Source organism: Phyllostomus discolor, chromosome 1 (assembly GCF_004126475.2).
Source record: "Phyllostomus discolor isolate MPI-MPIP mPhyDis1 chromosome 1, mPhyDis1.pri.v3, whole genome shotgun sequence".
Classification (NCBI taxonomy): domain Eukaryota; kingdom Metazoa; phylum Chordata; class Mammalia; order Chiroptera; family Phyllostomidae; genus Phyllostomus; species Phyllostomus discolor.
In genome coordinates this window covers 54,438,299-54,726,656 of record NC_040903.2, presented here as the reverse complement: position 1 = coordinate 54,726,656, position 288,358 = coordinate 54,438,299, and the positions used below count along the sequence as shown (strand labels likewise).

The 288,358-nt window shown below is 42.1% G+C and overlaps 1 protein-coding gene and 2 long non-coding RNA genes across 8 annotated transcripts; 2 read left to right on the top strand and 1 right to left on the bottom strand.

The window, feature by feature from the left end:
- The first annotated feature begins 22,581 nt into the window (after window positions 1-22,581).
- On the top strand, window positions 22,582-26,941 carry LOC118499964. Its single transcript, XR_004902483.1, has 2 exons — window positions 22,582-23,343; window positions 26,614-26,941. It is a non-coding gene; the product is annotated as an uncharacterized LOC118499964 (long non-coding RNA).
- Window positions 26,942-75,657: 48,716 nt separating this feature from the next.
- On the bottom strand, window positions 75,658-246,091 carry ZNF438 (zinc finger protein 438). Of its 6 annotated transcripts, XM_036022658.1 has the most exons (8): window positions 245,874-246,091; window positions 209,108-209,167; window positions 197,687-197,733; window positions 194,646-195,125; window positions 164,429-164,510; window positions 104,583-104,650; window positions 77,748-79,506; window positions 75,658-76,618 (listed from the first exon to the last, which is right to left on the bottom strand). In XM_036022658.1, exons 7-8 carry the CDS (start codon window positions 79,493-79,495, stop codon window positions 76,003-76,005), a joined length of 2,364 nt encoding a protein of 787 aa, XP_035878551.1. In that variant the 5' UTR covers window positions 79,496-79,506; window positions 104,583-104,650; window positions 164,429-164,510; window positions 194,646-195,125; window positions 197,687-197,733; window positions 209,108-209,167; window positions 245,874-246,091; the 3' UTR covers window positions 75,658-76,002. The 6 variants fall into 6 exon arrangements, with proteins under 6 accessions (XP_035878551.1, XP_035878560.1, XP_028363752.1 ...); XM_036022667.1 differs by lacking the exon at window positions 164,429-164,510; XM_028507951.2 differs by lacking the exon at window positions 197,687-197,733.
- LOC118499962 lies at window positions 224,421-226,152 on the top strand. Its single transcript, XR_004902481.1, has 2 exons — window positions 224,421-224,912; window positions 225,907-226,152. It is a non-coding gene; the product is annotated as an uncharacterized LOC118499962 (long non-coding RNA).
- Window positions 246,092-288,358: the final 42,267 nt, after the last annotated feature.

Here is a 288,358-nt window from a genome sequence, read left to right as displayed (position 1 = left end):
ATGCATTCATTGCATGCTCATGCCCCCTTTGTCAGACATTAACTGACTATAGAGACTTGGGTTTATTGCTGGGCTCTCTATTCTGTTCCCTTTATCTATGTGTCTGTTCTTCCGCCAGTACCAGACTGTTTTGAAATAAGCCAGTCAGTGGAAGACCAATACCATATGATCTCACCTATAAGAGGAATCTAATGAACAAAATAAACTAATGACAAAACAGAACCACAGGCATGGAACCAGGGAACAGACTGGAAGTGACCAGAGGGGAGAGGGGAGGGGGGTAGTAGTGGAAAGAGGAAGGGACTAGACAAAGAACGTGTATGAATGCCCCATGGACATGGACGAGAGTGTGCAATCAACTGTGGGAGTCGAGGGTAGGCTGGGAGGAGGAGGGCAAAGGGGGAAAATTGGGACAACTATAAAAGAATAACAGTAAAAATTATTAAATTAAAAAGAATGCATCTAAACTGTGTACACAAAACACATGGACAAACAAAATGTTGGTAGTTCAACTTAGGAAAGCAGGTGTTGTCAAGTTCAGTGAGACCAGCTGGACAGATGCTGTCTTTATTTCCCATTACCAGTCACTTTAGAGTGTTAAGGAGAATGCATGCCTGTTACCTCACTGAGTTTCCTTCACCAGCCTGGAGGCCGGCACTGAGAGCTCGGGGGCTACTGCTACCACCGCCAGCAGAGGGAGCATCAGGCTCGTCCAGAGACGGCACTGCCTCAGAGAAGAAAGGCCTGTTTGTGCCCAGAGTGCACTGGAGGATGAAGTTGATCAGAAAACTATTTGGCTCCGTCCCCACTCACTGAACTGACGGAGCCTTCTGTCCACGATGAAGTCACACACAATGGAAAGTGCCTGGCAATTAGCAGAGATTACAAAACCAGAGGAAGGAAGCTGCTGGCCGGGCGGGGGCCACGGGGACGAGGAGGCCCTGCTTTTCTGTAGGGCCAGCACCCATCTGAGAAGGTGCCCAGGCCTTCGGAGTTGGTGTTGGCCTTGGGAGCCCCCACCTGGGTCCTTTCTTTGAATCGGGTTGCCCACTGGGAATCCTGAGGCTGAAACTGTGTATTGAGAAAGGGAGAGGGAAGCCCCCAGGATGGTCTCCGGGTGGGCTGGCAGTCCAATCCTGACTTCACCAGCTAATTGACAGCCCTTTGCAGACGTCAGGACTTCGAGCTCTTTGGCACACAGAAGGGGACCGTAAGTCTTCCAAAGGCTGCGGCTCCATGAGACGTGACAGCTGAAGAAAATTAAATGTGACTGCAACACGGTGCCTGCATTATCCGGCCCGGCGGGCAGCCTGCAGCTTTACTGCCCGTGGGTCTAGAGAGGGTGTCCCGAGGGACAGCAGGACAAGAAAATGCTGAGATAGAAGCCCATTCAGGAGAGTGCCTGCCCACCGGCTTATAAAACTGTAAAGCAGCCTCTTACCACTTCAACGCAACTCAGAGGAGGCACTGCCTCTGCCCCTCAGGTAGCCATACAGGCTGATCGGAGCCCTGCTAACAGGGGTCCTGGCTTCTGCTGGAGAAACAGGGAATTCAGACACGGGTTTTTGTTCCTTCCTCCCAGCAGAGGCTGGGGCCTGCACACTGCTTCGTGGGTATGGGGAGCGTGGGCAGAGCCCTGACGGCTTGTGCCAATTACAGACCACACAGGAAAGCACCTCACCACCCACCCCTTCCCCGGTTCCTCCCCAAGCCCAGCCCACTGGCCAGGCCCCAAGGAACAGAGGCCCTGGCTGTGCGTACTCACTCCGAGCTCAGGTCCGCCCTGGTGCCACCATGGAGCGACCCGCTGCTGTGCCCAGCCCTCCCCCACCCCCTCGGGTGGCGCTGCAGTCAGCGCAGGCCGGCCCTTTTGCGGAAGTGATATTATGTAGATAATAATCATTTATTCACCAGTCATAAAAATGATCCGTAGCCCGAGAGGAATCGGAGCTGGGCTGAGGCGCAGCAGGCGGCAGGCCTAATCAGAAATTCAATATTCTCTGCCTTCCTTTCTATTAAGGATCAGAGCGCTCAGGGAGCGGCCCCGCAGGCCTTCCCTGCAGCCGCTGGGCCCTGTCGCACTGGCAGTGCGGGGGTGCTGTTTGTTCCCTTGGCTTTGGGGTGATGTTGGGGCCATAGACGGCCCTCCACCTTCCTGGGCGCCCCCTCCTCGTCTCTCCGGCCCCTGTGGAGATGGTCCCAGCCCTGCAGGTGGGAGCACAATCTCCAGCAGCAGCCAGGTGGGGCTGCCTCCATCCCATTTTCAAGCCTGCCTGGCTGCTGCTTTCCCACCTGCCTCTCCACCTCTTTATAAATCATCCTGGCCTTTTAAATAAATCCAGGCTGTCTTTCAGGGTGCTCATGAGCAAATGGAAGTCAGGTCTAAGGGAACGAGTAGCAGCTATCCTTGCATCATTTTCTCATTTTCTTTTTAAAAAACTACTGTACCATTTGCTCCCTGGGCTGCCCAGGGCTCACTTGTAAGGGAGGTAGAATATGGCAGTAGCCTCCTCTTTCTTCAGCCTTTCTTCCTCCTTGTCCTCACCCCAGGGGCTCCTATCCTCGAGGAAACTGGCCCTTAAACTGAGTGCACCCTTCCTGGGAGTATTTGCACCTGACAGGATAGGAGACCCCTAGACCCCACAAATGGAAGAATGTCGGAATGGAGGACAAGGAAGAGCTGTTTCCTGGGCCCTTCCATTCCAGCATTTGGAACACCCTGGGGGCCTGTGTCGTGGGCCCATCGCAGTGTGTGCTGCCCTCCTCCTTCCAATCTTTCCCTCAGCCTCTCCTGCCGGTGGTGCGGACTCTGCTTCCCTCCCCCCTTTTAGGGCCCAGCTTGAAGCCAGAAGCTGGGGATCCTCTGCATTCACCTCAGTCCCGGTCTCCAGACAGCTGGCTTTCCTCACGTGTGCGAGCACCCAAACGCTGAGACCAGATCACAATTTAGAAAAGGTCCCAAGCATTGCAAGAGCACAATGCACCTCCCCTCTACCAGGCCACATCCCAGGCACCTCGCCCTAGCACCCGCCCCCTGGCTTCCAGACCTTGGAGGGATGTATGCAGGGTGTTTGGGGCAGTCCCACCCAGCAGAAGTACTTCCTGCAAACAGAAGCCTCTAATCTCCTGGCTGAGGCAGGGGTCCACCTGGAGAGAGGTGGGGTGTCCAGGAAAGGAGTGGCCAGGGTACAGGAAGACAAAATGTGTGCCAGATATGTGCAGCTCACCATGAGTCCAGAACATTGGCAGCTCTTTGGAAAATACCATGCTATTTACCACTAGCCCCTTGACCATGGACATTTATGTGCCTGGTGGTGGTCTTTGCAGGGAAATCTCCTCCTGAGCATAAGCTGCTAATGTAGAATGAGCAAGAGAGAACTACAATTAACTGGCTCCCGGAGCTCATCCCTGGACCAGGATGTCTCAGGTAAGTGCCCCCATGCTTACAGTGGCCCACGAACTAGGGGTGCCACAGCTAATTAGCAGAGGTGGAAATACACCTCTCCTGTAGTTGGGTAGGGATTTGCCTTCCATCTCCTGTAGTTTAGTTTCCTTTTATAGTCTGGCTACCAGCAGGCTCCTGTGGGTGAGCTCTGTGTGGCTCTCAGAAGAGGGGACAAGAGGGACATCATGCCAATCCTAAAAGAGCGTAAGAAGTTTGCCTGCGGCTTCGAGGCCTCCTCAGAAACCCTGCTCTCAGCCCATGTGCCCACGGACTCTTGTTCCTCTTCCTGCTGGGGCCCGGTGGGAGGAGGGAACTTAGCTCTCTTGGGACCTGGTAGCACCCCTCCTGGGAGAGTGGGCATTCGCCCTCTCCAGTCTAGGACCCTCACATGTGTTTCATCAGTTCAGGGAGCAGTGAAAAGTGTCACTGTTATTTAGAGTTTTGTTTTCCAGAGGCTAGAGGAAAAGGTACAGTGCCGGGCAGGAACCTGGAGCTTCAGCATACCTGCGAGAACAATAAAGAAACGGGTCACTTGGGCTGTTTTCCTTTCTCTCTGAGCTCCTCAGTTCACGACAGGAAGCAGATGGAGAAGGAATCTGCTGCTACCCAGAGTGGCCTCTTTGCCCACACATGGTGCTCCTGTTTCCTTAAAAGTCAGAAAGGAAAAGTAAAAAAAAAAGTGCAAAAACGAGTGCTTTGGGTCAGGAAATCCCAACTCCTGGAAGCAATGGGTTAACGTGGGCCCACTGATCAATTCCAGCTGTTTCAGTGTGTGCTCCGCCGTGCGAACTCCCCGTTCCAGCTGGAGGCCGTGCCGTCAGGGTCAGAGTGGGCAAAACAATATCTCCTGCTGTTTAATTTTCATTCCTGCTTCCCAGGGCACCTACGCTGAAATGTCAACTCCTGCCTCAGCTTGGACAGGCTAGTGGTAACTTACTTTCTTTCTGAAGGAACCAGGAAACTATTTTGCAGGAAGAACGTGGGGCAGAAGTAGGGCAGACGATGGAGAACGGTTTTCACTCAGGCTGGGCCTGCCAGCCCCAAGCCTGCACTGAGTGATCCCAGCTGTGTGGCTTCTGGCAGTCTCCTGCCGCCTGCCCACTCTGGGGGATGGACTACCCGCCCCCCACCCTCGTCCTTTATGGTGGAATCTGGGAAACAGGCAGAGAACAGGTGGGTCACAGCCAGATGCAGACTGTGCAGCAAGAGGGCCCGGCCAAATCCGGAGAGCCTGTGCAGCTCCCCAATACTAGGCAGAGTCAGTGTATTTGGAAGAAAGCAACTGAGAAAACAAACATCAAGCCAGAAAAGGAGAAAACCATAAGTATTAGAAAGTACTGAGAAATGCTAGGCTTCAGGAGAAGCTTGTGCCATTAACTTCTGATTCTCCTAGGCTGAAACCAGCACTGACAGTGTTAAAATTCTTTTAGAAAGGAGTACATAAGAATTCCAGTCCAACAGAAACTTTGAAGCACTCTTTTTGGGCCTGTTTCCTCTTTGATTAAGAAACTGGAATGGGTGATCTCAAAGGTACCTCTTAGGTTGCTCTAAGACTCCAAATTTGGCTATGATCCCTTTGACTAGTGAGCAGCTGACCACCGAGAATTACTAATGCACCATAACTGCCCTTGGCCAGTCCTAGGCTCACCGGCGTCCCCAGAAGCGAAAGAGGTGGACACCATCTGTAATGTTAGTACCCACAAATGTGTTTGGAACCCATGGAATTGCGTTGGAACAACCTCAAAGCAATACCTTACAAATCGTCACTCAGCAAAGCACTTAGTGTCCACCCTTCATCTGTAAAAATTTCTGAGCAATGCCCTGCAACTAATCCCAATCACAAACCTGAATCACGGGGCTCTCAGTAGGTTACCCAGAAACCATAGTTTATCCTGAAGTCTAGGAGTTCCCACCCGAATGCACAGGCCCGGGCACCAGATGTGAGACACCGGGTGGCAGATCTTCTCTTTAGAATTAGGAACAGGACTGCATCTTTATGTTTATATTTTAAGATATGTGTATATTTTCATGTAAAAGGCATTTTATATGTGTCAGTTCTGAGGTTCTCAGATCTGGAAAGAACTAGAATACACTTAATCAGAAAATAATTTATTCCATCCAGCTGTATCTTATATTATGAGTCCCCTTAAATGCTTTCTAGATTAAGGTGGGTATACGTAAATAAAAAAGAGTAAATGATTCAACCGATATTTATTCTTCACTTTCAGAGTGCAGAAGACTGGCTTTATGAGGTTGGGGATTTAGGGTGGGGGGAGGGAAAGGTGGGTAGGGCACGCTCTCATAGGGAGACATGAGGTAGACCCCAAACAAGGCAAGACCCCGTGAGAAAAATAAACCCTGGGAGCAGCGACCGCAAGGAAAGCAGGACTCCACAAGAGTGCTGGGGTGGTCAAGACATTGAAATGAGAGGCGGGAGGGACCATTTGACGATCTTCTATCTGCCTAAGAGGCTGTGCCAGTGCCAAAAAGCCCTCATGGACCCCCTCCCCCAGGTCTTCCTGCTTCAGCACAAGCAGCTCACATGGAAGTTGCTTCTTCTGTCACCTGCATCCTCCACAAGGTCCAGCTGAGGGCAATGCGACTGAGTTAACAAAGACAAGCAGAGACAGAGATTTTGAAAAGACAGCCAGTGTTTGCACTATAGGGGGTCATGCAGAGCCCAATGTACAGAGGCTTTTGAGGAGACAATTGTCCTCACTCTATCTTCACATCACGAGGGCTTTTCATCCCTTCCGTGGCCCAGCAATCCCAAGGAGCCAGTGGAAGGGAGTCTGCATCTGGCCCTGTCGGTGTCAGGCCAGCATTGGGATCCAAGCCCCACAGGGCGGCCAGGAGGCCTCGGGAGCCACTGATAAAGGGGGTGGAACCAGAGCCCAGGGTACACAGGCCGTTAGCTGGAGAAGCAAGCTAAAGACAGCTTCTACCCCAACCGGATCAAGGTTACCCCTAGTTTTTAAGAGGCTCCCCACCTAACACGAGCCCCTGCCCAGGACTGAAGGGCACTTATTGGAATAGAGTCCTCACCATGACCACTTTAAATAGCTCAGCAGTGAACTTGCAGCTGGAAGCTGCCTCAAAGTACTTGGTCTTCAAAGCTTAAGATGGTGGTTTTGGGTTATAAAGACCAATATTAAGACATTTTGAACATGCTCTAGTGATTTTTTTTCTCCTTTGTAATTAGAGGTGAGGAGAATTTCATTCCCATTATGATGTAGCCATCCTTTCATGCCATCAGCAAGGTTTTCTTGTGACTCTTGCCAACACACACCCAATCCGGTTTGGTTATTTTGCTGACTGCCCAGGGATGGCCACTGCTCCCTCAGGGCATCCCAGGGCCGTGTGCACCCAGACCCCCAGGAAAGGCAGGCCTCTGGAGGGGTGGCTTCTGGCTACGGCCGGCACACTTCTCAGATTAAGCAGTCTTCAGCAAGGGGACTTTTCCAGAAGTTCCAAGTCTTACAAGAGGTTTTATTTTGTTTTTAAACAATTATCAGGGAAACGAGAAATAAATCAACCTGAGTGAAGGCAGAAGTTCTTACTCCCGGAAACACTCAAATCAAACAGCAAAACGGTCCGCACCATCTCCCAGGCATGGCGTGTCCAGCACCAGGGCTGTCACGGGGCCGGAGCGGGTATAATTGGCCTGGTGGACTTTTTCTTGAGCTCTGTGCAGTTTTCCCATGTCTGTTCTTCATTGCATAAACTTGCTCATGAATTAAGTTTTCACAATTAAATTATATAGATCCCAAAGGGCGACTTTCAAATTAGCTGGTCAGAGCATTACACCACTACTGGTTTTCCACGAGGCAACCTGAGGCGGCTCGGGCCGACCCCATGTCAGGGGTGTGGCTCAGGCCCGTAAGCAGTGGGGTACACTCAGCATCCTTGAGCTGGCAACTCAAGTCCCCTGATGGCTGTTAATGACCATTGCTGATAGTCCAGGGGTAACATGGCAAGGGAACTCATTAAACATTCTCCAAGGCCTTGTTGATAATCTATTATTGGAAAATTTCATGGTGTGTGTATTTAAAATGTAAAGGTTCCCTAATTTTCCAGCAATGATTTTGTCTTCCAAGTCATACTTAAAAAATCATTTCTCATGAGAGTACCCATCGAAACAAAAACAGTTCTACAAAATATATAATATGCCCTCGGGGAGACCCTAAAAGATTAGCCATGTGCTGACGGTATTCAGGTGCTAAACAGCGGGTTGGAGCTGGGGTCTGGCGGTGAGTTTTGGACGTATGTGACCACACGAGGCGAGGGGGCTGCCCCAGGTGAGCGAGGCATCTTCCTCCATTCCCAGGCCTGGGAGGGGCCCAGAGCCCAGGACCAGAGCCCAGGATGAAGCCAGTTCTCAGGTCAGGTTGGGGGATGGGAAACAGGTGGAGGGTGCTCCAGATGGCCCACCAGGCTCCTGAGGGGAGGATGCTCAGTCTCAGCAGCCCACCTGGATGCATGCTCCAAGCCTGGCCTCCAGAAAGAGGAAGGGACACAGAGAGAAGGGCTCCTCCCAGAATACATTTGCTGTTACAATGAAAGGGGCTGCTGCATCTGGACTCTGACAATCCCTGTGCCGTTCAGCGCTCCCAGTCAAAGCATGCGTGGCAACATGGAGTTCGCTGAGATCTGAGCCTCAATATTTACACTTGTGGAAACTTCACATTTGAACAGAGTATTTCCCAAGCCATGTTTTCCCTGTGGTGATGGAAGGGGAGACAGACGGAAGCTGCCAGGACGGAATGACAGGGAGAGCTAAGGATACTACGGGAGGTCCACAAAGCCCTCCAAGCTTTTAAATGGGTGGGATGACACTTCAAAATGGGAGCAGACATTCTAAGTTAAAAATGAATGCTAGATTTACTGGGAGCTGAACTTGAAAGACTGGGTTTTTAAGTTTCTATCTATAATCAGTCAAATACCCCTGAGTCGGGAGAGGCCCTGTGGCTCAGCCCTGCCCACCAGGAGCTGGGGAGGTGGCGGGAGCAACCCCAGGGCAGACCCTGATGGCCAGAGCAAAAGGCTTAGTGCAGTGGGACAGCCTTTCTTAGAGTCCTCATCCAAAAGAGCCCCAACTGAACCCAGATCTGGCTCCTCAGAGAGCGCCTAACTGGAAGCAGTGAGTGTGCCAAGTTCAGGGCCCCCGGGGGGAGGAGGAGCATCGTGGAGCGCTGTCTGCCTTGCGGTAACTGGCGCCCGTCACTTTCCTGTCCCTGGCCCTCACACTGGTTAGCAGGACATGAGTGACTTACTCATTAGACCACCTCAGAGGCAGGTGGGGTGAAGAAAGCAGCGGGTGAAGACAAATAAAAGTCTCCATTTCACTCTGTGAGGGCAGCACTTAGGTGAAATGAGGGGTTTTTTAGGCTTCTTTGAAATGAAACCAGCAGGACCGAACTGCAGCTTTTTTTTTTTTTTTTTTTTTTTTGGCAAAGGGAAGGCCTGTGGCTGCCTCGTGCTCCCACCCCTACAATTAGGGCAGAGGCCACGTTGCTTCCTGAAACAAGATCTACGGTTCAGCCCTTAGCTCCCGGCGGGACACAGCTGCTGCTGTGGCAGTGGTGTGGTGGGAGGGGCAGGGCAGCCCACCAAGGCGGTGGAGGGACAGCGTGCACAGAGGCCAGGGGCCTCAGGCGCTGACCCTGCTTTAACCTTAGGTAACCTGCACGGCTTTGCTTCTAGCAGCCTAGTGATCTGGAAACACGGTGCAGCCTTCCAGAAGGCCGGGAAGACCTTACACTCAAGGGTGAGCTCTCTGGCTCAGTCCAAGGGACCATGGGGTCTGCTCACCAGAGGTTCTGAGCAGCAGTCCGGGACCATTTTTTTCCCTCACAACTAATGTGGAGTGAAAATATGTTTTCCAAGGTATAGCTCATCTTTCCTAGCTCCCTTCATCACCTCGATGGTTGTTTCAGGGGCTGGCCAGTGCCAGCTCCCGCCGCACCCACGCACCGGCGCCAGCCCCCGCCTGCACCTTTAATGATGTCAGGAGGCTCCAAAATGCTGACATGTGCTCCTGAAGTTTGGTTTTAAGTGCTTTCTCAGAAATGTGAGTTGACTTACCCTACCTGGAACGTCATTTGGAAAATGCTTGACATTTCTATAGCAGCGCATTTTCACATTTAGGAAAAAATGATGAAGAGAAAATAAGGGCTGGGCTTCAGTGCCAATTCTTATACGCCCCCAACCTTCCCACCAGCAGGAGCAGCGAGGGGCTCCCCATCCCTCTCCGACGTGGCTGTATGGCCTCAGCTCTCAGCTGTCACATTCAGACTCTGGGAAGTTCAGCTCCGACTAACAGCTGGGTGTCTGACAGCTCCAGTTTCTATCCCCAAAGGAACCTTAGTCCTAGTCTCTTAAATTGGCACATGCCACTTTCCTTTCTTTATAATGACGAAACCACAGAATATTAGTCAGATTTTTTTTATTGTGTAACTCAAGGCTACTATAACTGTGTGCAATAAAATCCATTTGGTTCAGGTACTTAAAGGAAGAGCTTAAACAGGTCCAAAGTTTCTGGCAGCTGTAGAACAGAGAAAGGGAGTTTCTGGGAGCGGAGGAAGGGAAGCATTTGGGACGCGCTTCTGCATGGATACCCATCCTCCCACACCCCCATGAAATCCATGTGGGCCCTGACCTGAAAGTCTTCATTTAAACATGGTTTCTAAACTGTTTCTTGGGAGATGAGGATAAACATGAGTTCAGAAGGACTGTTGAGCAGATAAAACTGGATGTGGTCACAGAGCTATCGGCATCACATAAAAGGAGTGTGCAGAATGAGGGATGCTGCTCCCATAGGGGGTCCTGGGCCTCCCCCTCCTGCAGCCGTGTGGCCTCCCATGGAAAGAGTTCAGAGAAATGCCTGAAACTAGAAAACCCACTTTTTCTGAGTTGTTTCTCATAGCCTGTCACTGGAGGTGCATCTCATCATATACCCCTCAGCTCCCTGCTACCCCTCTGCAGTTCTGAGACTGCTGCCTCTGTCCTTTCTACCTGTGACCTCCACGAGGGTCACAGCAGAGACCATTAGATTATCTCCCCTTCCCCAATGAGGGGTGCCCTCCACAGCCTCAGCAGAAAGCTGAGAAGCGCATGCAGGAGTCTGGTCACTCTTTAGTTGTTCTCTTTCAAGCTAACTCTCTCTCTCTTTCTCTCTCCCCCGCCCCCCATACAATATTGTCAATTTATTATTCCTCAGAGTCCAGCTTGGGTTTTCTAGAATTGAAGTGCTGATAGATTATTTGTGCACCCCAAGGATTAACCTTCAATGTTTTCATTTGCATTTAAACTAGATTATAGAGTCGCCTCAAATGAAAAACCCTCAAATACAGTTAATATGTGATCCAAACCCAGAGCATTGTGGGGGAGTGTCAAAGAATTGTTGCTATATATTTAATCTACCACCCACTCTCTGGCACCAATTTCTTACATTCATTCCACACACAAAATTTCAGAACTCCAAAAGCCTCTTCCTGCTATAGCTTCAGGCTCAGGTTCAAGGTCCAGTATCTCGTTCTCTAAAGCAGGATCAGGTCCATCTGGGTGCTTCTTCAGGAGCAGCTCCTTATGCCTGGTTCCTTTTGTTCTGAAGACCTGTGAACTAGAGAGAGAATGCCATGGCCCCCACACATCCAACAAACAATGGTGATATTAGGAAAGAAAAACTCCATGGAATGCCCTCCATTCAAAAGGGGAGAGGAGAGGAAGCCTCATCAGCAATTGGTCCACAGCAGTTTGGAAGTCCTGCCAGGCACATGTCTCCGTCTCCAGGCCCTGAGTAGGCTCTTAGTCAGAAGCTGTTATGGAAAATACTCTTCAATTTTTTTAAAGCCCTACTGTCTGTGAAAGCCTGTAAGACATGCCTCGAATATTGTTAGAAGCCCCACTAAGTATATCCTTATTCTTTCTTGGGTCTTAAAAGAAGCCTTACAGCTACAGACTTTGGATTGTCACCCTGAGGCCACGCTGTACAAAGTTCCCTGATTTTGATCTTTGTCCTGAAGCCATTTCTCATCAAGTGATATTTTGCTGAGAGACAATGAAGTGAGGAACAGGTTCATTATCATACGCAGAAAGTCCCGGCCCCTTTATACTTTCTCTGAGCTCTGCTCTGCACCTTAACAGTCCCTTCCTTAGTCCATCTCTTTGTTCTCACCGTTTATCTCAGGCAGATGGAAGCAGTCAGTGGTACATTCCATCTTCTGCCCAGTGTCTCCTCAGCCAGACCCAGGAGCTCACTGGGTGCCCTTGCTGTCTCCCATGTGACCACAGGTGACAGTGCTGCCAGGCGTTCCATCCAGACATCAGTAACAATTTCCTCACTGTCTTCTGACCTCTCATCAACAGTCTCTTTGAGGTCCTCCCAGCTTTTCCTCCATGCCTTGTCCCAAAGCCAAGGCCATGTATTGTGATTTTGTTACTGTAGCAACCCACTTCCAGGTAGTAACTTGTGTTCTGATTTTCTATTATAGCATAAAAATTTACCCTAAAATTAGTGGTTTTAAATAACAATCATTTTTATTGTTCTTCACAATTTTATGGATATGAAACTGTAATATAGAGCCTACACTGGGTCAGTCCATGATACTCAGCTGGTGGGTGGCTGGTCCAAGGGCCCAGATGGCTCTGCTCACTTGGCGGGTACTGTGGAAAGCAGGGCTATGCAGAGACTATCCAACAGAGTCCCTACAGACGGCCTCTCCAGCGCGGCAGCAGCGGGATCAGGTGTATTGCGCTGCAGTCAAGGCTTCCAGGGAGAATATTCCTAGAGACTTTTCTTAAGACTTGGGATGGAAAGTCACATGACATCACTGCTTCCATCTTCTAGTGAATAAAGTTGTCTACTGAAGGGGAGAGGGCACAATGCCCATTTCTGAGTGAGAGAATTATCGAGGAGTTTATGGCCATTGTTGGTCTTTCATATGCCTTCTTCTTCATTTCTGCTTTCTTCCTTCTGCCTGGAGTGACATGTGAAGGCTGGAGTTGCAGCAGCCATCTTGGACCATGAGGAGTTGTTGGAAATCAAAGGCATGCAGTGTAGATCTGCAAGCTAAAAGAAATCTTGATCCCTGACACCATGGACAACCACCAAATCCCTGATCTGTCTACCCCTGAATTTTTAGAATGTCAGAGAAAATAATTATCCTTAAGTTATTGTTATCTGGGACTTTTCTGTTACTTGTAGCCAAACACCTAACAATAGTTTGGGGTACAGTGTACTCTTTGGTAGCTCAGAGTTACAGATTGAGGAAACTTTTCTGCACCCCAGTAATCCATCCTGTACCCCATAGCTGGAATTTCCTGAAGCACCACCTATGGAGTTTGTAGAAGCTCCCCTATAATACCTTACATTGTGAGAGTCCTGAACTCACACTCTGATCTCATCACTTCTTTCAAACCAAATGTTCAATCAGATTAAAGTCCAGCACACAGTTTGGCCTGGACCTACCTCTCCAGCCTGACTTGCCCACACTCCTCCACACCCCACCCTGTGGTGAGCCCACTGTCCCACGTGCCCTGGGCAGTTCTGCCTGTGGGTGTCTACACCTGTGGCCCTCCCTATGTTTTTAGGAGACAGCTCAAATCTTCTTTCACCAAAGAATCTCTAGAATCACAGACAAAAGGGTTTCCCCTTCTCTGGGACTTTTACAGAAATCACAGTTTGAACCCCTCACTTGACATCACATTCCACTGTCAACAGAAGGTTTTGTTTCTTTATTTCCCCCATGGCACACAACTCAGTTCTCCAACTAGATTTCAAGTCACCAAAGGGCAGGGGCCTGTGTCACTCTTCTCTGGGTCTCAAGTGGCTGGCTAGTCGTGGCCAGCTTTGCTCCCAGGAGACCACACACGTGGAGCAAGCAGTGTCATCTGCCAGCAAAAATGCGGAGTGGAGGAAGAACATGCAGTTCACGAAGACCCCTTTCTTGCCCCTGGCACACCAGCCGGGCACACATGGCCCACCATTTCTATCTCCCTCACTGGTCACTCAGTGGTGTAAGTCCACCTCAGAAATCTCACTGTTCTTCTGTAAACCCAGAGGACAGGGGCCCAGGCTGCCTGCTGGGCTGACTGCAGCCTCTGGGCAACCTCAGCTGCCACTTGACCCACAGACTGCCGCTGAGGCACAGAGTCCTGTCTACTCCGATTTGGTTCCACACCAGCGCTTTGCCCAGCAATCAGGAACAACACTCAGAGAGGACACGAGCACAGAAATGAGAATGTCTCAGCTTTGCCTGCAGCTGCTTGAGAGAAAACCCAAGGTTCCCCTACCCAGTGTCCTGCTAGATCCCACCTCCCACACCCACCCCCACCCCACCCCCACAGTCCAGCCTGCAGAGAACCAGCACGTACCCTGCAGGGACATCAGATGGCCTGCAAATGGGGAAGGCAGCCGAAAACGGCACAGATTCTGACTTCAACCTTTGGCTAATCTCAGCACTGCTTTTCATGAGACCGGAAAGCCTGACAATGAGTAGAACTGACACCCAGGGAGATTACATTTAATGAGTTGTTTGGCAAGGGCTATTTATGAAATTAATTATCAATCACTTCTAATTATTTTTAAATGGCGTTTATTAATCCCACAAGGCTTGGGGAAATGCGTGTGCTACTTTCAGGACCCACGAGGAGAGCTGTCTAGAGACCCGGCCAAGGCTGGGCCTGCAGCTCCTGGCCTGGGGTGAGGCCTGGGTCCAGGGGGTGGATCCAGTGCCCAGTTGTCTTCCAAGAGCAGCAAGCAGGAGCCAGGAGAGGAAGATCCTGGCCTAAGCCAATTCTTACCCAGCACCTAAGACCCAGTCTCGGCCCCAAGCCTCATTAATAATTCAGCTCCATTTCATACAATATACCTGAAAATCTAGCATGCCCAACGTATGCCTCACTTATGGCAGAGGTGTGTGCCTAGCGTGCCCATCTGCACAACCAACAGAAGAAGCTCAGGAAGGAAGGGCAGGTGCTCAAGTGTGGACTCGAGCCCCTGCCTTAGCACACTTGGCCAGAGCACAGGAGCAGGGCTCTGGCTGCTGCTCCTGCCTTCTGAGGACCCTGTCTGGCCCACAAACAGCCAGGCGCACACATGGGAATTTGGTGAAACTTGGGAGTGACAGGAGCCCAAGTCAGCACCTCCCCCTGTACTTACCTGAATGGTCCAGAGGAGGACCCACTGTGAGGCTCACCCACCAGCATCTGCCATCCTGGCTGAAGCGTGGGTTGCTCTCTCTACTCAAAATGCTCTTAACAAGACATGCTGCATGCCACATACCCACACCGGGGCATTTTCTGATAGGCCAGAGACAGCTTCCTTCTCGTATGTGCCAAGGGCAGAAGTGGCAGCTTCTTTCTAGTTTTTGTGGCCAGAGCACTCAGCACAGAGCCCAGTACGTGGTAGATGTTTAACAAATGTTGATCTAATGATGACAGATGTCCCCAGACCTGCATCCCATGATTCTTAGCATCAACCACCATGGTGCTGGGAGCCCAGCACCCCCACAGTCTGGGGCAGCCATCAGTGAGAAGACGGAAGGCTGTACTCACGCAGGTGTCCGTTCTTGCTCCCCTCCCACCAGCTGCTCTGTAGGCTCCAACACGCTGGGGCATTGCTCTGCTTCCGTTCCTTAAAGCTGGCTCACAGGGACAGAGCAACAGTGGCCAGGATCTAAAGGCTTTGTTCCAGACCAGCCACTTTGGAAAATAATTTTCCTTTGAAATATGGTGAGTGAAACTTAATGGAGAAGTTTGCAGAATCTCATTAGTCAGAAGAGTTCTGAAATTCTTTCTTTCCTGGAAGTTGCATCAGCATTTCAGCAAACGTTCAGCCACAGAGCCTCAGAAGGGGTGATCCCCACTGTAATGCTCAGAAGACAGGCAACAAGTTATTACATAGACTAGTACTTGAACAAACATCAAAATGAGCAGGATGCTGCTGTTTGTGGGGCCTTGACAGAGACAGGATTTATGAGTCCCTGGTGACCTAGGCTGGTGCAGTGCTGGGCCTCCTTATCCTTACAGAAAGTGAGGTCATCCATTCTGACCTCTTTAGGGCTGACCTGGAATGTCTACTGAGAGAAGGCTCGATGCAAGTGAAACATTGACTTTGAAATGGGGCTTCCACCCAGAGCGGGGCAAGGTGGGGTTAGACATCTGCCTAGGCCTAGAGAGGTCTTCTGCCTGGTACTAGAGACTGAAGGAGATGAGTCACAGTGCAATAGGTCAGGGAACGTGCATTGCTTCCCCGGTCTGGACCAGCAGAGGCCTGAGAAGGCCGCCCCTGACTCCGATCACCCCGGTGCAGGCAGTCCGTGGGAGGTGTCCACCCCGGACCTGCCCCCAGAACACATGACAATCTGACTCACACAACAACTCAACTGGCCCTGAAATGGACTGGAATGGATCCAAGCAAGGTTTTCTGGAATCTTAGCCCTTCTAGAGCCCGTGGAAGGCCCTGGACTCCTGTGTTCTAGGGACACGTGTTCCTGGAGTTTGTCTGGTCCTTATGGTCTTTCCCATATCACGGGGTTGACAACCTCTTCAATCAGGGCCTCAGGCCTGAGGTACTGCTTTGTGTGTTGATTTTTTAAATGCAAAAGATTAATTGAAGAATTGTCCTTAATTGAGTATATACTAATCACCCCGCAATGATTTACACTTAAAAGATGAGGCACCACCAAAGAAGGACTAAATATTGGCACCGAACACCAAATTTGCCCAGGGTCCTGTTCTGGCTGCTCCCACCTGGCCTTGTGCCACGAACAGCCATGCCATTGCTTTGGCACCAGTTTCTGCCTATGAAAAACGAGGGTTAGGCTAGCGTGTCTCCCCTCCAGGCCCAAGTCCAATGGCATTCCGACACACGGCACTGGCTTCATTGCCTCCCGCTGGTTGTCACGCAAACTGCTCCATCATCTCCCAGGAACCTCTGGTGAGCTGTGGGGTTCAATGTGGCAGTTTGTCACCTCCAAAGGGAAGTTCTGGCAGCAATGACAGCAAGATACTAGAGGGGTATCCTGGAAGGATGGCATGTAGTTGGGAGTTATTTCTTTTAAACTGGCTGCCAGGAGCTGAGCACAGACTGAGCGGCTTCACAAATCAGCACCTGCAAGAGTTAAATCTTCGGTGACACATGCAAGATAAATACCAAAGGGTGGACCCAGAGAACCACAAATTGGGGTGTTTGGGTTTAGCACAAACTCCAGGCACCCATTTCTAGGGAGCAAACTGGCCATTTGGCACAGAGATTCGAGCCTGGGGCCTAACAACACTCAACACCTACATCACGGCGAGCTCTGAAACAGGCCTTGCGTGCGGGAGGGAGGGTCCGCTCACAGCCCCGGGCCTCTTCCATGGCCCTGCAAAGGATCTGCGTGGCTCTTGTTATCACCGTTTCTAGCTCCACACTCATGTTTTACGTCTCGGAGATAGTGTTTATTGATACTAAACAATGCTCAGCTGCTATGTAGAACATCTGTGCCGCAGCTGCCACGGCCCTGACGGAGATTTTTGTAATAGTTGTAGGGTGATTTGTTAGCACAGCACATACAGTACTGAGAGGGCTACGTTCTGAGAGTTCAGGGCATTAGGGATGACTGGAAATGTGGGGGGTTTTAAGGTTATTGTTAGGTGTGGTTCTGGGGAGGTTGCTTGTTTCCGAAATGTAAGTATCAATTGGAAACATGTTTATAGACGTCAGCAAGAAGGATTCTGTATAGATACACCCTCCCAGTACCCCCCCCCCCCCCCCCGCCCAAACAGCCTGAGAATTACGCTGGGGAAGTGTCCAAGGCCACAGAGCAGGTCGCTGGGATGTTCTAGAACCAAGCCTGCTGGTGACAACTAATTGCCAGCAGTTAAGCCTGTACTAGGCACAAAAGCAGGCCTTTTATGCTAAAGAGATTTCTGTTTAATCTTGCTTACTGATTTCAGAGAGAGGGAGAGAAACACCCATTTTTTTGTTCCACTTATTCAGGCATTCATTGATTGATTCCTTTATGTGGCCTGACCAGGGATCAAACCCCCAACTTTGGCACATGGGGACAATGCTCTAACCAGCTGAGCTACATGGTCAGCATTATGCCAAAGGGCTTTTTAAAAACTACTCATCAAGAAGGGATGCTGAGAAGAGGTTCTGATCCACTGTCCTTCATTAGCATGTGAGCACATCACAGTATTGTTATGCTAAAAGCCCTAAGAGGTTTAGATAAGGAATAAATAAATGCCTTCCATGTGTGTGGTGCCCTTGGCTTTGGATCTCTTTCCGTGTTACATTCTCCTAGGCCCACACGCACTCAGCATTCTTTTCTTCTGAAAAGTCACTCATTTTCTGAAACGTGGGTAGCGCCTTGTCCAGAACACTCAGCTACCAAATTCTAGTGCTTTCAGCCCTTCCGGGTCTTGCGTTCACACCTGCATTGTGTCTGTATTGTACACCTACTGTGTGCAGCGAACACGGCTCTAGAAACACGGTGGTGAACACATCAGAGGGGGCCCCTGGCCGCAGAGAGCAACACTGCAAACGTACACAGATGAGCATAGCATCTACTTTCAGTCTTGCATAGCCCTTTTCACTGTCTACATTTGGTGTTTCCTCTGCTTCCTGAGTGATGAGTGGGGTGGGGCTGCTTTAGAGTGGAAGGTCCAGGGAAGCTGGCTGACATTGGAACTGAGGTCTGAATTGCAAGAAGAATCCAGCACAGGCAGATGAAGAAGTCAGTGTGTTCTAAGCAGTCCTAAAAGCCAGAACACTGGGCGAAGCTTGGCTTGCCTGAGGATCTGGGAAGTAGGGTGGCTGGGTGGCGGGTGGGGAGATGAGTTAGGCAAGGTAGGCAGGGTCTTGCAGAGTAGGGTGTACCACTCCAAGTGCAAGGGAACCCATTGGTGAGTGGGGTGGCCCACGGGGGCACTGCCCCATTTCCCTTCAGGAGAGAACCTGCTGGGAGGAGAGTAGTCAGCTGGCTGACTGCTTCTAGTTGCAGTGCCACCCAGGTCCACCCAGCATGGGACCTGAGGCCACACCCCCTGTCCCACGAGGGACAGGGACAGGGGTATGCAGAGCTCCCCGCTGTGCCCGCACAGGATATCCAAAGCTGCACTTACTAGCCCCGCCTCTGGTTTCTGGTCCGAAGGCTCTCCCTGACCTTTCCTGCTCCTTCACCCCTTTATCCTTCACTCATTTTTCCTTATGAGCCTTCAAACTCCATCTTGCCTTTGCCCCGCAGAGAGCCCGGCCTGATGAAGTGCGTGTTTGAGGGCAGGAACAGAGCTGTGGGGTGGAAGACTGCAGGAAGCCAGTCAGGAGCCCATCTGGGAACAGAGAAGTGTTGGCCATGCCCTGGATGAGGGGCCTTTCAGACACTGGGACGAGGTTCAGATCATCCTCTGGACCCAGGGGAAATGCTGCCTTTCCCGTGAAACCATCTTGGCTGTTGCAGCTGAGATGAACAGTTCGACCATTCGGTGGGCGTGTGGCACAGGCAGGGCGTGGTGCCGAGCCCTGGACAGTCATGCCCTGTCTTCATAACGATTCCACTGAGGAAATGGGCAGACGGGCTTAGGCAGGTTCCTGGTGCAGGAGAGCTGTCCCGCACCAGGCATTTGTCTTCCTGGTTGTTCTGTAGACAGCTGGGACTCCTACTCCACATTCTCCCATCAGAAACTTCTGAACCCTCTCTGAAGTCTCAGGGACCAGCCCTCGGGTGTTGTACCAGCAGGACAAGCACTTCCAGGACCTGTGTGCTCCTGTCTGGATGCTGGTAAGCACCCCCTTTTCAGTGAAGGGCCTGGCGTCCCTCCCCCAGGCCACGCTGAGTCGCCGTGCTGTCACCTGGGGACCAGGTGCACATCTGTTGCAGGCAGCACACAGGAGCTGGAGGAGGAAGCAAGTCCTGGCCATTAAGAGCTGAAATGGCAATGACTTGAAGCTCATCCCCTCCAATGGAGGGAGGAAAGAGACCTTCCTCTTTCTTGCCTTGCTTCCCAGGCACCAGGGAGCCAGGGCCTCCTTCTGCAAAAATAACTCTTTCTTCTCTTTTAGGGGCCTTACAGCACCCACTTGGAGTACCCAGTGGAGGCCTACTGGCCCGCAAAGCCACAGGGAAGCTCGTGGGCAGAAGCTGGAGCGCCATGCTCCCAGGAAGAAAGCTGGCTTGTTCTGGGAACACAAAGGACAGCTGCTGGGCAGGGATGGGCTGTGCATGCTAATGGCCCGGGTGGGGAGAGGACATGGGCTCTGCCCTGTGGAAGGCAGGGGAAGGCAGCTCAGGGCTCCCATCCTGAGCCAGCCCTGGATGGGATCTAGGCAAAGTGGCTGCTGTGCACCCCGTTCATCCAGAGAAGGGCCCTGCACAGGACGCCCACACCCCAAGTGGGCCCAGCCCTCCCCCACGCCACCCTGAGTCGCCCATGCTTGTCGCCTGAGGACCCAGGCGAGCATCTGTTGCAGGCAGCACACTGTCTAAACATCCGTGCAAACTTAGACCAACAGGTCCTGCTGAAATGTGCTAACCATCTGCTTTTCCTTAGCTGTTTTTGAGCAAATTATGTTTATTACGTTAATTTATTTTACTGTCAACAGCACAGAATGACACAGTTGCTGCTAAACAACATCATTATGTAATCTCAGTCTGGCATATTACCAGAAGGCTTTTTTTTTTATGTAAATGGAACAGGAGTAAGTACAATGCTGAGTCCAGGATGGCAGGATGGTAAGGCCCGAGGTCTAGGCCTGCCTACACCACTGCTCACCTGTTCAGGGACCTACTTCTCTAGGAGAGACAGTGCTGTCTGGGTGAGCCTCGGCCAGGATTGGGCATCTGATTCTTCCTCTCAAAATTTCTTCCCTCAGCAAATCCTCCCATTTTCCAGGGGGTCAAGCCACAGGGACCAGGCAGAGTCCTGAGCAGAGACAGAGTATGCCACTCTAGAGCCCTCGTGATTCACTGGGGACCACCACCCTAAAACCCAACAGGCAGGCAGGGGTTGGAATGCAGAGTGATTAAGTTTGTGACTGCCTGCCCCTCAAGACCAGTAAACCCCATTCTCCCAGAGAAGAGTGCTGGGTGGGAGCAAGAGAGGGTGAGAAGATGCCTCTCAGAACCTACCAAATCAGTTGGTTCATCGTGGAGTGGACTGCTTCTTGGGAGCTGAAGAGCCTCATAGAAGCACCATGCTGACTCAAATAGTTCCTCAATTAGGTAACGAGCAATGTGAGGTACATGCAGTTTCCTGGGAGGAAAACAGAGCCTCAGACAGAGACCAGAGCTGCCCCCTGCACAGAGGCACAGGGTTTCTTTCATTCAGCTCCCAGGCCCAAAGGAGGCTCAGTCTGCGCACACCAATCCAGGCCTGCCTGTGCAGCGGAGGCCAGGATTCCCTGCGTAATGGAAGGGAGCTTTGCCTGCTGACCCCTCAGAAGCTGAAATAATCCCCAGGTGGGATTTTTATAGCACAAACAGCCCGCCTCAACAAGAGATTTGGTAGCCAGGTGGCTTCTGGGTGTCTTTGCAAATATTTGGTTTCTGAGAACGGGTCACATTACACAGTTTAATATTGGGAGACTGAAAGGGCTGCAGCAATCAGCCTTTGTCCCCCACTTGTCCTGCAGCCGCCGGTAGGCAGCCCATAAAAACGCGGGACTCATGTTCACACAGATGGCTGTTGGTTTTATGGGCTGGGGGAAAGGAGGGAGAGAAGACGGTCATGGCCAGGCTGCTGGAGAGTCTTGATTAAATGGGTCTCAGCTGCCAGGGACACCTGGGGCCTGGCGCCCATTGGGGACTTGATGTTCTTTGAGGGCTCCCTGCCCACCCCCTGAAATGGGCACAGGACCATCCTACCCTGCCTCCAGAGCCACCACCTCACCACCTCCTCGTCTCAGCATAGGGGTGACCCCTGCCCTTGAAGTGCGGCCTCTGCAGGGCTGGCTCTGTCCCTCCTGAACCTCAGGGCGGGGCCCCCTGCCTCTTGTGTTTCTGCCCTCTCTAGGGGCCCAGTTACCCTGAAAAAAAGGCAATAAACTGGCTCACCCTTAAAAAGGTGCCTAAATTCTATCTCTTAAAGGACAGTTTCTGTTTAATTAGGGCTTAGTTTTACATCAAAGAAATTGGTACGTTGTTGTGGAATGCAAGAAAGGAGAGCCTGTAGTCCTCTGTGCTTTCAGCTCATTCAGGGACAAGAAGAAAGGAAGGAGGGACCAATTCAACCCTCGGTGGGCCCTCCTCTGCAGCCTTGAATTAATTCTGAACACCTTGGCTCTTAAGGGCAGTCTCCATGGGACCACAGGGACTGTTCATGCTCCTGGAAAAGGGAAATAAAGAAATGCTTGGGGAGGTATTCTGGCCACGAGGTGGCGCTATTGCCCAGGGTGGTCGGGTGCCCTACGAACTGGGGTGGAGAGTGAGAAGCAACCACACTGGGGGAGACAGGGTAACTAGGGAGTGCTGTCTTTGTGAGTGCTCCCAGTCAGGAGTTCCTAACCCAGCAGGGACCGGAGGGCTGAGCTTAAATAACCAATTGCAAATTCTTCCACATCCTTCTCCATCTCTGTTATAAAGCCTTGAGATTCTCTTAATGGCTGGGGTGATGGGTTGGGGGTGGGTAGAGAAAAGATGTATATTGTGGTCCTTTGGATGTACGTGTGTAGGAGGTGCTGGGGAAGACACTGCTCTGTGCAGGTTTAAGCAGAGTGGTCCTAGTGGGTTATTGGGCAGTAAGGGCCCTGTTTCTGGGAGGGTGTGAACCGACCTCCGCAGGAGGCCTGGGCTGCGCAGAGTCCAGGCTGGCTACTCAGCCTCTCCGCGGCCCGCCCCAGAGGCTCTTCGCTCACGCCTCCGGGCTCCCTCCTTAGCTCCGGGGAAAGCAAAAGCATCTCTTCATGCAGAGCTTTCTTCACATAAAGTGATTACCACGTGTCAGAAATAAACTGCTGCTTTCTGTGTATAATCACAGAGCACTTCGGAGAACAGTGACTTTGGATCAAAAAGGAAAACTATTTCAAAACAAAATACTGCAAGCTGTCTCTGTCTCTGGGCGGGGGAGTGGAGGGGGGAGGACCTAAAAAACAAACACAAAAAGTCAGTCGGTATCTCCTCAGCACTGCAGCTGACTTCCTGTGTAAACGAAAACCATGTGATATTCCATAAATGTTTCCAGCTCTGAAAGACAGGAAATGAAAACCATCACGGAAAAGGAAAGCTGCAGAATAAAAATTCCCAGTGCAGATAGCATTACAGCGACAGTGCACGAGGACGAAGGCTGGGCCGCCTGCGCAGACCTGCAGGTCATTAGTGGGACTGCGAACGCGGGCGAGGCGCCCCGCACGCTCGGTGCAGCTTCTGTGGGAGAAAATACGGCGGCAGCGGTCACACCCACGGCGCTAGCGGGACAACTCCGCTTTCAATTAGGGACGGAGCTGAGAAAGTAGTCTTTTCTTCCCGCACGCCTCCCGAGGTCAGGTTACGACCTCTCCACTGTGTTCAATCGCGGTGGCATCCATATGCATGAGAGCTAATTAAGTCTGAAAGGCCCGGCTGGCTGGGCCCACCCCGCCGCGCAGGGGTGAGTGGGGAGTGGGCGCTGAGCCTGGCAGCCGGTCTATGCAGCTGCTCCGTCGGCCGCCGGAGCGCGCACAAGTGCGCGGGGAGCGCGGTGTCTCAGCGGCCAGCACCAGCGGGGCGAGGGGAATTAGCCGCGTCATTTCTGGCCAGCCTAGCAACACGTGTGTGCTGATCCTGATGGCTCCTGCCTGGCCACAGCGTCCCAGGGCCGCGTGCAGGAAAGGGACGTGCATTCTAAAGGAGACTTAAGGTTTGGGGCTGTACTTGGTCTGGCAGCAGGGAGTTGAGACCAGGATTAGGGACCCAGCGCAGGCTGCCCGTGGGAGCTGGGTAAGTCAGCCCACCTCTCTGGGCTCTCTGCATTTGCCCTGCTGGACAGGAGGTTGCTGGACCGGAGAAAAAAGGTCATGTCTCATGTCCTTTCCACTTACAAATAAGTCCGAGGAGGTCTAGCCAACCTCCATAGTTTCCCAGGCTGAGTGCTTTTAGGTTTCCCAGTTCACAACAAGCCAGGAGGTGCCTAGTTTCCATGAGATGGCAGTCTGTGGGGTTAACATTTTTACTTCTTCCTGTATCAGTTAAGACCCTTCCATTTTAGATTTTAGAAACTAACTTGAATGAGCTTCAGCAAATTAGAGAAAATTTATTGCTTGTGGACCCACAGCCTGGGATGCAGCTGAGCCCAGAAAGTTCCTTTCGCCTTCACTCACCTTTTCTTTCTTCTGCTGCTTTACTTTTGTAAAATAAAGACTAGTAAAGGTAGACTGAAGACTTAGTCTAGCTGGCACACCACATGGCCCCACCCACCGTTCATCATTTGACAGCTGCTCTAGTCAACAGATGGGCTTGCAGCAGGCCAGCTGAAAACTGCCACATTTCAGGAACAACATATGGGATTGGCCCAGCTAGGATCATGTGCTCAGTCTTGATCCAATCCACTGTGAGCAGAGCCAGTCACATGATACAGACAGGGCTGCCACAGGCCCAGCCCTGCAGATGGGGGCTTCAGGGGCGAAAGGACCAGAGATGCCAAAGGTTCTCTGCTACACTGACTCAGAGCCTGATTTCAGCTGGGTGCGAGGTAGTTTTCTCAGCATGGCTCTCTGGGCTCCTGACTCAGAGCTGGCTTCCCCTTATGGTAAAGAGGAAGGGCAGAATTCCCTCTGTGGAGCTCAGAGGCACCCAGAAGAGCATACCTGACTTTCCTCAGCTCCTAGCTGGAAGTCGGGAGTGAAGCCATAGGCCCTGCAGTGACTGGAGAGGAGGAGAGGCTGACTTTCCCTTGGAGAGACTTCTGTGGCCTGGTGCTGAGGAAGGAGGGTGACTGCTGGGGTGGGGCGTCGGCTGCACCCCTTCTGTCCTGCATTAGAGCAACGGTCCGAGTCAGGAAGAGAGGAAGACCAAGTATGAGATGGTTTGACTCTGTAAGAAAGCCACAGCATGAGTCTACAGGACAGGATGATGACACTGTGGGCATCATCATTCAGAGGGTTGCCGGGAGGGAGCTGGAGCCCACTCAGCGGGGCAGGGAATACACTGCAAGTCAAGCCCAATGCCTCCTGTTCTGAGGAACCAGAGCCTACCTGCAGATGTGACTACCTCATCAGACCTCCTGAGGGCAGAGCAAGTAGGGAAGTGAAACACTTAGAGCTCTTAGTCATCACAAATAAAACATCCTGTGGCTAGTTCAGCAGAAAATGGATTTATTAAGTGTATTAGTCAGGATGGGCTAGCCCTATATCAACCCCCAAAGTGACTTAAAACAATAAGAGGCCTATTTCCCATTCACAGCACAGTTCAGTTGGCTATTCAAGAACCCAAACTCCTTGCTGCTAGTGTCTCTACCATCCTCTAGGGTTCTTGTCTTCCATTGGATCCTGCTGGGGGAGGAAACTGCCCCAGCGGATTTAGGGAAGATGATCCGCAGTCTATCACCATTGGACAGAACTAGGTTGGGATCAAACCCAACTGAAAGAGAAGCTGGGAAAGGCAATCCAGCTCTGTGTGTGCCCAAGGACCAAGAGAACATGGGTCCAGTGAGCATGTAGCCATTCTCTTGGGTGGTTAGATGGTGTTAGAGCACTGCATCACAGAAGGAGCGAGTGAGAGTTGCGGTGACCTTCCAGGATCACTCCCTAAACCCAGCCACAGACTCCGTGAGCAGGCTGTGGTGGCCTCTCCATGCAGAAGCACTGAAGGCCTGAACCCTGAGTGACCTCACATGCCGCCTCTGCTAGAACTAACACAGCTTCAGCCCCAGGGCTGGGCTCGGCTTCGTCCGGGCTGCCGCCGCCACAGCCACCAAAGGCCCGTCTCTGCCATCACCCAAAACACTCCAGAAAGTTTGGAGGCATCAGGCTTTTCTCCCTTTCCCCCTACCCCCTCCCTGCCCCGCTTCCCCTTCAGTTTACACTTCCAAATTCAGGTCTTGAATAGGAGTCTTTAAAGGGTCAAGACTTCATCCTCTCTGCAAGCAAGACTGGGAACTTGAGTTGGAATTTCATTCTGGGAAGGCAGGACCCATGCTGTGGGTTTTTCCTGCAGTGAAGAAACAGACAGTCCTGAGACACATTTCCACCACTGAGGGTGAGAAGGGATGGAGACCTTTGGGCAATTGCAGTTCTGGCTCGGTTTGGATAAAATGGTGTCGAGGACAAATTATAAATTGTTTTCAAGCAGTTCTAAAAGTAAAAAAAAAAAAAAAAAAAAAAAAGGTCAATGGGCAGCAACCTAGGTTCCTGGAGTTAGGAGGACTATTCGAGGTGATCTGTCTAGTTTCTACACAGGAATCCCCCTCGACCTGTCCTGTGATCAGTCAGCACCACTGAAAGGTTCAGTGATGGGTGACTCAGTACTGCCTTGTAAGGCAGACTTTTGGGTCACTTTTTGTTCTTAGAATGTTCTTTTCAGTGAAGCAGAAATCTGACTTTTTTTTAGAACTGCCGCCGCCGGCTCCAGTGCTGCCCTGGAAAGCCACATGACACAAGTCTGTCCTTCATGTAGATGACAGTTTTTATGTTCTACTATCCAGTCCTTTTTGTACTCTTCTCTGGGCTGAACAGCCTTATTTCTTCCCCCGTCCTCACTTGGTGGTCTGCCTAAGAGAGACCTGTGAGTAGAAGGTCAGAATAACAGCTTCCCAACAGCCATGCTGTGAATCTCACTACTCCTTAAAACTGCCTCACAGAGAGGCATAACCACTCCAATTTGCCCAGTGGGAAACTGGTGTGCTGAGAATCCAGGCTATAGAAGAAATCCCAAAAACTAGGGTCCAGATCAAGATTTGAAACCACTGCCCCGAGTTCTACAGACACCACCTCCACTAGGTCCCATCCTCCCTAGATCCGTCTGAGGGCCCCCATCTGTATGCTGGGTCCCTGGGCCTGCACAGGTCCCCAAGTCCCGGGAGATCTGGCCTAGGTTTCCCACTGCGGGGCTGTCACATGGACACCTTTCAACAGTTAGTGCGGACAGTACACGGAGCTGCCCTGGGGACACAGGACTAAGTCCTCCGGGAAGAGCTTCTACAGCATTACCTCGAATGTGTACGGTGACTCACAAAATGAAAAAGGCCATTTCACTTTTAATTTTTTCTTTTAGGAAAATGAAAAAATATATATGTTATCTTTCCGAAACCACCAGCTGTCGTCTCCACTGCACTTGGCCTGACGGGTCCCCACAAGAAAGGAAGCACCCGTCTATTAGGGGAACCGTCATCGACCCCTGCGCAGAGCTGCTCTGGAAATGACTGCTGTGATAGACAGCGTCTCGGGCACGTTCAGACGTGGGTGTTTCACAGACACCTCAACCACCCAGCGCACGCACTCAAATTATGCTTCATTTCAAAAGTCCTAGATCTTTGCTGCACTATCTTCATCCATTCTTTTCACGGTTACAAAGAAAAATAGGTGTGTATTGTCAAATATCTGAAAATTCTGGCAAATGTAAAGAAAAAATGAAAATGGCCACTGCTAACAATTTAGTGCCTATTGTCTGGGTCGTTACACATTTATTTATGGATAATGATGTTAATGTCACCTTGTATAGACAGTGTGTGGACATTGAGTACTGTGTTCACGAGCATTGTGCTGTTCAGGTTTGTTGCAAAGATGGCTTTAGGACTGAACCACATCCCTTCCTCCACGTGCTGTCTTCAGTCCGGAATCGCCACGTGTGCCAGGCCCTGGTGAAGGTTCTGTCCACAAGTGAATCCGAAAGGCAACGTCTGGCTCCCTGGGGCCTGTTGTCACCTGGTGGATGGAAGGGACAGATGCGGGGATCGGTCATTACAAAAGTGATGGGTGCAATGGAAAGGGACAGGCCATCACGCTGTCAGCGGGGGGGCAGGGGTGGGGCAGCCTCCCTGAGGAAGTCCTGCCACAGCAGAGCCCCCCCTCCCCACCCCCCCACCCGCCGCCGGCCGTGTGCTGCAGGAAGTGGTCAGACTCCGGAGGCGGAGGCGCGCAGAACAGGACTTGGCTTTAACTGCGTGTGAGGGAAGAACGAAGGATGTCTTCAAGGTTTCTTGCTTGAGCAGCCAGGCGGGTAGCCCCACAACCAACCTTCTGGTCTAGAAACTACACTGTTTCCATTTTTTCTTTCTTTCACTATTAATAATGCTGCAATGAACATGCTTACACATAATTCTGTGACCGCCTCTCTCTATGTGTCCTCAGGACAGAGGGGTTCCTGAGTGGTACGGGATGGCAGTGTTTAAGGGTTTGATAAGGGTCTTATCAAGTCACCTTCCCACCCACGACCAGAATGCGAGGACTCGTCCTATAGCCCCCTGCAGTAACGGGAATGACAGTGATCGTGGAATGTGTGTTGGTTCTCCCAAGTGACCATTACTGTTCTAAGAACGTCACATATTTTCACCTACTAAATTCTCACCTCCAGCACTCTACAGTAGGTGCTGCGGTCCTCACATCACGGAGGAGCTGGAGGGGACCCAGAAGTGATCTCTTGCCTGCTGCCACCTCACTCGCAAGCAGGAGCGCTGACGCTTAACCCAGCCAGTGTGACTGCGCGGAGTCTTCTTTTCAACACGCGAGGTAGTGTTTTGTTTAATGTGGCCAGTTTCATACTTTCAAAAGTTTGTACTCCCTTGAACACTGGTAAATCTGAATATTTTAATGTTTTTCCTTTTCTATCATGTTTTTGGACATACATATCTGCATGTATGTGGTGAAGTATGTGGAGTACTTAGTATGGTGTGTCACTCGGGGTGTGTGTTTAGTTGTGTGTGTGCCTGTGGTGGTACATGAGCATGTATGTGTGGAGTAGAGTGTGTGTACTGTGTGCGTGTTTGTGTACCTGAGTGCGTTGTCTGTTTACACTCACAAGGTCAGATGGATCTGGAGTCACGTAGATCAGAGGAAACTTGAGCAAATTATGTTTCCGAGGGGATGTCAGATGTCCCTTTCCTCTTTGGAAGGGTCGGGGCCGCTGAGAGAAGACGGCCTGGGACACTGCTCACAGCGAGGCTGCCATGGTCTGGGTGTGTGGGGCCGTGGGCCCGTGCTCCACAGTGGCGTCTCTGAGAATCTGTGTGGGCCACAGCTGGTGTCTCTCTGACTGTGAGACACTCCTGTTGCACCATGAGACTTGAAGAGCAGCCAGAGACCTGGCCTGGGGGACGCCAAGCTTTGCCCAGCCCTCCCTGTGCGGTCAAGAAGGAAGGATGTGCGCGCTGGCAGGTAAGGGACCCATGGGAAGTCCCTCGTCGAGGGACAGGAGGAGGCTTTGTTCCACTTCTCTCTCCCTTTCTTAGCTCCACTGAGCTGCTTCCCCTGTGGGCCTTGCAGGGGCCCCTCGTCTTTCTGTACCTTCCTTCCTCTTTCCACACACAGATTTTGGGGAGCACTTGCAGTAAGGGGCTTCCCACATATTGAAGACCCTGCATCCTGCTTGAACACAAGCAGACACGGTGGAGGATGGAAATGGTATTGATAGGTAAAGCACTCAGACCCACAGCACACAGGGGACCATGAGCACCAGCACAGCATGCTGGTCCGCCCCTCTGAAGCAGTGGCCTTCAGGTAGCATCCTGGCCGGACCCCGGGGGGCCCTAGGACCTGGTGGGCACTGTCCTGCCTGAGCTGGAAGCAGGGGGAGGGAAGCCCCAGCCTGAGCAGGAAGTATAGTTGTAAATGGAGTGAATCTTTTTATTTTACCAGAACCAGATGTATAAAAGTACCAAGAAAAGAAAGGAAGCCAAAGGTTAAAAAAACAGACTACTGCCATCAGGAACAATGAAGTTTTATGGCCATGCTTGTCGATGGCGTGGTTTACGAGTGAAAACTCAGTGCCAGACTCACTGTGCAGGACGGGGCACAACCGAGGCCCCGCCTGCCTGGGGCGAGGGCCGAAGTGAGGCCGGTGTCCCGTGCATGAGCCCAGCAGTGCCTCAGCGCAGAAGCTTGCCCATGCCTTGAATTCACCAACATCATCCCTGTCACCTCGATGACCAAAGTCCCAGGGTTGTCCGTAAGTGATCAATCAGATAGTGACTTCAACATTGCATTTTTTGGCAGCCACATCTGCTGGGTGACAGTCCTATGAATACCAGATGGAGCCGGGTTGAGAAATGGGTTCACAAGTATGAGTGTATATACAATTCAGACACAATCAGAACATCACCTGCTCCCCTGCTCCAAACCCTTGAGTGCTTCCCACCTTTCTCCTTCCTTCCCCTCCATCCCCCACTCCCTCTCTCTATCCCTCCCTCCCCTGGAAGCAGGAGGCCTCCCAGGGCCCCACCCGCCCTCTGGCTGACTGCCCCACCCCACCCTGACCACCCTGCCCTTCTCCACCAGGCGGGCCCACCCCCACCAGAGGCCTTTCCTCCTGCCCAGACACTCTGTCTGTAGGTATCCATGTCTCCCCTAGCCCAAGCGGGGAGCAGAGTCTGTGCTTCTGAAGAAGATGGCTTGTATACCAAAGGAATTCAGGATCTGGCAGGTACTGGGGGGACAGGGATGAGAGGAGCTCTTGGCAATACGGGATTGAGGAATTAGTGGCTTAAAATGGAGAGAATGTATTGACTTAGGGATATCACTCATGACTCGGGCTCTTTCCTAGCAAAGATAGCCAGAGTGCATCAGTCCTCCTAGTGCCAAGGAGGCATCCTGAATGTAGGGCGTAATGGTAGACGTCGGTACTTGAGGTGAAGATGCTGGAGTCGCCCTTGCAAACTGTCGCACAACAGACAGGAAGGCTCAGGATGTAGAGCAAGTAACTGTGAGAGTAGATTGTGCAGTGCAAGGGAGGGGCACTCCTGGCAGTAAGGCACTCAAATCCAAAGACACTAGAATATTCTTTTTTTTTTTTAATTCATTCACTTTTAGAGAGGGGAGGGAGGGAGGGAGGGAGGGAGAGAGAGAGACAGAGAGAGAGAGAGAGAGAGGGAGAGAAACATCAATGTGCAGTTGCTGGGGGTTATGGCCTGCAACCCAAGCATGTACCCTGGCTGGGAATCCAACCTGCGACACTTTGGTTCGAAGCCCGCGCTCAATCCACTGAGCTACTCCAGCCAGGGTGACACTAGAATATTCTTGCTTTTATAGAGTGCCTTCATGTCTTCAGATCCTGAGGACAGGGTTTCTAGCAAGACCTACCCAGGCCTGGGAAATGCAAGAGAGCTTCCGGACTCATTTATGAAACAGGATACATCAAACCTGAACCCTTCGAGTTACCACTGGCTTTTCCAAAGTGATATGTGTGATGCTGTGTGCGCACCCTTGTGTGATCTGAGTGAAAGCAAAGGGAAGCTCATGGCACTCTGGCTGATGGAACCAAAATGCTAGACGGTGGGGAGTGCTGAGATAAACACAGCGTTGACCGGAGCCCAAACTCACCCACTCAGAGAGACGGGGAATGTGGAGACTGATGGGCGAGCTGCCCAGAGAGAGGCGGTGCCCATAGCCTTGCCCACCCCTCACAGTCCTTGGGCTCCTTACATCTTACAGAGTTAGTTGTGGACGGGCTTTTGTTTTGGAGCCAAACAGGACCATTATGCATCTGTTTCTTGTTTAAGAACTTGCAACAGATGTTTTCCTTCTTGCCCACCTTGCCCGTCACTCCCTTGGATGCCCAGCCCAGCTGACATGGGTGAACGTCTCTGGTCACGGGCCTGACCAGGTCCTGTGAGCATTAGCTTCCAGTCACTGTGGTCCCTCTTGGGCAGAGCGAGGGGCACAATTCACACCTACTGCTGCAGGGCATGGCAGGGCCTATGGGGGTCCTGGGGCAGCAGCACAGGCCTGAGGTACGAGCTGGAGGGAGGCACAGAGGCCACTGCAGGCACCACCCCCTTCCTCGGTCTCAGCCGGCTGTGTGCTGCAGACAGCAGTCAGCCAGTGGGCATCTCTCTGAGCACACACATCCAGAACCTCCCCTCCACTTCCCTCTTCCATCACCCCAAACTGCCAAGGCAAACGCAAGGCCCCATCTACAACCTGAGCTGGGCTGGAGGTGAGTGCTGTTAACTTAATGTATCGCTGGAGACGGAGGCCGAATGTGCTGACTGTGTTCATTCTAATAACTCGGAGGGAAAAATCCATATTGCAAATTACCTTACTTACTTTGGCTTTACATGAACTATTTATTCCGCGGGAACCGCAGCGTGTTCATCATTTTCATTCTCCTTGAGGCAGCGCGAAATGGCACACAGATGATTTAAGGAATTTCTCCTCCTCCCTGTAAAAGGAGGGCTAGGAGAGAATGTGTAGACACTGAAATCCTGTAAAAATAATGGATTCAGGTGGTGGCTTTGGTCCTTATGTCTGAATACTGTGACGTTTGGTCACAGTACGTGGCGATGCCCCTCCCTGAGACAGAGGAGGAGACAGTCATCCGTGACCTGCTCTCCATGAGGTCTCTGTATCATCCTGAGGGCATTGCGGCCTCTGCTGGGAGCTGGGGCGATGGAGACGTGAGAACAGGAAAGGTCACTGCCCACAGGGACGAGCATCAGTGATGCAAGAGGGTGTCAACGGAGTGTCTTAGACATTCAGGTGCAGGGCACTTGCCTGTCTGTCAGAAGTAAAGAGAGAGGAGACGCCCAGCCTGCCCTCCTCCTTGGTGCCTGCTTGGCCCCCATCCTGGGCTTCCCCAGGATCAAATGAGGCACATGACATCCCGTGTTTCAGTTTACCTTCAAAACCCAGGGAGGTTTAACAACCGGCTGGGGGTCAGACCCAAAGCCATGTCCTTGGACCCCAGATCTGCTCCCTGTCCACTGCACTCTGGGTGAAGGGTGCGGGGATTATTTTAAGATGAAGACACCACATAAAGGAAGGAGGGAGACAAGAGGACTACTGGTAACTGAGGACTCTGAGACTGCTGTGGGGGGGCCTTCCTAAGGACGAGACCCTGACCCCATAAAAAGGCCAGCTCCCAAGGTGGCCGCACATTGGTCTCGAGCACTGGCTACACCTTACAGGTGACTACTGCTCCGCCCTTCAGCAGGGGGCAGGGCAGACAGGCAGGAGGGGTCACTTGGCCCTGGGGGGTTGGAGGAAGGCTCCGGGAAAGTCAGGAGTCCATAAAAACATAGTTTTCTGAACCCAGGGATATTCTGGAGTGTTCATCAGAGCCCAGGATGGAAGAGCCCTTGTTTAAAATTCGTAATTCACAGCCATGTCATGTCCATCGTATATGAAAAAGAGGATTTTCTTTAGAGCCTAAACATTAAAAGGTCTTCGTGAAAATTTCAACTGAGCCTGAAAACAGTATTTTTCTGAGGGTTATAGACTGTTTCATTAATACTGAGACAACTACTCTCAATCCCTGGCATTTTGACCCATTTCATCAGACAACGAGGAAAAACCATATTGCCTATACTTTTGATAGTGTTGTTATATTACATCAGGTGGCAACGATTTCAACTTAAATGATTTAAATGATTCTCTTTTTCTTGAATGGGGAAAGAAAATAGGGCAACTTGCAACCTGGTTTTCCCATACAGACATTTCAGCTTGCCTGTCTCGAGGACAAAGGTCTGTGCCGTTGCAGAGAGACTGTCCTCCTGCAGCACCTCCCAAAGGCTCCAGCCACTGAGCAGAGTGGCGGGGAGGCAAGAGGAGAAGGACTAGTCTGTCATGGGGCGGAGCCGCCAGCAGAGCCTGTGGAGGACTGTGGTGTAAGGAGGTGCTTACTAAGCCTCCCAGGAGGGGGCCAAGCACGTGGGGCTCACAGAACGGAACATCACATTTGGTGAAACAGTAAAAACGGTCTCGAAAGGAGATAGTATTTGAAATGTTCATAACAGTGTTATTCATAAGAGTCCCAAAGTAAAAACAAGCCAAATGTCCAACAACTGCTGATGAACAAAATGTGGCCTGTCCAAACGTGAACTGCATTCAGCGATAGACAGGACTGAAGTTCTGACGTGTGTTACAGTGCAGATGCATCTTGAAATATTATGCTAAGTGAGAGAAGCCAGACACACAAGACCACATATTATGTGATGCATTTCTGTGAATGCCTAGAGTAAGCAAATCTTCAGAGACAGGAGGTAGGTTGGCAGTTGCCTTGTACTGGGGGAAATGGTTGCCCAGCTCTGTAAATACACTAAAGGCCATTGTATTATATCCTTTAGTCATGTGGATTGTATGGTGTATGATTTCTATCTCGATAAAGCTTTTTTATTTAAGGAGATAAAATTTGAGATGGGCCTTGGAGGTTAGACTGCAGACCCGCAGAGGACTGACTGGCTCCTTCCACGGGAACCCATCTTCAGGTCTGAGTCGAGAAACTATAAGGTCAGAGCTGCTGCGTTCTTCCCCCTAAGGCACCGCTGAGAAGTGCTGCGGTTCGGAGACACTGTGACTGCCGTGGAGCTTTGGGCGTCAGGGAGAGTTTTCTCCCGCTTCACTGAGGTGTAACTGACAAACAAAATCGCAGTATGTTTAAAGTGTGCTAACATTATGGTCCTTATGATCTTATAGACGTATGTATTTTGAAAGTATGCCTGCCTTCAGGTCCTTAAGTAACAGCCATCATATTTACCTTTATTTTTTGGTAGGAGCACTTAAGTTCTCCTTTCTTAGCAAATTTTGATTATACAGTGCTGTGATATCAACTGTAGTTGCCACGTTGTGACTATACCCCCAGACCTGATCTGTCTTATAACGGAAAGTGCGCGTCCTCTCCCCAGCCTCTCCCCGCTCTCCCCACCCCCACCAGTCTGAGCCGTTGATGACCACCACCCTACTCTCTGTTTGTAACTTCTTAAGTTATATAAATTTCCCTGTGTCGTACACCTGAAACTTGTATAATATTTTATGTCAACCATAATTTTTAAAAAATTTTAATTACAAAAAATAAAGTAATTACTGATAAGTATAGACTTGCTATTGCTACTTTGTTCACCGGTTTTGGCTGTTTTGGAACTTCCCTGTTCCTTTCTTCCCTTCCTCTCTCTTCCTGTGGGATCGTATGCTTTGATTCCTTGCTTTTCATGTTTTCCTGATCTACCCCAGATTTCTACTTGGTTGTTACCATGAGGTGTACATAAAACATCGTATATTTATAGCAGTCTATTTGAAGCTAATGACAAGTCAACTTCAAATGCATAAAAAACTCTACGTTTTTACACTCCCCCTTCATTATGTTTTTGATGTCACAATTTACATACTTTATATTGTATACTCATTAACAAATTGTTGTATTTCTGTTATGTTTAATTATTTTGTTTTTTAACATTTATACTAGTTAAAGGTGATATACCCACCACAATTACAATATTAGTATATTCTGAATTTAACTATATATTTTATACTTTCACATATTTTTATGTTGCTAATTAGTGTCCTTTTGTTTTTTATTGAAGAGCTCCCTTTAACATTTCCTGTGAGGCTGGTCTAGTGGTAATAAATTCCTCCAACTTTTGTTTGTCTTGTAAACTCATCTCCTCAGTCCTGAAGGACAGCTTTGCTGGGTAAAGCATTCTTGGTTGACAGGTTTTTCTTCCTTCAACACTTTAAATATATCATTCCACTCCCTTTTGGCCTGCAAGTTATCTGCTAAAAAGTCCACAGATACTCTTAGGGCTGGGGGGCGGGGGGCGGGGGCAGGGGGATCATTCTGTCTTATGTAACAAGTTGCTTTTTCTCTTGGTGTTTTGAAGATTCTTTCTTTGTTTTTAACTTTTGACAATTTAATTGTAATGTGTCTCAGTGTGGGTCTCTTTGTATTCCTTTTATTTGAAACTCTCTGGATCTGGATATCTGTTTTTTAGGAAAATTTTCATCCATGATTTCTTTGAATAAGCTCTCTACCCCCTCCTTCCCCTTTTAGAACCCCTATAATGTGTAGCTTGGTCTGTTTCATGATGTCCCATAAGTCCCTTAAGATATCTTTACTCTCATTCATTTTTTTTGTTCCTATAATTGTATGAATTTCACTGCCTTGTCTTTGAGTTCACTGACCTTCTCTTCTGCTTGATCTAGTTGAACCCCTCTGTTGAATTTTCAGTTCAGTTATGATATTACTCAACTGTGTGATTTTTGGTACTTTTTAGTATTTTCCATTTCTTTGTCAAAATTCTCACTTTGCCTACACATTGCTCTCCTGACCTCTGTTAGCATCTTTATAACTCTGATTTTTTAAAAATTTTCTGTTGGTTCAATTACTTATCTCTCTGATGAAGGTGCCAGCACCATCCTCTCTAAACACAGGTCAGAGCAAGGTATTCTCTGCCTGGTCCCCATTGCTGTACGAAGCCCTGCAGTCTGCCCAACCCTCTCAGCATTGGGAGGCATGGAATCCCTCTCTTTTTAATGGATGCCAGACATCTTCATGCCATGTGCTGTTTATATGCTGACCCTACAGCCTAGAATGTCTTCTTCTCTGGTTAAAAAAAATCAAATCCAAGACCTAAATGAAGTTGAACCTCCGTGAAGGTGTCCCCAGTCCTTCTGGTTGGACTTGATCACATTTTCTTTCCTCTTTGATTCCAAGCATGTATCTGGCACACCATTATAGAATTTATTTCATTTTGCTTTTTGTATTTGTTTATATTCCTTTGACTGTAATATATGCTTTTTAATGGCAGAAGCCATTTCTTTACATTCTTTGGATATTGACTGGGTGCTACTTTGCACAAGTCATAGAACCTGATATTATGAGAGATACACATTTAATAACATATAGACTTTTACTTTAAAAGGTTTGAAGTGCAGTTTTCAACATTTGCTAGAAAGAGATCTAATCTCTTAAACAGAACAAGAGCTCTTACGAATCTGTAAGAAAAGAGCAAACATCACTATAGGAAACAAAAATATTTTCAGATGCTCTTGGTGGGACTATTCATTGTCACCACTTTTCTTGAGGGCAGCTTGATAATATTTATTAAAAATATGTGTAGCCCTGGAGAGGCGACTCAGTGGTTGCAGAGTCATCCCATGCTCGAAAGGTCTCGGGTCCAGTTCCTGGTCAGGGCGCATGCCCGGGCTGCAGGTGGCAGGTTTGGTTCCCAGCGGGGATGCACCGTGGGAGGCAACGGCCTGATGTTTGTCTCTCACATCACTGTTTCTCTCTCTCCCCCCTTCCTCTTGCTCTAAAATCAATAAACATGTCCTCAGGTGAGTGTTAAAAATAATGATAAAAATATGTGTAAACTTTGGTGCAGCAATTCCACACGAAGGATGGCTGCTAAGGAAGCCATGAGGGCATGCACGCACGATGAGGAAACGCCCTTGCACTCACCATCATTGTGTTAAATCACCGTCATTGCGTTAAATCACCATCATTGCGTTAAACCGCCGTCATTGCCTTAAATCACTGTTACTGCGTTAAATCGCCGTCATTGCGTTAAACCGCCATCATTGTGTTAAAGGCAGGGTGACTTATGATGCTGAAAATGGAAGTAACACATCTATAGAACACAATGTTTTGAAAAATGAAATCATGTTTTTAAAAGTGTGTGATGGCACAGAATAATATCTGTGATAAAATATCAAAAACAAAAAATAGACATAAAACCCATTTTGATAACAAAACGTACTACTAAGAAGTCATATTTAAGGTTATTTTTATCTTATTCCTTAAAATGTTCAGTAATGATTACATATTTATTTTAAAATAATTTTTTTTGGAAGAAACACAGGGTCCAGCGCAAATAGTGCCCCTTTTTTATTACAAAATCTTTTGTTACAAAATTATAAGCATGTAATTCTGTAACATAACAATATCAGACTCAAGCACACCATATGACATTTTAGGTGAAATGTTCAAATTAAAACTATAAATTATTACACCCATATTATCCCCCTACCAACCACACTCAAACAGACATCACTGTTGCTGGACCCTGTCCATTACGTCTAAATGGAGAGCTAAGGCAAATGCAGAGAGAGCCAGGCATGCGAATTCAGCTGGTATACCCCAGCATGTCCCAGCGAAGCCATAGTGGCAATGGTCATTGATCACTTGGGGCCCTGATACCATGGTCATTAAATATACTTAATATCACTATACAAGTAACTATGATCAAAGGCAGAAAATAAGTTTCTTAAAGCCTGGACATAGAGTTTTAAAATATGACATTCAGTAAAGAAAATCACTCAAAAACTGTTAAGAAAGTAAATGAAATAGACCATCATACTCTGTACCCATTTAGAATCACTGAGCTCAAGAACTGGAAAGAACCTTAAAGATCAGCCATATCACAAGAGGGAAAAAAGACAGTTCAGAAGTATTCACCCTCTCACCTGAAATCCAAAAGATGGGGTGGTGTAATGGGTTGAAGCCATAACCCACAGTTCCACAGAACTTGACCTTATTTGGAAATAGGGTCATGGTAGGTGTAACAGGTCAAGTGGAGATGACCCCCCTTAGCGTGAGCCCTAATCCAGCGTGTCTGGTATCTGGCTTAGAGAGGAAATTTGGACACAGGCATGCACACAGGGAGAAGAGCATGTGAACATGAAGGCATAGGTTGGAGTGGTACTTTTACAAGCCAAGGATTACAGTCAAAGATTGGACAAAGATGACCAGCAAACCACCAAGAGTTAGGGGAGAGGCCTGAGGCAGACTTTCCCTCACGGCCCTCAGAGGGAGCCAACCTGCCAACACCTTGATCTCGGACTTCCAGTGTCCAGGGCAGTGAGACAGCACATTTCTGTTGTTTAAGCTGCTCGGTTCGTGGTGCTTTGTTTGGCAGCCCTGGCAACCGACTCCAGGTAAGCAGCAGAGTTGGAGCTCCGATGTGCTGGCACCCGGCTCAGGGCTGAGGCCTCTGAACATGGAGCACGTGTCTTGTACAAGTTTCCCAACTCAGTGAACTCTGGGGCCCTCTCTCTGAATGGGCGTTTTCGTAATCTTCATGCTCAGAACAGAACTGACTTTGAATTCCAAGCCAAGTTGAGATCGGAACTTGAACAGGAATTAAAGGGTCTGGAGGAGCTGATACCTCCAGGCTGCACACGTGGGTGAAAGTGGGCCCAAAGACCCCTCCCCTGCACGTGAGGCCTGGCAGGGTGGCAGAGCCCAGGCTACAAGATACAGACTTCAATTCGTGTTGTCCTCAAGTGTATGGTTTTCTGATTAAGACTAAATGGCAGGTTTGTGGCCAGCACCTTTAACCCAGGCATTTGGCTGTTCTGCTTGCATTCCTCCTCCAAGCCCAGATGTCTGAGGTTGGAACGCTGAGTTCAGGACTTTTAATTCAATCCAGACTATGTATGAAGTCCTCTTACCATTTGGTCAAAGACAGGAGCTATGAGGGATGGCGTCTGGCTTGACAGAGCTCACCCTGTGCGTGTGAAGCTGGACCTGCTGGCGCGAGGAGAGGCAGCAACAATGCACGGGGCACAGGGGCGCACCAGGGAACAGAGACAGGCAGTCCAGCAGTGTGACGGGTCCTCGCTGTCAACAGAATACCATGGCCTCCTGCCGCTGTCAGCCTTACAACGCTGGTCCCTGCTCAGCACCACCTGGAACTCATAAGCAGCCAGAGGACCAGAAGGTCATTGGAATGTGAACTCTTTAGGATGAAACAAAAAGTCAAGGCAGAAGATAAGTTCTTAGGACTCATTCCTGTAACTTGAAGTTAGAGAAGCGGATGAGGAATCAGTGAGGACCTGGAGCTCTGCGGTGTTCAGTCCCTGTGCTGACCTGGCTAGCCCTGTGTCCCCCTGAACAGGAACTGGAGCTGCTGGTCCGGCTCTCTGTCCCGACCTGAGTCGCCTGGAGAACCAGCCTGCCGGCCTGGCCAACTCAGAGCAATTGTGTTATGATCCAAAGAACATTTGAAAATGGGAGTTTTTCTACAAAGCAGCTTTAAGTGCAAACAACAGCCTCTTCTGGATATCACTGCCTCAAGCTGTATGAGGAAAAAAAACAAATCAAAACAGCAGATTATAAAGTCCGTGATACATTTTGTACATAGTTTGTGGTTTCATAGTTACTTTAATCTTTTTCTCCCTAAACTCCTCCAAAGATTTGAACATCAGCGAGCCAACACACAGTTGCATTTCTGAGCAACAAAGTTGTAAAACTAGACGCTGGACCACGTCCACGACAGTTCTGTAACATCTCCAAGAGCAAAGGGCGACATGAGCTATTGAAAAAGATCCAAGGAACCATTACTGTGTTTTGTGTCAAAGAGCTGCTTTATTAAAGTCTTTTTTTTTATTGTTGTTCAATTACAGTTCTCCCAATTTTCCCCCATTTCCTCCACAGGCCTCACCCATACTGCCCCCCACCCCACCCCGCCCCAGGGCTCCCACAGTCAGTCCCTACCCTGTTGTCCTTAAGGGTCCATAGGTCCTTTACTCATGTTCCTAAACTAGACCCTTCCCTCCTTTCCCCCATTACCCCTCCCCTCTCCCCTCTGGTCACTGTGAGTTTGTTCCTTATTTCTATGTCTCTGGTTCCATTTTGCTCCCTTATTTGTTTTGTTGATTAGGTTCCACTTATAGGTGAGATCACATGGCATTTGTCTTTCGCCTCCTGGCTTATTTCATTTAGCATAATGCTCTCCAGGTCCATCCATGCTGTCACAAAAGGTAGGAGGTCCTTCCTTTTTGCTGCTGCATAGAATTCCATTGTATATACATACCATCAGAGAGATGCAAATTAAAACCACAATGAGATACCACTTCACACTGGTCAGAAAGGCCATCATAAACAAATCAACAAACATGGAATACTACTATTCCATGTGTATGTGGAATATTAGATTCCACATATGAGTGAAGTCCTGTGGTATTTGTCTTCTCTGGCTGGCTTATTTCACCTAGCATAATGTGCTCCAGGTCCATCCATATTGCCGCAAAAGGTAAAACTCTTTTTTTTTTAATGGCTGAGTAGTATTCATTGTGTAAATATCCCATAGTTGTTTTATCCACTCATCTACTGATGGACACTTGGGCTGCTTCCATGTCTTGGCAATTGTAAATAACACTGCAATGATCACAGGGGTGCTTATGTTCTTTCAAAGTAGTGTTTCGGGTTCCTTCATATATTCCCAGAAGTAAGATTACTGGATCAAAAGGCAGATCTATTTTTTTAAATTTTTGATATATTTCCATACTGTTTTCCACGATGGCTACACCAGTCTGCATTCTCACCAACAGTGCAAAAGGGTTCCCCTTTCTCCACATCCTCACCAGCACTTGTTGTTTGTTGATTTATTGATGATGGCCATTCTAACAGGTGTGCCGTGATATCTTATGGTGGTTTTAATTTGTATTTCCCTGATGATTAGTGATGTTGAGCATCTTTTCATAGGTTTATTGGCCCTCCATATGTTCTCTTTGGAGAAGTATCTATTCAGGTCCTTTGCCCATTTTTTAAATTGAGTTGTCTGTTTTTTGGGTGTTGTGTTTTGTGAGTGGTTTATAAATTTTGGATATTAACCCCTTATCACATGTATTGGCAAATATGTTCTCCCATTTGGTGGGTTGTCTGTTTATTTTGTTGATGATCTTCTTTGCTGTACAAAAACTTTTTAGTTTGATGTAGTCCCATTTATCTATTTTTTTTTTGTTCATTTCCATTGCCTGGAAAAGTATATCTGATAGGAGAATATTGCTACAAGCCATGTCTGAAATTTTGCTGCCTATGTTTTTTTTTCTGATTTTTATAGTTTCAGATCTAACATATAAGTCTTTGATCTGTTTTGAACTTATTCTTCTGTGTAGTGTAAGAAGGTGGTCTAGTTTCATTTTTCTGCATGTATCTGTCCAATTTTCCCAACATCATTTGTTAAATAAGCTACCTTTAGCCCACTGTATGTGCTTGCTTCCTCTGTTGAATATTAATTGACTATAAAGTGTGCATTTGTTTTGGGCCCTCCATTCTGTTCCATTGATCTATGTGTCTGTTTTTATGATAGTACCATGCTGTTTTGATCACTATGGCTTTAGAGTACAGTTTGATATTAGGTAGCATGATTCCTCCAACTTTATTCTTCTTTCTCAGGGATCACTATTGTTATGTGGAGCCTTTTGTGGTTCCATATAAATTTTTGAAGTGTTTGTCCTGGTTCTGTGAAACACATCACTGGAATCTTGATAGGAGTTGTGTTGAATTTACAGATTGCTTTAGGTAGTACGGCATTTTAATGCTGTTAATTTTTCCCACCCATGAACACAATTGTGCTTCCATTTATTTGTATCTTCTTCAATTTCTTTTTTCAGTGTCTTATAATTTTCCAAGTATAGGTCTTTTACATCCCAGATTAGGTTTATTCCTATGTATCTTATTCTTTTTTAAGCAATTGTGAATGAGATTGTTTTCTTAACTTCCCTTTTTGTTAGTTCATTATTTGCATATAAAAATGCACATGATTTCTAGATACTAATTTTGTATCCTGCTACTTTGCTGAATTAATTTATGAGTTCTAGTGGTTTCTTGGAGGTATCCAAATTGGCAAGGAAGAAGTAAAACTGTCATTATTTGCAGATGACATGATACTGTACACAGAAAACCCCAGAGACTTGTGTCTTCAGGCCTCGCCTTTGTCCTCTCTCCTTTCCGAGTAAAGGAGTGGAGCTCTGAGCCCTGGGCAGGTACAGCCTAGCAAAAGAACCTGTTGGAGAAGGAAGAACTGAGTTAATCTAATTACTCAGCATCATAATCTAATCAAAGAATGTTAACATTTCAATAGCTGTGAAACTACAAGGCAGCCTGGGGTTAGTTTGTAAGTAGCACAGAGAGAGGGCCTGGCCTTGGGAGTGAAATGGCCTGGGGTTGAGTCCTGGCTGGTCAGCTGGCTATCCTCTTCCTCCTGACAGGCAGTGAGGGGCCCTGCGAGGCCACCATGAGGGTGTGGGGGTGATCCCTGTGCAGGGATGTGGAAGTATTTTTTTATTTCCCTATCTCCCACCCTGAAAGAACCAGGCTTGGGCTTTCCTGCCCATGGACAAAAATACTGCAGAGCCACACCTGAAGGGATCCCAGTGAAGCAGCCCCTGACCTGAGCCCAGCCTGCCCAGGTACGGGTGTTGGCAAAGTGACCCCACTCACCCCAGGGAGGTTCTCAAAGGCAGAGAGTAAGTAACCTTGTCAGACCTGAAGCACCTCTGAGTGGTGGGTGGGACAGAGGGGCGGGGACCCTGGCGGGGGTGGGGGGGGGTTGCAGGCAGAGGTGCAATTCCCAACTCAAACAGCAGAGAAACACTGGTCAGAGGGACATCTGGCCCCAAGAACGACGGACTGTTGTAAGGGGGCAGGCATAACTCTCCCGTATCCACCCTCTCCCTACCAGGCCAGGTCCAAATCCTCACCCTGGAGTCAATGAGCTGTCTTCAGAAGGGGTCCCAGGTTAAAATGCTCATTTGGAAGGGTACAGGTGTGGATGCCACGAGACTCATGAGGACCTTCGAATGGATGAGTCCACCAGCAAAGAGCAGGCCCCGGGCCAGGGTGTGTAGAAGGGGCCGTGTCTTTGTCTGCTCAGGGGTATGATACCCCCATACAGTCTCAGCCCTAACAGCTGGGTGCAGGGCCAGCCCTGAGAGCCTGGCTGCCCTCATCAGGAGCAGGCCCTCAAGGGATAGCAGCTCCAGTGCCCCAGACCAACCCTGTGTCCAGGGCAGGGAAATGAGCATCACACACAGGCTGTCGCTCTTGATTCTGTGGAGGGTGAGTTGGGCTCTCAAAGACAGCCCGCCAACATGATCATGCCAGCCTCAGCTGTCCTTTGGGTGCCAAATGTCCTGTGGCCGGGAAATCACGAGATCAGGCCCTAATCACTGACAGGCCTGAGGGCCAGCTGGCACCATACCGACTGGCTGTGGGATCTGGAGACCCGCCAACACTCCCCCCTCCTGCAACACTTGTCCACCTGGAGCACAGTCCTAGAGGTGATGTCCAAGCACACCGAGGTCAGGGAGGCTGTCTCGTGGTCCTGGTGATTAGAGGGGCCCCCATCAGCACTGAGCCCTTTGCTGCATCAGCATGAAAATGATGGAAACCCAGGGAGGATTCCAAATGGGACGTGAAGAGGAGGAGCCATCGGGAAGGCAGGGCAGTAGCACCAGAGGCAGGGAAAGGGGCTTCCAGAGAGGAGGGGAGTTGAATGCTGTAACACCTTGCAGCATTCGGTGGTTCAGTATGATGGAGATGATGGTGACGCCACCAAACTGCAGGACCAGGGGCTCCTGGTGGCCTGAGGACTACGCCACACCGCAGTGATCCTGGAGGAAGGGAGAGGCCAGGACAATGAGAGAAAGTGTCCCAGCATCAGGTGTGGAAAGAGACTTGCTACCTGCAAGTAACCCCGAGTCCTGGCGAGAAACACCTCCCTCCCGCATCCTCTCCCATCCCACCTGGTGCTGTCCGAAAGGGCCTCTGTGGCCCCAGCAGCCCCTCTGAGCTGGCTCGTCTTCCTGCTGACCCGCAGAGGGCAGGCCCCAGGCTTGGAGGTTTCCGAAGTCCACATCTGAATTTTGATGACATTATCTAGTTTATATCACATTTTTTACAGTTCTCTTCTATGTCTGACAAATGATGTTACCTTTCCTATTTAGTGAAGTAGTAAGCAATTTCCTTATAAACTAATATGTTGAAGTAAAAATGTGAGTCCCTTTAAGGAAGAAAGCTTGAGTGAATAGCAGGCTACAGTGGTAGGTGGCTATGGCAAAGATTACAAGGGTGCATTGCAGAGGTGGCACCAGTGAGGATCCATGAGGGACCTAGGGCCGCAGAAGGTTGGTGGGGGCGGGGCCTGGGCCCAGGCCTGAAGGGCTGGTGCGTGCCTTCCCGAGAGTGGCCAAGGCAGCGCCTGTTTCTCCGGCCCCACAGCTTGTTGTGATAATGGAACAAGAGGGTGGCCTTTATGAAAGTGCTGGGCGGATCCACCAGCCTGTTTCAGCTCCTCAATCTGTGTCATTGAAAATCTGAATATTTACTTCTTACTGCGCCATGGGGTCCTGTCTTTGATAACCATGTTGCCCACAGGAAGTGAAGTAATGCAAACATCAACACTGGGGCCACTCGTCTGGTCCCCTGATGCCAGAGGCACCTGTGGGGTGGACACTGGCCTGAGGCCTCTTCCTGCTGCCGCGAGTTCTCTGTCAAGACTCAAGCTGTCTAGAAAGAACAAGAGAATTGCAGATAATTGCTGTTATGTCATGCCCATAAGCACCACCGACCTGGCCTGTGCCTCTCCCTGGTGTGGAGAGGGAAGGGAGGGACATCACCATTCAGTCACAGGAAGGCCACCCACAGGGGTGCCACACAGACACAGAGGCAATGGGGGAGAGGTCGGTGCGCTTTTTCCTTCCTGGCCCCATAGAGAGCAGAAAGCTCACCTGTGGGGAATGGAAACTGGAGTGTGCTGTTACCAAGTCGGCTGTGTTCAAATTAAGGATGAAAATCGAATGCTTTTGGGGGCTGGTATTGAGAAATTCATGATGTTCTGAGGACAAGGGCTGCCATTCATTTGTCCCCTCTGGAGAATCTGTGCGCCCTCTGTGGACTCCCAGCACCTCCACAGAGAGGAAACCGAGATAAGACAGCAGGTGGCCTGTGGGAGTTGCCGCTGATGAAACTGTTTAGGAGGCAGGAGTGAGCTTACGATGTGACCAAACTCAAGCTGGAGTTTAATGGAACCCACATTATGCCTGCTTTTCTTCCTTTCTTATTAGCCTTCTCTCTCTGGTGTCTGCTTTTGCTCCTTACTCCTTCCTTTCAGCTTCTACTTGAGAGCACTTTCTCTCAGCACCGTTGGGGAAATGAATACGGGGCGAACACAGGGCTGTTCTGAGGCGTTCCCCAAGTCTGGTCGCACGGAGTCCTGCAGGGTCCCGGACCCACTCACCCTGCAGGACTGGAGCTCCAGGAGGGCTGGCCAGGCCTGCACCCAGCCTGCCTGTGTCCAGACACCAAACTGAACAGTTTATGTGTGTACAGTTTATTGTGTCTTGATTATAGAATTGTACTTTATTAAGCATGTGTAAAGGAGAGGGAGGAAAAACAGAGGGGGAGAGGGAGGGAAGGAGAAGGAAGAAGGAGAGAGAGAGGAAGAAGTCCCTGCTCCCTGCTGAGCAGACTCAGGGGCTGGACTCCGACTGCCAACCCCTCTTCCCTCCCCGATCCCAACTGGATTTGACCTGATAATACTCATTCGGTGGACATCAGGCCTGCACTTCAGAGTTCAACCGGATTTCATTCCAGTTCATCCATTCACTTATTTATGGGCAAATTTCTCTCTCTTTCTCTTACTCCCTCTATCCCTCTCCCTTCCATCTTCCTTCCTCCCTCCCTCTCTGTCTCCTCCCCACCCCGGCAGCACCCCTCACACACAGAGCCCTCAGTAAATCTAGCCACACCCCCTTTTTGCATGAACACAGGGTACAGCTCCGGCTCTGTCCTTCAGTGCTCACTGGCTCTGGAAGGAAAGTGGCCAGTAAGATTTCCAGAATTTCCAGACTTTCCGGGAATTCGGAGTCTGTGAATGCAGATGAAGAATCAGCAATATACTGTGGACGATTACAGAAAAACCTGTCTTCTCTCCTACTTACTGAGCTCTCCAGAGCTGGGTGCTGCGGTGCCTACAGTGTGCCCCGTGCCTCCACCTCTCCATCACACGCGGGCACCCTTGTTTGACAAATGAGGCAGGAGAGGCTTGAAGAGGTTGGTGATTTCACTAGGTCACATGGCCAGTGAGGGTGCAGCAAGCTGGAGGCACCCTCATGTTAACCCACAGGAAGGTTTTGCCTAGAGAAAAGGAGAGTAGCTGGGAGGCAGCTTCCCGAGGTTCTTACACAGACAATGCGGATAAGGTTCTCTTCAAGCTAAATCCCTTTGGAAGAGACAGATTTCAGTGCGCACTTTGGGAATGACTGAAGTCAATGTGGCAACACGCTGCTCCACCCTAGAACCCGTGTTAGGAAGCTTAATATTATCACTAGAGATGTAGATGCTCAGAGGAGCTGGTCACCTGCCAAGCCCTGGACGAGATGTCCTGTCAGAATCTCCCAGCATTCAGGTCCCATCCGGAGTCTAAGCAAGCCAGGAAAGTGGTTCAGGAACAGTCAGCTTCTTGTTGCCACGATGCGGGGGCGGGGGGTGGGGGGCAGCACAGGCAGAGAAAGCAGAGCCCCTGGCTACTCTTGGGGGATGGGCACCAGGGGATGGGCAGGGGGCCAACATAGTGCATGCAGCTGTGCAGAGTGGACTATGACGCTATGGGCATGTCCCACTGCGTGGTCACTGGGAAAACGCAGCATAAACACATGCTTCTCAGGGTGAAGAATGCAGTCAAGCACAGCTGAACTCCGTGACTTACCAGCCGTGTGACCCTGGGCAAGTGAGTTCACCTTGCTTTCCTTTTCTGTAAGATGGGAGAACAATCCTGCCTTCCTTTCAGGGTTGCTATGTAAACATGGAAAGAGACAATGGCCACACAGCCACTAGCACAGCGCCCGCTCCCAGCCAGTGCAGGGCAGGCAGCGGCAGCCTTTGAAGAAGATTATCATTTGCTGTGCCCCGCTTAATGGACTAGGAAACCCCCTCTTCTTTTATCTTCATCACAACATCAGTAAATGCACCATTTTACAGATGGAAACATAGGTTAAATAATTTTCCTCAGAGCTCATTTCAAGACCAGGGCTCATCCCTGCACCTCACCACTCTTTTTCCCTTTGTTTCCGTTAAATCCAACCACCACCTTCAGTCCCCTGCCCTTCCAGGCCTTCAGCGTCTCCCTGCTCACTTCCTGCTCACCTGTAGTGGCGAGACTTGCCGTGCTGCCCCCGTCCCGGGCCTTTTGTCTTTGCACCCATCCCAGCTCTCATTAACTCAGTTAAAATGCATTCTGCTGCCCTGAGGTATAAGTAAGTGTATTGCTGTGGCTGGTGACTGTCTATGGAAGGATGCGTGTAGAGTAAAAACAGTCTTATAAGTGGCTTAAAGGCTTACAGCAGAGCAGGAGACCAGCTTTCGTCATCAGAGGTGGCTTCGCAGGGAAAATCATGGCAAGTGCCGCGTCCCCCTTCAACACTGCACAGGCATCAAAATCAAGGAAGGGAACCTTTCAATGATGAAGTTCACAGAGAAGGAAGAGGGGCAGCTTGGTGTTCTGCCAGCAGGAGTCCTAGAGGCTGAACTAGATAGGAGGAGGCTTTCAGCTTGCTTCAGTTACAACATCAGGATCCAACACTCCCAGATAAAAGCGAATGTCAAACGCACTCACCATTCCAGCAGGCCTTTAGCTGGCCTCCTGCAGAGGAAGAACAGTGGTCAGCAGAGCTTCTGAGCCGTCAATGACCTTGACCTTCTTCCTGCCTGCCCCATGTCATCTTGACTCTGCTCTGCCTGCACCTTCAAGGCCTGACAGAGGCGGTCAGAAGCAGCTGAATTAAATCATGCTAAACAAGCGCTTTGCTGATGTCTTAGAATTTCTAGGGTGACCTAATTCCCTCTATCTGTTTTTCACAACTTTTCTTTTTACATTTTTTCCCCTCTTGTTTATAAGAGCAAGTTGCTGGATTGAGATCAAGCAGTTCACAGTGCCAAGAAACCAGAGAGGCTGCAGAGACTCCAAGCGCAATGCAGAAAGGCTTCCTGGCGCCAGCACCACCCTGCTGAGGTCAGCCCAAGGTGGCCCCTGCATGCGCCCTGGCCCAGCCTGTGCCCCGGGCCCAGGAGGGCTCACGGCTCAGGGAGCATTGCAGCTGCTGCCCGGGGAGCCCATCAGCAGCCTGGCTTGGCTGTAGTGGGGGCCTCACTTTTATCCCAGGTGAGAAGGGCTGGGGTACATGTGACTCTCCTGGTGCTCCACAGAATCGAGAGAACGTGTCCGTGGGCGAAGCACTGGCCAGAATAACATTTCCTGCCTGTTCTCCACTCTTCCCAGAACTTTCCTCTTCAGGCTCTGCCTCCTGCACGGCCCTACCCGGGAAGGGCAGAAGGCCCTGTGTGTTCTCACTCTCCGGAGGCCTAACCAGGGACTGGGAGCCCTTCATTTGCCCCTGATGTGAGGGAGCTCTGGGCACTTGCAGCCTCGTGTCTGTTCTCACCACTGCGCCTCCAGGATTCCTGCGAGCTCCACAGGGCAGATGACCGGCCTGACCCTGGACAGGGAGGGAGGCTGATGCAAATCCTTGAGGGCACTATCAGCCCAAGATCAGTGAGCTAGTAAGTGGAAAAGCCCCAGCAGAAACAGATTTTTCTGACTCTCAGCCTAAAATGAAGTTACAAGTAAATGAAAACATTTCAACTGTATGTGTTCTTCTGACCATACCTCCCATGACAGGACTATTTAAAAGAACCCTATGGTGAGTTCTCTGTGGCCCTGTTTAATCTGTCTGACAGAACGGGGTTTCCTCTGTGCCTTCCTTAAAGAGTCCTTCCCCATCTCCACCACGGGGCGGGGGGTGGGTGGGGAGGGGAGGGTACAGAATTTAATGTGCAGAGAGAAGCGTTGAGTGAATGATGGCTAGCCCGGCTCACCCCACTTAGAGCGGTCGCTGGGGTGGGAGCCTAAAATTCTCAGACTGTTTTCCAGGAAGCCTCATCCACGTATTTAGAATGATGCGACAGAGGCAAAAATATTCAGCAGTAAATCCTCTTGATCCGCCGCTTGAATTTTAATGAGCACACAAACCAGATTCAGTCGGTGTGTTTGGGGGGGCGGGGCGCCAAGCTGGCGTTCCTAACCAGCGAGCGCCCAGGTGATGCGGAAGCGTCTAGCCTGAGAGCAGCGCCTGAGCCGCCCAGCGCAGACCCCAGGTTTCCAGACTAGATTCCTGGGGTTTCCTGTAGGTACCGCAGGAGCCTGCCTGGGGCGGGAGGGAGGGATTTGGAGTAAGATTTCCCTTGAAAAAAAAAGGGGGTTTTCATGCTTTGTAAAAGAAAAAAAAAAGCATGAAAACCACAGGTCTAAATAAAAGATCCCATGCATTTGGTGATACTTGCTAGAATGTGTGGCAAGAAATGTCTGTCCCAAAGATCATTTGTTAAATATACTTTGCTGACTCAAGGGAATCAGCAGCCATATTTGGACAGTTGGCCTCACAATGACCTCCTGCTACCTCATGGAAAATGTTGAAGGGACTCCACTTAGAAAAAAATTATATTTACATAGTTTCTGTGGTCTCTCTCTCTCTCTCATAGATGCATACAGGAAAAAAGAATACTTGCTTCTGGAATTCACCAGCACGAGCTGTTTACTTCTCTTTGAGGACAGAAATTTTATTTTATTTTTTTTTCCTGTGGTTAAGTTTCCTCTGGGAAAGAGGGGGAAGGAAGGCTTCTAACATGCAATTATCAGAAATTGTTGCCATCTCTGAAAAATCAGTCTGTCTCAAATGCTTTCTACCACCTAAAATTGTGTCCTACAAGGAAAAACTTCTTAGATCAAAAGACCTGGGAATGTGCTGGGCGAAACCAATCTCTCTGCTCTAGAATCTTTTAGAGTCATTTATAAGCATTTATAAACGTTCCAGAAGGCAGTACGAGTCTGCAGCGCTGCCCAAATGTCCCTGATCACAGAGCCCATTTTTCTAGAGCATCTCAAGGAACACCAGAATTCCATGGAACCTGATTGCTGGCACCAGCTGATAGAGCCCCAGCTCGAGAGTGAAACACCCAAAGCTGAGAGGACGTCTGTCCTGGGGTCTGGCTCTCAAAGCGATCAGACACCCCGGCCTTCCAGCCCAGGAATGACCGTTCCAGGAAGTTCCTACCTGGACGCTGGGCAGCCCTGCGGAGGGTGGCAGAGGCTGAGGCTGAGGCCAAGTGCTGCTCCTGTGAGTCTGGACTGGGTTTCCTCCCCCTTTGACTCCCTGGGTGGCCCACAGAGAGCCATCTAGAAATGTGGGTCCAACTGGGTGTGGAGGATCGTAGAAAGATGGTACGACAGCAGCAAGGGGGAGGTGCCCAAGCTGGAGGGTGTCCAGAGTGCTCATGGGACATGGGAGAGCAGGAGAGAGACCTCTGGTGTATAAGAATTGGGATCCTGGAGAAAGCAAGGGAGCAAAGGGTGTTCTGGGAAGGCCACCTGGTGGGTGCAGGGGTCAGGGAGTCAGGATGCCACTCCAAGTCCACTCAGGGCCTTGCTTTGCATGGAGTCCCCTGCAGCTTCTCAGTGTAGCTGGGAGATTCTGAGAGATCCCCCGGGTCTAGCAGTGAAAACGTCCAGCACGGCATGTCCCCAAGCATTAGGATGGGACATTCAAGACGAGCAAGGGGACCTTGGTGGTGCAGAGACAAATATTTTTATTTTAATCGCTATGTTTTTGTTTTAACACTTATTTGAAAAGAAAAGTGAACCAGAACCTCACACCTATGCTTTTCCAGGTGTTCTTGCTTCAATGGAGGCTGAAGTAGGTGGCCCCAGGGCTGTGGCCTGTCCTCAGCTCCTGAATTCTACAGGAATGGGAGCAGAAATGACAAAACTGTGAGCAGGCCAATGATGACTGCAGTTAGAGACACCCAGGAAAACTCAGAATTTTCTCTAGGAAAGACTGTCTCTGACCGCATCGGGGAGCTGGCCACTGGCCAGACGATGTGGGGTCACAGGCTCAGCACCTACTTGGGCCCCCGGCCCCCTCCGGCCAGCGGCAGCCAGATGCACAGCTGGTTTTCTGAGCAGCAGCCACGTACGCATGCACCCTGCACACAGGCTTTGCTCTGCTCACTGAGTCTCTGGAACCAGCTTCCTAGTCAAGAACTGCTCTGTCCGGATTGTCCCCAAAGTGACAGATTCTGAGGACATGGAAGAAAGTCTGGTCGTGAAAAGAAAATACCAGAATGTGGGCAGTTTCCTGCCTGCCCAGCTGCCTTACGATTTAGCTTCTGTTCCTTTAAATTCCAAACTTGGATTTAATTCACTGGACGAGATTATGTTAACTCATCCAGCAGCCAATACACCTGGTGAAGCTGTATTTAACAGGCAGGAGAGCTCCTCAGGTAACACAAAATAGGTCTCTGTTTGGTCCCTTAATGCTGTAATTTAATGTGACAGGACTCTTCATATGCAAATGGCCAGGCTTAAATAATGTAAAACATTCTATTTTCTGACTGTGGCTCCAACCTGGTTTAGGCAGGAGGGCTCTGCCCATTTATCACTGCCAGGAATAATAGTCACTGGAATTTAGTGTCACTATGTGTCAGCACTATTCTGAGACACTGACACATGAATGCATCTAACCCTGTGAGCCAGGATGTCTGTTATTCCCATCTCACAGATGAGGAGAGTAAGGCACCAAGAGGCCGAGTAACACCCAAGGTCAGGGGGTCAGCAAGTTGTGAAGCTGGGCTTTCAAACCCTGAGCCACCCCAGGGGGCCCCAGGGGAAAGGTTTAGGACCCATATCCTGTCTGGTCACATGTTTGACAGCAAAACAAAAAGCAAACACCAGATCCGTGGATTTTCACCATCCATACTTTTCAGTGTGGTTTTAGGTGACGAAAACATTTCCTCTAACATGGGAATCTAAAAATCTAGAGAAATCTCCAGGTGACTGGTTTCTAGAAACAGGACTCAAGGAAACACCCCCAGGAGCACAACCATGACGCCCAGCTGCCCAGTGGGAGAGGGTCCTGAGGAAGGAAGGGCAGATGGGGAGGGGAGAAACCCTTCTCCAACCCTTGTCCTGGGGTTTGAGGCCAGAGAGAGAGGAGGTTCAGCCCTTCCACAGGAGCGTCCAGGGACTGGGGGGAAGGAAATGCCGCACAGCTACTCACTGGCCCTGGGCCGCACTGGGCCCTGGTGTCTGGGTGGCAGCATGGCCAGTCTGTTCGGATCAGTGAGCAGCCGGGGCCCCGCCCACCCCGGCCCCAAGCCGGCAGCACTGGGTCACCGGCCATCGCTGCTGCTCACGGCCCAGAGCAAGCCCCATAAAGAAGGCAGAGTGGGCTAGGGGCTGCTTCTTCAGGCTACAGGAGCTGGAAAAGGCTGAGCAGACCAGCACATGTGGCCTTGAACAAGAGACTTCCAGGGGTGTCCAACCTGTGGCCTGTGGGCCGCATGCGGCTCAGGATGGCCACGAATGAGGCCCAACACAAAACTGTAAATTTACTTAAAATATTATGAGACTTTTTGTGATTATGTGTCTCAATGTATTAAATCTGTGGCCCAAGACAACTCTTGTTCTTCCAGTGTGGCCCAGAGATGCCAAAAGTTTGGACACGCCTGTGAGACCTTGGAGGGTAAAGTGGGCCTAATCTCCTCTGTCCTCCGGGCTCAGGCCGGCCTCTTCCAGCCACGCCCACTCCTGTGGGAGGGCTTCTCTAAATGCAGTCCCTAGCGTGGGTGAGCCCAACATTTTGTCTACCGCCAGAGCCTCACTGCTAAACTTGGCCCATGTACATATAACTGCCCACCTGTCATCCTCACCTGGACATTTAATGGGCATCTCCAACTTCACTCCAATCACCCCCATACCCGCCAGGCTCCCTACCTCTGAGCAACCCCACCCACCCGGGTGCTCAGTCCAACGACCTTCACATTATCCCTGACTTCTTTTTTTCACACCTCACAACAAGGTTGTCTACACAAAATGTGCTAGTGTCCAGCCTGAGACCCTGGCCTGTGGCCCGCACTGCTGCTGTGGCCCCGTCTTCTTTTCTGCTCTGAAGGGCTCCCCTGAGGCCACACGGGGGCCTCACCCTGTGAGTCCTGCCGCCCACGGCCCTTCCCTGTTGAGAACAGCAGGCTGTGACCTGGCCCTGCTCCTCCAGCCTCCCGTCCTCAGGACCCCTCACCCCCTCCAGCCACTCCAGCCCCCTGTTGGTCATAAGGCTCCGCCCTCAGGGGCCCTGCCGTTCTCAGGAACGCACTTTCCCATCAGCCCGCTGGCCGAGCAGCTTGCTTCCTCACCTCCACATTCACGTTCTGCCCACCGCCTTCTCAGCAAGGCCTCCTTGGGCCACTCTGTCTATAAGGACCACCCCCGCCGACCCCATGCCTCTTCTCCCCACTTCCCTGATTTCTTTTCTCTAAAACTGTTTCCCCTTCCCATACACCACGTGGTGTCCATGTTTCTGTTCATTGTCTGCATCCTTTACGATCCGGGGGTCAGGAGGAGGCGTTCTGGCCACTGCTGTATCGGGCACTGAACCACCACCACCTAGTCAGTGCTGGTGCCGGTTCGTTGCCTGGAAACCCTGCCTGTCCCCCATGGTGTCCTGAAGAAAAGTGCTCTTCACAGGGACGATTACCGTTCAGATTTACAGTTCTTAAACTGAAGACCTTCAGACCCCTGGCTGCCAGCATTGCCCGTGTCCCCAGGTAGCTCACAGCTATGGTTGCCCACAGCTTTCCATACCTCAGCTGCAAAGGGCAAGTGGCGGCCGATATCCTAGGGAACTCTGAGCTGGGACAGGGGGACCTCCGTCTCTACTCAGTAGGGCCTTACAGAAGCAGACAACCAGGAACCGCCCCAAGAAGCTGTCAGGTAAGTGGGTCAGGCACAGGCAGGTAGGTGTCAGGCTGAACACTAAGCTCAGATGGGCAGGTGAGAAACACCCTGCCTTACGCAGCCCAGGGCCGGTGGACATTCCGGGGCCGCGTGTGTGTCCCCACCGGGCTGGGAGCTCCTGGACCACAGCACCGCCGCGTCCTCTCCGCCCAGTGCCCAGCTGAGAGACCTGGTGCGCAGCAGCCATTCTCACAAGCAGACATGCTTTTGGGCTGGGCATCCACCACATGGCCACTGGGGACACTTTTTTGTTTAAACATTTCCAACAAGCTAAGCCTCTGTGGGGCCGGCGGGCAGAGGTTGTGGCCCCCCCACCCAAATTTTGATTTGTGGTTGGTTTCTTGAAATCCCCCAGTCCCCTCTGAGAGAAGGCAGCTGCGCCTGCAACAAGAATGTGTCACAGGGGCCTCCCTTCCCCACCCACCCTGGGTCACCCGCGGGACACACCCTGGAAACCAGAGAAACAGTGCAGCCGGCTGTCCCAAAGAGGGGAGTCAATGGCTGCAAGCGGTTCATAAAGCGAGAGGACTTGGGAGCTGAGACCGAGCAGCTTCATCTCATACACACCCCTCTTGCTTGTCTAAGGGAACGGGATGGAAACGACAAGGTCAGCCAGGTGGTCCAGCTCTTACCCCCAACGGGACCCTGGCAGCACCACTGTCCCTCCCATGGAAACGGCTTCCCCCTCTCAGCTCTCTCACAGCTCTCCCTTGTTTCGATGATTTGCAGCTTTGAGGGATAGGAGTCAAATTCTGAGACGTGAAGCACCCTGGGACACATTTGCACCAGGGTGCTGGACGCCTTTGCAGGGGACGAAGACTGTGACCCCATGGTGTTGTGTAAACCGAGACAGCCCCCTCCCCCAGCCCCTCCTGGCCTGTCAGCCTTTCCCCTCAAGCTCCCCAGGCTGCTTCTCCCAAAGGGAGCCCGACATGCCAAGAAAGCGGTCCCCAGCTTGGAATCCCAGAGCCCCCCACTGTGGTGATGAACGGCTGTTTTGTGTGACAGCTACTTAGCCTGTGGATCGCTGGAAAACGCAGCCACACCGTGAGGAGGGAAGTTGGAAAGAATGTTGGTCTTCACTGGGATTTAATATGACAGGTTTCTGGCTCTGAACTTGGAGATTAACTCTTCATTCTTAAGGGGGGAAAAAACCCCTTTAGCTCTCTGAAATCACAGTTCAGTGGGAAAATGTGTAGCTTTGAAAGCATTGCAGGCAGTTGGATGTGCGTGTTCCCTCTTTCCGGGGCTGCATGTTTTCTGTGTCTGATGATATGTTTGCTGCATGTCCTCTCTGCCAGGAACACATACGGTCAATTGCCAGCTCAAACCATGTAATCTCTTAACCATCAGCCTGCCACATCTGTCAGCCAGTTGCTGCATGGCTGGGCTCTTAACGTGGCTTCTAATTTTACTCTTTGCATTTGACATGAAAAGTTTTGATGAGTGTAGGTAATTTATACTTTCTAGCTTCAGAGAATCCTGAAAGAGAAACCTATGCTTTTATCACCCACATCTCTGACGTACACGGTTTTATTTTCAAATCCCATTTCCTCCCCCATTCCCCCACACAAATGCATTATAAAATAGACCAATGGGGCGTTGCCGACCTTCCCCAACACGCACTGACTATTTGCCCAGGTTTGGGTGAAGAGCCTCCCTCAACTCTGCGTCCCTATGGTGCATCAGATGTGCGCATCGTTCAGGATGAGACTCATCTCGTGGGTCCCCATTCATTCGTCTATAAAAACAAATTGAAAATTGGCATAAGAGGGACGACCCTTGAGTCATCTTGAAAGAATTCAGCTTTAAAACTTGCTTTTGCTCTCATGCCTGTTTTTACTGAAATGAGCTGGATTTAGCAATGGTTTGTTCCTGCCAACTTAGTTCACTTTTCCCATTCCCCCTGCTTGGGCCTGCCCTACATCCCCAGTGTGGAAAGTGGCTGCATTTGATCAAATGCAGTTGGGGGTTGACCTTTTTATTCAGAGGCTTGCTTCCATTAATATATTCTGGGGTATTTTTTCAGAAACAAACTCCAATAAGCTAACCAGAAATGTTCAATAACATGTGCCTTTGAGAAAGCATCGCGTTCACAGTTACTCGCCATAGCTGCATTTATCATTAACCAAGTCCTGGGAAATTTCAAAAGGACACCCCTTCTAAGCACTTGCCTCCCTTCAGGGTCGTCTAGGTTGAAAGCTTGATGAAGCATTTAAAGTAAAGCCCAGAAGGGACTTTGCCAGTGTGGCTAGAGGCTCTGAGGATGCTCTGCAGACACTGTCCCTTTCTGCTGAGCGCATTGCATGTGGCCTTGGCCAGGGGATGGGACAGTGATGCCCACAATAGGTGGCCAGAGTTAGGCAAACTCCTTTGAATGTTACTCTTTTATTGGTGTTGATTCCGTCAAGTTCACACAAGTTCAGAAGCAGGACCTCAGCACAGCATCTTGTATGAAGAGCTGCATCTCAAATACACAACATTGTGTCAAATGCAAGAGTCTGATGAACTTGACCCAAGTTACGTTCAGGCCCCTCTGTTCCTCAGTAGATACGTATTAACTGTTTTATCTGGACGCTCTCTGGGTCACAGGACAGAGTTGTAAAGCGGAACCAGGCACAACTTTCTTGGCACTTACAGTCCAGCCTGGGAAGAAAATGGCAATTTGACTACGGCAGCGAAATTTTTCTACCAAAGAGGAGAAGAAAAATCTCTGGATTCTTTTGGCAGTCTGGGGATTTTCTACTTTTCTGGAGTTCTCAGGTACATTTGCCTATCAAACGTATTTTAAAAGCTAGGGGCCAGTGAAGGAATGGTCACTCCCGCAGAGGTCTGGAGGGTGATAGGGAGGCATCTAGGCGGAACCCAGGCCAAGGCTTCCATTCGAGGGGAAGACTCCGAGGCTTTCAGTAACATGGTGCCCTAGAGGGGCCACCACCGCTGACTTCCAGTGCGGAATCCTCTGAAGAAGACAGAGACGGGGACAGGGGAGAGAACAAAGGGACTTGGAGAGAAGATGAGGAAAGAGGGAGGAAGAGTATGGGGGGGTGGGGGCGTGGAGGAGGGAAACAGGCGGCTTGGAAGGAGCTGGGGCCCTGGAGTGGAATGCTCCAGGTTCAGCGCCTGCCCCCCTCACCCAGAGGGGCAGAGCCTTGCTTCTCCGAGCTGAGTTTCAGGGTGACTCTGGTTATTTCCGTCTTTCCCTTCCTCATCTCCTCCCTTTGTCCCTGCCATAGAACAGGGTAGGTTTCTGCAGGAAGTCTCCGGGTCCAAAGGAGTATAATTAATGCAGGGGTTGCTACTGTAAATCAAAATTAATTTTAGACAGTAATAAACAACGAGCCTTTATTTGAGCAAAAGGAGCTGCAGCCCATGCAGTGCACATTCAGGTGGAGACTTACACTATTTCGCTGAGACCAAGGGGAGGCCGCCGTTTATAGCGGAAGTTCCTCGCCCAGGTTCTCAGGCAGGTATGCTTTCCGAAAAAAGAGGAATCCAAATCGTGCGGTTTTGACTGGACAGAGCAGGCCTCAGCCCTTCAGTAGAGGAAAGAGGAACCAGCGCTTCCCCGCAGTGGTGGACTCAGGGGGCATAGACCAGTGGGGCACGGCGTGGGGAGAGATCTCAGTCGGAGGTTCTTCCTGGTGTACAGAGTCCATCAGGAGCTCTTGTCAGGAAAGGACCACCAACTTCTTCTTATTTGTAAAATCTGGGCCCTCAGTGGACTCTGGGGATTCCATCTCAGCAGAAAAGTTCCTTCCCAGGATTCATAGCAAGTGAATCTTTCTTCTAGGGTTCACGTTATGGAGCACGTTTCAGTGGAGTGCAAACGAGATACCTAGGAGCTGGTGTGACACTGGGCAGCACGTCAGTTCCCCGGTGCCCCCTCTGCTGAAATGTGTAAGGCTGCATCCCTGGAGCATTCGCATTCTCAGTTGAGCCCATAACTGTGCCCCAGTCATCAGGCTCCAGCCCCTCCTCTGAGCCCTGGTCCCCTCGGAGGGGAGCAGCAGAGCTGGACTGAGGATGCTCACCGTGTGGCCTGGGCTCTCACTGCTCCGCAGAATCGATTGACCCTTGAGATTACAGCAGAGAACTTGCAGGAATGTTTGCAAACCACCTCCTGAACCGCCCCCGCCAACAAAGTGCAAGTCTGAGATATTGTGATTTACAAGATATTTGGTCTTGCCCTGGCTGGTGTAGTTCAGTGGATTGAGCACAGGCTGTGAACCAAAGTGTCGCGGGTTTGATTCCCAGTCAGGGTACATGCCTAGGTTGCAGGCCATGACCCCCAGCAACCACACATTGATCTCTCTCTCTCTCTCTCTCTCTCTCTCTCTCCCTCCCTCCCTTCCCTCTCTAAAAATAAATAAATAAAATCTTAAAAAAAAGATATTTGGTCTTTATCCACAGTTCCAGACTAATAGTGTCCCAAACCCTTGGACTTTCCTAAGCATTGAGAATGAAAAGACGAAAAGGTGCCTTTTGTTCTGTTAATGATGTGACTTCTGGAAAGCACCTAAGGCGGTGGGGGCACACCTGTTGTCCATGGAGCCAGCCTGGGTGATGAAAGGGTTGGGACTTTCAGCCCTGCTCCCGGAACTCTGGGGAGGGGAGAGGGTGTGGAGTTCACAACAATCCCCAATAGCCAGTGACTCAGTCAACCAGGACCGTGTGATGAAGCCTCCATAAAAGCCAGGAGGATGGCTTGTTGGCCTTTTCTGGGGGGGAGCTTCCATAGTGGGGGGCCAGGACACGTCCACATGCCACCGTGCCGGCACTGAAACTCCTCCAGGACAGAAGCCCCTCCTTTCCAGACCTGGCTCTATGCGTATCTTCATCCAGCTGTTAATCCATATTCTTTAACATCCTTTGCAATAAATCTGTAATCTAGTAAGTAACATGTTTCTCTGAGTTCTGTGAGCCATTCTAACAATTTAATAGAATCCAAGGAGGAGGTTGGGGGAACCTCTGATTTATAGCCACTTGGTCAGAAGTACAGATGACAGCCTGGGCTTGCCATTGGCATTCTGAGTCAGAGCGGGGGCACTGGAACCTCCCATCTGTAGCTGGGGGGTCAGACACAGAGGTCAGAGTCTGGGGTGGCATCTAGCTTCTGAAGTGTGTGTGGTGGGGGTGGGGTGAGGGGGCAGGGGGCAGTCTTGAGGACTGAGCCCTTTACCTGTGGGGTCTGGTGCTATCTCCACGCAGACAGTGTCAGAACTGACCTGAATTGTAGGACACCCAGCTGATGTCTGAGACTTTCCTGTTGTCCGGGGGGAGCTCCCAGGTTGGAACAGGGTCTGGAAAGCTCCATTCAAAGCCCCTAACTGGAGTCCTTCTGCATGCAGGTGGGTAGATGGATGACCCCTGGGACAGAGGCGACGGCCACTCGAACACAGCCTATCTGCTGTGCTGGGTTGCCTCGGGTGCGGTAGCAGTGGTTGAAAGGGAGCAGTGAGAGCCTCAGGAAGAAAGGGAAGAGTGACAGAGGGCTCTCCCACATGCTCAGATCCTGCGGATCCAGGACCCCCTCCCCAGGCCCCTGCCCACCCAGGGACCGAGACTGGGGAGCGGCCTGCAGGCTGGCGAGTGTGCAGCGTCAGGACAACACTGCTCTCGCTGAGGAGGCTTCGAGTCCCGAGCATGCGTGCGCTGCGAGGGCAGATGCTGCAGAGTAACGGCCGGCTTCTAACGGGAGGTGAACGAGGTGGCCATCCCTCAGGAGCAGGAAAAACCTCCTGCCTGGTGGCAATGGCCACTCTGGACACTGCCCACGTGAGCGTGTCCCTCCGTGTTTATGAAAAAGCACTCAAACACCAGTACCAAACGGCTAAACAAACCCAGATTGTTGCTGGGGATTTTGATGGGGAAAGGATTAACTCACTTCCAAGAGCCTTGGCTTCCGCCCAACACTATTTACTTAGCTGAGAACTGCCTTTCAACACCAGCCTGGTGAGAAAGACCAGGAGGTCTGCGCCTGGGGGAGGTGTGGCTGGAGGAGAGAGGATGAGAGGGCACCCGCTCTGCTGGCTTTCTTCTCACTCGGTCAGGCCTCAGGCCTCTCGCTGAGACACAGAGATGGAGACGGGGCAGAGGCGCTGGAGGGTCTTCCTTTGGCGCCAAGAGAGAACAGCACAAACGGGCTTATCAGCAGCTCACGTGTCCGCTGAGCAGTGGTGGCTTTCACCCACTTACTTTCTCCAGCTAGTTAATAGTGATTGTCATGATTTAAATATTTTCCCTCTAGTAGCATCCACAGCGATTTCAGAGCAAATATGTTAAGAGGCGTTCCAATCCAGACCCCTGAGTCTCTGCTTAAGGTGCTTCTTTTCACACAGAACTGGATGGTTTAACTGCAAATGTTTGGTGACCCGCCTGTTCTGGCTGGTTGTGCTTATGGTGTGTGTGCTCTGTGAGCCTGGGCGGGGGGTCTGTCACGGGACCGGCGTGGAGACCGTGGGTCAGTAATCCCAGCCCGTGTCGCCTGCCCACAGAGAACGTGGCTGGTGTGCTCCAGGGACCGGCATAGCCATCACACATTCCATTCGGTTCGTTCGTTCAGCAAGCTGTTAGGTGTCGGAGTTCATAGTGGGCGTGCACACTCAGATTTTAAGATGAGATGGTAAAATGTGAAGTTATGACTTTCAGAAAAGCTATAGGAGCCACCATAAAAAGCTAAAAAGCTGAGAATTGTTACTAGTGTTCACTGAGTACTCACCGTGGCTGGAGTGGTGTTAAGAGCTGGACACCCCTCGTCTGCAGCTGCGATCGCTAACCCTCCCCAGGATGAGGCTTCTCCACGCCCTCCCTATGCTCCACCGTCCCAACCTTCTGATAGTGCAGCATTACCCCATCCCACCGCTGAGGGAAGGGGGGCAGAGGACGGGGGCTCACTCCAGGTTGGCACTGAGAGAAAGTGGCGGAGCCAGGATCCAAACCCAGATCTCTCTGGCTCCTGTGCCGTTCCCTCTGCCTTGCAGGGGCACCTGGGCCCAGAGCACAGGCCTCTACCTAGAGAGACTGGGGAAGGCTTCAGAGAGAGGAAGACCTTTGAAGGGCAACATGAGCTGAGACTTCCTGTCTCTGGACTCCTTTCCCTCTGTGGTCCATGCAGACCTGTGGCGCTTGCCGTTGGAGGCTGGAGCCGGGGGAGGGGGCCTCTGCTTCCTGCTGGCACCAGAGCACCTGCCAACAGGCTGGACTTGGACACTGAGGGATGTTGCTAGACAGATGAGGGATCATACAGGTTTCCTAAAATCACCCCTTCAGCTCAGAAAGAAAAGAAGGCAAGGCCATGAAACCTTGGGGAGGCCTGATTGGGGAGGTGGAGATGGGAATTCCTGGCTGCTAAAAATGCCTCACTGGGCACAGGTGAATTCAGCGACTCTCACAGTGGTCAACAAATGGAGCGGCAGAAGAAGGTGGTCTCTGTAGCTATGACAAACGGCCCTGGAGGGATGAGGAGCTGCCCATAACGCATTCCCCGCCCCTCACTCAGGTTCTGGCCACAGAGCTGCCATCGTCCTGGCCGCTAACAGCTCGGGTTTGGGTGGGAACTGTGCCAGATGCTTTTAATGAGTTCTTGACTTGGTTTTCCAGGCGCTGGCCATGGACGGACACTCAGATAACTGGCTTCCCGGGCTCTTCAACAGAAAATGGCATTTTCTGCCAAGAAGCCATGAGCAACTAAGTGAAACTAGGACGTCCAGTTGGACCACACAGTGACTTCTAGCAAACGCAGCAGCTTCTAGCAAAGACAGTGTGGGTGGCTCTCATGTTAGACAAGAGCCACCCAGTATGGGGAGCAGAGGAGGAGACGGTGGTGGGGGTGGCGAGGGGTGGTGGGGATGGGCATGCAGAACTGCCCAGAGAAGGAGGCACTGGTGGTCACTGTCCTGGGTTTTGGCTGAGTGTCAGGTGTCAACCAAAACTTAAAAAAGAAAAATCAAGCCCTGGCGGGTGTAGCTCAGTGGATTGAGCGCGGGCTGCGAACCAAAGTGTTGCAGGTTTGATTCCCAACCAGGGCACATGCCTGGGTTGTAGGCCACAGCCTCCAGCAACCGCACATTGATGTTTCTCTCTCTCTCTTTCTCCCTCCCTTCCCTCTCTAAAAATAAATAAATAAAATCTTTAAAAAAATTTAAAAAATCAAGCAAAAGCCACCAGCACACAGAGCCACTCAACATGACTCACCTTTAGCACACAACGAAGAACACTCTGGAACGTGTCTTTTGGGGCCCATTTAAACACTCCAGTGATAGTTATCTGTGATGCCAATAAAACATCTGGCCTGATGTTTGCTATTGCAAGACCTCAAGGAAGAGAGAAAGTCCATACTGGAAAAGCATTTAAGATCTCTGCTTACAATTTCATAAGGCAGACCCCGCTAGAAGGGTCTTCTTTGCTAATATTTCTGAATTGGCCTGGTGGCGGGTGTATTTCTACCAGCTTTCACCTTCAGTATTAATACTGGTACCATTTCTATCTGAAATGTCTGTTATAATTGTGTAATTACACACCTCATTTATCCAATTGTTAAGCCAGGAGACTGATTAAATATTAACAACTGCTTGGTTCTCCTGGTATCATTAGTTGGAACACAACCCTGTAATCTCAGGTAACACGCGACGGTAATTATCCTTCACATGCACACTTAGCTGCAAACCCTGAGCAGTCAATCCAGATAAGGTTGCCTTTAAATCCTGCTTTATCTCTGCAGTCTCCAGCACGGAACACTTGAGCCCCGCTCGGGGTTTTAAGCCTGTGCCGGCCCAAGTTGGGAGATGGCTGCCAGAGGGAGGCAGCCAGGCTCACACAGCCCAGTTCCCACCTATCCAGGTATCCAGCCCTCTCCCGTCAAAATCCGACTGGCTTCAGAAGTTGTAACGGGATTTTTACCGAAGCACCAAGGTGGAGAATCTGGTTTAGGGCCAGCATCCCTCACTGAGAAAACACGGCCAGGTGCTGCAGAGGGAGCTGTGGCCATGCCCCATGCCTGGGCCATCGAGCAGTGGGAGGGCGTCCCAGGCCCAGAGGACTCTGGCTTGGCCCCGGGGCCCTGCCTGCACCAGCTCCTCAGGGTCCTTCCATGCTGGCTCCTTTCAAACTGGCCTTTTCCTGCCAGTCGTGCAACGCTTTTCCAACCCAGAGCCCCTGAGCTGTGCCCGGTGGTGCCTGAGGGGGATGGGTTTGGGGCTGGCTGGGGCTGCCACGACAAGAGCTCAGGTCTTGGGGGGCCTGTCTCTCCAGGCTGGGTGAGGCCTGAGTTGCTTCTCTGTCTGGAGATGTTGCCATCTTGGAGCACAGAATCAGCAAGACCACGCCCTTCCCACGGGCCCAGGGCAGCCCTACGAGCACTCGGGTGGCCTTCCCTGACTACCTGTACTGGTCCCCAAACACACCCTCCTGGTTGGTGGCTACTGGTTGAATTCCTCCTGCCCCAGGATATCAGCTGGCTTTGCAGTCTCTGTTCCGATACAGGAGGAGCAGGAGACCACATTACAGGGCTGGGGTCTCCCTGGAGCACTCCTACACCACAGCGCAGACCGTGCGGGGTGGGGGTGGTGCCCAGTGGCTGGGGCAGGCTGTCTTCACTCAGCACAGGGGGCCTGCAGTGGCCCCTCTGCCTCTGGGGTGGTGCTGGTGCGAATTTAGAGGGCCACCTTGAGAAGGATAGGACATGGCCGTGACATCCTCCTATAAATATGGAGGGTGTGCTGCTGCGCCCGGCTCAGCTGATAATGAGACAGCATTAATGAGAAAGAATTAGGCAATTATTGCTCCAACCACATTTTAAAAACACCACTCTTAGCTGGACTTTGGAGAAATGTCTACATGGATTTGGGCTCAACCTGATTTATTAATGCACGGCCATCTACTGGTGTGAGGAGCCAGAGAAAAGAGAAGGCGCAGGTGATGCGGAGCAGATACCACTACACCTGGTGGGGCCTGGAGGCCAGGCAACCGGCAACTGGTGACAATGGTCTTGCCTCCTCATCTCATCTCTGAAGCTGTAAACCTCCAGCCCAGGTGCTTTATAAATCAGGGGTGGTTAAAGAGGGGGGCCTCTACTTTGCATGTCAAAGACTTCCTGCTTTAGCTCAGGGAGGAAATGAAAAAAAAACAAACCAACAATCTCCTTTGTAAAAAAACAAATAAAACAAAAACCAAAACCGAAAAAAAAACAAAAAACCAAACCCACAACACCTTCTGGGCAGCTGGTTCAGGGTTTGCATTTACCGCTGGGCAAGGCGGGGCGGTCCGGACCCTCCAGAGCAGCAGCCCAGCAGCAGTCCCGGGAGAGGATGCGCTTTCTTTGACGACTCATTTGCTGGATCTTAATTATCCTGGAGATACGTGTCGTTGTCGTTGTTGTTTGTTTATTTAATACCGAAGTCAAGGAAAAAGTCAGACAGAGCAAAATTACACAACTTTCCACTCTCTAGAGGAGAGCGTCAGCACATTAAAATTGTCTCTGTAAAATGCCCGGGGAACCACTACAACTCACTTTAAAAATCAGGGGACTTGGTCCCACTGGCCCCTACTTGCTAATTTCTTATTCAACAGCTGATCTACAGATTTGCTCCTGCATTCAGTCGGCCCAAAGGCAAAGTCAGTTGGTCAGAGGACTTGCTGCCCTTCTGGCGTTTCATACAGAGGTTCTGGGCCACAGCTACTCAGCTCTCTGCTTCTCTGTGACCATCTGAGGCTCCTGGGCTCCTGGGTTCCTGGGTGCTTGGGCAGGGCTGCCCGACACTGCTACACACTGCAGCCGCGGCCTTTGTGGGTTTTTTAATTTTGTTTCCCTGTTTTGCCCTGTTCCTAGGGAATATGTTTTCACAGCTGGCAGTAGGCATGCAGCACCCAGAGGCCCTGAGCCCCCAAGACCTGCCAAGCCTGCATGAGCCAGGCCTGAAAAATGGGGCTCATCTCAGGGCTGCTGTGGGGAGAACGCGAGAGTTTAATTGGTTCTGACTTCAGGATTCAGATTGTAGTTTTCCCTGGAGGTGCGTGTTGCAGGCAACAATATTACCAAAGCCAGGTCCTTGTAAACAGGCTGCAATTAATCAAGTTCCACGATCATTTGTAATGGGAAAACGTAAGCGAGCATTCAAACATTTAATTACAATATTTTGTAATTGTTAAATCACCAGTGACATTACAAAATGCTCTTGGTGACCAGATACACCATGTATTTCTGTGTGGGAAAGCAGAAACACTCAGCAAGAATGATGTAATTGTAGGCACCTTTTCCTCCCCTTAATCTTCTACAAAAGGAACCAATTCAAATAAATAATTTAACTTGATTGTTTTTAATTACATTGTAAACACATGCAAAGAAAATCTAGTATAAAGGTAAACACAAGTCACTTGGTAATAAAAATGCAGGCTCCAATTCTTCTTGGATGACAGATGAAATGAGTTTAATATATTCTTGCTCTGTGGAAAACATGGAACGTTTAAAACTGCAAACAACTGAATTCAATTAGCATACCTGGTTCAAAACGGCTTGGTGAATCGGAGGGCAAGGACTTCCTATCAGCCACCCACTGTGGCACCAGGTAAGCATCCGAGTTCACGGCTGATAGGAATTGTTGGAGAAACCATTTAAAATCGGTGCCTGTGTTTTTCCATCCAGCCACGTCTGGCAAGCAGATCCACAGAGAGAGTCAGCTGCTAATGTTTTCAATCCCTCACCTTACATAAGCCCTTAATTCATCAGAAAGATATAAAAGTGGAGAAAATACATTCAGTGTTGAAAGATGGACTACTAACTGCACTGCTTTCAAATGCAGGTGAGTCCCAACAGTAAAGTTCAATTCCAAATTTCCCTGCACTAATCAATCACGGTCAGCAATCGTCCGGGGGCCTGTGCCACCACCTCACAGGAGGTCGACCCAGCCAGAGCCCATCCTGGGCTCATTTTTTCAGCGGGTGACGTTTTCTACTTAAGAGGAGAGAACGCCCATTTATTTCAGAGAAGAATGGGCCTTTGCCTTGGTGTTCAAGACATGTTATTTTCAGTTGCTTAGCAAGGCCATTACTTTTACATCCGAAACACATAAATAGCTTGGTTCACACATTTAATTGCTTTGACTGGTCTGGAGCGGGACCCTGTGGGTCACCTGTGCTGCACATAGGGCCTGCCTTTGTGTAACTAGCTGGCTACCCAGGTCCCTGAAAGAAGCAGCTCAAGGCTCCGGAGACTGAGGTGCACAACTTTCTCAGGAAACCAGAGACATCAGTGGGGCTCCTCGCCCTCCAGAGTCGCCAATCCCAACACACATTCAGTGGACTCCCATCCAGCCTGCGTTTCACTTAGGAGAACTGGGCTGCCGGTGCTCCAGGGCAAGCTGGGGGAAAGGACACAGTTTCAGTGGTGGGGCCGTGCCAGAGGGGAGGGATGGCTCTGCAGCTCCCCACCTGTGGGTGTGAGGCCCCCACTTTCGTCCTGGGATCGTGCAGGTTGAATGGATCCCTTTATAAATTTCGTTCTGCACCCCCCCCCCCTCCCATAATTACGAGTACTGTAAACCTGGCTCCTGCACCTGTCCTGTGGGTGAGACTGCAGTGACATCACTGTACTCTGAGCATCCCTCCACAGGACTGTGTTCTCAAAGCCCGGGGCCCGGGGCTGCGAGGGCTGGGGTCAGTTTGACAACTTCCAGGTTTGCCTTCTTCATGGGGAACAGAACTCAACCCCTCAGAGGACGGGGCTCCGCTTTGCACTTATTTGTGTGGCGCACAACATGACGAGAAACAGAACCATGCTTCCACAGCGTGGGGAGCAGCTCCTGTTTGGCATCTCAGGGCATCCGGGCTGCATATCAGGGTGTGTGGTTGTGGGGAGGTGGGGAGTGTGGAATGAGGGCGTGCCTGGAGGGAAAAGTGACACCTCTGGTGGTGACAGCCCAGGAAGGAGCTCCAGGTGTGGACAGCTCACCCAGGTAGGGAAGGGCAGGCACAAGGGCAGGTGTGTGGGCTGTGGGGAGGCCGAGTCCTGCATGGCCTCCCACAGAGCTGGACTCATGCTTGGGCAGGATGAGGATAAACAAGGAATAAAAGATCACTGTAAAAAATCGAGGGCTACCTCTCAGTTTGGAGCCCAACAAAAAGCTGTCACTGTTTGAGGAGGTGGGCTTAGACTTGTGTGGTTCAAGCAGAAGAGCAGCTGAGGCCTCCGAGGGAATGGCTCCACCCTCAGGACCAAGCGAGGGTCGTCAAAGGAACCACTGTGCATTCAGAGAGGTGGGGAGGCAAGCAGAGCTGAGGGGCGTGGCGGGGTGGCCAGCCGCTGTCACCGTAGAGAAGGCAGGAGCAGCTGGGCCGGGCGTGGGGAAGAAGGCCCGTCCTAAGTGGGACTGCAGGGCCGGAGAGAAGTTATTTCAGCCGTGTTCCCTGGATGGGGCATGTAAACCCACAGTTACACAGCAAATGCAGGCGGGGGGCCCGTGGAGTTTGAGGTGGGATTTTTGGCATGCTTTAGATTCAAGACTTTTCGGGGGTTGTTAATCCTTTCTGAGTCCTGTTTTAATGGTCTTGTAGAAGAATTGTCCATTTAAGACATTTTCTCAAGGAAAATATTGTGATGACTTAAAAGCTTGCTGTATTGGCACCGATGTTGGGGGCACTTAGCAGGAAATCAGCAGGTCCTGGCGAAGGACTGGATGCAGCTGACTGCAGTGCTGCCTGGTGTGAAAGGTTTCATTCAAACCTCATGGTGTGGCAGGGCTGGCTCCCTTGACCCAAGGCCGATGCAGCCTGAGCAGATGACAGCTCCGAGCACAACGCAGAGAACGGGAGCAGTCAGCCTGCTTTCCTGCCACAGGGCTGATCGCTCAGACTTCAGGAGGAGAGCTAGTGCTTTCTGCCGCCTCTGTCCGCTCTGCCATCAGCTGCCATTCAGAGGTTTCTTCCCTAAGTTAAAAGACTTAAGGCTGGAGTGTGCCTAAGGTCTTCCTGAACCTACCTGAATCTACTTGTTACTCCAGAAGGCTTTTTGCTCTTTCTGTAGGATTGCTGGTGAGGACCCGGCAGCCCCAGACACTCTCTCCTCCCAGGAGAGGGCAAGGTTTGGGTCTGAGTAGCACGGTTTTCTCCGGATGATCTCAGTTCTTTAGCAAACTGCCCAGTTTTGGCGCCCAGAGCTTTCCCTCCAGGGCTGGCGAACAAGAAGGCCAGTCAGTGCCCATGACAGCCATGGGTTTGGGGATGTGCAAGCTTCCCAGCTGCCTTGGCCTGAACTCCCCAGCGAATCCCACAGGACCCAGAAATGCACGAGTCCCTTGTGAAACTGGCATGAGCTTGCCCTCTTCAAAAACAAAGGCTCTCAGCATTTTAACAATTGTTGTAATGCTTGTCTTCCATATGAGATGATAAGCATGTTGGAAGTGGTATTTCAGTGCACTCATGAAAATCAAAGCAAAATGAAAACATTCCATGGTTGGCTAACAGGGCCAGTTCCCTTCTCTGCTGGTGCCTTTCGTTATCCATGACAGGGCCGAATGCCGCTCTCCCACTCATGTGCAAGTGGAGACACACAGCCGAGCAGCCCATCTGACTGACAGCCGGGAGGTCTTCCCCAGCCAGTGCCGCCCTGGGCTGGGCCAGGCCAGGCTGGCCCTGCAGGCCGGGGACCCCACAGTGGGCGGCGTGCTGGGTGTGTGGCTCTCCACGGAGTGCGAGCACTCACGAGCGAGCAGTGTGTTGGTTTGGGAATCTCCTTGGAGGACCCCTGAATAGTTCCATAAACACTTCTTTTTGGCAACTTGGGACAGACTTAAGCTGCTATAAAAAGGGAACCAGACCTATTTTTTTTTTAAGCCAACACACTAAAATTGAAAAAGAGGGATCTCTGAGAAATCCACATAGGAGAATGTGAAGTAACGAGGTGTTGCCTTTGAGTGGTTTAGGCCAAGTGACAGCTAAGTGAAAGGCAGGCTTTCCTCCTCCCAGTGGCCTGGGTGTCTGTTATGGAAGGGGCAGTTGGCAATCGTTTGCCTCAATTAGAGACTTGGTCTAATTGTAGAATCACTCCCTGGAGAGGGGATGGGAGGGCAAAGATCACTCTGAAGTCCAAGAGGTCTTTCTTTGACCATGTCCTTCATTGTGACCCAGTTGCGCTGCAGGCCTGGTGAGCAGCAGAGAATTCGACAGGAAAGGGAGGCTGTGAGGAGGAGGACAAAGGGGTCCTACCCACCCACTTGGAACGCTGGCCAGACCGGGCTCCCAGCTAGGAGAGGAGAAGGGGCTTGGGAGGAGGCTAGAGGAAGACCACTGGTGCCAGTAGGGCCAGAATTTGCACCTTCTTCAGGGGCCTCCATTTCTGCCACATCATTTTATGAGAATTAGGATGAAAAATGAGAGACAAGTCAAATCCAACCCAAATCCAAAAGAATGAACAAACTCTAGTCAAGTGAAACTTTGAAAAGGGGTTTTAAAACCCAGTGGCTTACTGGGGTGAGCCCTCAGCTGGGCAGCAATGTCTCTTGGTTCCGAAGTAATGGCTTTGACTTCTTCTAGAAGGGCACTCAAAAGCCACGCAGGGCCAGGCCATTACCAGACAGGCACTGAAAGGCCTGCCCTCAGGCCAAAGGGCATCTGAAATTCCCACTATTAGTCCTCCCTTTGGCTTCCAGCCACCCTTCAAAAGGCCTATAAAATGCAAAAATATGTGGGGGAGGGGTGAGAGTCCCCATCAAGCCCAGGACAGCAGGAACCTGAGGGGCTGAAAGCCCAGGAGAGACATGCTGAGCTCGGGAGGTGTCAGAAAGTCTAAGGTCTGCAGCATTTCAGATTGTGTTTGCTCCTTTAGTGAGTCAAGAAGCCAATTTAGTGTGGGGTAGCGAGGACAAAAACAAAGGCATTAGAACACAACCTATCTATCATAAGGCATGTGAATTATTATGTACACTGTATTATCCTTTGTATGAACTCAGCCTTTTGTCCTGATGGCAGGTCTGTCTGTGTCTGTTAGGTGTGCATGTGTGTCCTGTGTTGAAGAGACGTCTCTGTCACCTTGGCCATTGTCTGCATGGGACTGTCAGGCAGCAGGGCTCAGCTGAGGACGTGCGTGGCCACCAGAGCTGAGGGGGTGAGACCAATTTTGCCTTCTTCACTGTGTTGCTGAGGCCTTCCTGAACAGTAACAGCACAGTGACAGCTTCATCCAGGAAAGCCATTTTTTCAATTGAAAAAAAAATGCACTAAAAAATTCCCATAATAAAAAAGTGTTATTCCTTCCCATCTTCCAGAAGCAACCTTCCAGAAATCGTCCATGAATATACAAGCACACCTTTGTCCCTCTCGCCCGCCCTTTCTACAAAGCAATTGAGAGCATGCTGAACATTAGTCTGCAGCTTGCTTCCTTCACATCACACAATCTCAGCACATCAAGGGCTACTTCAGCTTTTACATGCAACTTGGTATTCCAGTGCATGGTGTGCTGTGATTTTTAAAAACCGTTCTGAGGGACACTGAAGTTCACCTGGTCTCTCGCTTCTGTAAACAAGGCTGCAGGGGACATCCTCATGCGCTGGTCTGTGCACGGGTGCAGTCATGTCTACGAACACATTCCTAGAAGCAGCGTTCCTGGGTCAAAATGTCTGCATTTTAGGTGTTTGACAGACACTGTCAAATATTGTTTGTTCCAATAAGGTTGTACCAAAATATCAATGGTATTTTGTTGCCTGTTCAGGGCCCTTCTTTGAGGAGAGCAGGGCTGGACTAAGATGGCATCAGTCCTGTCAGCCAAGAGGCCATGTTTAGAGGACATGCCGTAGAGCAGTGGCTCAGAGGGATGACGCGGCCCCTGGAGCACACGCAGCACGGCGCGGTGGACAACACATGCTTATCTGGAGGGTGACACCACCCTCAGCGCGTCACAGGAGAGCGACATAATCAAGGTGTGCATATCAAGGTGGCACAAAACCTGTTGATCCAAGGCTGATGAGCTGAGAGACGCTCTGCTGCTCCTGCCCACCCCGCTCCGGGCGACTGTGGACCTGTCAGAGACTCCACCTTGCAAGACACTGACCAGCTGCCTCCAGGTCCCCGACCTGATCTGGACTCTTACTCCCCCGTTCTCTTGTGGGATGTTATTGCTGACTGTTTCTGAGAGATTATTGTCATTATTGGGTTATTCTTATTATTATTGGGTTATTATAGGTTTGGATTGAACCTGCATCAATAAAATCTGAGTGAACGACACAGTCACCTGTGCTGACTCACTGTCATTCCTTGGGGCTGACGTTGCCTGTAGGGTAGGCGGCCCTATAAGCCGCAGCTCTGGTCCCTGACAAAGGCTGGAGGCTGCCTTACAGATAAGGAAGACTATAGTGTGGATACTTGGAAGTTCGATCGCTCTCGACACCCCTGCTGTAACAGAGCCCACTGGGCCTGCTACCACCAAAAAGCTCCTCGTGCCCCACCCTGACACAGTACTTCCACCCTCCTGCTCCTCCCTCCCCGGGGCCTGTTACCTCAAGAAGCAGTAAATACTACAGAAAAGACTTTGTCTTCTTGGATATTTTCACTTTCCTTGGGTGTAAACACAGTCAGAAAGGCTTGTTTCAATGAAAGCCCTATGTACAATTTAACTGTGCTTTAATTTGGATTAGACTAGGGAAAGACCATTTTTAGTGTCCTAAGAACACACTCTGAAATATTACTTCCAGATCCAGCCAGAGCTTTGGGATGGTTATGCAGCTCATATGTTCGAGCAACCTGGATCTCTTCCATGGCCAAGTTTTTGTAGTAAGATCTGCATTACAACTCAGGCAGTAATCAGGTCAAGTTCAAAGCTCTGTTTTTCCAAGTGCCTATAGAACTGCTGGTGGTCTCCTTACAACTCCTAGGTGGAGATTATACTCACATTTAATGTCAGAAGGTAAAATCTTTTCTTTTTTAAATAGTGCTTGATTTGATTTTGAATAGTGCTGTTTGATTCATCAAAAATAATCTATTACAATGCTAATAGTTTGCAGTTTTGTTGTTGAAACACACCAAAAGAGGCAATGTTGTCACCCCGTCATAGGTGCACTCTTCACTTCTCCACTAACCAGGAGTTGGAAGCAACTCTGAAAATGAGAGCAACATTCATTAAACAAGCAAACCCACCAACCTGTTTAGCTTCACATCGAAATCAGAAACAAGTAATCTTAGCTTCTCTTTCAGCTGTCACATTTGGTTTCCTTCAACAGATAACGATTTTTTCCTAGGGTTAGGCAACACATTGAAACATTTTCACACTTCAGAGTATGGAAAATGTGATGTACTGCTAAGCTAATGTCTGCATACCAAACACAAATTTAAAATGTGCTTGCAAAACCATGCTTATAGTTAGTTTTCATATGGGGATACACCATGACTGTGACGAAATATGATAAACACTAAACATTTCACCTCCAAAAGGAACATTCCTGAAGAGGTGGATATCGTTAAAATGGATATTGGATTGCACCACAAGCCTAGATAAGCTGCCGATTGTCAGGAAAGTCAGTTACACAGTTGAAGCGAACAATCTGTTCTGCTAAATCATCTGTACCAGGGCATTTTCTATCAGACTCGGCAAAAAGGGGAGACTATAAACTACATGCCTAACAAAACATGTCAGCAGTCTGAATGGAGCAAACGAGTCCAGATCTGAGAATTCTAATAAATAAATGAAGTCGAGCATTTATTGCCAACGACCGTGTCACTGGGGCCACAGAACGCTGGAGCCGTGCAGCTGGGGGGCGGGCGTGTGGAGCCGGGGCGGCACTGGACGGCGCCCAGGCTTTATTATTTATGGCGTGCTGATGAAGAGACAACTTTCCATATGAGGAACAGCTTAACAGAGGAACAGTCAAGCTGAACCAGGAAGAGAGCCAGAGAAAGAGCGAGAAACAAAAGGGGACATGAATAAAAATGACAGCTAATAAAACAATACAAATCTAAAATGCTGTAACTTTCAGAAATAATTTAGGGCCAAAGGAAAAGAAAAAAGAAATCTCATTTTGCTGGCCTTGCGACAATTTTCCAAGAAGCACAAGACATTAAGCAAAATGAGTGTGCAGAATTTAAGACCTATTTGTCTCTATGCCTTTCTAGCTCTGTTTGATTGTTCCTAAAGCTCGATTTGTTCATACACAGGGAAGTGGCAATTTTGTTTGTATTTAGCTAATATATCTATTTTTTAAGAAATATATATGGAGCACTATTCCATGTCAGGTGCTGGACGCTCTGGGGCTACGTGCTCAGCCAAGACACAGCTCCTGTCCTCAAGAGACTTATGACCTACTGTGGGCAGCAGGAAAGACCATGGTCAAGCTCAGGACACTGGGACAGGCACTGTGATGAGCTAGGCCAGGGCCTCTGAACCGCACGGAGGAGCAGCCTCGGGGGTTGGGGGGGTGACTCCAGGCCCACAGTGGAGCCTGGGATGGACACAAATCAGTGAGCTGTGCTTTCTATATGATTAGACACTTACCAAACTGCCACACAATCCAAATCTGTTCAAGAATTAAAATATACTTTTTATACAAAGATGAAGTATCTGTGGTTCTAGTAGTTTCATCCTTACATTCTGGACTTGAGGCTCACCGCTTGCTGTGTCAAATGACTTTTTTATGGTGTAACAGACCTCCTCTTTCGAGTCTGACCTAAGGCACAGCATTAGCCACTAGTTACTGCGTGGCCCACCTGTGGCAGTCACTGCGTTTGTGCTGAACCATGCTTCACAACCACGCCTGGAGGTGGGGCTGTCACAGGCATCCTACAGACCAGGGACTGGAGCCGCAGGAAGGTGACTCTCTCCAGGGCCCGTGGAGTAGGCGTCATAGCGCTCCGCCCCTCGCGGCCCTTGGGCCCAGCAGGCAGGTTAGGACCTCGCGAACAACCCGTCTGCACCCAAGGAGGGCATATCCATGAAGACCCACTGGCTTCACTGTTCCCAAAAGTCTCTTTAGCGGAATCACTCCCTCTTTTCTTCTCATCTTTTCCCACCATTCTCACGGAAACAGTGCTACTATACCAATAAGGGCAGACATTTCTTACGTTAGTTGACTTTGTAACACAGGGAAGTGTTTCTAGAGCGGAGAGCTGTAACAAACCTTTTAGAGGATGAGGTGTGGCGTGGGGGGCACACTCCCCTCCCTCCCCTGCAGATGGATGCTCCGGTGAGCCAGGGAGCCAGCCACATGTCCTGACTTCTGCTCTCTGCTGCGTTCCTAGCTCTCCACTTCTTTCCAAAGGCGGTCTATGCCCTCTCGGCCTTGCCCGTGCTGTAAGAATAGGCGTGGGACATTGGCTACAGGTGGGGGTCTCCGTGACTTTGCGGACTTCAGATTTTCCTCTTGCCCTCACACCTTCACCTCCGTACACACCCCAGACCCACTCTCCTGCTGTTAACCAACTGCTATTTCGGAAATACTGCTTAGTATCTGAAGACTGAGCAGTTTAATGCATTATTTTATAGTTTCAATTCAAACAGTATTCTAGGTAGAGCCCAGTTTTTAGTGTTTTTAAGACCAATCTTCCTAAAACAAACTAGGTAATGCACTGAATGGTAAAGCTGTTTCATGAATAACCCAGTTCTAAAAAGATCTAAGAGTGGAGGTCTAATATCTCTCAGAACCTGGGTAGCATGGAATCAGTCGATAAACCACAGCAAAATTTTTCAGATATTTCCATTCCTACCCTCTTATTTCCAAATCTGTAATAATTTGCAAAAAGCCAATGACTGAATTTTCCCTTTTCGTAGCATTTGAAACAAAGCACATCTATGAGCATTTGCTTTTAAAATCAGACATTAAAAATATGACTTAAGACCCATTAGCTTATCAATTAGAATGTAGTCCTTCCTCTGTTTCAGTATCTTCCTTTAGCACAGAAAAATGTTATGCCGATGTCCTGGCCACACTGCAGGCAAGGGGGCTGGCCCTGAGCACTGCGCTTTCATCTAAAGGCTGAAATTTCAGTAGGATGAGCACTCAAGTTCCATTTCAAGAAAATATTTTTGCAGCCAGGATGGCCAGAAACTTCAAACAGCAACTTTTCTGATTTGAGGTAATTTCCCAGGAATTTAAGAGGCAATCATTTACTCTTGACTTCTAAAGAAAACCTGGGCTTGAATAGCACAGTTGTGTCTAAAATCGATCATTTAGCAACAACCCACTGAAGTTACTTGGGAGCAGCTGAGACACCTAGACATCTGGACTGAACTATCTAGTTTGCTTCCCAGGCTGTAAACTTTCTGGCCTGAAAATGACTTTTTAGCAAAAAAGTGAAATATTTTATTAGCTGAAGTACTAAAAAAAACTTGATTATGTTGATATGAAACTCTACAGCTGTGAAACTTACATCTAATCTTCAAGGCAATGTGCATTTAAGAAAATAGAATTTTAGGCCCTGGCTGGGTAGCTAAGCTGGTTACAACATTGTCCCCAATACACCAAGGTTATGGGTTCGATCCCCAGTCAGGGCACATATAAGAATAAAACAATGAATGCATGTGGAACAAAAAATTGATGTTTCTCTCTCTCAATCAATCAATAAAAAAATAAAAATAGAATTAAAAAAACTGAGTCCTGAAAATATGGATTTTAAATTATTTTAGATGAGAACCTTATTAAACACACTGCTCTATAGGATATTCAATTAAACAAGAGAATTTAAAAATAATATTAATATAGTTGGGACAAATAATTCTGTCACCTGGAAATTTTCAATTTTGTCGACCTACTTAGACAGAAAACATTTGAACAAAAGGTCATGCACACACATACTCGAGCACATGTTTTTACTGGAAACGGTCTCTGCAGAACAGCCTAAAATCCTGTACATCTCAATCTCTAAATTCCGATCTCTTTATTTATTCTCAAAAAAATTCTAAGACATGAACAGTTAGTATATAGAATTTTAAAATAAAACTGCATACAGTTAGAAAAATATGCATCATCAAGGGCATATATTTAATAAGAAAATAACATTATGTACAAAAATCACTTCTGCTTATTATTGCTGCTCCCAACGTGTTTGATTTTATCACTGAGCACCACCACACAGCCAGAAGTTGGAGGGAACGGTGGTGCAAAACTCTCTCTACCCTCCTGTGGCCCCAGCAGTTCATTTCCCTGTTTTCCCGGGAAGCTCCACGCCGCCCTGGTGAGAGAACACCTTCAGAATCTTCCAGAGCCTGGGAGCATCCTCGCAATTGTGCCCTTGTTCCCAGTGCAGGAGGAGGTCCTCTTTCTTCCCAAGGGTCCGTGCACAGAGGATGCAGTTAAAACCTGACTGCAGCTGGAGGGGTGCTGAGTGTGGGCTGGGACACGCGGGGCTCTGGGGGGCTTCTCCTGGTCCGCTGGGTCCAGGCCGGGCTCCTTCATCTTCTGTGAGTGTTTCCACGTCACCCTGACGATGAAGGCAGAGTTGTCTTTTCAATTTAGGAGATGCAGGTACCTTCTCGTCGGAGGGACAGGGCTTCTGCAGCAGTGTCCTTCTCTCGGGATGCTGCCTCCAGGAAGGAGCAGCTTGTTGAGCCCGTTCCTGTGGAGCTGCCTGGCTCCCGGGGGAGAGCTCCTCTTGGAGCCTGCCCTGAATTTCCTCTCCGTGAACACAAAGTAGGTGAAACTTGATTTCGGCGAAAGACTGGGCGGTGATCTGGCAGCGGCCACACTTGATCTGCAATTTGACTTCATCTGCCTGGTTTAGGAGGAGGTCTTCTTCGGGGCTGGACTTGTCCCTGAAAAGGGGGAAATACTCAATATAAAATTGCACTGGAAAAACAGCATTGGAACTTTTCCTTTTTTAGGCTCCGAACCATCCAAGACCTAAAACACACCTGCTGATGAGAAGCACGAAGCTGATGAGTTAGATGGAGGGAGCCCAGGAAGGCTGTCATCAGGGGCCACGTGACCCTAACGGTCACTCCTGCATGGGGCCACACACTTCTGAAGCTACCAGGGGCATTCAGGCATCGCCCCCAGGGGGGCCTACTAGTCTGGGTGACCACAGGAACAGGCGGCATCAGCGCGAGTCTGGTGGCACCCAGGGAGGCGCTCCAGGATCACGCTGGGTTTGGCTGACAGTGCCTGTCCCACTCCACCCGCTGCTGCCATCGCCAGCCTTGAACACCAAGTACAGTCTGGACATTTTACCTAAAATTCAAAATGGAATACAGTAAAACAATGGCAGGGGCCAGAAAATCCAGTGTGGGAAATGGTTCACTTCCACGGTGCCCGTGAGGATTCAGTTTAGTGAGACTCCCTGGCGGACTTGTTGCTGTAGGAGAGCCCCGCCTACCAGGCTTACGGCTGGCTTAGCCCGTTTGTTTACAAGGCCAGCGAGCAGGACCTGCAAATCGGAATCCCGGAGGAAGAAGTTAATGTGCCAGAAGGGAAAAACAGGGCTAATGCAGAGGGTTTGAGGTCAGGACACCATGGGGTCTGGTCGCACCGTGCCGCCACCATGGGTTATGTGATGTTCTGGAGTAAAGGACGCTGTTTAGGCATAAATTCTGTGAACACCATTTTGGGGAAACGACTTGTGAAGAGCACCAGGAGCTATATACAATACTTAATATTTCACATGTCAGATACAAAAATAATATGTCACCGGACTGTCCCCAGCACATCTCGGGCAGGCATTTGTGGCCTGGCTTCCAGGGGCTGGTGTCGTCATAAATCACGACTGATCAGAAACCAGTGAGAAATGAGATTATTCTTCACAGAACAAGAGGAAAGAGGTAGCTGTCCCACAAAATCTTAATCTGAGAGATGTTTTACGAAGTTATCTTTCTGAACATGAAACCTTAGCCTGTCCCCACAATCCACACAGGCCGCCCCACCAGGCTTCCGCTCCTCGGCACCCACCTCTGCACAGCCGCCTCCCTGTCTCTGCTCTTCGGCGCGTCCCCCGGCGGCAGTTCGCTGGGGGCGGACTCGGTGCTGATGACGACCCTGTGCACTTCCTTCAGGTGGCCAAAGTAGACTCTGACGTGACCGAACACCTTTGCACAAAACTCACAGCACACGAGTTTCCTCGGGCGGTTCTCACCGTGGTGAAGCTTCACGTGTGAGCTCAGGCTGCCGGAACGGACGTACGTCTTGCGACAGATCCGACAGCTGTAAGGCCGTCGGTTCGTGTGTGTGTTCATGTGGTCTTGAAGGTGCTGCTTGAACTGGAAGTGGTGGTTACAGACGGGACATCGGTGCCAAGGCTTCTTGATGCCAGAGAACCCATTTCTACGTGCAGAGCTGGGCCTAGGGGAAGAAGAGCTGTTGTCCTGCTTGCAGCCGAGATATTTAGGAGGGAGAGAATGACTTAACAGAAGGTCCTGTCCTGGGCCACCGGGCCTTTGGGACTGTAGCACAGCGGCAGGAGAAGCCAGGGGAGTCACAGTGGGCGTGGGCGTGATGACGACAGGTTTGGGCATAATGCTACGGTATTTTTTCATAGCTCCAGGTTTTTGGTCTCTGGATTGTTGCGGGTCATTTTTTATTCTTTTACATTTCCTCCTTTCCTCCTGAAATGACAAGATCTCATCTGGTACCTTCAGTTTCCTTCCTTTTCTCTTTGCTGCCCCGCCATTCAGTTTTGCTTTGTGGTTGAGATCCAGTTTGGTGGCTGAACAAAAGGCACTTTCACAGGGACTCTGCTTCAACACCTGCGGAACAGACACCTTCGTGGCCATTCTGGCGGCTACGTCAGAGCCTTCTGTGATGGTGGATGTCTTGTCGCAGTCGACCCTGAGCCCAGGTGAAGAAAGGTCTACAGTGTTAACGTCTGACTCATTTTTATAAGCCTCTGTTGTTTTCGTTCTAGAGTAGGGTAGGATTGGCAGTTTACCTTTGGAGGCCGAGGGCATCAACTGAAGCGCACTGCCAAAAATGGCTGGTGATAACCTGATCGTGCCTTTTGCAAGATCAAGTGGTTCTTTATGTTTTTCACTGGCAGCAACAGAAGGTTTACTGGATGTTTCTTTGCTTGCAAAGTTTTCTTTCCCTGAAATCTTCAAGAGGCCCTGCTTGGCAGAGGGCTCCTCTGGAGTGGATGATGTTGGGGTGTCAGGACGGTTCAGCTGTCCATGGTCACCGGTCAGTGCGTCCACGCCGATGCCGGCCGGGGCTGGGTTCAGTGACGGCACTGGCTCGGGTGGGCTGGGACGGGGAGGGGGCTCGGAGCGGTCAGGGGGGGAAGGGGACGTTTGGGTTTGGGCAGGAAGTTTGCTACAGCCACTCTCAGAGGAGCTCCGGATCGAGTTCTTGGTTGATCCTTTGTTATTTCTTGGGGGTTGGTATCGAGGAATCGGCAGTTTAAGGTTTTCGGGCAGGGACAGTCTGCGTTTCTGGACTGGCTGAGCTGAGGCAATGTGAGGCAATGCCACGAGAGAAAATGTCCCCTCCGGGCCAGCAACCTGCATCAGAGCATAATTCTGGGTGGGCACCCCCAGCGGTGTGGAGCTGACGGGAGGGCCTGGAGTCACCTGATCGGAGAGTGATGACGAGTGGCCTGACAGCACTCTGGACGTTAGGACTTTGGGAACAATTTTTGGTGCAATGGTCCTAAATTGACTCTTATTCTGCAAACCTCTGCCACTCTGTATTGTTCCAGAAGGCATGACTGATTCACCTGCAATGACATTACAATGCAAAAAGTCACCTTGATATAGTTGTGCTGTTGTTGAGAGTGGACATTAAGCATCTCATCATGTACTCTGCCTAGAAGGCATCCCTAGACCCACGCCTACTCTTCTAGGCAAGCTCCTGTGTTCTTTAGCATCCAGTGTGAAGGTGGGTGCCTGCCTACCTTTCCCAAGGATCAATTATTATTCTCCTTTAAAGTTCCATAGCTCCTATATAAGTAATGTTTGCTACTTCACATAATAATTTATCTGTTTTTGTGTCTCTACTGCTAAACAGAGCTTCTTGAGAGCTGGGACTCTGTCCTGCTCAACTTTACCCCACTAGGTCCATCCCCCCCATTACCCCAACTCCCATGCGTCTTCACAGGCTGGCGCCACCCCCCTGCTGTCCTGCTCTCCTGAGCTGGCCATCCCTCTGGTCTGTTCTACTGTGTATTTTACTTATTTTATATACACGTCTTGTTGTTCCTATAAACCTTAGGCTTTGTGAGGGTAAAGTGATATTTAATTCATCTTGATATTTCCCCCTGTATCTTCAGTATGAAACAAATGTTTCTTGTATCACACTCATTTTTCACTGACTTTCAGGACACACCATTTGACCCCTTGGCAGTGTGACTGGTTTTGCACAGTGGATGAATTCCAGACTGAATGCTAGCTTTGTGGCTGTTTCCCCATGTGACTTGTGAATTTCTTCTCACACCTTTCAAACTGTTTATGTGTGCTTTTGCAATTAAATCACCAGTATTAAAAAAGCTGATTTGACACCTTAAAAATGTTGAAGAAAAACAAAAAGATAGAAAGTGATAGGTAAAGATACAGAGACAACATAAAAAATACACAAACTCACACAAAAAGCACCTCCTAGGACACTTAGGAACAGTTTTAACTAACAGAATACCACTTCATCCTGCCCCGGTTTGTTACAACTGAACACCAATTACTACCACTCTAAGAAAATAATTCAGGAAACATGTCACTGAGCTGCTTCTAAGGATGGAATCGTCTGTTTTATTCCTGAGGCCGCAGGGTTGTGAGGCCCGGCTGCAGATCAGTCTCCCATTCCCAAGTGCCTCGTTTCAGGCAGGCTTCGCCCCAACTCACACGAGCTGGGTCCCTACACGACTCTGGGGCCTGGCTGCGACAGGCCCACAGTCCCTTTTCTAAAATCTTAGGGGCACAATATATCCTGGAATTTCTACTTACTAATTTTTAAAAAGTCATAAGGTACACAACTAAGTGTTACATAATACCCAACAGAGTCTGCAGAGCACCCCAAATTAAGCCTGTTACCACTTCTGTAGCCAAATATATAAACGAGTGAGTAGTCACAAAGTGGGGCAAATGAAGATTTCTAAATAGTTTTAGTTCAGGTTTTGCCTCTGGATGAGTTTTGGTATCCAATTTTTGATAACATTTTTTGTTTTCAGAGCTTTTTAGATTTTGGAGTTATGAACAGAGGCGTGAAGAATTATTTGTTCAGGGTTACCAAGGATACAAAGATGAACAGATAGTTTCTGCCCTAGGTAGCTGGAATCTAGTGAGAGAGACAATTAAAACATTTTTTAAAAAATCAACCTTGATTTTAATGTCTTCAGCTACTGAACTAACAATTTTAGCAGAAAGTTGATTTTTTTTTTCCAGTGAAAATGACATTCCTCACATGAACAAAACACAGAGTAATAGGAATAAGAAATGTATACTGACTAACTTATTTTATAAAGTAATCACTGTCTGGGAAAGAAAGAGAATGTTAAAAGCGCATTTCCTCTGGGGGCTTGCATTAGAACAAGAAGAGAAATCACCAGTGCTATGGTCTGGAAAACCCGCACACGGGTAAGTAAGTAGCCTGTCTTCCTTTCTAGCTTTGCTGCCACGAAGTTCATGGGTAAACGGATTAGTCAATCACCTGGCTATAGTCACCTAAATGGATCTGTGACATTTGCTTCTTCTTCCTATGTAAGTTATTTATTTTTTAGTGTTATTTTCAGGGCCTCGAAAGTTAAATAAATGTCTTTCATTTTAAGCCTCATCTCATCTTTTTGGAAGAAGTACCGAAGTTGCAAGTAAGTACATTAAATTGGGATTGTGAGGTTTTGCAAAAAGATTAAACTTATCAATAGCTTTGGTTACCTAGAGACAAAGTTTATTGATAGCTTTGGTTACCTAGAGACAAGGCTTGTTAAAAAATTACATTAACAACAATAATAACAGTCTTTGCATCTACACAACAGATCAGGGCGAGGAAGGAAAGAAGAGAAAACCCTGGGTCATTTATATCTAGTTCATACTCTTAATCGATTGAGCACAAAATATTTATAGCAAGAAGAGCTGGAAGAAAGGCTACTTTGTCCTTAGTCATACATCTTCTTGAAATAACATGCGACAATAATACATCAAAGCATAAGCCACATCACCTCACCTGACTGCCCTCAAACGTCCAGTGGCTCTTTATCTCAGAGCCAAAGCCGAAGTCCCTGCAATAGCCAACAAGGCCTCCTGCCATCTGGCTCCTGGGGACCTCTCTAAACTATTCCCTCCTCTCTAGCCACAGTGGCTTCTTTGCTGTTCCTTTACTGTGCCACACACTCATTTCCTCAGTCTCTGCACTTGCTCTCTCGGCTGAGCTCTTCTCTGACTACCTTATTTGGAACTTACCTGCATTCTGAACTCCCCAGCCCTCCGTTTCAGTTTCCTTGGCACACTGGCTCCACCCCAGGGACTACGTTATGGGCCCCGTGCCCCTGACAGTGCATTCCTGGAGGGCAGGGAGCTGGCTTATGTCTTTGGGGCCTAGAATAGCACTGGGCACGTGGTAGAAATGTAATAATTACTTGAATTTGTAAGTGGTAATAAAATGATTAATGGCTGAAATAAAGATTTAACAGATGGAATGTAAAACATTTTCTAAAAAATAAAAATTACTTAAAAGCAAACTTTAACATTTCCAAATGTTGAAAATTAAAAAAAAAGAAATGAGGCTATATCTCTGGAATATTGTTGTTGTTTGTTGTTTTAATTAAATTACACTTACTGCCAGAATAAGAAAATTAGTACCATGTTAAGAACCTTTAAAATCAAGGGGTGGGGGAGGCCAACCAACTAACTATCTGAGGAAATGAGAGAGAACAGTAAATTATGCTGCTGGGATACAAACTAAAATAGTCAAAGAAGTAAGCAAGCTCTGAAGAAGAAACTGCATTAAAGAAACACAGACATAGAGGGAAAAAGGGGGGCGGCGAGAGTGCAGAATGCAGAATCAACTAGAAATGGAAAAACTGAACCTCAGAGGCAGTGGATGGTAATGTCAACACGAAGAAGAGCAGAAATAACAAAGAATAGGAGATGCAGCTGAAGCCACAACCAGTGGTCAAGGTCAACTCAAAGTCTCTGAAGACTTAAGTTGGGCAGGGCCTTCCTCCTTTTCATGACCAAGTGTAAGAAAGAAAGCAACCTCCCGACAGGTAAGGTTTCCAGAAATGAACCATTCCAAAGGGAGTAAGCTAATTATGATGCTGTTGAAGTTAATGTGCTTTGATTGATCATCCAAAGTTTCCACATTATAATGGAAATAAAATCACACAGGAAGAGCAATGATATTCAAAGGAAAAGGAGGCAACTGTAGTCAGGTCCAGGAGCAAAGGAGACCCTCCGGGGTGATCCGTGGTCCCAGCAAAGGAGAATACTGATGAGGGAGCCTTCTGGGCAACTTGAAACGATGAAGTCCTAGGTGACAAATATGGTGCCTGTCAAACAGTTAGTTCTCCTTTAGTTCCCTGCAATTTAGAGAGGTGAGTATGATGGTAGACCAGTTTATCAGCTGGCTTCATGATCAATTATCATAAGCTTACCACAAGAAATCTGTGGGGTAAAAAGATAAGGGCTTATTGGGTAAATTTAACTTATGCAGGTTTACCTGATCTGTCAGAAGTGTGTGCAAGGGTGAGAGTCTTCATGAAGGTGTGTTGAGTTTCATTTCCTGGAATCAATAGGCAATAAGTGATAGGGAATGAAACTGATGCGTTAGAAGAAACACAAGATAGGAGAAAAAGGGCAAAGCCACAAAAATAGAAGAAAAACCAAACCAAACCGTTGGAATTCGTACATGTCTAGCAACAGGGTATTAACAGAATAATCATCCACCCATACAATGTAATACTATGCAGCAGTAAAAAAAAGTAAGTGATTTAGACTGATATGAAATACTCTCCAAGATGTGAGATTGACAGTATGCAGTCATCTGGATTTTAAAAAGATTGTGAGACACACACACACACAAAAATATATTCCTGTAAATGCATAGGATGTGAAAAGAAACAAAAGAAACTAGTGCTAGGTGGCCTTCGGGTGGGGACCCTGGGAGCACTAAGAGGTCAGGAGGAGACAGGTACTTATTTTGCACTGAATACTTTTTGTGCCTTCGTACAGGAGGTGCTTATAAATATTTGTTGAATGATGAAAGGAGTATGAAAGTTTACCTATCTGAATCTATTTTTAGAAAGGGTATCTTTTAGGCCAGCAATTTTCAACTGGTGAGACGCAAACATCTGTAAAACACGCAGTACCTGCCTATTCAGTCAGGGGCACTGGCCTCTTTTCCTTTAGACTGTCGAACAAAAGAATGACAATAGCCACAACAACGGCCATCTGGTGTGAGTGAATCATAATTATACCTATATATTTTTGTCAGATTGGCAAAAAATATTTTTTTTGGTGTGCCGCAGAATTTGTGCAGTTAGTTTGTGTGTGCCATGAGATGAAAAAGGTTGAAAATCGTTTTGGGATTTTCATGATGGGTGAGCGTGTGGGTGGGAACACACAACTACATCCAGATTACACACAGAAGTGTCTCCTGTTTTTTATTTTCCTTGTCTACTCAGTCACAGGAATTGCTAATGATAAGGGCATTGATCTGATGATCTTATGGGCAGTGCAAAGCCACCCCGAAAAGTCAGGCACCGAGGAGTGTCAGAGCTCATTACCTCCCAGGACAACTGGAGTCCGGAAAAGTGCTCCCCCAGACACTCGGCTCTTTAGGACGAACAAAGCAATCTGCAGTAAAGGTCAGTCATGCTACAATAACTACAGGCTCTTTTTTTTCTTTTTAAAACTTGAATAGGAGTTCTTAGAGAAGTTGAAAGTGCCAATTCAGTTTTTAAAACTCTAAAACAGCAAGACTGTTTGATTATAGGAAGTATTTCTTCACAATGTAGCTACAAGAGTGGTTTACTCTACCACACACTTACAAGGCCTTTCACACATGGTGACCAAAAAACTCTCACCTGTCACCTACTAAATTACAGATGTCGTAGACATGTGCACTAAATAATGAGAGGTAGAAAGTTCCACTGACATTCATAATTTCTGGAGATCCTGCAAAATTACCCATAATACAGTTTAAGAGACTCACAGGACGCTCAGGCTGTAAACATGGACTTTTATGAACTGAAAACATAAAAGGCTCACTCAGTAAAATTAATTTTGCAAAATTATACAATGTGAATACTTAATATCAGGATTTTAAATGTGGGCTTTTTAAATATATTAAGCATATGAAAAATAACTATTTTGAAAAGTGACATTTACAGAAACCGATCTAACTGTGGATTAAAGGGAAACAAATAGATATTGAGTCCTTACTGTGATCTAGAATCTGTGCTAGGTCTTTTAATTGACCCTCACCTAAACCCTGCACGTAAATATTTTGTTCCCCTTTTATAGATTAAGAAAAACAAGTCTTAAGGAAGTTAAATAATGTGCCAAAGTCCACACAGCCCAGATCTGTCCCTTTCCAACTTGAAGCAATGACCTTCCTCTCCTTCACGCTCCTCAAAAGGAGGAAAATTGTATACAGGTTGTCCTAATTCACTCTAAAATACAACATTATCTCTGAGTGTTTAGGGAAGAAAAAAAGAAATTTTGAAATGAAAATGGCTTGTCTGATCTCCCAACTTCAATTACCTTTAAATGATTCTTTCCAAAAGCCTACTTATTAGAAAGAATTCATGGAAAATTAGTAATCATTTGAAGGTAAAAGCAGGTTTTTAAAGTTGAACTTGCCACTTACTCTCCATAGGATTCTCACAAATCCAATAAGGTTGCCAGGCACTTGTTTGGGAAAAGTGCACCATGTGTCTTCCTCCTTTTCCTCCATCACCTCCAGAGAATTGGGTCTGATGGAGTTTGGCTGCGTGTCGGAGGCAGCAGGGGGAGAAGTGAGGGCTCAACGGTGCTAAGTGCCCACATCTGCGCCAGCCTGACCATCTGCTTCACAACACATCTGGCACAGATAATGTTACAGAGCGGTTCTTGGGGCAGGCAACAGCTGCAACGGCTCACTTCCTGATTTCCACGGGCAGAACCAAAGCCTCCTTTGTTCCTTTTGAGCAGAGTGGTTCCCGCTTGTGCCTTTGTCGGCATGGGCACAACTCCACGATCCCGTGCACTGGGGCCACAGGCCTACGCTCCGCAAGGAGTGGGAGCAGGGACAGACAGAGAGGCGTGTCCCTGCTCTTGAAACAGGCCCCAGGGATCCAGGAGCAAAACGAAAGTACTGCCAAGTTTTAGCCACGTCAAGAGCCGAAACTGTTAGGTGTTGTTTAAGTTTTAACTTTATTAAACTAAAAAGCCCTATTTTCAATTTTATTTGTTGGCGTCCCTTTTTCCCCTCCCACTTGGCTTTCAAATAATAAATTCTAGTTGGGGTTGAAACTGTTTCCCAGGATGGTCTTTGGTTAAAACAAATATGGTAAAAACCCCAGAGACATCTGAGATAAAAGAATTGCCTCATAACACAGGGGAGCTCAACTTAATTTTGTTGAAAACCCTATAAACACGTTTAGCTATTGCCTTCCCTCTCCCCAGGGCACTGCCCGGGCTCTGCAGCAACACAGTCAACAGGAGTTGATTGAGCACTGACTGTGGAGCGTGCGCTGTTAAACGTGCTGGCAGAGGCACAGTGCTCTTTTGTTTCCAGGGACACGGGATGCCAAATGCCATTTCTATCCCATGTATCTGCAGCACCAAGACCTCCTAGAGACGTTATGTCCAGGACCCACGTTTCAGGAAATCTGACCCTATACAAAAGAAATAAGCACATTCCCAAGTAGATGTCTTGTGTCCTCAGCCTAGGCTTCTCCATTCTTGGCACATGCCCGGCTCTGCTGACCTACGCTCTTAATGACTCCCTCTCCTCTGCCTCTGTAACAAGACTGGTGATATCCTGATCCTATTCAGCACTTATTCAGGCCTTTGAGAACTGCCTTTGAGATCCTGTCAGAACTTCTTCATTTCCTAGCACTTACCAATACTGTTTCTTAAACGTTATTCCAATGACAAGGCATATCAGGTTCAGTGCATACTTTATATGCATTATCATTTCATCTCCACAATAGGGAGATTAATTGGGAATTACTGAATTGGGAATTACTGTTATATGTACATTTTATAAAGATTTCAAAGCTGGTAAGTAACAGGCTGGACCTCAAACCTTAGCCCATTTTTGACTCTAAGGGCTCTTCCCACCTTGACATGCAGACTGTAAGCTATTATGCACAGTTATGGCCACTACCATCATCTCTAGTGGAAGATCATGGGTTTTGGGTTCAGATAGAGGTGCTTTCAGCTCCTGGTTCTGTCCTGTGGCTTGTGAAAGACACTCCCTGAGCCATACTGTTCTCAGTTATGAAGTGTGCATACTAATAGTTTCTGGCTACAAAGGTCTATCAGGATTACACGAGGAAGGCCCATGAAGAGCAGTGCCTACCTACCTCATGTTAGACACTCAGCACACATGAGTTTGCCACTTCCTCTTGCCAAAACGTATGAGGTTCCTGACATTTATTTTTAATGGGAAAACCCCCCACAAATACTGAATGCTAATCCTATGGAAATAGTACTGAATCCTTAAACTGGTGTTTCTTTTTTGAGAGAGAAATGAAAGAACGAGGGAAGAAATGGCTGTTACTTGTCGATAGTGTTCCCAGTAAATCTGTAAAGCACATTTTCCTTCCTGCCATTCTCCTGCTGCCCGCTGTGGCAGCTCAACCTTCCAGACACCTGATCCATCCTGTCAGGCTCCCTGATTCTCTGCCCCTCGTTTTCACAGCCCAGTTGACAAAGTGATAGTCAGGTGGACAATGGTAGTGAACAGGAATTAACATACGTGCATTTTAAGGAGCTGTTTTATGGGGAAAATCCTCCCTGCTTTTGTTTATATTGAATATTATCGACGTTGCTCTCAAACCTGCTGGGAAGAAAGCCTTCCCAGCAGCCTGTTTGTGAGCTGGGGACAAGCCCAGGGCCCAGTAGCCCTGTGAGGGACGGTGTCTAGGGTGGGCCTGGGGACAACTCTCAGGATGTCTGTGAGAGCAGTGCCACGAGACTTCTCAGAGCGGCAGCCAGACCTGTGGGCTCTCACCAAGGGTGGGGGTAGGGGCTTCTGAATCCTGAAAGCGCGTTCTGGTAGATCTCAGCATTTTGCTGAGGAAATCATCAAGAAATTGTTTAAGGTAATTGATTAACTGTATAATTAATGTCCCAAATGAAAAAAAAATAAAAAGGTTTAACACTTACAATACATTTTAATAATCCTCAATTTCAATCAATTTTCCCTTCATTTTAATCAAGCCCCCTTTTATCAGTCCTCATTTCTGGGAAGAACTGTTTTGATTTAAGGTGTTTCTGATGAAAAACAGTTGAAAACTCTATGAGAAATTTTTATTTTTAACATATTTAGAAAGTTGTTTAGCTTTAAAGCCAAGAATACTGTTACATGGACAAGATTTTATTCATTATTACAAAATAGTCATTTTGCATCTTTACTCAAATCTATGAATGGCCAAGTAGCATAACCCCATCCTATAATTATTTGTTGTTAATATTACTATAATTGTTACTATTCAGTTGAGTCATAGAGTTGAGGTTTAGAAGGCTTTGATAACTGAACTTCATCAAGGTAAAAACAGTAAATCACTTCATTTCATGTTCTAGCACCCATAACAAATACCTGTGCACACTTCTCCCAGGTCCTGCTGTTTGCTGAGTCAGCTGTTTCTCAATAAGACTGGTGAACATCGAAATATCTCCTGCAAACGAGCTTTAGTAAGCTGCATGAATGTCTCCAAGCAAGAAATCTTCCACCAACAAATTAAAAATGGGCCTCCTCGCCCTGGATGGTGTGGCTCAGTGGATTGAGCAGTGGCCTGCAAACCAAAGGGTCACTGGTTTGAGTCCCAGTCAGGGCACATGTCTGGATTGTGGGCCAGGTCCCCAGTTGGGGGTGTGTGAGAGGCAACCACACATTGATGTTTCTCTCTCTCTCTCTCTCTCTTTCTCCCTCCCTTTCTCTGGAAGTAAATAAATAAAATCATAAAATAAAGAAAGATGGGGAAAAATAAGTGTCTCTTTAAAATAAAATAAAAATGGACCCTCTCTTTTTGAAATCTCACCACCATCTCAATATCAGTTGGAAGAGTTGAGTATCTGGGATGACTAACAAGATGACTGCTGGCGAAGAAACCTTTTCCTTGGTGGGATAAAGGGAGAGTCAGGTTTCCACATCAACTCTGATGTGCAGTCATGTGGGCTAACTCAACCAGGATACGTGCCGCAGGCTGAAGGCTCTTGCCTTTGGTTGAAATACCATGATTGTGAACTACAGTAGTAAAAGAGCACCATGTTTCAACAGCAGTATAGTTGAAAGCAAGGGATAGAATCAAAATGACGTTCTTATTTTTACACTATAATTTCAAAAATGGATTTAGTTCATATGCAAAGTTGGCAAACTGCACTTTAAAAACTGAAGTACCTGTTCCTCCCTTTTATAGTATAGTTTTACAGATGTTTTATCTTCAGTTCTGATTTATCTTCAACTCACAGTGATTTATAACTTTTTTTTTTTACTGCAGGTTTTTTTATGCTTCAACTTTAATGCCAAATAGTTCGTGATTCATAAATACTAATGCGCAGGACTGTGTATATTCTTTTATGGCCATAAGTATTCCCTAAAACTCCTACTTTGTAAGTTTTTGTTTTTTGGGGGGTTTTTTTGACTGTTACTTATTTCTTTAATCAAGGCATATTTTACCTTAACATAAAGAGACCACCTACAATACTGAGACTTTGAAGAAAGTAAAGAAAAAGCAAGTGAAGCCCCAGGCACTGGCTGGTACTGAGACACCTGGATTTGCAGTAGTTACCTGTGGGGAGCTGTGTAGGCTGGCTGCAAATGAGTGAATAGCATAACAGATTCCAAGGTGCAGCTAATATAGTCGGATGCTAACATGACCTACTACAAAGAGCAAGGTCATCAGAGTTTAAAAGCTGTGGACTGCTTAGGAATCCTTTTCTTTTGAATTCTGCCCAGCTTCTTTTCCAGTATCTTTATTGTTCTTTGGATGACATCTACAGAACTTGGTTGAAGGAAATGTTTACTCTCAGCTACAGGTTAGGAATATGCAAGAGTTCACTCTCCATTTTCTCTGAGGTGGGGGGATTATGCAATTCATCTGTGCTCTCTTCTCTTTGAGGCTCTTCACATCAGGATGTGTGTGCATGTAGGCAGGTACTCCTGGTTCTGGGGCAGGCTTCATAGCTGACCATCTACAAACACTCCCAGCCAGCATACTGTGGGTTCACCCCGCTGCTGTCTTCCTGCAGTATCTCCCCCACTAGCTCCCCCATGTGCTCCACTCACACTGCTGGCTACCCAGTGCAGGAGAAGTCCAACCACTGTGAACCCTGGAGAACAGCGTAAACTTAAGGTTTCCAGTCTCCAACTGCCAACCTAACCCATTATCTGTTTCCTATCTGCAGGCTCCCTTCAGTTCTCTCAGGGGCTAGCCCAGGTCTCACTCCCCCCTTCACCTTTCCCCCATGGCCCTCTTCTCTTCTTGCCAATGATTTGGGGCATTAACCTTGCAATGGACTGAATGTCTGTGTTGTTCTCAAATTCATGTGTTGAATCCTCACCACCCGGTGTAGTGGTATCAGGAGGTGGAGCCTTTGGAAGGTCATGAGAATGGAGCCCTCATGAATGGGATCAGTGCCCTCATAAAAGGGACCCCAGCGAGCTCTCTTGCCCTCTTCCTGCCATGTGAGGACACAAGGAGAAGATGGCAGTCTGCAACCCAGAAGAGGGCTCTCACCAGAACCTGACCATGCTGGCACCCTGCTCTTGGGCTTTAAGCCTCCAGGGCTGTGAGAAGTAAATTTCTGTTTGTAAGCCAGCCAGTGTCTGGTGCTTTGGTATAGCAGCCTGAGGGGCTTGAGACCTCATGGAGAAAAGAGAGGCCATCCAGTAGGAATTCATTCACCATCCCTTCTTCCTACTTCTAAACTCTCTTCTTCAATTACACAACACAAATTAATTTACCCTTTTTAGGGTGCAGGGAAAGAAGGGAGAAGCACACTCTTAAATACACAACTCATCCACCTCAAGTCCTGAAACATTAAAATGTGGAAAAAATGTTTCTCTTAGAGTAAGAAGATGGAGCATTTCCAGCCTGTTCTGCACCCCATGCTTCCCTCCAGGCCCCTCGTGCTGCCTTGGGGACCCCACTCCAGCAGAGAGCCCTCTGGTCAGCCCTGCCCATCCTACCCCAAGGCAGCGGCTTGCCCCAGGTTTTGTCCTTCACAGCACTTCTCTTTGCAATGAGATGATTCACCTGCGTTCCTGCCACTAGAATGTTAGCTCCAAGAAAGCAGGGGCTCGTTTGTTCTTCACCAGGACCTCTGTCCCTAGATCGGTACCTGTTACATGGCAGTCACACAAGGTGTTAGTTACTGAACGAGTGAACTATTAACCTTCAACAGCGCTGTCTTGCTTTTTCCTTTGTTACTGCTGAATGCACACCCACACAAATAAAAAACAAAACAACCGGTAAGAGTCCTTGGATTCTGTTTCCTCTTCAAGCTACTGCCCTATCCCTTCTTTTCTTCAGGAGAGAAGTTACTTACCATGGATTGTGTATATGTTCCCTGTCTCTATGCACAGACTTCTATTCTTTCTTAAACCTCCTAAACCCTTGAATTCCGGTATGCAGTATTAAAATGTCTTTCTGTCAGTAGTCAGACTGGGTGCTTAATTTATTACCTCACTTAGTCCTTCAGCAGCTCTTGATATTAATATCTTCAGTCCACAGATGCAGAAACTGAAAGTTTCTTGCAAGGGCACAGAGCTGGTAAGTGACAGCTGGATTTGAATCCAGGTGGATTTCAACACACCGACCTTTCTAAACTATTCTGCAATTTATCTGTTTATGCTAGTCTACCTCCTATGTGGGTATGTGCCACATAACCCATCTCTGTGTTGATAATAAAATCAAGATCATACTGACTAACCTTTTCCAATCACAGTATCACTGTTAGGAGGGAGGGATGTACAGTACAGTTGCCAGAGAGGTAGGTAACGACATTTACAGAGGGATTCCCCTCCCAGTGCCCAAGCCAAGGTGTTACACCAGGCTGCTCATGCGTGCGCCTTCTTTTACAGAGCTCCGGTGAACAAGTCAGACTCATACCAAAGTGGCTTTTTCCAAGCAACAATTAACAATAAATTTAATACTTTTAAGTACTGACAGTTTTTATGAGAAAAATGAAAAAAAATCATTACTAAATCTTTTATAATTTTACAAATAATATAAATTTCCTAGATATTTTCTAAACCCATACTACCTGCCTTTAAAACTGAGGTGACTGAAGAACATTGGGCCTGAATGAAAAAGTCTAAAGATTCAGAAAGAAATTCTAAATTCCTCATGTGCCTGTTCAGTAAACTTGATAAAACATCAGTGCTGTGGCCTATGGTTGGGATCTGGGGGATTTTCCATTTTTAGAAGGGCTCCTCGGGGAAAACAAGACAAACTGCTTTACATATAAGAGAGCAGAGGTGGCCTTGGTTCTTCCATCTACCACGAATGAGTCTGAGCAACACAATATCCTCATTGGCTTTAGTTTCTCCCTTTACAAGAGAGGATTACACGGGATCGTTGAATTTCTCAAAGGGTGGTTTGCAAACCCTGTGGAGGGAGGGTCCCAGCGACCCCTTCTCACACCAGTACTAAGATGTCACTTCCTTTTCCACTATGTTGGCCTTTGCAGTGTTGCACTGACGGGCAAAAGGGAGAACTGGGTAACACTGCTACAGTGCCTCAGCATGAACTAAGGCAGAGACAGCAAACTGTTCAAGCAATCACATTCCCTCCCACATGCTCTCTCAGTGGAACAACAAAAAGGCGGTACAATTTATAAATCCTGATCTTTTTTTCTTAAGATTCTTTTTTAAAAGATTTTGTTTATTTATTTTTAGAGAGGGAAGGGAGGGAGAAAGAGAGAGAGAGAGAGAGAGAGAGAAACATCAATGTGCAGTTGCCGGAGGCTGTGGCCTGCAACCCAGGCATGTGCCCTGACTGGGAATCGAACTGTGATGCTTTGGTTCACAGCCCGCGCTCAATCCACTGAGCTATGCCAGCCAGGGCTTATAAATCCTGATCTTGATGTGCCTTTTAAAGCTCTGAGTGTTGAAACAGAAGCTCCATGGGTGAATTTTACCAAACATTCAAAGAAGAACTAACACCTATCATTCTCAAACTATTCCCAACAATTCAAGAGGAGGGAAGACTTCCAAGTTCACTTGAGGAGGCCAGCATTATCCTAATTCCAAAACCAGATAAACAAACTATAGAGAAAGAAAATTATAAGCAAATATCCCTAATGAATGTAGATGCCAAAATCCTCAACAAAATATTACCAAACCAAATACGGCATAACATTAAAAAGATCATACACAATGATCAAGTGGGATTTATTCCAGGAATGCAAGGTTGGTACAATATCTGCAGATCAATAAACATGATACACCACATAAACAAAATGAAGGATAAAAATCACACAATGATAGCAATAATGCAGAAAAAGCATTTGATAAAATCTACCACCAATTTACGATAAAAACTCTCAGCAAAGTGGGAAGAGAAGGAACATACCTCAATGTAATAAAGGCCATACATGACAAACCACAGCCTACACCATACTCAGTGCAAAGTTACTAAAAGCATTTCCCTTAAGATTAGGAACAAGACAGGAATGTTTGCTTTCTCCACTGTTATTCAACATAGTACTGGATGTCCTAGCCATAGCATCAGGCAAGAAGAAACAAAAAGCACCCAGTTTGGAAAAGAAAAAGTAAAACTGTCATTATTTGCAGATGACACGATACTATATATAGAGAACCCTAAAGATTCCACCAAAAAAGTACCAGATCTAATAAATGAATTCAGTCAAGTAGCAGGATACAAAGTAAATATCCAGAAATCAGTTGCACTTTTATACACCAATAATGAACAACGAGAAAGAGAAAATAAAAAAAACAATCCCATCTACAATTCCATCAAATAATAAAATACCTAGGGATAAATTTAACCAAAGATGTAAAAGACCTGTACTTGGAAAATTATAGACACTGAAGAAAGAAACTGAAGAAGATACAAATAAGTGAAAGCACATACCATGCTCATGGATGGGAAGAATTAATGTCATTAAAATGTCCATACTACTGACAGCAATCTATAGAGTCAAGGCAATTCCTATCAAGAAACCAATGGCATATTTCACAGAACTAGAACAAATATTCCAAAAATTTATATAGAACCATAAAAGAACCCGAATGGTCACAGCACTCTTGAAAAGGAAGAATAAAGTTGGAGGAATCACACTAACTGATCCCAAACTATATTCTAAAGCCATAGTAATCAACAGAGCATGGTAGAGGCATAAAAGCAGACAAATAGATCAATGGAATAGAATAAGGAGCCCAGAAATAAATCCATGCCATTATAGTGAAATAATATTTGACAAAGTAGGCAAAAACATACAATGGGGTAAAGAGTGTCTATTCAATAAATGGTGTTGGGAAAATTGGACAGGTACATGCAAAAAAATGAAATTAGACCACCTTCTTACACCATACAGAAGAATAGACTCAAAATGGATTAAAGACTTTAAAACTTTAGACTTAAAACCATAAACACCCTAGAAGAAAATATAGGCAGTAAAATCTCAGACATTTTTCGTAGCAATATTTTTTCTGATACATCACATCAAGCAAGGGAAACAAGAAAAAAATAAACAAATGGGTCTATAGCAAACAAAAAAGTTTTTTCACAGCAAAGGAAACCATCAACAAAATGAAAAGACAACCCACTGAATGGGAGAACATATCTGCCAATGATACATCTGAAAAGGGGCTAACATCCAAAACTTATAAAGAACTTATGAAACAATACCAAAACCCCCAAAAATCCAATTTAAAAAGAACCTGAATAGACTCTTCTCCAAAGAGAAGGGTCTATTATTATGGCCAAAAATCATATGAAAAGATGCTCAATGTCACTAATCATTAGAAAAATGCAAATTATTAACACAATGAGATATCACCTGTCAGAATAGCTATCATCAATAAATCAATAAACAACAAATGCTGGTGAGGATGTTGAGAATGGGGAACCCTCATGCACTGTTGGTGGGAACACAGATTGGTGTGGCTACTGTGGAAAGCAGTATGGAGATACCTCCAAAAATTGAAAATGGAACTGACCTTATGACTTAGTGATTACACTTCTAGGAATTTATCTGAAGAAACCTGAAGCACTAATTTGAAAGAACATATGCACCCTATGTTTACTGCAGTATTATTTGCAATAGCCAAGATTTGGAAGCAGCCCAAGTATCTATCAAGAGGGTGGATAAACAGCTGTGGTACATTTACACAATAGAATACTATATGGCTGTAGAAAAGAAGGAAATCCTACCCTTGCAACAGCATGGGTGGAAGTGGAGAGCATTAAGCTAAGTGAAATAAGCTAGTCAGAAAAAGACAAGTACATAAGATCTCACTCATCTGTGGAATCTAATGAAGAAAATGAACTAACAAGCAAAACAGAGACAGTCTCATAGAAAGCAGGCTGATGGCTGTGGGATGGAGGTTGAGGGACAGGCCGTGGGGGGCAGGTGACATAGCACAACATAGTGAATATGCAGGACTAGATATGATACTTCAACCATTTTTAAGGAAGCCAGACTTTAAAGATATTTGCAAAAAAGTAAAAGTCAATGCCGGTCCTCTCATTAATTTTTTGTTTTAGAAAACAGCCATGAACATAAAATGTTATTTGTGTTAAGCTACAGTAAGCTTAACATAAATTTATTATCTTAAAATGAACTCATGACTACCCAGTTTCCAGTTCATGGTCTCAAACATGGCAAATACCAACAGACACAACTGACTCAAACAGACGTTCCTTCGGGTCCTCAATAAGTTTTGAGTATAAAGGGGTCCTGAAACAAACAAAAAATTTTTTGACTTTTTTTGAAGATGAAATCAAATATCTCAGCTTTTTTGAGATTCTATGATTTTTTTTTGCTGTGTGTGTGAATGAAATAGAAAATAAAATCTAGAGCTGTCTTGTTTTCAGCAAGTTTTTGTTTCTCTCATATTTCTTTTGAAACCGTAATACAGCAGATCGACACGACAGAGTTTTGAAAATAAAGTGCCTAAAGTTAATGTATCCTAATAAAAATGCCAGGTATAATGAAAATATCACTAGTGAGACAAGTTAGAATACAGATTTTATAATAAAATGCTTGAAAAAATCTTATAAATACGTAATGCTTCAGATATTTTACTTAATTTGAATTTCTATTCATGAAATATGTCATAAATTATATTTAAACTAAGGACATTTATATTTTCCCCTCAATTTTAAGAAATATCACAAGATTCTCCTGGTAGTATACACTAAGGTCTGTCCAGAAAAAGTCCAGCCATTGTTAACATAATGAGAACAGTCTGCGCGACATCAATGTAACCTGGCAGCAAGGGAAAGTGGACTGGAATGCACATGTGTGAACAATGACGACTTCACTGTACTAGTCAGTGGGGGCAGTACACACCATTGAGTGAGCATGTGTACTGTGTGGCCATCACATTCAAAATGACGGAGCAAGTAGAGCAACGAATCTGCATCACATTTTGCGTTAAGCTTGGACATTCCTCCATGGAAACTATTCAGATGATTCAGAAGGACATAGCTATGGGCAACTGGTGATTGGCAGCTTCATCATGACAATGTGCTGCTAATGCATCACATCTTGTGCAGAGATTTTTTGTGAAACATCAAATCACCCAGGTGACTCAGACCCCTATAGCCCAGATTTGGTGCCCTGCAACTTCTAGCTTTTCCCAAAACTAAAATCACCTTTGCAAGGGAAGAATTTCAGATAGTTTATGATATTCAGGAAAATACAATGGGGCAGTGGTGGCAACTGGGAGAACTATGTGAAGTTCCAAGGTGCCTACTTTGAAGGGGACTGAGGCGTCATTGTCCTATGTACAATGTTTCTTGTATCTTTTATCTTCTTCAATAAATGTCTCTATTTTTCTTATTACAAAGCTGGATACCTTGTGAACAGACCTCGTATACTATCATTGTTTTTCTTTTTTTGATGGAGTACTGTTTTTTAGAGAACTGTTATTAACATGCATTCAAATCATTTTCAATTATTTTATCAAAACCAAATAATCATTAGTTGCTGTTGCTAGTGCAAGTTAAATGTTAGAATTTCTGTAAATGTTTTATGATTTTGGAGTCAATTAATTTAAAGACAAGAATACGCTTACTCTATCAAAGGCATCTCTAGGTTTATTAATTTCTATCCCTAGGAGTATTAGACTTTTACAAACATAAAATGCCTAATCTATATTTTTGGCTTGCATAACATTCTAAATACCTCCGTCAAACTTCTTTGCTTTTATTCCAGCTCAATTCATCACACCAGCCATCTGCCTAAATAAAGATGTAAGCATCTGCTATATGGCAACTGTCTCAGGGGCAGATGTTTCCATCCTGTGCTCATGTCACTGGGGCTGGATACATTATTTGAACAGATGTACACAATTGGAAAGTGTTGTGTCCCACAGTGAAATGTCTCCAACTGCTTTCTATCAAAGTACATAACTGCTATTTGCACCTGCATTTATGTTAATGATATAAAGGCAGCAGGGGTCTGACAAAGTGAGATGTGAAGCTATGAAATATATTTACATGGTTAATTGGAGTTTCTGAGAGACTCTATTGCCAAATGGCCACAGTGACATTGACACATGCCCAAGCGGATCACCTGACCAGGAGCCTGCTTTTTAAGCAGTGGAAATGTGGCTATTTCTCAGGACAAAAACACTTGTAATCTGAATTTACTGGTAAGACTATTCCAGCCTCTGGTATTTTATCTCAAAATAGGAAACAAACTTCCAGTATAGGGTCTCTTAGGCCACCCAGGTCATTTTCATTTTGTGAGGAAATTTCTATAGGTATGTGCGTGTTTTCCATTTGTACTTCTGTCAACAGCATAACATGCTAATAATCCATAGTGGTATTTTGCAGAGGTTATTGCATTGGAAAGTTCCAATTTCCAACATTAAGGAGTTAACCAAAACCAGCTTGAAAAATGTCAATTTGTACTTGGTCTGCAACATAAAATGGTACCAAAAATCCAAGAACAGCATTTACACCACTAGTTAAGATCAAAACGTTTCCATATGAATGTCACATATTTGGAAACATAATATTTTAGTAATACATGGGGAATGTTTTTCCCTCAGTAATGAGGTCACAAAGCCATGTTAACCACTAAACGCAAAACATCAAATTACAGTGGTTCTCCTTGCTACTGTGCATTAAATGTGAGGGCTGAGGAGCCAGAGTTTGCAGTAAGAGTTGTCTTTGTAGCTTTATTCAACAAAGAACTTGTGGTCACTTTCAAATAACATATTTATTATTTTATTAACTTGACATAGATAAAAATCAGCTTTGCATGTAGTTATTCTGAGTTAAATGGTTCAGTTGGCTGGGGCATCATCCCATAACCAAAAGGTTAAGGGTTCGCTCCCTGGTCAGGGCACACACCCAGGTTGTGGGTTGATCCCTGGTCCTGATGTGTACAATCCTGTCTGGGCACGTACAGGAGGCAACCAAGCACTCTTTCTCTCTCACGCTGATGTTTCTCTCTCTCCTTCCTCTCTTGTCAAAAGGAATGAAAAAATATGTCCTCAGGTGAGGATTAAAAAATGTTACCCAAACTAACTTTTAGTGCCCAAATTATTCTGCAATTTATTCTGCTCTTTAACAGTTTACAAGGTACATTTATACACAATTGATCCTCATTATTCATTCACAGATTATGTATTTGCAAATTCACTGGCTCACTCGTGGCTTCTGTGGTCAGCTGTGGACGTGTACAAGCAAAAAGTCTGAGTCACCTGACGTGCATGGTCTCGGCAGGGTCGACGGGGCCCTGCCTTGTTGCAGCTCTCAGAGACAAGTGTCCTTTCTGTGGTACATTTAGTGCCGTATTTTTCGTATGTTCCCTGTTTGTGACTTCGCTGTTTAAAACAGCCCTCGAGAATGATGCTCCATGCTGCCCAGTGTTCCTGAGCATAAGAAGACTAACGTGTCTTATGAAGAAAATACACGTTGGATAAGCTTTGTTCAGTCGTGCGTTAAATGCTGTGCCTGTGAGTTCAACGTAAAGGAATGAATGACGTAAATTACATGAGGTGTCTTTAAACTGAAACACACATACAACTGGGTTCTGTGTTGATAGCTGATGAAAATGTGCTGTGAGCAGAGGCTCACAGGTACCTAACTCTTAGGAGCAATGGTTTAAAATCCACTAATTCAGTGTTTCCTGTAACTGCTGCAAATGAGGAGAGTTGACTGTATCTTACTTATCTCATTTGCCTGCTTCAGGGTGAGAATTATCATCCCCATTGGAAAGAAGGGACGGAGACTTTACTGATTTAGCCGAGATCACAGAGCCTCGAAAAAGGGGAGAAGAATGGCCAGAGCTAAACCGTCCAGCTCTTGGTGTCCTTTCCCCAGAGTGAGAGAGGGGACGAGAAGAGGGGGAGGAGAAGGAAAAAATAGGAAAGGAGCTTAAGAAACGGCTTTAATACCATGCTCGAAAAAGAGAGCCCTAGTTAGATAACATGATCCCAACCATGTTTAGGTTGAATCCTCATAAAATGTGAACTCTGCTTAGATAGGCTGCCCACTTTTATCAACTGGGACTGAGCTATGAGAGAGTAGAACCTAGTTTGGTTTTCTTTTTTCCCCCTTTGTTCTTTGCTCCTTGCCTCTCCAAAGACAATAAATGTTTCTTACATAAACACATAGACCTGAGGATTCCAGGTTGGTGTTTCATTAAAAAAATAAAGACTAACATATTTTCACATCATTTAAGTAATGTGATTTAAAAAGATGTTTGAGAGTTTAAAGCATTTTCATCAAAATTTAATATGTATTTGATTACTCACCACTTGGCCAGGGTGATTTAAGGCCTGCCGAAGACAGAAAATTGATTAAAAAGTTTATAAAGAACCCAAAAGATACTAAGAGTCTAAAATAAGTAAGGTTGCCCTGGCTGGGTGGGCCATTGGCTGGAGCATTGTCCTGTGAAACAAAAGGTTGTGGGTTCGATCCCTGGTCGGGGCATGTACAGGAGGCAACTGACTGATGGCTCTCCCCGCCCCAACCCCCACCCTTCCGTCTCTCTCTAAAATCAATAAACATCCTTGAGTGAGGGTTAAAAATTAAAAAAGTAATAAAATAAGTGAGGTCATTTTATCTGCACTTAAAAAGAAATCAATTAACAAGCTACTCCAAATGTTCCTTACTTGAGTTCCACATGCTGCCTTCACTAATACCAAAATGCTTATGTATGTAAGATATATATTTTCATGTCTGTAAGACACAGGAATATATTTTTAGGGTCTGCCATACTTATTTTAAAAGCATTTTATTGAATCAGGAAATCAGGGTTTTTTAAACAAATCCAAGTCTGAACTCACAGGACAGACGGTCAGGGCTCTGGCCGCACAGTGCGCCAGTGTGCGGGCTCTGAGAGTCCGTGGGAGCTGACGGTGAGTGCGTGTTTAGCTGACTGCACTGGTTCCGCAGGGTGGGGGTGGGGGGGCGGCATTAAGAACACTGTGTCTGCTGTCTTCTGACCCCATTTATTGTGACTCTCATTGAATAAAAATTGTGCTCACAATTTGAAAGCTATGTTTAAACAACACAAATGTTATGACAGAGCTGAGAAGCGTCAGAAGGCCTGTATGAGGAGACCTTTCCACCTGCTGCAGACTCACTGAGGAAATGGCAAAACCAAATGGTGATGCTGGCACATGACTAGGAGTCTGAGTGAGTCCAGTACTACAGAGCCTCCCTGGATGGACACAAAGACTCTTTCCTGACCAATGAACAGTGGGACGTGTTTTAGCCAGCTGTGTGGGGACTAAAATTCACCCTGCTTCCTCCAAAGTGCAAACTTTGATCTTTAAATGGCATATTCACAGTGAACTTCTTTCTGGCATATAAAAAACATAAATTGTTCCCATCAGAGAAGCATTTGGCCAAGTTGCTCACTTGTCTGTTTCTTTATCTAGCAAATAAATAAATTCATTTGCATTTTCAATCACTGTGGTGGTTTTGTCCTTTCCTTCAACAAATTTAAAGTTAGAACAACTGTAGTGGGCCCTATCTCATTGTTTCACACCCATTTCCCCTCAAAAACAGGGTTTATCACTTGTTACAATTTGCTATTTCCAACACAAAATACTTACCCTTATATTTCTATTGGCTTCTCATTTGAAAATGAGAAATTATGGGCAAACCATAAATCTTGTCCCCAAATCCTGAATGCATGAGAAGATAGACAACTGTAATGAAGTAAGTCTAATGGCCTTCTGAAGGGTCTGTACGGAATACCTCCCCACAGGCATGAATGGTGATGTTGCCGAACTACAGTGGAAAGCTTTTAATATAGTACGAATTATCATTAGAGTGAAGCTATAATGTTAAATGTCTTCATTCGAAATTAAAAAAGCATTTAAATAAAGGGCACTAGAATTTCTAATTAGTTTCCTCTGATTCTTTTCTAGCTTCAAATGCATGAGCCTTGACTCCTAAATTCCACTTGCTTGAATTCTATACATGTGGTACTGTCCTGAGCAAATGTCATCTCCTCTCTGCTTCGTTGTTTCCTGACTAGCCTCAAAATTCTGGCTTAATCAACTGTCCCTCCATCCTGGTTCTCAAAGTCTGTCACACTCACTTCTCATACAGCATTTGCCAAGCTTCGTTCCAGTTCATTGCATACGTGCCTGCTGTTCTAACAGAATTCAGTTCTGCAGAAGCACAGGCTCTCTCCGATGTGTCTCTGGATCCCTCAGACACCTGACACAGCTCCTGGTGAGTATTGGCTTGGTGATCACTGAATGCGGTATTTTACTAGGAGATAGTATGTGATGTACTACGTTTTCTTAAGCCCCGCACTTCTGCTGGTGATGTTCTACCTGAATTCTGTACGTCAATGGGTATGATATGTGTGCATGTTTACAAGTCTGAAATTCAAAAGTACCATAATTTATAGATAGCCATCTAGTTAAGAAATGGCATGTTCCCAGCAAACTTCTCACATTGCATAAATGATTATATTTGATGACAGAAATATAAACAATATCATAATTTAAAAATCTGGTATTTTTCTTTGTTAAAAATATTAATAGAATCCAGGCTACAGAGAAAGCATTTGACAGGCAAATGAGTAAATTAATGAATAATTGGATGATTCTTAGGCTTCACATGTACTATACTGTTTTTCCTTACTGATATAACATGATGTAAATTCTAATTCCTGCCTTTTTTGGTTTAAAATGGTTTTAAATATTCATATATGTAATGAAGCACAATATGTTTGACCAGAGAAGAAAAAGGGAAATGATCTAAAAGTAGACTATAAATATTCCCTATAAATTTACAGTGTGATACTGGGGACCAACAGTGAGTTTTGGATTTTGATTGATCTAGGTTCAAATCTCAGCTTAGTCACTTAACAGTTGGCAATCTTGGTAAAAGTACCTGAACCTTCAAAACACATGTTATACCCACCTTACTATTAAGATAAAATGAAACAAAGGGTGTAAAGTGGTAGGTAGAATGACTATAACACTGAAAGCACCTGACTAATTTAGCTCTTTTAGCTGTTACCTCTCTCTCTCTCTCTCTCTGTCAATATCTTGAGTTGGGGCTTGAGTAGCCTTTGTCCCAGAAGTGAGTGATGAAGAATTCACTAGAGCTAATAAAATCCTAGCTAGGCTTGAAGGTGTCTTATATTCTCACCAAGTCAATGGAGTTAACTAAACACATGCAACAGCTCAGAGAGGAAGGCACAAAAACAAAACAAAATCAACCATGATGAGAAGCAAAGTAGGCAGGATGTGTGAGTGGTGACATGTTTTTTTTTTTAACTTCCCTGTATTAGCCAGAAACCAAGTAGCTCATTGTTTAGTTACACAGATTCACAACCTTTCAGAGCTTAAAAAATGTCTAGTAATATTGGCTTTACTAATAGGGAAGCTGAGGCTTAGGGGCAAAATAACTTGTCTGAGTTTCCACAGCCAGTTGGAGGCAGATCTGGGACAGGAGCCCAGCTTTCCTGACATTTGTCCCAATACTCTTTCTTCTAAGCAGTCACACCTCTCCTTCCTTGCTCAGGTGAGGAAGGTGAGATCAGCTAGGAACCAAACCCAGTACTGCAGAAACCTTCCAAAGATACATGCACATACCAGAAAATATTAATAGGAAATCCACACTTTTTATTTCTAGATAAGGGTTTACTGTCCTCTTTCTCAGTCCCATCTCCTTTCTTGCCCTGGTATTTGAGGCTGGATCTCGTATGAATCTCAGAAACTCTTACCCTTCCCTTGGCCAAATGTCTGGATAAGAACCAAGCTGTGGTCTGCTCTGTTTACTTCCCATGGGTCTCCGTGGATCATGCGTGGCCTTCTAAGACCAGTAGGCATTCCAAGAGGGAGAAAGCCACGTCCAGCTCATTACATTAGCCTCCACACAAGGAGCGAGCCCAGGTATTAGCCACAACTGTTAAGAACAATAGCCACCATCATCTTGTAAGTGCCTACTATGCAATTAACAATCCGCTGGGTGATTCGCATCTATTTACCCCTTTGATCTCCACATGACCTGTGGGGTAGGACTTATTATCTTCACTTTATAGATTTATAGATGAGACAGCTTAGGTCAAGTGTGTACCTAAGGTTACGAAATTCAGTGGTAGAACTGGGTTTCAAATCCAGACTCCACGTTCTTAATAGTTATGACATTACCCTTTTCCCTTGGTAGAGCGATCAAAGAGTGTTATCACCAGGTAAGGGCTCTTTACAGTAAGTTCACCCCATTCACTAAAACTTACACATTCCATTAAGGAAGCCAAATTGTGCATCAACAAAGACACTGTTTTTCTGTGTGAAAGTCAATTATGTAGGGGCAGGGGAAAGACTTGAATTTCTCCCAGAAGTCAGAGTTCTCCCTTTACTGTGCCAAATGTTTATTATTCTTTATTCAGAAAGGACTGTATCTCCACCTTCTGCTTTTCTGAAAGGCTCAGGAGCTCCTGTTAAATCATGATTTTCATTTTAAAAATCATATGGAGGGGAAATGGTTTTCTTATGTTTCTTTTTAAATGGGTATGGGAAGAAACAGGTCAAAGAAATGTGTAAGCAAATCCCCTCACGCCCTCATCCTCTCCCCACGTGTGCTGCGTGTCTGCGCATGCACATGTGTGTACGGATTATGTGGATGTATATGTTCTCTCACTGAAATACATGTCGTTCTGCTTCAGCCAACACTGTGATTTCAGTTGACACCTGCTATACCAGCTCATGGGCTGAGCTCTGGGAGTTCTGTGTGCAACGAGATGGCCCTGCTCTCAAGGAGCTCTCAGCAAAGGAGAAATGCCCTTACACCCAGGAACCCACATACACTCAAGGAATTTTCCAAAGGAAATAAACGTTCATGTACATTAAAATTTTTCTTGGTTCCAGGAAATAAGTCCCCTGTGGTTAGAGGACAGTGGCATTAAATGTATCAGCTTATACACATTTATATAACATACACACTACCATTTTCTTCAGCATGGTGTACCTTACCTTGACCTTTCAGTGGTACTGGCAAAGAATTCTGTTTTGTGCTGTGTTTGACTTGAGCAGGAACTGCCCTAAAAACAACCAAGCACAAATAATAATTAGAAAATAATTGAGATGCCAAGTTAGTACATAGGAAAATATAAATTATAAGCTTTTAAAAAAGTCCTTCTTATAATTATATGAGTAATGAGGAACGGACCCAGGGGTATCCAACCCATGGCCCACAGGCTGCATACGGCCCAGGAAGGCTATGAATGTGGCCCAACACAAAATCATAAATTTACTTAAAACCTTTTTTTCCTCATCAGTTTTCATTAGTGTTTGTGTATTTAATGTGTGGCCCAAGGCAACTCTTCTTCCAGTGTGGCCCAGAGATGCCAAAGGTTGGATATCCCTGGCACTAAACTATTAAGAAACTGATGTTTTTATTTCACTCTCATTTTCATACAGGCATTTTTTTTTTAATATACTGGCATGGGCCTGGGGAGGGAAGCAATGCCAAATGGAGAGGACCGTATCTGTATCTCTGGGCTCACGGGCACAGGGGTGCGTGGAAGGAGGCAGGATTAAGGTTTCCCCAAAAATGCCCTGCCTGAAAACTGTTTCATATTGTCTGTTTGAGAAATAACTATAGTGTTTAACCATACAGGTAAAAGTAGCATAACTGCAATATATCATTTGATGAAATATAATTCAGCCATTAAAATGTGATTATGAAGATTATGTGGCAACATGAAAGTGCCGATGATGCTATGCATTGGATGAACATAGTAAATGGCGTATACACCAGGGTTACACCTGTATAAAATAACACAGGAGCAGAAAAACTCATAACAGGAAATACATTAATATGTGTATTGGCATTGTGTTTAGTGATGAAAATACAAATGTTTCCCCCTCCATTTTAGCTATTTTTCAAATTGACTATAGTACTGTGTTCCATATTAATAAACTATTTGAATACAAAAATAAGATAAAATACTTGAAAAAATATAGGTAAATATTTTTATAGGCCTTCATAGAAGTGTTTCTAAGCATGACACCAAAGACAGAAGCCATTAAAGTAGGCACTGATGAATTTTTCTTTTAAAATTTTAAATGTTTGTTCAATAGAAAATTAGACAAAATTAAAAGGCATGATTTCTAACTTCCAGCCAAGACTGAGTAAGAGAGACCATATTTTCCCAACTTCCTGAAACAACCAAGACACACACAAAGAACATGAAAGTATATTTAAACACTGGGCATCAGGTCACAAAGACTGGTCTCTAAGACACAGGACACGAATGCGATGAACCAACCTGTGACTGTGCTGCAGGAAGGGGAAACCCTGATAGAGAGCCCAGAGAAACGCAGAAGAGAGGGCAGGGAGGGAGGCAGGAGGAGAAACGGGGAGGTGGGGAGGGAGGGAGGGAGGGATAGAGAGATTGAGAGATTGTTACCTAAATGTAACACCTAAAACTATAAAATTTCTGTAAGGAAGCTTTATGGCCTTACATCAGGCAAAAATATCTTAGGACATCTATAGTATAATCTATAAAATAACTAACAATTTGGACTCCAAAATTAAAAACTTCTGTTCTTCAAAAGACACTGTTAAGAGAATGAAAAGACAAGCCACAGAGTGGGAGGAAATAATTGCACAAATAAATATAATAAATAAATTATACCCAGAATACTTTTAAAATGCAGTAAGAAAACAAACAATGCAATTTTAAAAATGGCAAAAAATCTGAAGAGATACTTCACCAGAAAAGATATAGTTTGCAAATAATGACATCAAGAGATGCTCAACATCATTAGTTATTAGAGAAATGCACATTAAAACCACAAAGAGATGATGTTGTATACCTATCAGTGTGGCTAACATTGAATAAAGAAGACAATACCAAGTGTAGACAGGGATGTAGAGGCAGTGGAAGTCTTATGCATGCTGGTGGTAATGCAAAATGACACAATTTGAAAAATAATTTGGTGTTTTCTTCAAAAGTTGAGATACACCTATAATGCGATCCAGTCAATTCTTTCCTGATCCAAAAGAGAAGAATATGTCTATTGGATCATAAAGAAACAAAAATAAAAAGACTGCAAATGATGAATGCTATCAATTATAGCAAAATTTAATACAATATGCTTTATAAACCATACATATGATTATTTTTAATTTTAGTTAATATGTCATATTTAAAGAGTTAATTAAAAAAATGAGAGTTGGGTGGTTTCTTGAGAAGCGAGAGCCTGACAATGGTGGACACGGAAGTCTTCCATCGATTCCTGTTTGAGGAAACCTGATGCAGACATTGCTTTGTCTTGGTTATGCTGCCCAGCCAAGGTTCCTAAAAGTGAATTTATATAAAGAATCTTACAGAACACATGAAAATCATCCACTCCATGATCAACAAGCTTGCTGACGTTGACCCATGGTGTGAGCATGTGTGTGTGTGTGTGTGTGTGTGCACCATGCACAGGGCTGCAATATGGACATTAATCTAGATTAGTATTTCCAGGGGGTGATTTCCGAGAACATACGAAGGAGACCCCAAAAACCCGAAATTTATTTATAAAAATTGTGCATCTATTCTCACACGTTTAAACTTCAGTCACCTTTGAAGTACTCTCTATTTGATACAATACCCCATCAAGACATTTTTTCCACTGCTCAAAACAATTTTTGAACTTGTTAATTTTGATGCCTTTTAGAGCTTTTGCTGTTTTTTGTTTCACCTCTTCCACATCTACAAAATGTTTCCCTTTGAGGACTTTTTTCATCTGGGGAAACAAAAAGAAAAGTCGCTCAGGGTGAGAATGGGTGAATAGGGAGGGTGGGGCAAGGGGTCATGCTGCTTTTGGTCAAAATCTGTTTGACACAGCATGGTGTGGACGGGTAAGCTTGTAAATCACCCATCATGAAATGGGAAGACGTGTTGAAAGAGACTTCAAAGAAAAAATTCACTGAAGCTGAACACAGCCTCTCACAACAAGCCATCTGGTACATTGGTACAGATGGGTTCCTAGAACACTCACCTAACCAGTGGGGGAAGCCTGTTCTACATGGGGACTACCTTCCAGAAGACAATTCCAGTATGTTGGGGGGGTCCCCCTTTGTCCATGTCATACATCATCTGACTGACACAGTGTCATTAAAAAAATGTTATAATCTAATATATTTGCCTAGGAGAACTTGAAATATACAAATAAAGTCTTTTGGTGTGTTACTATTGGTAATTTGTAACAGGTTCTTCTTTACATACCAGTACTAAGATAATGCCACTAACCTACCACTGCCTGGGAAGCTGCTCTTCTCACGGGCCTTCCTCTAGTTTTGATTCTACTCGCGCTTGCGGCTCTTGATGTTAAGGCATTGCATGGTGATTGCCCCACAGGATTTGTGTTTTAGGCTAGTACCGGAGTTGGTGAATCCACAGATGGCAGCTTCACCTACACTGTATTCTACACTGGCGCTCTTCTGCATTGAGTGCTTACTATGTGCTAGACCTATAAGGTAGTTCATATGTACCTCTTATCCTCACATGAGAATCAGCATTATTATCATCTTCAAGTTAAGGAGGTGAGGCTCAAAGAAATTAAGTAATTTGCTCAAAGTCACTGAGAATGAGGTAGAATTAATTCCACAGGAGTGCCTGACCCCTGAATTCACATATATGTCATGCTCTCCTGTGTGCACATTTCCCCCACTTCCCATCCTTCCTCCTTTTTCCTCCCTCACACACACATGAACACATACAAATGTGGACCAAATCAATGAAAATACAGGTAGGATGCTTTTATGCTGGATATTAGAATTAAAGAAAAATCAGCGAAACAAAAAATAGAAACAAAATAATAGGGAAAAGTGATTTAGAGAAGTTAGGAAAGGAATGAACTTGATTCCTTTCCTGGAATTCAAATAAACAAATTTAAGAGGAAATGACTGTCATCTTCAAATATTTGAAGAGAAGTTACTTGGAAGGAGGATTAGAGGAATCCTATGTCACTCCAGTGGGCAATTAAAATTCCTGAGACCAGCGAGGGAGACAAGTTACAAGAAGGCAAATTTCTACTAGATATAAGGATGAACTTGTGAAACTGATTTCATATTATACTATATGCATTATTGATCTCTGTCACTAAAAAAGTTAAAGGAGAAGTTAACAAAAACTTTTATTTTTCAGCCTTAAGAAAACAGCAAAGGAGCCCCAGACATTGAAGAACTGAAAAAGCCCCCTTTCTTTTTTTGTATTAAGGAAATGAAAATAGTCACAGCACAGAACAGAAAAAAAAGGAACTGCTTGAATGAACTTATAATGGTTAAATATTCAATGCTGCTCTTGTCCTTTTATACATTTGGGTATTATTTGAAAACTTTTAATGTATTTGAGGATGAATTTTCCTAGCTTGTTTTAAGTAATTTCATGTGCTCATTATCTTTCACTATTTTTTTTAACTTTTCAAATCAGCTATATTGAGATGTAGTTTTCATACAACAGATATATAAAAATATACACCTGTGTAGTTATCACATTCTTTTTTCTATATCTTATGCTATTTTGACACACTAGGGGCCTGGCTGGCTGGAAAGAGTGCCCCTTCTGGGGCTAATTAATCCTACAGATAGCAAACAACTAACTCCTCTTTCAGATGCAAGCCATCAAATCCAAAGTCTAGTCCCCAACCATCCCCTTTAACTCTCACACAGCAAGCCAATACTCCCCCGCACCGTCCGCCCCCCAACCCCCCCCCTCCCCCCGCCCCAGCTTAGATCATTACCCCAGGGCCAGGTACTGAACTAGGACCATTCTATGCCTGAGGACACTGAAACCATTCAAACTGGCCAATCTTAAACCGCTTGTCTTGCTCTGCCAAGCTCTTCCCAGGGAGACCACAATACAACCTCCAGGCCATGCTTTCCCAAGACTAACCCAGGAACTTTCCCATCTGGCCCTGAATTTATGGCACGCCCCCTCCTCTTGGGAACTATAAATTATGTATTCTTCTTTCAAAGGCAGCTGTTTCTCTGTCTGTAACCTCACCATAGCTGATTGAAACAACTCTGGAAATATTTCAAAGAAAATACAGAACAATAACATCACCTCAGAAAGTTCCCTTATTACCTCAAAAAGTTGCCTTGTCCTCTTTTACAGTCAGTGCTCACCCCTCACCTGGCCTCAGGCAATCACTGATGCTTTCCATCTTGATACACTAGTTTTGCCTATTCTAGAATATAAGATCATTTCATATCAGTCAAACAGTGTGTGTTCTTTATTGTGTGTATCACTAGATCATTCTTTTCTATTGTTGAGTGGTACTGATAGAGAGAGATCAGGGAGGAGTAGGAGGGGCTTTAGGAGGAAATTGCCTGAGGCAATGGTAAATAGTCTAGGGTGAGATTGCCTGAGAAGTTGAGTGCCGCCAGAGTGCACGGAATTATGGGCGGGAAGGTTTAAAACAGAAGGGAGGCAGAGAGAGACTCACTCTCCTTCTCTTCCTTGAGGATGCCTGGATGGGCCATGCTATAGCCGCCCACATTTCCCAAAGGACGGTATTTTCAATGGGAGAAGGAAGTCTGGGTGCAGCCTAGGGCTGCTCTGGCCTGGCACAGGGTGGCAGGGTTATTTTCCCTTGGGTGTTCTCCAGGAGACGGGCTCTGAGGTGGAAGCCTGCCATTTTCCAAAATCGTGTAGCTTTTATATCTTATGTTGTTTTAGTTTGTAAGCTAACCTTATTGAAATAAGATAATTAAAAACTAACAGGGGGAACTCAAGAGTTAAAAGATTTTAGTCTTAATTGATACAGTTAAGTGATTAAAGCTGGAGCTCAAGATTTAAAGGTTTCAGCCTTAGTTTGAGTGACTAATGCATATGCAAAGTTGTTATTCCAAAATTGTGTAGCCTTTGCATAAAGACTCCTTTCTTTTTCATCAGACCTCTGCTTCTGGAGTTTTCCCTAAAGGGTGGCGGAGGCAGCAGAACCTCCCCTGCTGTTTGGTAACAGTATTCCATCCTATGACTAAAACGCAACTGTTTCTTCACTCGCCCACTGATGGGCATTTAAGTTATTGCTAGATTTTGGCTATTATGAATAAAATTGCTGTAAATATTTATGTCCAAGTCTTTGGGTAGACAAAAGTCATACCTCTTCGGTAAAAACCTAGGAGTAGAACTGCTGGGTGGGATATTAACTTCATAAGCAATTGCCTGTTTCCAAAGTGGCCAATTATTTCATTGATTTAAAAAAAACTACTTCTTTAAGCAATGCCAGAATTCATGTGTCTCAATATCTTTACATAAATAAGAGGACCGAATAACTTAAGCTCAGTTTTGTTAAAATAATAAAAGCTTACAGGACATTTCCATCAATTACTCAATTGTAATAAATTTTTACTCCTATCTCAATCTGTCCTATTTAAGAAAGAAATAATAAATCCTCAAATTGGTACTAAAGGATTAGAAAATCTGAAAGGTAATCTATAGAATAAATTTTGATCCATTTAGAAAATTCTAACTGCTTACATTAATATTTGCATTAATACAATGTATTAATATTTGACAATCTTCTTCCTTCCCTAAATGGTTGCATACTGCTAATGAATTCAATAAAAAAGTATCTCTTTAAATTAAAAGATTTCTGAATGTTAGCCAATGACAATAAATGCTTTGCAGATTCATCTGGGGGCCTAGTTTGTTTCAGACTCTCCAAGGCAACTTCTTTTCAGTGCAGAGTTGGGGAAGCTTCAGAAGTAGTCCTACTTCCCCTAACTGTTCAGACTTACTGTTAAGGTGGTATGGCCAAATGCTATTTATTGTTCCCCAAACCAAAGCCCCTAAAAGACAAGACTGACCCTTAATTTTCAGAGTCACAGTCCAGTACAATTTCAAATATGTGATGAGTTTAAAAGTAGTGGAAGCATCAGTGAACTGAGTGTGGAGATGTATCTTTTTAATGGAAACTTCATACTATTTGACCTTGGACAAATCAATTCATCTTTTTTCTGTCTCAATTTCCCCAAAGAGAGATTCTGGTCAAGATGGTAGAGTAGGTAAATGTGGTACTTGCATCCTTCCACAACTAAGCTACACAGAAAACCATCACTGAGAATCTTCTGAAGTCTAGCTGAACAGAAGTTCTATAACTAAGGAAATACAGAGGCAGACACATTGAGAATGGTTGGAGGGACTAGTCCCACACCAATGTGTGTTGGTTGAAAACTGGGAGGGATATCTCAGCTGCGGAGGTTCCCCCCTGGTTCCTTGAGAAGCAAGGAACCAGACCCACTAGCCCAGCATTCCAGAGGCTATGGGAAGGGAAGTTCCTACAACCTCTGGATATGAAAACCAGTGGGATTTGTGGCTGAGTGAGACAGAGGGCTCCTGGAGTCCCAGACATACCTCCTAAAGGACTCATGCCTAGACTTACTCAGACTTACTCACCCAGGGCTTTAGTGCTGGGACAGCAGCTCGAAAGGCACCAGAGACATATGAGGAAGAACTGAGTTCTCTGGCATCAGGGCAACTTTCTCCCAGACCAAAGTGCTGGCAGAGGCCATTATTCCTTCGTTAAACCCTGCCCCCACAAAGCAAGCAGGCAGACACCATCTGAGTTTCCATGAATGTGATCAACACAGTTAATCACATCCCTGTGTCATCCCTGGCCCTAGTGATTTGTTGAAGCCCCATTCCACCCAACCCTCAGGCCCGCCCAAGTCACTTCCATACAAATGGTCTGTTTTGGCTCATGTTCGAATGTTCCTAAAATCCCTAAGAGGTTGATGAACCTCTCCAAAAGCAGCATTGGGCCTCAGCATGTACCATACCTCTTGCTAAGTAGTCCCAGGCCCAGCATTAGAAGCAGCTACCTTTGGTTCATGGCTTGGCCTCTCCTAGACACTTTCAAGCTCAGCACAGATAGCAGCCACTTGCAGATCACTCTGTAGTCCATGCCTGCTGGCCCCAGGCAGGGCACAGATAGTGGCTCACCTTGGCCTGCACCTCCTGGGATGTCCCAGAGCCAGCACACCTGTTAGACATGTTCAGACCACACTGAAGCATCACCCAAATATCCCCATGAATGGCATACTCAAGGGGTGCACTGAGTGGGCAACAGAGCTCCACTGAAGCAAGTCCTGTTCCAAGGGCAGATCCTCTATGGTGGTCACAGCCAGTCCTTGCAGCCATCGGCCTGGGTGTAAACTACTCCCATAGATGTGCCAACTGCAATCAAGGCCCAACTACAATAGGAGGGTGCACACAGCCCTCATAGGAGGCACATCTGGGATGCCCAGTCAGGTGACCAGGGAGACTATGCCATGGGGCTACAGAACACCTACTACATTAGGCCACTCTTAAAGTCTGGGATATATAGCTGCTCTACCTAATACGTAGAAACAAACACAGGGAGGCAGCCAAAATGAGAAGACATAGAAACATGTGCCAAATGAAAGACCATTACAAAACTCCAGAAAAAGAATTAAACAAAATGGAGACGAGCAACCTACTAGATGCAGAGTTCAAAACACTGGTTATAAGGATGCTCAAAGAACTTAGTGAGAACCTCAACAGCACAAAAAAGGATAGGTCATAAATGAAGGATACACAAAGTGAAATAAAGTACAATTTACAGGGAATCAACAGTAGACTGGATCAAGCTGAGAATCAAATCAGTGATTTGGAACATAAGGAAGCAAAAAACACCCAAGTGGAACAGCAAAAAGAAAAAAGAATCCAAAAAGAAGGATGTTCTAGCTTTAGGCTCTCATTTCTTTTCACTTTACAGGTTTTCTATAAAATTTCTTCCAATTCCTGTGGTTCTAACGATTTCTAGTTCCTAGGTTCCAGGGCAAAATGCTGTCTGCTGCTTACTATATATGTATACAAACGAAATGCAGTTTCTGTTTCCTCTAAACTATTTTTCAAAACTTTCACCTCTGTTTTACCCTACCATTAGGTCTGGGCTTGCTGGTACTACAAGAGCCTCCTAAATTGTCTTCTTACCTACATTCTTACATCTTTCCAATCTATTCTCTATTATGCAGCTAGAAAAATATTTCCCTCTTTTAATTTAAACAAATGTTAGGTTTATTGGGATGTAATTGACAAAATTATACATATTTAAAGTATACAATCTGATGACTTGACATATGTATGTATACTTTGTAAAATGATCACCACATCAACTTAATTAACATGTCCATCACCTCACACAGTTACTTTTTGTGTGTATGTGGAGAGGATACATCAGGTCCACTCTATCAGCAAATTGTAAGAACACATGACAGTATTATTGACTATAGTCACCATGTGGTACCTTATATCCTCAAAGTTTGTTCATCTTATTTTCTCTGAGACAAGCACTTTCAAGTTTTAGAGGTGATTCTTCTGGTATTTATATCTCCCTATCTGTTGATAAAATGCTTATAATCTTATTTCTTGATTGTTCAGTTTTAGGCAGTATCTAATCATTCCCACTGTAAAGGATGAAGATATGTCTCTATTTCTCTGTCCCTCAATTAACAAAATTTTGCTTAATAAGTTCTCTGAGTATAAAATTCCAGGTTGAGAGGTTCCAGCCAAGATGGACGCATAGGGAGAAATGCTTTGCTTCCTCGCACAGCTAAAAGGAGGCTAACAACCAATTTAAAAACAATATCACCAGAACTGCCAGAATAGTAATCTGTATGGAAGTCTGACAACCAAGGAGTTAAAGAAACATTCATCTAGACTGGTAGGAGGGGTGGAGATGGGGAGATGCGCAGCCAGGCGGGCAGAGAGGACTTGTAGCAAGACAGAGGACCACATGGGTGAGGAAGGGCTGGCTCACCAGGAAACTAAAGACTCGAAACCTCTAGCTATAAATATTGTGGGGGTTGCAAAGGTGGGAGAAACTCCCAGTGTCACAACAGAGTTCCTTGGAAAGTGGGGTTAGAGCGAATTGAGTGAGTGGCATTGTTCCCTCTCTGATCCCTCCCCCACAGATAGCACAACAACACAGCAAAGAGGGTTGCCCTGCCCTGATGGATACCTAAGGCTCTGCCCCATACAACATAGTAGGTGCACCGAGACAAAGAAATATGACCCAAATGAAAGAACAGATTGAAGTTCCAGAGAAAGAGCTAAGGGACAAGGAGATAGATAACCTATCAGACGCAGAGTTCAAAACACTGGTAATCAGAATGCTTACAGAACTGATTGAGCTCAGTCACAAAATGAAGGAAGAAATAAAGGCTACACAAAGTGAAATAAAGCAAAATATACAGGGAGCCAAGAGTCACGGGAAGGAAACTGGGGTTCAAATCAGCAATTTGGAGCATAAGGAAGAAATAACATCCAAGTGGAACAGAATGAAGAAACAAGAATTCAAAAAAATGAGGAGCAGCTTTGGAACCTCCAGGACAACTTTAAACACTCCAACATCTGAATCATAGGGGTGCCAGAAGAAGAAGAGGAAGAACAAGAAATTGAAAACTTATCGGATCAAATAATGAAGGAAAACTCCCTAATCTGGTGAAGGAAATAGACTTTCAGGAAGTCTAGGAAGTTTAGAGTCCCAAAGAAATTGGACCCAAGGAGGAACACACCAAGGCACATCATGATTAAGTTACTCAAGATTAAAGATAGGGAGAGAATCTTAAAAGCAGTAAGAGGGAAGGAGAGAGTTACCTACAAAGGAGTTCCCATAAGACTATCAGCTGACTTCTCAGGAAAAACCTTACAGGCAAGAAGGGGCTGGAAAGAAGTATTTGAAGTCATGAAAGGCAAGGACCTACATCCAAGATTACTCTATCCAGCAAAACTATCATGTAGAATGGAAGGGCAGATAAAGTGCTTCCCAGATAAGGTCAAGCTAAGGGAGTTCATCATCACCAAGCCCTTATTATATGAAATGTTAAAGGGACTTACCTAAGAAATAGAAGAAGATCAAAAACCATGAACAAAAAATGACAACAAACTCATAACTATTAACAACTGAAACTAAAACAAAACAAAACAAACTAAGCAAGGAACTAGGATAGGAACAGAACTACAGAAATGGAGAGCACATGGAGGGTTATCAACGGGGAGGGGGAGGAGGAAGAATGGGAGAAAAGGTACAGGGAATAAGAAGCATAATTGGTAGGCATATAATAGACACGGGTAGGTTAAGAATAGTGTAGGAAATAGAGAAGCCAGAGAATTTACATGTACAACCCATGGACATGAATTAAGGGGGGCAAGGAATGCTGGAGGGTGGGGTGTTGCAGGGTGGAGGGGACATAAAGGGGAGAAAAAAATTGGGACAACTGTAATAGCATAATCAATAAAATATACTTAAAATAGAATAAAAAGAAAAAATAAAATAAAATTCCAGGTTGATATTGAGTCATGTTCCACTTTCTTCTGGTTTCCAAAGTTGGTGTTAAGAAATCCAAAGCTACTTATAGTCCTTTGTTTGTAATCTGTTTTTATATTTTTCTATGGAAACAAGGTTTGGAAAATTCACAATGAAGTGTTCCAGCCTATTTTCATTCATTTGCTAAGTATTTGGTGAACCTCATCAATCTAGAAACTCTTGTATTTTAGAAACTGGGATATTTTCTCCAATTATTTTTCTGAGATTTCCTCATTTACTTTGCTCTTTCCCGCTGAACTCTTATTTAGGTGCTTACCTTCACTGGACAGACACATATTTTTTCCTTTCTTATGTTTTATCTTTTATTTTTGCTCTTTCTGAAAAAAATTATTCCTCAACTTTACCTTCCCGTGTTTTAAGTGAGTTCAGTTGTCATCATTAACCAATAGTTCACCAATGATCTTTTTAATGCAAATCTAACTGTGTTTTGCCAATGCTTCATGTCCTTTGGTGGCTACCTGTTGTCCACAAGATACAGCCCAACCTTGCATGAAACATGAGACCCTTCACACATTGTCCTTCACGCATTATCACCACTAGACAGCCAGCTAAATAGGCCAGCTCTCACATGCCTCCACAATTATCCATGCAGTGGCCTCTCTTCCCTATACAATTCTTACTCCACTTTGCAAAGTCTACCTGGACAGTTCGAAAAATTTTTGTTGATGTGTCCATTATCTCCTCCTAATACTCTTTGACTGACTCTGTCTTAGCATGTAGCATCTGTTTAAATTGTCTGCTTTTTCCTTAAATTTGTGATGCCAGGGACAATCCCATATTTATCTTTATATTTCTATTACTCAGAAGTAACTTGATATATAATAAGATTTAATAAATGTTTACTGAATTAATAAATGTGAATAATCCTGTGAAAACAAGAATACTAGAAATTTAATAATACTTGCACAGTTCCATCTAGTGCTTTTCATACCATTTAAATATTTATTTTCTAGGTAAGTTTCTAAAATTCTAAATCATTTTTTAATGAATAGTAATTTTGAAATGCGAAGCAATGTCTTATTAATTATGCCATTGCTCTACTGTTCCATAACTTAAAGTGACAGAACACTAAGTTAATTTTTTCAGCAATGAATTTCCTTTGATCTCTACCGATTGCCTGGCTGTATTTTTAGAGAGACTGAGTCACTCCTAAGATGATTTTAAAATTCTTTTATGCAAATGTAAAACCTTTCCTAGTTTCCTCCATTTCTCTAGTCAGGCCTGGGGCTTTTCAAAAATAACGGTGCTTCAGGTGTCACTACCCACAGGTAACAAGTCCCAGGAAACAATGATTTCCAACGTGACCTATAAACCCAATTTGTGGACAATGCTGCTTTTCCACTAAACAGTCCCTGTGCCTTTTAGTTAAGTCAAGAAAGACCCAAGGTTTAGGCAAGTTTTAACACATAAGTACCTTTCCATTTCTTATTTATTCACAGAACATACAAGTATAAGACAAATATTTGGTTCTTTCTACACTAAGCACAAGCATCCTTGGGATTTCCTGCCTGGCTTTTCAATGCTTAAAAGAATGAAGAAGTCAACCAGGCCATGAGGTTACCATCATGATGAAGACAAAAGCATTTCAAAAAAGAATTGTACCACTGGGTAACAGATAACACTCGGGAGGAAAATAAACACCACAAAATAAAGAGGCTGTCATTTACATGTCCATGATATAAATACAGATTGTGGATCTTCATTATTTTTCCCCTTCATTCTGGCTGCCAGTGTTTCAATCAGTTTGAGTTTGATTCATTACTGCTAACTGGTCTACAGTCTGACACAAAATCATCTTTAAGCTAAGCAGGTTACCAGGAAATTGATGTAACATCATTTTGGATTCCTGACATTCCTTTCCTCTCTTTTTCTTTTTTTTTCAGTAGTTGACTAAATGTTATTAAGGAACATTTTGTTTCCCAACATAATGAATCACATAATAATAATTAACATTTATTGACTATTAATTTTTGTCACAAGGCTCTACATTTTTAAAGCTCATTTCATGCTAGCAAAACTCTAAGGTTAGCAATGTTATTCTGTTTTATAAAGATTTTCCTTTCCCCCTTTTTTAAAAATCTAAAAAAACTTATTTTTAGAGAAGGAAAGGGAGGGAGGAAGAGAGGGAGAGAAACATCAATGTGTGGTTGCCTCTTGTGTGCCCCCTACTGGGGACCTGACCCACAACCCAGGCGACCTGGCCCACAACCCAGGCATGTGCCCCGACTGGGAATCGAACTGGTGACCCTTTGGTTTGCATGCCAGCACTCAATCCACTGAGCCACACCAGCCAGGGCTCATTTCCTCTTTTAAAGCTTACCTGAAGCCAAGCACCAAAAGAGTTTTGGTTTCATCACCAGAGACCAACCAGTGGACTTTCAACAAACTCTACTTTCTGCTTCCACTCTAACTTCCTCACAACATGGCCACTACGGTCCACTTTTTTCTCAGCTCTGCTTGCATCTCTAGCTTTTTCCTTCTTTACTAAAATTTCTGCATTAAATTAAAATCCCATCAATTAGCTTTACAATGACTGTTCAATTAAAAAAAAAAACACTGCTCTATTTCCTGCTAACTTCATCCATGCTTTACATTTTTCATGTTCTTGCAGGTGTGTGAACTGCCACTTAATGAATGATTCTGGTAATTTTTCTTTCTTTTTTAAAATAATTCAAACCTTCAGCTTTTCCCTGGAGCACTCTAATCGCAGATTTACCTTTTCAGCATTACCTACATTTAAAAAAATTCCATGTCCCCGATGGCATTTATCTAACACTTAGGTTACCATAAAACAATTCTCTCGAACAGGGAGAAAGCTAAATAAAAATGCACACACCTCCCTCTTATTCTATAACACCAACTCCCCTCCTCGAAGGCAACAACTCTTAGTGCCTTTGTGGGTATACTGTCAGAAACAGTCGTCTGTGTGTTTACCAACTAACATGTATGGATACGACGTTATATTAACAAAGTCCAGCCATTGTTAATATAACAAGAACAGTTTGCACGGCATCAATGTAAGCTGGCAGCCAAGGAGAGTGGACTGAAATGTGCATGTGTGAATAGTGACGACTTCACTGTACTAGTTAGTGGGAGCAACAGATGTCCGTGAGTGAGCATGCATACTGTGTGGCTGTCACATTCAAAATGAGTGAGTACAGCAACAAATCTGCATCAAATTTTGCATTAAGGTTGAACATTCCTCTCAGTTCACTATTTGGATGATTCAGAAGGCTGCAGCTACTGGTGGGGCAACTTCATCATGACAACATGGTTGCTCATGCATCAAGTCTCATGCAGAGTTTGTGGACAAAACATCAAGTTGCCCAGGTGACTCAGCCCCCTCACGAATCATATTCGATGGCCTGGGACTTCTGGCTTTTCCCAAAACTAAAATCACCTTTGAAAGGGAAGCAATTTCAGACCATCAATGAGATCCAGGAAAATACAACTCAGCAGCTGATGGCAACTGGGAGAACTGTGTGAGACACCCAAGGTGTCTACTCTGAAGGGGGCTGAGGAAGATTCATCCTATGTGCAATGTTCCTTGTATCTTCTATCTTCTTCACTAAATGTCTTTATTTTTTATATTACACAGCTGGATACTTTCTGGACCTTCTGGACCTCGTAAATGCCCTACCCCCCTTTCTCCTCTCTCCTAATCAGAGTAGATTACACATACTACCTTTTTTATACTAATATATTTTTAAGAGCTTGCCATATCAGCACTTATGGACCCTCTTAATTCTTTACAGAGACTGTAGAGTATTTCATTGCATGGAACCACAATTTATTAATCATTCACCTGCTGACAATAAGATTGTTCTCAGCTTTTTGCTCTTATGAAGCTGCAGTGTGCATTCTTATTCATGCATCTTTGCTGAGATGTATAAGGTTTATCTGGGTTGATTTAAAATTTTTATAGATATTGCCAAATTTTGATTCAATGAAGTTGTACTGATTTATTCTCCAAAGTATGAGAGTGCCTCAAAACCACGATCTACAAAAATTGCCACAGGAATTTTTCAATCAACTATTGAAAAGCTTCACAAATTCCGGCATGCCTGGATATTTTTCTCAACTTCAGTTGAGTATGCAAACACTGCTCTTTGCGGAAACATAGAAACCCTGACAATAAAGTAAAAAACAAGTGTGGATCTCAAGGATCAGAAGGGTGGTTGTTTATGGGAAGTCCCTGACAGACGGGGAAAGGGAAAAGAGTTGGTGCGAGAGGCAGTGTGGCTGCCCAGGGGCCCCCAGAGGAAGTGGGCACCAGCGTCACAGAGCAGGCCTGGTCGTTTGGGTCAGCACATTCTGGCCATGACAATGGAAAGACAAAGTGATTTCCTAATTGAAAAAGACGTCCAGATTTTTTAAAAGAGGAGGAAAAAATTCTGCATATTTTAAAAACTAGGCTTATACAAATGTTTTTATCTTGAAGAAATTATAGAACACACAGTATAACTTAATAGATAATTTTATAGTGGTGCCCCTTTGTCTAAAAAGAAAGTGTCCTGACTGAGGGGCTACCAGCTGAAGATCGGGTGAACCCAATTAGCTCAATTTTTACGTGTTCAGACCAAGTGGTTTATTTTAAATGTACACTACTCCCTAAGTCCTTTAGGGTACCACATGGAAAAACCATAAACAAGCTATAAAGGTCATGACATTAATTTTCTTGTCATTCTCATGCTTTAAATAGGCATCAAAAAACTAAAAAAATCTTGTCCTCTGGGAAGGAAGGCAAATCTGAAACCAATTATTGTAATACTATTAAATTAAACACAGTGACCCTAGCTAAATTTATTTTGGTACCTTTTGTTAATGAATAAACCTTCCCAAATAAGATTACGGCATCCTCTCAGACAGCAAAATGATTCACTAGAGCAGTGGTCCCCAACCATTTTGGCACCAGGGACCGGTTTTGTGGAAGACAATTTTTCCTCGGGACCGGGGTGGGGGATGGTTTCAGGATGATGGGAGCACATTACTTCAAGCTCACCCCTGCTGTGCAACCTGGTTCCTGCTAGGCAGGGTTGGGGATCCCGGCACTAGAGGGCTAGTAGAAGCCAGTAACCACTCAAAAACCTGAATTTCACTCACCTAAAGCTTAACCAAAAAGCTTAATAAGTGTACGTGGAATCTTTGTTCAGGGAGTGCTGTATCTGCCAGAAAGCTTGCAAATACTTGACGCGGGTGGACTGCTCCGCCAAGAGTCATATCTGTTTTTGCTTGTTTTTTGTTGTCTAGTATTTCTCCTGTTTTAGGACTAGCTCTTAACTATTGCAATTTATTTAAGCCTAAAAGAAAACAAAGGGGTGGGGGATATCTCAGTAGGTTCTTTTTCTGCGTAGGTTTCCAAGACTCAAATTGCTTTAGGTGTTTGGAAGATAAGATGTCACTAGCAAAAACACAGGCAACAAAAGTGAAAATAGACAAACTGTACTGCATTAAAAAAATAACTTCTGTGCATCAAAAGAAATAATCAAGTGAAAAGACAATCTGCGGCATGGTAGGAGATGTCTGCAAATCACGTTTCTGATAAGGCAGTAGTATCCAGAATATGTAAAGAACTCCTACAATTCAACAACGAAAAGAACAAATAGTCTGATTAAAAATGGGTGAAGGACTTCAATAGACAACTCTCCTAAGATGATAAAGAAATGGTCAACACACATATAAAAAAACTCTCAATATCCCTTACTATTAGGGAAATGCACACGGAAATCATGGTGAGATATCACCTCATATTCATTAGGATGGTTGCTATCAAAAAACAGAATTAAAAAGTGTGGGTGAGGATGTGAAAAAATTGGAACCTTTACGCACTGTTGGTGGGAATGAAAAATGGTGCTACTATATGGTGGTTTCTCAAAAAACTAAAAATAGAATTATCATATGATCCAGCCATTCTATCTGGGGATATATAAAAAAATAAAAGCAAAATTTCAAAGAGATATATGCACAGCCATGTTCATAGTAGCATTATTTAGAATAGCTGAGAAGCAGCCCAAGTGCCCATCGACAGATGAGTGTGTAAACAAAAGGTACTAGACATATATCATGGAATTCTGTTCAGCCCTGAGGAGAAAGGAGATTCTGACACACGCTACAACATAGATGAACCCTGAAGACATTATGCTAAGTAAAATAATCCAGTCACAAAAAAACAAGTACTCTGTGACTGTACTTATATGATATACCTACAATAGTACTTATATGATGTACCTACAATTTGACTATTTGACAGTAGTCAAACTCAGAGACACAGAAAGTAGAACTGGGGTTGCCAGAGGCTGCCAGGAGGGAAAAATGGAATTGGTTGTTGAATGGGTAAAGTTTCAGTTTTATAAGATGAAAAAGTCCTAGAAATGGGTTGCACCAACAACATGAATATACTTAACACTACTCAACTTAAAAACAGGATAATAAATTTTGTTGTGTGTTTTTTAACATAATTTTAAAAAAGTAAATGTGATTGTACTAGTGCTAAAAAGCACAGGTCTTGTAAACAACATAATTTTGGGCAAAAATGGTAATCAATCAGGATGTTTTAAGAGGAAAAATCTTTAATCTTTATTGGAAGCACAATGGACTTTAGCCAAGCATATATGTGTTCAACTAGAAAAAAATAAAATTAAAGAATCCTTACAAAATATACAATATTTATACTAGACATATATCTATGTTAAAAGAAATGACACATTAAGGTACTGTATAGGTTTTACTAGTTTTACTAGGTGATAGAGTATTTTCTTATCTAGCATTACACACTTAACCTCTGTGTATATTTTTGAGGAACATAATTTGTACGAAAGTAAATATTGCCTGTAAGCAGGAAATCTCAGCCGAGGGCTCCTCAGGACACAGGCTATCAACACAGCTACTTTCTATTCCCCCGAACACGAATTGCCCCATGTTCTCTGGCCAGTGTACCAGAGAGGCAGGGAGTTTCTCTGTTCACACTACTTTAATATTAGCAGCTGACAAGAGACCCAGAGTCACAGGGAAAATGCTGCACTACATAACACCTTCTCGGCTCCCAGGTGGCTCAGGCAGCAGTGAGTCCGCCCACCCCACTCCCCTCAGTGCACTGCCACTCCACTCCAGCCACTGCCGCCCTTCCTCCCCAGGCTCAGAGTTGAGGGAATAAAATTAATTTAAGTGGTTCCAGATAAAAACAATTGTAGGCATGCCAGAGATTGGCTGTAAACCCTTCAATTAGCTTTGAGATTAAAGGAGCAAGGGCATGTATTCTTGGGCTTCCCAAGTGTGGGGTCTGTATTTACAATGCCGACAGTGAGGTGAGCAGGCAGGCATGGGGGTGGGGGGCTGGGAGGCAGAGCTCTGGGGCATGCAGGGCCTTGCGGGGCTTCTCTTGAGAACTTTCAATTACACTGTAAGTATAGAAAATGCTGCAGATTGTACACCTACAGATTATATTCTCTAACACTCACATAGCATGAAATCCAAAACAAATACAATTATTGGCAAATCTTTTCTCATTGTGGTATACAATCTTTAAGACACTACAAAATAAAGTGGTTGCTACTATAAATTCATTAAGCATTTGGTTTCCCTATAGATGTCTGGGAAGGGTATTAATTCAGTCTAACTAAATAAAGTCATCTAAAATAAAAGAACAATTTTAAAGAATAAGAATTTGCTAAGAGGAGAATCAGTAGGCACATTTAGAAGGGAAATTAACTTTCCACTGTAACCTCTTTTGTAAACCTTTGGAGTATCTTACCTTCTAGATGAATTACTTAAAAAACATTATCAGAGATACGGACAAGAATACCCAAGCAGATCTAGAGACACAGGAGGTTCTCAATAAAGGCTGGAGGAAAAGATGTCCACAAAATAATCTTAAGTGAAGCAAACTGTGCAACAGAGGGTACACCTGTCTTTAAGTCAAGGGTGACTACCTGTGGTACTTGGGCTGGTGGAAGTTGCCCTTCATTTCTGTACATGGTATATGTGTGTGTACATGTGAGTGTGTGCATACAATTGATCCTCGAACAACACAGGTTTGAACTATGTGGGCCCATTTAAATGCAGATATTTTTCAATAAACGTATTGGAAAATTTTTGGAGATTTCCTTACTACTATGAAGCAATCGGATTGATTACACTAGGCTACGTCAAGCCATCATATTACTTTTTCTGTTATTAACACCTGAATTGTTATATCCATAAATAAATATGAATTTTTTCATGTTATCTTTTCACTTTTATTGTGTTAGTAATATGTATAATATCTACAGTGTTTTATATCATATAGACAATATTAATGTAAGTACTGGCAGATGGTTCATCCTGTAAATAGGTGATAAAAACTTACAGCATTGATACAGTACAGTACTGCACATGTATTTTTTTCTTCCTTAGGGTTTTTTTAATAAAATTTTCTTTCCTCTAACTTTATTACAAGAATACCATATATAATACCTATAACATAGACAGTTAATTGGCAGCCTGTATCATCAGTAAGACTTCAGTCAACAGTGAGCTATTGTCGTGAAGTTTTGGAAGAGTCAAAACTTATATGCAGATTTTTGACTGTGCAGGGGAGGGTCAGTGCCCCTAACCCCCACATTGTTCAAGGGTCAACTGTACATACAGATCTATTTTTACCTTAAAAAATAAGTAACTGTTCTAAAAGAAACCGAAAAATACCCTAGTTAGAATCTATGTTAAAAACGTTTTTGTTCAAGAAGGACAGACAGATATTTTGATTTTCAAGTAGTAAGTGACTGAACTAAATGGTAGTCTTTCGCTTTTTGTATTTTCCTCATCCCAAATTCATGGTGACCATTTGTCTCAATAAATAATCTTCTGTAAAAATCAAATGCACACAGTTCATCAGTTAACCATTTTTGTCTGTCAATAAAAAGCAATTAAATACATTGTGCCTACCTCAAGAAGATGGACATTAGATGTAATTTCTTAAAATTCTTGTTTTGCCCTGGCTGGTGTTTTGCCTTCAGTGGACTGAGCACCAACCTACGAACCAAAGGGTCATAGGTTTGGTTCCTGGGCAGGGCATATACCTGGGCTGCAGGGCAGGTCCCCGACAGGGGGAGTGGGGGCGTGCCATAGGCAGCCAGTGGATATATCTCTCACACATCAATGTTTCTCTTTCTTTCTCCCTCCCCATCTCTCTAAAAAAATAAGTACAATCTTTTAAAAATTCTTGTTTTAATACCTTTGTTAAATTCAAAATAATTTCAGTTTAGTAATAGACCTTTAGCTAAGGATGAATTTTCAAAATCAGCACAAAATAAAAAAAATTTTCCTAAGGAAACAATACTCTGTGACTTCCTCCAACTAGGTTAGGTCCTCTTAGTCTATGTCCATATTGCACAATTTAATTCTCCTTTCCCAACACTGATAGTACTTATATTAATCTGATGTCTGTCTTTTCTGAGAGACTCAAAAAAGTTCCGCACAGGTTCCAAGTCTGTCTTGTTCCCATTAGCCCCAGGTCACAGAGGGAAGAAGTCTTCCAGAAGTGTCTGATGAAAGTACTTTGAAAGATATAAACCTAAACAAAAGGAGCTATAAGATTTACAGATATTCAAGCAAAACAGGTCCTAAATAAAGATTATGTAACCAACCACACAAAAGAGATCTACATCATAGTTAAAAACAGTGTAAGGATAGAAGAAAAAGTTATTTGCCTAAATAATTGGTCTGATGAGATGAAAGCATGTGTTCTCTATGCAAAATTGCTAAGAGCCTCCAGAGTTCTGCCTATCTTATAAGTATTAGGCTCTGAGTCACAAAATCTTGAAAAAATATCCACAAGTAACTTCTGAAATGGAATTATAACACTATATTTGCAAGGTATGTTATTATTGAAAAAGTCGTCTTATTAGCAGATTGTTTCAGAATTCATTTTATATTAAGAAGCTTTTAAATAGAATTATGAGATGGTAAATATCCCTGAACACACACACACACACATACACATACACAGCCAGACTTTCATTTTGACAATTCTTGAAAGAAACCCAAATCTTAATATTCTTTACTGACTATGTATGGCTTTTTGTCATGTCTACACTTATGCAATCTACTACAGTTGAATTAAATCTGCTCATGAACTTATATTCAGTTTCAACAGAATTAAACCAAAGTGGAAAGACATACTTTTTAAACCAAAAGTTTTCTGCCACATGGCTAATTAAGGTCATATGTTTTCATTTTTTTAGAATTTTTGGTAATTAGTACTATTTAATTTTTTTTCAGTTACAGTTGACATTCAACATTATATTAGTTTCAGGTGTACACACAGTGGTTGACATTTATATACATTACACAGTGATCTGATAAGTCTTGTTCCCCGTGGCACCAGTCATACAGTTTCTGGCGAAAGCTTGTATCTTCTGTCAGAGCAGGACAGAGGAAAAGGCATGAGTGGGTTCATTTGATCAGCAGAACGGCCCCACAAGCCAGGCATTAGGAAACTTCCTTGGAAAGGCCATCCAGTGAGTATTGTCAGTGCTGTGGGCCCTACGGACTCTGTCACAGCCGCTCTCTTCTGCTGCAGTGTCATGGAGCAGCCACACGCCATGGAAATGGACACATGTGGTGTGTACCAAGAAAACATTTTTATTTAGGCATACTAACACCTGAATTGTATATAATTCTCATGTGTCACAAAATACCATCTCCTTTTGAATTTCCCCCCAGTAATTTAGAAATGTAAGCTCCATTCCTAGCTCTCCAGCCATGTCAAAGCAGGCCCAACTCGGTCTGAGGGCCAGTTCGCTATTTCCTGGCCTAAACCAGCTCTTCAGCAAACCTGGTTTGCACCACTTACTGGCAGTGTAACCTTGTCCTCACTCCACCAAAAAAAGTCCAAATGACAAACAAAGTCAACAGTAACCCAAACAGACTTATCTTAATTTTTAGGTGGGAGCTGGAGAGTTATCATATTGGTCTAACAACAGGGGCAGTGACTAACACAAATTTTGAGCTTACTATGTTGTAAACAAGGTTTTAAGCATTTTAAGTGTGTGCTAATTTATTTCTCACCGCAGCCTTTCGATGGGTATTTTATGACCACCATTTACGTACAGAGAGGTTAGGTAACTCACCTAAGCTCACAGCACTAATAAATGTTGGAGTTGAGGCTTGGAGACAGGAAATGGGTTCTGCTTTTAACCACACCTGCCTCGAACCTCAAAAATTTCCCCTTTCTTTTTTTAAAGTTCCCATTTCAAATGGCAATTCTCAGAAATTAAAAGATAGAATAAGCACAGACAGAAAACAATGTAATAGAATTAATGGTTATTCAAAAGAGCTAATCCTTAGGTTGAGCCTATATTGACAATAATAAAAATGGAAGCTTGATTCAAATAATTGCAAGCCTTGGTGTTCTCAGGGAGAAATTAGGAACAACAGTCCCTGACTCCCTCCCATGTGAGTGAGTGAGCTCACGGGAACACACCTAGTGAAAATGCCCCATAACAGGGTTGCAAAACGCAGGTCACTGTGATTTTCTCTAAGTGACTCTCTTGACTCTCCTAATTTAAATTTGCCTAAAGCTTTGTTTACCCAAATGACATTTATAGATTTGTAATGTTTGTTTATTACTGGTACATTAGCAACAAAACAGTTATAGGACACCTTTCCTGTAACAGGCACAGTTTAATCTAAATCACAGCCCATCTACATGACCTGTGTTCTTTGCCAGGTCTTTACCTGACAGCTGGTTCTGTGTGCAGATTTCCCAAATCCAAGTGGATGCCCACTAACTAACTCCTCAAGGGTCAGTTGAAAAAAAATTTAGGGGAAAGATAAAAATTTATTTCAGTGTAGTCTTACATCGCTAACGTGGCTTTTAGAAATTATAATAAAACACTATCACTCTAAATAAATCCAGAATAAAAACCTCTTTGAAGAACTTGACATGTTAAGACTTTGGCTAGCTAAGGAAATAAGAATTACTAAAACTGAATTCATTCCAGTTATTCCTCATTGGAAGGTAGTTATCTGCCAGAAAATTATTTCAGAATCTATTAGTATTACTTAACATCAAAATGAGGAAACTTACATGGCAGATGATCTCTACAGCACTGGGGATCATGGGCAAGGCCAAGTACATGATAGTAAGACACTGAGGATGTAGATTAGGACAAAAGAGACTCCCAGAGAAATACTCATCTGGCAAATATAAAAAAAAAGTCTAGTTTTCTCAATTTTTTCTTTTGCTTTCCCAAAATGTTTGCTATCGGTGAATTATATATTTCTATATTATGTTTGACTGCTTTGGTAAGAAAGAACTATTTGTCAACAGGGAAAAAAGAAAAGCTCTCAGTCCTGGCCAGGTAGGTCAACCAGCCAAAGCATAGTGTTGGCATGCCAAGGTGGTGGGGTCCATCCCCGGTCAGGGCACATAACAGGAATCAACCAGTGAGTGCATAAATAAAGTAGAACAACAATTCAATGTCTCTCTCTCTCTCCTTAGCTCTCTATTAAAAATTTTTTTTTAAGAAAAGAAAAGCACTCGTGTTACTTGAAGTTGTTCCTAACAAAGTATATACTGAAGGAAAATCTCTGGCTTAGAACTTGTCCTCTCGCCCATTCACTTTCAAAAGTCCAGCATCTGGGAGTCCTGCCTTATCCCTCTGTTCCCTCACTTCCCAGATTTAAGTTTGCACCAAGTCGTGTGGGTGCTGTCTCCTAAAAAGCCCTCAGACACGTCCATTTCTATTCATTTCCGCTGCCAACTCCCTGGTGGCAGCTGGTATGTCGTTTCCTGAAGGAACCACTGAATACCCTTTTACTGCTTCCCCTCCTGCTCCTTCTCTCACCAACACAGCCACAGTGATGTTTTCAAAATAAAAATTAGAACATGCCACCTCAGACAGAAAACCACTAAGAGCTATGACGGGTCCGAGAGATACTGTCGCACAGTCCAGCCTTGGCCTGTTTCTCAGTTTCTCCCTGCACTCCTCATTCTCACTTTCTGTGTCCCAGTCACACTAGCCTTTCTCTAGTTTTCTGAACATACTTGGGTCTGCAGATGGAGTCTTTATACATGCTCACCCCCCTCCCTGTAATGCTGCTTTTCTTCTCAATTAACCTGGATTCACCCTTTGTATCTCAGGGCAATACCACCTCCTTATGAGAACTGTCTCTGACCTAGTCTGGCTCACACACCCATGTTAATAATCTCAGTGAACCCTAGCTCTTTTCCCTTAGAGTATTTACCATAATTGTAATTTTACTTAGATGATGCTAATTACCCCCAACAGACAAGAAGTTCCAGAAGGCATGATTCACATCCCTTGGTGTTCATAAGGTACCCTAAGCAACTGCCACAATAACAGAACACATAGGAACTCAGTCAGTATTTAAAGTGGTTATATAATTCCTTCACCCTAAATTCATCCTTTTAAAGTATACAGTTCAGTGCTTTTTAGTATATTCACAAAGCTACACATTTATCACCACTATCTAACTCCAGATTATCCATCATCCTAAAAAGAAACCTCACGCTAGTTACTACTTACCTTACTTCATGTCACTAGAAATCATTAATCTACTTTTTATCTCTGTAGATTTGCCTACTCTGAAAACTTCATATAAATGCAATTATACAATATATGGCTTTTTGTTGTCTTCTTTCACTTGGCTTAATATTTTCAAGGCCCAGAAGCATTACAACATGTATCAGCAGTTCATTCCTTTATTGCCAAATAATATTCCACCACATTGATATACATTCTATTTAGCTTTCCATCAGTTGGTGGATACTTGGGTTGTTCCACCTTTTGGCTGCTATGACTAATGCTGCTGAAAACATGTGTGTACATGTTTTGTGTAGACATTAATTTCTCTTGAGCATATACCCAGAAATAGAATAGGTACATTCCGTACAGGTACAGGCTGAGTGATGGAATCACTCTATACTTAATCCTTTAAGGAATTACAAAACTGATTTTCAAAGCAGCTGTCCATTTGTGTTCCCACCAATAACTTACGAGGTTTCCATTTCCACATATCTTTACTAAACATTTTTTGTCTGTCATAATGGGTGCAAAGTGTTGTATCATTGTGGCTGATCTCTAACGACTAATGATGCTGAACGCCTTTCCATGTGCTCCCTGCCATTTTGTATGTTTTCTTTGGACAAATATATATTAAGCCTTAAGCCCATTTTTAAATTGGGTTTTCTGGTTGCTGTTGAGTTGTACAAGTGTGCTTATGTATTCTTGATGCAAGTCCCTTAGCAGATACATGATTTGCATATATTTTCTCCCCTTCTGTGGGTTGTCTTTTCACTTTCTAGATGGTGTCCTTTGAAGCACAGAAGTTTTAAACTTTGGTGAAGTCCAACTTATGTTATTGTGCTTTTCATAGCAATCAAAGAAACCATCACCTAATTCAAGGTCATAATGATTTCAGCCTATGTTTTCCTTAGTTTTCATTTTAGCTCTTACATTTATGTCTCAGATCCATTTTTAGTTAATTTTTTTGTATATACTGTGGGGTAGGAGTTCTTGTTCATTCTTTTACATGTGGATATCCAGTCATTTGCAGACCATTGGCTGACAAGACTATTCTTCCACTGAATTGTCTTGGCACCCTTGGTGAAAATAAATTTACCATAAATGTATGGATTTACTTGGACTCTTAATTCTATTCTGTGTATGTGTGTGTGTGTGTGTGTGTCCCCTTTGGTTTATTATAGCTTTGTAGTAAGTTTAGAAATTGAGAAGTGTGTCTTTCTTTCTTTTCTAATTAAAGACTATTTTGGCTATTATGGGTCCCTTGAATTTCCACATGAATTTTAGGATGAACATGTCAACTTCTGCAAAACAGCTGGGATTTTTATAAAGATCACATTAAATCTGCTGATTAACTTGGGGATATTACCAGATTAACAATGTTAGGTCTTCCGGTTCATAGAATGTCTTTCAATTTATTTATGTCTTTACTATCAACAGTGTTTTGAAGTTTTTGTGCACAAGTATTGCACATTTTTTGTTAAATTTATTGCTAAGTACTTATTTTTTGAGGCTATTGTAAATATAACTGTTTTCTTAATTTTGTTTCTAGATTGTTCACTACCAGTATATATAATACAATTGATATTTATACTGATCTTGCACCTTTCAGCCTTGCTGACTTTATTAATTCTGTAAGTATATTTTATTGATTATGCTATTACAATTGTCCCAATTTTTTCCTCTTTGCCCCCCTCTGTCCAGCACCCCCCTTCCCTTCAGCATCCCCTCCCCCTAGTTCGTGTCCTTGGATCATGCATGTAAGTTCTTTGGCTTTTCCATTTCCTATACTATTCTTAACCTCCCCCTGTCTATTTTGTACCTACCATTTGTGTTTCTTTTCCCTTTACCTTTCCCTCATTCTCTCCCCTCCACCTCCCAGCTGATAACCCTCCATGTGATCTCCATTTCTGTGATTCTGTTCCTCTTCTAGTTGTTTGCTTAGCTTGTTTTTGCTTTTTTTTTTTTAGGTTCAGTTGTTGATAGTTGTAAGTTTGTTGTCATTTTACTGTTCATAGTTTTGATATTCTTTTTCTTAGATAAGTCTCCTTAACATTTCATATAGTAACATTTCATATATTATTGAACTCCTTTAACTTGACCTTATCTGGGAAGCACTTTATCTGCTTTTCCATTCTAAATGACAGCTTTGCTGGATAGAGTAATCTAGGTTGTAGGTCCTTGCTTTTCATGACTTTGATTACTTCTTTCCAGCCCCTTCTTGCCTTTAAGGTTTCTTTTGAGAAATCAGCTGATAGTCTTATGGGAACTCCTTTGTAGATAACTCTCTGCTATTCTCTTGCTGCTTTTAAGAGTCTCTCATCTTTAACCTTAGGTAATTTATATGGTGTACCTTAGTGTGTGCTTCCTTGGCTTCAACAACTTCTTTGGGACTCTCTGAGCTTCCTGGACTTCCTGGAAGTCTATTTCCTTTGCCAGATTAGGGAAGTTCTCCTTCATTATGTTTTCAAATAAGTTTTCAATTTCTTACTTTTCATCTTCTTCTCCTTCAGGCACCCCTATGATTCAGATGCTGGAATGTTTAACGTTGCTGGAATGGCTCAGAGGTTCCTCAGCCTCTCCTCATTTTTTTAATTCTTGTTTCTTCACTCTGCTCCAGTTGAATGTTTATTTCTTCCTTTTGTTCCAAATCTCTGAGTCACAGTTTCTTTCCCTTCACTGTTTGTTCCCTGTATATTTTCCTTTATTTCACTTTGTGTGGCCTGCACCTCTTCCTTTATTTTGTGACCTCACTCAACCATTTCTCCAAGCATCCTGATTACCAGTGTTTTGAACTCTGCATGTGATAGGTTGACTACCTCCTTGCTGCTTAGTTCTTTTTCTGGAGCTCTGACCTGTTCTTTCATTTGGGCCATATTTCTTTGTCTTGTCCTACCTGTTATGTTTTAAGGGGCAGAGCCTTATGTATTTGCCATGGTGGGGCAACCCATGTCACTGCTTCAGGCTGCTCCATGTGGGGGAGGGGTCAGAGAGGGAACAATGCCACTTGCTTGGCTCTCACCCTGCTTTCAGTCACTTCCCTTCCTTCCCACAAGTGGATTGTGCCCTTTCAGGTGCTGATTCCCAGGGGGGTGGGTTTGTGTGTGTTCTAGGATCCCATGGGCCCCTCCAATGGACTCTCCGGTGAAACTGGGAATTTCTCCTGCAGCTGGAATCCCCACAGGTTTTTTCAACCAAAGGTATTGAGGCTTTAGTGTCCTATGCTGGAACCCTGGGTTGAGTGGTCTGTCTCACTCCCCAGTTTTTCCTCCTGGCTTACCGGAACATGAATGTGAGATCTCCCAGTCCGCTGCCACCACCCTGGTCTGCCAGCCGCTGCCATGCTGCACACACTCACTGCCCCTGTTTTCTGTCTCCGCCCCTCTATCAGTCTGGATGAATGTTTCTTTAACTTCTTGGTTGTCAGGCTTCCACACAGTTTGATTTTCTGGCTGTTCTGGTTGTTTTTTGTTTTTAAATTGGTTGTTATCCTTTTGATTGTGTGAGGAAGTAAAGTGTGTCTACCTACATCTCCATCTTGGCCCGAAGCGCTGACCTTATTAATTCTAACAGTTATTTTTTTGTAACAGAGTCCTTAAGGTTTTCTACATACAAGATCATGTCATCTGCAAATAAAAGTTTTACTTCTTTTTAAATTTGGATGACTATTACTTCTTTTTTTCTGCCTAGCTGCCCTAGTTAGAACTTTCACTACAAGTGACAAGAGAATAATACATTCCTGTCTTGTTCCTGACCTTAGGAACACTTTCAGTCTTTCACTGATAAGTATGTTAGCTGTGGGTCTTTGTAGATTCCCTTCCTCAGGTTAAGAAAGTTCCTGTCTATTGGGATTATATCGAATTAAAAGGCTTCTGCACAGCTAAAGAAAACATCAGTAAAATGTAAAGGGAACTAACTGTACGGGAAAACATATTTGCCAATGATACCTTGGACAAGGGTTTGATCTCCAAAATGCATAAAGAACTCATATGACTCAACACCAAGAAAACAAACAACCCAATTAAATAATGGTCAAAGGTCATGAACAGACACTTCTCCAAGGAGGACATACAGAGGGCCCAGAGACATATGAAAGGATGCTCAGATCACTAGCCATCAGAAACATGCAAATTAAAACCACAATGAGATATCACTTCACACTGGTCAGAAAGGCCATCATAAACAAATCAACAAACAACCAGGGCTGGTGGGGTTGTGAAGAAAAGGGAACCCTGATACACTGCTGGTGGGGGTGCAGACTGGTGCAGCCACTGGGGAAAAGAGTATGGAATTTCCTAAAAAATTTAAAGGTGGAACTGCCTTTCAATCCAGTAATCCCACTGCTGGGATTATACCCTAAGAACCCTGAAACACCAATCCAAAAGAACCTATGCACCCCAATGTTCATAGCAGCACTATTTACAATAGCCAAGTGCTGGGAACAGCCGAAGTGCCCACCAGCAAATAAGTGGATCCAAAAACTGTGGTACATTTACATAGTGGAATACTATGTGGCAGATGGAAAGAAGAAACTCTCACCTTTCGTGACAGCATGATGGAACCGGAGTACTATGCTAAGTGAAATAAGTCAGGAAGCAAAAGGCAAATACCATATAATCTCACCTATAAGTGGAACCTAATGGACAAACAAATGAGCAATAGAGAACCAGAGACACGGAAGTCAGAAACAAACTGACAGTGACCAGAAAGGAAGGGAGAGTGGGATATCGGGGGGAAAGAAGGGGGAGGGTCTAGTCAAAGAACATGTATAAAGGACCCATGGACATGGGCAACAGTGTGGGACTTGACCGAGGGAGCAGAAGTGGGGGCAGGACAGAGAAGAGCAACAGGAGAAAAACTGGGACAATTGTAACTGAACAACAATCAAAAAAAGTTTCTATTTCTAGGTTGTTGAGTGTTTTTGTCAGATAAAAGACTTAGATTTTCTCAAATGCTTTTTCTGTGTCTATGAAGATGATCATATGGGTTTTGTTCATTATTCTATTAATATAAGGTATTACACTGATTGATTTTATGTTAAACCAACCTTGAGTTTCTGAGATATACCCCACTTAGTCTTTATTTACAATGCTCTTTATGTTACTAGATTTGGTTTACTAGTACGTTGTTGAGCATTTTTGCATCTACATTCATAAGGGATATTGGTCTGTAATTTTCTTGTGTAGTCTTCGGTTTTGGCACCAGGGTTAATACTGGTTTATTAATAGAATTAATTTGGAATTATTTTCCCCTCTTCTAATATTTAGAGGACTTTGTGAAGATTGGTGTTACCCATATTTTCTGGACCGTAAGATGCACCTAGGTTTTAGAGGAGGAAAACGGGGAAAAATTTTGAAGCAAAAAATGTGGTAAAATATTTAATAACATAAATAACATAATATTTCATCAATATAACAGAACGCAACAGCAGCATTAACAACCATTATTCCTTCCAAATTTGGATGGGGGTAGTATGTCTTATAGTCTGAAAAATATGGTAATTCTTCTTCAAATCTTTGATAAAATTCACAAGTAAGCCATATGGACCTGGGATTTTTTCTGTGGGAACTTTTTAAAAATTTTAATTCAATTGCATCGTTTGTTATAGATTTGGATTTTCTGTTTCTTCTTGGCTTAGTTTTGGTAGTTTTTGACTTTTAGGAATTTGTCCATTTCATCTAGCCGTCTAAGATTTTGATATATAATTCTCCCTAGTATTCCCTTATAATCTTTTATTTCTGTAAGATTGGTAGTAATGTACCCTCTTTCACTGATGATCTTAATAACTAGAATGTTCTCTCTTTTTTTTTATTGGTCAGTCTAAAAGTTTGTCAATTTCATTGATCTTTCAAAGAGACAACTTTTGCTTCATCAATTTTATCTATTCTTTTTATTCTCTATTTCATTTATTTATACTTTAAACTTTATTATTTTCTTCCTTCTGTTTGCTTTGGTTTACTTTACTCTTCCGTTTGCAGGTCTTTAATATGAAGAGTTTGATTATTAAGTTGAAATTTCTCCTATTTTTTTAAAAAGTAACATTCATAGCTATAAATTTCCCTCTAAATACTGCATTCTTTAGCTGCATCATATAAACTTTGGAATTCACCACTTTAGATTAATTTATATCAAAGTATTCTCTAATTTCTCTTCTTATTTCTTCTTTGACTCACTGGCTATTTAGAACTGTATTGTTTAATTTCCACATATTTATGCATTTCCCAAATTTCCTTCTGTTATTCACTTCTAAATGTATTTCATTGTGTTCAAAAACATACTGCATATGATTGCAATACTTTTTACATTTATTAAAGCTTGTTTTAAGGTCTAACAGATAATTTATCCTGGAAAATTATCAATATGCATTGAAAAGAATGTGCATCCTGCTTTTGTTTATTGGAATGTTCTATATACATCTCTTAAGTCTCAATTGCTTACAGTGTTAGAATAGAACCCACACTGCTCTGGTGTATTCAGGAGGATACTCTCCTTCTTAACCATTCACCATTCAAGTTAATATCACCCTAATGGTAAATGGTTAAGAGGAATGCACAGTAAAGCCCTCACTTTGGATTTGCTCTTATATATCTACCTTGAAGAACTTGAAAGAGGGCAAAGTAAGAAATAAATATAGCTGTTCTGTATTTTCTGAATAATTTCCTGTCTATCTCATGGGCACAATGCAACTAGATGATGGCAAAGCATCCTGCAAATAAAACATGAATATAAATGCAGAGTGAAATGTAAAATGCTATTTCAAACAATTACTACCGAAATTTAGTTTGCCCAAATACTTTCTGAAAGAAAAATACCACTTTATGATTAAAAATTCATTTATGATATATACTTTGAGAAAGAGCATCCACTGCAGATTTTTAAAAGCAGGCCAGATGAGGCAAATCTGGAAATTATGACAACTGCATCAATGTGCAACAGTCATCTAGTCAAATGTCTTTATTAATCTTGGATTTGTGGCTTTCCCCCAAAATATCTGTAAAATAAAATTTGTGGACTTTCTTCAACATACTTAGAGAAGATAACTGGATTTTCACACTTAAGAGAAAAACACAAAATAGTATTATTTATTATCATGGAGAGCACATCTATATTTACTGAACAAATACACAGTATTTGAAATCTTAAGCAAAATCCATAAAGTTATTTGCCTTATTCTACTGTATAATATAAAAGCTTACCATTTTAGTAAAGTACTAAGATTTCTCAACATATATGTATGTGGATATGACTTAAATAATGATTACTGAGTTATATAAAGTTATAAATCCAAAGGTATGCTTAGCTTTGGTTCTGATTATTATATAATCAACACCAAATATCTCACACATAATATCCAGGAGCTGCTACTAAATCACTACCATGTTTACCTGGGCAATGGGAAAATTAGACTCCAAAAATACATCAAAAGTCTCTAACAGAATAAAATACAGAATTTTTGCTTCTAGGGTGAGAGTTTGTATTTCCAAAAGATAGAACCCAAAGTCCAAACCTAATACCTGATATGATAAATCTCAGAAAATAATTTTTTTAAACTATGTATTCTTACATGCTTAAACTATTTTCTAAATTTTTAAAAAATTTATTTTTATTTTTAGAGAGGGAAGGGAGGGAGAAAGCGAGAGAAAGAAACATCAATGTGCGGTTGCTGGGGGCTGTGGCCTGCAACCCAGGCATGTGCCCTGACTGGGAATGGAACCTGCGATGCTTTGGTTCACAGCCTGCGCTCAATCCACTGAGCTATGCCAGCCAGGGCTACAAAATAATTTTTTAGTTTTAATTTTCTAGTTACCCTGAGCAGCTGCTTTTATACCGATGTGCCCTCTTATTAAAAGTAGTAAAAGAATTTTACTTCTTGATATTGCATGGCAATCATTTTGAGACCTGTAAGAGGCAGTGTTAAGAACAGAAGGGTGCAGCCCTGGCTGGCATAGCTCAGTGGATTGAGCGCAGGCTGTGAACCAAAGTGTCGCAGGTTCGATTCCCAGTCAGGGTACATACCTGGGTTGCAGGCCATGACCCCCAGCAACCGCACATTGATGTTTCTCTCTCTCTCTCTATCTCCCTCCCTTCTCTCTCTAAAAATAAATAAATAAAATCTTAAAAAAAAAGAATAGAAAGAAGGGTGTTTTCCATTCCAAATTAATGCCACTAGCTATATGATCTAACTAAGATTTTTGCACCCTTTTACCAACCTCTCTGTATTCTCCCCAAAGCCCAACCTCTGGCAACCACTTTTCTATTTTCCACTCAGTTTCTGTGAGTTCATCTTTTTTTTTTAGTCTACATGTAAATGGTATCATCCAGTATTTGTCTCTTTCTGGCTTATTTCACTTAGCGTAATACCCTCCATGGTTCATCCATGTTACCACAGATGTCGGGATTTCCTTCTTTTCAAAGGCTGAATAATATCCATTGTATACATAACCATATTTTCCTGATAAATTAATCCCCTGGTGAACACTTAGGCTATTGCCATACTGTGGCTATTGTGAACCATGATGCGATGAACATGGGAGAGCAGATTCATCTTTGAGATAACAGTTTCATTTCCTTTGGACGTATTCCCAGGGTAGAACTGCTGGATCATATGGTGGTTCTAGTTTTAGTATCTTGAGGAACCCCCATACAGTTTTCCATACTGGCTGTCCCAGTTTATACTCCCACAAACCACATCCAAGGGTTCCATTTCCTCCACATTCTTGTCAGCATTTGTTATCTTGTCTTTTTGATAGCAGCTATCCTACCAGGTGGGAGGTGGTATCACACTGTGGTTTTGATTTGTATTTCTCTGATGATTAGTGATGTTGAGCCCCTTTTCATGTCCCTGTTGCCCATTTTTATGTCTTCTTTCAAAAAATGTTTATTCAAGTTCATTGCCCATTTTTAAATTGGATTATTTGGGTTTTTTTGCTATTGAGTTGTGTGAGTTCCCTGTTTATTCTGTATATTAATTACTTTTGGAGTATGTAGTTATCATATATTTTCTTCTATCCATAGGATGCCTTTTCATTTTGTTGATGGTTTCCCTGTCTGCTCAGAAGCTTTTTAGTTTGATGTAGTCCTACTTGTTTTCTTTTGCCACTTTGTTTTTAAGAAAACTGTAAAGGGTATATGAGATACATAGTATTTATTATATTTGCAGTATACTTAAAATTATCTCAAATTTAAATGTTTAATAAAAAGTAGCAAGGTGCTTACAGCTTGTTCTCAAGGATAATTAGACTATCCATCCCTGAATGCAGCATTCCCATGTTTTAAGTGGTCTTCATCCAGTTTATGCACATTCTAGCCTTGCTGGGTCAGCCCGTGAAGAAGGGCAAGATTTACGTAGACAAAGGAGGGACGTCTTGGGGTTGTAAAGAACATGATAAAACATATTAATATTTCAAGAAGTAGGTCTTGGGATGTATTTGAGAGTTTGAGATGACAGGGGCATAAACAAGTATTTATGACCTAAGAATAAATGCCGCCTTTGGTACTTTGCAGTATTTTTTAAAAATCGCATAGAATTAAATTACAAAGCTAATGCACTTGTTTATGCAGCTGGTCTTTTTTAAAACGGAGAAACTTTAAACCTACAATTCTAATAGGCTTACTGGTGACACCCCAATCCTTTAAAAAATAAATGAAACATCATAAATCATCTGACAGTTGTTAAGCTTAGATTTTTACCATCACTCAGATGCTTTAAAAATAAAAAGCAATATGGAAGAATAAGGTCTTGTTTTCTTAAGATAGAAAATAAATTATACTATTAAATGTCATTTAGAATCCTAACTTCAATATTTAGGATTAAATTGGCATAATACCCTTGGTCATTCCTAAGAGATTTGATGCAAGCAGAGTAGTTTTCTTACAAAATACTTCAAAACTCTGGCACTTCCTGTGATAAATGGAGCAATAAAGCTTTGGAATTGCAAGTGGGTATCTTTAAGTACTTCATATGGGCAACCAGACTGCCATCTTGCTGGACATCTGGCATTATGAATTTATTATCTGGCATCCAAAGGAATATTTGAATACTTATTAAGAGTAAAGGGTTGGGGTAAGCCCTTTTAACTTTAAGCTACAAATTTAGGACCACATTATAGCTACAGAGTTCAACCTTTATTTTCTGGCTGGCTGATTTAAAGAAAAATATTCACATACCTTGAAATGTTTGAGATTCAACAGAAGAACAGTAATATCTAAGCTAAGCCACAGAACCTAAAAGTTTTTATTATAGCTAAGTTTCAAGAAAATAAACTATGGGAGCCATTCTCCATGACCTGACTGAAAGGCAGTTTAATGACTGGTCGATGGCCAGTTCAAGTGACATTCCAATTCATGTAAATGTGCCTTCAGAAGCCCCTGGACTAGCAGTGGGGCCTATATCAGACTGTAACCATTTTAGGTTTCAGTAGTTTTTCTAATTCATTTTTAAGATCCAGTTACCAAATCAGTAGCCTCCAAATAAGGGCTTAACCACTGTCACACTCCTATGAAGCTGTGTACAGGCATTTGATAAACACTTGAAAAAATGACTTAATTATTGATATCCCAACTTCTTATGTCTTGCATATCATATTGTTACCAATGAAGAATTCTTAAAGATTATTTAATTTTAAAATGTACATTTCACTTCTCATGAAATTATTATAAAATACTGACTTTGTACCAAACAATATTTTAACATATGTGTAAGTAAAAAAATACAATAAAATAAAGTGAACATATATCTTCCTACTACCCAGCTTAGGGAAAAATAAAAAACATTACTAGTAACTTTGAAGTCACCTTTATGGCCTTTACCATTCCAATTCCAACCCTCCTTCCCACGCCTTCTCCCCAAGGATCCTAAATTTTTCTCTTTGCTTTCCTTTATAGTGTTATCCTATGTATCCTTAGTTAATATAGTGTTTAATTTTGCAAGATTTTGGATGGAATTATATTGGTTGGAATCACACTGGAAGTACTGTTATGTGTTCATGAGATTCACCCAATCTGGTGTGTGTGAATATAGCCATTTTATGCCTTCCCTTGTTGATGGTTATCTGAATTCTTTCCAGTTTTCATGCATGTTTCTATGGGTACTTTTGCAAGTGTTTCTACATCTCAGAGTGAAATTTCTGGGTTGGTATACACACAAGTTACTACATAATGACAAACTGTTTTATATTATTGTTCCAATTTCTTTAACAACTAGCAAGGGTAAGAGAGGGCAGGATGCTCCATTTCCTTGCCAATATTTTTGCCAATCTGGTGGGTATAAAACACTGTCTTCCTTGTGATATTTTTTAAAGCTCTTTTTCCATTTCTTTGAAGTGAAATGTACATAAAATGAAACACAAATCTTAAGTGTGCCATTCTTTAAGTTTTACAAAATGCATATGCGTCATAACCCAAACCTTTACCATCACCCCAAAGAAAGTTTCTATGCAATCCTTGCCAGTCATGCCCTGCTCTATTCCACTGTTTTGTTCCTCTGTCTCCTGGATAAATTCCGCTTGTTCTAGAAGTTCATGAAAACGGAGTAATACTGTATTCTTTTGTATTACACTTCTTTAGTCAGTATAACAAGATCCATCCATGTTGTTGCAAGGATCAGTAGTTCCTTTTTATTTCTGATTTATTTATTGCTCTCCCTCCCTCGCTCCCCAGTTCCCACATTCAGTCCCCCCACGTTGTTCGTGCCCATGAGCCTCTATTCGTGTTCCTTTGCCTGCCCCTGCCCCCCGTTACATCCCTCACTGCTCCCCTCTGGTCACGGTCAGTTTGTTCTTTATTTCCGAGTCTCTGTATTTAAACTTTTTCCTACCACCAAGTCATGATGATATTCTGACTTTTTCCCTAAAAGTCTTATGGTTTTAAATTTAATCCATCTCAAATTAATTTTTATGCATGGCTCAAATGTTTTTAATGTGAAAATTAGGAATTGAGATTTGTTTTAATTCCACAGAAATATCCAATTGTTCTGGCACTATTTAAAAACTTCCTTTCCCCACTGGGTTGCTTTAGAGCTTTGTTGGAAATCAAATGACCATAAGCTGTGGGTCTGTTCCGGCCTCTCTGGTCAAGTGCATTGATCTGTTTGTGACCCTAAGAGCAGTGCCACACTGTTTCAGTTATTGTAGCACTGTGACTGCATTATGAAATCCTCCAGCTATGACTTTAAACTTGTTTTGCATATGTTCCATCTTTTACATTTTCACATAACTTTTAGACTACGTTTGTCAATCTTCAGGAAAAAAAAGAAGCCTGTGGGATTATGATAAGGATTATGCTGAATCTACAGATCAATTTGGGGAGAACTGTCATCTAGCCCAGTCTTCCAATCCGTGAACACGTCATCTCTCTCCACTTATGCAAATCTCCCATAACTTTTCTCAGTAATGTTTTGTTTTTAATGTGAAAATTTTGAATATCTTTTGTGAAATGTTTGTAAATGTACTTTTATTAAAAGTGGGATATAGGCTTACTATTTATAACCTCAACTCAAAACTACTTGTTATTTATTAGGGCTATTCCACCATATACGTTTTCTGTGGAAATATTAAATGCATCAAAATTCTGAGCAATTCTGTTTAATAGTACATAGCACATTCTGTATAGTAAGGAAGGCAAGAATTTCTAAAAATAAGACAAGGACTCTATACCTTGGCAGGAAAATAAAGAAATGGATTTAGTCCAAGAACATACATGCTGGAAATTGGATCAGGAAATTTTTATAATCCACTCTCACTTTAAATATATTCTGTGAGAGGCAAGAAGGGTCAGATACACGATCACTTGTGTCTGGAGCTGCACTGATCCTTTAAGCGCAGGACTCTGGTTACCTAACTGTCCCACAGCCAGCTCTGTTGTGAATTCTGGCTCACACAGCCACAGCCACGGGTTTCGGGAAGAGAGCAGGCGTATTTAGTTTCGATGTTTGAGCAAATAGAACACAAGCTCCTTTTCCTCTGGTTTCCCACTTTGCTTTGTTTCTTTTCTAACTTATTTGTCTCACTTATTCCACTTCGATGTTGTTCCCTTTTCTCATCTCTGCTTCTTCCTGGCATCATGCATTTCATTTTCCATATCTTCAATATCTGATTCTTCAGACTTCTGTATTTATCAGGATATGAAAATGAATGGAACAAATTCCTCATCATTCCTAAAAGGCACCCCTCTCTCTCTGAGGGATAGAGGATGCCTTCAACCCTAAAAGGCATCCTCTGTTTTTGGCTTTTGCTTGCCTCTTGCTGGCTACTCTTCTGGCTTCCCTTACGTCTTTTCTCCATATGCCTTAACTTCCTTCTTATGTCCTTCTTGGTCAAATTGGTCCTCTTCCTGAAGCCTTTCTTTCACTTTATTAAGGTTGATACTCCTATGATGCCTTTCCTTAGAATCTTTCACAATGGACTTCCACATTGGTGGCCACTGGTGAATCAACATCTCTTCTTCAGTAAATGTTATTTTCTTATTAATTTAAAGTGTTCTACTACTTACTTACTTTGTTTGTTTCTGTGACTTTCTTGGTTTTCTGTGCTCTGGTATTTCTGTTCCTGACTTCCATGGTTAACAGCAGCAGATGAGAGAAACAGAAGTCTGTAAGAAGTTTATCTGCAAGAGCGTTAACAGTGCTCTTTGCTACAAATACTGAATTTGGGGGCCTCTTGTTTGTACTGCTTCCTCCTCCATCCCCCCTCATACCCCTCTGTTCCTGCTCCTCTTCCTCTCTTCACCCAGCACCATTAGCCAGCTTGTCCCCTTCCTCTCCTGCTTCTGGTCTCCTTCCACCTTACTGAAGGACGGACATTTTCTCACTGAAATAAGCTCTAAATTCTTTCACTTAGTCCTTGGTGAGGGATAGAGCTCTAGGCTCATAAACAATTCTTTGGTTAATTGTTTCTACATTTTCTGAGAAATACTATCTAAGATCTCATAGCAAGGCCAAGCCACACAGCATATTTGGGTAAAGGTAACGCGTTCAAATCAAATACTCCTTCATCCTTCATCAGATACACTAACATATGCAGGAAACGAAACACCTCTGAGCTCTATAATGATGGATCTTGGGCTAAGAATGACTCTGGTTTTGTTTTCTAGAAGCCCATAAGTTTTTCTGGATTGATTTTTACTTCCTTCATAGGCACTTTCCTCTCAAGAAGTTGCCATACCATCCTTTTTTTCTTCTGAGGGAAGCAAAATTAATAAAGCTTCATCATCTACTTGGCAGGTCTATCTGCTCTGTGAATATGAGTTGGCAACCTCTGGGCAATCGAGCGGAAGAAGCCAGTTCACGTCCTGAATATCCAATACCCTGGCTGCAGTGTTTGTAGCAAAGAGCTCTGTTAACGCTCTTGCAGATAAACTTCTTACAGACTTCCCTTTCTCTCATCTGCTGCTGTTCATGGAAGTCAGGAATAGAAACACCAGAGCACAGGCAGTAGAAAACTCAGTTTAAATACTGAACCTCTTTACAACTGAAAAAAGTATACATTATACTCTTGTTCAGATGGCTTTTCAAAAAGGAATACAGGATACTTTTTTTTTTTTTTTTACTATAGCTCATATCTTATGTAGTTTTGCTCCAAAGTGATAGGGGTCTTATGGTTCAGTTTTTCTCACCAATTCAAATACATTCAGAGTTTTTCAAACTCAAATGCACAGGTCTTTTACAGATTTGATTTGTCTTGCCTGGAATAAAACAAAGTTACTGTTTTGGGGGCACAGTTTTTGATAACAGCATTCATAATATCAGCAAGGTGCTTCTTCATCATAAGCTAACTTTGGAGGTTGGTCTGAATACTCACTGCTTCGTCCTTGTGTTTCAATAGTCAAACTTGTATGTACATTGACGTGGCTGGTCTTCTCACACAACTCGTCTCAGGTCATTTCCATCAATGATGAGATTGCTGAAAAGCCCATGATTCTTTCCTACTTTTTGGAAAACTGAAAGGCCTGAGAAACAATCAGTTCTCTCATAGGTAGTATTATCAGAGCCCACAGTCCACCTGTCAAAGTTTATTACAGAAGACAAAACGCTTCCAGTCCTGGGACAAGAAAGTCAAGTCTTGCCAGATCCCATTCCAGCAGCTCCATGTACAACTTTCCCTTCCAAAGCCAGGTTCGAAAAAAACTAAAAAGTATGTTCTTTAGGTAGCATTGCCTCAAAAAAAGTACAAAAGACTAATTTTTGAAAACATTTTTTTAGTTTAAAACTATTTGCCCATTGACAAATTTGAAGGACTATTTGGGTGGATATAAAAATCTATCAGTTACCTATTCTTTTCTTCAAAATCTTTCCCTAAAAATCTTCTATTTGATTTTCTTGCATTGAATGAAATCTGAAACTTACATAATTTCCCACTTATAAATAACTCAAATTATTTGTCTGGCTCCCCAAAGGAATCTTTCTTTACCTCGAATCTAGCAACTTGACTAGGCCCAGAGTATGACCCCTTTCAAGATTCCGGTTCTAGTTGTCTTTTATTTCAAAAATGCCTTACCTGTAAAGATTGGTTTTACTCCATTAGTTTGTATATCTCGTATCTACAATTATACATACAATGGATCTGCTCTGCCTGTTTTCTGTATCAGTGGTTCTCAAACTGAGGGACACGTGGGGCTATCTGAAGGCTTACCAGAAGATATGTGGGCACAGATAGTTTTAAGACAATAAATTCTAGATCTTCCACTTCCATCCTTCCTATTACTAATCTTTCTGGGAATGTACCTGCAGGTAAAGTATCATGCCAACCACTTTCTCATTTCCTCTTCCCCTCCTTCACAATTGCTCTTTCCCACTTCATAAAAGAAGTACGAAACCACTCATTAATCCTGTTTAGTGCATTTCCATGGAATATAACCCCCCAGGATGTCATATCTATAAATCCTCCTTTGATCAAAGCACAACAATAAGATTTGCTCTTTCCCCATTATATGTACATATAACACATATACTTACGAAATGCGGTAGGTGGGCCCATGTTAGTATACTCTGACTACAGATGTCTAATAGAATGAAGCAGTAGTGTGGGCATTTCTACTTAAGGACCTTACCTCTTCAGTACCTTCATGATTGTAAAAGAATCATCTCAACTCCAGGACATTTTAGTGAGCGCAAAGGACTATTAAAAGCAACAGTATCTCATAATATCCAGGCAACACATGGTAAGGCTCTGTGCCTTATTTATTAATCTGTATTAGAATTAGAATTCAGCTGTCAGATGGTTGTCATGGAGACATACATTAACATATTTAAGCTGAAAAATCAAGTCGGACTTTCATTGACAGAAAAATGTCTGATTTGGAAGACAGGTTTGAAATTGAAGACTGACTTTCTCAGTTAAATACAGTGGCAAACATTTTCCCCTAAAGTGAGTGATCTATATAGCTGCAAGATTTTGATAAAAATACATCAGACATATTTAAAACAAAAGTTTCTCCAAAAAATCACACTGGCAAGTATATATTAAAATTAATAGTGTTTTTAAATATCTCTTTCTAAGTATATTGGGTTAAACAAGACGCCTCTAAGTAAAAAAGTAGTAAGTTCAAAAGTCATTTGATAAATCTTAGTTAAACATTTTTATTTTTTTTTACCTCATGTCTAATTTTCATTCTGGAATGTAAAGCTCTTTTTAATTAAAGTACAGGTGACATACAATATTGTATTGGTTTCAGGTGTAGAAGAACATAGTGAGATTTAATATTTATACACCTTACAAAGTGATCCCCACACAAAGTCCACTCCCCATCTTTCACCATACAAAGTTATTGTGATATTGTCTGTCTTCTCTATGCTGTACTTTACATTCCTTAACTTATTTATGTTACAACTGTAAATCTGTATCTCTTAATCCCCTTCACCTTTTTGCCCTACTCTGGCAACTATCAGTTTTTCTGTGTTTATGAGTCTGTTTCTGTTTCTGTTGTTCTTCAGTTTTTTAGATTCCACACATAAGTGAAATGATACAGTACTTGCCTTCTCGGACTTATCTCAATTAGCATACTACCCTCTAAGTCTATCCATGCTGTCATAAATGGCAAGATTTCATTCGTTTTTCACAACTGAGTGTGTATGTATGTAAATACATACACCTCCACTTCTTCTTTATCCATTCATCTACTGATGAACACCTAGGCTGCTTCCATAGCTTCACGATTGTAAACAGCGCTGCAGTGAACATAGGGGTGCATGTATCTTTTTGAATTAGTGTTTTGTTTTTGTCAGATAAGCAACCAGAAGTGGAATTCTAGGTCCTCCTTTGTCTAATTTGAATGTTGGTACACCTGATGTTGTCCCATAGGTCTCTTATGCTATCTTCATTCTTTTGAATTCTTTTATCTTCCAATAGGATGATTTCCACTATCCTGTCTTCCTGATTGCTGATCCGTTCTTCTGTGTCATCTGATATGCTGTTGATTTCCTCCAGTGTATTGTTTTTCCATTTCAGTTGTTATATTCTTCAGTTCTGATATATCCTTTTTAATGAGTTATATCTTTGTTGAAGTTCTCACTGAATTTATCCACTTGCCTGCAGAGTTTGATGAGAATCTGTGTGACTATTACTTTGAACTCTTCATCTAGTAGACAGCTGCCCTCAGTTTCATTTAGCTCTTTTTCTGGGGTTGGGTCTTTTTTTGTTTGTTTGTAACATATTCTTTTCTCTCTTCATTTTGCTTATTTGTTTCTACGTAGTATTAGCTAAGTCAGCTAAATCTCCTGCTCTTGAAAAAGTGGCCTTATGCAGAAGGTGCCCTGTGGGGCCCTTACTTGGAAGGCATCTCCCTGTCACCAGGGCCAGGTGCTCCAAAGGTGTTCCCTGGGACTACTGTGGCCTCCTATTGTGGTTGGGCCACAACTTCTGTGAACACACTGGTAGGCAAGGTTCAGCCACACAGGTGCAGAAACACTGCTATATGCTGGTGCTGACTAGGGCCACCCACTGGGTGTGGCAGTACAGGAGCCACTTTGGAGGGGAGCTTGCCTGGGAAAGGTCAGGATTGAGTGAACACTTAGCAAGGTTAAGGGAGAGTGTCAGAAATGGCGCCTGCCAGTGTTAGACCAGCTAGGTTACAGAATGGGGAGCAGGAATGGTGCCCACCAGCACCTCTGACTCAGGAGAAAGTTCCAACAGATCCCTGTCCCTTCAGCACACACCCTAAATGTAGTCAATGTATAACCTTCACATTTAACCGAGGTGCTTTTCAAACTGCTGCCTTTGTGCTGGAACTCAGAAAGAGCACAATCTTAGTTTCCTACAGCCCTTTGGCTCTCTCAGACATAAGCACTTCTGATTTTTAAAGCCAGATGTTATGGGGGTTCCTCTTCTTGGTTCATGTCCTACAGGCTAGGGCTTGAACCCTTCACTCTTTGGGGACAACTTCCATGGTTGTGATGTCCCTCCCACTCGTGAGTCACCACATGGGGAGTGGGGAGTAGAGTAGGTCCTGACTAAACTTAGTCTCTACCCCTTCGACCCATTTCAATGTGGCTTTGTCTTTATATCCATAGTTATAGGAAATCCGTTCTCTAGCCTTCGGGTCATTCTCAGAGACAGCTGTTCTATATGTAGTTGTAGTTCTGGTGTCAATGAGAGGAGGTGAGCTCAGGATCTTCCTGCTTTGCCGTTTAAACTCAAGGCCAGGAGCCTTGCTCTTGAATGCCAATTTAGGTTGTCTGTGAAATGTTGTTCCTTGTGGTTGTTGCATAGTGTCTGCAAAAAACTAAGTTTTTTGATAAATTTCCCTAAACTCAGAAAGTGTTAATAAATTCCTTTGCAAACCAGGTGGTTTCTAAGTCTTTGCTTTCTACAAATGATGGAGTGATTGGGTTGTTAGCAGATCATTAAAATAATTTATAGATCATTTTATGATTTTTGGCACTTAACTCAGCAGGATGAAGAAAATTAATAAATGATGTAGTTCTGTCCTATTGTAAACAATAATATTTTAAAATTAAAGGTGTTTCATCACTCTTTTGAATGTATACTTGATTGCATTCCCTTCTCTCATTTATAATTTCTATGACCTCACTCTTTTTCTGTACCGTCTCTTTTCTTTTGTGCTCCTTCCAACTTTGTTTTTATTTCTTTGATAGTTTGTTTTCTCTTCAACTTTTTACTGAGTCCTGCTTCCAATTTTATGGTTATATTTAATTATAACTATTCATTCACAAGTTATAAGTTAACCATTTCCCATTTTGTGTATAATGCGAAGTAGGAGTCCATTTTTGCTACTTCATGCGAGCAGTCTTTTGCCCCAGTTGTTGCTGCTGGTTTGCAGAAATGCAACTGGCTTTCCTATGCTGAAAACTCTATCCAACCTTTTCCACACTGATCTACAATGCCAGTTTTGTTATAAATCAAGGTTCCATATATAGATGGAACTGTTTCTGAAGTATCCATTCTTTGGACACTTCATCCATTGGCCAATTTGTATATCCTTATACCACACACTGGATTATTATAGTTTTATATTAAGCCACAATATAGGCAGGAAAAACACTTTGTTATTCAGGAGTATCTTTGTAATTCTGGAATGCTCTTCCATATAAATTCATAATTGTAATGTTAATTAATAGTAATAATAATAATAATAATACTAAGATCCCCAAAATTTGTTCACAATTTATTTTAAGTGCATTGAGAGAATTAACATCTTTGTAATATTAAGTCTTCCAATCCATAAATGGTAATTCTCTCCATTTAACTGGATCATAATAAATGTTTTTTCAATAAAAGTTTATTTCTTTCTCAATAAAGGTCATAAACATTATATTGTGTTGCTTCTGTAAGTTATATGTATACATACATATAGTCAAACCTCAGTTCTCAAATGTCTCCCATCTCAAACAATTCAGTTTTCAACCAAGTTGTTCATGGAAAACAATGTCTCATTCGTCGAACAAAATTCAGTTCTTGACCCGACCATCCTTTCATGCCGATACCCGTACGGTCAGTCAGGAGTCTCTCAGGCGTGATTTGGTTTTTGAACAAATTGCTTATGGAATGACTTCCTGAGACGAATTAAGTTCAAGAACTGAGGTTTCACTGTATATTTAATTCTCACCAGAGTATATGTTTATTTATTTAGAATCGAACCTGCAAACTAGGTATATGCCCTTACCAGAAATCTAACCTGTGACCTTTTGATGTATGGGATGATATATATATATATATGATTTAATATATATATTCACATTCATATATATTAAATCATATATATGAATTAATTTTTATTGTACTTTTCCCCATTACCATTTAGTTCCCTTATACCCTTTCCCAGCAATCACCACATTGTTGCCCATGTCCAAGAGTCCTTTTTCCTTATTGCTCAATCCCTCCACCCGTTTACCTCCCCCACCACTAGCTGTCATCCTGATCTCTATCTATGAGTCTCAAAATTGTATATTTTTTAAATAATATTTTCTTCAGTAACATCACTGTGGAGAAACCTGGCAGACAGATACCACCTTACCCAAGTGATCAAGGTTAACATCACCAGTAATACCATGTATGTGATATAATCAGGAGAAAACACCAGACAAACCCCAACTGAGGTCCATTCTCAAAAGACCTGACCATTATTCTTCAAACGTATACAGTCCCTGAAAGAAAAGACCAAGAAATTGGCACAAACTGAAGTAAAGGGACATAGCTCTCTGGATGTGATCCAGATTAAAGAACATTGGTAGAAAAACTGGGAAATTTTTTTAAAAAGGCACAGTTTAGTTAACTAATTTCTTAGTTTTGGAAAAAAATATATCATGGCTATGTGGGGTGATAATTATTTCAAAACGAAATGTGGTTAAAATTACATTCTGTTGCATTGCTGTTGCTGCTGGTCTACAGAAATGCAACAGGCTTTCCTATGTTGATTTTGTGTCCAAAACCCTTGCTAAAGTCTAATTAATTCTAATGATTTAGCTGTGAAGTTATGAAAACTTTCTACATGGACAATTGTATAATTTGCCAAAATGGCCATGTTTCCTTCCTTTCCAGTCTCTCACCTTTTCTTGCAAGTTTTTTTAGAAGGCATGTCCTCAGTCTGCTGACTAGGATCTCTGGTAAGGGTTAAATTATATCTCTTGATGCCTAGAGATAATTTTAATATCATTCAAATAAGAAAAATAAGTTACTTTTGCTTTGAATGTTTCTACCCTAGAGAGAGCAATACCATTCTTTACTTTCAAATACTAAAATGTTTACTCAAAAATGTAAAATAATATGTAACACAAAGAAAAGGAAGTAACATGAAGACACAAAACAAAAGCAATATGGTATTATGTTATTAAAACAAAATAAAAGCTGTGACATTAACCATGTTAACCTGTGGACTACTAACATCATCTAAACTCTGCTTTTCCTGTGTTACGGTGTAGAGCTGCTACAGAAGTGGCTGCCAAGCCAGAGTCCACATTTCCAGACCCTCCCTGCTTGCACCAGATGTGGTCTTGTGAAAAGTTCTCCCCAAAAGAACAGCAGTGGAATCACTTAATGCCAATGCTCAGGTTGCGGCTTTTCAGAAGCAGGGGAGGTGTGTTCATTGTCTCTTTCCCCTCCTGCTTGAGGACTCAAACGCCGGAGTTACAGAAAGTCAGGAATGCCTTCAAATGCACTGTTTCATTAGTAATCAACACACTTGAATTAGGTTTAAGCTATTATATTTTTGGAGTCCATTTATCACAGTGGTCAGCTTTCTCTAACTAACATAAAAAATGGTATCTTAAAGTGGGGTGCAGACCAAACAAAAAATCTAAAGCATCTGGCAACAGCTTAGCAACCAGGCAGCAGGAAATGAAGAAACTGAGTAAAGGATGGAAAGATAGTTATGTCATGCAGTCACAAATACTTAATAAAAAAACTGCTTGCCAAAAGGAATCCACAGAGACAGAAGCCAAAAAGTGGCTGTCTCCAGGGGAGTAAAGCGGGAATGAACTACAAAGGGGCATCCATCTGGGGTAATGCCCATGCTCCATACGTTATTTTGGGTGGTGGTTTACACAGGTGTATACAATTATCAAAACTCACTGACCTGAATGCTTAAGAGCTGTGTTTATGTAAATTACACCTCAATTTTTTTTAAAGGCTGGGATAGATCGAAAAGCAGGGTGTCTACCAAGTCAACAGCTACAGGGAAAAAGAGATGGAAAACAGAATATTACAATAACACTATTACTTGCTGCATTTATCGAGGATTTAAAAGAAAGAAATGAGCACACACAAGGACTAACAGATTTGCCCCGGCTGGTATGGCTCAGTGGATTGAGGGCCGGCCTAAGAAGCAAAGGGTCACTACTTTGATTCCCAGTCAGGGCACATGCCTGGGTTGCAGGCCAGGTCCCCAGAGGGGGCACGTGAGAGGCAACCACACATTGATGTTTCTCTCCCTCTCTTTCTCCTTTCTTTTCCCTCTCTTTAAAAATAAACAAATGAAATCTTAAAAAAAAAAAAAAGAACTAGCAGATTTGAGAGGAGAAATGAAAGACAGAATCCAGAAATTTGGGGAATCCCAGGATTACAAAACTGACTGCTTCTGAGCTTCACACAGTAAAAGACCGAAAAAGGTTTTGAGCAAAAATGGCCTGTTATATGTTTCCTCGAGTAACAGAGGGAAGTCAGTCTTGCTGCAGATCAAGTTAAGTATATTAACTTCCCATGAAACCTATTTCAAAATGAGAGAGAGAGAGAGAGAGAGAGAGAGAGAGAGAGAGAGAGAGAGAGAGAAGAAATTAGGCTTAGGAGTTTTGGGTGTGCATTTTGGCTATAATAATCACACAATTTATTGTCCAAGCTGGCATAGTTTAGAGAGTGAAAGAGGGCATTATCACTTAATGTGCACAAGAGATAATAAACAAGCACAGTCCCTGCCAAACTGGGACATATAGTCACTCTATCACTAGTACATGGAATTAACTACAAGAAGATAGATCAAGAGCCAACTGAGTTTCTGAGGGAGTAACACTGCCAAACAAAAAAACAAAACCCCAAAAAACAAAAAACCAAAAATAACCCCATACAAGTCTTGCTAATAAGCCTTGACTGTTTGACCCTTAAAACAATGCTCAAGCTGCCAAAACTGCATGAGCAAAAAGTAGGAAACACAGGTTAGAAAGCCTCCAGGGAGGGCATATTTGCCAATGTCTATGTAAGTGTGACCTTGGAGGAACCTGGGCAAGGAAGAAGCCCTCCAGAAATGAGAATCCCTCCAGAAATGAGAATCCCTGGAGTTAAAGAGAGGAGCTCCTTTTAGAGAGCAGGACCATAGTCCAATCAAGGGACACCTTCTATCTTAGGCAAGGATTCTTCAGCCATTCCGTTATTTTTTTTACAGATTTAAAAAAAAAGATTTTAGAGAGAAGGAAAGGGAAGGAGAAAGAGAGGGAGAGAAATGTGAATCAGTTGCGTCTTGCAAGTGCCCCAGCTGGGGATTGAACCCACAACTCAGGCGCCCTGGGTCTGGTGTCCTGACCAGAATTGAACCGGCAGTCTTTTGCTTTGCAGAATAATGCCCAACTGAGCCACTCCGGTTAGGCCATCCCATATTTTTTGTCACTGTCAATATTCCTAATTCTAAATGTTCCCTCAGCTTTAGGAAATTAAATAAAAACTTGTAATTTATTCATTGTGCCTAATGCAGTAGATTATAAACAGTGCATGTAAGGTGGTCATGGTAAGAATAAACCGGAAGGGTCTTTTACAAAGATCACTGAACGGACTGCCAGGAGGCCCATCCAATCTATTAACTGTGTGACTCTGGGTACATCATGATTTCTCAGGACTTATAAAATGGATGCGAGGATGACTTCCAGCTCTATAATTCTAATTTAAAGTTCTTGACCTCACTGGACCAAAAGAACTGCAAAAGTCCTCTACAAAATGTCAATACCTGGAAAACCCATACTAGGCTAGTTGGTCTGGTTTTTATAGCAAAAGCAATTCAGCAGAATTCTAAAAAGTTATATTAGCAAGGAGAATCTTGGCACTCTTCATTTCTTGATTTTTCTGTATTACTTCAGTCTCATTATAATCATTAAGAAATAAAGTATAACTTTTTTAAGTGGGAAGAGACACCTGCCTCCCATTTCATTAGGCTTCAGAAACTAATCCAAAAAGGTGGTGGTGGGGGTACTCCGCTTAAACCTAAAAATGGCAATTCTTTTGCAATATTTACTAAAAGTTACAATGTTTTGAAAACCAAATGTAACTTTGAGAAGACTTTTAATCTAAAAATACCATAGTAGTATAGTTTATTAGTTCCTAATAAAAAAATCCTAAAAATATTTTTGAAATAATTAAAACTTAAAAATATGCCTGCTAAATCTGAACTTCTGATGCCATCTCTAATTTTTAGAAGAAAACAGCATTCAGGATTCTGTCTTCTTCACTGATGAAAGGTAAGACAAAAGCTAATATTTAATATTGATCTTTTATAACTCATAATTACTTAGATATTTATATGTATAAAATAATAGCCAAACATTTAAAGACACTAGGACCCTAAATTTTGTTACTTCAAATCATTATATGTTGGGACACATATAAAATATCAACTCTACAGTACCTTGAGAAAAAAATGCTCTAATCATCTGTTGCATGTATTAGTGAATCAAAAAAATGAGGAACCAGAATAAGTACCATGAAAATACCCTACATCTCTGAAACCCTAATTTGCAGGTATACCTCAGAATACACAAAAATTCAGTTTCAATGATGGAGAATTTGTAAGTGGAATATTTTAAGTGTGCTAAGAAACTTTATATTCAGAGATATTTGACAGTAACTTTCAGGTAAAAGAAGTGCTTTTTTATGATAAAAATTATCCCTTAAGAGAACACTTCACAAATTTAGATGCTTCCATATTAGTATCAATGTAGAGAAGTCTCTTTCTTGTTTGTTCTTATTCACTTTGTGTATGACAATTTTTTTCTTCTCTACAAACATTAACATTTACTCCTTCCTTCTGTATCAAATCCTCTTCCGTATCTCTTTGGTATAGTGAGCTACCGGACCTCCTGGGTTGCACCTCTAATTATTTCCTCCTCAAATTCATCTTTCAACCTCTCCAATGACTTTATTTCAGCCATTGTATTTCTAATTCTTACAAGTTATCTCTTGTTCTTTACTTTTTCTTTAATTCTCTTTTTTTAAAAAAGACTATTTTCTATGCAAAAATTTATCACATTTTCAAAGATAATAATGACAGTTCTTGTCTCACCAAACTTCTTTATTTCTGTTTACTTTATCTTTGCCTTTATATTGGAGGCATTCCCAAATATGTGGTGATCCTTGGCTGACTATCCCCACCTTGGTGTACATTATTATCAGCACAGCAAGTCGGCGGCTCTGCCGGTGGGGCTGAGCTGTCGAAGGTGAGCTTCACTGAACAGCAAAAGGAGAGCAAGCTGGCTTTCTCCGTGGGGGAGCCGCTAATGGGGCTTTCTCTAGGGACGTTCAGTTTCGCTCTGTAACTTAGGAGTTTGGCTCTTAGCGTTCTTAGGGCAGGGCAGACTTTTACTGAACTGCGGCCTCCAATGTCCATGTGTCCCTGTGCCTAGATCCCCTGTAGCTGCAATATCTCCAGAGGATAAAACTCCCATCTTCTGGGATGAGATAAGGACCTGAGGGAGTGAGTGTCCAACAGATCCTTTTACAGACTTTCAGCTGATGGTGTTCCAGCCCCATGTGTTACTGCCTTCTTCAGCCTACCCTGGTGCCTCTAATCACACGGCCTCCTAAAGCTCTGCAAGGCAAAATTGCCTCCTGGCATTGTTACCCTCCTCTGTAGGTCTTCATCTTCCTCTGTTCTATTAGATCACACTACCATACTTACACTTTCTGTTCACATTTACAGATTAGAGTTTCTGATGTCACCTACTTTTTATCAAAGAAAGAGTTGAAATTTTTGTTTCCTTTCTTTTGGAAGGATTTTTTAATAGAAGGCAGAAAGTTCTTCATTTGTCATTTTAAAAACAGAACATAGAGTCTCTAGATCATTTCATATACCGCTTGTTACAGTTTGAACCCACTGCAGTTCTGGTCTGCTGAGCACACATTGCATCCGTCTCCCTTCTTCTAATTCCTCTGGAGAAAGCCTCCCTCAGTCACTGGGCCAGGGCCCACTCCTGCAGCATTGGGAAAACATGCTGTAGGCTGGGCCCACAGAGTACCCCGTTCCCTGGGATATCGCACGTGGGGTCAAACCCGCATCTTCTCTGGACAGAAAGCTGGACGTTTGGCCCAAGACACTCTCTTTCTGTTGGGACTGCTCAGCGAGGAAGGCCGCAGTCTCAAGCTGCTGGTGGCCATCTTCCCAATCACATGCCTGTTTGAGGAATGACGAATAAAGAAAACAGCAGAGCCGAAAAAGTCCTGATGAGATCATTGGAGTTCCTGGCTGCAACCATGCCTGAAGCCAGATGCAACTCTGGAAACCAGTTATATAAACAATTAAGTTCCTTTTATTTTCATAAGCTGGCTTGAGCTAGCTTTCTTTCACTTGCAACCGAATGAGTCCTGATGAATTCATTTAATCAAAACGTTCCACATTACTAATGCTTGAACTACAGCACACCAGTTCATTGCCAAAAATTAAATAGCCTAACTTCTTTTACTAAATAAAATCACAGATCATAAATAACATAAACATATGTCCCTTTCACCATTTAGGTAAGATACTTTGATTTTATTTGAATATTCTCATGTTTCCAGGGTAGCAGTTTGAGAAGGAGGCATACAACGGTGGACAAAAGTAGATGTGCAGTTGCAAATCTGTGAACACAGCTTACTCTTGTATTATTCTTATTGTGTTATTTAGTTGTATTACCACTGTAAAGCTACTTTTGCCCACCCCTGTACACATTCTGTGGTCCTACAAACCCCGTAGCTACTAACCTGCATGACAATTTTCATCCAGATACTTCAAAAAGTCTTATTTCTTTAAACCTTCTCTATCAGAGCTCTCAGTCTGTATTAAAACTCAAAGCATATGGCTATCCTACATAAAGCTTATACAGAAATATGAAATAAGTTAGCTCAAAGTAACTGCTCCCTTAGGACAAAGAGTATGATTTAAATTCAAAGAATTATTCAGCTTGAATCTCTGATCCAGAGACTGGAAACCAGGGTAATTTCAACCCCAGGATTTATGGGAAGGAGGCAGATGATGATAATAATGATGATATAATAATAATAATAATAATAATATACTTTTGGACTATAAGATATACCTCCCACCAATTTGGGAAGAATATGATTGTTAATGCTGCTGTTGAGTTCTGTTTACATTTACATTGGTGAAATATAATGTTAATTATGTTATTAAATATTTTATCACATTTTTTGCTCCAAATTTTTTCCCCCTATCTTCCTCCTCTAAAACTTAGGTGCGTCTTATGGTCCGGAAAATATGGTAGTTCTGAGGAAACAGGCAGGAATGCTTGGAGATCATGTGTTCTTTGGAGGCTCTCCCTGGAGCGACTTCCTCGTTATTCCCCACCGGCCACTGTGCTGGCCAACCCAAGGGTCAGTCTCTGAGCTGCCGGGTTTGAAGTCTCACCTGCACAGAGAGCCTGGGCAGCTAATCTAAAAGAGTGAGGAAGTCAGCCATTTTACATGTATTGCAATTGTTTTATTTTCATTAAAAAGTAAATCCCATTAAATTTCAGTCTCTCCCTCTTTTTTCATTGGTTCTTTTTATGCATCATTTCTATCTCCTGTTCGTAGCTTGTTCATGGTTTCACAAAGCTATCTTAAATAATAGTTTTTTGGCACTGTTACTCCTTGTATGTATAAAAATTGTGTATGAGTAGCAGCTAGTAATAATAATGATAATAACAGTTCAGTTAACTGAGCACTCAGTATGTGCTACACATAGTCAGTGCTTTATCTGTATTAACTCGTTTTGTCCTTACTTCAGCCCCATGAGGTAGGTGCCATTATCTTCATTTTACAGATGAGGGCCTGGAGGAACTGAGAGGGGTAAGCAGCTTACCCAAAATTACACAGCAAATTAGCTATAAATATGAATCCAGGCACTCTGCTCTTAAACCACTATTCTGCACTCCACAATGAAATCTGCCATCTATTATGAGTTGTTGTGTTCCCCAAAATATTCTGTAAACTTATTTGGAAATAGGGACTTTGTAAATGTAATTGGATTAAGGTAGGGCAATCCTCGTTAGGGTGGGCCCTAATGCAGTACGGCTGCTTTCCGTGTAAGCAGAGGGAGTTGGACACAGAGGGCAGACAGCCAAGGGAATTTGGAGGCAGAGACTGGAGTTGTGCTGCCACAAACCAAGGCCATCTAGGGCTACCTGACACTGGAAACGGCAGGGAGGATCGTCCCCTAGAGGCCTCTGAGGGAGCATGGCCGTGCCAACACCTTGATTTCAGGCTTCTGGCTTCTAGAACAGTGAGAGAATACATTTCTGTTGTTTTGATAGCCCTAGGAAACGAACACTTCTTTTCACTTATACTGAAATACATCATCCTATCAACCTATTATTTCCAATTTTAACACAGATGGCAGTATATGTAACATTCAACTTTCCTCTTAATTCTATTTGAAGAAAAGCAGCAGCTGGGATGGGACCGTGAGCAATGAAAAGCAGCTTCCACTCCCTTCTACCTGACTACTGACCCATGGCAAGGTAGGCCTGAAGTTGCTAGATCTTACTTTTCAAGAGAACCCAGAGACCTGGATTTGTACCTTAAATCAGTTAACAACAAATTACATCAGTAACTAGTTAAAGTAACACTAATGAGTAATTCATGAATAAAACAAACATTGTACAAACAAACATGACCTGTCTATAAGACCAAATCTGGCCACAATCTCCACACTGTGTGTTTTCTTTGCTTTCCATGTCTCCTCCCCTTCTTTTCACTGGGCCAGGCCCCAGCTGAAGTCATTATCCACCCACCAGACCCAGGAAGCAGGCCCAGCGCTGGCCCTGGGAGCCACATGGAAAACAGCTCCTGAGGATGAGGGAACCCACTCTGGGATGTACTCAGTATGGCAGGTGCAGAAAAGTCCTACACACTCAGGAATCCAAGACTGAACAGGTGCACACTTCTGGATTCATATCTGAAGCTGATACCACTCCTCTACTGTGTCAACTGGTCTTCCTAAGGCATTTGTCTTTGCCAGTCCGAAGTATAAGAGACTTAGAGCTTTCATCGGGTAACAGTTTTAGATTGGTTTAGGACATGATATTGGTACTTCCCAGGCTCACTGCCGCTTCATTCATAGTACTGTCCTAATATGAAGAGTTCCCTAATTTCTTATATGTATACTTAAAGAAGTGTAAATGGATTACAATAACTATAGCTGTCTTTCAGTCTTCACCATCCTATAATCCTATAAAAGTTGCCAGGACACTGGAAACATTTTGAAAAGCAGTTTTGTGTGCAAAAGAGTTTTATATAATGTGACCTTATTACTCAGGCTTGTAAAAAAATTCAAAAATATAAAGAATTTTTTTGAGAATGTTAACATAAACTCTAGTCCATTAAGTCTATTGCTATTACCATGTTTTTCAGACCATAAGACGCACCTAGGTTTTAGAGGAGGAAAGTAGGGAAAAAAATTTGAAGCAAAAAATGTGGTAAAATATTTAATAACATAAATAACATAATATTTCACCAATGTAAACATAAACAGACCTCAACAGCAGCATTAACAACCATTATTCCTCTAAAATTTGGGGGGGAAAGGTGCATCTTAAAGTCCAAAATATACAGTAAGTAGTCTCAGAATCATCTTGGTTCTCATTGGCTATGAACATTTCTTCAGAGTTCAGACCTATTTGATATGGTATAAAGACTAATGATCGTTTCTGGTAAGCAAAAGGAAGTAACTGATATGTTGCCAGGACAATCTGCTACATTGAGATATTAAATTCACTGATGTGGTCTGGCACACCATGGTGTTTGGACTTGCAAAACTGACAAGTATTACTTTGGAAAGTCTGTAGAGCAATGCTAAGAGGTGAAATACCACACAATCTGTACAAGTCATCAAATTTCATGTTTTGCTTTGGTTTTTTAATATTTTTTTGCTTGAATTAAAAATCTCTCAATCTTCCTTTGGTTTTTATACCTGTAATATCACACTGAAATTCGCTAGCTTATTATTCTTATAACAATCCCAAATGGCCAGCGACACAGAGTTTACCCCTATATGACAGATGAGGAAACTAAAGCTGAGAGCTTTAAATGACTGATCGACATGGTTAGTGACAGACAGAGAGCTTGTCCTCAATGCCCCTGATTCTGAGTTTGCTGATCTTTTCCCAACGAATAAAAGTCACACAGACTTCTGAGACCAGGCTGTTTAGAGAGTCAGATAGACCTGGGACCGAAACCAACTTCTACTTAGTTTCGACGTCAGATAAATTTTTAAACCTCTCTAAACCTCAAATTGGTTGTGGGTAAAATGGAGTTAAAATGGTAAAAATACATGTAAAGAACACAGCACGGAGAGGACACCTGACAAATGTAGTTCTCACTCCTCCCTTTCTCCTACAGGACCCCTCAAATCTCAGCAGACCACCCATTCTCTGGTTGAACACCTAGATGATCAGTGAAACCTAAGTAGCTACAGAAAAGTAACTCAAGGGAGATGGGGTATTAATAAGACAACAAACTCATGATCACGGGCGAAGAGGACCACACGGAAATTGTTGTCATGTGTGTAGCACTGCAGAGTAGCCAAAGAGGGGTTCTTTCAAAAAAAAATTCCATGTCAAGTCAAGTCTTTTTGAAAAGGATCAAACCACTCCTTGAACTTATTCTCTGCCAGCTCATAAATATGGCTCACTGTTTTCAAACCATAACATATTCAAAACACACTGAAGAGGTATAAAACATTTCCAGCCAGTGGCAAGGTTTGAGACTCCTGAGTGGGCGTGCCCTAGCAGCTGCCTTACCCCACACTGGCCTGAACAGTCCCCAGCATTGTCCAAACTTGTCAGCAACACAAGAAAAGTTTCAATCAGACTCCTTTAAATCTCCTCTCTGCTGGGGGCACTCAGGGACAGACACTAGCAGGGAATGGACAGGGGCCTGGGGCCACACCGGCAGCCACTGGGGGCGGAACAGAAGCGGAAGCTCAGAGGAAGCGCAGTCACTGTTGTCAGGAGGCATGCATGGGTCTGCTGCCAAAAAACTAAGCAATTATCAAATTTGATGCTAAAAATATTAAAATACAGAGCATAATTTAGATTATTTCTTCAAATTTTGACCAAATGCTATAGAGTTATGTGCCAATAACTATCTTATATATGTGGCTCCAGTTCTTGGCACCATCCTGCAGAGCTGAGGTTATGTCACTGCATATGTGGGTGGTTTAAATGCTTTATAATGATTATGTTAAAGGTCATATTCCTCGTACACATAACTTCACTTACTATTATGAGTTAGACATGTACATAAGTAGACAATGGTTTCCTTCCATTAAATGCAACTGGCTGAAATTACTGTTTAAGTTGCCAGGTTGTAAGAGAAAAAAGATCACAATAATGAGGGTGAAGCTTTATAATCAGTTTATAAAACAAATCATACCAAGGACAACGCTGACATCATCAACTCCCACACATCTAAGGACACTTAAAAATGTTACCATCTCTTTTTTCCCCACCACCACTGCTCTATTTCAAGCTGTTTCTTATTTCTCTTCCATTCATAAGCTGTGGACAATCATTTATCTTGGCACACAGCAATCTGGTCATGTCACCCAACTCAGAAACCTCTGAGGGCTTCCCACTCCTGAGAGACAGAGCCCCAGCTCCTCAGCAAGGCATTCACGGCTCTCCTAAATCTGGCCCATCCTTCTAAGTCGGGGATCCTCAGTCACTAGGGGAGCTCTAAAAGAAAACAGGCTTATGTCTCTTAGCCCAGAAATTCTATTTATTAGTTCTGGGGAAAGATCCAGAGACTTGTATTTTTAAAAATATCTACGGGTAACTCTTATTTGTTGCTGAGCTTGAACCACTGGTGTAATTTTCCCACCTACTTTGCACCCAACATGGACTAAGCTTTCTGTTGCAGCCAGTACTGCTTCTTTGTTTGTTTGTCTGTCTGTTTGTTTGTTTTTGCTTCTCTAGTCCTCTCTTCATGCTGTTAGTCCAACCTGGAATATAAGTTCCTCTCCCAGCTCTTTATTTAAATCTTCACTATTCCTCTAAGGCAGCAATTTTCAAACTTTTTCATCTCATGGCACACATAAACTAATTACTAAACTTCTGTGGCACATCAAAAATTATATTTTTTTGCTGATCTGACAAAAATGGGTAAAATTTTGATTGATTCACACTAGATGTCTATTGTGTTGACTGTTGTCATTTTTAAATTGGGCAATCTAAGGGAAAAGAGGCCAGTGCTCCTGACTAGACAGTTGGGGATTTCATGTTTTACAAATTCCCGGACACACTGGTTGAACACTGGTGCTCTGAGACTGACTGAAGTCCCACCAGTACCTTTAGAACCAGGGTGAAATGTAAGGATACTGCCACTCTGACACTCCTAGGGCATTTGTTATCCTCATGAAGCATTTTATGGCAATTAATAGCATATTGTTTGAACTCTGTTTCTTTCATACTTACTCCTTGTATTTCAGGATCCTGGAGGAAAAGCAAACTTTTCGTAACACTATGGCTCTCTTTCCCTAGCCCCTAGCATCTACAATGGCATTAAGCATAAGTAGACTTTCACTCTTGTGCTCAAAGCTTAGGATGACTGAACACACTCGGGCACAGCCTGACAAAGTAAACTGTCAACCTCCGGGCTTGTTTATGCACACACTGATGTGTTTTCATGGGATATGTCACTATGCCTGTGTAGAAACAAAGAAATGATAATCACTTGTTCACAAAAACTGATGTGATGTTAGATATAAGGTTGATACCAATAAAATTGTGTTTTTCCTGTAGATAGAAATATTTTCTATGTTCATACATGGTGGGCAAAAGCAGGTTTACAGTTGTTCATATGGGGGAATATACCAGAATAACAATAAAAGAATAACTGTCTTGTGTACTCATAACTGTAAACCCGCTTTTGCCCACCCCTCTATATTCAATTCCCGTAAGTTTGCAGACCAACAGAAAGGGGAACTTAGTAAAACAATTCCTAAACTGTCAATTACCTGACTTAAAAATCACCCACCCACATGCCAGGACAGCTGAAGCCCTGCTTGCCATCTTAATCTATTCTGGGGAGAATCAGAAGAACAAGTGTCCCCTTGCCCTCAATTTAAAAGATGCAAAAGTATCAGCCAACTACAGGTAAATGTCACTTATGCAAATACTGGAAACTGTAAAGCTATTGGTGCGAGAGTATCAAATATGTTAGGCCACTGCTGGAAACACAGTTCACGCCCCCCTGCTGCTCACGCTGCCCAGAAAGTGGACCCTAGGGTGTGGGGGACGTGTTTCCACGTCCAAAATGTAGAATTTCTCTGCAAAACAGTGTTAACATGGTGACTATCTGTAGTTAAATCAGCACTGGTACTTATGAGTTAAACAGTCTTGGGAAGATGGCTGAGAACTTAAGCACTATTTATAACATTATTTTTGTGGAAAAACGCTTTCTGCATTCCAAACAACAGAATTAGACATGAACGTCTGGAATAGGGTTTATTTCTTAGGTTGGGAACTGAGTGTATCTTGTTAATTACACTACAGGCAGCATTTTCTAGGATAAAATGCAGAAGGAATGTCTGCCAGGAGCGCATAACGGGAATGAATGGTTGCCATGAATTGGAGCCATGTGTGTCTACAAGGCTGAAAAATGGCTGGCATGATGGGAGAAAAATCCAGACACATTCTTAATTTACTAAACAAATATTTACTAAACTCTGTTAAGGGCTATGCTGAAGGCTGTGAGAGGTGGAAATAAGTCAGATAAGAGGTTTGATTTTACAGTCCTTACAACGTAGTTGGTGAGATAAGATAGACAAACATAAGTAATAAAACTACATGATAAAATGTGCTATCTTAGTGACAAAAACAAAATATTAGATGAGGTAGCAGATGGCAAACTAATGCTTCCAGCTGAAGCAATCAGGGAAAGCTTCATGGAGGAGTTGGCACCTGGGCTGAGTCTTGAGAACTTGCACAAGATTTCAACTAGCAGAGGAAACGATTAGGGAAGAAAAACAGGGAACATCATAGAAAAACATTAAGAAAGAACAGTACAAATCAAGACACAGATAGGAAAAACAGTGAGAATTTAAAACATAGGAAAGCCTCCAGTTGGTGAAAGTGGGGATATTTTCAGGAGCTTGGTAGAGGGCTTTGAGTGCCAGGCAACAGAGCATGGGCCCTGCCCCACAGTGAGTAGGAGCCATCAAAGGGCTTTAACATTATTGCAGTGGTTCTATACACAGACCCATCTGGCAGCAGAATATGGAGCGAGAATGAAGACAAAAGACCATTAGGAAATAGTTCTAAGAGTTGAGGTTGGTTAGGATGACTTTTCAAAGATAGGTTTTTAAATAAATACTTATACCTTTAAGATTCAAGTGTCATTTAACTGCAAAATATCTCCCTTTAATGATCAAGAAGGCATAAATCATTCAGAAAAGCCAGATAAAGACTTAAACTGAAAAACAAAATATTACCTACAATGCAAAAAACCCTTTAAAAACATGAGTTTGGCACATAGTCAGGACTATGATGACTAGAACTGATACAAAATAAAAGATTATTCTGAGGTGTTAGTCTCATTTTAAATATAATACCACAAGTTTAAACATTATATTTTAATAAGCACATGAAATGTAATAAAAGTAATTGTTCCACTATTTTCTAACATGTGTGATTCAACATACAAGGGGAAGCTAAGATATTCTGAGAAATTTGAGAGTTGAGAAAGAGTCAGAGGTAGTGGACTTAATTCTTTGCATTTTAAATCAATCTTAAGTTGGTGCTGAGATGGATAAAATGAAACTTACTTGAATGAAGTAATCTGAGTTAGCAAATGTCTTCTAACAGTCAAATTTTCAGTTTTCAAAAAGACATGGTATTCATCTTTACCTGAAAACAAATTTAATGGGAGTAATGAAATGGAAATAATTGATAAGTAGCTTATAGAAGTCAATTAGATGATTATATTTTAAAGATCATAAAAGAGTTATATAAAGTCCTATAAAAATTAAAGCACTTATACTATGTATGTTAAAGGCCTAAGATAAAAATCTCAAACTGTGCTCAAAGACTTCTAAAATAGGAGATATAATACATTCCATTCATATATTTTGTTAATTTCTTAAAGGTTCTGGAAAATATATTATTATTTAGCCTGATTATATTAAATTATATATTTAAAATTTAGCCAACAATCAAGCCCTATTCAGTATCAGAACAGGGGAGTATTAGAACAATTTGAATAAGAGATGGTTTCTGTCCCTAAGACAAGTACAAACCACCAGAGGAGACAGGAAAACATGGATAACTCTGTATTGAGTGCTACAAGCTGTAAAGGTGCTGTGGGGTTCTGGAGAGGGTTGATGACTACATGGAATATACAGGAAGGCTCTGTGTTATGGACTGAATTGTGCTCCCCCCACCTCAAAATCAGGTGTTGACACCCTCATCCCCAATGCCTCAGAACATGACTGTGTTCGGAGATAAGGCCCCTAAAGAGGTGACTAAGTTAAGATGAGGCCCCTATGGTGGGCAGTAATCCAATGTGACTGATGTCCTTATAAGAAGAGATTAGGACACACAGAGAGACACAGGGGGAGGGGTGCACACAGAGAGGAAAGACCACATGAGGACACAACAAGAAGGCGAGTATCTGCAAGCCAAGGAGAGAGTCTAAAACCAAACCAAACCTGGGGACATCTTGATCTTGGACTCCTAGCTTCCAAAACTGAGCAAACAGATCCTAGCAAACTAACATGTTCTATAAAGGTAAATTTAAATAGAGCTTCAAGAAGTAGGACTATTAACAAGGAGAACCAAGTTAGGTTTGGAAACAGCATTCCAGGAAGAAATAAAAGTTCCTTTATTGTATATAAGTGGCCACAATGTACAGCATGAGTTCAGAATAGTCAATGCACTTCTATAGTAAGAGTGCAGTTTGGGGGTAAGGAGGAGAAAAGTAAAAAGAGGAGGAGGGAGGGAGGGAGAGAAGGAATGAGGGAGGGACCAGAGGGAAGGAGGGTGGGATGAGAAGCAACAGACAGGTAAGGACTGGAATTTGGGGTGGCGTAAGAGCGGTTGAATACTACATTCAGTACAAGGGGTTCTATTTTGTACGTAAAAGGAGGCATCAAGGATTTTTCAGTAGAAAACATGTTTGAATTTGTATTTCACAAAGATGGGTCTGGTTTTTGAGTATGAGTTACTATGAGTAGAACCACAAGGGACAGTGAGACCTTTTTGCTACTGCAGTAGTCAAGAAGAAACGAGAGCAACTGCAACGAAAGCAAAAAGTTAAAGACTCACTGAAGATGTGCTTGCAGATGAGAACCAGAGAACCATTACCTTAAGAAATCAACCAATCCAAAGACTCGCCCTACTCCTCTCTTACCTTGGAACTCCAGAGCCCAACCTATAATCAAGAAAAACCTAAACTCATTTCCTCAAAGGAGGCACCACTTCACAATCATCTATGTGGTCTCTCTCGCTCCAGCACATCAACGGAACAGTGTGCTTATCTCCTGTAATATTATTTATTTATTTATTTATTTATTTATTTATTTATTTATTTATTTATTTATTTGAGAAGGGGACTCTCCACAAAAGACTGATGTCAATCAGTGAAGTCAAGAAAGAAGGGCAAAAGGAGGGAGAGCCCGGCTGGCCTTTTCGGAGCAGGAGGAGGACTCAGAACTTAACAGTTACTGGGAGCCTCAGAAAAAAACTTTAGAAAGGCAATGAAAGAGAACAACATTTCCAATAATTGGGGGGGTTAAAGAAAAAGGAGAAATGGAACTAACTAGTCACTTTAACTCTTCTCAGGAGCCTCGCATGGTGTGAAAGCGATGCTGAATCCTTAACAGTACAGTCCAACCTTGGTTCTTGAACATCTCCCATCTCAAGTAGGTTCTCAACCAAGCTGTTCATAGGAAAGCTCTCTTGGTTGTCAAATAAAACTTCACTTCTCGACCTGACAACCCTTTCATGCTGATACTGTGTGACCAGTCACCCGTCTCTCGGGTGACAAAGGAGAGAAGGCACAAGTATGAGTCAATCTACCAATAAACCTTGTGTTGTTAACAGCTCAGGAAATTGTGCTATGGGTATTTTTGTGGTTTTCTTTTGCTTTTGTTGCTTATTATTATTAAATATGTACAGAAAGTCACTATGGGTCCTAAGAAGGTTAGTGGTAGCAGCAAAGTGAAAAGGAAAGTTGTGAGAACAACAACAGAGCTTTAAAAATAATTGCAAAGTATGACAGACGGGTTCACAGGTCTGATCTGCCTAGAGTGTGGCACGGTGAAATCAATGACTGGCACAATTTTAAAACATAAAGGGGCCATCAATAGTACTGATGTTGCTAAGGGTGTGAAGGTGCTCACAAAACAACCAAAGGCAATAGAAGAGGTAGAAAAATTGATTTGGAAAAACAAAAAGCAGATGGCTGGCGGTAGCATTTTGGAGGCAATCATATGTGAAAAGGCAAAGATGCTGCACACTGACCTCCTGACAGACAGACACGCCTGGAATGAGTGCTGAAAGTGACTCGCTTAAGGCTCGTAGGGGCTGGTTCAACACATTTATGAAGTGGCATTCACAGTGTAGTGAGGCGTGGGGTGGCTGCCAGTTCTAACAAAGGAGCTGCTGATAATTTCATGATAGAATTTCAAGAATGCATAGAGGCTGAGGGAATTTTTTTGCCCCCAACAAGTGTTCAATTGTGATGAGACAGGTGTTTCTTGGAGGAAAATGCCAAAGAGAACCCACATCACACAGGAAGAGCAGTCACTACCAGGATACAAGCCAATAAAGGACAGGCTGACATAATTGTTGAGTGGGAATGCGAGTGAGAACTTTAAATCGAAGCCTCTACTTGTCTACCATTCTGAAAACCTGAGAGTTTTCAAGAAAAATAATGTCATGAAAAACAAGTTTAATGTGATATGAGGGCTAATAGTAATGAATTCATGCAGTGTTTGCCCCAAATGTGAAGAAATGCCTCTGGGAAAAGCAATCACCACACAGGGCACTTCTTGTAAATGGACGATGCTCCTGCCCACCCTGCAGCCCTGGAGGCCCAGTTGGTGGAGGAGTGGAGCCTCATCACTGTTCGGTTTTTGCCCTTAACACAACTCCTCTCAGCCAGCCCCTGCACCAGCAGGTCATTTCTAATTTTAAGAAACTACACAAATGTACTGTTGGAGAGGTGTTTTGAGGTGACCTCTGAAAGTAATTTAACCCTCAGGGAGTTCCAGAAGGAAGGAACATTTTACTATCCTCCCGTGCTTGAGGAGCACAGACAAAGCATGGGGGAAGCGTCTTCCAGGAGCATGCAATCAGCCTGGAAGAAACTGTGGCCTGAGTCTGTCGCTGACACCTGGGGGCTTTAAGGATGAGCCTGTGCCTGCTGTGGAGGACGCTGGGTCCATGGGCAAGTCCATGGGCCCGGACGCGGACGGTGATGGCGGGGAGGCGTTGGTGGAGGATCCCACACTGAGCTGACCACCGAGGAACTCCAAGACCTTCAGAGGGGGCAGCAACAAACGGCAGCTGGGGAGCCTTCTTCGGAGGCGGAGGAAAGGGAGAATATTCCTACTTCACTATCAAGGAAATGCTTGGGAAATGGGGAAAACGCGAAGTTTTATTGAGGAATATCACCCTGGCAAAGAAGTAGCAGACCGTGGGATAAACTTGTCCAGTGATAACAGTGTTTCACTTCAAGCAAGTGATAAAACTCAGGCACAAATAAACATCGCTGGATAGGTTTTCAGTGAGACAGAGGCCGAGTGAGCCTGAGGCAAGGTCTAGTGGAGGAAAAGGACAGGAGAGAGGAAGAGCCCCAGAGGAACAGCGACCTGATGTTTTTATGAAAGGGGCTCCCCTTCCAAACCACATCACCCCTCCACCCTCCTCTCCATCTGCACTCATCGGCAGCTCTCAACACTAAAGGTAAGTTCAAGTGTGCATGTAAATTTTCTTTTTTTATTGTACATTTCATTTCCTTTCTGTTAAATTTTCACGTACACTTCATGTTCTTTTTGTTTTAGAGTGTTTATAGATTTAGCAGTACATTAGACATGTACTGTATATAAGAAAGGTTAAAATAGGGAATCATTTGGGGATATGGAATAAATTAATTCCACTTACATTATTTCTAATGGGAAAAAATTATTTGCTTTTTGAACAAATTGCTTCTTGAACAGACTTCCAAAATAAATTAAGTTCAAAGACCAAGGTTCCACTATACTTTAAAAAAATTTTTTTAATACCAGTAAAATGGAGGTATACAAAGGGATATTGATAAATAATGAACCAGATTCAAGAGAAGATGAGAACAAGAATCCTCGTAGAATTAACCATATTAAAGAGGAGAAACAGTCTCTGTGATTGGAAATGGAGGAAAGGATGTGTGATGTATATAAATAAAAATTGTACGTAAGGGAATAAACTTGTGGGAGTAAAGATACAATGGTAAAACCATCTATTGAGATACGGGGGGAGGAAGAGGGAGGGAAGAAAGGAGAGATGGAGAGACACAATATGAATGAAGGAATGTCCAAATTTAAGATTTGGAAAGCAAAAAATTGCCAGAGAGGAAGGAAAAAAATGAGAGGGGGGTGGCTTTTAGTATTTGAGATTTTGAAATGATTGCAGTTGACGGAATTGAGCAAGTTAAAAAATAACGATTTGTGTATCAGAACATCAATAACATGAACTAGGAGAAAGAGATTATAATCAGAGGGTGTGGGGTTGAGAGGAGATGCTGACTGACATAATTGAGGGAGTTGGAGCAATGTCCTGAAGTCAGCCAACAACACAAGTTAGACGGGGAGAGGGAGGCAGAAGGGAAGGAACTGTGCACAGGAGGGGCACACTGATCACTGACCTGACAGCAGAGAGCAAACAAACACATCAGCCCTCCTTTAAAATCTAGAGGTAGAAGAATTCAATACTTTTTATTGAAATGGTGGTTAAAAATGGCACTATTTACAAATGCCAGGTTTAAATTTGGGGGGAGGAGAGAAAAGAAGAGTTCTATGGAAAGACAAAAGTTATAAAAACTTCAAGATGGAGGACCCAGATGACATGTGGAACCAGAAGTAGGTTCGCAGTGGGTTTCAGATGAGTAGAGTAGGTCTGACTCCCTGGAAAAAGCATGAGTAAGAGTAGGGCTTCACCTGTACTGACAGGTGCTTTGTCTCTCCCCACCCATCCCACCACCTGTTTGGTGAGACAGGGCAAACATCTGGCCACAGGTGTCACCAGTTTCTCAGTCTCTTTCAGAATTCAGTTCCCCAAACCCACACACATCCTCCTCTCATCCGCACAGCAGGTGCGACAGGACAAGTTAAGTCAACCCAATCTGAAGGGACAAGGAGGCCAGGTGCAGACCTGAGTGCATTCTTTTACCCAGTTTTTCCACACATGAAGGTGACATTTTTATTCCAATCTGAGTTATGTCTACTCTTCAAGGGTTCAGAAGCTGGATGAAAAAACATGGTATAACTAATGAGTCCCCTTAATCTCCAACAAAAGGGGTGTAATGGAAATAAGGGGAAATCAATGTGGAAAGAACCTAAATGGAAAGAAAGTAGGTTGAGTGTAGAACTTGTCAGCCACAGTGAAGTTTTAAATATCCTAAAAACATTCAAAGACCTAATACTGAGACCCAATTCAGCTGAAGAATACTTACTATTAGAGGTGGGGAGATTTTTTTTTTTATTATGGATTCAATGACTTTTAAAGATATAGAACTATTTAGATTTTTTTACTTCCTTTTGTGTCATTTTGGTAAGTAGTATTTTGCAAGAAATTTGTCCATTTCATATAAGATGTCAAAAGTACTGACATAAAATTATTCACAGTATAATATTTTCTTATTCTTCAGATATTCCTGGATCTCTAATGTTCCCTTTGTATATCGATATTATTAATTTCAGTTTTCTCTTTTTTCTTAGTAGTTTATCAATTTTGCTAATTGATAACAAATTTTTAATTTCAAAACAAACAACTTTGACTATGTTAATTTTCCCCATTTTATCTCCTGTCTGTGTTAATTACTGTCTTCTGGCTTTTTAAAAATTTAATTTGCACTTCTCTTTCTGGCTTTGTGAGATGGAAGATTAGATCACAGGCTCTCAACCTCACCTTTTAAATATGTGCATTTAAAGCTATACCATTCTGCCGAAGCATTACTTCAGCTGTGTCTCACAAGTCTTGATACTGATCCAGTTCAAAATATTTTCTAATGTGATTTCATTTCTTTGCCCCACAGATTATTTTAAAGTGTGCTGCCTAATTTCTAAGAAAATTGAGTATTTTTAAACTCTTTTCTGTTATTTATTTCTCATTTAATTCCATTGTAAAACATATACTGTATGATTTCAATCCTTTGAAATTTGTTGAGACTTGCTTTTTAGCTCAGCACGCATTCTATTTTGGTAGAAGTTCTATGGGCACTTAAAACAATATGCATTCTGCAGCTGCTCGGAATAATGTTCTCCATGTAGCATACTGACAACAACTGGTCAACAGGTCAAGCTGGTTAACGGTATTTAAACATTCTACATAAACCTTACAGACTTTAAAAGTCTACTTGTTATATTAGCAGTTGAAAGAAGGTTGTTAAATTCTCCAACTATGATAGTGATTTGTCTATTTCTCCTTTTTATCCTGTCAATTTACCCTTATATATTTGAAGTTATAGTTAATATATAAATTTAGAATTTTTGTCTTCCAATTGAATTGTCCCTTTTATCATAACTTGTTCCTTTTTCCTCTTATACTTGTCTTAAACTCCACTTTATCTGATATTAATATATCAGATTTGTTTTAGTTAATGTTTGCACAGTGTACCTTTTGTTTCCATATCCATTTAAGTAATATGTCTTGTGCAAACTATACACAGTTGAGTATTTTTAAAAATCTCATCCAAAAATATTTGGCTTTTAATTAGGGGACTAATCCCATTTACATTCAATGAATTACTGATATTTAAGAAAACTTCTTGTTATTGGTTTTTTATTAATCCCATCTCTTCTTTTTTCTTCCTTTATTCCTCTTTTTTTTGATTAATCACATCTTTTATTCTTCTATTTTATCTACTATTAGCTTTTGTTTAAACATTTTTTATAATTTTTTAGCAATTATCCTAGAGGTTATACATACTTTTCTGACTTATTACAGTTGACTTTTGCCACTTTCTGAACAAAAAAAAACTGTGAATTTATCTCTATTTACAGCTACTCATCCTGTGTTCTATTGTTTTCATATATTTAATTTCTACATATATATTAAAGTGCCATAAGACCTTATGATTGTTGCTTTAAATAGGCAGAAATCTTTTACATTTACTTGCCTACTTATGCTTTCCTAAACTCTTCATTTTTCTCCTATAGTTCTATGGTTCCATTTAGGACCATTTTTGTTCAGATTGAATAACTTCCTTTAGTATTATCGTATTATGGGTCTACTTGTGATAAAATCTCCCACCTTTTGTCCAAAAGCATCTTTATTTAGTCTTCGTCAAAAAATATATTTTCTCTGGGTACAGTTTCATTTGGCAGTATTTTTTCATTGTGCACTTAAAATTTAAGGATGTTAGTTAGTTGTGTTCTGATTTTAATAATTTCCATAGAATAGTAAGCCATCAATCAATCTTATTGTAGCTTTTTTGAAGGTAGTGTGGTCTATTGCTTTTAGCCATTTTCAGATTTTCTCTTTATATCTTGTTTTCACAACTTTCACTATGCTGTACCTATGTGTGCTTCCCTTTATATTAATTTTGCTTGGGGTTCAGAAGGTTTCTTGTGCTTCTTAAATCTGTGAACTGCTGTCTTTTATGAGTTTGGAAAATCTTTGGTCATCTTTTTAAATATGGCTTTTGCTTATTTTTTCCTCCTAGTACTCCAATTACATGTATGTTAGATAACATGACTCAGTCCCATATGTTTCTTATTCTGTTTTGCTCTTTCCATTCCCTTTTTTTATTTCTGTGCTTACCTTGTACATTTTTTCCATGGACCTGTCCTTGAGTTCACTAGTTCTAGTTATTTATTTTTTGCTGAGCCTCTTTTTCTCTTAAACTCAAATCTTACTTTCAGATATTAAATTTTACAGCTCTACAATATCCATTTGATTATTTTTACATGTTGATATCCTTCATCTTATTACCTATTTTGTTAACCTCTTCCTTTATTTTCTTTAACATATTTATAGCAATTACAAAATCATTGTATGGTTAGTCCTAGATGTGTATCATTGGGGGATCTGCTTTTAGTTTCTGTTCTTTGGACACATGTTATTTCTGACTTTTCACATGTCATATAACTTTTTAGTGTCTTCCTGATATTGTGAATATAACAACCATAAAACTGTGGTAGATAATATTTTCTGCCAGTGAGGGCCCATCTTTTCCTCTATTACAGCAGTCCCCAACAATTTTGGTACCGGGGACAAGTTTCATGGAAGACAATTTTTCCATGGATGATGGGAGGGGTTGGGTGGATGTTTTCAGGACAATTCAAGCAAATTACATTTATTATTTATTATGTACTTCATATTATTATTACATTGTAATATATAATGATTACTCATCACAATGCAGAATCAGTGAGAGCCCTGAGCTTGATTTCCTGCAGCTGGACGGTCCTATCTGGGGGTGATGTGAGATGCTCACACCTGAAGTGTGTACCTTATGTCCAGTCTATTCCATAATCTCTTGGTTGCTGTCATAGCAAAGAACTCTACATCACAAAGACAGGATATCGGAAATGGAAGGAGGCTTTTAAGTGCTTTTGTGACAATCTCAGGTAATTTTGCCTTGACTTTAATCCAGAACATATGGAGGTCTGAAGTTGCCTCATACTTCTAAGGCCACTGTCATTTGTGATCTCAAGCAGTCGATCCTCTTCTGGCACAAAGTCGATTTCACCTGGCTTATTCACAAATGGAACTGGGATCCATTCCTTCCCAGTTCGGGGGTCTTTTGCCCTTGGGAAGTAATGCTCAAACTCTTTGAAGCTGAGACAGGTGATCATGCACCAGCTGTGAGAAAGCAGGCCGTGGCTCAGTCTCTTTTAAAATCTCTGTTAATGTTTGAAACGTGTCAAATATCCCAATGTTCACTCATCACCCCCCAATTCCCATTTGGCTTTGAATGTAGCCACTTATTCTGCTGATTTAACACAGTTATCCTTCCCTGAAGTAAGAGGTTGAGTTTGTTGAGCAGGTTGAATATGTCACACGAGGAAGCAAGTTTTGCAACCGATTCTGTGTCACTATAATGTGTTGCCAGTGGTGACTTTTTCTAAAGGAAATCTCTGGAATGGCTCTCATAACTCAAAAACTCTAGCCAGTGATCCATTTTTAGAAAGCCATCTCACTTCTGTGTATAAGATATGTGTGCTCTGTGTGCATCTCCTCACAGAGCTGCACAAACAGACATGGGTTAAGGGCATGTACTTTAATGTGGTTGATAGTTTTAATCACATCCTGCAAAACATCGTTAAGTTCAGGTGACATTTTTCGGTGAGCCAGCATTTCTCTATGGATGACAAAGAGCGTAGACTCAAATTCAGAAGTGACTTTTTGACCTGAGTAGTGAAACCAGAAAGCCATCCATTTGTGGAACCACTCCGTCCATGCATATACTGGCACAAAATGATCAATTCAGTTTTCCTTATATGTAATCATTCAGAGACGTGAATAGTTCTGTAGCTGAGCTGTTGGTTGGCAACAAAAGTGCACATATCATATCCTCATGCACATCCTCCAGAAAAATATATTGCACAAATATATTCACTGTATGGTTGCCTTGTTGTCAATATTGGTAGACTCGCCAACCTGGATTGGGTACCACAGTAACTCACTAATCTTCTCTAACAATTGTGCCTCCTTATCCTCTGCTATTTCATCAATTTGTTTAGTTATGGTGCTAGCAGAAAGAGGAACACATGCCACCTTTTGGACTGTAGCCTCTCCTAAAAGTTCATGACAGCTGTCCTTAGCAGTGGGCAGGATAAGCTCTTCACCAATAGCAAAGGATTTCTTCACTTTAGCAACGTGGTTACCCACTAAGAATGATGCTATCAGTGCAGACACATTTGATGAAGTAATAGCCTTCAATAATTACTTCTGTTCTTCATGTTAAGGGTTATTTTTTTTTTTCATTTGAAAAACTCCAAAGGTTTGGTTTTTTAATGCAGGATGCTTAGTTACCATGTGGTGAAGCAGTTTTGAAGGTTTTGTGGCTTCACTGGATAGCTGGTCACCACATATTATACAAAGCAGTCTTGAGGAAGGTGAATAACCCATTGTAATGAACCCATAATTTCAGTACGACTCTTGATATTTTCTCTTAAATGCAGCTTTCTTTTTGTTGACAGTCTTGGTGTCTTCTCTCTCATCATTGTGTCTTTCCCCCTTTTCAAAGAAGCTTTCTAGCAATATTTGTTTCTTACTCATTTTGGCTAGGGTTAACATGTGAGCTTACCAATACTGTGACTGAGGTAAGTGTGTGCTGCAGGAAAGAGACATGGACAGAAGTGGTAAATAATATAACGCGTGGGCCATGAGCAAAGTAAAGTAAGTGTCAGATTCTGACTTAAAGCTGCCACCAGATGCAGCTGTACAACTGAAGTACATCAACTCACTGGTCACTATAAACTCTGCCACCATATGCAGCTTAATTGTCACTTGCCACTCACTGATAGGGTTTTGATATGAGTCTGCAAGCAACTGATTTATTATGGTCTCTGCACAGTCAAATCTCTCTGCTAATCATGATCTGTGTTTGCAGCTGCTCCCCAGCACTAGCATCACCACCTCAACTCCACCTCAGATCATCAGGCATTAGATTCTCTTAAGGTGTGCACAACCTAGATCCCTCACACGCACAGTTCACACTAGGGTTCACACTCCTATGAGAATCTAATGCCACCGCTGATCTGACAGGAGGCAGAGCTCAGGTGGTAATGCCAGTGATGGGGAGCAGATGTAAATACAGATGAAGCTTTGCTCGCTCACCTCCTGCTGTGCAGTCTGGTTCCTAACAGGCCTTGGTACCTCTCTGTGGCCCCAGGGGGTTGATGACCCCTGAAGTATTAAACAGGTAGGGTAAGGAACTAATCTCTGAAATCCAATTAGTTTATGTCTAGTATAAAATGTTTCAAAAGTGAAATCAGTTGTATATTTATTGGATTTGTACCCTACCCTCTTCCATGGAGATTGTCTCATAAGCTCTGCAAGACTGCAGAAGACTTCACTATATTTCCAGCTCACCTTTTCAGCCTCCCTCACTGCCCTAAGACCCATCAAATAAACCGATGGAGAAAACTAGTCATGTGTTGGAGGACTCTCTAGGTTCAAGTTCACCATTCCAGATTATGCGACCATCAAAACTCCAATGGTTTCTCTTTCCCCTGCTAGAGTCTCACTTCCTTAGTGAACTTCATCTTTAGCCAGGTCCATTGGGGCAAAAACATACTCAGAAAAGATAACTACTAGCAATCTTAGCTCACGGGCTCTACTATTTCTAGAATTTTGGTTCATTTAGTCCTCTTTGCTTTTGTAGCTGAGATCTGCAAAAATATGACTGTGGTTAAGAGTGAGAAAAATATTTTAAAACTTCTCTAACATAAAGTAATGTAATATCTCTCCCCAGTCTTGAATTTGGGTGACCTTAGTGACTCTTTGATCAATTAAAAATAGGAATGTATTACACCAGTTTCTGAGCCTAGACCTTAAGACCCTAACACCTTTAAACTCTTGCATACTGAAATACACTAAAGCACTGCCACTAAGTGGATGGAATAATCTGATCCCTTAAAAAATATAAGAAAAACAGCTCTGTTTCCATAATTTTTCTCTATTATTTGTTTTATAAATTTTATTTTATTGATTTCTACTTCTTATTTTCTACCTTCTACTTACTTTGGGTTTATTTTGCTTTTCTTTTCCCAGCTTCTTAAGATGAAAGTGTAGATAGTTTGTTTTAGACCTTTCTTGTTTTTTAATATTAGTATTTTTAAGCTATTTTCCTCTAAGCAGCACTTTAGCTGCATAAATACTGGTATGATATTCATTCATACAATTCAAAATAGCTTAAATGTTTTAATTTCCAAATTTGGGGGAGAGAAGTTCTAGTTATTCTGTTGTTACTTAGTTGTTAAGGTCTGTCTGGGAAAAATCTAACCACTGTTAATATAAAAACAGTTTGTGTAACATTGATGTAACCTGGCACTGGAATGTGCATGTGTGAACGACGACGACTTCACTGTACTTACTAGTCAGTGGGGGCAGTAGGTGCCACTGAGTGAGCATGTGTACTATGTGGCTGTCACATTCAAAATGAATCAGTGAGTAGAGCAACAAATCTGCATTAAATTTTGAGTTAAGTTTGAACATTCTTCTGAGGACACTATTTGGATGATTCAGAGGCTGAAGCTATGAGCAACTGGTGACTGACAGCTTCATCACAACGACGTGCCTGCTCATGCATCAAGTCTCATGTAGAGTTTGTTGGTGAAACATCAATCACCCAGGTGACTTAGTCCCCTTATGGCCCAGATTTGGGACCCTGTGACTTCTGGATTTTCCCAACATTAAAATCACCTTTGAAAGCGAAGAGATTTCAGACCATTAATGAGATTCAGGAAAATACAATGGGGCAGCTGATGGCAATTGCGAGAACTCTGTGAGGTCCCAAGGTGCTTACTTTGAAGGGGACTGAGGCATCATTGTCCTATATATAATGTTTCTTGTATCTTGTGTCTTCTTCAGTAATTGTCTCTATTTTCCATATTACGTGGCTGGATACTTTCTGGTCAGACCTTGTATTTCTATTTAGTAATAGTGAGACAATATACTCTGTATAGTTTTAATCCTTTAAAATCTATTGAGACTTACCTTATAACCTAATATATGATCCACCTTGATAAAAATCCCATGCATACTTGAAAAATGTGTATTCTGCTATTATTGAATATGGTATTCTATAAATGTCAATTAAGTCCCTGATTAACAGTGTTGTTCCAGGTTTCTATTTTTTAAAATTATATTCTGCCTATTTACACATTAATTGACAAGGCAGAGGTTTTTTAAATGAACAGCAACTGTAACTTTGTCTATTTTTCCTTTCTTTTCTGTCAGTTCTTGTTTCAAGTACTTAGAAGCTTTATTATTGTGCTCATAGACATTTATGATTATCTTTTTAATTAACTGATTTTTTTAATCATTATGACGTATCTCTCAATATCGCTCATAATATTCCCTGTTCTAAAGCCAATTCTGTTGAATATTAACATAACCACTCCAATTTTCTTAATGATTTATGTTTTCATGGTATATCTTTTAAAATCCTTGTTCTTTTAACCCATGTGTGCATACTTGAAGAGGATTTCTTATAGACAATATACAGTTGTAGGTCTTGCTTTTTTATCTAGCCTGATATTTTCTGCCATTAAAGTATTTATATTTAATGTAATTATTTATATGGTTGAATTTGAATTAAACATCTTATTTTCTGTTTGTCCCAATTTGTTTCCTCTTCTCCTTATTTCTTGCTTTTTCTGGGATTGCATATTTTTTAATACTTCAATTTAATCCCTCCACTGATTTATTAGATATACCTATTTCTTTTGTAGTTTTAGTGGTTGCTTGGTGTTTAAAATAGCATCTTTCAACTTATCACAATCTGACTTCTAATAATATCATGACATTTCACATGAAACAAAAAATTTTTTACAATGGAATACATCTATTTCTTACTTCCTGCTTTTCTGTGCTGTTGTCATCACAATAAGCTACAATAAGACTGTCATGTTGGAGAAGCTAGGTGCAGGCATTCTGGCTGACAGTCCCAGCTAAGATTAGCTTTTTAGTAATCCTTATTAAAGTACTAATAATGTGAAGTACTAATAATGTCCATTTCTTGGACCCTCCAAACTAGTCCACTCTCCAGGTGAATACCAACAACTAGCCTCATCTGATGCTACATGGGGAAGAATAACCACTCACTATAAGCCCACCCTTTTCACTGACCCATAAATTGGGACCCACACAAGTCCAGGAAGCACAGAGAGTCCCAAGCAAGATGAACCCAAAGAGTCCCACACCAAGACATATTGTAATTAAAATGGTAGAGTTTAAAGACAAAGAGAGAATCTTAAAAGCCACAATAGAAAGGCTGTTGAGTTTTTAGGTAATTTGTTAACAAATTATAGAGAGATAACAGATTCTGTTACATAGAAGTGGGGTTCTACAATAAAAATCTTCAATCATGTAGCATTGGCTTTGGCACCAGCTGTTAGGTAGAAGCTGCAAGATCCTCAGGAAGACTTGAAGGACAAGTAAAAATGTTAACAGATGGAGAAATGACAACCCCTCTTACACAGTGGCAGAAATTCACAACACCATTCTTTGCATAACACAGAAAAGAGAAAATATGCCCCATACATTGGCAGGTTTGGCTAAGGAGACTTTTAGACACAAGGCTGAAACTGTTAGTCTCTTTTAGTCATGTAAGGTAAGGTATGCACAGAGAAAGATGAGCTAACAAAAGAACCATTTCATGTTCAAGAATAATTTAGAGTAATACAAAAGAGCCAGGACTTGCTCTTTAAAAAAAAAAGTTTCTCATCTCCATTTTCTCCAGATAGAAAAGTAAGAAATAGCTTCAGAATAAATATCAAGTCTAGGGCTCTACAAGTACAGCATGGCTTCAGGATAAAAATCTCTAGAGTGTGTCTATAAAACACTGTGGTCAGACTGTAAAATGATTTAGAACTGTATCTAGTTCAGTTCTAAGAATCTTAACAGTGCGCCTCTTAGACTCTTCTTGATAAAATGTCTCTAGGAATCTTAAGGGCATGCCTTTTGGACTCTTTCAAATAGAAAAGCTCCTATGAATCTCATGGGTATTGCCCTACAATACCTTGCCTGTCAGTCTGAAGCAGAAACAAAACACCTGTCCCAAAAACAAATTTGGTTAGGCTCTCTGTCTAACAAAGTGGATTATATTTTGATACATATGAATCTGACAAAGTTTTTAAAGGAATCACATTATATCGGACTGTAAGGAGCAGAGAAAGCACAAAAAACATGAAAGGCTTTAGGTCTTTTAAACTTCTACAAGCAGGAAGCAAGGTTGGAAAGGATACCCAGTTGTAAGCATAAACCATTTTTATAGAAAAAAAAAAGATGACTCAGAATTAATAGGGGGAAGACAGAGCCATGAACAAGCACTTCCAGGGAGTAAATTTTACCCAAGTAAAGGAACTGACAGCATCAGAATTTCAAAATTACTATGGACCAGTGAAAGCTACATGCCTCCTGTTCCCCATTTTTTAATGGAAGTGCTTATTCCAGTTATTCTATGCTTGATTCTTCAGCATATGTTGAGTAATAACTTGTCTCTTGAGAGGAAATACACCTGTGGTGCTTCCTACATATCTGGACTTGATTTAAATGAAAAGGTCCTGAACCTTAAGCTTGAGGTTGAAGACATAGTGGGATGAGAATTTGGGGGATTCTCAGGGGTTGGGTATATTTTGAACATAGGAGGAATGTAAATCCCTTGTGTGACCAGAGGGTAGTCTGTGGCAGATTTGGATGGTCACGAAGTCCCTGATTACCTCTTCCATGAATAAGTCATGTCTGTTTCCCTTTTCATCGAAACTGGGTGCAGTGCAGGACTGCTTTCATCAACAGAATACAGAAGTAATGTGATGCCAGTTTCCAGTTTTAGGCCTTAAGACACTGGCACCTTCTACTTCCTATCTCTTGCCAAACTCTCTCTAGGAGGTCTATACCATAGTATGAGGAGTCTGACTACCCTGAGATTACCCTGCTATAGAGATCACATGAACCTAGCTATCCACCTCTGTCCAGACACCATATTCATGTGCACAAATATCTTCTATCCCCCAGAGCAATCCATCCACCAGTTAAACACCATCCACTTACCCCATTCAACACAACATGAAAAAGGAAAATCACTCAGCTAAGACGCACCTTAATTCCCCATCCCCAGACTCATAAGCTATATGAAACGGTTGCTGTTCTAAACAACTAAGTGTTGGGCAACTTAATATGTGATAATGGATTAATGCAACAATGATTTTTCAAATTATCTTGTTTTAGGGACCACAATGTCCTGCCACTGCTTTCTAAAACCGAAATGGAAGCAGAAACCTAAACCTAGATATAATTCAGAAGTAATATGAATAGTTCATTAAAAGGTAAAATTATTTCTTGGAGACAAAATGGCCAACTTTCTGAGAGACATCAACAACTACATTTCAAACATAAACTTCAACTAAGTTACTGCAATTAAAATCAATCATTTTCTTCTTACTAAATAAAGTATTGTACATACCTATTCAAAATAAAAGATTCATGCTCAGGTTGCACTTTAATTAGTTCATTTAATAAATGGTTATTTAGATACTTTCTCATGATTGAAACAAGACCAGTAATGCAAATATAAAATTAAGACCATTTATAGTAGTCTAAAGCAGTGATTTTTTAAAGAACATAAAGAAACATTAGTTTATTAAGGTAAATTATGGCCCTGACCAGTGCGGCTCAGTTGGATGGGCACTGTTCCACAAAGCAACTGGTTGCAGGTATGATCCTGGTCAGGGCACAACCCACACAGGTTGAGGGTTTGGTACCAGGTGGGGGCACATATGGGGGCAACCAATCTATGTTTCTCTCTCACACTGATGTTTCTCTCCCTCTTTCTACCTCCATCCCCTCTAAAAATAAATAAATAAAATCTTTAAAAAAGATAGATCATGAAATACAGAATAGGTAGTAGTTGTTACTAAAGTGTTTATATACATACATATGTATAATTGTGATGTTTACATGTATGCACACATACCTTTCTTGTGCCTGACACAGCATATTTACAGCAGCATTACAACAGCTAAAAATTGTGAACAATTTAAATATACACTAATAGACAAATAGCAAAGAAGGGCCCAGAGAAAAGAGACTTTAATTTTTTTTATTCCACACATTCTATACTTGGCATATGAATTCAATTGTTAAAATCTTTACCACAGGTATATAGCACTTGTGAAAATTTACAATTAAAAACACACACCATTCCAAGCTAATATCTCTGACCATGTCCTACTGTCTTTAGAGCCGGAATAAACCCTGCCTGAGTCTAAGCACTGGAAAACAGCCAACATTATTTCTCAGGGAGAATCATAAGCACATATCCATCAGCACATATTTCTTCAGGCTACCTGAAGAGATTCATGGGTGGTAGATAATGTATTCAAATATATTTCCTCCTCAGGCTCCCCAACTTTTCTAAAAGGATGCCAATCCTACTCCCAACCTAGCTGACAATTAAAGCAAAATGTTCCATATTTAACTGTAAGTGAGAATAACTACACTCCAGGTACTTGTCAGGGAGTAAAATGCTAATCTTACTGTTACTCAGCTTCACTGAAAGCTTCTATAGGATGGGTACATGCCTGTTTAGTCCAGCCATTCCTTATTCTGAAGCTGCATGTCTGGATCAAGACATACCAATGATAAATGGCATTCTACATTTTACCCTTTTACGGCTCTCCTCCCTGTTCGCCCTGCAGAACTGTGTTTAATAAAGTGCCTTTGATGGTAAGCCACTAGACTGTGTTGAAGAAAAGTTTAAGAACAGGTCTGGAAAATAGCCTTCAATTATTTACTAGGAGGACGCTGTTGAGACAGTTGAGTATGCTGCACTACAACTAAAAGGACATATTTTTCTATGAAGTATAATTATTAGGCTTCTCCTAAAGTGCTGACAAATTTTGATCTTGTGAAAACTAGAAAACACTGTTCATCATATGAGAGGTCTCGTTCCAGAGCTTAGATCATAACCCAAGCAGAATTTGTGATCCACCTCAAGCAAATGTATGAGCTTTTATGAAATGTATTGTGTGTCCTAGCCTTAGTCCATTTGTCCCATTTTTATCATCTCTCTTTTTACTTAAAGGTTTATTTTATTCTCCTTCAAGACAGAGGAAGGAGGGGGAGAAAGAGGGGGGAAAAAACACCAATGCAAGGGAGAAACAGTGATCAGCTGCCTCCTGCAAACACCACAACCAAGGACTGAGCCCGCAACCCAGGCATGTGCCCTGACAAGCAGTCAAACTTTCAGTTACAGGATGGCATTCCAACCAAGCGAGCCACGCTGGCCAGGGCCCTTTTTTTAAAAAAATCTTCAACTGAGGATATTTTTTTATTGTTACTGTTTTTTAGAGAGAGAGGAAGGGAAAGAGACAGAGAGAGAAAGACTGATGTGAGAGAGACACATCAATTGGATGCCCCTGTATGTGCCCAAGCTGGGGATGGAGCTTGCAGCCTTTTGCTGTCCTGACCAGGGATCAAACCTACAACCTTGTGGTGTATGGGACAACGCTCCAACCAACTGAGCCACCCAGCCAGGGCTCATCCCTTTTTTTTTTAATTTTTTATATTATTGAGCTATAATTTACCTAGCATAGGATTCGCCTGTTTTAAGTGTACAATTCAGTGAAGTTTTTGTCAGCTAACTGGTGGCATCATCACTACAATCCAATTTTAGAACATTCCCATCCCTCTCCAATGTTCCCTCGGTCCACACACAGCCAGTCTCTGCCCCCAGCCCCAAACCTCCTCTGACGTGCACTGTCCGGATGCTTCACACGAGTGGGATCACACCATTTTTAGTGCTTCGAATGTGGCCTCTTTCACCCAGCATATATTTGAGGTTCATCCATATTACACCATTTATCAGTATTTTCCTTTTTTTTAATTGCTGAATAGTATTTCAGTGAATGAACATATGATATTTTGTCCATTTACCAGTTGATGGACATTGAAACTGTTTCTAATTTTTGTCGATTATGAATAAAGCTACTGGGAACAATCACATACAAGTCATTGTGTGGGTATATGTTTTCATTTCTCTTGGGCATATTCTGAGAGGTGAAACTGCTGCGTTAATTTTACATGTCAACTTGTCTGCACACAGTGCCCAGATACTTAGTCAAATGTTATTCTGGAAGAGTATTTTTGGGTGAGGCTTACATTTAAATTGGTGAACAGTGAGTAACACAGAGTGCCCTCCCTAATGTGAGTGGGCCTCATCCAATGAGCTGGAAATCTAACAGAACAAAAGGCTCACTTCGCTGAGCAATAGGGAATTCCCCAGGAGAAGGCATTTGGCCTTTTTCTGCATCATCCGCTCTTCCTGGTTTTCCAGCAGGCTTGACTTGCACTCCAACTGCAGTGTTCCTGAGACCCAGCCTGCTAGCCTACCCCACCCAGTTTTGGACTCACCAACTTCCACATGAGACAATTCCTTAAAATAATCTCTTCCTATATATAGATACACCCTATTGGTTCTGTTCCTCTGGAGAACTTGACTTATGCATAGGGTCAAACTGTTTTCCAAGGTGCGGGCACCACCTTGCATTCTCACTCACAATGTGTGGCGTTCCTGCTTCTCCACAACTAGACACTAGACATTGTCTGTATTTTTAACTACAGGCATCCTGGTGGGTAGGAAGGAATCCCTCACTTTACTTTTTTAATGTGCATTTTTCTAATTACTAAAGCTGTTGAGCACATTTTCATGTGCTTATTCATCATTTGTATGTCTTTTTTGATAAAATGTCTATTTAGTTCTTTTTTTTTAAATTGGGTTGTTTGTCTTATTATGTAGCTGTTGGAGTTCCTTATATGTGTTGGATACAGTTCTTTATCAGATAGGATTTCCAAATATTTTCTCTGTGGCTTGTCTTTTCTGTTTCTTAAGAGTGTCTTTTGAAGCACAAAAGTTTTTAATTTTAATGAAGTCAAATTTATCAATTTTACCTCTAATATCTAATAATGTCAAATGCTTTTGATGTTACATCTAACAACTCTTTGCCTAATCCAAGGTCATAAAATTCCTTCTATTCTTTCCTTTACATGTTTTATAATTTTATCTCTTACATTTAAGTCCATAATTAATTTTGAACTTATTTTTGTGCAGGATTTTTATGAGGAAGTTCATGTTTTACATATGAATATCCAATTTACCCAGAACCATTAGTTTAAAAGATAATCCTTTCTCTACTGAATAGTCTTAGTAGCTCTGTCAAAAATAAATGGACCTTACTGGATCCCACTCTGATGTTGCCTAAAGTTGGCCACTGGGTGTCTGAGTTCTGGGCCTCTTGGGAGGGACCTTGGCAACATGTCAAGTAAGACGCTGACTGTGACTGGCCATTGACAACATGCTTGGAGCTACAAGTGACCCAAAGTTTGTGCCTACCTCTGCTGGGCCTGGGTGCACGCAAGGAAGACCAAGCTGCACACAAAGACTGGCTTTTACCAGCACCAGGCCTGGGGGACTATATCAAACTAAAAAGTTTTTGCACAGCAAAGGAAACCACCAGCAAAATGAAAAGACAAGCCACTGAATGCAAGAACATATTTGTTGATACATCTGATAAGGGCTTAACATCCAAAATTTACAAAGAACTTATAAAACTCAACACCAAGAAAACAAATAATCCAATTAAAAAATGGGCAAAGGTCCTGAGAAGATACTTCTCCTAAGAGAACATACAGACAGATAGCCAACAGACATATAAAAAGATGCTCAGCATCACTAATCATCAGAGAAATGCAAATAAAACCACAATGAGGTATCACCTCACACGTGTTAGAATGGCTATCATCAATAAATCAACAAACAAATGCTGGAGAGGATGTGGAGAAAAGGGAACCCTAGTGCACAGTTGGTGGGAATGCAGACTGGTGTAGCCACTGTGCTAAGGTCCACAGATGGACCTTTATCAAAAAACTAAAAATAGAACTGCTTCACAATCCCATGATTCCACTTCTGGGGATATAGCCAAAGAAACTGAAAACACTAATTCAAAAGAATGTATGCACCCCTATGTTCATTGCAGCATTACTTACAACCACCAAAATTTGGAAGCAGCCCAAGTGTCTATCAGTAGATGAGTGGATAAAAATATCTACAGTACATTTACACAATGGAATACTACTTGGCCATTAAAAAAAGATGGAAATCTTGCCCTTTGTGACAGATAGCATGGATGGGCCTGGAGAGTATTACGCTAAATGAAATAAGCCAGTCAGAGAAAGACAAGCACCATCTGATTTCATTCATACATGGAATCTAATGAACAAAATGAACTAACAAGCAAAATAGAGACAGAGTCATAAATATAGAGCAGGCTGACAGCTGTCAGAGGGGAGTTTGGGGGCCAGGGTGGTAGAGGGTTTGGGCAAAAGAGGGAAAAAAAACTCAGGGACACAAGCAACAGTGTGGCGACTGCTTGAGGGAGGAGGGGTAGGAGAGGTGGAGGAGGATATGGGGGATAAATGGTGATGGAAGGAGACTTGACTTGGGGTGGTGAACACACAATACAGTGTACAAATGATGTGTTGTGAAATTGTACACCTGAAACCTGTATAATTTTGTTAATTAGTGTCACCCTGATAAATTCAATAAAAGGGAAAAAAATTCAATGGACCAAAAATTTAAGGGTTTATGTTGGACCCTCCATTCTAATGATTTATATGCTTATCCTTATGCCAATGCTACATTGTCTTCTTACTGTCGCTTTACAGTGAGTTTTAACAATAGGAAGTGACAAGGTCCTCCAACTTGTTTACTTTATTCATTTATTTAAATTTTGTTTCATATTTTGTATATTAATGAATACTATCTTAAATTCTTTCTGAGAAAAGACAGATATTAATAAACCCCCAAAATAAAATAAACTACATTTTAAAGATATTAAAATAACCTATGTCTCTTAAGATTTGAAAGGGACAATCACTAACGTGTTCCCCTAGAGATAATTGTGCAATTAAGTCTTTCCCCTGCCCACACCCACATCAACAAACATTTACTCAATGCCTATTAGACACCAGGCTTGGTGCAAAGTCAGATGCTAAAGATACAAAGGCAAATAAGACACGTGCCTCACTTAGCATATAAATGGAGAATGAGGGCACAGTGTATTGCTAGCAACCACAGAAGTATGTACAGTGCAGCAAGGGCGAAGGTACCAAGGGATATTAAATTTATCTAATCAGATTTATCTTACTTCACATATTAAGCTTTTTGCTGAAAAAAAAAATAGGTTTAAAATTACTGGAGGTTTTTTTCCCCCCCACAAAGTACATTTTAAAACACCAGAGAGTCTAGTACTTACAAAAGCTTGGAGCAAGCAATCCTGTTACAGGGTGCAGCCAAGAGGGGGGACCCCAAATAGGCATTTGAAATGGGGTCCAGAACTCAAGGTATCTAGGAGATTTTAGGATGTCTCCCCTCCCCCCATGTGGGTTGGGGGAAGGGACAAATGAGGCAGGGCCTTTGAGAGCTGTTTCACATAGCAAGAGCCTTGTAGCTAACCTCTGGCTCGGTCATTTAACATATCTATAGCCTTTGGCTGGTCGCTTAGATATGTTAAATAGCTGTGGCCATGCTCTGAGCCAGGGGAATGGAAGTAACTACCCCACCAAGGTGTAACTGGGGGGCAGGTCCCTCCAGTTACAGCACCTGTGTGAGCTTGGAGATGACTGGCTCCATGACATGGGGCCACACCTGCCCAGACTCATGATGGCAGTCCAGTAAAGCTGGAAGGGTATGAGTTCTGGCATGTGAAGCCGAGTGTGGGAGGAGTCGGAAATGGGGCTGCAGAGGAAGATTGGCCCGGGGATTTAAACCGAGATGTAGCAGCCATTGGGGAGAGAGAACCACACAGCTTTAGCAGAGTGAAGACTCCCGCGGCCCTGAGGGAGAGAACCACACAGCCTTGACAGAGTGGAGACTCCCGTGGCCCTGGGAGAGAGGACCACATGCCTTTGCCAGAGGGGGAACCCCTGCAGCTTTAGAAGGGGGAACCACCACCTGGTTTTAGCAGAGATCCCGGCGACTCAGCTGAGGGTGCCGGGAACCCAGGGAGGTCTCCCAGTCGAGATGGAGTACTAACTGGGAATAACCAGAGGACTGCCTGAGCCATGGACTTCTACTTCCTTTCCTGAGATACGGTACTCTGGACTGGGCAAAGGGGGAAGGAAGGAAGGACTGTGTCTGTTTGTGGGTGTTTTAAGGGACTTTGGGATTTTTGATAAAGACATTAGGTCCCTACTTTAAGTTTGTATAGCATTAAATAAACATTTCCTTTCCTTTTCACAAATCTCTGGCATTGAGAGACATCTTTCCTCTGGAGGCGGACATGACGGACCTGGGGGCTTTTTTTTCGATAATAATATATTGTCCCAGGCCCCCCTTGTTTGTTCTGTAACAATCCTTTTATAAAGTAGAGGTTCTCTTAACTAGTTAGATCTTTTCATTTGTTCTTTGTTTTTAAGTTTACAGAAGTCGTCATACTAAAATATAAAGGCTTCATTTTACCTCTAACCCACCCCACTCCATCCTACCCCCAGGGGTAACTTCTGTTATGCTTGGTCAACTCTTGATTTTTTCAGAACTATAGTAGATGCAGAAACTATGAATGCTTAAAATCTTCAGACATATCTCAAACCTTGTTTCAGATAAGAATGTCAGCCTCTTTCCCACTAAACGTGACATCAGAACAGCTAGCAAGCCTTATTAATCATTCTTTTGTCCTTCTATATACAATCTTTTGCCCCAGAAAAGGTATAGATTAAATAAAAAATGGACACAATGAACAGATCTGAATAATGTGTGTGTATGTAAACTTTATAGTGACAATTCCTGAAACCTGTTCTATGGGAGACTTTAATAAGTGTCCTTAAAAAAGAAAGAAAAGAAGGAAGAGGAAATGGAGGAAGAAAGGAAGAATAAAGTCTGGCAGTGGGCATTTCCAAAATCAAATACATGGAAAATAATGGGTTAAAAAAATACCAACAACATTCATGGAGATGCTCTTACTGTTCATAACATTGCTGACCACCAAACTTTTAAATCACAGATCACCTAGTAATATCTTGAAAGCATCCAGATTGTCAAAAATACATAGAAGGGGAAACAAGCACTGGCTATAGCCTCCCCTTCATTACAACACTGGCAATAATTCATACAGTTGAACAAATGAAAATCTAGAGAGATATGCACAGGACCACATAAATTTGCTATTGGCCACAAGACTGAAGTCTACAGACTGTCTTAAGACTCTATCTTCACTATGCTGTAAAAACAGGTTTGCTTTCTTTGGTGTATTATTTTTCCTTTGTATAATAAATGAGTAAATGAGAGATAGAAATCTGGCTCTAAACTTAAATGTGGTCAAGTGTTTGCTTTCACTAGTAAGTAAATATAACCAAATGGTCACAATGTACATTCCATCCACTTTTTAATTTGCTTTACAAAACCAAAAGTTAAAGTATTTAGGATATTAATACAATCATTGCTTTGTTGTAGAAGAACCTTGAACAGGTTAATAAAAAATTACTGTTAAGTTATACTTACATAGAGTAACTACAGTCACCTCTATCTGTGTAAAAACAATGGTAAATTTGGATCTATCTCCTTCTATGTTAGACTTCAAATCATGATATAACTCAGCAGTGAGCACTGTTAAATTTGGCCCTGAAATTGGATGGAGACTTATTTACCAAAGTGTAGTCATGAATGATAACTTTTCAATATATCTTATTGCTGTCTTCCTGCTGAAACTCTAATTGGGTGGGAGAAATCTGGGAGGACTTCCTAGTGAAGTGGATCCTTATGGTAACTAAAAACGCAGTATATCCTCGGAGAAAGCTGTTCTGAAATTCCACTTCAGTAAAAAAAAAAAAAAAAGGGAATAAATACATCATCAATGGAGAAAAGTCTCCATCACACATTTAAGCTTTTTTTGTTGTTGTTTCTTCATTGCTGCTGAGAACAGGAAGTGTGATAACTATCACCTGTATTTACAAACGTCAAATAGCCTCACTCCGTCATAACCAGATTCCTACATGCCCAACTCAAGCTTACTTTATGGAACCTCTCACCACTGTCTAATTCTAGTCGCAATGACTTCTCCCTCCAGGAGGCGACTTGATTGTTTCTTGTTCAGGCCTTTCACTTAACACACAACCATACTCAATGCACCTACAAGTTGCTGTTTAACTTGACTAGTGCACATACCCTGTTCGTAGAGAGGTCTAGGAGACTTCAGGTGGCAGGACCAAGGTCATAGATAGTACATCTTTGGAGAACCCACAGTACCAGGCACAATTCTGTTTACATGAGCATTCTCATGTATTTGTTGATGGATTTATATTACTAGTCAGTGCTTTATGACAGCCCTAGGAATAATTAATCTCTGGGAGAAAATATAAGTATTTGTCTATCATGAAAATAATAAATGGACTTACTGGTTTTAGGAAATGTCACTAAACCGTAATTTAACTAATTTATAAGTAAATGCTATTTTTTCCCTATGACAGAGCAGTGTCATGTTAGGCCATCCAGATGCAGATCACATAAGGACTTGGGCACAAAATGTTGTGAGGGAATTAACTGCTTAACAGCAAAGGACTTTGAACAGTACCTATCATTAGAGACTAATAGGAAAGGTAAGAGTAACATTGCTGAGATGTATATAATCATACACAGTATAGAGAACAATTAAGAATCTAGAAAGTAATGTTGAAGTCTCACTCATTCATTCACTCATTCATTCAACAACCGTCATAGAAAAACTTACTGTGTGACAGGCCGTCTTAGAAATGGGGAACTAAAGGGAAATGAGAAATATCAACCACTCAATGTTGGCTCTCTAAGGCAGACCCAAACAGAATCAATCTAAAAATTCATCTACCCACATCCATGTAAAACCATAATATACTTGGCTAAAGTGTATTAAAATATTTTATCTTATTGCTTTAAGCAATGCAAATAGTTTTCTTTGGCCTAAACACCAGCAAACTTCAATTACCCTAGAAACTCCTTCAAAGACAGATTGCTTTATCTCTGTCCATCAACAAACCCTCAGGCATTTGCTGTTCAAGAAGGACACAGAGATGGCTATAAGCAATAGAGGTAAACTTGCCCAGAGCTTGTCTAAACAAAACTTCCCTACCTGTGATGAGGGCCACAAGGACTCGGTCCCTATCAACACATCAGCAGCTGCTGAAACATTCTTATGCTTCACAGGAACGTAACATTTTCTTCTAAAACTTAAGGAAGACGGCAAAAATAGAAAACCTTTTACCAACCACAAAAATGTACATTTAAAACATTGTGTGTGAAATAAAAAATGAGCTACAATATACTTTTACAAACAGAGAAAAATAGAAAATTGTATCTCCCCTATGCTCAGCTACAACTTTCTGAATGGAACTGAAGCAGAAATGTTGCAATACAGCTAAGCAGCTTTGCGATGAAGCAACTTAAAATGATCTACCTATTATATAAACTAAAAGTAAGATGATAGGGGAAAATCTACTCTTTCAGAATCAGAACCCATTTTTCAAGTGTGTTTTTAGGAGGAAGGATGTAGTCTTTTAATGGATCAGTGGGCTTTCATTTAACTAGAAATTCACTAAACCAGAAGTCAATAGTTTTAAAATCTACACAATTAATTTGACAACAAACTTGACTATTGAATCTGAATTTTAAAACTAATATGTAACTGATCCATTCTTGTTCTAAATCAAAGGGATTTCTTCTAGGACCTCAAAGGAATGAGCACTTAGTCTACCTCATGGAGGAAGAAGCGGTTTCTAGTCTTGAAAAACAGGAGATCGCCTATATGATCACCTGGGACAAACTTGGCCAGTGCGAGCAGGCTAGAAGGTTATAGGAGCCTGGGAATGTTTAACATCAAGAAGGGAATTACAGCTCAGTAAGATCACAGGGAACTGCACAGGAAATGTGAACAGTAACCCTTTCATATCTCCATACCCCTCCCACTGCCTGTGATAAATGGAGTCCTGCTGCATGCTGTCCAGCTAGGCAAATGCATGAGCCAACAGCAGGGGGGAACAGGGAAAAAGGAAAAAATCCATTTTACACACACACACACAGAGCACAGCATAAATTCATGACATGATAAAATCACACTGCTTCAGAAAACAGCCTTTAGCCTTTCTGACTGCCACGTGTGCACCGTATCACTGCCTTATCCAACAGAGCCCTAAGTAAAAATTCCGAAGAAACTTGAAGAACCAGGCGGGGGTGGGGGTAGAATAGTTGGCCGAGTCATCCTAAGTAGGAAAACGTGGCTCCTCTGAAGCTGACCAAACAAACAGGTCTCCACCCCAGCTTATGTTTAAACATCTTGTTCCTAGTCAGTCTGGAGGGAAAACATTCTTTCCACAATAAATAATATGCAATCGAATCAGAAATTCTTACTCCAGCCTTTGTTCCCTCTGTGTAAAAGTTTCTTCAGTATCGCTAGCCAGAAGCTGAGAGAATTCAACTGGTTATGAACTTTTTGTTTTAAGAGTAACTTAGTTGCATAAATTCAAGGCAAGTTAAAATATTTCTAGTTGTTAATTTAGAAAAGCTAATGTGACCACCCAGATCCTATACTCTTTAGAGACCCCTGGTTCGCATCTTAAGAAAACAAGCTACCTTTACTACATCTGCTCCTGGAAAAGGGAAATACTCGGTTTCTAAAAACAGGTGAATTTGAGAGAGATTCATTAAAAAACAAACCAAAAAAATCCTTCATGGCCCTTAGATAATAAAGGCATGGATGGAGTATCAAAATAAAATGAATAAAAAATTGATTTTTTCAATGGGCTAAGTTTAAAATATGGAATGGAATTTCACAGGTCATTTTGAAACAAGATTTAACTTTTCCCACTGGTATAGCTTTAGAATAGAGATGTTCAGCCACAAAGAGTGGGTCAAGAAATAAATGGCAGTGAGCACAGATACGGCAAAGCAAACCAACAATAAAAGTGAAAACGGTAAGCTTAGAACTATCCAGAAGCAGGAACAATAAAACCAAAGGATCTTTTTTTCCCTGCAAAGTGCCTCCTCCAAAGCACACATATTTCCTTTAGGAAATAACCTATACTAGTAGTGTTTTTGTACAGTAAATGGTACACTCAAATGGCAAATGAGATTTCAATTACAGACTTCCTAGTCACCTTAAAGGCAAACAACTGATGTCTAATTTCTGTAGCACTGGCTTACATGTAGGCAGTCCCGTGACTCTGCAACAAGCTAAAGATGCTGCCCTGACCTATGTGGATCAGCTGGTTGAGGGTCATCCAGTGACGTGAAGGGGCTCCAGTTCAATTCCTGGTCAGGGCACATGACTCAGTTGCAGGTTCAGTGCCCAGTCAGGGCACATACAAGAGGCAACGATCCATGTTTCTCTCTCACATCGATGTTTCTCTCCTTCTCTTTCTCCTTCCCTTCCCCTCTCTTTAAAAATAATAAATACAATTTTTAAAGGTGCTGCTCTTTCCATGGATTTAGAGTTGCTATAAAATTTACATTAGGAAAGCAGTAGCAGAACAAGAGGGCACAAAAATGATAAATAAACTCCAAATAATAAACCAGACTTCTGACTGGGGTCCTGAGAGGGAATCAATTCCCCACTACAATGTGGACCCTGAAGCTCACCAAGTAGAAACTCAATGGAGCGATCGCCTCATCTGGAAATGATAGCTCCTTTTACTACTCCTTAACCATTTTTTACTCATGTCTTATGTTAAGCATAAAAACTTCATATCCTCACTGTATATTATTTGAGATTTCAAAATAATTTAAATATTATATAGTCAAAAGAAACTATAGCAAGATAATTTTTGTTTTTTTTCAAACAATGTTCTACAACAAAATTTGTTAAATACTTGTATAACTAGACAAATATTAATACTTTACCATTATTTTGAAGACAAAGAGGTCAAAGATATCTACAAACACTAATGAACTGATGAAAATGAAGTGGTAACCACTGGGACTTCACCACATCTCCTCTCATGAAGAATTACTGTAGATGATGTTTTTAGTTCTTACATTAGGCCTGAAGAAATGCTGACCAATACAATATTAGGCTTTCGATATTCGTTAAATGATTCAGCAATAAAGCCTCTTTTTTTTTATTCTGAAAATAACAGTGCCCTAATATAGGATTCTCTTTCAAGTAATAAAGGATAGAAGCAAGCAGTGTGAGTCTGCAGTACAGAGACAATAGTAAAAGATGCAAATTGTAGTCAGCCTTGACAACATAATAAAAACGGCAAAAGTATCAGCACATTTGTATAGCACTTTGCAATGTGAGATATTTTATATAATTTCAATCCCACAATTTTACAGTGTGGATATCATCTGATTGCAATAGCATAAAGTGGCTTTTTCAAAGTTACTCAGCTAATTAAGCAACATAACTGAAATTTAAACCCTCCTGACAGCCATCCCATTCATTAAAAGCACTTAACTTTGTTGTGAAATTTTGAAAATATCTTCATCTAAATTCCAAAATCAGGGTATAAATAATAAGCACGCCTTTTTTTCTCTTAACCCACCCAGGATCACTCACTCCCTTTCTACTAATTCCCAAACCTTTCTCACAGTTCCCATCGTGACAGCCTTCATTTCCTCATACCAGCATGACAAAGGGCACAAGGAAAAGCACCTTTCAAAACAAACCTTTCCGCCAGGTCTTGTCTTGCGTCACCCTGAACGAGGACACCATCACCGGCATAAGCTGTGAACAGCATTAACTACTGCGGAAATGTCTGGTACTGTCTGTCCTTCATTCAGAATGAGTCAGACCTGACACACACGTCTCTTCATTCCTAACAGGTGAGTAGGAGTCACCCTCTCATCTCCAGCCTTCTGGCTCAGCGAAGACGCTCATCCCAAGGAGCGGGCAGAGGAAGGCTGACGGCACATGAATAACAAAGCTAACAGAACTAAAAGTTATATTCCTACCAATTTTTAAAAATCATTCTAAATGTTTTATTTTTGAAAACTTATTAAAGATCGATAAACTAATGGCATTAGCAATTTAATGTAAATGTGAGGTATAATGAAGGTAAAATTTTATTCACATAAAATGAATATAAAATACTCACCTTTGTCAACAAAAGGTCACTGTCACCAATCCAATGCCAACAGGAATCCCCAGTCTGGCTTGTGGTAAAAAGGTGAACAATTTGGAAACTGCAGAAACAGAACCTCTGGTGAAAGCCAAAGGTGTGTTCCGCAAAGACAAGGGAGAGGGGGGCGTTTTTGTTTTTGTTTTTTTAACAGAGAAGTTCCTATCCTGGTTCAGGATTGGTTCGTTTCTATGCCAATGAGGAATCCAAACAGCATAGTTCCCATTGGTCCCAATAGCACTGTCTTGATTGGTCAGCTTTGCCCATTCTGTTTCGTCACTATGGAGTTGCTCTGACTGGTCACAATAAATGCAAATGAGTGGCAAAGTTCCAATGGACAGGGTGGCGCTCAGTGCACAAAGTTGACTGACGTTACCAGAAGCTCCCTTTTAAGGTTCACATCAGAGAACAGGAGCTCAGTGCAGCAGGCTTGGAAGCTCAGTCCATGGCTTCTCCCTGAAACACAGCATGTGTGAGAGGCCTCTGTTAGCAATGGCTGCTAGACTAGAATCATGATTTTTCGGCCTAATTAACCATGAGGAATCCTTGCAGATATATTCTTCCTCAGGGTTCACACATCTGAAGCTTATCATGAAGATTATGAGACTAAATCACATGAAAAAATGCTAAACATCTTGCCTAATACATAATAACTACTCAATAAATGTCTGTTGCTGTTACAATATTATTGAAGTATCAAAAACAAAACATATATTGGAAGGTCATATTTAAAATGCACCAGAGAACAATATAATCTGTGAATTACCTTAACTTATATTCTAAACAGAAATATCTGTTCTGTGCATAGACTCATAGTCATATAAATATTCAGGAAATGATTTGGAAGAAATGGCAAATGACCCCTGGGAAGATGGGAGACGAAGTAGTTAAAGGAACTTTGATCTGCGATTTTTTTAAAGTATTTTTGTATTCCTTCTTTAAATAAAATAATGTTTTAAAAAACAAAATAGAAAACTTATTTAGACAAAATAGTATCTTAGTAAGTTTCTAAATTCCACAGTTGATTTCAGTATTACATGAAAAAGAATACTTTCATTTTTAGTTACTGTGTCCAAATGAGAATTAAAATATCATTTTCTTGCCCTGGCCAGTGTGGCTCAGTTGGTTGGAGTGTTATTCCATAAACCAAAAAGTCACAGGTTCAATTCCTGGTCAGGGCACATACCTAGGTTGAGCGTTCAGTCCCTTGTCAGGGCACTTACAAGAGGCAACTAACCAATTGATGTTTCTCTCCCACACTGATATTTCTCTCTCTCTCTCTGTCTCTCTCTGTCTCTCTCTGTCTCTCTCTCTCTCTCTCTCTCCCCCTCCCTCCCTCCCTCTCTCCCCCTTTCTCCCTTCCTTCCCTTCTCTCTAAATCAATAAGCTTGTCCTCCAGTGAGGATAAAAAAAAATCTCATTCTTTAATCAAGCTTTATACTACATATTGCTTTTAATAATCTTCCTAATGATATTCACAATTGCTATATTAAAAATACCTGCTTGTGCAAAAAAGAAAAGAAAAAAATCTATTTTATTTAGTTTTAAAACCATTCAATGTATTTAATCAAGGTGTAAGGAGGCTTTCAAAGGCCGGGAAGTCATAAATCAAAATGGCTTTACATGAAAAGATTACTTTTTCTCTTAAATTTTGTATGTGGTATATTTAATACACCACATACAGAAAGGTAAACCCTCCATTCTTTTTAAAGCCAAAGGGTTGCCTATTTAAAATCATCCTAACAATTTCAAATGTCTTGAGGGTTTCTTTAATTAAAAATCTCTTCTTCCAGGCTCTTCCTAACTTCTAATTCTGGTCTGTACCATACTGATGCTGGTTTTAAAATTCTAACTTTCCTTCTACTTTACAACCATAACTTTGACTTTTTCATTCCATTCTTTTTTCCTTCACATCAGCTACATCTGAGCCTATAAATTGTGGGCAAACCAGGTCACCAAAGCCCTTATTAACTCCCTCAGAAGAGCAAATAGCGGGCCTCCAGGCATGAAGATAAGCCACTTGCACCACAGGCCCAACCAGACCCGCCCCAGCGATTTACAGATCCAGCTTATAAATTAAAGGCCTCCAGTGTTATAAAAAGAGACAGACATGTCAAAGGATGAGAGACAGAGAAAGCAGCCTCTCTTTGACCAGGAGGACACTGGGCTGAACAGGAAATCCCCACCTCAAAAAGCTTTGGGATTCAGCTCTTCACTGTGGGAGGCTGTGCAAATCTCTTTTAGATATATTTAACGTTCAAGAAAGCCCTTTCCTGTAAATTAACAGAGAATAGTATTTGATCAAAAGGTATTCTCTATAATTTCAAATAAAAATTCTAGTTATAACCTGTTAACTACTAGAGGGCAATTTTGATAATAATTATAATAATACACAGCTTTATTTCTAGAAAATGAAAAACATATGTACAGATGATTTTTTTCACCTAGGTGCTCAGTTATGGACCCATTAATATTAAGCTGCTGTACTAAAACGTGCAACAATGGTTCTTCCAGTAGACGGCTCCCTTCATTCTGTATTAGCACAGTAGTTAACAGCATGAACTTTGGAGTCAAATGCCAGATCCACTACATACTAGCTGTTATTGGTTAAGTAACTAGACTGCTCTGGGCCTCAGTTTCTTGGCTAATATTAACACCTGCTTTATAGGATTACTGCAAGGATTATGTAACTCATGTTATGTAAAGTGTTAGAACTGTACCTAACACAGAGAAATGCATTGTAAAATTTGTGCCTGTTATCATCCTTAACATCAGAAATGTTCAGCTCTTGGAACAGAACTGTAAGCACAGCTTACTACAACCACTGAAGGAACAAGTTCCTTGAGACGGCTTAGTTCTGTTCTTAGGACACACTCAAAGTCACTGCACCTCTTTCTGTTGTGCTTTCCGGTGATTGCATCCCTCCTATATGGCTCCATGCGTGCTGTGCTCCGGTCCCCCGTTTACTCCACTCCTTCTGGACTATAAATGTTTTGAGAACAGGGACTATATCTTACCTTGTGGTCTCAACACCTAGAACAGAGCCTTGTATAAAGTAGACGCTCTACAAAAAAATGAAACAATAAATATTAGCTACTTATCTGACTGCCTCACTTAAGTTCCTGAGGACAGAGGCTATTGAATGTAGATCTTTGCATCCTTGGAGGGGCCTTCTGCACAGTGGCACTTAAAGCCTATCACCGACATTTTGTATCCAAGTTCCTAATATATTTTGAATTTTATTTGAATTTATTCATGACCCTTTACTAAAACAAAATGCACTTTGAAATGGAATAATTCTTTTTCACCTGAAAGCTCTTAATAGAGAAGGAAATAAATTTTTCAATGATATTTTAGTCCTCAAAGTGATGACCACAAGGAGGAGAAGCAACTGATGTCTGCTGCCTGATCTCTTTCTTCCATGCTGTTCTGGATGGGATCTTTGGCAGTGGCCCATCCCCCAGAACCTAGCCAGAACAAAGCCTTCCTCAAAGAGTCGCCCTTGGACTGCCGTACAGATTTTACTCAGTTGGTACCATTTCCTACAAGCTCTTTCACATTTATAAGATGTTCATTATTTCAAAATTCTCCCTGGCCACCCAGCTTGTGAACATGCCCAGTTCAGCTGATGACAAACAGCCACCTTGGGCAGCATTCTATTCTGGATCTTGTAAAACACAAATTCGGTGCTGGCAGCCTTTTACCACTTGGGAGCTCATCAATGAGAGATCTTCAGTGGGACCTTCGGTCTGATTTCTGACTGCTGCCACACAGTGGGACTACCTCCCAGCACCCTCAATCTCAAGATACACACATATCCCAATGAAAGGGTAATAACCTCTTTGTAGTCTAGATAAACACCTTACATTTCTCAGGGGAAAATAGTGATTTAACATTCCTCTGAGTCATTCTATTACCAGATTACTTCCAGGTGTTAAAATTGTGCCTCTCTCTCCCCCACATCATGTGTCGTGGACTGGTATTAGGTCAGAGCACAAATACACAAGTCACACATGATCCCTTCTTCTTGTTCTCCTTACTCAAAGTTGTTAGGTAAGTGTTTTATTCCTCTTGACTTACACGATGAAATTATGCTGACTTCCTTGCTTAATGAAATTAAAAATAAAAATGTTGTCAAACTGGCACTTTCTTGCTATCCCTGGTGCTCTTGGTCAGTCAAGGAACATCAAGGCTAGAAAAGACCTTGGAGAGTCATCTTCCTCATTGAATATATCTAGCCTGAGGCCCAGGAAAGTTGAGGCTTTGCCATGGTCTCTCTCTCTCTCGCACACACACACATGCAGAGAACCAAGGCTAGAGCGAAGGTCTTCCTGCCTCCTTTCCACACACCACACGAAATGAGTCTCTTGTCAAGAACTTCACCCTAACCCACAGTGCTGAAGAAGCTGTTCTCATTCTCAGCCTCACCTTACTCTCTACATCTTGGTAGTCCAGCTACATAATTATGTGCCCCCCAAATATGAGAAAGACGAGTCTCTCATCTCGAAGAATAACTTAGGAACATCACTGTTACTTAAAGATATTATCCCTAGCAACTGCTACAGGCTTCTTTCTTCCACACTGTTTCTAAGACAAGACTGAATGTCCCTAAGATCCTGCTTCCTTAAATAGTCCTCAGGTATAGTCTGATAAAAATGGGAAAACTCCATATACAAGCACTTTTACTATAGAGAAAGAATGGAGCCCGATGCCCACTTGAGAAAGTCATGTGACTAGGAGCATTCAAGGTAAGAATAATAGCCTATCAGAGACTCAAAGCAGCAAGAGGACAGTTTTTGTCATTGGTAGTGAACAAACGTTAATGATAATGTAAATTCCATGCCCTGTGTTACTTAACATAATCATTGGCAGGCACATATTAGAAAACAAGCTTACCAGTATAAAACGGGTGACATCACCCACCCACCCCCCACCACAAAATCCATTAATCCAAGAATTCCCAAACATGTTCTAGACCTTAATGGCTATAGCAAATACCAAATACAAAATTTCATACTGTAATTTCAAATTAGACTCTCTCTAGTTCTTTTTTCCTGGTCTAGTAACCAGGAAAATGGCCTGAAAGTAAGCAACAGGGAAAAGGAAAAGAGTGTCTATTTTTAAGACAGAATATGGAAAGAGATCAAGAAAATGAGAAGTAATGTAATATGACACAAAAGCATATATTGAATGACTTTCTTAAAGTTTATTTTGATATATATTTGGAAAACAACCATTTATTGAAAGTTGTGACAATCTTAGGGTTTTCAAAATTTTTATGTCTATATAAAAATTAATACAAATATTTTATAAGTCATTTCAAATTACAACTCACTAAAAGTCTGAGATTAAAATCTCAGATCACATTAATGAAAAATAAGAAGCAGATAAGCAAAACCCCCTATTAAATTTCTCATTTCATACTGAGGGAAAACAGGACACCATCTCCTTCTTGACTGGTAATTAGAGCTATTACAGAGACTTAAGGTTTCAAAAAAACTTAAAAATTATCCCTAGCAGATTTAAAAGCAGACTATTTACCTTCAGATATACCACAAATTTAAAATATCAATCAAATCATAATTTAAAAAAAACTTTAAGTCAAATAGCAAAAACCCACAATGGAAACAAAAAAATTTAAAACAGAAAGTTTAAAAGAAGATAAATGAAGTAAAAATAGTTAAATCATTTTTTGACAATAAACATAAGTAAATTAAAATATCTGTTAAAAGATAAAGGTTCTCACTAGGTTAAAAATATTAATTGTTCCACTTTTAAGAAACATACTTAAAAGAAATGACAAAGAAAGGATAAATATAATAAGAAGTACAAAGATGTTTAGGAAAATGTAAACTAAGGTAGCAATATTAATGTCAGCTAAAACACAAAGCACCAGGCATAAATTAGAAAGTCATACAATTCTTATAAAATTTATAATCCTTAATTGAGATTATAAATTTTATATTACATTAACACCGATACCAAACCAAAAACTGACAGAAATATAAGTAAAAATTAATAGAAGAAATCACTGATTTATATATTTAGGACTTTCATAGAATAAACAGTAATCATAGAAAACTTAAACAGAATATTTAGGTATCTTATAAGAAATACAAACTCTTTATAAAGATCTGTAGAACTACTGAAATTTATCACAAACTAGTCCATAAAGACCATCTTAAAAATTAGAAAAGCACAGTACTGTGTATCAATTTATCCGTTTATTAAATATTAGTATGTAAGTTTAAACATAACTTGGAAAATTGAGAATTAGTCTCCTAAATAAGTACTGCATTGACCTAGCCAGTGTGGCTCAGTTGGTTGGAGCGCTGTCGCTAGGCCAAAGGCCATGAGTTTCTAGTCAGGGCACACACCCAGGCTGTGGGTTCGATCTCCAGTGGGGGCATGTACAAGAAGGCAACCAATCAATGTTCCCCTCTCCCCCTCTCTCTCTACCATCTCTAAAAACAATGAAAAAAGTGTCCTCAGGTGAGGATAAAAAAATAAAAATAAAAAAATAACTACTGCATCAACAGCACTCTTGTCATCCAGTCCTACGCTGTTGTAGAAATTGTTATTGACAATGCACACCAAAATACATTGAATATGGCCAAAAAGTACACAGAGAAAAATGTAGGAGTCTTAAATTCGTGTTTTTATTTTCTGTTAGCGTATCAACTTTCTGCCATAACAAAGATCCTCAGAAATACAGTAGATCAAGTTAGAACATTTTCTTTTTCATGTCACAATACAGTGGGGCAGGGGAAGTGTGCTTCACGAGATCACTCAGGGGCCCAGGCTGGCTCTATCATCCTCCAAAAGGCTTCCATCTCTGGGAGGTAGCTGCCATACCTGATGTAACCTCCAACCAGCAAAAAAGGAAAAAACAAAGTCTACGTCAAGTGGCCTGTCTTTCAGCAGATAACCTTATACACATCACCATTCACCTCTCAGTCACAGCCTGCTGCAAAAGCAGCGGAGGGAAACAGTGTCTAGGTGGTCATCCCTGTATGCACTCAGGTAAAATCTAGGGCTTCTATTCCTAAAAGAATAGATTCGAAGGAACATCAGGATGGCTTCCACACATTCTTTCTAGTTAAAAAAATGAAAAGAACAGTAAAACAAAACAAAAAGAACTAATTATATGTAATTACTTCATTTTAGCTGGATTTTTAGTGCCAAAACACTACCAAATATAATTTAAGAAATTAGAAAAGTACATCAATGAATTCTGAGGATGCATGGGTCCCATTATAATACATCAAATCATAGGCTGGAAAGTATACTGAGAAGTTCATCTACTATCTTTACTTTTTATGGAAAGTTAATTCATACATTATTGTTTATATTGTGATTTATCTAAGTGGACTTTTCAGGTCTACTCAGCTTTAGCCTCAGTTTTATGGAAGTTTTTAAAAAGAAAAACAACATTACTGGAGTTGTTTTTATATTTACTGAATATTTTTTATACACTGGTTTTTATATACTGAAGTATATTTTATGTACAATAAAACATGTACATTTTAAGTGTACAGTTCTGTGAACTTTACTATGTCCATATAATTCCCCCCATAGTCAGGATACACAACACATGCGTCATGCTCAAATGTTCCTTTGTGTCCTGTTCAGGCCAATCACACTTGACTCGCAGCTATAGGCACATCATTACTTGTCTGTTTATTGTCACTATAGAATAAATCTGGCTTTCCTAGCACTTCTGATATAAAAATTCAGGGCAGTAAATGGAATCATAGAGTTTATATTCTTTTGTATGTGGATTATTTTATTCACCATAATGTTTTTGAGATTCCTTCATGGTGTTGTGTGTATCATTACTTTATCCCTTTTATTGTTAAATAGTTTCCCACTGCATGGACATACCACAATGTGTTTATCCATTCACCAATTGATGGACATTTAAACTGTTTCCAGATCAGGGCTACTATGAATAAAGTCACTGTGACCATGCATGTACAAGTGTATCTCTGAACATGTTTTCATTTCTCTTGGGTAAATATTTAGAAGCAAAATTGTTGGGTCTTATTGTACTACTACTATGCTTAACTTTTTAACACACTGTCAAACTGTTTTCTAAAACAGTTTTATGATTTTACTTTCCCACCACCAACATATGAAACTTCCAATTGCTCTACATTTCCCCTAACACTTGTTCTTTTTTAATTTTTAACTTTAGCTATTTCAATGATATGCACTGGTATCTCACACTGATTTGCATTTTTCGGATGTCTGATGATGTTAAACCCCTTCCCCTGTGCTCCACAGGTCATTCATTATTGTCCTGTGCCATTTATTTAACTGGGTTGTCTGATTATTAATGAGCTGTAAGAGACCTTTATATATTCTGGCCACAAGTCATTTGTCAGATATATGTGTTGAGAATATGCTGTCTCTGTTTAAAGACTGCCTTTTCATTTTCTTAACGATGTCTTTTGATGAATAGAAGTTTTAAATTTTGATGGAGCCCCATTTTTCAATTCTTCTTTTATGGCTCATGCCTTTTGTGTCCTAAAAAATCTTTGCCTATCTCAAATTCATAAATATTTTCTCCTGTGATATTTTTCTTAAGGTTTTTTTTCTTAAAGTTTTATAGTCTAAGTCTAATTAGAAGCATTACTCTTTTCTACTTATTTTGTATATAGAAGAGGTAAGTGTTGCTGCATGGAATATGTGAGAGTTTCCTGCCTATATTCTCCTCTAGGACCTTTATGGTGTCATGACTTATATTTAAGTCTTTTATTCATCTTGAGTTTATTTTTCTGTGTGGTATAAGGTGGTGGTTGAGTTTCATTTTTTTGCATGTAGCTGTCCAGATCTCCTAACACCATTTGTTGAAAAGACTATTTTTACTCCATTTTAGGTGCCTGCCCCCTTTGTCAAATATTAATTGACCATAGAGAATTGGGTTTATTTCTGGGCTCTCTATTCTGTTCCATTGATCTATGTGTCTATTCTTATGCCAGTATAAGACTGTTTTGATTACAGTGGCCTTGTAATATAGTTTGATGTCAGGTATTGTGATCCCTCCTACTTTACTCTTCTTTCTCAAAATTGCTGTGGCTATTTGAGGTCATTTATACTTCCATAAAAATTTTTGAAATATTTGTTCTATATCTGTGAAATATGTCATTGGTATTTTAATTGGGCTTGCATTGAATCTATAGATTGCTTTGGGTAGGATAGAAATTTTGATAATATTACCTCTTCGATATGTCCCCTAGAGCAAGGGATGTAAAAGAAAGAATAAGCAAATGGGACTTCATCAAAACAAAAAGCTTCTGCACGACTAAAGAAAACATCAGCAAAATGAAAAGGGAACCAATCACATGGGAAAATATATTTGCAAGTGCTACCTCAGACAAGAGTTTGATATCCAAAATATATAAAGAACCTATATAACTCCACTGCAGGAATATAAACAACTCAATTAAAAAAATGGGCAAAGGACCTGAACAGACATTTCTCTAAGAAGGACATATAGAGGGCCCAGAGACATAAGAAGGGATGCTCAGTATCTCTAGCCATCAGAAAGATGCAAATTAAAACCAAAATGAGATACCACTTCACACTGGTCAGAATGGCCATCACAACCAAATCAAGAAACAAGTGCTGGTGAGGTTGTGGAGAAAAGGGAACCCTAGTACACTGTTGGTAGGAATGCAGACTGGTGCAGCCACTGTGGAAAACACTATGGAATTTCCTCAGAAAACTAAAAATGGAACTTCCTTTTGACCCAGCAATTCCACTGCTGGGACTATATCCTAAAAATCTTGAAAGGCCAATTCAAAAGAACCTATGCACTCCAATGTTCATAGAAGCACAATTTACAATAGCCAAGTGCTGGCAGCAACCTAAGTGCCCATCAGTAAATGAGTGGATCAAAAAACTATGGTACATTTACACAATGGAATTCTATGCAGCAGAAAGAAAGAGGGAACTCCTGCTCTTCGTGAGAGCATGGATGGATCTGGAGAGCATTATGCTAAGTGAAATAAGCCAGGTGGTGAAAGAAAAATACCATATGATCTCACCTATAAGTTGAACCTAATCAATAAAATGAGCAAGCAAAACAGAACTGGAGACATGGAAATAAAAGAACAAACTGACAGCAACCAGAGTGGGGGGAATAATGGTGGAAAGAAGGGGAAGGGTCATCAAGGAACATGTATAAAGGGCCCATGGACAAAGACAAAGGGGTGGGGAGAGGACTGAAGGTGGGAGGTGGGGGTGGGTAGGGCAGAGGAGAATAATGGGGACAACTATAATTGAACAACAATTTAAAAAATGAGAGAGCAAAAAGGCCTCAAAGTAATAAACTCCTTAGATGAGGACTTAGATGAGGGCCAATCTGACTACCATCAACCTTGATATCAGTCAAGCTCTTCTTTCAGTCAACTCAAGTATTGGGAACTTTACCTAGAAGTGCTTTATACTTCATTGGTGAAATCGGTGCAAGTTTCCTAATAAAAATACAGGAGGATTAAATCAGAGGAGACACTAACAATAGTTGCACTGACAAAAAAGAAGATTCTAAAAGGTACAATCTCAGCACTGGGAAGGCCTTCGAAATCAACTGTCCCCCTCTCCACTCCCTCACAGTCTTCCTCCGCCACATCCCATGAGGTGATCACCTCAACTTGTACACTATCAGCGATGGAGAACTCACTGTTCTGTGCAGAGGCCCAGCCTATTTTTACACAGATGTAATTGTTACCATCATTATAGTGCTTTTAAACGGAGCAGAAATCATTCACGCTATAGTTCTTCTCCAATGATCCAGCTACCTCTTTCTACAGCTCTAAATCTCTAGTCCCTCTTACACTTGAAAGCAATTCAAATAACAGAAACTTGTAATAATAAAGGTGCAAATTACCAGGCTAGAGGCTGGGTTGGTTAGAATAATGGTATAGGGTAGGGGAGTAGGAGGGATTTAGGTAATTCCAAATGAAGTGGAGAATTTAAGGAACAGCAAGAGGGCAACTGTGGCTAGAACAAAGTGAGACATACTGGTAGGTGATAAGGTGAGCAAGCAGAACACGCAGGGTCCAGCAGGGCACTGTGAGACGGGCTTTAATACTGAGTGTGATGAGTAGCCACTGAAGAGTTCTGAACAGGGGAATGACAGGAACTGTTTAACATTTAAAATATTTAAAAAAGCACTTTTGCTCCTACATGGAAAACTGACTGAAGAGGTACATGGGTATAAGGAGATGAGGAAGGCCAGTTATTATTATCATCTAGGAACTTATGATGGTGATTGTAAGTTATATTCAAGTAGTAGGGCTGAAGTTGCAGTAGTAAAGAGGGATTTGGGATGTATAATAAAAGGAGGACATATAAGCCTTACTGATGGGCTGGATGTGGGTTAGCAAAAAAAGAGTAAAGTCAAAGGTGACTTCTGGTTTTCAGCCTGAGTAATTGGGTGGCCCATGTATGGAGATGAAGAGGGAGACAGAACAAGTTTTGGGAAGAGTTCAAGAGAGTTCTATTGCAAACATGTTATGTTTTTAATGTTTATTAGACTTCAAATAGAGACGTTGATTAGGTAGACATACATCTGGGCCTTGAATACATGGGAGAAACTAAGGCAAAGAAATAAATTTCGGAGAATAGGTGGCATTTAAACAAAGAACCACATGAGATCACACAGAGAATAAATGTAGAAGGTGGCCAAGGACTGGGCCCTGAAGAATGCCAACTTTTGGAGACTATGAAGAAGAAGAGATAGATAACAAGGGAGATTTTGAAATTTTATGTGTATTTTATGCTTTCTAGTATAAGAATAACTAGAGATTTAGAGCTACAGAAAGACACAGCTAGACAGATTTCTGCTCAGTGTAACAAGCACTGTAATGATTAAGCTGGTAACTTACTCTTCCTCAAAAAGCATTTGAAATTATTTTACATCTACAAACTACAAAGTCTATAGCCAGTCACCATAACCTTCTTCAAAAACCACCTTTCAAAGTCATATGCCTATTCTATTCTGACCGCTGCCCGCTGACTGTGTCTGGATAGCTGCATTTCACGTGTCAGCTGCTCAGTTATTCCACCTCTAGTCTCTGGCATGTGTCCTAGCTTCTGCATCCAAGTTCTCACCCCGACTAACAACTTCTAGTTGCCAAACTCTGACCAAGAGGCACATGGAGATCATATTCCCCAGAGTTGCCAGAAGTTCTTGGCATAGGATCAATGAAGCATACAATAAATGAGTGATTGCAATTAATCAGGTGACAGAGAACAACTGACATGTTAGGGAACTGCAGAACAAGCCAGATCAAGACTGGAACAGAGAACAGGAGATTGTGCTCCAGAGTAGTTCCCCCAGGGGAAAACCTGCTCTAGGTTCCCCAGCGTGATCAGACATCCTTTTTTACCCAGAAGAGTTGAAGCAATCTGAAGTTGAACCACGTGTCCACGGATCCAGGACTTCCTGGAATCTGGTGACACTGAGAACCAAACTGGAGGTCGTGCCACCACGGGCACTTGTTCTTCTGCCCCAGGCACTTGTTCTTCTGGCCCCATACCCTCAGGGTTGGCCTGGGGACATCCGCCACTCTCTCAGCCCCAACTATAAAGGGAATTCTAAGCTATCTCATAGGTGCTTGTGAAGATTAAATAAGATCATTGTAGATAAAGTGCCTGGTAGGTAGGGAGTGCTGAACACTATTAGCTGTTCTCATTTATACTTCAGATGACCATAAAAGGACAGCCAGTTGGTTAAATGGTAAAGCATGTCTCTAACAGCAACACTTTTAATGCTCTGCTAGCAAAGAAAAATAATAAAAAGGTTTTGTTGTTTTTTAATGTGTGAACTGGTATATAATCAGTAAAAGTTAAACTTGCCCTGAAAAACCTGTCTGCCATTTTTCTACACTTCTCCAAGGTTGGCACAGTTATATTACACAACTGAGAAGTAAGGATGAGATTGATAATACCAATTCTGAATGAATATCAAGCAAAACAGAACTTTCTAAGCCTAACAATTATTCTGCAAGAGTCATTCAGGCCTGGGTTGCTTGTTTTAAACATCTACATTTTTTAAGTATAATATATTTCTATTTCCTTTTATGAAATTTAAGTTTAACTAAAATCATTAAGTTGGCAACAGAAGCAGGAAACCATTTATAAGGCCAGCATGGCTATTTTACTTTTATTAATGAAAAGTTATGTAATAGTTTCAGCAAACTAGAGTTCCCTTCTTACGGTCTTTTAATATTTATAGAAATTTAAAAGAGTTATACTGCTAGAGTTCATTTTGGAAATTGAGAATTTCTATTATCTGACAGCAATCAATTATTTTAGCTCAATTACAGAAATGGCTATTTAAGAGTTCTGTTCATCTTTATTCATACCCTTTAACAACAGGTCATCTGTATCTAGTACTTGACCTAGAAGCTCAACTAAGTGTGACTGAAGAAAACCATATTAAGAGGGTCTCAACTCCAAACCACTGAGTCACATTACTGGTCTTTTTGCCTCTAGCAGTACATTTAGAAGAGAAAAGAAAGAAAGCAGTGTTCTGGGAACATTTAAAGGGCCTGCTTGTGTTAACAGATAGTGCTGTACTAAACTACCAGAGAACACACAAGCAACTTAAAAGACTCAGAGCAAAGCTGTGGCCGAGTACGAGGAGACATTCACAGACGCCATGCCGACGTCCACAAACGGAGACCTCACACCTCCTAGGAATGGGAAAACGAAACCTACAGTTGCATAGTTCCCTACTTCTCCATTTCATGAAGTCTCGACTTGCAAAACATAATTATTCTGATTTTTCAAACTACTACATGAAAAGTCACTTGTAAACTATAATTTCAAATCAATAAACCTCTATTATTTATTTTTCTGCTTTAAATAAACTTTTATTTTGGAGTAATTTTAGACTGACAGAAAAGTTGCAAAGCAACTACAGAGCACCTATACACCCTTCACTCAGTTTCACCTGCAGTGATACCTTGCAGAGCCACAGTTTTGTCAAAAGTAAGAAACTAGCACTGACACATTACACAAACTACAGACTTTATTTGGATTTAACCTGTTGTTTTTTTTTTTTCAGTTCTAAGATCTAATCCAGGGTACCACATTGCATTTAATGATATTTTTTCTTTTAGTGCTTTAAGTTTTAGAACCTGCTAAACTTGTGTGTCTTATTAACAATGACCTCATAATTGTTATAGAAAATATAGCTCCCTGTAAAATATGATTTATTGAATATTAGGGAATGTTACACTAAGATTGATATAAATGACATTTCTCTTATTGAGGAGAATGTTACACTAAGATTGATATAAATATGACATTTCTCTTAAATCACTGAATTAAGTTATGACCCATTGCCTAGTTTATTAGGAACCTGTTAGATGAAATTATTTAATGTTTCAGAAATATCGCTTCAAAAAATGCTTGTCACTTACCTATCTCTCAAGACTCCAGTAAAAAGTTGTAACATACATGGTAAATCCTTTTAATTACCCCTGTAATAGAATATAAAATATTATTATAATTCTATTCAGATAATTCATTTTTATCAAATATATGTAAAAACTGCTTTCCTTTCATTTCCAAATTTTACTTTTAATTACCGTATAATATTTTTATTAAGATACCAAAAGAACTAATTTAAGGGAGAATAATTCCATAAGTGAATTGCATGTCTTTAAAAATATAGGCATATGAAATTTAATCAAAGTTTTAAGATAAATAGAAAATGTTCTAGGAAAAATGGCCACAGTGAATAAAACTGACTAAAAAGAATGCTTCACATTTTTTCCATGTGCATAATGCAGTGGAAATTACTAAATAGCCATAAACAAGTGAATCATATTAAGGGTACAGCCTTTCTGATGGAAAAATATAAAAGTTTGGAGTTAGGAGATTTTAGAAAAAATGTGTCTGGTCAAGTGTCCATGCGTAACAGTTTGCCGGAGAGAGTCCCAATGTATGTCCATTGTCCCAACAATTTGTCATTTGTCTTGGATTTTCCACTTTCTAGAGATGCTTTTTTTTTTTTTTTTTAACAGTAGCATTCTAACAGGCCAGGACTTTCACTTCCAGGCTCTGCCATGACCTCACTGAGCAGTGAGTGTGAGATGCATGTGCAGTGAACCCATTCTAACACAGACACCAGTGTGGAGTGTGGTGACAGCCAGAGGGAAAAGTGGGTAGGGGGGTCAGTGGAGGGGAGCAAAAAGGAGGAAAATGGAAACTGAAAGACTTTGCTTGGGGCAATGGGCACATGATGCAGTGTGCAGACCATGTTTTCTTGAGTTGTACACTTGAAATCTGAACAATTTTGTGAACCAATGTCACCCTAATAAATTCAATTAAAAAAACTCTGAAAGGCCCTGAGCAGTATCCCATCTCTGGATGGTCTGTAACGTTATCCTCAAAGCCACTTACAGAAAAAGTGTCACTCAGGCGTAGCTAGGGACAGCCAAGTCCTTCATTCTTGGGTAAAGTTGTAAGAAATATTCAATGCTGCTGCCCCTGCTTCTGACTAGCTTGAAGATACCAATTACAAAAAACTATATAGAGAAAATGTTTTACATATAACTCTATAAAGCATGACTTTTCAACGAGATCAAATGACTGTTCTTTAAATTTATCTTAGTCAACTCTGATTACAAATTATCTTGTTTAAACAGCCAAAGTTAAACGGCAGCTGTTATTCTGTTGGCTTTATTAGCAGAAGAAATTCACACTTAAATGATGCCAGCTTCCTATCAGTGTCAGGAGATACATCAACTAGAAAATCAGTTAATTCCAATAATGGTTTGATTGTTTTTATACAGTTCAGGGAATCAAAGGAACGCTTTTGGAAGTTCATTCTGTAGAACATGAAACACCTGACGTTGCTGTAACTGCTATTTAAACTCAGTTAAAAAGTTCAACAACAAAGATAAAATTACAGTCAGCTTTCATTATTCAAAGTAATTAAGCCGTATAAAGCAAAACCAAACCACTGCTCTTAGAAGAAATAGAGTTATGTTCCTGTGAGCCTTTGGTCACAACATTTTCATCAACTGACCAAAGATAACCTTATTTTACCTGCATTTCTGCTTAAAGACACTTTACTTAATATATATTGTTGAGTCACTGATATTGAACTCACAGTCAATAGTATTAACTCATGCCTGTATGAAACTTACTTAAAATGCATTTTCTCTGTAAAATACATTACATTTCAGCCCTCTGGTACTTAGGAACAACATACAGCAGCACTTCAGCACTGTGCCTGGGCACTATCTTAAACAAGGAAATCATCAGCGAGTACATAAACATGCAAAAAAAATGTGGCACTAGGCAGACGGTACTTTACAGTATCAGAGTTGAAAAAAGGAGGCAGAGAATTGGTATATTTTACCTAAGCTGGAAACATGTGTTAAGCAATCCAATTTTTGTCTCACTCTACAAATGTCCATGAATGACTATAAAAGCAGCATGAGTACAAATTTTGGCACTACAAATATATTTTTGTAACTAGAATTTGCAAAATGGAATCTGTGAATAATGAAGATAGATTGTCTTTGTTTTTACAGTGCCAATACAAATTTTGTTCAAGCACAGCATCACAGTAAAAAACAATGTTCATATTAATTAAAAAATTATGGAACAAAAATTAAAATGGACTTGTGATTCATATTCACAACTGTGCCATATAAACTTTAATAATATACTAACAATCGGTGTAGAAGCAAACATATTGCACAACTGCATCCACCAAAGAAGTGCCATTTACCAAGTGAAATTTATAAATATTTAAACACATACACACACTAGTTAAAAAAACTGAACTAGAATGTTTTCTGTGGCAAAGAGAATGTTGAATAAGAAAAAACTTCAGCATGGCAGTTGTTCCTAAAACTCACATACACAGCCAAGCAAACTTAAAAAACAACAGAAATGATAGAGTCAGACAACCTAATTTCAATACTTGTTATGTAGTTGTGCAGTATGAACTGTCATAAATGTAAACAAGTAAAACAATGGAATGGAAATGAAAAATAAACTCTTACTTTTCTGGTCAATTTTGACAACCATGTTAGCCAAAACAGTTTAATGGACAAAAGTACAGTCTTTTCAACAAAAGGTACAGGGACAACATGCAAAAAAATTAGGTTGGACATCTTCTTTATACTAAACACTGAAATTAACTAAAAACCACAGATGTCAGTGTAAGCACTACAGCTATAAACCTCTTAGAAGAAAACACAGAAGTAAATCTTTAGCATTAGGTAATGGTTTGTTAAATAGATAACAAAGGCACAAGTAGCAGAAGAAAAAATAGATAAAGTGGGCTACTTCAAAATTAAAATATTTTGTGCTGCAAATGATATTATTTAAAAAAAAAAAAACTCCAGAATGGGAGTAAATAATTGAAAACCATATATGTGAAAAGGAACTGGTATCGGTAATAAAGAACCCTTGTAAGTCATTAATGAAAAGATTTTTAAAATTATTTAATTAAAATGTAAATAATGGGCAAGGAATTTAAATAAACATTTCTCTAAGGAAGATTTATTAGTGGTTAATAAACATGAGAAGATATTCAACATCATAACCATGAAAACTACAATACATTTATAGTCAATCTGATACTGAGACCACACTTCCCAACCATTAGGATAGCTATAATCAAAATGAGAGATTTGGCAAGTACTGATGAGGATATAGAGATATTAGAGTGCTATATATATTGCCGGCAAGGCAAGGGAATGAAAAATGGTAGAGCCACTTACAAAACCAGTTTGGCAGCTCCTTAAAAGGTTAAAACATACAGTACCATTTGATCCAGCAATTCTACTACTAAACACACACTGAAGGGAAATGAAAACATACATCTTCACAAAGATTTGTCCATCAATGTTCATAGCAGCATTATTTATAATAGCCAATAAGTGAAAAAATCCCAGATGTCCAGCAATTGATGAAGGAATTTAAAATATTCCATAAGTATAGAAGCAACCCAGGTGCCCACCAACAGAAAAGAGTATAAAAAAAGCTATGGTACTTATATGCAATGGAATACTACTTGGCCATAAAAATTAAAATCTTACCATTTGCAAAAGCTTAGATGGATTTGGAAGGTATTATGCTGAGTAAAATAAATCAGTCAAAGAAAGACAAATACCATATGATTTCACTTATATTGGAATCTAAAGAGAAAAACAAACAAAATAGAAACAGACTCATAGATGCAGAGAACAGACTACTGGTTGCCAGAGGGGAGAGAAGTTGGAGGACTGGGTGAAAAAGGTGAAGGAATTATGAAGCATAAATTGATAGTTACAGAACAGTCACAGGGATGCAAATTACAGCACAGGGAATACGGTCAATAATATTGTAACTGCATGTGGTGCCAGGTGCTGGAAACATCAGGGGGACACTTTGTAAAGTACATGATTGTCTAACCACTAAGCTGTATACTTGAAACTAATATAAAATATTGCTGAATGTAAACTGTTATTGAAAAATTAAATTTTAATTTTAAAAAGTTAACTTTTGCTTTTAAGAAGTAAAAATGAAATAAACAGATGTCGCGGACCCATACAATGAACTAGTATTCAGCAATCAAAAGGAATGAAACACTCATACATACCACATCACGAATAGACCTCAAATACATTGTACTAATTGAAAGAGGTCAGACGCAAAAGACCTTGTATTGTATGACATGATTTATATGAAAACCAGAGTAAACAAATCTACAGAGACAAAGCGAACCAATGGTTGACAGGACTGGGGAGACTGGGAAGATGGGGATGGGGAGTGAGTGCGAATGGGTTTCAGTTTCTTTCCGATGTGATGAAAATGCTCTCAGCCTAGATTATGGTGACGGGAGTACAATTCTGAGAATCTAGTAAAACCAGAGAATTGTATACTTGAAACAAGTTAATTTTATGGCATAAAATTCTCTCTCAATAGAAATGTTTTTATGTTTATTAAAAACAACTATAGTATTGTTACAGGGTGCAGCCAAGAGGGGGGACCCAAATAGGCATTTGAAATGGGGTCCAGAACTTAAGGTGTCCAGGAGATTTTGGGATGTCTCCATCCTCTCTGCCCAGGGTGTGGGTTGGGGGAAGAGACAAATGGAGCAGGGCCATTGAGAGCAGTTTAGCATAGCAACAGCCTTGCAGCTAAGCTCTGGCATGGTCTTTGGCGTATCTATAACCTTTGACTGGTTGCATAGATATGTTAAGTAGCTGTGATCAGCTCTAAGCCAGGGGAATGGAAGTAACTTCCCCACCCAGATGTAACTGGGGGGGCGGGTCCCCTGAGTTACAGCACCTGAGTGGGAGCTCAGAGAGGATTGGCTCCAGGACATGGGGCCACGCCTGCCCAGACTCATGATGGCAGCCCAGTAAAGCTGGAAGGATACGAGTTCTGGCATGTGAAGCCGAGTGTGGGAGGAGTCGGAAATGGGGCTGCAGAAGAAGATTGGTGCGGGGGATTTAAACCCAGACACGGCAGCCATTGGAGGAGAGCCATGCGCAGCCCTGAGAAGGAGAACCATGCACAGCCCTGAGAGGACAGAACCATGTGGCTGTGGAGGTGCAGAGAGGATCACGGCCATTGGAGAGAGAGCCACACAGCTTTAGCAGAGTGAAGACTCCCGCAGCTCTGAAAGAGGACCACGTGCCTGGCAGAGTGGGGACCCCCACAGCTTTAGAAGGGGGAACCACCACCTGGTTTTAGCAGAGATCCCGGCGACTCAGCTGAGGGTGCCGAGAACCCAGGGAGGTCTCCCAGTGGAGAGGGATTACTAACTGAGAAGAACCAGAAGACTACCTAAGCCATGGACTTCTATTTCCTTTCCTGAGATACGGTACTCTGGACTGGGCAAAGGGGGAAGGAAGGAAGGACTATGCCTGTGGGTGTTTTAAGGGACTTTGGGATTTTGGTAAAGACATTAGGTAAAGACATCACTCCTTTAAGTTTGTATAGCATTAAATAAACATTTCCTTTCCTTTTCACAAATCTCTGGCATTGAGAGACGTCTTTCCTAGGGCGGCGGACATAACAGACCCGGGGCCTTCTTTCAATAATAGTATATCGTCCCAGGCCCCCCCTTGTTGTGTTCTGTAACAGTATCTAAAAAAGAAAATATGTTTGTATGTTAAAAGGACTTATCTAAGAAAAAGAAGATGATCAATACTATGAACATTTAAATGACAACAAACTCACAACTATCAACAACTAAACCTAAAAAAAAAAAAACAAAAAAACCCCCCAAAACTTAGCGAACTATTAGAACAGGAACAGAACCACAGAATGGCAATCACATGGAGGGTTATCAGTGGGCAGGGGGAGGGGGAGAATGGGGAAAAGGTACAGGGAATAAGCAGCATAACTGGTAGGTATAGACAGGGGGAGGTTAAGAATAGTGTAGGAAATGGAGAAGCCAAAGAACTTATATGAACAACCCAGGGACATGAACTAAGGGAGAAGAAATGCTGGAGGGAGGAAGGGAAAGGGTGGAGGAGGACAAAGGGGAGAAAAAAATGGGACAACTGTAATAGCATAATCAATAAAATATACTTAAAAAAAAGAGTGACAGACAAAGTTCTATTTCTTAACCTGGGTGTTATTGGCATTGTAATAATTCACCAAACCAGTATATTTGATTTGAATGGTTTTGCATTTATGTTTTATTATACAACAAAAACACTTTTAAAAGGGACATTTTGGATTTTTTTAAAAAAAGGAATTTGCAATTATATGCTAATTATTTGACTAACTTATTAAGATAATGATGAAAATATCCTATATCTGTACTGTCCAATATGAGCTCCAGAAATCTGGCCAGCATATTTGAGGAACTAAATTTTTAATTTAATTTAAGTAGCCATTACAGGTGGTGGCTACCTCATGGACAATGAAGGCTTAGAGCATAAAACTACTATGAAATTTTTGGCAAAAAAATAAATAAGCTTACCTTTAAAATATTAAAGTTAAAATGTATATACCAGAGAGATGGCAGCTTTGTGACAACTCCTATTTGTTTTTAAGTTTGCATAAACTTCTCAAAGGTCAATGAAATAAACAGGAACTGCCATCCTTTTATTTAAGTAAATAAAAGTTAAATTTATATCTCAGAAAGGTTTGGAATCAGATGTTCTTGTCTTACTGGACAGGGTTCTTTCTATAAAGAGCTCTCATACTCTGGTTTCTCATCATATCGTATAAATCTTTCACCTTTCACTATAAGGAGCTCTTAACAGCAGTCCTATCTCCAGATTTCATCCGAACTCTCAAGGCATGAAAATGGCAAACTCATTAGAACATCACTCAAATGACTGCTACAATACATCACCAACCACCATCCCTTCTCTAAGAACCACTAATTCCATTAGAATCTTGAACAAATCCATCTAAAGTCTAAAGTTTCTGTCACCCTCCAAATTGTTTCCCAGTCCTAAGTTCTCCAGATTTGGTTTTATAAACAGTGTGTCACTAAAAATCATCTTTAACATTCAATCACTTGACAAACATTTATTGAGCAATTATTCTGTTAGGTACTAATATTAGGAAACAGATGAAACGTACAATCTTTGTCCTCAAAGAGATTATATTCTTGGGGGGAGGGGTCAGGCACCAAATAAACCTCCAGAATTGAGCAATGTGTTTAAGTGCTAAATGAGTTCCATTTACATACTTCTATGGCTGTACAGAAAAGTAGCACCTACTTCCCAGGAATAGAAGAGAGGTCAGGGAAGCAGGACTCAAGCAGAGGTATACCTGAACTAAATCTTGGAAGACAAGCAGAAAATATCCAAGCAATGAAGTGGTAAAGTATTTCAGGAAAACGGAAACCATGCAAAGGCACAAAAGTCCAAGAGAACTCAGCACTGAGGGAAGCTCAGTACTGAAGCACAGGAAGGGAGGGGAGGTAAGAGAAGTCAACACTAGGCAGGTGGGCAGAGACCCAATCCCAGAGCCCTCTGTTTGCATGGGAAGGAGTCTAGACTTTGCCTGGAGGAAGTAGGAAGCCAAAGACTTTGAGCTCAGGAATAATGTGACCAGACTTGCATTTAAGAACATCACTCTGCAACAATATGATATATAAACAAGAAAGTCTGAGACTGGAGATAGGACAAGACTTGACAGCAGTACAGGTGGAAAAAAGTGAGGGCTCAAACTAAACCAGAAACAACAGGGATGGAGATGAAATGATGCACTTGAGGGATATTTAGCATACAGAACATCAATTGGCTGTATACGGGGGAAATGGAAAATAAAGAACTAGGGTGAGTTCCAGAATTCTTGCTTGAGAACAAGAACAATGACATTCACCAATAAAAGAATACAGGAGGAATGAGAAGTTTGGGTTTGAGAGGTAATTTTGAGTCTTGAAAACTCAGGAAAAAGGTATCAAATGTCCTTAGAGAGTTTAAGTAAGCTTAAGTCTACAGGCCCCCACTCAGAATTACTGAACAAGAAATGGAGGATGGAGCCCAGTGATGTGTATTTTAACCGGCCACCAGATGGTTCTAGTGCATGCCAACTTGGAGAACCACCGGTCTTGACGAACATTACCAATAATACTGGCACAGGACCAAGCAGTCAGGTAGGCACAGATGATGTCAGAAGGGAGGTGTATTACTACTAGGATCCAGATTATAGGACTTTAAAGAATGAATTGGAGGAAAAGAAATGGAGACAGTACATGTAGACTTTTCCTTCAATAATCTTGAAGAGGTAGGAGAGAGACATACAAAATGAAGATGAGAAAAAAAAACAATTAACAGAATAAAGTCCTCCAAGAGATAGTTAAGGACTCAGGGCCCAAGAGGAACTTGCCTTGGCAGGTACGGCAGCCACTAGAGGCTGCCTTCCCAGTCCACTCCCCTTCCCGGAAACTGAGTCCTACTTTTGTTCTTCTCTAGAAGGATTGGGAAGCCGTAAATCTTGACTAGTCTACACCAATCAAAGAACTACTGGTTTAGAAATGGGTTATATGATATAAAATTGGCTAATGAAATCGAGTCTGCTGGGAGGTTTCTGGGAAAGTGTTTTTTACTCTTAAAAAGGCCTGAATGTTTGTATCTCTCCAAAACTCACGTTAAAACCCTAACCCCCAAAGTGATAGTATCTGGAGGTGGGGTCTTTGGGAGGTAATAAGGGTTAAATTAGGTAATGAGGGTGGAGCTCCCATAATGAAATTAGTGTCCCATAAAATGAGAAAGAGACTAGAGCCCTCTCTCCGCCATGTGAGTAAAGAGCAAACAGGAGGCTGTCCACAAGCTAGGAAGGGGCTCTCACCAAGAATCAAATCATCAGACACCTTGACCATGGACCTCCCAAACTCCAGAATGATGAGAAATATAAATGTTTGTTGTTTAAGCCACCCAGTTTACAGTATCTTGTTATAACAGTCCAAATTAAGACAAGAGACACTGTCTTTTCTTATTGTCTTGGGTACTTTGATATAGGGATATAAATCTTGGAGCTAACAGTGCCTGCCACCTTGAGACCAGGAGGGGCCGAGCCTAAGGACAAGCACTAACTGGTGGGAGAATGGGAAGACAGAAGGCTCCCAAGAGCCTAATGACAACACTTAGCTGCTGCATGAACCAACAACTATAAAACAATCTTTCTTCCAGATTTCTATTTTATATGAGACCATAAAATTTACTTCTCATTTGAGCCATTTTCAGTTGGGTCTTCTGTTACTGGCCACCTAAAAGCATTCTAACTGATATAGAATGAAAAAAATATTTTCACTGAAATGGGTGTGGATGAAATTAAGTTTGTGTATTGGAGACTTGGGAATTTGAGGAAGTTTAAAGCCTGAAGTTTCATTTATTATAAAATGTAGCTCATAGAGATCTATTTTATAAAGGGGATGACCTTAACAGCTCTTTTCTGCTTTAAAAATCAGTATTTTTAATTATAACAATAAATAGTGAAGATGATGATTATGATAATGATATTATGAAAAACCTGTGGTTATTAAAGTATTTTAAAATCTAGGCATTTCATTCTTATATTGTTTATATTCTGCATTCCATTTGACTTCAATAGTGAAACCATATCAATCTCTTTTACTCTGCTTATAACAATTTTCATGTCAGTTTCATTTTTCATACTTTCATAGCATGCATAACATTCTACTACACTATAGTTTATAGAAGAAATCCTTAACTCTGAAAAACAAACAATTTGAACATTTAAAGTTGTCCCAGAAGCCCCAGAGGTCCCTAAACCTCTCCTCATTTTTTTTTTAAGTTCTTATTTCTCCATTCTGTTCCAGTTGAACATTTATTTCTTCCTTCTGCTCTAAATTGTTTATTTGAGTCCTGGTTTCCTTCTCTTTACTGTTGGTTCCCTGTATATTTTGCTTCATTTCACTCTTCATAGCCTTCACTTTTCTTCTATTTTGCAACTGTACTCAATCATTTCTGTGAGCATCCTGATTACTAGTGTTTTGAACTGTGTATCTGATAGGTTGGCTATCTCTTTATCTCTTAGTTCTATGTTTGGAATTTTGATCTATTCTTTCATTTGGGCCATATTTCTTTGTCGTGGTGTACCTGAGAGGTTGTAAGGGCAGAGCCTTAGGTTTTTGCCAGGGTGAGGCAACCCACATGGCTTTGTTGTGGCACTGTATATGGGGGAGGAGTCAGTGGGGGAACAGTGCCGCTTGCTCAGCTCTTGGCTGGCTTTCAGTCACTTCCCCCACTAACCACAAGCAAACTGGGCCTTTCTGGTGCTGATTCCTAGGTGGGTGGGTTTGTGTACATTCTAGGACACCCTAGGTCTCTCTAAGGAGCTCTTCTGTGAGGCTGGGAGTTTCTCCTGTCCCTGCAACCCCCACAGGTTTTTACAGCCAGAGGTTTTGAGGCTTTAGTTTCCCTCACTGGATCCCTGGGTTGCATAGTCTGTCTCACTCCCCAGTTGTTACTCCCAGTTTATCTGCATGCAAATATGGGACCACCCATTCCAACAGGCACTACCTTGCCGTGCATCCCAGGAGAGGTCTCCTTGGGTGTGCAAGCTTCTGGTCCTGTGGCGCAGTCCATAGGCTTGCTCTACCAGATGTGGGAGAGCCTGGGTCTGCCTCAGCTCTCCAGGCTAGAACCAGCAGGCAGCTAAATTCAAAGGAAAGCACTTTTGTAAGTAATGAACAAGACACATGAAAGCTCTAAGATGTAGATTCCAAGATACCTCCCCCTGACACATACACAAAAGATAATCAGAAAAACAAATGAGAAGGAGGAGAGAAAGAGCAAGAAATTGAAAATTTATTTGAAAAAACAAGGATGGAGAACTTCCCCAATCTGGGAAAGGAAATAAACTGCCAGGAACTCCAGGAAGATCAGAGTCCCAAAGAAGTTGGACCCAAGGAAACACATACCAAGGCACATCATAATTATATTACTCAAGATTAAAGACAAGGAGAGAATCTTAAAAGCAGCAAGAAAAAGGGTGAAAGTTACCTACAAAGCAGTTCCCATAAAACTATCAGCTGACTTCTCAAAAGAAAACTTGCAGGCAGGAAGGGGCTGGAAAGAAGTATTCAAAGTCATGAAAAGCAAGGACCTACATCCAAGATTACTCTATCCAGCAAAACTCTCATTTAGAATGGAAGGGCAGATAAAGTACTTCCCAGATAAGGTCAAGTTAAAGGAGTTCATCATCACCAAGCCCTTATTATTTGAAATGTTACAGAGACTTATCTAAGGAAAAGATGATGATCAATAATACAAACATTAAAATGACAACAAACATACAACTATCAACAATGGAACCTAAAAACAAAAACAAAGCAAACAATTAGAACAGGAACAGAACCACAGAAATGGAGATCATATGGAGGGTTATCAGTGGGCAGAGGGAGGGGAAGAATGGGGGAAAAGGTACAGGAAATAAGAAGCATAATCAGTAAGCACAAAATAGACAGGGGGAGGTTAAGAATAGTATAGGAAATGGAGAAGCCAAAGAACTTATATGTAGGACCCATGGACATGAACTAAGTGGGAGGGAATGCTGGTGGGAGGGGGTTGCAGGGCGCAGAGGGATAAAGAAGAAAAAAAATTGGACAACTGTAATAGTATAATCAATAAAATATACTTTAAAAAACAGTCTGAAAACCAATTTATTAAAAGATTCCTATTTTTATTTCCATATATTTTCTAAATCTGCTCAAGAAAATAAAATAACATTTCAACCACATCTGTGCAATGATACCTTTGATTCCTATCAGAGGGTGGAAAATCAACACCACAGCCACAGGAGCAGCAGAGAAAGCATGATTTGAGCACAAATAACAAAAAGTACAAGAACTGTGTGCCTGTCCAAGCAGTCCCCAAATGGTGAAAAGAAATTTTTTGAAAATTAAATTGTAAGATAGTTTTTGAAATCCAAAACATTCTCCTATAGAAACAATGTTGCTATAAGTAATTCCATTATGAGGCAAGTCTATAAAAACTTTATAAAAACCATATGCGTAAGACTACCGTTTGAACTATACCCAGGCAAAACAATACCTTTTCCTTTGGAAAATACATCATTTTCTCCCTCCACCCTCAACCAAGTCCCACAAGAACTCCAGTCACAGCCTCCCCTCACCTCGCCAACCTCACCTCGCCTTACTCTCCTCTCCCCATGTTCCGAGGTCCCATCAGCCACACTGCCCTTCTTCGAACTGCAGGGCCTGCTCCCCTCCACACACCATTGCTGCCATGCCCCTCCTGCCCTCTTCTAGGCTACCTCCATTCAGTCTTCTGGCCTCGGCTTAAAAGCTACTTCCACAGGACGGTTGTCCCTTGTCCCCACACTCAGTCACACATCCCTGCAACACTTCCCCAATGCCACAGTATTGATCACACTGCACTGCAGTCACTTCGCCTATCTCCCCCAGAATCTCCATCATGTCCATTTTGTTTGCTATTAGTTTAACCCCAGAGCTTAGAAGAGTGCTTGCCATTTTGAAGATGTTTAGAACACATTTGTTTGTATGAATGAATTTTCATGGGAGAAGGTACTTCAATGCATTTTAAACTGGATCTATGGAATATTTAAGCTGATCTTTGATGTTATTAAGGAATAAAGGGTTTCCCCCCAAAATTCTTCCACTTCTGAATTTGTACCTACAGATTGTTCATGCAGAGGAGGCTATTTATCCAACTTCTTCCTCATTGGTGGTTTATAAAGTAACTTAAATAGAACATTAAAATTCTAGCAAATAGAAATAAGTATATGTTTAATATGACCTTTATCTCTTTCCTGTAGGTAATGTAATTTATTCTTATGGCTCTCACTATAACAGATAAAATGCTGATCCCCAAACTGTATCCAAGGCCTGATTTCTGTCTGAAGTGAAGAGCCACAATTTCCAGCCATCTACAGTTTTCTACTTGAATGTCTCACGAGGACTTCAGTCGCTGCCCAGATCCTCCCCAACCTTTCTTTTCTCCTGTGGTCCCCATTTCTGATAATGACGGCACTGTCTAGCCACTGCAGCGTGACACTCAGGTCTTCTCACCCTTGCTTTTTGAAGTCTGTTCCATGGACTAACAGTGGTGTTCGTGTCCTGAAAATCTGTTAGAAACACAGACTCTCTGGCCCCTCCCCAGATCTGCTGAATTAAAATATACCTTTTAACAAAATCCCCAGACAATCCATAGGCACATTAAAATTTGAGAAACAAAAGTGTCCCAGGTTCGATTCCCAGCCAGGGTACATTCCTGGGTTGCAGGCCATAACCCCCAGCAACCGCACATTGATGTTTCTCTCTCTCCCTCCTTCCCTCCCTCCCTCCCTCCCTTCCCTCTCTAAAAATAAATAAAATCTTTAAAAAAAATTTGAGAAACAATAACTTATAATTCTTTTTTCCCATCACCACACATCAATTCTGTCAACAACTCTCTACATAAGAAAATGCCTCAAATATATTTCATCCATGTCCATTTTATTGCTCTGAGTTGAGCTATCACCTCTTTTTACTTTTTTTAATTACAGTTTATATCCAGTATTTTGTATGGTTTCAGGTATATGACATAGTAGTTAGATATTTCAAGTGCCCACCTGAAACTGTACAGTTACAACAATATTATTGACTGTATTCCTCTTGTCTGGGACATTTCACAAGTGATACTGCATTGTAGCTATGAATTTTGTGAGAGGCCACGTGGCTGGCTGGCTAGGACTGTGCATAATAAAAAGTTCATATTATCTGTGTTGCAACTTGATACAAATATTTCCCTCAGTCAGCTGTATTATTTTTTCATTACTTATAAATGTTAAATTTTATACATTCAAAACTGTTGAACTGCCTTGGTGAGTTTATTTTCATTGCTCTAATACTGAGTTATTATTCTTTCACAAATCTGATGAATATTATATATTCCATTTTCTACTACTTTTTTATAAATGTAATTTTTAACTACTTATCTCTTAAACCAGCTAGACCTGATAAAGATATGATGTGCATAAACACTCATATATAGCATAAACCTACCTCTTCTAATCCTACTACCACTCCCTTTGCTAGGATACAGCTAGGGAAATCCCTTTCATTCAAACTCCGCATTCATTTTAATTCAAACTCCCTCACATTAGAATTCTGGGAAGAGAGCAGCCTAAGGTAGTATCCTGTGCATCACCTTAAAGATGGCCCTGAGACATCCACACCCTCTATGAAAGAATTAACAATTAGCATTTTAAGGTCCATGTTAGGGGCAGAAGACATTTAAAGGACAGATCAGCAATAAAAATCAAGGCTAATTTTAGGTGTTGTGGCAACACTCACTGTCATGCTTTCTAAGTCCTCAGAACTGGGCCTGGCATGACCACCTTTTGATTTCATGTCATGGAAGCTAATTTTCAAATCAGAAAAGGGAACTTAGTCAAGTGGTTTGCAGTTGAGTATGCCTGACTTCCGCAGGATCGTGGAAACTGGAGGGAAGGGGCACCTTTTAGATGTCACAGTAAGGGAACACGCATTGTGAGTGAGGAACCAGGGGCCATAAGTGTTCCTCAATGCATAGAGCAATCTTGTGCAACAAAAACTTGTCCCATCCCACATGCCAATAGCCACCTCACTTCAGCTAAGAGCCCTAAAGCCCAAAATGTCTTGTTGCCAATATCTAGACAAGGCAAGTCTCCTCTCATTTATTCCGTCCACCCTGCCACAGGTACATGTGCTCAGTGGGAGGGCAGCTCTAAGGAAAACTGAGGGAGACCTCGCTGTAGTGGATGCCTTGCTTACTCCTCCTGTGGAGTCTCTTGTTTTACTGCCCATTCTGGCCTGCATTTGTTCAAGTAACACCCCAAGTTTCTAAACTTTGGTTACTCTCTTCTCACTCTGATCCACCAAAATCTGTTTCCTATAACTTCTTAGAAAATATCTGATAAACAAATCACACTAAAATATTAATGAGGATACAATGCATTCCTCTTCTCAGGGATGTATGTATTGAAGGCTTAAGTGAAGATACTACTTCTTACCATCTCATCTTCTGTTCCAACCCTGGTCCAAGCTACTACCATCTTTTCACCTGGATCACCATAGTAGTTTCTCAACTAGTCTCCCTGCTTTAACCTTCTAACTCATAGTCTACTCTCAACAAAGAGCTGACCCACCTAAGATCCTATCATTTCTTAGCTCAAAACTCCCTAGTTCAATAATAATAAAAGCCAAGAATCTCCAATGGCCTACAAGGCCATGATCAGAAATGAGGAAAGCTGAAGGCAGAGTATATCAGGGAGTAAAAACAATAGTCTATTTTGGCCATGTTAAATTTGAGATGCTATGAGACATTCAAGTAGAGCTGCCATAAAAGCATTATCCTTAGATCCTCAGAAGGTAGCTTTAGGCTCTATGAATGAATGGTTCTCAATGGGGGACAACTGTGCCCCCCCAGGAGACACTCAACCATTTGTGGAGGCATTTTTGTCACACCTGGGAGAGAGGTATTCTACTGGCATCTAGTGGGTAGAGGCCAGAGATGCTGCCGGACATCCTACAACACACAAGACGGCAACCCCACAACAACAGCAACAAAAGTAACAAAATCAGCTGGTCGAAAATGTCACAAGCACTGAAGGTGAGAAACCCCGGGCCTGAGACATAAACATGGAAGTCTTATCAAACAGACCATATTTAAAACCCCAAAAACAGAGCGAGGGGAGAAAAAGAGGACTAAACCTTGAGAAACTCCTCTTTCACAAGTCAGACAAAAGTGGAAGAACCAACACAGAAGACTGAAAAGGGTAAGCTGGAATGGGCCAAGGAAAACCAGGAAAGGATGGTGTGACAAAGGCCAAGGAAAGAGTGTTTCTGAAAGGAAGCAGTGCTCCGCTGTGGTCAGCTGCATGCAGAGCTGCTAAGACACCAAACAGCAATGGCAGGGGTAGGAGGTTTGAAAGAATGGAAGTATGCTGTGGGGAGTGAGATAATAGTGACACAGGGGAAGACTGCTGGGTAACTTTGAGGCTGCTGAGTATATCATTAAAATGAAACCAACAGGCAGGTAGTTGAGCTCATCTAGTTCTGAGGCTTTGCCAGATAGCAGAGATAAAAGAGATACAAAGGAATTGAGGGAATTTGCAGGAGAGTAATTTGAATTGGGGCAGCTAGGCTGGATAAGAAAGGAACTTGGGACAGATAGGAATTAATAAATAAAGAGAAATTGGGGGTGGGGGTTAATGAACTGAAAGACTTGGTAAGTCATAAACATTTTCCCAAATCAATAAATACACTTCTCCACCATGTTTTTAAGTGCTGTGTAATAAAACAGTCTATTTCTTGATATTATTAAGTACATGTAATTTAATTTAATAATAAAGAGCTATTTGGTATTTGAACACTGCTCACCCTTCTACTTACTTTTCATGATCTGGATCAAAGGCATTTGTGGGAAAAAACAAAAACGAACAAAAAAAATGTTATCATGAAGGATAACAGACCTGGGCTAAACCATCAGCTCTTTTCTTATTAATGTTATGACCTTGGAAAATTTACCTAACCTTTCTGAACCTCAATCTCTTAATCTAATTAACAGATTGTGTAGGCAGAATAATCCCTCCCCCACAAGGGTATGGAGGTCCTAATCCCTGAAGTCTGTTAATATGTCATGTTACATGCTATGTGGCAAAGGGGAATTAAGGCTACAAGTAGAATTAAGGTTGCTAATCAATTGACCTTAAAGTAAAGAGAGTATCCTGGACTATGGAGGGCCCAAAGCAATCACAAGGGTCCTCTAAGGGAGAAGAAGGATGCAGAAGAGTGGGAACCAGAGAAATGGCATGTGAGGAGGACTCAGCCTGCCGGTGCTGGCGTGGAGATGGAAGGTGGCCAGGAGTCAAGGAAATGTCAGCAGCCTACAGAAGCTGGGAAAGGCAAGAAAACTGATCCCCAAAAACCCCCAGAAAGGAATGCAGCCCTGCCATCACTCAGTAAGACCCATTTTGCGCTTCTGACCTCCAGACAAGTAAGATAATAAATCTGTTGTTTTAAACCATGAAGTTCTTGTTAATTTGTTACAGGATCGACAGGAAACTAATGCACAGGTGAAACAAATCATCTTCATAAACTGTTGTGTAGATTAACCAACATATACAAAGTAGCTAACAGAACATCTCACTCATAGGAAGTATTTAAATAGCTGCTATTAATATTATCAGTGTCAATACTATTAACAGCACCAAAACCAATAGACATCAACAGAAAGAACACTGACAAAGTTCTAGAACTTACTTAATTCTGTGACGTAAGATATCTTAACCTCTGCGGGACTCAGTTCTCTCGCAGACGAAATGAGGGCGCCTACAACAGACAACTTCTAAAGTTTCTTCCAGCTCTAATATTTTATGACTCTAAAATCTAATTCCTTAATGACACACACATTCTACTTATTGCTAATTAACTGATTCAGAAAATCCCATTAAATAAAAATAATAAGCCAAGTAGTTTTCATTTTATGTTTCAACATTTTCAATATTTTATATTGCTGAGTTATAGCCTTATAAAGTTGAGTCATGGCATAAAAATCACAGGCCTGCAAGCAAGGAAAAATAACTAAGTCATCCTGCTACTATTTAAAGGTGTTATAGTCAAACTACAGTAATAATAGAATCTTCTCAAATAGCTCAAAGTATATTCACACATATTACCTCATTTATTCTTTTCTTAACAGTTTTATTGAGATATAATTCACATTTCATAAAATTCACCCTTTTAAAGTGCACAATCCATTGGTTTTAATATATTCAGAGTTCTGCAACTATCACCACAGTCTTAGGCCATTTTCATTATCCCCAAAAGAAACTCCCTACCCCGTTAGCAGTCACTCCCCATCACCCCTCTTCTGGCCCACTAATCCTTCTGCCCCTGTGGGTTGGCCTATTCTGGACATGTCATATAGATGGAATTATACAATAAATGGCCTTTTTTGGTCTGGCTCCTCTCACAGAGCATAAAGCTTTAAGATTCAGCCATGTGGCAGCACATGTCATCCAGCACTCCGTTCCTTTTCATCGCTGCATGGTACTCCACTACAGTGGATGGGCCCCACTTGCTCATCCATTCATCAATGATAACATCTGGGTTGCTTCTCCTTTTTAACTATTAGGAATAATGATGCTATGAACATTCATGTACAAGTGTTTGTATATATGTACATTCTTATTTCTTTTGGATATATACCTAAAGTGGAATTGCTGGGTAACATATGGTAACTTGATGTTTTAATCTTTTAAAGAACTGCCAAACTGTTTTCTGAAGCAGGGGCCCACTTTTACATTTGAACCAGCAAGTACCAAGGTTCCAATTCCTCCACATCCTTGACAACACTTGTTATTATCTGTGTTTGATTATAGCCACCTAGTGACTATGAGTACTATCTCTTGTGGTTTTGGCTTGCATACCTCTAATGACTAATGATGATGAGCATCTTTTCATGTGCTTATTAACCATCTGTAAGTCTTCTTTGGAGAAATGTCTACTCAGACCCTTTGCCTATTTTTTAATTTCTGAATTGTCTGTTTTTATTAATGAGTTATAACAATTTTTTCATAAATTCTGGAGATGAGTACATTATCAGATAGATGACTGGCATGTATTTTCTCCCATTGTCCATATCTCATCTACCGTCGTGCAGCCATTTGCACCAGACTGTGTTGCTATCCCCACTTCACAGACAGAGCTGGCACATCGTGTGATTAAACGGATTGGACAACTGACAGGCTCAAAAGAAAGCTTATAGCTGTGCTCCTGTTTTTATTTAAAGGTCATATATTGATAGCAACATTGTGACAGAAAACTCAGGAAGTCCCCTTCATTCAACCCTGATGCTGTCTATATTATTTCCACAGCTATATCAGAGATGATGCATTTATTCACTCGAAAAATAGTTAAGTGTTTGTGGCCAGCTGTGTGCCACTCCTATCTCAGGATGCATCGGTGAACATGACCTTTGTCCTCATTAGTCTTACAATTTCGCAGAGTTGTGGAAAATCCCTAACTCTAAATCACTTTATTAATAGCAAACAGTCCAAACAAAGAAATTTTTTATCATAACATTAAAAAGATTCACCCTCAACTCAGAAGAAATGTTACAGATTTTAATGCAAGTGATATTCTTTTTTAATTCAAAGCACCAAACTTATTTTGTGGCCAAGTGCAACCATGTTCTGAGTATTGGCTTTAGTATGCCAACACTTGGTTCTTATCAATCCTTTTCATAATGCAACAATGCTTACTTTAATATTTGTCAAAATGCAACTTTGACAAAAGGAAGATAACTCATATTTACCTTTAACCAGAAAAATATGGAGGTTCAGAGTCTCTATCATGGCCCATTCTTACCCCATGCTGAAGAAAGATGTCATAATATCTCCATTAAACACCAAAACAAAAATACAGAATCACAAATCTGAAAACTTAAAACAGTAGTTCTAATCTTTTCTATCAAAGTATTCCTAATGCAAAGCAGAGGAACTAAATAATCCCCAGGGGATTGGAGCCCTAAGTGGCCCAGGCAAACTTTAAATTTCTTGGTCTTGGTTTTTTTCCCCTTAAAGAGTTTACACAATTGTTACCTTCTCAACTATAATACATCCAGTTTCTTAAAAAGAACATCTGACATTTTTAATTTGGGTCATTATAAAAAGTTGTTGAGAAGGACAAATAGAATGCATGGCTTATAACTGGAACTACATTAACTTAAATGGCACAAATTTAGTAAATTAAAAAACAGCAAGTAAAATGAACACTCAGGAAAGAGGTAGCATGCCTACCCCATGGTTCTGAGTGCCTTCAGCACCCTCCTTTGTCACTGGAGGGTGTGCATGCTGCATCTAGCCGGCCACATGCCTCAGGATGAAGAAGGCATGGGCCAAGCAGGGAAAACATGACCAGAGGTGACCCCTGGGGCAGGCAATTGCAGGAAGGCAGCTCACAGCTCAATGCAGGGCTTCTCCACACTGTGAACTGTGAGGCTAGGGGTTCTCTGCAGGTGTCTTGGGTTGCTTTGTGGGGTCCAGAACAGCTGTAAGTGGGCAGAGCATTGCACTGCTGTCTTACAATTCCCTCACTTTCACCTGTCTTATATACTGGGCTCTCATATTAATTTTCTGAAGACTGTGCTCTGACTTCAGAGAAAGGGGCTGAAAACCTAAATCTAGAGAAAGTCTTGGCCAGGCAGACAACAATGTCCATCAGATCTGAAAGACAAGGTGAGGGCAAATGGGAGAATGAATAATGAAGCCGGTGAGGAGCAGAGTCAAAAACAGGAAAGGGTGCGGTATAAGCCAAGGGTCGGGGTCAGGCCTTTATCCACAGAAAAGAATGCCTATTGTGGAGTGGGTGCGTCTGCTTAAAGGAACAGCAATGGGATCCTTCACCCAGAAGCACTCAACTGCTTATACCTTAACCTATAACATGCTATTTTGGGGCCACAGTCTTATGCTTCTCGCTCTCTAGAATTCTTAAGTCCCATTGCCAATCAATTTTCTACAAAACATCTGAACCACCAGAAAAGTAAGACTCACTCCTCTGATTCAAACCTTCCAACAGCTTTCCCATGGCACTTGAAGAAAATCTAAATTTTTAATGTAGCCCTAATATAATCATACCTCTCGTTAATTACCATTCTCCTCCTCATTCATGCTCCCCAGTGCCCTGGCCGCTACTCGAGCAAGCTCCTGGCCAGGCCCCGCCACGCTGTGTCCTTACCCCTGTGCACCGCTGTGTCCTCACTGCATTCCAGACTCAGCTCAGAGGGCACCTCTTCTAAGAGCCTCTTTCCATTCAGAGTATCTAAAACAGCAGATGCATCACTCTCTAACTCTTTACCCTTCCTCTTTTCAACATTACAATCTGAAACTACACACCACACACACACACACACACACACACACCCCTCTGTATCCACATATATATGTTGTCCAGCTCCTACTAGAAGCAAAATCGACCAGTGTAGGACTCCATGTTGATCACTGTTTTGATCTAGGTGGCCACATTACCTAGAACAGCACCTGGAACATAAATGCTCAATATCTATTGAATGAATAAATCATATTTGATCTTAAATATGTTTAAGCATTCAGTTTTTCCCCAAACTCCTCTGTTCTTTTTTCCCAACCTATCAACCATGCCCCCATGCTTCACTTCTTCTCTGCTGTAACCTACAATGTGATCACTCAGCTTTGCCCCTTCTCTTGCCTAAACTCTCAACTGCTTTGTCAGCTTGTCCTTTGCTTAAACCAATCTAAGGATGTACTTCTTCACCCCGAACCCCACCCATCTAAACATAATTGCTATAAAAGGCCCAATCATATGGGAATGGGGACTCTGTAAACACAGAGTCTCCCATCTCAGCAGGCCCTTGCTCCCTGCTGCCCATCAATCTTTCGGGGGCTCCCGATCAGCTTTGTATCACACCCCACAGATGCAATTCCAAACTTCCATCACTTTTTTCAAGCTTCCAACTCTCCACTCCACTCAGCAAATGACATCATCTCCATGGAAACAATGAAAAGGTTATTAGGTCTAACTCCCTCAGTTTCTTCCACCCCAATGACCAACAACCAACAACCACACGCCCACTCAAACCTTTCTCCTGGCTGTGTGAAGGAAGGATGTCCCTCTTCACACCCACAGCCAGCCCTCAACTGGAGCTCCTGAACTCAAGCCACCCGACCCCCTCCTTGGGAATCTGATGCCATCACCGATCCACCTTCCCTCCACACACTCAACTTCTCCTTCTCTTCTGGCTTTTCTCCCACGGCATGAATGCTTATATCTCTCCTATCATAAACCAAATGAATGAATGAACAACAAAATCAATATATGTCCCCAAACCTTGCACTATCCCATTTGCCCCTTTCTCTTCACAGCCAAGTGTCTTAAAAGACAGTCTAAACTCATTTTTACCACTCTGCCCGCCTCCCCAGTTAATTAAGTAACCCTCTGCAAGCTAAATTTTACCTGCAAACACAAAACTGCTCTCTCCAAAACACAGGGGACTTCTTAACTAAAATTCACTCAGAATTTACTAGACCCATCAATTTATTATCGACAACCCTCATTTTAAAATCCTTGTCTCTTGGCTTCAAGAACAGTACTGGTTCTTGGTGGTGTACTTTTTGGGCCTCTCTTCACAGTCTATTTGCTCTTGACTATAATCTGGGAAAAGCCTCTGTCTATGGTATAGCAGTTATAAGCATGGGCACTGTCATAGTCAGCTTGGGCTGCCATAGCAAAGGACATGACTGGTGACTAAAAGAAATTTGTTTTGTCACAATTCTGGAGGCTGGAAGCCCAAGAGCAGGAAGCCAGCCTGCTCTGGTCCTGGAGACAACTCTCTTCCTGGGTTCTTACTGTGTCATCACATGGAAGAGGTCTCTGGTGTCTCTTTCTCTTCTGTACAATCAGGGTTCCACACTCCAGCCCCATTTAACCTCAAACACCTCCTTAAAAGCCCTGTCTCCAACACAGTCACTGGAAGGGTAAGTCTTCAACATGAATTCAGGAGGGCATAATTCAGTCTGCAGGAGCCAACAATAATATTTTAAGTATGGTAAAACTGAATGTTATGTAACAATAACTGTGCAACTATGAGAACTCTAAAGTGACAAAGAAAATGGATATCACATGAAAATATCAGGATACAAAGTTTTATATATACGTAAAAATATGCATATGAAATAAAAAGGAATATATCATAATCATAATAGGAGTGATGTTCAAGTAAAAGAGTTTATTTCTGAACTCTTTGTTAGACAATTTAAAAAATAAATTTTCACACACAGATTATGTAAATCAAAAGCTTCAACCAAGAAAAATAATAGAAACAAATCTTTCTCTTTGTTTCCTGCTTACATCATTGCCATTCATATTAACTAGGGTAGAGGCTATTCTGCTGTAACAAAACCAAGAATATAGTGACTCATGCAGGTGGGAGTTTATTCCTCTCTAATGTCCAGGGCTAGACAACTGGTCCCAGGAACATGGAGAACTCTCCTCAGTCCAGGAACAAAAGGTTCCTTCTTTCTTGCCCCACTGCTTCCTGGGGGCACTGCACTTGTCAGATGATGGAAGCTGGCTCACCGATACCTCATCCATGGGGATAAATGGAAAAGAACATGACAAGCAGGTTTTTAATACAAATATAGTTTAAAAGTTGCACACATCATTTCCTTTCCTATCCACTGGCCAAAATTTAGACATGTAGCCTCACCTGGTCACAAGGAGTCTCAGAAATAGTTTCTATGTAGGGGCTCTGAGCCTCACTAAATAAAAGAGGTGGCAGTGCATCCTTCCCATTCTGGAACAGTCATCTCCCTTCTAAAGGTATAACCCGAAAGCCCCATCCTGTTACTGAATTCAGCTCAAAGTCTACAATCTCTGGGGGGATTGATGCACAATCAGATATCAATTTGACTCTGACCCAGTCCAGTGACCTACAGATAAGTAACCTTTGCTCTCCACCACCACCTTCACAGCCACTGTACAATGGAATGCAAATGAGATGAATGCAACTAAGTCTTCCATTCTGAAAAGAATGGTAAATATATGTTCTTACCAATGATGAAGTCCTGCTGGGCAGCAATGGCAAAGAATCCTACTGTACCAGGAGAGCAAGTCCCTTGGTTAAACTTACTTCTGTTTTCTCAGAGAATCTCCTTTGTCAATTTGTCTGCTGGAACCTGGCTTTGTCTCTGGACGATTCTATTTTTCCATTTGCCTTTCTGGTCTATATGAAGTAGACATGGGAGTATATGTGCTCCAAAGAGGCAGCAAAATACTGATACAAACTTGGGCATCCAGGGTTGCTTTAGGAGACAATGTCAAACCACCACAGGCTTTTCAAGGAAAACTTGTAACATCTTTAACAACATAATCCTCTCAAAAGTTCAACTTGCTGTCTGCCCTCAGTCAGTACCATGCGAAGGGAACCACAACTGAATATTCAGTCTGTTCATAGGTACCAAGCTTGTCACGTCTATTTGCCGGCCCCTGTGGCAGATCCATCTCTCTCTCGATTTAAAGTTTATTACCTTGAAGTCCGTCACGATGGAAGGATTTACTGTCACACCCCATTTACACAAGGGCATGCCATGTGACTTGAGATACTCCTTCCTACCTGAATGATTTCAGGCTCAACCTCTTTATGTGCTGTGGCCAATAAAACATGAACAGAAGTAACACATGCCACTTCCAAACAACTGGTTCTGCCATATTTCTTTTTCCTTCTTCCACAAACTAGTGATGTCCCTAAAAGGCCTGTTCTTTCAGCTTAGAGTAACCCAGCATGTGGAACAGAGTCATGGACATGTCATGAATAGGAAACAAACCTGTGTTGTTGTAGGGAACCAAGACTTTGTAACTGAAGCTTTAATTCACTGGTTCAAGTGGGCAGGTAAATCCTTAGTTGGATCCTTGCCTGGACTGACTTCCACTGTCTGGCCAAGAAAATCTAATGCAAGGTTCTGAGAACAAACTTTACCTCTTACCATTTGGGATACAGAAGCAACTTTTCCCAACGCTGCAATATGTATTGCAATATGCAACACATATTACTGTTCTTTCAGTCAATTCAGGGCATAGGCAATAATAGAGGAAATCTCCTTTAGTAAAACTGTATTCCCTTACAATTCTAACTGTAAACTGCTAACTGCAAACCATTCCCTTATTTGATACCCTCTTATAGTTCCTTGCTAAAGCAGCAAGGAGTAGCCAATTCCTTTTAGCAGTCATTCCAACCACTCCCCTGGATGTACAAACTGGATAGATACATCAGCTATCATCCAAGTAATCAGAGGTGACAATTTCACCAAATGTTTTGCCGCAGCACAGTCACCAGTTTCCTAGCCTACTGTTTGTTGACCAAGTATTCAACTTGTGCCATGCATTTTAGCTTTGTATTAAAGCAACACCCCACTTCGGGTACAAATTTGGGCATTATATAGGGTATGGGGTAAGTTCTTATGATAAACTGCTGTCAAATACAGTGGTTCAAACAAAAAAGTTTATCCTCTTTCTTGAAAAAGTATAGAGATAGGCAGGTGGCTAAGAAGAGGGTCAACAGTCGGGGGAGGGGGAGCAGCAGTTGGTTCTGCTCCACAGTGTCACCCAGGGACCTAGGCTGATGAGAGAGGGCTCTGCTATACTCTTCACAGGACTTTCACCTGTGGTTTCAAGGCAGTTGTTACAGTTGTTGCTGCTTTGCAGTTAGCAAGAAGGGGCAGTGGGGTGGGGAGATGAATAGGAAAACCACCTTGATTTTAAAAAGATAAACCAGAAGTTGCACTTAACACTTTTGCTCACATCTAACTGGCCCAAACCTAATCATGTAGCCATACCTACAGGCAGGGAAAGTAGGAAAATACAGTCTCCAACTACATACGGGGTAAGTCACGCTCTGTACCCAGCTCCACCAGAGGGGTTCTGACACTGAAAGAAGGAAGAACTAGATACTGCACAAGGACCAGCAGTCTGTGCCACACCTCACACCACTATTCTCAGTAGTTATCAGAGAGGTTTTTTTAAAGCATACTTCAGTCTGTGGTGCCCTCCATGCAAAACTTTCACTGGCTTCCTATTCAGTTAGCATTAAAACCAAAGTGCTCACAAGGGTTTACAATCCTCATGCGGTCTGCTCCCCTAGTTACCTCTCTCACCTCATCGCCTAGTACTCTTCCCCAACATAACACCAACTGAAGTAAAGATGTAAATATGAAAGGTGAAACTATGAAGTTAAAGAAAGAAAATGTAGAACAATACATTTGTGACCCTGAGTGATGAAAGACCTCAAAAGCATAAAACAACATGAGGAAATTATGATGGCATTGACTCCATCGAAATCAAGGGCTTGTTATTCAACAAAGGCTGGAAGAGTATGTCTGCTATATTTAGAAAAGGGATTTAATATCTAGTGATGCAAAAAACTCTGTAAAAATAACAACAAAAAGACAGGAAATGCAATTGAAAATTTAGTACAAGACAAAACAGACAATTCACAAACAGTAAAATTAAAGTTGTCAGATGTCTAACTACAGGATATCCTATTAAATTTTAATTAAAGATAAACAGTGAAAAACTTGTAGTTTAAGTATGCTCCAACTATTACAAGTATATACTTTTACTAAAAATGTATTTGTTGTTTCTATAAAATTCAACAGTGTCCTGTATTTTTATTTGCTAAATCTGGCAACTGTAGGTGAAATCCATTTGGCTAACAAGAGAAGTCCAGCCTTACTAGTCATCAAAGATGCAAATTAAAATTATTAGGTACTGCCTTGGTGGGGTAGCTCAGTTGGCTAGGGCATCATCCCGATACATTATACACCAAGGTTGTGGGTTTGATCCCAATCAGGACACAGGGAAGACTCAACCAATCGGTGCATAAGTAAGTGAAACAATAAGACAATCAACCTTGCTCTCTCTAAAATCAATAAATTTTAAAAAATGAAAATTTAAAAAAACCTATGGTATACCATTGTCTTTGCCAATATACGGTATACCACCAGGATTCAAAAGCCTTCATGGCTTTTATGGAAGAGCAAAAAAATCCTTATTTTTTCCACTTTACTATAAAAGATCACCAGCCTAAGATTCTTTTTCGATCAGATCATTAGGCAATAAAAGCCCAACTATTCACTGCATATGTACAGAGAAAAACACACTTCAAATCCATTTTTTCACCCTGTAGGTAGACAGAACAGACGTGATCTCAGTAATCATATTCAGGCATCAAAGATACCAGTAACTTTTTCCTAGAAAATTTAAATACCTATTTAAGTATAAATTTATAAAATTTAGATCTTGAGGATAAAAACCATTTGAGTATTGTTTGGTAGTTAAACAACAGCTTTTTAATGAATGTATCATATTAATTTTAATACTGGGTTGAGAGTAATCTCTTAAGGTTAACTATCATAGCAGGTCAGATACTTGGAATGCAAACAGAAGCAAGAATTGGGTTTCACATTTTCAAAGAGTTTTTACATAAAAACGCTTTATCTAAATAACTAATATAGCTTTATCTCTGGATAATACCTATTTGGAAGGCAGACTGGTTAAGATACAAAAGCTGCAGGTTAAGGAAGGAAGTAGGGGCTGCATATAAACAGGACAGCACCCATTCTTTTAAAAATATCAGCTTATTTCAAATGTAAATAGTCAGTGTGTATTGTATTTTAAATGGTATCTCAATACAAAAAATAAAGTGTACCAAAAACTTATTTTGCCTTCTCTAACTTCAAAGATAAAGAATGCCCTCTGAACTTATTAACATCTCCATGGGAAAATAGTACTGCAAGAGATTAATTTAGAAAAATAACTATTTTTGTTACAGTTCTGGTAAATAGTCATAAACAGCTCCTTATTTTATTGTGAAGAATAAAGTGTTCTAAAATAAATATTAAACCAAAATACTTTGTATGATGGTATTATGATGTAACAACTGTGTTAAAATGATTCACAGACACTAACATGATTCAGCCTATCTTATATAAAAGACGTGCAATGTAATCATTAAACTTTCTAAAATGTTGATAACAGTAACTGCTAGCTAACATTCAAAAAGTAACCACTTCTAGATGTTCCTCTAACAGCAAAAATCCCCAAACTTTTAGATCTATAATTCAGCATCCATCAAAACTAATCTTGGCAGGCATGTGATAGGACACTCCCACAGGAGAAAAAGTAGACAGAAAAGTAACACAGCTTTCACCATAATATTTAACACATTAAATTTCTGTAAGTAATGCTACTACATTTTTAACTACATACAAAAACAATGCTTGACACAACCTGGGTCCCAAACTATATAATCCTGAAACTGACAGAAAACAAATGACATTTCATTTCACTTACTCAGTTTTTTGTTTTATTTCATAAGAAAAGCAAAATCAAATGTATTATATTAGCACAATTGACAACATAAATGTTTGACATTAATGTGGAAAATAAAAAGGACCTCCAACTTCAATAAAGGAAAAGACTATTCTTTGGCTCTTGTCCCAAGCTGGGAACAAGTAATCAAAGAACTGATTTTAAATATACCCTAATCAATCAATCTTTAAATTCTACTCAATCTTTCCACTTAAGTACACAGCTAAGAAAATCAGCCAGTTAGGGACTGTCCCCCTTCAGTACTGTCGCTCCTCATAGCCGGCCAGTCCCTTCCAAGTTTAAAATTGGCCAATCCTGAAATTGTCTCACTTCTGAAAAAAAGCCAGTCCTAAATCTCAGAACCCTATCTAAGTGCATCTCTGCCTATCTGGGGGGCTATATTTTGCAAGCATAGTTCTCCTTGTTGAACAAGTATGAAATTCAGCTTTGTTTTAGCTACGCTTGAGTAGTGGACTCTTCCTCAGTAATACAATAAATATTATGGTTTCTTGGTTATTAGCACGTTTCTTCATGGAAGTGTAAACGAAAATATCTAAAACGGACAACTAATATCCATTTTGGGGTCCTCAAATGGAGGCAAGATGTCATCGAGGAAGTCCTACTTACCCATGTCCACAACGTACATGAGGTTTAGACATTTGAACTTTGCCACTTGCCTTAGAAGTTATGTCCTGGAACTTGCCCTACCTGGTTTCCATGTCAATCAAGAACCACATCAACTTACCTGAGAGTTTCATTACCTGGATCTCACCAGTCCTCTTTGAACTAGTCATACCATGTTAGGTAGCCACGTTGTTACAGCTTACAGTTTTTGCCTTTATAAACCCTGCCTTTTTTGTTCTCTCCAGAGCTCAACTGGAGTTGTTACTTGAATTTGTGCCTCTTGGATTCTAGTGCTACACTCAAATAAAGGTTTTTATTACAACGTAGGTATTTTTGGTTCACAGAGGTAAAAAAAAAAAAACTTTTTGTTACAATAATTCAGTTTTATAGAAAGTTCAGAATCTTCACCTTTTAAGTCTAATTACAATCCTTCTTGCCTAATCACCAATGCACTAACAAAGGGTCTTTTTCCTTCCCCTCTCAACCCCAGACCCACAATTTCATACTATCAGTGGTCCAAATCCAGGCAACATATGTATTATATGAAACACTAACGTTTCCAACTACATCAAGAATGGAATATCATCAAATATCTTTGAACGAAATAATAATGAATCAAATGTTTAAGTTGGTATTCTTTTAGGTCTAATGAAAATGACAGTGTGGCTTAGTTCTGTAAGACCTGAAAATCTAAATTCTAAATCCTATCTTTGAAATTGATTTACTTCTGTGAACTGATAGTCTCTTTTCAGATTTTCCAATGTAGAAAATAAGGTGACAATTACCAACTCCTACCACCTCACGAAAATGATGTACTCACTTAGAGTAAGATGAATTCTAAATGTTTCAGAAAAGAAAATAAAAATCAATCACTATGTTATGATTTTATTTGTTCTTCAAGTCAAGTTAGTCTGAGGTTTACATCAGCATGGATAAAAACTAAGAGAAGCAGCCTCCAAATTGACATGAAAGATGGCTGAAGAGAATAATATAGATTCACATTAGAAATGGGAGTCCTACCCAAACATAAACCCCTCTATCAGACTGGCAAAGTGAATCATGCTGGGGGCTGCTGCCAGTGGGGGGGGGGGGGGCAGCTCACCCAAGTATGTATACTCAAATATAGCCAACAGCCATCTTTGCACTGTTTTTTGGACTTAGTGTTCTCAAAAAATAAATTTGAAATAGCAAGTGGTATTACCTTATAACTTATCAAAACTTCAAGCTGAGTAGCAACTTGAAGTTGCTACTCAAGTCTAATCATGCTAGTGTTACAGAAAGTGAATTATGAATTGACTCAAGTGACAATGTGAAGTAAGTGTGAAAGGAAACCAGTGTCTCCCCAAAATATGTCATTCTGACATTGCTTATTAGAATTAAGGGCACTTAAGAAATAGCAGGTACAAGGATACTCTGATTCTCCTTTTCTCTTCCTGAAAGCAAGAGGCAAAACTTCCATGTCATATGTACCCTCCTTGTACCAGAAGGAAGGAAGGCATTATCACTAGACACAGGGAATCAAAGAGAGAAATTTGTACAAACAAACCCTGTTAAACTAACCCTTATCTTCCTAGTCACTTCACCATATACGACCTCTAGCTCAAACTCCTGTGTTTTCAATTTTCACAAATTTACTGTTTCTTGGCTAAAATGTATAAAAGCTTCCTGCTCTGATCACTTTTTTGGGACTTCATTCTCTTATGAAGGCTACCATGTACATGTAAAAGTTCAACAAAATGTGTGTCTCTCTCCTGTTAATCTGTCTTACATCAGTTTAATTCTGAGGCCCAGCCAGTGACCCAAAGAGGGTAGAAGAGAAGTTTCCCTCACCTACAGTCAAGAGACCTTCTGAGTTAGGTTAGGTTAGGTTAGGTTAGGTTGGGTGAATTCATTCAGAAATTGTCAAATGTATTTATCAGAGAACACTAACCAGAGAAGCAGCACAGGCTTAGAGAAAACAGTCAAAACTACACTATGAGCTGGGCAACCCTGAGTAAGTTACCTAACATCTCTGAACCTGTTTCCTCATCAGTAAAATAAGAATAATAAGCCATTTCACAGGACTGTCAAGAAGACTAAATAAGACAGTAGTAACTGGTAGCTTTAAAAATGCTCTAAGTATCAAGGCCTCTGAGTCCTGGATTTGTTTCTGTTACTAACTTACTGTAATATATATGGCAAGTCATTTGATCTAAGGTTGTTTCCTCATCTGTCAAATAATGAAGATAATGCATGCCCTACACTTTTCATGGGGTGTATGACAATCACATATGAAAATTAATGTCAAAAGTATTTTTGAAATATATAAACCATGTAACTATAAAATAATTCATTACGTACAAAAATGCAGGAGATTCAGACTAACAAACCTGTTATAACCCAGGATTATATAATGTCCAAATTAAATTAATTTTACTAAGAAAAAAATGTCACAGTCAAAAACAGACCAAGAACCAGACACATTGGTAACCAAAAGTATTCAAGGCTATTACCTACAAAAATTATTTTCCATGCAATAGAGGAACCAAATTAACTCAGCTCTCCAACAAACTAAAAACAATTCAAAACAATCTTTTATTTGAGTCAGTGTTTGCTACTTAAAACCAGCACCTCAATTTAAAAGGGGGAAGAGGGGGGTAGAGAGAGGAGGGGAGGGAGTTATATATTGTAGGGTTTCTCAACAGCAGCAGTATAACATTTTGAATTAGATAATTTTTTACTGTTGGGGTTGTCCTGTGCATTGTAGGGTATTTAGGAGCATCGCTGGCCCCCCAGGAGCAGTGTCCCCCCCCACACACACAGTTGTGACAATCAAATTATGGCCAATCATTGCCAATTGTCCCCAGGGTGAATTGGGGGAGGGGACAAATCATCCCGAGTTGAGATCCACTGAGCTCTCCCCCAGCACTATATTCCAATATTTATCTCACATTTCTCTCTCTATAACTTGGTGACTTAGAATGCAGCTTGACACTAGCAGTTTTGCAATATAAAAACCAACAAAAGAATGCTGCCTGTAGAATAGCAACAGCTTAAGAATTAAAGATATAGTAGGGAATTATGGCTAAATTATCCCTTCCATCAATATGCTGTTTTTGCTTAATCCTCTCTAAGAATTTCTTCTTGGGTATTCTTTTGGGGAAACAACTTTGGTAACATGTGACTAGAGCTTAGTCTCCACCTATGTGGTGAAAAGAAAATCAATTCTCAAAAATTTAAGTGCTATTTATGGAATATGGAATGAATCAAAATTAAGTGCTATTTATCTATTTAAATTAGTTCAATACATTTTAAAATGTTAAGGAAAAATACACAAACTAGTATTCATCTATTACTGCCAATATATTTATTTATTTATATGTGTGTGTGTGTGTAGTTGGAGGTAACACACAAAAATAAAAGAAACCACAAGAAGTGGAATTTTAAAAATTATATTTACTGGCTGGCATAGCTCAGTGGATTGAGCGCGGGCTGGGAACCAAAGTGTCCCAGGTTCGATTCCCAGCCAGGGTACATTACTGGGTTGCAGGCCATAACCCCCAACAACCACACATTGATGTCTGTGTCTGTCTGTCTGTCTGTCTGTCTCTCTCTCCCTCCCTCCCTTCCCTCTCTAAAAATAAATAAATAAAATCTTTAAAAAAAAATTATATTTAGTGCCATTACATACCATCAGTGGGCCAGACACATGGTTTTCTACAAGAAACAATTTCCATATATTACGTTTGTACTGTTAACATAAGGTAGTAGTTTTTAAATTTATGTAAGTTTTAAAAGGAATTTGGATTTTATAAGTTATCTTTCATATTTCATGTGATTCTATATTTCATATGGGTCAGTGTTAGAAAGAATGGCTTCTGTCATCTTCAACTAGGAGGACTTCCCATCACTCCAGCTCTACCAGGAGCTGACAAAAGTAAGTAACCACCTATCCGCCCTCACTGAGCCTGAACTTAGAAAGTGACCAAGCCCGAGCAATCAATGGGCCATGTAGGATGGAATTCTACTTTATACCATATCTAGTGTTCTTAAGGAAGCTAACTGCAATTGTGGCATAAAGAAAGACTAATCATTTCAACTCCATTCACTTTAGGGAAGGTACGGTAGTAGATTTAAAATGCTGTGAACTGCAAAATGACATGGTGTATGATCTCTACATGCATTCGTGGAAGGTTCCTGTTTAGAGTTATTGGTGGATTTGGTTATCAGATCAACTGTCACAATGAAAGCTAAGAAATCTAAACGAAAACCAATTTTGTATATTGTAAGAAAAAAAACTCTAAATTTAACCATAAAGTCCATTATAGTGTAATTTTATCTCATCTTTTAATGGCTCAAATTTGAAATACTCATGTTAGGAAGCAATGAAATTGTGGTAAATGAATCAAGGTACAGTATGCCCTGAAAGAGATACACAGAAATAAGATACTTAGTTTTGTGTGTATTGTTCTAGTTCCTACAATCTACAATGTTCCGCATGTAAAGATGTAATCTATAATTTCACCTGACATACAGCACCAGATCCCCTTTCTATGACCCAAAATATATCTCAGTGTTAAAGAGATGATCAGCAGAGAAACTCAAACTTATTTCATTACGTGGAACAAAGACTGGTGGAAACCTGCCTAAATACTTCCCACAGTCCCTCCATCACCCTCTGTTCTATAAGCTACAGCTCTTCAAGCCAACTCCCTTATTTCAATAATGAGCCCTGTCAACAACTGAGGTAATGGAACTGGAAAAACTCATCGCTCCACAATGATATTCAGATACCTGAATATATTTCATTTGGTGAAAATTATATCACTGCCAAATAAAACTAATGTAAATATAGTAAAAACATGCATGATTTTGAGGAATTCTTTTGTTGAAAAGGACTGGAGAAGCCTCAAATTCATCCTGCACTTGCTTAGGCATTCTTGTGCCTTTTTGACCCCCTTCATGCCCTGTTCCTTAAGTATACTGGGTGGAGGGGGCTGCAGAAGGCCAGAATGAACTAATCAGCATGCATTTATGCAGTTAGTCAGCTCTAGTTTTATTCCCTCAGGCCTTTCCTCATACTCAGCTCCTCCAGGAAGAGTGCTGTTTTATTCATCTCTGAACTCCCAAAACCTAACCAAATGCCCTGCATATACAGTCATTCCTAACAGCTACTACCTGGCAGGCATTGGATTAGAGACTAGTGGTAGAGAAGTAACAGAGGAACAGACCTCACCCTTGTGGAATCTTGTGGAAGGGGGACATTGAACATTGGCTGCATAAACAGAATCAAGTAATGAAAGACCAGTTAGCACAACCCCACTGCCAACCAAAGCTTAGATGAGGAACAAACAGTCTTTCTCTTCAGAAATATAAATGTGTCTCTCCAGTCCTGACCATTCCCAAGTTCTATATTCATATATCCAACTACCTACTCAACATGTCAACATGGAGGTAGTTACAGGGATTAACTGCATGGACATGAAGCCAGACTGTTTGGGTTTGAATCCCAGCTCCATCACTCAGCTAGGTGACTTTAGGCAAATCATTTGTAACCTCTCTGTGCCTGTTTTCCCATTTGTAAATGGAGGACATAATGATTCATTCATATTACATACAACTGTTACAAAGATTAAATGAATTTATATGTAAGAGTGCTTAAAACCCTTCCTACTACACTGATATAAGTGTATGCTTACATCATGCTTACTGCTATTAGCAGTAGCACCACTACTAGTATGATGAAGTCTGTCAGGAATCTGAAATTTGTCCAAAAACCGAATTCATGGTTTTCTTCTCAAATCCCTTGTGCCCTTCTCGGTAAATAGCACCACTACCTGCCAGTTGTTCCAGCCTAAAACATAAGAATTTTAAGTTTCAGATAAACCCACATTGGTAAGTCCACACCAGCAGTTATACCTTCAAAAGTATATCATGAATTTGACTACTTCCTACCATCTCTACAACCACCTCCCCCAGCCCAAGATAGCACCTAGTACAGCAATGACTTCCTATCTTCCCATCTTCAATGCTCCCTGCTCCACGATTTTCAGTTAATTCTCCATCCAGTAACAATGAAATCAGATGTCATTCCCCTGATACGAACCTTCCAATGGTTTCCACCACACTTAGGAGAGATGATGCCTGGCCCCCCAGCATCATTTGCCACTACTTTCCTCCTTCTTTGTTGTGTCCTCCACACTGTTACCTTGCTGTGCCTTCATACCTCAGGCTTGTTTCCACCTCAGAGCATTGTTCCATCATTGTTCCAGCTGTGAGGCAGTACTGCATGGCCATTTGGAGCATGGACTCTGAGGTCAGATTACCCAAATCCATACACTGTCTCTATGACATTTTAGTTGTGCAACCTTGAGCAAATTTTTAATCTTCCTGTGTCCTTTCCTCGTCTATAAAAATGGGAATATGAGTACTTACTTCATAAGGTAGTTGTAAAAATTTAGTGTTTAGAAGAGTGCCTCACATACAAGCTTTGCCTAAGTATTTACTACTATTATTATTTCTCACTGAAATGTTTCACCTCCAGTTCATCCTCCACTTTAATTGACTCACCTTGTCCCCTCCTTGGAAAAGCCTTTCCTGATAGGCCATCTAAAAATAACCTGCCCTGTTCTCCCACACTGTCTGCTGGGTTTTTTTAATCTTCCTTTGCATCACTGGATGTATCACTCTGTGATGTGATACCACATACTTATACTCTGTTGCTTGTTTTCCCACTGGAACACCAGCTCCACTAGGTTGGAGATTTGATCTTGTTTGCTGCTCTAGTTCTAGTTCTGACTCAGAACCTGAGTTGGAATGCACACATATCTTATTTCTCTGATCCAGGCTAGGAGACCAATGCAAATTTCTTAATTGCAATATCATACTTAGCCTTTCATTCTCACACTCATGATCTCATCTGATCCTTGAAAAAGCAACAGCAGATATACCATCATCTCCATTTTAGAGAGAAAAAAAATTTCAAATTTGGGTTGACTTGTCTTTGGACACAAAAGTAGCAAATGATAGAACAAATATTAGGACCGCTGCTTTCAAAGGTTCCTCTAACTGAAATGGAAGGATATTACACCCTTGAACTAAATTTTTAGAAATGTGATCTATTTCCTGAGATGTGTACAATTCTTCCCTTTTAAGTTCCTGACAAATACTTGTCCTTGAATTTGAAAAGTATTATAGTAAAGTACAAACTCATCAATAATGTATTTATTAATCCATGGCAAGCCAAATAATTCAAGCAGTCATATATGACGATCATATATTCCAAGTTTACACAGCAAAATTCCTAAAACTCACAGTGTATCTGTATTGAATATAATGTACTAGTTTCAACATTCTAAAAGCTTTCTCTGCAAAACACAGACAAATGGGACCTGGAAATTGCCAAGATCCTTGTGATAATGGTGCCGATTATTTCTTGATCCCTGTTCCACCAAGTTCAGTGACAATAGTTCAGACCGCTAATCAAGCTCAATTGTTGTCTGTGATCAGATTAGGGTGGGAGGCAAGGTGAAGAGGCAAAATTGGGAAAAGGGTCACTATCTACAAGCCCTCTGTCAAACCACTGGCCATCACATTCTCAGAATAACTAATTGTCTTTATAAGCTTTCTTCCAGTGAGTTTACATGTTTGTATTACCTCGCTTGCTCTCACAATCCCCATTCCTGTAAGAATGACAATTAGGAAAACCAGTGACTACTTTTCCATTTTACACAAAAAGGAAATTAAGGCAGCAAGTGGTTATCTTTATAACTTGTCTTCAGCGATTTGGTAACTTGTGGGATGTCAAGAGAAGCCTGGATATAGAATATCTAAAGGAAACTTCTAGCCCAGGCTTCACATGTCAAACTTCTGGGCTGACAGGAATCCAAGTCCCTTCATCCATAAGGAAGAAGGGAGACATTCATTTAGACTTTCCCCCTTCCTTGACCTGGCTGTCAGGCTCCTAGAACCCTACAGGCCCTGGAAGAAAAAGCGGGGGGCCCCGCCCAGCAGGGTGCGGCCTCCCCTCCCCGCACTCCTGGCCCTCCTGGCCCTCCCACCCCAAAGGGCGCATTCCCGCTCCGGGAGGGCACCTGTCCCTTAACCAGGTTCGCGGCTCCCCCGGTAGCACCAGAATCTAACAACCCACAGCCTCTACCAACACCGGGAAGACGAGCAGCAGGATGAGCCCCCGCAGGCCCAGGTAGCTGCAGGAATCTTCCGAAACTTACAGTTTTCCTACAGCACGCGCGTCACGGCGAGGTGACGTCACGGGACCCGGCGTTCGGGAAGGTCAACCCATGGGTCGCCGGACCGCTCAGTCCCCACGGCCCCGCCCCCCGCGCGGCGGCGGAAGACACACCCCTTTTCTCAGGGCCCGCCCCAATCGTGGGGCGCAGGCGCACAACACCTGCGTGGCCGCCTGCTGGTGGGGTTTGCGTGTCCCGCTGTCTAGGTTGGGGGCTTCTCGAGAGAACTCTTGATCTGGTTCCGGGTCTGTCAATAGAAGGGGTGAAGACCCCGGGGAACACCGCAAGCAAGCTGTTGGTCAGGGAATTTGGGTAGGACGCCAGAGTTGTGAGGCGTATTTTCCACAGGCACTGTTGTCCTTTTCTCACGTGTTGTTAAAAGTTCTCCACGTGTGGAAATAGGCATTAGCTCTGCATCAGGTGCCTGCGGGTCCCCGCCGGGAGGTGTCAGGGCTCCCACCGGCCCTCGCCCCCGCCCCTGACCCCGCCCCGAGCTTCCCTCCAACAAGACCCGCCCCGACTCGGCCCTGCCCCCTGGAGTCCACCCTTCCGGCCCCAGCTAGCTGATCCCGCTCCGGCGAGCGCCCGCCTACCCCGCCCTGTCCCGTCGCCACTTCTAGTCTTTCGAGATTTTAGTCTTTTCATCTTATGCTAGATTTCCCGTTTTGTCTCAGCCTCTATTAAATTTAAAAATGGTGACCTGTGTAAACAAATATATACACGTCTTCGCTGATGTCAAGTTTCCACCACCTCTCGCTCATGTGACATCTTTCTGTCCCCAACCCTGGGTTTCTGCTCTTTCATAATTTTACAGACGAGAAGTTCTAGTTCAGCAGAAGGGAAAAAGGTAGGCTCCAAGACCTGACAATATATTCACGGATTATTTATGGCGTGTAGAATTCTTAGAGTACTATTACAAGTAGAAAATAATGTTATGGTAAAAAGTTGCTGAGACAAATTTGCCTTGGGGGAAAATAAATTAAATGGGAAAAATAGGCCTTGGAAATAGACCCTATTGAAGGTAGCAAGGACACTTTTAAACACTTACTTGGAATCATGACAAATGATTAGACCTGGGATTTTGCCAGGCAGATCCAGTGTAAATAAAACCCGAAACAATGGTGGCTTTACACTCTCATTTAAAATATTATAGTTAATTTCATAGGAAAGAATGATGACGAGAATGTTAGCCTTTAATTCAACATCTGAGCTGGTCAAAAATAAACATGTATTATTCAGAAAAAAATCTAAGTTTTTAAAAGTTTCCGTGTTAGAAAAGTATTTGTACATTTTATCTTAATATAATTTCATGATGCTTTTAATGATCATTATCAACCAATATGAGTAATGTGTGAAGTTTATACATACTAATTTTAACCATAATAAGGTTTTCTGTGGAGCAATGATACAAAAATTAACAATTTTTTAAAGTTCTACATAATTTTAAAATGACATTTTTCCTTGCAAAACAGGGATTTTAAGAAACCTCTAAATTGTTACTAACATCATTTACAGGTTTATAACCTGTTTTATATATGTCATCCCAGAAATTAGAATTCTTTTTCAATGAGCTTTTAGGTATACCTGTCAACCAAAAGTTGCTGCCACCAATCCATTGCCAACAGGAGTCCCAATCTGGAGGGCAGAGAAAGGAGAAACTTTATTCAGGTAAACAAACAGTTCGCAAACCCAGGAAACACAGCCTCCAGGGAAACCAAAAGTGGTCCCAGTCTTCGTCCCTGATTGGCTCATTTTTATGCAAATGAGGAATCCAAATGTGCACAGTCTGGTTGGTTTAAGCAACACATCCTGATTGGTAGTTATAGAGCTTCTCTTATTGGTCATTAAAGATACAAAGCAGAAGGTAGCTGTGCAGCTCTGATTGGATGATACAGGTCTCTGCCCACTGGTGGAAATACAATTCTAGGAACTCCTTTATAGGGTTCAGCTCAGCCAGCAGGAGCTTAGTGTATCAAGCTTAACAGCTCAGTCTGTGGCTTTTCTGATATGCAGTGTGCATTAGAGGCATCTGCAAACAATGACCGTTAGACTTTGATAGTGAGTTTGGGTCCTGTTAACTACAAGGAGTCCTTTTTTGGCAGGTATATTCCTTCTTGGGGTCAATATAACTCTGGGACTGTCCGGTCCCATAGGTAAATGTTATTTGTCATTTTTTTTGGAGGGGGGGATTGAAAATATTTAAGAAGTACACATTAAATGCATTCAGTGTTTTTAATATAGAATACTTTTGCCTTTATAGGGTGGTATGACTGAATATCTTCTTTTCTTCTCATCTTATTATTCATTATTTTTTTCTCCCAACATTTCTCCCAACAACAACAAAAAACTCCTATAGGGCTAGATGCAGGAAAGAAGTAATGTGACCAACAAAGGACTGGCAAGCAGAAAGGGTACCCCCAAAAGAGAGGAACCTCAGGATATGTCAAGTAGAAATGTGTAGGTAAATATACAATCAAATTTAGTCTATTTCTATACTAAACTAGAATTTGATCTAAATAAGTAACAAAAGCTAGGATTAAAGTGTGTTGATATTAGACAGGAACTGTGAGGGTAACTTATCTCTTTAAATAAAATCCTAGACGTTCAAGTTAGCAATGAAAGAATTAAGGACCTCTCTTCTAACCCTTAGGGTTTCTATTTCCTCTAGTGGTTCTTTCATTCTGTTATCTGCTGCCCCTAGTAAGCTGCTTCCATAGCCTTCTACTCCATAACTCTTTCCTTGGTCCTGCCTAGTGAACTGAGAAGAGCTGAAACTTAATACTAGGGGAAAGTAAAAGAGAACAAAATATAATGGATGATATTTATTGAGTGTTTATATGTGCCAAGCACTGCAGTATCTCATTTAATCCTTGGAACTATATGAGGTAAGTGCTGTTATCTCCATTTTACACAGAGCAAGCAGGGTGCAGGAGACGGACTCAAGCATCCCATGTCACACAGCCTGAATGGCAGTCAAGGTTTGAACCCATACTCCAGAACCTACAGCTATAACCACTGACCTGTATCAAGTTTCAAATAACAAAGTACAAACAATGCAAGAAACAGAGGCTTAGAAAGTCCAAGATATGGAAATCCTAGTTCCAAAAGAATGACCACAATATAAGGGCATCTTCACTATTTTCTAGTCTGCCTCTATATGCCGCTTCTATTGTGCTTTTTAAGGTGCTCACCATGACCCACTAAGTTGATTTTGTGGCCCATTAATAGATTGTCACCCTGAAAAACACTAATCAGAATCCAAAATATAAAAGATCATATTGAGTCACATGTAATAACGGTATTTCCAAAATACAAATTTTGGAAAACTGGTGTTGTAATAATGTGTGTATATTCGGTATATCTCTTATGCTGGATCTCAATTAAAAATTTTTTAAATACTGTTATAACCACCCCTTGCTTGACTTCTATGCATATTTCATCTTCAAGAATCAAGATCAAGAGAAGCCAAATTCCATTTAGCAACCCCCATCACCACCACCACATCCCTCTCAGCTGCAGGATCTGATCTGAGAGATCTCTTTCCAAATATCAACACAATAATCAGGCCACTGCTACATCTAGAAAGGCTGTTGTCTCCAGCACAAACCCAAGAGTGTACTAATACCCTGACAATATAATAAACAACCGTAAAACAAGAGTCATACAAAATAGAAAAGAGGTTGTTCTGGGAAAGCAGAGATAGGGAGCTTGGTGGAAAGAAGACCTGGGACAGAGATTGGAGAGCTACAGAGGGATGTATGTTTAATAACCACACAATCTTACATATGCTGTTGTTACATGATTTGCCAAATATCTCAAATCTCATTTTATCACTTCTCTGCCCCCATTCTATTACATAGTTTATTCTCCCTATTCTTTTGGTGTCTACTTCATAGGAACTTCCTCAGAGAAACTTTCACTGTGGGGCCTTTGCTCTTTGCCTCAGGAATACTTTTCTTCCTCTGCTAGACTGTAAGCTCTGTGAGAGTAGGGACAACGCTGTCTTGTTCAACCTCTACTTGTGGCTGAGTACCCTACCCTAAGCAGATACTTAGTAACTATGTGTAGAGGAATAAATAGATGAATGAATTCAAATTCAAAGACTGGCGAGGTTTCATATACGCAAAATACTAGTTACTTTCTGAAAGGGGGGTTACTGTGTTCATCGAAATAATACTGAGGAAATCCTTTGCAGCAAAACATAGCAAAACACCAGTGTTTTAGCCTGTTATTAACTGGCTACTTTTGTGCAAGTCCAATAACTTCTCCAAAACTCAGAGGGGGTTAGGCTTACTAAATGTTATATGCAGTGAATGTCCTAATAGGGTGTTGCCCCTCTGGAGAGCTCTGGGAAATCAGGGTCAGGCCACCTGGAGACTTATTTGCATGGAGTCCCCTGAAAGAACCTAACAGGCCCCGGTGGGGGGGGGGGGGGGGGGGGGGATTAGCAATCAATCCTCTTGAACAAAAGATGTCAGACAAAGGCTTTCCCCAACAGCAAGAAGGTGGGGTAGGGGAGTGAAGAGGGAAATAGAAGGCAAGTTATGAGTGTTATTGCTCTGAGGAGCCAAGTTCATGATTGAGTACAGGGCCAGGTGCATGCTTTTGAGTTTAAGACTGAAAATATCAAGCTGCCTTTGTGGGTGTGTTGGACTGGAGGACAGGGGAGGAAGGTGCAGGAGAAAGTAGAGGGTGTCAAAAAGATTTACAATTTCCCAAGGAAAAAACCTCACCTACTACACCACCACGGACAGAAAGAATGTTTCAGAAACAGGCCTCTAAAACTTTGTGTCTGTTCTTTCATCTTGGAATCTGTTTTCTCCCTTATCTCTGGGGTGGTGGTGGGGGGGAACCTGCTCTTTCTTCAAGTTCAAGTTCTATCATTAATTACCTTTGATAATAATAAGCAACCTTTATTGAGCACTTATTTAAATCAAAAGCACTGCTGAGCATGTGAAATCTGTTTTAAATTTATTGATTTGAGAGAGAAAGAGAAATTAATTTGTTGTTCCACTTATTTATGCATTCATTGGTTGATTCTTGTATGTGCCCTGACCGAGGATCCAATCTGCAACCTTGGGGTAATGAAACAATGCTCTAACCAACTAAGCCACCCAGTCAGGGCTCTATGTGAAAACTTAGAGGTACAAGAAATAATGGTGTATCTTATAATTTATGGCATCTTTTATTTGATAACAGATAGTATATTGTATTACATTTTTTTATACTTCTTTCTGCCCCACTAAGCTATGAATTCTTTGAAGGCTGGTTTACTCAATTTTATGTCCTTAGCACCCAAAATAGTTCCTGGCACATAAAAAGCATTTGACAAATGTATTTAATTCAGTTGAAAAAGGAATGTCATTTTCCTGATAGGGCAACAGGTAGATGCAATCTAGGAGACAAAGTCATCACTGTTGTCACCAAAACTGTTCGTTATCCCCAAGGCCCTCTTGGCCTGGGCAAGCAAAGTCACAACTTTTCCTAGTTTTTTTCCCAGATAAGTTCTATGTAGCTCTAAAAGGGTGTGATAGTTTCCTCATTCAAAGAGATGCTTGTGTTTTCAGATTCTTAAGTGTACAGACACACTCACACAAAATCAGGAATATAGATGCGCACTTTACACTAAGTTGCTTTGAGTTTTTCCGGGGGGGAGTGTTAAAGATTTTATTTATTTATTTTTAGAAAGAGGGGAAGGGAAGGAGAGAGGGAGAGAAACATCAATGTGTGATTGCCTCTCATGTGTCCCCTACTGGGGACCTGGCCTGCAACCCAGGCATGTGCCCTAACAGAGAATCTAACTGGTGACCCTTTGCTTCACAGGCCCATGCTCAATCCACTGAGCTACACCAGCCAAGGTGTGAGTTTTTCTTTTATATGTTACTTTTAAAAGCTCTTTTTTTTAATTTAAAATATTATATTATCCCTGTCAGTTGAACTAGACCAGTTTCTTAATATGGGCTTGGTGATCAATTCACTAGTAATAATGCATTAAAAATACAATTCTCTAATTCCTAGATTTCCATTTCTTTAAAATTGGGCCCTTTATAAATAGTGTTGAATGAATGAATACTGAAGGTTATACAAAAGAACTTCTCTGAGAAACAAGAACTGAAGAAAATCAGGCCCGGTGGCCAAGTGCTACTCACTCATCTTTATATTTTACTTTTTTAGGGTTAGCATACGTAGAAAAAAATTCAGAAATAATAAATGTATAATAAATGTGTGTGTGTGTGTGTATATATATATATTAGTTAAAACTCATTGAATACACAGTTGCAATATATATTTTAGAATAATCTCATCGCCCAGAGCGCTCCCTTGCACCACTTTGGTGCAAGGGTCAGTCCCCTCCTGGCCCCTGGTACCAATGGTTCTTTTGACTTAATGCAAATAGAGACACATAGATAGAATAATACAATCTTCTGTGTCTGGCATCATTTGCTTAGCACAATGTTTTTGAGATGTATTCATGTTGTTGTATTATTAGTTAAATGTTTTTATTGCTGAATTATTATACATAATATTTATTTAAAATTTTTAATTTATGTTTTCATTTCCCTGTTGACAGATATTTGAGTTGTTTTCAGTTTCAGTCCATTATAGATTAAACAGCTATAAACTTGGAGTACAACTCTTAGGTTTTCATTTGTCTTGGATAAATACCTTGTAATGGGGCTAGATTTTATGGTTAGTATATTCTTTTTAAGAAACTGGCAACTTGTTTTGCAAAGTGACTGTACGAGTTTATATTTTCATTGGTAATGTATGTGAGTTCTAGTGTCTTCACATCCTGAACAACATTTGGTATTGTCAATCTTTCAACCCTTCTATTGTTTATTTTCTAGTGTTCTTTCTAAGAAAGCTTGGACTAACCCAAGGTCACAAAGATTTCCCTTTTTATTTCTCCTAGAAGTTTTATAGTTTTAGCTTTCATATTTAGGAATATGGTCTATTTTGAGTTAAATTTTGGTATAGTGTAACAGGTGATTAATATTCTTGTTTCTCCCCATGTAGATAGCCAGTTGTCCCAGCAGCATTTGTGACAAGATTCGCTTACCCCAGTGAATTACCACGGTACCTTTGGCATCATCTCTAGCATTATCCTTTTTCACAAAACCCCATCTCATCTCCTTTTAACCAGTCTTTCTTCACTCAAGACCATCCTTCTCACTATGGTTAGGTTTAGACAAACAAACAAACAAATACATAAATAAACCAACAGAAAAAAAATACATAAAACCCTGTAGTGGATTCCTCGACACTGTGACATTGCTCAGATCCTCTTCCGAACAGAGATACTCGCTCCAGCTGCCAGATGTTTTGGTAGGCGATGGCTCACAGTTGTGTCCCTCTGCAGGAATCAGCCTTGCCCAAGGCTGTACCCTCCTCCCTGGGGACTGATCACATCCAGTGCCCTCTCAGTGTAGGTAAGAAGGTCTGGCCACCTGGACTCAGTGTGGGACAACCCTGAAGGGCCATTTGGGATGCAGCCTCTGGTGCATCTGCATCACAGCCAACTTCCCTTCACCCCCTTATATGTACTATTTCCCAAATTAAGCCCCAGTGAATCACTGCCTGGAAATCTCAGGGTTTTGGGGGCTATTTCCTAGGGAGTCTAACCTATGATCATCTTAAAGCTGATTATGTAATTCCTCTGCTTAAAATCCTTTGCCTACAGACTACAGTGTTAACTCCTTAATTTGGCATATAAAGGTTTACACAGTCTGGCTTCAATCCATCTTTCTCTCCTCAACTTCCTGTGTCACCACTGACTGTCCTCGAGGCAACTTCATGAATTTGTTACCTCGAAATTCCACATCCCTACTTCTTTGCCTGTGGTTTTCTCTCTCTCAAGGATAAATCTTTCACCTTCTGCTTATCCTTCTGTTCTACCTTGGATCAGAGCTCCTCTAGCAATTTATCACTTTTTCTCTCACAGCACCATGTCCCCCTTTATATAAGAATTTACCACCTAACATTGAAACAGATTTGTTTCCTTACCTGACCTTCCTACTAAATTGCAAGATTCTCTACGCTGGAACTGGGTCCTGTGCTGTCTTCAGTAGGTTACAGATTTTCAATCCCTTTTTGGTGAATGAATTAATAATAAATACCAAGAAAAGCTGAGTATTGTAAAAAGTATTAAACATTTAGAAATTTTTGCTACACTTGGTTCCTGGTATCTTATATCTAGACCAGCAATTTTCAACACATAAACTAATTACTAAAATTCTGCAGCACACTGATAAATATATTTTTTTGCCAATCTGAGAAAAATTAGGTATAGTTTTGATTGATTTACCAAGAAAAGTACTGTAATAGTAATTACCTACCCCTTTTGCTGTAAAGTGACTTTTTAAAAAATTAGGTACCTGTATTTTATGAAGATTTTCAGTACCAAGAATTAACCAATTACAACCTTATTATGTGACATGACAAATATGATAAACTCTATTTATATTGGGTTGGCCAAAAATTTTGTGATCTTTTTCTATAAAATGAAAGACACATTTTTCATTTTCATCAATAACTTTATTGATTTTGATATTTTGAGTATGTCAGCTATTTCCCACATGGTAGAACATTGATTGTTCTCAGTTAAAGTCTCTATTTGATCACTATCAACTTCAACTGGTCTACCCAACCGTGGAGCATCATCCAGTGAGAAATCTCCAGCACAAAACTTCATAAGTCACTTTTTAAAAATATGTATAATTTATTGATTATGCTATTACAGTTGTCCTGACTTTTCCCCTTTGTCTTCCTCCACCCAGCACCCCCCACTCCCTCAGGCAATCCCCCCACCATTGTTCGTACCCATGGGTCATGTGTATTAGTTCTTTCGCTACTCCATTTCCTGTACTGTACTTTACATCCCCATGGCTATTCTGTAACTGCCTATTTGTACTTCTTAATCCCTCACATCTTCAGCCATTCTTCCTGTCCCCCCTCTCATCTGGCAACCTTCTGATAACTAAGTTTTCTCTTGCTTTTAAGAGTCTGTCTTTATCTTTAACCTTTGGCTTTTTATAATGATGTGTCTTGGAGTGGGCCTCTTTGCATCCATCATAATTGGGACTCTGCACTTCCTGGACTTGCATTACTATTTCCTTCACCAAATTAAGGAAATTTTCTTCCATTATTTTTTCAAACAGATTTCTAATTTCTTGCTCTTTCTCTTCTCCTTTTGTAACCCCTATAAGGCAAATGTTGGACCTGTTAAAGTTGTCCCAGAGGCTGCTTATACTGTCCTCATTTTTTGTGGGGGGAGGATTTTTTTCTTCTTGTTCTGCATGGGGTTTTTGTTTTTGTTTTGTTTTGTTTGCTTTTTTATGTTCCAGATCATTGATTTGATTCTTGGCTTCATCCATTCTCCTGTTGTTTCCCTATAAATTGTTCTTTATTTCAACTGGTATATCCTTCATTTCTGACTGGGTCTTTTTAATACTGCTGAGGTCCTCACTAATTTCCTTGAGCATCTTATAACCAGTGTTTTGAACTCTCCATCTGCTAGATTACTTATCTCCATTTCATTTAGCTCTTTTTCTGGAGTTTTGACCTGTTCTTTCATTTTGGCCATGTTTCTTTGTCTCCTTGTTGTTGGCAGTCTCCCTGTGTTTATTTCTATGTATTAGGTAGAGCTGCTTTGACTCAGTGTCTTGGTAGTGTGGCCTAATGTACTAGGTGTCCTGTAAGCTCCAGTGGTACAGCTTCCCCTATAACACAAGTTGGATACTTGAGGTGTGCCCTTTGTGTGGGCTGAGTACACCTTCCTCTTGTAGTTGAGCCTTGGTGCTGTTGGCACATCAATAGGAGGGGTTAACCCAGGCCAGTCAGCTGCAAGGACTGGCTATGACTACTGTACACCAACCTCCACCCTCTGTGGAGGATCAGCTGTGCAGGGGCAGGGTGGTAGTGCTCTGACATGGTCTGTAGCCGTCCACTGTGTGCACTGGGGTTTCCCAGGTGGTTGCAGGACAAGGTCAGTCCCCACCTTTGTTTTTCCTGGGGTACCCTGCCTAAGCTGTAAAGCAATCTGAGATGGCTGCTACTTGTGCTGGGCTTGGAGATTCCCAAGTGAAGCCAAGTTATGACTCTAATCTGGCTGCTGCTAGGGCTCACTGAAGCCATCTATGGCTTGTTTGGTAGGGTTTAGGAGCCGAGACAAGCCATTCTGACATGGGCCTGTAAGTTAAGTGTGGTAGAGTCTCTGTGGATTTCCAAGATGGGTCACGCAATGTTAGCCAGGTTGGTGGGAGTCTCAGATATGTCACCAGCCTACCAGCTTTATTGGGGAGGGCTCAGCAAAGGGACAATGGCCTCTGCTTGCCCCAATGCCAGACCCTTCAGTCTCCTCCAAGCTGCCACCCTGCTGTTGGAGCTCAGAGGGAGTGAGTCTGAGTAGGTGAGTCCATGTGTGGGTTCCTAAAGAGGAATTGCTTAGGACTCCAGAAGTCTCCTCCACCCACTCAATCCTCATTGGTTTTTACAGCCAGAATTATGGGGACTTATCTTCCTGGCACTGGAAACCTGGGTCAGGAGGCCTAGTGTGGGTCTGGGACTTCTTGCTCCCTAGATATTCCTCCTGAATTTTTATCCATTTGGGTGTGGGGCCAGCCCGTTCCATGTTCATGCCCCTCCTACCAGTCTGGATGGACGTGGTTTCTCCAGCTCTGTTGTTGTCAGAGTTTCATTTATGTATTTTTTTGGACCATAGATACACCTAGGTTTTAGAGGAGGAAAATAGGAAAAAAAATCTGAAGCAAAAAATGTGGTAAAATATATAGTAACATAAATAATATTTCACCAATGTGAATGTAAACAAAACTCACCAGCAGCATTAGCAACCATTATTCCTGGGGTGGGGTGGGGGGGGGGCGTCTTATAGTCCGAAAATAAGGTGACTCGGTTTCTGGCATTCCTGAGTGATGGTTATTCTGTATTTTAGTTGTAATTTTGATGTGGTTGTGCGAAGAGGCGAGCCATGTCTGCTTGCATTGCTATCTTGACTAGAAGTCTGCAAACCACTTTTGACACATTCGATCTGTCACAGCACCTCTCCATACATTTAACAAATCTTTTTTGTGTGTGTGTTTCAGTTGCACATAATAAAGCAAAATATGCTGAAAGTGTTGCTTATTTTCTTCCATCTTCAATATTAAAATGGCTACACAAAAATTTACCAATCTTGGTAAGTTTTTTCTAATGCACGCTGATATGACAGTTGTCACAATACAATCTAACAAATTGTTCAAATGAAGTTAAAGACAAGTAAGCGCTACCAGAGCCATCTTACGGAAAAAAACAAATGAACTTTTAAACCAGTCCAATATGATTTATATATTAATGGTTCAAGACAGGGCATTCACACTGGTTGACTATTGTTGTGCTGGCTGTTGTCATTTTTTTATTTGACAATCTGAAGGAAAAGAGGTCAGTGCCCCTGACTAAATACTCAGGTACTGTATATTTTAAAAATTCTTGTGGCACACCAGTTGAAAATCGCTGATCCACACTACTATGTACCTTCTTTAACAGAGTCTGTATTCTTTTTAATCTTTTTTAAATTCTTGACGTACCACGTTAACCAGCAACAACTCCAGGCCAATGCTTCTAGATGAAATGAAATCCAAACCTCAGGTTTTTAAAGTTAGTTTTGTTTATATAAAAAAGGACTTCAGAGGGTAAAAACACCAATGATTTCAGGGGGAAAAAAGAGAGATCGGGGAGAGAGTGAGAGGAGCAAAAGAGAGAGACACTGGCTAGCAAGAGACTGGAAATTTTCTTCCCATCCCTAAGAGGCTTATTTTTTATCTTTCTTTTTCACACTGTAAAGTGTCAAAAGTGTCAAATTAAATTGCAAAGTTCATTCTCATCACTAAGGAAGGGATTGTAAATGTATTAATTAAGGATTACTGGGCATTTTAATTTTATTCATGAAGATGGTAACTTTTTAATGATTAAACATTTATTTATTATCTTTTACATATTGACATTATAGAATATTATAATTTAACATTAATACTTTAGACCCTAGGTTCTGGAGACTTGGATGACTTTTTAAATGAGAGCTGTGCTTATTGATGAATTTGATTTTATAAATTACAATGCTGGAGTTCCTTTGAAAAAATTATTTTCTTTAAAGGTAAAGTCCTTAACAAGATGAGATCTTAACTCGCAGGAAAGCCTGAACTCACGGTGGAGAAGAACGATTTGGATTTCACTCTGGAGAACATGAAGTACCTTGTGAACACTCACTGTCTCTTTCAGTGATTCGTCTTATGCAAAAGATGATCTGTGCATTTTCAAACAGATGATGAATCCCTCCTTACAGAAAGTGAACAGTTGTTCTGCAAGAAAATCTAAGAGAAAGAAAAACAAAATGATTTGCTTTTGGTAAGGTAACTGTATAAACACAAGATTTTTTTTAAAAAAAGTCTTGTATCTTTGACTGAAAACCCAGTTATTTAATGATTATGTCAAAATTCTTTAAACAGTGGGGCATACATTGAAAAAGTTGGAATCCTTGTTGTCTTTACAAATACATGTTTAGGAGGCTGTAAATTCTAAATTATGAAGCAATAATCTGAAAATAAAAGTATAACCAACTTAAAATTAAAGACTGTGTTTCTTTTTCCAAATTTGCTTTGCCTTTTAACATTTAGTTTGGATCCCTCCGCTATGTTCTCTCAGTAAATAAGCTATCCTAATTCACAGATAATATTAAAAAATGTAACTTCTCGGAAGGGAAATAACATTGGAAATTACAATACTTCAAGCAAAACTAAATTGTAGTGCTTTAAATGGCACCAACAATCAAGGTTTTTTATTTTTCTAATTAAATCATGGGGTTTTGTTAAAATGAAAGCTTTAACTTTTTATATATGGACAGAGGGAATATGTGTGTAGACACAATTGTCCACTTGTCACCTCGACAGACAGAGATTATTATTAATAACGGTGTAACACAGGCATACAGAGTCTGGAGTTCTGTCTCTGATCAGATTTAGGTCCTGCCAGTGGCAGCAGCTGTTTTAAATTTAAGAGGACAGGAGTGGGTTAGCGACATTTTGTAAGAAATAAATGAGCCTTCAGCACACACCAATTGCTGGTAAGTCCAGAAAATAATAAACATTCTTCCTTGAGCCAGCAAGCAGGATAGAACACACACCTGCAGACACTTATTTTCAAAACAGCAAAGATGTTGCTGTGGAACTGGAACGTTTGCTGAAGTCTCTCCATTCCTCTGTTCTCGCCTTTCCCCATCCTCTCTCATTCGGGACAGTCCCCCGACTTCAGTCGTTCTGGGTTTAAATGAAATAAAACCCCAAACTTCACACAACTCAAAAATGTCAGCTTCAATTTTAAAACCGAAGTAATTCTCTATTGAGTGTTTGTTCACTCTGACCTTCTTTCTCTAGTCTATGCTTCTTTTTCTGTGAAAATAGCATCAACATATTTTATATAATGAAACAACAAAAACCAATCAAACAAACAAAAGCCACCAAAAAGCCATTAAAAACTATCCAGAAAATTTAACAGCCCTTAAGCCATATAATGAAGCATCTACCTGATACCATATTAAGTGCAGTAGTGTGTTTTATGCTTTATCCTATGGTTGGCATTGCAGAGAGCCGGTGAAAAACTTTGACCAAATATTTCTTTAAGTCAATTGTGTGAGATTTTAAATCACCAACTTTCTAGTATTTGTAAATATCATATAATTGATGTAAGTAAATTTTTTAGTTCTTAATAAATCTAATTTAAAAACCCAAATTCTTCCAAGTTGCCATTTTAATTTCCTGAAATAGAGCCTTGTGTCTATCACTCAACACCCTGTAAACTACATATACTTCTTATTCCCTTGTCTTAAATCATAATTCTAAAAACCTCTAAAAAGAAGGATCTATATTCAGAGGTAAAGTGAAAACTGAGACTAAAATACAGAATAGTAATGCATAAACTACACTTAATATAATCAAACTATAGTTTTATGCCATAATGTACTTTTAAAATTAAATTTACTTTTTATTAAAATTAAAATTTACTTTTAAAATTACTTTCAAAATAGCTCCCTATATTTGTGGTTTTCAAAACATTTTTTAGGTTTTTGCCATCATCAGGGGTATCATACACACACACTCAGTGGGGTGGGAGGGAGAGAGAGAGAGAGAGAGAGGACAGTCTGAGGTAAATCAACTGAACTGAATTGACAGAATGCATTTTAGGTCCCTTTGAGGCTATACCATAAGTTAAAATAGAGTATTTTCTCAAATAAACCCAGCCCAAGCTTTATAAAACTGTGTTTCAGTAATAAGGATGCATATCAATTATTGCTTATAATGAAAATTCGTGTTATAAACTTTAGGGTAGTGAGGAAGGTAAAAGAAATAATAAAATAATTCCTGTTACCATAATTTATATTATGGCTTCTAAATGTGTCATGAAGACGTGAGAAATAAGATTCTTTGTGCCTATGATCATAAATGCCAATCATTACATCCCAAACCACAAAACATTAGAAGCTGGAATTAAAACAATGACAAAACAAATAGGGCAAAGAACTTCAGAGCTGTGCTTTTCTCATTTTGATAGGTTATTTCCCTCCTTTTGCTATTGGGATTGAAAAGAAGTTTGTCTATTATTATTTCTATATAAAATGTGGGTCTGCATATGGCCTCTCTTACATTGAAAGATCCATGGTGGTAGAGGATACATTTTTACTTATCTGTCTGCCAACATATTGCCATGCACACAAAATTCCTTAAAATGCAGTTTCAAAACCAAACAAAAAATAATAACACACTGTCCTTAAGTGTAATCCCAAAGACATAATTGTCAGATCCTTTAGCTAGTGCCTTAAAGGGGCAACATGAAAAACTCCCATGTCAAGGGCAAGTCTTGAACCAACAGAAGCAAAGCTTCAGAAGCCCTGAACCCCAAACCACAGAAATCCAATTTTGGATTAAATAAAAAGCATTTTGTTGAAAATGGTTTCATATATCAAGAATCCTTAATGCCTACCTTCTACTAATTTGCCTTTATTCTAGAAAAGAAATAATTTTGATATAATCTAGATCACAAACATAACACATTAATTCAGAATTACACAAAAGCAATTACCATGTTAACTAAATATTGGAGAATTTGAAAACTATGAAGAGAGTTTAAGGAGACAGGATCAGAAACAATTTCAAAGATGTCAGCATTCTGAAATGAATACATATGCTCAGCAAAATCTAAATTAATATTGAATTTGTTTTGTTATATATTTTAATTTCATACAAATAATTTTAAATGTGTAAAAGAATTTATATTACAAAATAAATGCTAATTTTTCAAAAAGTAGACTTACTTTAGATCTATTGTGTTTATTCATTCAACACACATCAATCAATGCTCTTTTCAAAACACTGTAATATTGACTTCTAGGAGAAAAAATATTACCAAGGCATTGATTTTCAAGGATCTTTCACTTCAACAGAGCTGATAAAATAGTAGGAAAGAAGTAATAATAATATAATATATAAAAGTAAGTAGTATTAAATTTCAGTTATAAATATGTTTTCAATAAACAATTGGAAATTTAAACTTAGCAATGTAATTATAAGCCATGCCCAAGTAGATTTATTAAATGAATTAATATATATAAAGTTTTTTAAAAATATGTAGTAAGAGCAACAAATGCATTAACTATTACTTATTTATTTCAAAAAAATCTAAGGATAATTCAACATTATAAAATGTTTAGTTTATTAAATTAACAGTTAAAAAAGAAAAATGTATTTATCGGTATATACAAAAACACATTTGATAAACTCTAAAGGCAATTAAGAAAAGGCAAACAAAAAACCGTCAACTACAATGTTAAAGGGCAAACAGCCAAAGCCATTGTAATTAAAATCAGGGTTCAGCCATGAGGCAGAAGCCACACCAATTACTTTAGCGGGGAAAATTTAATATAAAGAAATATTAATGAGGTGCCAAATTATTCATAAAGTAGTTTTAAAAAGAGAGAGAGAGCTTGGGATCACAGAGGTGGCAATTGCAGAGAGCAGTTACAGCCCTCTGATTGAATGAGATCAAGAAAGGCCCTCATGGAAATGACACTCAGGCTTCTGGTGTCTCTCAGTGGCAAGTGCAATGAGGTGGTTTCTACACATGTTGGAAAATTGTTCATGGGATTCCTCCGCTGCTATGGGAAGGAACTGCTCTGGCCAAGATGAGGAAGCATTGGTGGGATGATGCCCATAAGAACAGGGAGCAGTAAGAAGCTCCCAGAAAACAAATAGGAAGAAACAGTCCCTTCTTTTTTTCTCCAGCCTGTCATTTATCCGCCTCTGAACTCTATCAGCAGCATTTAACTGGGCGTCATTTCACAAAAAAAAAAAAATGCTTCGACAAGTTCCAGCCCTAGCATCTCAAACATAGCATCAAAAGGTAGGTTTGTAACTAGGAGATAATAGCTTAATAAATGACGTACTTGCTATAGTCATTATTATTCAAAATTGTTTTTGGAAGCCTAGCCTAATGCCAAAGATAAGAAAACAAAATAATCAATAGTAATTAATATAAATCAGGGAGGGGAGCCTTGCAGAAGATGTTATTATACCTATAAAAGCTAAGGACTACATTAAATTATTTTAAAAAATTAAAGTCAGGTAAGGTAGCAAGATATAAGATAAATATACAAATAATTATTTTTCTCTGTACTTGGTGCATTAGTTAACTCTGTTAGGTAACAAGACAACCCTACTGTTGCAGTTGCATACAATACCAAACATTTATTTCTCACTAACATTCCATGAGGGCTAGTGTTGGGATACACTCTTCCATGAGTCTCCCATGTTTTTACATATTTTCCTGGGTATGGTCAACCTTCAATACCCAGCTATTTCTCCAGATTGTGTTCGCAGGGAGCAACCTTACAGGGAGGAGGTAATTCCACCTTTGGAGCAAAGAGCAGTCTTGCTCACTGCTTGCTATGAGATGATAGGATTTAAAGTTCAGTGTCCGTGTCCTGGAATGCATCCTACAGTGCTCCTTCAAGCACCCATCTGGGTTTCCCATACCACGAGTATGGGAGTGGAGACTCAGGTAACCAACACAAACAGGTGGGTACTCTGGCCACCATCTTTTGTCTCTGATTCAGGAGCTGTCTTCTGCCAACATCCATGATACTGGCAAGTTAACATCTTAGCTTGAAAATAAGGTAACATAGGAAACCTTTCACAGGTATTGACAGTCGGCTGCTACTCTGCTCTACTCTAAGCTATGGGTTGGTTGCATGTCTGCTTCACAAGCATTCTCATTCCAAGATCTAGGTTGAAGGGGCAGCACCACCTTGACACTTTAATGCCAGAGAACAGAAGCTCAAGAGGGCAAGTATAATCACACAATTGAATTTAAAGCTTCTGTTTTAATGTGTTTGTCACGTCCACTGACATTCATTGGCCAAAGGAAGTCACATGGCCAGTCCAGATGGAGATACGAGGTATGCTTCATCTCTAAGGAGGTATTACAAATTATATCCAGTAAGCATGGGTGTATAATTCTCTTATTAAAGAGGGAGTAGGTAATGACCAATAATATTGTAATACAATCTATCAAACTAGTGGTTACCAGTTAAATATAAATGGAAAATAAAACCTTCCTTTTCACAATAGCAAAAGATTTAAAAAAACTGTAAAAAGAATGAAGTTAACAAAAAATTACAATATCTACATGAAAGAAAACCTTCTTTCTTGAAAGACATAAAATAAAAGTCAATAAATGCAAACATACTATGTTACTAGATGGAAATATAGTATGATTGCACTTTACTATATTCTTATTTTAATGCAATTAAATCATAATCTTAGTTTTGGTGTTCTTTAAAATGAAGATAAATTATATGTTTATGTGGACAAGGGGGGATCATCTATGAGAAACCATAAGTGATAAAGCATGTTTCAGAAAATGTGCAACATACTATTATTTTTATAAAATAAAAGCACTACATATTTATGTGTTAATGTAAACATGAATATATGTTTGTAGGAGCATGAAGAATAATAGGGCAGATAGATCACTTGATTTATCTCAGAGAGATGAGTTTATAAGAGAGACTAGGGGAATAATTCCTTTTTCTTTTTATATCTCTATCTTGTTTGACGATGGAGTTTAGTCCAACAGGAAATAAAATCTCAGAGAATCATACAAGTATTTTAAATCTTGTCTAAGTCTCCACTAAAAGTTGGCATGTTTTAGGCTACTGACATAGATGTGAAGATAGAACAAAAAAATATTTTGCCTATTGAGCTCAGGTACAAGGGGAAACTAGGCAGTCATCTTCCCTCATCATCATTGCTTTACTCTTCTAAACCAGCCTGGCACTCTTGAAAATACCACTCACTGAAATTTTCTTTTTTCCATAAGGTAACTGAAGATGGCAGCCAAAACATAAATCTGATGGAGCTCACTTATATATCAAGGTTAGATTCAGTCTTATTGCAAACAACAAGGGTTCCAGTTTTTTAGGTCTAAAAGCACCGATCAAAGGAGCCATTGAGTCCCTATCTCGCATTTAATGACATTTAAATTGGAGTCACAAAAAACTTATTTTTATATGAGTAGACCTTGTTGTCAGAGTGCAGCTCTCTGCTGTAGGTACTATTAAATATTGGGCCATATTAAGAAGAAACAGTATTAAGAAGGAATGGTAATGGCTGCGAAGACTGGGTGTACAGTAGCCCTTTCAATCACCAGAGGACCAACTTCACAACACTGGTAGAATTTCTCAGGGACCTGCGCATTCCAAGGTCTGCCAAAAGTTTATGTGAGAGAATATTTTGAAGCTATCCCAGAATATTTGTTCTTATATTTTGTACTCAGGCACTAGAATGTCTTACCTAACGATACCACACATTGAGTTTTGCAGGGATCAAGTTATGGCTTTTTCTTACTGTGAGTTCTATGCATCTTATGACTGCCCCAAGAACATTGTGCTGCTGTACCATGTGTCTATGCGTGACTTGTGGTCAAGATGCTGTGGAAGGAAAAAGCTGTTTCTCAAGACTTTGGGGTTCCAACCAAACCTAATAATATGTCTGAAGCCCTGTCAAAATTCTTCTGAATAAATGAGCTATTTAAAAAATTGGTTGGAATGTGCATTCATGACGCTCCAGTAACACAGGATTCACAGTGAAGAATTCGGCTGGGGAAAATCAGAGTTCTTCACTGCCCAACACTCTATGAGAATGAGAATTACTCATATCATTGCCGTGGTAGTCAACCCCATGAGCAGTACTAGAGTACATACCATATGTTGAATATTTGAATGTTCATGACAAAGTTCTTATGTTCAATTATGAAGTTTGCTAGTTACTGAAAAACAAATTTGGCTAAAGAATGCAGGGGCCTTATTTTTGGAACATCAAGGAAACTACCAGCTGCTTCAGACTTTCAAGACTAATGGTTTGATCTTGACCATATTTGGCAGATATATTTGGAATTCTGTACATGGAGCCTGAAATTTTAAGAAGTAAACACCAATATTAATGTGTTAAATATGCTTCGGACAGTTATAAATTCCAGCTATAGGGGAAAAAAAGAATGGTCTCTTCTCTCTCTGACCTAATTCTTAAAATTGATGTCAGGGAAAAATGCAAAATATCACCTAGTTTGCTTGCAAGATAAATGCAGGTAATATTTTCCTGATATTGTGTCAGAAAATTCCATTTGGAAATTTGAGAGGAAATTTTGAGTTGCTGTTAACATTTCATATTTGCCAAGCAATCCCCAAGAGAAGATTTGGGGAACATATTTGATTTCATTGTAACTTCCAGAAAATTATTTGGAAAAATTTTGGGTTATTTTGCTTCTTATTTCACCCAGAATAAATGAGCAAGCCTTGTATGCCCTTATTCAATTTGTATGGACTATATTTGTGAAACTTTTTTCTTTAATTTTTATATTACTGGATCTGAAAACAAAGCAGCATCATGGGCTCGATGTTAAAAATGGCCTATATTTTTGCTCTGGCTTTCAACTCTCTTCCAAACTCTTGCTTCCAGAGAGAGCTCAATAGCTGGCTCAATGTGCACATAAGGCACATAATTAAGATTAAAAATGTAGGTCTTGAGTTAAAAATTAAATCTCTCTCCTAAAATACAATTGCTTTTATTTAATTGCTATATTTAGTTCAATTTAAAATAAAATAAAAAGAAACCATGGTTTGAAATAAGGAAGTGGGTTAAAACTCTCGCCTCCTTTTCTGCTAGTTCAGGGAATACATCCTTATCGGTAGAAACATAGAACTGATTGCAATGTCCCGTATACACGGTGTACTTTATGCTTCCGTGTCCTCTCAGATTATGCTTTCCTTTTCTGAGATTCACTTTTCCTCAACTAATTACTTCTTGACTTTCAAATCTCAGATTAAGTAAGTCATTCTCTCTAAAGAGCCTGGTTCAGCTTCTATTCTCCACAAAACCCTACTCAACTTTTTATCTTAGTCCTTTCCACAAACTGTACTCCATGCTGCCCAGGACCATGTTTTATTTGATTTAAAATGTGCTGACCCTCTCAGAGCATCTGTGGATGCCAATCTCTCAATATACACTGGTTTCCTGATATATATAGGTAAATGCATGCAGGTATGCATGTCACAGAGAATAAGTAGAGAAAAGTCAATGACTGACTTAAGTAGTAGTAATGGTGGGCTGGCAGGAAAAGACAGAAGAGGTGACACCCAACAGGATTCTGATACTGAATAGGCCATGCCACATAGAGGACAAAGTTGAAGGAAGCTTCAGGGAAGAACATCTCAGACAGGGAAAGAGTATGAAAAAGAAGAAAAGAAGAAAGGCAGGGAGGGAGGATGGGATGAGAAGTTTTAAGCAAGGAGGTAAAGAAGTATAAAAGAGACATAAGGTGATGCGGAGTGATGGGAACTGTGGTAAAGTGGAAGGTACATGCCTCATTTAAAGAAGGAAACCACGAGCAAGCTTTTATAGGTTCTCTTCATACAGGAATTAGGAGCCTAAGGTTGTCATATCTTCTTTTTTAACAGAAGGTCATAATGGGATATAAAATTTCCCAGTTTTTAGATATTGCTAAATAACTTTACTTCTTCACACAAGCTAGAAAGACACATCTGTGGGCTGAATTTCTTTAATGAGTTCTGTTTTATGTCCATAGCAAGAAGCATGTAAACTGTGGAAAACAAGCTCTCTCAACTCACCAGGTCAGTGGTCAGGTGGTGGTACGGGAATGCTGTAGAAGCAACCATCTCTACTTCCGTGGCTCTGCCTAGTGCACAGCACTTTCCAATGAGAGTGTGTTCTCACTGCCAGCTGCTCCCTCAGGGTGAGACCACTGCTGACTATGGGCAATCCTGGGGAATTTCACACTCCTGAGTGAAATGGAGAGATCTGGAAAACCCCCTCCAGATAGTTTAAGTTCACACTCTAAATAAATCACCAGGGAGAAGGTAAAAGGGGGAACAATAAAAGGTTCAAGGACAGAAATTTGGGGAATACCTACCTTCCGGGCACTTGAAGACAAGAAAAGGAAGGAGGTAGAACAAGAAAAACAAGGAGAGTTTGCCATGGAAACCTAGGGAACAAGGCCAGTGAGGTCATTTATTACAATTATGCTCAGGTTATTTCGTACATTTGTTTTTATTAATAAGACGACATGAAAAGTAATTTTAGTGACTATTAAATTAGCCAGCATTCTTTTGCATGTAGGTTCAATAGTTAACATTCCTGAACAAATAATACACGATGAGAAAGGAGATCTGAGGCCAGTCTCACATCTGCTTTGCTTTAACCTTTCTGCACAGGAAAAACAGTCCTGATGGCTTCGCCCAGTTTCTGAACTCGGAATTTTCTTACCTGGAACTGAAAAGCGCTCACAAATGAGGAGATGAGTCTCGTGGTGTCAAAATGTCGGAAACCTGGCACGGAATTTTCTTCTTAGATTTGAAATTCACCTGAGAAATATCTATGATCAGTAAGAGAATATGGGGATGTGTTCAGCCTCATTAGCGATCAAATATACACAAATCAAAGCCGCAATAGGAGAGCCTGGATGGTTTGGAATAGTGCTGGTGTCTAGTGCTGGCTGCTTTGCTGTTGATCCTACTATGAAACAGTGCAGGAGGTCGTACATTTGGGACGAACCCTATGAAAAATAACTTGGCAGTGCATTGCAAGAACCCTGGCTCTGTAGTTTTTGGAACTGAACTTGAAATCTACAAAATAAGAGAAAAAAAACTACATTTATAAGGATTTCTGTGTCACTGTATTTACAAGCCATCCAATGTACTTAAAATGGCTGTGCAATAGCTCAGTAGGTTATTGAGGTTGGTGTCCCTAGAAGCAGAGCCTGAGATGGGGGTGGCTGTGCAGTGACTTAGTGAAAGTGCTTTCTGGTAAAACCTACGAGGAATTGCGGGACCCAGAGAGGGTGCTGAGGAAGAAGCCAGGTGAAAATGTGGGTTTAGCTGAAGTCTAGCCTCAGCCTGAGCCCATGGGGAGCTCTGAAGTGTCAACAGCCCCACAGACTGAACCCGCCTTGCGCCAGGGTCTGGCATTGGCTGCACTTCCTCTCTGGGAGGAGGGTGTAATCATCCCTGCATTTCCAGATGAGGCAGCTTTGTCCCTCAGGAGGAGGGTTTAATTCACATTTCCCTGGGGGATGGGTGCACCGGCCCAGTGTGGTCTGGACATTGGCAAGTACCCGTCTCCTCTCCAGGTTGGAGAATATGATTGATATGTTGAATCCAGCTCCATTATGAAATCTAGTACTCATAGATAGGGCAGAACTCCTGGACTTTAATCTTATTTCTTTTTATCAGCCTAATCCTATTTCTTTTTCTTCTACAAAGAGCATGCCCCTTTGTCTGCGATCAGCTTCTTCCAGTGGGAGCTGCTAAATTATTTCTCCAACACTCCTCATCCCTTTCTCTCCATCCCACTGTCTACCACCACTCCAGCCTTAAATGATTAATTGAAAAAATTGACTGAAGAGAAAAAAAATGAGACTTTGGTAGATGGAAGGCAGAAATGTGGCTTCTAGTGGCTCAAAAGTTGGAAAATGTGTCTGTTTTTGTTATTAGTGCCAGTCCAGTATATCACAGTAACAGAACGGGTGAGGCAGAGGCTCGTCCAGTGTCCCTTGGCAGTGTCTGCCCTGTTGTGGTTCAGGCAGTGGGGTGTGTGTCTTTTAATCCAAAAATGTGCTTCTCCATACAACCTTCTGAATGGTACAGGTAGTGGAGAATCTGGCTGCTCTTTCCCACACAGTCTGCTCCGCTTTAGTTTCCACTTCTTGTCTTTTTGTTTATCTTCCAGAGAATTTTAAAGAGTGATTGGGAGGTATCTCAAAGCTATCAGGAATGGCCAGTCTTCTGCCAAGTTAATTCGGAAGAGTTTTTAAATGGGGTGCGGGAAAGTCTTTGCACATTTGAGTATTTCTTTTGAGAACTCTTTAAAATTGATGTCTTTTTACTAAAGATTTCCTGTTTAGACCAGATATTCCTATTTCTACATACACTTTAGAAATAAATGATAAATATGCAAATTCAAAAGCAACACATGAAAAGCACTGAGGCTTTTCCACCTGAAGCCTTAAAAATATTAAAGAGACAAGGGGTCCAATGGGGACGACAAAGAAGCACAAAAACTTGGGAAGGACGGAAGCGGTCATGCAATTACGTTTGTAATTCAAACCCCTGTTCTACCACTGAAAATCTGCGAATTTGGATAAGGTACTTTCTCTTTCCAAGCCTCAGTTTCTTTAGCTACCTAGTGGAAATGATCATTTTTTCTTCCTTGGGTTAGCAAGGTGGTGGTGAGGGCTGGGGACGTTTATTCTGCGGGCTCTGAAGTCAGCATGCCTGGCTTTCAATGCTGGCTTCACCACGCACTAGCCATACGACCTCTGGCACGTGGCCCCACTATGCCTCAGTTTTCTGTCTAGGAAAATGGGCACAATAAGAGTATTTATCTTCTAGGGGGTGATTTGAGAATTAAATTAATTAATATCACTCAAATGCTTAGAAGAATACTTGGTATTTAGCAAGCATTAAAATAACATTGGCTGCTAATTTGCTAAATTTTGTTATGATTTTTAAATTAAATAATATATTTAAAGAAAATAAGTGTTCATTAAACCCTATAACAAGGAGCTGGTTGGTCTGTATGTACTTAACAGCAAGGGGGATATTCTGTATAAACGCCAGCTAAGTTTTTCCAATTTGATGTCATCATCACTTAGAGCAAATGAATCACACAAAACACGGCAAGGTAATGGAGGCTTTGCGCGTCAACTATTGACAGATCTCTTGAAGTTTGTATTATTAATACGGTGTATCTTCTTCCTTCATTTCTCTTTGAACAAACAGAAAATATTCTCTCGGCATGATGGATCACACCGACAACACTGACAAGGAAACAGTCACTAAGGAGCAGGCTTTAATAAAATCAGCCCTCCTCTCCTTCCGTGAGGACACAGCACGGAAGGGAGGGAGGGGGGCTGGGAAGGGAGAGAGTGAAAAACGGTGACAGTGAACAAATAGGACATAGATAAAATAAAATGCCTTCATAAATAGATCAGTGTGTAGCTTCGAAACTGAAGTCCAGATGTTATCTCCAATCGGTCTTAGAAATTAGTCACCACCGATTCCATGCTGCCTGTGGGGAAGGGGCATGAGAACGCCTTCCCACTTGTGGGCAAATGCACGTCATGAAGTTTTCTTTTTGCTAATTTCATGACTTAAAGCAAGGCCTCAAAACCATTTACAAAGATAATGTAAATGCATGTAAATTAAGTTTTGAAATATGTCTTCAAGGTAATGATAATAATACAGGTGTTTCTCCTCTAACGAGATACGTGCTTCCTTAGGGACTGTGCTGTACAGAACCAGGCACTAGGAGTTCAGGAAGAAGTAACGCTGGAGCAGGCCACTCAAAACTATGCAACTTTGTAACCGGAGCACCAGAAGAACAAAAATTGTTTCCTGGAACAATAACTTTGAGAGCTCAGCTAGGCAGCTCTCAGAGTCTAGGGAATGCCACAGGAGAACAAGAGAGGCCAGGCTGGCAACGTGTATGGCAGGGTGGGGCTGGCGCAGCCCAGACAGTGCAATGGCGGAGGCGTGGGCAGTGGCGGAGGTGGGCTCTGTGGGCTGCTTCCCGGGGGTGCTGCCCAGAGAATAGCCGTGTCTGTCATCTTAAAGATGCAGTTTATAGGGTCCTAGTGCTAGTGTGGTGATCAAGCTGAGTTTTCTTTTTCCTCTTCTACTAAAGGTTATAATTTGCTGCCATAACATGCCCCTGGCCTAGAAAAAGATTGTGAACCAGTGCGATTTCCTGGTCCTATGAACCTCACTTTCCTTGATCAGCTGCACGTGAGCTCATTTGCATGGTAGGTTCTCTAATGTAGCCAAAATGATACTAAGAAATTTTATACATTAGAAAAATTACACAGCAACTTACTAAGGAACATGTTGCTTTTGACTACCTGAAAGAGAGTTATAATTTGATTAAAGTGTTTACCATCTTTGAGGAAACTAGGAAATATGCAAAGGGGTGAGGTAGATGGGGCCAAAATAATAATAGGGAGGAATAATACTCAGATAATGTCTCTTGGCACACTCTAAGCACACTCCTGGCACATTCTAAGTGTTTCATGTGGACTAACCCACTTAATCCTCCCAGCAATCCTTATAAGGTAGGTTTCTACCACTGCACTTTTACAGATGAGGGAACTGATGCAAGGAAAGCTTAAATCCCTTGCCGCGTAAGTGGTAAGTGGGGATTGGAACCCAAGCCTTCCACTCTAAGCCTGCTACTGTGCGTCCCGGCTTGGTGGGCCGGCCCTTCTGCCTGAAGGCCCCGGTGACTCAGACACACGAAGCTCCCCCAGGCACAGGCAGCTGAGAAAGTTTTCTGTCACCTGAAGCTGGGAGGGAGGGGAGACAGGCTGGATGGACAGGCAGACACTGCAGCTCCCGGCTCTGGTAGCTCCTATGCTGTCATCAACCATTTCTAGATCCTCACAGACACCAGGCCCCAACATCCTGTGCTTTTTCACGCTTTCATACCGGCCCTGACTCCAGGCGGGGAGAGAGTGTAGAGTTAGTGTGGCTTTAAAAAAACAAAAGTAGATACTGGATAAACAGTCTGACTATTTCTCTAAAATATAAAGGATCTTCGGAAATCCCAATATTCATCATTAGCATTTTCCCAATTTCCTTCTCTCTTTGGGAGGTGGCAGGGCAGAGGGGCATGAAATTAAATCAGTAGACTGAAATAGAAGGAAGGACTGCTGAAGAGAGAGACCAGTAGGATGAGGAGGACCTGGGATTCGAGCCCCTCGGGTTGGGAGGGCCTCCGAGGACCCCAGCGCATCAGGTTAGCAGCCGGGCCTCAGCTCCAGTGACGGGATGAGGAGCCTGAGGAACAAAGTGGCCTGGGGGACTTTGGACTTAACATCCACAGATCTCCATTTGCTCTTTTTACCCTCTGCCTGTTTCCAGCTGTTTCCAACTTCAAAAGGATTAAAGGATGGAGGAGTTGCAGGGTAGGAGGGTACTTACAGCTGATCCCAAGGCTTAGGAGCCAGAGGAAGAAGGAAACCTTAATCCCAAGAAACAGGTGGGTAGAGTGGAAATCAAAGCAATGGGACAAACCCAAGAATTCTTGGAAACAGAGAATTCATTAACCCAAGGCCAAGAAGCAGCCCGGGGGGCGGCCCGTCTGGAGGCCAAGCCCTACCTTGACTCCACTCCATCCTAGGGTAAAGGGGCTCCCTTCTCAGGGCACTTCTCACTAGGTCCTGGGAGCCAGCGGCCCCTGTTTCTGTGTGTGGGAAGCATGGGGAGACCAAGAGCCCCCCGGGGCCTTTGCTCAGAGAACAGAGGCTCTGGAATCCCATATCAGAACCGGAAGGCACTTCCCAGAAGAAACAAGAGGGTGTATAAGCACAAATAATATATCAAAACAGGAACATTCAGGGCACAACTTGAAGCTCAACACAGTTAAATGATGAGGCAAAAGGGAAGAAAAGGGACGTAATAGGACGGATTGGAACCCACATCTACCTGAGGGGATTCCAAAGCCACCAGGGATGGTGTTCGGCCGTGAGTCTGGGATTGGTCCACGTCACCAGGTTTGAAGATGGGAGGCAGGAAGAAACAGCCAGGTCTGGCAGGTGGGGCACTGTGGTAATGGGAGCCCACAGAGGGTGTCCGGTTCAGGTCTGTGTCTCCCCAGTGCACCCCCTGAGCACGAGCATCAGACATGTGGGTGTTCTCATTCGCAGGGCACACTCCCGGGCTCCTCTCCAGGCCCACCAGCCAGGACTTCTGGTGGCAGTGAGTCTACATTGCAACAAACATTCTGAAACATTGACATTCTTCTATGCAGTCATACTGGAGCCCCACTGCTTTAGGTTTTATTATTTGTTATCTATAAATTTGGGTGTTGGATGAGAAGTGAGAAGAATGATCCAATTCTCTTCCAGAACTATGAAGAATGAGCATCCATGAACAGGCCAGAGTGTTGTCACTGAGTAACCCTTGTTACATGGACAGTATACCTAACACTCTTAATCACTCTCTTGGTGGAAATATTTAGGCACATATGTGAATCTGGTTCCCCAGATGACTGTGATTCATGTGGCTTCAAGCATTTCCATTCCGGCATTCCTGCAGTCCTCAGGAGAGAGAGGCATGAGCTGGCAGGATGCCGTAGGGATACAGCTGAGGAACACACCAACTCTTACCAGCATGGGATCTGGGAGATCAGGGGTGCTGTTTCCTACAGCTGAGATACTGGAAAAATGGGAAGTAGTAACTAATCTCTTCCTTTCCTGGATAGAAGATGGAGCCAGCCACCAAGCTGGGCTTTCCTGTACCACATGGGGATCCTCTTAAAGCCCCAGCTCCTTGATTCCTTCCCAGAAGCCCAGGACTCTGATCCTTGAACTTCTCATGGCCTTACTACTCCCTCCCCATGGCCTGCCTGGGGCGAATGGCTAGTGGGCTCTTCCACTGTGAGCACTACAGCATGTTCAGTGTGCAGGAAGATGCACAACCTACAACAGCAAAGCCAGACACTGTCTGGCCCAGACCTCTCATTTTGCTAGTGAGAAATGAGGCTTTGAGAATTGAAAAGACTTACCATATTTTTAGGACTATAAGACAGACGTAGGTTTTAGAGGAGGAAAATAGGAAAAAAAATTGAAGTAAAAAATGTGATAAAATATTTAATAACCTGTGACCCCGCTCCACTGCCACCTTCCCCCCACAGCGAGCCAGGTAAGCTACGTTGGGACTATAAGATTAATCCCCATTTCCTCCAAAATTTGGGGGGAAGGTACTATAAGGAAGCTTTGTATCTAGAACTTGGGTTTCCTAACAGCTAACACACTGCTTCTTCTTTTCCATAGTGTGCCCGAGTTGCTGTAGCTCTGGCCAGACAGAAGGTGAGCAGGTGACAGGGGAATTGTACACCAGGTCAGCTGGGCTTGTGAATAGCTTCCTGATCTTTCCCACTCTCCCTGTCACCAGATCACTCCTAGGGTCACCTCATTTTAGTCGCCTTTTAAAATCACAGCTCACTTAGAATCAGTATTGGCAGCAGGATCTTAAGCACTTGTGAAAACGAATGGGCATTATCTCTTTCTCTCCACTGACTGATTACAGAGCATCACTTTTGTGAGTCCCATTTGTTTTCTAGCAAATGTTCTTACCCACTGTGGCCAAAGAGATCAAAATGAAATTCTAATGTTGCTTGTGGTAACTCTGAGAAGCTGAGGTAATGCAGCTCGGAAATAAAGCAGGGTTCTGGGGACAGAAGGTACTGCACACAGTACAGCCCTGTTGAATTTCCACATGCTTACGTCATTGGCAAGGGCTGGGAACTTCTGGGAGATTAGACTTGGTCCTTGCCCAGGAGGGCTGTTTCCAGAGAAGTTTATGGGTTGTACAGGAGTGTCCTCAAGTCCATCAGAACTTTTACATTTCAGGATAGTTATGCCAGAGCTGGGTGGGTGCACCTTCCTATACACCACAAGGCTGTGGGTTCCATCCCTAGGCTGGGCAGGAATGAGAAGCAGCCAATTATGTTTCTCTCTCACATCAAGAGATGTTTCTCTCTCTCCCTTCCTCTTTCTGTAAGGAATCAATGAACATATCCTTGGGAGAGAATTAAGAAAAATAATTTTAAAAATAGTCATGCCACGTAAGTGTCTGATCAAGAAGTTTAGGAGGAAAATAATCAAATCCTGTTTTACTTCTCCACCAAATTGCCAAATAGCATGAGAAACCATGAGGGCACATTTTTAAAAGGCACATCCATTCTTCTTGGTAGGTGACCTTCATTTCAGACCAAGCGGAGGTGAAGATGTCTGTTGAAACGGGTCCTCTGCAAGAGTTTATCCTCAGCCTGAACAACCCCCAGAGACACCACATGAGTGTTCTTAGCTCCTGTCAAATGATGCTCAATGGCTCTATAGGGGAAAGAGAGGCCTTTGAGTGCCCGTGGTTCCAGCCAAGAACGAGCAATTTGGCAAGCTTGCCAGGGCAGACTGCTAGATAGTTCGGAAAGTTGTTCTGGAATGGTGAGAGCTTTCACTCTAAAGACCTTATCCAAGAAATCCCCCAAAGCCCCATACCATCATGAACTCTACATTTTCCTTTGTGGAGCAGATAAACGATCCTGTCAAGCATAGACCCCATGGTTGCAAAGAGAAGAAAATGACTTTTTAGTAAGAATTCAGTCATCACTTCACTCCTCTGCAAGAATGAAGGGGGGAAAGGTGTTAGTGGCATCTAACCAAATATAATAGCTTCAGCTATGTGAAACTCTTTATGCATCTTGGAATTTTTGAAGCTAAAGTTTTCTATGCCAAGATACACTTAGGCAACACAACCTGAGAAAACAAAGTTTTAAATAAAGCATTCTGACATCTCTCTCTAATGACACATGCAATTTTGTAATCTACCAAGCTTACGTCTTTCCTTCCAGCTTGAGAGAGTGCAGCACCATAGGCGTCTGGCCCCAAACCAGGAAGAAAGTTGCATTTGGCCGCACCCCTGGATTCTCCGTGGCAGCTGATCCAAGAGGCCTAGATACAGACAGAGAATTAACACATCACCCCTTAAGCTTAGAGGTTTGGGGGACCTGTTCTCATTCCTCCGTTTCTAAATATAATTATGTGCGAAGACTGGAGCTGGGAATGAGCAGAGCTGGTGTGAAGTCATTTTGGACCCAAACGAATGTGGGATGAGCTCCCTCCCCTTCATGCTTCAGAAGTCACCCAGGAAGGAACCCAAAGTCATCTGCGTGCAGGCTGGTCACAGCAAGATCTGCATTTTACCTCCGAGAGCCTGCCTCAAAGTTAATATGATTTTCTGCAGTTTAAACATTCTAATTAAATACCTGGATTTATTTTTTGGAAGAAAGAATGCAGATCATTTATTTCAGTCATATAAATAACCATATCTTTGGCCTGTATTAAAAACTGTTGGTCTCCCAAGCTCTGTTTGAAATTCACAACATGGGAATTTACAGAATTTTCATGAAAGCAATTGAAATTACAGCGTCTCTGGGAACTCCCAGGGTGTACTTCTATTAACAAAAGATGTTTTGCTTTACTCACACCTGCTCAGTTCTCCGTGGGGGCTCAAGTGATACACATTCCAATAGAGCAGCGTCAATGAAATCAAATAAAAATGAAGTTTCAAGGAATGGAATCTAGATTTTTACCATGCAAAGTGCATTTGAAAAGGAGCTGAGCTCTTGGAACTGACTTTTTAGGTAGAAAATTATTACAGAAAGATAGATATTTTCAACCATAAATCATACAGTTTTGACTTTGCCGAATTCTCTGTCCGACAACTAGAACACATCTTCTGTATATGCATATGGGTGTGTGGAAAGGAAGGGAAAAATGAGTGGGGAACGTTTAGGAGAGGCAGGAGAAAGGGATAAAAGAGCTAGCAAACTAGCAATGTCTTTTTTCTCGTTGCCTGGTACTGGAAAGAGTTAGGGAGCTCTCACAAAGTCTGCCTAAATTAATGTGTTTCTACTATTAGATTATGGTCTTAAAAGAAGAAAACTCATGTTTTCTTTACTCTAAATGCATGAGATCTTATGTCTCTTAAGAAGCCTCTGTCCACGTGGAGATGCGGGCAGAGTTGAATTCCCCGTATTTGCCAACACATTCATATTTACACACAGTGTCGACATTCTAGGGTTTTGTTGTTCTGAGTCACAAAACATGTCAGGAGCCCTCCGTATGCAGATTATTACATAATAGTCCCTCTGTCCATACATACAAACTCACAAGAATCACACTGGATTGCAAGGAAAAGCAAGGTCGTTTGCCTTGAGGAGACTACTTCCTTTGGGGAATAGGAAAAGGACAAATACATGAGTGATGGGACAATTTTATTTGTGAGAGAGAAGAGTTCTCTGCTATTTACAATTCTGTGGCTGTTTTTGAAGGAAGGAGGATCTAAAGAGGGCCCTTTGCAGAGGGAAGTGATGCGTGTGAGGGTGGCAGACTCAGAGCCTCTGGGGAGGTGTGGGCGGCCCTGTGTGGAAAAGCACCTCTTGGATGGTGGGAAACCCTGGACACAGGCAAGGCTGCCTCAGCTGTGACATGAGGGGAAGCAAGGAGAGCAAAGTAAGTCTGCTCGTGGTCGTGGAGAAGCTCTGGGAGTGGACAGAGTTGAGTACTGGGGACTTTTATTGATTTTCCATTCATCAGTTAATTCACCGTGTTCAGACATCTTTACTGAGCATCTGCTACATGACAAGCGTTGTGCTAGACACTGGAGCTAAAGCAGGCAGGGACCCTCGAGCCCCTTCAGTGAAGCATCTCACTTCCTCACAGAGAGGAATTTCCCTTGGAGAAGGCAGGAAAGTGCTCAGAGACTTTGCCAAGACCAGTGCTGGGTGAGAACACGGAGGCTGCCAGAGAGGACAGCCACACCTGCCTTACTCACATTTCACTGGGGTGTCCATGAAGGAAAAAACCAATGTGTTGGCTCTTTCTTGTCATAACTGACTCGGTGACCAAGAATTGTAAGCATCTACAAGTAGGAAGAGCATGCATAGCTGCTCAGGAATGTGGAGGGAAGGGAGTCATTTGTTTTGGACTGGCTTAGTCACTTCTGAGTGTAGTAAGGTGGTTTTATTTAGTTATTTTGTTCTTTTACCTTGGTCTCAAACAGTCTTTGGAGTTTAAACCTGCAGAGCAGGTTTTCAATGGCGATGTCCCGTTGAGGTGTGCTGAAACGAGTTGTAAGGTGTACAGTAATTTCTTGCCAATAATAAAGGTCGAACTGTGTGCAAGTGAAGCCACCATGGTTTTCAAAATGAGTATTGTGAAAACCTGGGTACTTGCAAACAGCTCCTCTTCCCAAAATTCTCAATCTTCTCCATAGCTGAGACACATGTGACCAGCTCCTTTTGTTTGCATGAATGGCCTGATGGGTGTTCCCAGCTGGGTAGCTGTAACCCCTCTCCTTCCTGTTCTGTTCAAGAAGGAAGTACAAGTGAACAAGACAGATATTATTATAGGTGTTATTATTCCTTAGGGCTAATTCTGGGCTCAGGGGAAAGATTACTGTGAGTGGTTGATGTCTTCCATGGATATGGGAAAGAATGTGGTAATGCATTGCCCCATATTTGCCGTTTCCAAGTTAGATCATTTCTATGAGCTCTTTGGTGTTGTAATGCTTTTTGAAGTAGTCATCTACCTGTAAGGTTGCATCTTACATAGTTTTGATTCACTTATATCACCTAGCCTGGTCAGGTCTTGCACTGAAGGAGGATCAGTGGATATTGTTAAAATTTACTGACTTTCTGTGTAATTTAGCTCAGAGCTCCTAACCTGTGTGCTGTCTTCACAGGTGTTGTCAAAAAGGCGACACATGTGGCAACCTGTGTCCACATAACACTCAACAAAAGGTAGGTGCACAAAATATTTTTCTCATTAATTGTACTAATAAAACAGAATACATTTTGAGTGTTAGTAAAACTGTATTCAACCAGAAATTTCCAGAAATGTTATTGGTATCTTCTCAGATCCAGTGCTTCAGGGAACCTATCCTCACACGTGTCCACTTTCCTGACTTGGCGAACACAGCCAAAGGACAAAGCACAAACCGTGGGAGCATCTCGTGGTCTCACTGGATTGGGAAGATTGGGCAAAACTATGGGAACTTAAGGCAGCCACTAGAAGTTGCTCTATAAATAAATAAATAACCCAGGTTCTCAGAGTATTTTGTTGATAGTGACTTATGAAAAGACTAGGTAAAAAAAAATAAAATCCAATAATTGGGTGTTCTGGTAAGCCTTGGACAGATAATTCTAGGTTTTTCTATGTCTAGTTGCCCAAACATGCATAGAGATTAGGATCCTCAAAATATTGAACATTAGATATAACATTATTTTTTGGCTTTCAAGTCCTAAGCCTAGGTGGATCAATTGAAAAAGCTCACTTGTATTTCTGGCTCCTTAACACTTCATGCTTTTAGCATTTGGAGTAGTCAGTAGCCACCTTGAATTAGCACTACCTGTCCAGTGAATTCACCCCCAGCTTGAATACTACAGAGCAAGCAAATCAATAAAAATAACTCCTACTGCAAGATGTTGGAACGAAATTCTTCTTTTGAGAGGTAGCATCATGCAAGGGTTGATAGCATTGAAGGTTTTTGGAGCTAGGCTACCTAGGCTTAAATTCCAGCTCTGACATGTATAAGCTGTGACCTTGGGCAAATATTTAACCACTGTGCTTCACTTTCCTCATCTGTAAAAGACACCAGTGTTCAAAAAACCATGCATATTCTGGTACCTGGACAGGGTGCCTGGAAAGTCATTACAAGGCATGGCTGGAATACCATGTCATCTGATATGAAGTCATTAAAATGATCTTTACATTATTCTTTCTTAATCAAGTAATTACAATCACTTTCTTTCTGCATATCAGCTTGCTACTGTTGTGCACAGCTCTACTTTGTAGCACTGCTCTTTAGTTATGTCAGAGCGAGGTCTGGTTCTCGCCATGTACACACCTCGGGAAGGTCAATTCTGAGTACACACGGCCTTTCTAGTGACATGATCCATGTGTATATTCTCACTGATGACCAAATTCTAAAGTCCAAATGTCAGTCGGTTCTTCAAAGAGGCTCCAAGCTGATTTATTATGGGAGAAAAGAGGATGGGGCCTGGGGTCCATTCCTGGAGGCAATGTGAGCCTGGAGGGCAGGCCCTCTGGCATGAGAATTGGCACCAGGCAGAGGTTTGGAGCAGCCGTGAAGCAACATCACAAAGGGACAAGCACGCAGCGGAGCTAAGGAAGGAAGCCAGAGGTCAGCCTGATTGGAGCAGTACTGGACCATAGGTCAGAGGGACAGGAAACAGGTCTAGGGCCATGACCTGGGACAATCAGGACCAGGTGGGGAAGGGAAGTGGTCTGCAGGACAGATTGAGGCAAATGTTTCAGGATACAGTCTGGGAGCAGAGAGGACAGAGGTGCCTTTTGAAGAGGTGAGAACAGTGTGTTGTGGGGATGGGACTTCTGGCTTAGATGCTTTGCAAATGACCTTGCTTCAGGTCTTCAGAACTGCAGTACTTACATCATTTAATAATCAACTGGTAGGGCACTCTTTTCAGAAACTTCACACAGACCTTTAGAAATGTGAGGTTGAGGTGAGCAGGCCTGGAACTTAAACTCCAGCCCTCTCCACACCTCAGCTGAGGTTGCATCGGGGGAGAAAACTCCTTTAAGATAAAATTATGCTCATAAGTTATGTAAGCAAAATGGGTGGGCATCACATAGCCGAATGACCAAAATGTGTTGTGCGTCACAGGTACAAAGTTGTGCGAAGCTGAAGCCACTCAGGCCAACTTCGTCCAAGCTAGGGTCTTCATTCCTATTCTCACACTGGTCCCCTCTCTGTAGTCAGTCAGCATCACTCTGCCCTCTAAACCACTCGGGGATTGAGTAGTCATAGCAACAGCTATGCACAAGTATGGAGTTTTAGTATGTACTAAATCCTTTATACATAACAGGTGATTTAATCCTGGCAACAATCCCAAGGGTAGGTATTATTATTATCCCCATTTTATGGATGAGGAAACTGAGGCACCTAAAGATTAAGCAACTTGCACCAAGTCACTTAGCAGGCAACCAGCAGACCTGGGAGTTAAATCCAGGCCTGTTTGACATCAAAGCCCAGGCTTTTTACCATTCTGCGGAGGTTCTGATCAGAATGAATTACAACTAATTAATTAAAACAGTGAACATAAGTCTTAGGCAAGCTGTTACTACACTCAGGATTCATGTTTTAAGATATTTTACCTTCAATTGTGGAGCAAAACTTTGAGTCCAAGTGAAGAGGCCCAGAGGCAGCAGGAAGAAGAGGACCGGGTGACGGAGTGGGTGAAATTGTTCGGGGCCAGGTGTGCTTCAGCTGGACTGGTAATTTTGTTAGCTTGACCAGGTGGCTGATCCAAAAAGATCGGAAGGGTCTGCCCCAATGCTTCCAGGAGGAGGACCAGCTCAGGGCTGCCTGGGCTCCCCGCCAAACCTATTTTCAGAACCTGCATATATTTGGCCAACTTTCTTATCAGCTTGCCCTGTAACCCAGAACCCCCTGAGACCTAAGACAGAAGCGTGCTTGGCTGCTTTTCCTCCCGCTGTCCCTCCGCTGTCCTCCCCCTGAACCTTTCCCCTTCCTCTGGCCCGTGTGATGCTGCTGATAGTAACAGCAAACGTACATCTTATTTACTATCCAAACACTCCACATGTCTGAACTCAGTTGACTCTATTTTCCTGAGCATTTAAGAATATTTTTTCTAATAATTCTCTTTGCTCTCATTCTACAGTGCATTCATAGGCTCCTTACATTATTCCTTACTTCTCATGACAATGTTTTCACAACAAAGCATGTCACCAGAATGTGTCCTCTTTGTCAGCAGAGGTGCAATATTTCCCTCTAATAGAGCGGAAGGGAGTGAGAAAGAGAGGGACAGAAACAGCAATGTGTGGTTGCCTCTCGCGCACCCCAGCTGAGGATCTGGCTGGTAACCCTGAGGTTACCAGGCATGTGCCCTGACTGCATATTAAAGGAGTGACCCTTTGGTTCACAGGCTGGCACTCAATCCACTGAGCCCCACCAGCCAGGGTGGCAGTGTTGAGATGCCGTCTAAATTCTTCCACCACCATCGCCCCTGCTTTGCCCCTCTGTCCTCCCCTTCACCTCCCAAGCACTCTGCTCAGTAGCATTTGCGGCCTTTCCCAGGCCTTTCCAGGAGCTTGCCTGTGAATTTACTTGTATTTTCTCCCACCACCCTTGTTTCCTCTCCACCACACATTTGCAGAGTGGTGACTGTCCCTCAAAATTGGCTCCAAATGTTGTTTCTTCTGTTTATCTATGTTTATGGAGTAAGGTCATCAGCCTGGCAACCTGATGCTGGCCACGACCACGGTCTGCTCTCCCTTCTCTCCAGCTCTGCTGTTGAGTAACGTAAATTGGCGACAAACGTGAAATGGTAATGGTTGCTCCACACACCCCGTCACTCCCCTCACACTGGGGAAGGTCTGTGGGCCATGTTGAGGCTGCTCGCCTTCTCCCCCATCCCTTCCCTTCCATCCACCCTGGGAAAAAAGGAAAGCATTCAACAGAGATCCATGGACCTTTCAGGCCAAAGGACAAAGCAAATATCTTTACAACACATCATAAGTCACCAGGAAACGTGCGCCATCCTTTCCATGGTTTTGATAAATATGAGGTGTGCCGAAATTAAAGATCATAAATTTGGGAGCTGAGAGGAGATGACTTGGATTTAATAGAACAAACTGCTATATGAAATCTGTCTTCTTAAAGTTAATTAAAGGAAGTGGAAATGGTCATCCATTAACAGAATCTAGCCCTCCGAGGAATAGTTTGCGAATACAAATGCACACACACATCGGCCCATATATGTGGGCTTTATGTGTGTAGGTAATAGTGTGTGTCTGTATTTACATGCGAATTCTTCTGATTTAAATAATGAGGCCCAAAAGGATTTTCTTTCTCATTTGTGAATGTATGCATACAAAGAACATTATGCAGATATAGAATCCAGTAATATTTCATTGCATGGTTAATATATGCTGTTACTGTAAAGAATAACATTTTATACAGTTTTTTTCTATGTCAAAATGTGTTATGTATTCCACCCTCCTCTGGGCACTCGACACAGGACATTATTTTAAAAGGTCACTGCCTAAAAACATTAAGGAATCCTGTACAGACTTCTCTTTTCAAGATCACTGGTATCTTAAAAAAATAAAATGCAATTAGGTTGTATTTGAATATTAAAAATTAAAAGGTAAAGGATATAAACTCAAAGGCAGAGATAGCTACCCATGTTGTCTCAAAACATTTTGGAAAAAGTAAGTCGCCTTTCGCATAGAGACTGTCCTGAGTTCTGTAGTTACATTAAGTTCTTTCTTCTTCATATTCCAGCTCACCAACCAAATGGGTCCCACAGACACTGCTTGCTCATTTGGCTTTAGGAGAGCTGGGGCTCTTAGTCCAGACTCCTCTGAAAAGCCTTTTAGAGGGCTGCGTCCCTGGGGTGCATCAGCTCAACAAACAATGAAAGGTGAAGAGACAGGGGAAAAAGAAACTTCTTTAACTGAGTTGCCTAAACCAAAAAAATGGCTTTTGAACTGCACTCAAAGTTAGCCAATGGAATCACTATGGACTAGACTAGAATGTTAGCCATAGCATTAACATGGGTCTTACTTGATACAACTGTATAGAAAAGGTGCCGGCTTATCTGTTTGTTTACAAATCAGATGGAAGACTTTGAGGGGTAAAGGCATTGTCTTGCATTATATAAGGACCCAGCATTGTCTGTGGGTGTGGTAGCTGCCTTTTCACAAATAGATGGTGGCAGCACAAACCAAAACAACTGGTTTGAAAAGTACTTTGGCAATACGTAGTAAGAGTCATAACACTTTTCATCTGTCCTTTGACACAGAGATTAATCTTCTAAGAATTTGTCCTAAGGGAACGGAAAAACAAATGCACAGTTTGCATTGCATCATTTTCAAATGTAAAGTCTTGGCCATAAACTAAAACACCAATAATAAGGAAATAGTTAAGGAAATGAGGTACAATGATTGTATGGAACATGGTGCAGCTATTTAAAATGTAGGCTGTGCAGTGGCACCCCAAACGAAGCTGAAGGTATGGGCTGATTATTAAGTTGCTGGCCCCCATCTTGGAACCATGATGCTCTGTTGTGCTGGAGCTGGAACTCTGCAAACTAAAATTGTTTTGCTGCTGGCTCCCTGTTAGACTCCAGGGAGACTGAAAGCAGGATTGGGGAGAAGGGACAGGCCCCTTCCTGTGTGCTTCCTGTCTCATCAGTTACTCACTGTGGCGCTTCACTGTGAACAGGGGTGTTTGACTGCACCTGCATTAGTTAGTTCCAGTCTCTGCTTTTGGACCCACACCCTGAAGCTACCTCATTCCCTCTCCCTTAAGAGCTGTCAGCCCCAGGCCGGGTGGTGTTCCCTCCCAGAGGTGTGCAGCCACTTCCAAACCCAAGATTCCAGTTCTGTGCACCTGGACCTCCTCCTTTTATTCCTCTAGCCTAGGGGTAGTAGCTGCCTCCTGCACTTATTATGCCTGTTTTATTTCAGGGTCTCCATTATACATTTTCAGTTCTCTAACACCTGTTTAACCAATTTCTTACATTAAATTCTCTCTGCTAAATAGTGTTGTTCCTACCTTTCTCACTGGTTAAAAAATCAGGGAATAAAATTGTATGTATATGAGTCCAACCCTCTGAAAATACGTAAAAACAGATGTATGAGGAAAAGGACTGCAAGGAAATTCACCAAAATTTCCATACAGGTTGTTTCACATCCTGAGTTAGTCTAATGAGTGATTTTTTCCCTCCCTTCATGCCTACTTTCTAGATTTCCTGGTAATGTGGTTGCATTACTATTATAGCAAATATACATTTATATATTTTAAAAAGGGAGGCTTTGATTCCCAGTAAAAGAGCCTGTAGCCTGCAGGGAGCTGGGCCTGGACAACCAGATGATCTGGGTAATGGAAAGTGACGGTAAATGCAGTCGCCGTCCCATGGGTCTCTTATGGAAAAGAGGAGCAGCCTGGGGAGGTTGTGTGAAGCAAGTGATGCCACAGCTCTCCAAGAGGGGAAAAGGACATAGCTCAGAAATGACACACTGAGAAGGTCGAGACTTTCCAGCAAATTCTACAACAGTCTATTACACAGATGACTTAAGAACACTGGGAGAATGCCTGGGTTTACAGAGACCAAATTATGCCAATTGACTTCATTTCCTTTTCTATGGGGTTATTTTATGGGTTGATTATGTTTTTGCCTATTTATTCATTTATTCATCCACCAAGCATTTATTACATAACTACTGTGTTCTAGGAACTGTGCTGGCAATGAAGATAGAAAGACGAGTTTCAAGTAGGAGAGATAGATACTAATGCCTAGATGGGAGCAACATATGTCACAGGAAACAAATTGTTCTGTTTTAAACTTTTCATTTTACCTAATAATATGCAAAACAGACATCTGTACTTCATACCTGAGACTCACACATAACTGCACCCAACCCCCACTTCTGGTTGGGGGTGGGTTGCAGGGACGGGGGGATAACAAGAGAGAGGGTTTGGAATAAGGCAGGGGCTGGCATGGGTGGGAGTGAGGGCAGGTTCTGGGGTGGGTTGTGGGGGGGGGGGGTATGCACCATCTGGCAGCCAAAGCACATAAAGCTAGGCAGCATATGTTTTTCACACTTGCTCATCACAGCAGGGGCCATCAATCATTCCAAATAAGGTGTCTGTTCATTCTCTTGATTTCACATGAATCTTGAGTGGCCCACATATCAGATTCTCTGAATTATCCCTTAAATTTGCAGTGGTCAAATACATTTACTTTCTAGTGGTAAACAGATTTACCTATTTAGTAATGAAACTCATTCCATTTTCCATATGGACACATCTGCTTTTTTCAGTATTCTGTCTGATTTGGTCGTTCTTATTGATTAAGTATACAGAGGGCATCAGAGTGAGGGGATAATTTGCCTCTAATATGATTTTCTATTCTCAGTTCTAAACTAAAATACATTTCTGGGGTGTTTTTTTTGTACTCTCTGTTGTATACATATATCTTAGTTATTCTAAATCTCCATTACGTATAAAGATGATTGGGAAGAGAAGACTAAAATCTCTTAAAAGTTACACTAGATATAGATTTTAATATATCTTTATACTTTTCCCCCTCTGATGATAAAGAGATTATCTTCATAAAAATTATAATCCATTTGGAAATGAATAGAGTAAAAAAGGAAAGTTTCCCACAATTAGCTGTGGAAGATGCTGGAAATGGAATAAAGGAAAAGGTTTAGCTGAGCATGATAATTAATATATAGTGTAATTAATAGTGATTTTACTTTTTGACATGGATAAATTAATAGAGATGAATCAAAATGCTCTGCTTCGGGATGGGCAATACCCACCTCCCCAAAAATCATTGTAACAGAAGGTGGTGAGAACTGAAGTGGAAGAGCAAGAAGAGCCCAGTGAGTGCTGGGGGAGAGCCGGGAGGGGTGTTTGTGGACTTGAGGCTTTAAACAACAAAAAACAACCAATTTATTATACCCCACCATATTTCAAAATGTATAAGGCAGCCCAATAAAATGTAGGCAATATAAGGAGAGAAGGTGAGAATAAGTTGTGAACAGGGGCAAGAGAATTAGGGCAGGAAAAATAAGATTAACCATGAAAGGTTAGTCCAAAATCAGTATTTGTTGAAATATTATAAGAAAATATTTGTAGGAGATCCTATTTATTTTCTAAAAATGAACCACAAGTTTGGTTCCAAGCTTTCAGGCACATATACAAAAAAGGGAACACTGATCACATTGTCAACTATTTTATCAATTTACTTAATTAATTACTTAAGTATTTAGTGATTGAAATGTACAAACCAATTGCCCAACTAAATTTTTCCTCGTGGGTCTTCATAAAAAGGCAGAGTGACACAGTCACTGGGAAGTATCCTGGTGGCACTTTAAAGTGAGAAAGACAACAGGTTTTATGAAGATGCTTCTTCTGTCAGCTGTCAAGGGGGTCGGAGTAACAACACTATATCACCCAATTCAGTGAAAGAAAGATGATGAAAATAAAAACTGTGTGGTATGAATGTAGAACTTATCATGGGAACAATTTTAGAGCAGTGGTTCTTAACCCTTTCTGAGTTGTAGGCTACTTTGGGAAACTTTCCATGCAGTTATTTTTTAAAACAAATGTGTATAAAGAATCTGCCCCGTTCCAGGCCATGGCAGCCATGGCAGCCATGGGAATACACTGCTTGGATCTCCGTCTGGGTTCAGCACCATGTTCACACCAAGGCTGCCACCCGCCCCTGTTCCCAGTCCCCACCAGTGGCCGAGCACTGTGGAGGCGAGGGTCCTGATTTGTTCTGCAGGATGTGAGAACTTTAGCTCAAGGACCTCCCAGAAGCCTGGCCAGAACTATCTTAGAACTGTGCTATGGTCTGAAATTATTTCAACCTGATCTTCCTTCCTTCCCTTTCTCCTTTCCTAGGCGTCAGACCTGCATCGGGGTCTAACATTTCTGCGTGCCTCCTGCTCCCGCCTCTGTCTGTCACTGGCATTTCCCCCAATAAATCTCAGCATCTGCTTTTCCAAGGAGCTAACCCACATGCACCAAGGATTCAAGTTACCTGGACAGCCAGGGATTCTGTTCACCACCTGCTGTTTACATTCTAGAGGGAAAAGGCAGGCTACAAACAAGGCAACAAACAATAGTGAAAAATGTTAGAGCAAATATTCTTGCGCATACATCTTTTCACCCTTGTGTGATTTTCTCTTTAGGGTAATAAACTGAATTTTGATAAGTGTCAAGTTGCAGAGATTTTGAAATGATAAAGTTTGACTTGTACCCAGAGCACTTCCATTCCAGGATGCCAAGGAAGGGCAGACCAAAAACTTAAACAGGTGGCGAGCTGGGAGAGAGGTGGCAATCTCTTGTGAAAACTGAGTCTGATGGAGACTTGCCCTGCCTGGAAGCCAGTCCACCTCTTTTTGGAATAGATTACATGGAGGAATTGTGGGCAGGGCAAGGTTGACTGACCATTTGTTCATTCGTTCGTTTGTTCATTCATTCATTCCATAATGCTAGTTTGTGCCAGCTACTGTGCTAAATGCTAAGGGACAAGATAGAAGTAGTCTCTGCCCTGTGGAGATGATTATACCGTGTAAACCATTTAAGAACAATGAAATTTATCCCCCCAAATGTTTATGTTTTTAAATACCAAAACCCTTAAAATAAGATACTTTAGCTGAGGAGTCTTGCAGTCAAAGTGATTGAGTTTGCCCGAGTCAAAATATTT

Coding starts and splice junctions, on each gene's coding strand:
- ZNF438 (XM_036022649.1), bottom strand. CDS start 85,650: ATGGTGCACTTTTCCCAAACAAGTGCCTGGCAACCTTATTGGATTTGT. Junction 79,507..85,586: donor TTGTGAGAATCCTATGGAGA/GTAAGTGGCAAG, acceptor ATGTCATTGCAG/GTGAATCAGTCATGCCTTCT. Junction 76,619..77,747: donor AGGGAGGCGGCTGTGCAGAG/GTGGGTGCCGAG, acceptor CCCCCTTTTCAG/GGACAAGTCCAGCCCCGAAG.